The sequence below is a fragment of the Micropterus salmoides genome, unplaced genomic scaffold, assembly GCF_014851395.1.
Source record: "Micropterus salmoides isolate LMB-PRFRI ecotype aquatic unplaced genomic scaffold, ASM1485139v1 Ms_hic_scaffold_10, whole genome shotgun sequence".
NCBI classification, from domain to species: domain Eukaryota; kingdom Metazoa; phylum Chordata; class Actinopteri; order Centrarchiformes; family Centrarchidae; genus Micropterus; species Micropterus salmoides.
In genome coordinates, this window is record NW_024040041.1 from 7,159,632 (window position 1) to 7,447,989 (window position 288,358).

General features: G+C 41.7%; 13 protein-coding genes across 39 annotated transcripts in view; 4 read left to right on the forward strand and 9 right to left on the reverse strand.

Annotated features, from left to right (window-relative positions):
• Nucleotides 1-2,334: 2,334 nt before the first annotated feature.
• On the forward strand, nucleotides 2,335-13,062 carry rad23aa (RAD23 homolog A, nucleotide excision repair protein a). Its single transcript, XM_038693083.1, has 9 exons — nucleotides 2,335-2,592; nucleotides 3,526-3,687; nucleotides 3,974-4,176; nucleotides 4,771-4,814; nucleotides 6,059-6,186; nucleotides 7,219-7,309; nucleotides 10,254-10,384; nucleotides 10,510-10,671; nucleotides 10,769-13,062. Exons 1-9 carry the CDS (start codon nucleotides 2,527-2,529, stop codon nucleotides 10,880-10,882), a joined length of 1,101 nt encoding a protein of 366 aa, XP_038549011.1. The 5' UTR covers nucleotides 2,335-2,526; the 3' UTR covers nucleotides 10,883-13,062.
• Nucleotides 13,063-16,151: 3,089 nt separating this feature from the next.
• nfixb (nuclear factor I/Xb) lies at nucleotides 16,152-150,524 on the reverse strand. 22 transcript variants are annotated; one of them, XM_038693115.1, is made up of 16 exons: nucleotides 149,469-150,524; nucleotides 141,232-141,315; nucleotides 133,911-133,946; nucleotides 110,388-110,919; nucleotides 107,235-107,366; nucleotides 46,669-46,734; nucleotides 44,676-44,750; nucleotides 43,255-43,375; nucleotides 42,905-42,940; nucleotides 42,078-42,208; nucleotides 38,971-39,045; nucleotides 33,080-33,208; nucleotides 28,735-28,910; nucleotides 27,151-27,298; nucleotides 25,387-25,478; nucleotides 16,152-22,294 (listed from the first exon to the last, which is right to left on the reverse strand). In XM_038693115.1, the coding sequence occupies exons 1-16, from the start codon at nucleotides 149,469-149,471 to the stop codon at nucleotides 22,280-22,282; spliced, it is 1,851 nt and encodes a 616-aa protein (XP_038549043.1). In that variant the 5' UTR covers nucleotides 149,472-150,524; the 3' UTR covers nucleotides 16,152-22,279. The 22 variants fall into 22 exon arrangements, with proteins under 22 accessions (XP_038549043.1, XP_038549057.1, XP_038549124.1 ...); XM_038693129.1 differs by lacking the exon at nucleotides 133,911-133,946 and having other exon boundaries at nucleotides 149,469-150,522; XM_038693196.1 differs by lacking the exon at nucleotides 107,235-107,366 and having other exon boundaries at nucleotides 149,469-150,512.
• A 27,821-nt stretch (nucleotides 150,525-178,345) lies between these two features.
• Nucleotides 178,346-180,269, forward strand: gadd45gip1 (growth arrest and DNA-damage-inducible, gamma interacting protein 1). The gene is made up of 2 exons (XM_038693308.1): nucleotides 178,346-178,777; nucleotides 179,669-180,269. Exons 1-2 carry the CDS (start codon nucleotides 178,377-178,379, stop codon nucleotides 179,958-179,960), a joined length of 693 nt encoding a protein of 230 aa, XP_038549236.1. The 5' UTR covers nucleotides 178,346-178,376; the 3' UTR covers nucleotides 179,961-180,269.
• Nucleotides 180,270-181,823: 1,554 nt separating this feature from the next.
• On the reverse strand, nucleotides 181,824-198,964 carry zgc:158403 (tetratricopeptide repeat protein 39A). 2 transcript variants are annotated; one of them, XM_038693286.1, is made up of 18 exons: nucleotides 198,692-198,963; nucleotides 197,956-198,063; nucleotides 197,519-197,650; nucleotides 196,052-196,110; nucleotides 194,669-194,736; nucleotides 194,334-194,398; nucleotides 193,105-193,204; nucleotides 192,950-193,015; nucleotides 192,761-192,869; nucleotides 192,561-192,628; nucleotides 190,829-190,888; nucleotides 190,359-190,520; nucleotides 190,169-190,260; nucleotides 187,573-187,693; nucleotides 187,361-187,472; nucleotides 187,111-187,225; nucleotides 186,486-186,602; nucleotides 181,824-182,759 (listed from the first exon to the last, which is right to left on the reverse strand). In XM_038693286.1, the coding sequence occupies exons 1-18, from the start codon at nucleotides 198,724-198,726 to the stop codon at nucleotides 182,651-182,653; spliced, it is 1,698 nt and encodes a 565-aa protein (XP_038549214.1). In that variant the 5' UTR covers nucleotides 198,727-198,963; the 3' UTR covers nucleotides 181,824-182,650. The 2 variants fall into 2 exon arrangements, with proteins under 2 accessions (XP_038549214.1, XP_038549223.1); XM_038693295.1 differs by having other exon boundaries at nucleotides 182,651-182,759; nucleotides 197,956-198,060; nucleotides 198,692-198,964.
• Nucleotides 198,965-217,298: 18,334 nt separating this feature from the next.
• On the reverse strand, nucleotides 217,299-223,874 carry tspan35 (tetraspanin 35). Its single transcript, XM_038693321.1, has 8 exons — nucleotides 223,624-223,874; nucleotides 221,556-221,633; nucleotides 220,824-221,039; nucleotides 220,069-220,143; nucleotides 219,854-219,961; nucleotides 219,630-219,767; nucleotides 219,427-219,519; nucleotides 217,299-219,119 (listed from the first exon to the last, which is right to left on the reverse strand). Exons 2-8 carry the CDS (start codon nucleotides 221,610-221,612, stop codon nucleotides 219,060-219,062), a joined length of 747 nt encoding a protein of 248 aa, XP_038549249.1. The 5' UTR covers nucleotides 221,613-221,633; nucleotides 223,624-223,874; the 3' UTR covers nucleotides 217,299-219,059.
• Nucleotides 223,875-226,377: 2,503 nt separating this feature from the next.
• Nucleotides 226,378-235,404, reverse strand: znf653 (zinc finger protein 653). Of its 2 annotated transcripts, none has more exons than XM_038693335.1 (10): nucleotides 235,002-235,404; nucleotides 234,786-234,826; nucleotides 233,192-233,509; nucleotides 232,554-233,074; nucleotides 232,266-232,443; nucleotides 229,978-230,062; nucleotides 229,724-229,841; nucleotides 229,513-229,627; nucleotides 229,334-229,433; nucleotides 226,378-229,037 (listed from the first exon to the last, which is right to left on the reverse strand). In XM_038693335.1, the coding sequence occupies exons 1-10, from the start codon at nucleotides 235,295-235,297 to the stop codon at nucleotides 228,860-228,862; spliced, it is 1,950 nt and encodes a 649-aa protein (XP_038549263.1). In that variant the 5' UTR covers nucleotides 235,298-235,404; the 3' UTR covers nucleotides 226,378-228,859. The 2 variants fall into 2 exon arrangements, with proteins under 2 accessions (XP_038549263.1, XP_038549274.1); XM_038693346.1 differs by having other exon boundaries at nucleotides 232,563-233,074; nucleotides 235,002-235,402.
• Nucleotides 235,405-235,444: 40 nt separating this feature from the next.
• Nucleotides 235,445-239,230, forward strand: swsap1 (SWIM-type zinc finger 7 associated protein 1). The gene is made up of 2 exons (XM_038693374.1): nucleotides 235,445-235,911; nucleotides 236,698-239,230. The coding sequence occupies exons 1-2, from the start codon at nucleotides 235,642-235,644 to the stop codon at nucleotides 237,250-237,252; spliced, it is 825 nt and encodes a 274-aa protein (XP_038549302.1). The 5' UTR covers nucleotides 235,445-235,641; the 3' UTR covers nucleotides 237,253-239,230.
• On the reverse strand, nucleotides 237,707-243,391 carry epor (erythropoietin receptor). The gene is made up of 8 exons (XM_038693361.1): nucleotides 242,875-243,391; nucleotides 242,543-242,678; nucleotides 242,200-242,366; nucleotides 241,502-241,653; nucleotides 241,230-241,386; nucleotides 241,007-241,094; nucleotides 240,780-240,867; nucleotides 237,707-240,430 (listed from the first exon to the last, which is right to left on the reverse strand). Exons 1-8 carry the CDS (start codon nucleotides 242,975-242,977, stop codon nucleotides 239,690-239,692), a joined length of 1,632 nt encoding a protein of 543 aa, XP_038549289.1. The 5' UTR covers nucleotides 242,978-243,391; the 3' UTR covers nucleotides 237,707-239,689.
• An 800-nt stretch (nucleotides 243,392-244,191) lies between these two features.
• On the reverse strand, nucleotides 244,192-257,530 carry rab3db (RAB3D, member RAS oncogene family, b). The gene is made up of 5 exons (XM_038693387.1): nucleotides 257,194-257,530; nucleotides 253,570-253,806; nucleotides 249,205-249,323; nucleotides 248,510-248,634; nucleotides 244,192-246,992 (listed from the first exon to the last, which is right to left on the reverse strand). The coding sequence occupies exons 2-5, from the start codon at nucleotides 253,804-253,806 to the stop codon at nucleotides 246,805-246,807; spliced, it is 669 nt and encodes a 222-aa protein (XP_038549315.1). The 5' UTR covers nucleotides 257,194-257,530; the 3' UTR covers nucleotides 244,192-246,804.
• Nucleotides 257,531-260,291: 2,761 nt separating this feature from the next.
• On the reverse strand, nucleotides 260,292-262,762 carry tmem205 (transmembrane protein 205). Its single transcript, XM_038693395.1, has 4 exons — nucleotides 262,624-262,762; nucleotides 261,467-261,575; nucleotides 261,225-261,388; nucleotides 260,292-261,112 (listed from the first exon to the last, which is right to left on the reverse strand). The coding sequence occupies exons 2-4, from the start codon at nucleotides 261,564-261,566 to the stop codon at nucleotides 260,810-260,812; spliced, it is 567 nt and encodes a 188-aa protein (XP_038549323.1). The 5' UTR covers nucleotides 261,567-261,575; nucleotides 262,624-262,762; the 3' UTR covers nucleotides 260,292-260,809.
• A 3,821-nt stretch (nucleotides 262,763-266,583) lies between these two features.
• On the forward strand, nucleotides 266,584-268,785 carry elof1 (ELF1 homolog, elongation factor 1). 4 transcript variants are annotated; one of them, XM_038693426.1, is made up of 4 exons: nucleotides 266,584-266,711; nucleotides 267,292-267,429; nucleotides 267,518-267,588; nucleotides 268,065-268,785. In XM_038693426.1, the coding sequence occupies exons 2-4, from the start codon at nucleotides 267,314-267,316 to the stop codon at nucleotides 268,127-268,129; spliced, it is 252 nt and encodes an 83-aa protein (XP_038549354.1). In that variant the 5' UTR covers nucleotides 266,584-266,711; nucleotides 267,292-267,313; the 3' UTR covers nucleotides 268,130-268,785. The 4 variants fall into 4 exon arrangements, with proteins under 4 accessions (XP_038549354.1, XP_038549372.1, XP_038549345.1 ...); XM_038693444.1 differs by having other exon boundaries at nucleotides 266,624-266,711; nucleotides 267,295-267,429; XM_038693417.1 differs by lacking the exon at nucleotides 266,584-266,711 and adding an exon at nucleotides 266,768-267,091.
• cnn1b (calponin 1, basic, smooth muscle, b) lies at nucleotides 268,784-279,378 on the reverse strand. The gene is made up of 7 exons (XM_038693405.1): nucleotides 279,119-279,378; nucleotides 274,157-274,278; nucleotides 273,948-274,014; nucleotides 273,040-273,177; nucleotides 272,476-272,592; nucleotides 271,957-272,103; nucleotides 268,784-271,098 (listed from the first exon to the last, which is right to left on the reverse strand). The coding sequence occupies exons 1-7, from the start codon at nucleotides 279,179-279,181 to the stop codon at nucleotides 270,853-270,855; spliced, it is 900 nt and encodes a 299-aa protein (XP_038549333.1). The 5' UTR covers nucleotides 279,182-279,378; the 3' UTR covers nucleotides 268,784-270,852.
• An 8,890-nt stretch (nucleotides 279,379-288,268) lies between these two features.
• Nucleotides 288,269-288,358, reverse strand: part of tlcd4b (TLC domain containing 4b) — a 16,812-nt gene continuing 16,722 nt past the window's right edge. Inside the window, exon 7 of the mRNA XM_038693456.1 lies at nucleotides 288,269-288,358. This exon is cut by the window's right edge and continues 4,764 nt beyond it. The gene's annotated coding sequence lies outside the window, so the exon portion shown is untranslated.

The following is a 288,358-nucleotide window of genomic DNA, read 5'->3' on the forward strand; positions in this document are numbered from 1 at the left end:
CCAAACTTGGCACTGAGCGATGGATTAGGGGCTAATTTGATCAAATATTTATGTCGCAATGCTTGCTGGGAGGTTTGACTGCTGGTCACAGCCGGTGCAATGCATGTGTACGTTATTGTTTAATTTGGTGATGAGAAAAAGGCTAAATAAATCGCACAGATATAATTTAGATGGATTGAATCAGATTATATCACTGATGATGATGATGATGATGATGGTGGCAGGAGGTTTTGAAAAAGCAATCAATAATAAGCATATATGCCCAAAATGTGAAGCACTAGAGCTATTTCATTCCATGCATATGTCTCTCAGCAGGAGCAGTTGCATAAATCTGAGTGCGTGAACTCATTCACCTATCTATCCACCCATCTTTGATAAAATATTACAATTTAGCCCATTGCCACTGCTCCACATTCTACTGACAGATCACGTTAAACAAACAAAGTATCATATCCAAACAGACACAACCAGTGGCAAACTGGTTTTCATTATTTAGAAAATGTCTCTATTTGTCCTGCTGGCTGTGTACTCTCTCTGTCCGTCATGCTCTGTGCTGCTATCTGCAGTGCTGTCTGTCTCTGAGCAGTCAAACTCTGCCCCCTGCTGGCTGCATCAGAAAAAACTGCACAGATAAAGTGTGTGCAAGAGCTGGATGCTAACGAGACCTGCAGATTCCCTCCAGATGTACACGTTTTTCTTGGTAACACACGCAATGAACCCTGAGTTTCAAGAAAAGCCATTAAAAAATGTTTCAAACTATAGATCCAAAAACATTTAGTTACAGTTGTAATATGTGCTTGCCATGGTGCCAGTGGTCACTAGGTAGGCACATGAAGTTCATTGTTTAACTTATTGGACTGTAGGTTGAAGCAGGATGTTACATCTTCCATTTCTGTGGAGGATTGAACAATCTCAGTCTATCTGTGTCTACCTAATACACCTAATCACTTAATACAAAGGCAATCAACAAGAAAGACCAAGACAACACCATGTTCAGTACCAAGATTTTGAAATCAAATCAATTCATTTTAAAGATAGAATTTTACATTTTGGGAAATTCTCTCATTTGCTTTCTTGTGGAGAGTTACATGAGAAAAGCAATACCAAACTCTTATGTCTCTGTGGTAAATACAAGGCCACAGCAAGCAGCCAGTTAAATTATCTTAGAATTACACAGTCAGTTTCCACTCTTTGTACTAAGCTAAAGTAACCAGCTGCTGGAATACTGGATGAAAGTGAACAACATCCTGTATAATTCTGTAATACCGGAGCAGCCCCTGACGTGCACTGCAATCTCCATTTACATTTGTTCATTTGGCAGGCTCTTTGGCAATGACGTAGTAGATCAAGGAAAAGCCTTCATGAATAAATGCCTCAACACTTCTACATTCTGTCTGACAGAAGAGCCACAAGGCTTGCAGGTGCATAAGTAACACATAAGTGCCTAGTAAATGAGTCATGTCAGAATCATTCAAATGGCACAATTTTTAAACAATCCCTACTTTTTTTGGAGAAACTAATTTATTATATCTTTCCCTAAAATAAATAACAGACCGTAGATTATTTAAGATTATCTACAAGACAAGTGAGGTGAATTGATTTTCCCCTTTTTTTGCCGTTCAAACTATAGTTATTTACTGAAGAGCAAACATTACAAACACCACTGCTGTCCTCCCTCCAGACAGCTACTTATGCAAAGCCAGGTTATTTCAGTCCTAACAGTTCATAATTTGGAATTCATGTTTCAGGTTAATTACTGGGGTGGTGATGGCGCAATGGATAAGACGCCTGCCTTTGGTGTGACAGATCCCCCACTGTGACCCATCCACCATTGTGTTCCTGAGCAAGACACTTAACCCCTCGCTGCTCCAAAGGCGTGCGACCTCTGACATGTATAGCAATTGTAAGTCGCTTTGGATAAAAGCGTCAGCTAAATGAATTAATGTAATTAAAACTAAATTGGGAATTTACTGTATAATGGTCAAGTCTTACTAAAATTAGAGATATTAAATGTATGTTCTAAGTAGTCATAAATGAATTGTAGAGAGAACTACATATAATGCAAAATGTTTACAAATCAATCTAATAAATGAGAAAATAGCATTAAGATTTTAAAAGGCCAATGCTATGTAGAAATATATTGAATTAGGCTGTTGTTCTTACCAGTCAAATTGTAATTGCAGATATCTTCAATTATTAACCTTATTGGATATACTGTTATTATGAATTCTAAAACTGCATTTGTAGATATTTGAGTCAAGAGAAACATTTCATTCATTTCAATGTTTGAGCTTCGTACAGTCGCGTCGTGCCGCACGAGATCTCGTACCTTCCAGAGGAGCGTTTCTCACCGCACCACCAACTTGTCACCAAAGATGGCGATTTGCTGAGTGCTCATGGATACACACATTTGTCGGCTAGTTGTTATCTTACCAGAAACGCTAACTCTAAAAACAAATTAACTGCTTACGGAGCAACTATTTCTCCATTTAAAGCACACCTGACGCAACGTCAGCCACCGCCACCATGCAGATCACGCTTAAAACACTGCAACAGCAGACCATTCAGATTGAGATAGACCCCGAACAAACGGTGAGTGGCTATTAACGTTAGCTAACTTTAGCTAACAGAACTGCTGCGGGACCCTACGTTGTATTTTTAACTTTACGTGTAGACGAAAGCGTTTTATTTGATATTTCCAATTAAAGAACAATATCTGTAGTATCGGCAAAGGGGTGCCAATTAACAGCACGTGTTACAACTACACATGAAACAGGCGCTAAACAACGCAAAACCTCACTAGCAGTCGTTAGCCATTTAGCTAGCTGAGCAGCCCGTTAACAAAGTCATCCCGACGCGACTGCAAATGAATTTCTAATAGTTTCGAGTTTGTGTCGCGGTTACCTTGCTGCTACTGCTCTTCAGTAATAATAGATGTTGTCCACTTTGTAATGCTGTAACTTCTGTGAGAAACCCAAGCTGTTCGCTACGTTACTGCTAATGCTAATGCGAATGACACTGCTAATCACGAATAGCCGTATTGGTAGCGCACTGAGAAGCTGGCTAAGTTTGTTAGCGTGTTCACATATTTAACATGCAGTTAGCAAGGCCAACGGTACGTGAACATCATGTTGTGTTACTCAACTTGTTTTTGACACAATATGTTACTCGTCGTGGATATCGTTCAGGTAACGTTAATGTTTAACTTTTGTCTGATTTATAGTCAGCACTGCCATGCTGTCTGAATCGGAGTACAACTTGTGCTTTTCTAACTCCGATTACTTTAAACTTTATGCTCTCCTGACTTATGAAGATATGGTCATTGGTCTATCTGGACAGTTTGTTTATTTTTAGTAGGTGCTTGGTAGAATATCGAGGTCCAATGACATGAGGGTCAGAGATCAAATAGGTGAATGAAAGACTTTTATGGATGTTAATGGGTAGAAATAAAAGCATTAGTAGACCTTTAGGAAGTGCTTGCATGTTGGTAGTTACGGATTATGATTCCTCTCTTCCTTTTTTCAGGTGAAGGCATTGAAAGAGAAGATAGAAGCAGAAAGAGGAAAAGACAACTTTCCCGTCTCTGGGCAGAAGCTGATATACGCTGGAAAAATCCTGCAAGATGACACGCCTATTAAGGACTACAAAATTGATGAGAAGAATTTTGTTGTGGTGATGGTGTCCAAGGTGAGATCTTATTGAAATACTATTGGTATTAGTTTGTGGGGACTTGGCTTGGGAATGGAGGGTTGCCGGTTCAAGTCCAGCACGGACCAATGCCGAAGGTACCTCTCAGCAAGGCCATGAATCCCCAACTGCTCCCTGGGTGCAGCACAATGGCTTCCCACTGCTCCTTATTAAGATCAGTTAGATGCAGAACAAAATTTGACATGGGTTTTATAGTGTGGTGGTGTTTTAATGTTTCACTATTAAGTTGATTGTCTAACAGCACCTTCTTTTGAACTGGCAAAAGGCTAAGCCTGCAGCTGCCGCCTCGCCTCCAGTCTCGGAAGCACCCAAGCCCCCTGCACAGGACTCTGGCTCCACGTCAACAGCTGTCCCGGCCACTACCCCAGCTTCAGCTTCAGTCCCAACACCATCAGCTGTCCCCATTCCCTCTGAGGAGGCCAAAGAGGAGCCAAGTGTTGCAGCCACAGAACCACAACAGCCAGCAAGGTAGAACTGGTCTTTTTAAAAACGTTATTAAAACCATTTTTGAATTACTAGAGAGTCGGGAAGCAGTACCGGGAAAAATCAATATTTTTCAGATATCAGTGTTTAGCGTTTGATCCAGAGCATGTCATTGAGACAGTGACCCCCTTAAGGCATAAAATGTGCCATCACTGTGCCCAAATGTACCCTATGAAGTCGAGCAGAATCAACATTGCTAGCAGGCTTCTCTGTTATTTTCTTCTGAGTTGTTGTAAATTAAGGTGTACAGTTTACACAGAAGCAATGACTCCCTAGAAGCTGGTGTGGAGCTAATGGACAGGCTCTCTCACCCACATGTGTTTGTTATGGAGAGTTAAAATTCAAGCCAGTTATAACATCCATTGTCTTTTAATATCTAAGTATTTTCATTTCATCAAAGTAAGTAGTCTGTAATGTAGCATGTTACTTATTTAACTACATAGAATGGATGCTGATTTCTAAATTTACTTGTCAACATTGTTTACTGCTTTGCTCATCACCCAGTGTCTTCAACTTGGAGTCACAGAAATGTTGTGTAGGTTGTCTGATTCTTCCTCTTCACATTTTTATGCGTTGCAGCTCCAGTGGTGGGGGTCAGGGGTTGGATGCGTCCTCAGCACTGGGTAGGTAATGGATGGCTTCCCGCCAGACTTGCGTCATATGATGCCTGTTCAGCTGTAATAGTCCCAAGGCAGTAGTTGCGGTATTTCCTCACTGTTGTTAAATGTAAATTGTGTAATGTCAAACATTTGACTGTGTTATTTGTGGGTTAATATCCCAGCAGTACATTTTTTTTGTGTAAAATTTTGTGCTGTGCCAAAAATGGTTACTGCTGTGAGTCAGGGACTTTACAGGCTGCAGTGCAATACATACTGTTCCTATATTTAGGTGGTGACAAAAGTAAGCCATCCCTTATTGTGGCCACAGAGTGCAATGGGATTCCTGTTTGGTTACAGAGAATTTAAGAGAGGAGTCGTGCTGCTATTTAAGACTTTATTGTATGCTAAATTGTAGGGCTGGAAGATTTCACCTAAAATCAAAATCAGGATTAATTGAAAATTATTTTTGAATGTTTTTTGTTTGCGCTCATATTTCACTGACAATGTTTGTACTGTAAATATGCTCAACTATTAAAGCTGGGTTTATTTATTCAGATTTCACAAATCCTTTAGGCTATCTAAATGTTAGGTAATGTTGACGTGCACATTACAGAGACATGGTTCCCCTATATTTGGCGCATCGCCGGCACTGAATTATGACTTCTGCTGCTAAACTTTCACTCAGTTATTTAATATCAACAAATGAGTTTCACCCCCACTCTGTGTGAGCACGGTAAATCGTGCTTTTCTAGCTTACTCTCCTCATTCATCAAAGGACATCTACGTGACAGGTGCTGTTAACTGCTGTGCAATGTGTTTGCATAGCGAGTGAGTGGACGAGTGAATGAGAGAGAGCGTCAGAAAGTGATGCTGAAAGCGAGCAAGTAATAAGTTTTCAGTCTGGCAGTAAATGATTAGGTCACAGTGTGTCCGTTTATTAAAAGTCTGTTTCCACAACTGCGGGAAAGTGAAGGCGGTTAGCACAAGCTAACATGTCACTGTGCTTCAGACTCTGGTCTGTAAGCTGAGCAGGACTGGACAGGGCGGAGTCACGTGTCTACACGTGCTGTGTTTCAAGGTGAACGTACATGAACCCACACAATATTAAATAACCAGGATTAAATAACCAACATGGGGAAATTACGACCGTTAGAGGCTCTGAATTCAGTTTTGATTACTTTTCAGTTAATTGTCCAACCCTACTATATTGTAATGTTTAGATTCAGTTCTTTTGTAGAGTTAGTAACTTGATCGTGTGTGTGTTTCAGTGACTGGAGCTGAATACGAGTCCATGCTGACCGAGATCATGTCTATGGGCTACGAAAGGGAGAGAGTGGTGGCTGCGCTACGGGCCAGTTTCAACAACCCCCACAGAGCTGTGGAGTACCTTCTTACTGTGAGTCTCGCACACAAACTTATATCTCACTTCCCATCTGAAAAGCACCACTGGTTTAACATTAATACAAATAAGATGATGAATTAATACCTGAAATGTGCACAGTATGGCTGTCTGTCTTCCATTATTGACAGGTCTTTCCCTCGTTGGCATTTTAGATAGATTGATAGAGATCATCATTATTGTATAACTTCTCAACTCTTATCAAATATGTGAAGTTTGGGGCAGATCTGACCATGTTCAGCCCATTTACACACTTCCTTTTTCATGGCGAATCATCGTGTGTGTGTGTAATAGTGTCTGTGGAAAGTATTTTTGCATATTTTTTTTATATCTGTGATATATGTGTGTGTGAAGCGCCAGTGCTCAGCACAATTTGTGTTTCAGTGTATACCAGGGTCGATAGACGATGCCATTGGCGATGGCTGACAGATGTCGATGGTTGAGCAGGCATCGTGATTGTAAAACCCTGCCCTCTGGCAAAAAACCCCCAAATTTTTCACATTAAACCAGCAAGTTTTAATCATCGGGAACATTATTAAAATAATTTTTAAATATGCGTCGCACCTTCCACGGAATTCTCTTCTCCCCACCCTCAGACACACAAGAGGCCTACACCTCAGGTAAACACAGTGGCTTGTCCCGCGTCTCTCTGTCTCTCTTTCCCCCCGTCTACTCCATTTTCTCCATCAGCAGTATGTTTTTATAAAGTCGCCCTAAAAGACACACTTGTCTTTTTTCTGTATTTTATCACAGCGCATGTTGGCTTGTTAATGACGCAGCCTATCAAACAACCGAAACCAACATCTGCACCCTGTGCTCTGCTCTGTGCACTCTGGGGGAAATTACTGTTACACAGAGAGGTGGACAAAAAGGAACTCATGAGCAACTGATTTGTATTTACCAACTAATAATGAGCAAATTATCAGTTACCAACTAACTTCTGTGGCCCTAACATCATTTTGATCTCTCCATGTTCTTTGGCAGCATGCTGGGAGTGCGTGTTTGACAGTTTTGTTGTTGTGTTTCAAGGGTATCCCCAGCAGCCCAGTCCAGGAGAGTAACCCCCCAGCGCAGGCCCCCACATCTGGACCCACAGAAGCCCCAGCATCTCTAGCGGAGGGTGAGGCACACCACTCCTTTTGGTCCCAAAATACATGCAGCCAGCATTTATGTCTCTGTCTCTCCCCACTGTGTAAAAACAAACAAACAAAAAAAAAACAGTAGTGGTGGATAAGCTAGTATCCATGCATTAAAATGAACACTGGGAACACTTGAGTGAACACTTATACCACTGTTGTCAAAAATCTGGACAATCCTTTCAATATGTGATTGCTGCTAGGAGTGGAAACATGTATAGACTAAATGTGTATGCATGAGTCACTGACAGGCATTGACTCATGACTCATTAGTCTCTGAAGGTTTTTCTACCATCAGCATGTGTAAATTGTTGTTAGACTTGTTAGTTGCCACCACCTTCACTCTGTGAAGACTTGTAAGTGATTAAGGCCTCTTTGTTGATTAGGACTCGAGGGACAATGATCAGTTGATCAAAAGAATACTGTTTTTAAAATGAAATCATTCTTCTAGATTCTAAGAATGTTGCTACTTTTCTTGGTCTTTCGAAGACATTTAATGATGTTCCCTTGTGCGCTGCTTTATTTTTACTGTTTGGCAGTTTGTGCCCAAGCGGCAGATGGTCTACGTTAGGGGTGTACATGTTACGATACGATTACAATTATCAGGTCAGCGATTCAATTCGATATCTTGATGCATAACCTCAAGGGTGGGAATTGTCATGAATCTCATGATTATGAGGGCTACGATGTGGTTGTAAAATGAATAGGATAAAGATGTATTTTTCACACTGTGTGTACTTTTAAAGTAAAGTATTTGTATCAATCCAAACAAGTAGGTTGTAATGAAATACAGATATTTAATGTTACTTCATATAAATGTAACAAACGTTACATAGCATTATTACAGCATTATACCCTCTGCTATTTTTATTTCTGATTCTGCTTAATATATCTGTTCCCTTGTTTTTGTCTCATCTGGTGAAGTTGCATGTTTGTCTTGTAAGTTGATTATTGTAATCTTGTATTGAGGACCATGGGCCTTGAGAAACGACATGTTGTTCATTTATGTATTCGATAATTGGATGAATGACAACAAATGAACTTAAACAAGCAGCAAACGACGTCCTGCTCAGCTTCCAGAACGCAGTCTGAAGAGATGTTAGCTAGCGCTAAATGCCTTCACTTTTCCAGTAGCTGGAAAACAGACACACTGTAACCAGCACTGTACATTTATGGCCAGACCGAAACGTAGCACTCATGTTTGCTCTGCTCCGCTGTATTCACCAGCACCTACTGCCACCTGTCCCGTAGCTGTCCGTGCTGCACAGTGTGCAGGTGAAAATCATTAATGTTAGTTGCGCATTGATTTTATTGATCATGTGAAAGTTTAGTATCAGCAGTCACTCAAATCAACAGCTTCCAGTCTGTGCCGAACAGGGAGAACCACACGTCTTTGTTGTATGCACACCACAGACGGAGCTGCACTTTGGCATTTCCGAGTTCCGCTTTTTTCGTTCCATCAACATTACGTTATCAATTAACCTCTAAAAAAACGATTATTGACATTTGTGAATCGATTCAGAAGTCTGCATCGCAATGCATCTAAAAAATCAATTATTTTCCACACCCCTAGTCTACATTGTTTTTGATTGGGGGGACGGTAAGTGACCTGGATAATGGGTAGGGGGCCGTTGGCCCAAAAACTTTGAGAAGCACTGGTTTAGAGTAATAATGCTTTACTGTTATGTGACAACTTTTTCAGTCACGAGTAGTAGAAAGGATCGCCTTTTCAATACACCAATAGAGGGAAGTTTTTCAAACTATCGGCAGAACTTGGCTCTGATGGTGGCTGACAGCTGCCCAGTCCCCACTGGTCACGCTGGGAATTGCATCACCCCATAACCATTTATTGCATAGAGATATCGGCTGATTAATCGGCTATCTGCTTTTTCCATCTCCAAACTACCATTATTATATCGACCTTTAAAAATTGGGTCGACCTCTGCTACCTACCTTCACTTACTCCAACATTTTGGATGATGGTTTAGTCCCCCATCAGTTTCTTCTTGACTTTCTTTCACTTAGCTTAATGGTCTTTATGGCTAACTAGCCTCTGGAGCATGTAAGTTTCCTGCAGTTTCAGTGTATGGTTGTTTGGAGTGCTACGTGTAGCCACAGAGAATAATGTTAAGCCAACTGTTGATGGTCAGTATAAGCCTCCAACTGGTAGGCAAGCTGCTTGTTAAAATTGTCCTGCGGAGTTTTCTTGTAAACAAACAAAAGTTGTGTTTACATTGTCACTCACCAAAGTGCACTGCGCCTACTCTTGAGGTCTAACAAACATGTTGAATGCTTTTTCTTTCTTAAAAACATTTGCCACGGTGATATTTTATTTATGTTTTAACATGCAGTCCTTCCCCGCCTGGTGCAGTGCTGCCTTTCTTAGCACATTACAGCCACCTGTAGGTCAGTGGAGTAGAGTGGAACCATTGACGATACTGTATTGCATCCTTTTGTATGAGCACAAGGCAAGCAAAATGGGACGCACAAAAAAAAAAAAAATACTTCACTGTGGCACCACTAGAGGTCAGAGTCCACAAGGAGCCTTTAAATGATAAACTATATTAGTGTTGGTATGTGGAGGGTTGGAAGGTACCTTTTTTGAAACGTTGGACTGAGTAATGGAAAGTAATTTAACAAGTAATTAAATTACTTGTTCTGTTTCCTAATCAGGACATTATTATTGCTTTTTCTGATTGAAAATTAACAAGTAATTAATGACATTTTTCAGGTAAGTTCAGCACTGGGATGAACTCGTGTAGCTCAGTCTGGCTGTGGATCTGTTAAGCTAGAAATGGCAGGGAATGCGTTTTAGCAAAATGACGGGGAAGACATGCAGGCACGGCGATCGATGCATCTAAAGCTTCCTGCGTGTAATTGATTTGGTTTCCTCTTTTGCTAATGGTTATCAATGTTGTATGTCACTAGGAGAGAACCCACTTGCATTCCTGCGGACCCAGCCCCAGTTTCTGCACATGAGACAGGCCATCCAGCAGAACCCGGCTCTGCTACCAGCTCTCCTCCAACAACTAGGCAGAGAGAATCCTCAACTTCTACAGGTAACACGTTGAGAATTGTTCAGGCCACAAGCGCGGGCTACAATGCACGTTCTTGTTCACCCAAGCTGTTCATTTTGCCGGATCTCGATACCGTTACCTCTACTTATCTGTGCCTTTTCACCCAGCAAATCAGTCAGCATCAGGAGCTGTTCATCCAGATGCTGAACGAGCCAGTGGGAGAGGGAGGGGAGGCGCCAGAGGTTGGAGAGTTGGGGGCAGCAGGGGAGGAGGGCGCACCTGTCAACTATATCCAGGTTACACCTCAGGAGAAGGAAGCCATCGAAAGGGTGAGTGACAAATGAAGAGTAAATATTGCGCGCTGTTTAGAAGAGTTGCAAATCTTATTTATAACCCACCCCCCTCTCTTTATCTCTGTCTTGACAGTTAAAAGCGTTGGGTTTCCCTGAGGCTCTGGTGATCCAGGCCTACTTTGCCTGCGAGAAGAACGAGAACCTGGCAGCCAACTTTCTCCTTAACCAGGGACTGGAAGATGACTGAAAAGCCGAGCTCACTGCCTTCCTGCTCCTCCCTCCTACCCTGCCCCTCTTCAGCTCAGCATAAAGACTGCACCCCCAATTTACTGTACAGCTACCAACCTCAGCTCAACCCAACAGGAGGGGAGAGCCAGCAGGGGGGTGTGGGCGGGTGGGGGTGGGCTGGGAAGGGGAGGCGGGGGTGGGTTAGGGTATGGTGGGGTCACACACTTAAAGTACACAGAGGGGAGGTTGTGTGCAGGAAGGTCAGACTTGGATTATGGGAGGTCGGGGTGAAAAAGTGAGGAAGAATGATAAAATCCACGTGAATTCCAATGGAATGTGTAGGGTTTGTCTAGGGGAGACCTATAATTTGATTTTAGACGCGCTTTGTGAACATGAGGGAGGGAGGGAGGGAGGGAGGGGGGCGACAACAACGAGAGTGCTTGTGTCTGCGTGTGTGTGAGTACATGTCCGTGTGCCTGTGCAGATGGATGCAATACAGTTAAGCAGAAAAAAAAAGTAATCAATTTGCATTCTCTAAGTTTGTTAATGCTGTAGCTGGATTGTACGGAGGCACATCCTCCTCACTGCACTTCACCATTATCAGTGTGTGTAACTGCTTGTATGTACCTCTGTAAGCCTCATGTACGTACGTCCAAGGATGAAATTGGTGGTGATCGACTGGACAGCGCTGCCCTTTGTATGTGTCTGACATGATGTTGCTCGGGTCTATCAGTCTGTTTTGGTGGGGAAGAAAAAAAAACGGGAACTAAACTGACAAAATGAGTATCTGGTTATTCTGTTCACTTTGTGTATCCACCCTCATCTGTTGTTCCATGGTGGCTTCACAGATTACAGCCAATCCCCACATCCCTGAAAATGCTGTGCCCTCCCTGTTGGGTTACTCAAATGTGGAACTGTTTTGTCTATGCCAATAGCTTCTGGTGCTAATGAACACCCATAGAAATTTGCAACTTAAACAGATTTTCAAAGATTCTTTAAAATCTTTTGTCATTATGATTTAAAAACACAACAAAAGAAGGAGAAACTGAAATATCCACTACGGTGTAGTAGTGTTTACCTAATCCAGTAAAATTCTTTTAAGTTTTAATTGTTGGTTGCAACTGAATTTCCCCCCCCCCCCCCCCTCAGTTTACCAAGAGAGACCTTTTGATCAAGACAGCCCTCATCCTTAACTGTATGTCTATTTTAGTTTGCCGGGAGTTGACCCGCAGTATGTGGAAAGACGCATTTTACAAGATTAAAAGCCCACACTAGGTTCTTAGGTCTATATGCAAATGTATTGGCAGATAAATCAGTGTACTACTTGGTGAGGTTTAACTGGGATCCAAATCCATTTAAAATGTATTTTAGACTGCACATACTGTAACTTCTTATCTTTCGAAGCTGGGGAAAACTATAGTTCGAAGTTGAAACCATTTGATTTAGGTCAGAGTTCTACATTCTGAATAGAAGAAAGTGAGTAAAAATTAACTTCTCTGTTGTCTAAACCTTCTGGCACTCTTATGCTGCCCTGCATTATATGGCCAATCGTGCCAGTTAGACTCGGCTTCAAATGAGCATGTATGGGCGGAGTCAGAAGCGACAGCAAAGAGGCCAAACACCCGCCTGTCATTGGACTTACACATAGCAGCCACCTATTGATTTAGTTTCATATTCAAATATTTCAAGGCGTTTATTAATCATTTATTACACCCAATACACAATGTAACCATAATAATGTACAGTTAACTATTGCTGAGAAGCAGGGCTTTAAATGTGTCTTAACAAATGTGCACTCCTTTCAATCTGTTCCACAGTGTGCCACAAATTATACATAGATAAAGGCTACGTTGCATGTCAAGGCTTAACACACAAAACTGCTAATGCAGAGCAGTTCAAATCTATCACCATCGCACTGTGTGTGCAGATGGGCTGATTGTCCACTACGGATTACTGTATTATGAATCTCGTGGTAGTTGCTGGCCCGGCTGTGGTGTGTGAGATGGGGGTGTTTTGACTGCAAAGGTTCTCAAGTTTGATGCGGGTCCATGAACAGACAATAACTGTAAAAGAAAATAACTAAATGTCTTCAGTCTCATTCTGTATGTGTGAAGGCAGTTTTCACTGACAACTGTCCTACAGCATCAACATGATCTTAGACTATGCTGTGCTATATTAAATATCAGCAGTCTTTCAGGCCTTTGGTTGTTTGTGCCTCATTAGCAGCAGCATCACCTCACATTTTACTCCCTCTGAATGTACATACCAAACACTCACCGGGTCCACAGGGGCCCTCTAGTGGGGTAATCCAGCATGCAGTGGACACGAAGGGAACATCTATGGACACCACAGGTGTAACGCCTGCTGGAGTTTCCAGTTCACCTTATCTGCACATCTGAACTGTTGCTGGGAAACCAACTGCTGAAAACACACCACCACACATAAAGGCCTAAACCAAAGACTAGATCAAAGGAAAGGGTTCAAATGCTAAAATCTAAGTACCTTAATATTGAGAACCTTCATAGGCTAACTTCAGATCCCCCATGTAACTGGTGCCTGTTGGATCAAATGTAGGCTAATGCATGACTATGTTCTCTCCTTTGGAGCCTTAAAGTGGTCTGAAATGAATCATGTCTGGAAAAATGGTTCATTTCTGCCATCTTGAAAGTTTCCCGTAATTAGGGTAACATAAATTAAAAGATAAGACCCAATATATTAGTACATTGATTATCAATAGCTAAATGAAAATGCAAATTATGAATCTACATTTAGAGTGAGTTGTTTTTATTTATTATGCTGTACTTCTGCTTTCCCCTTGTAGTTACACAGATTAAAAGTTTAAGTTATAGTTATTATTATTAAGTTTCTGTAGTGAATTTGTTAGCAAACCGTTGTTTATTTAGACATCCAGCAGTTACAGAGCAACAATTTGGAGTTGTGTTTCTGTCCACTTGATGAATGTTAAGTCCATTATTCTCACTCATTATCTCATTATCATTCTTTAGCTCTGTTTTGCTCTCCACCAGTGCCTGAGGGAAATATCTGGCTCTTTAGCAGCACTATGTTCACCAGCTAGTCACTAACTGTGTCTCTGCTGTTTGGTGCTGAGCATGTAGTTTACAGTGGACTTCAGAGCTATTGAGTTGAATACAGCTGCCTGCTGCAACATGCAACAATGCTGATGAGAGCTGTGAGACTGAACCAAAACATCAATTTGAGGTCCATAAAACCAAAACAATTACCTAAAAGACGCTAAAAAGCTGGAGTGCTGAGGGGGACTGCAAACTGAATTGAGTGATCATTCTCGGGGTTCATCCCTAAGAGCGGCCCCTTATACATTCCACGTAATAATTTGACCTATTGTTCATACAAAATATCACTCACTGCAGCTTTAAAGGTGAATTTCTCTACTAAAAATCTGATAAACTAGGAATAGCAACAATCAGGTCGTTCTGAGTGATATTTTGCCTGGGATTGGCAGCCATTTCATTTGAATCGAATTAAAATAATCTCATTAATAAGTAGGAAAACAGACTTCTTGGACAGCCGCACTGAGAGAGGAAATTAAGATTCTTCAGGTTGTAACATTCGTTTTACATCAACAGTGGAACGGTAAAGGGTTCCAGATTACTGACTGTTTACTATTCCTTTTTCCTGACAAGGAAAGTTTACTTATACAGTATCTGTATAAGCACCAGTCGTTATGTTTAGTTTTTTTTCGCTATCAAAGTAATCTGGCCACTGGCGAGATATTATTGTTGGCGGGCCTATTGCCGACTACTGGCCTAGGCTATAAGAAGATTGCCAAGACCCTGAAACTGAGCTGCAGCACGGTGGCCACGACCATACAGCGGTGCAACAGGACAGCCTCCACTCAGAACAGGCCTCGCCATGGTCGACAAAAGAAGTTGAGTGCACGTGCTCAGCGTCATATCCAGAGGTGGTCTTTGGGAAATAGTCACAGTGCTGCCAGCATTGCTGCAGAGGCTGAAGGGGTGGGGGGGTCAGCCTGTCAGTGCTCAGACCATACGCCGCACACTGCATCAAATTGATCTGCATGGCTGTCGTCCCAGTAGGAAGCCTCTCCTAAAGATGATGCACAAGAAAGCCTGCAAACAGTTTGCTGAAGACAAGCAGACATGGATCACTGGAACCATGTCCTGTGGTCTGATGACACCAAGACAAACTTATGTGGTTCAGATGGTGTCAAGCGTGTGTGGTGGCAACCAGGCGAGGAGTTCAAAGACAAATGTGTCTTTCCTACAGTCAAGCATGGTGGTGGGAGTGTCCTGGTCTGGGGCTGCATGAGTGCTGCCGGCACTGGGGAGCTCTAGTTCATTGAGGGAAGCATGAAAGCCAGCATGTCCTGTGATGTACTGAAGCAGAGCATGATCCCCTCCCTGCGGAGACTGGGCCACAGGGCAGTATTCCAACATGATAACACACCTCCAAGACGACCACTGCCTTGAAAGAAGCTGAAGGCAAAGGTGATGGACTGGCCGAGCATGTCTCCAGACCTAAACCCTACTGAGCATCTGTGGGGCATCCTCAAACAGAAGGTGGAGGAGCGCAAGGTCTCCAACATCCACCAGCTCCTTGATGTCGTCATGGAGGAGTAGAAGAGGACTCCAGTGGCAACCTGTGAAGCTCTGGTGAACTCCATGCCCAAGAGGGTTGAGGCAGTGCTGGAAAATAATGGTGGCCACACAAAATAATGACACTTTGGGCCCAATTTGGACATTTTCATTTAGGGGTGTACTCATTTTGTTGCCAGCGGTTTAGACATTAATGGCTGTGTGATGTGTTATTTTGAGGGGACAACAAAATTACACTGTTGTAAAAGCTGCACTCACTACTTTACATTGTAGCAAAGTGTAATTTCTTCAGTGTTGTCACATGAAAAGATTTAATCAAATATTTGCAAAAATGTGAGGGGTCTACTCACTTTTGTGAGATACTGTATATAACAAAGACACACATTATCAGTGGACAAGCAACCTAACCAGACTGGGAACGTCTGGACTGAACCTAACAGCAGTTAAAACTAGCTGCAATACTGAAATGCTGCTGATACATTGATACATCATTATACAATTTAATAAGGTAAAACATGATAATGGAACAGCCAAAGGGGTCACAAGTACTTTTACTTTGAATGTTTTGGGTACTTGTTTTACTTTGAGTGTTTTTATACTGCGGTATTGCTACTTTTGCATAAGTAAAAGAATCTAAACACTTGTTCCACCACTGAAATGACACAGTAATAATCACAACCGAGATAAGCAAGATACAGTCAAGAACATCCTTTTATTCAATCAAGTAAAGGGGTTGCTCTCTTCAAACTGTGTTTTTTTCATTATTATTATGGAAAAGAAACTGTAATTAACACATGCATTTCACCATGGGCTCTGGGGGTGTGTGTTTAAGGATGGGACACTGCTCTGGGAGTGGAGGAGGAGGAGGAGGAGGAGGAGGAGCACCCGTGGCGGGAGGGGCTACAGGCCAGAGGCAAAGGGTTAGGCCCACATCACTAAACCCAGCTCAGCATCCTACGAAAACGTGTTCAAAACGAAACAAAGGAAAAAAAACAGCGGACGGTTCGGCCACAGGGTCCGACTGGGCTCTTTGAACGGTGCAGGGACAGACACACTCCCTCAGCAAAGCTCTTTCTCTCTCTCTCTCTCTCTCTCACACACACATACACACACACACACACCTCTCTCTCTCTCTCTCTCTCTCTCACACCCACCCACACACACACACACTCTCTGCAACCTGTTCATCTCTGATATGGCTTCTCGACTGTGGCTCTTTCACGTGTCAAGGCTTGATTGATAATACTGCTGCTGGCTTCATTTGCTAGATGAAAGAAAAATAACAAGTTGCATATTTATAATTTTTCTTTTCTTTCTTGCAGGGCAAAAATCTGTAATCGCTTGATTTTGCTGGTGGCATTTCAAGGTGCTTTCTCTATTAGTCACCAAAGTCTTCTAGTTTTGTACAACTTTTGGAACCATATCACTTTGGTCAACGTGTCTCTCCAACACTGCGATTTAGAACGGCGGTGAATCGATGCAACTTTGTGAACACTCGTTATGTTTGTGCTAAATCTGTGCCTTGCGGTCGCCATCATGGTGTGGAACCAGTCCGCTTATAAGGTGCTTCGAGTCATGTTCATTTTTTTACCTTTTTTTAAAAATGTTTTTTTTTTAAATAGCTGGTCTCATTCAACCACTAGAAAGGTGCATAATTGAAGGTTTTAACGCAGCATCTTCCTGCTGCCTAAGATATGCAGTAACAATGACAAAAAAAAAAAAAGAATCAAAAAGCTAATCCAAATTCAATTATAAAAAATAATAGATAGAAACAAGGATTACAAACAAACCTGCCTATACTAGCAGTCCTATTGGTCATCTCCCTCGCCTAAGTCCTAAAAAAAAGGGGTTCCCTTGAGTACTCCTCCTCACCTCCAACCAAGTGACTTGTCACTGACTGCCCCCCCCCTCCCCGCCCCACAGGAGAACAACTCCCTGACCTCAGCACAGCCCAGAGCCCCGTGGTGTAACTTGTTCACTTACATTAGCTGCTGAGTGGAGAAGCTGAAGAAGATGGGTATGGTAATACAATGTGAAGCGTACAGACAAGAATAACATGTGAGCTAACTGCATTCTGCTCAGACAAAAAAAATCTTTGCGTATTGTTTTTTTTTTTTTTAAAACCCCGCCGTTCAGAGAAAGGGAGAAAAGGAAGGGGGTGGGGGGGTGGGGGGGTTACGCGGCTACAGACTACTCCAGTGTCCAAGATAGACAGAAGACAAGATACAGAGGAAGAGAAGCAAGACAGAAAATATGTTTTTGTTTTTTTTGGGTGTTTTTTTATGCTTTTCATAATTATTCAACAATAAAAAGAGGAACTAAATCACACCAATTTCCTTTAGTACTATGTATACTGCTTTAAAAAGCTTGAAGAAGAGGAAGCGAAAGATATAGAAGTATGAAGGAGGGGACTTTTTTTATCTTTTGAGATGGGCACTCAGGATTACAAGATGGAATCTGTGAACAAAAGGCACTTTTTAGGGACAACCTTTAAGATGCTCTGAGTCTAAAACACTACATCACCAAACAAATATTTATACTCATTTACAGTGGGAGATGGGGATTCGGGAAGGTTGGGAGGTGGTGGGGGAGGGGGTTCTCTTGAATCTATGACAGCAGACCAGCTGAGCAGACAGAGGCCGCTTATTCCCTCTCGCTGAACCAACTAGACATTTACACCAACATCAGCTTTCTTTTTCTTTCTTTGCAACGGGAATCCATATTTGTGCATCTCCCAAATTGGGGAAGATCTTGTCTTTGTCCCAAATTAGGATCACTGGAAAGAAATTTGCATTTAACAAGATGTTTTTTTTCTCTCCTAGACTTTTCCTCTGCTATGGTGTAAAGGTTGGAGGGGGGGGTGGGGGGGGGGGGGGGAATGCCTTTTGTCACGACAACCTTTTCATACAATGAACCCCTCCCCCCACGGTAAATACAAAAAGAGAAATAGAATAATGCATGTTTTCCTAAAATTGTCTTTTATGATAACACTTAATTTCGTTTATTAGTATTTATGTATAATAGAGATTGAATGTACTTTATTCTTTACGAAAGCACCAGTTTTCATAGTGATATATTTTATGAGTTGCAAAATTGTTCCTTCAGCCCTCCCACATTCTGAAAACAAATCATTAGAAATTAAGTTTTTTTTTCTTTAAAAAAAGTGATAAAAGGAAAAACAAGAAACAAAAAGGAAATTAAAAACAATTTCCCCAAAACTTACTTACAGAGATTGGGATTCTTTTCTCGCTGCCCTTGTATTTAGAGTCCCAGAGCACATGGACTTGAAAAACGACAAAAAAAAAAAAAAAAAAAAAAAATCTTAGGAGGGGTTTTCCCTCTTTTCTCGTGACACCCTCAGACAAACAAACACAATTCCTCTACCAAGGCATTGCACATGGCTCAATCAACATACATCATTTAGTTTCAAGAACAATACTTTCCATCAAAACAAGAAAGAAAACAACAAAACCTAATCTGTTCTTTTTTTCCCCTCAACTACATTATCATCACTGTCTATGTATCTATTGTTGTGTTTGCCGTGGATTTTCTTTTAAGTCATTTAACATGAGTGTGGGTTTAGAGACTTGAGCTCTAAATCAGCGGATGATTTTGAGATGCATCCTATGACTGTGCGATGTACGCCATGCTTCAAAAAATAACTAGACTGCCACAGAGCTTATCTTGCAAATAAAAAAAAATGTATATATCTATAAATATATATGTGTATTATATATAAAGATGCTTGCGATTATCTAGTGAGCTGTCACTGTTTTTTCCCCCTCTCCTGACATAAATTTTTCACCATTCGCTATAGCTTATATGTGAGAAAAAGAACCTGAATTCATGTTTGACAAATTGCATAATGGGAATACAGAGGCACTTCCATAGATTAGAAAAGAAATCACCTTAGCCATCGTTAATGTCTTACTCAGCAGAGCTAGTTCTCTCTACGAAGCTGATGAGATGGTCGCCAGTCGGTTGGCCAACTATGTTGTGTTTCCCTGCAGTGAAGAACGTGGCCAGGCAGTCCAGTTATTTTGTGAGGTTGGATGGGGTGATTTAAATTCAACTTTTAACAGGAAATAACTGAATCAGTCAGAATGTGCATGGGCTAATGATATAAAACGATTCAAAGCATAAAGGCCTCCTCAGATTGTCTATTTTTAAGACTTCCCTTTGAATTCAGTCGGACACAGGGGACGTGTTTGCACTAATAGTGAGTGGTCTTTATAAGTCTGTGTGTGTTTAAGGAGTGGCGATCTGTGTTCTACTTTTGTTTCCATCACAGTGCTACATCCACTGATTTGAAACACTAAGTGGTGGAAACTCGCTTGGTTGGCTGGCATGATTGTTTTAGTGCAGTTTTGATCATTAAGGGCTCATCGATTCACAATAGCTAGCGGGGAGTGCTGGTGTGTGTTTGTTGGGGCGGGGGGGGGTGTCACCATAGCAACCGATATCCTTTACCTGATCTTGTGCACCGAAACAAAAATGGGCACATGGGCGTTCCTCCTACTGCTAGCCTTAGAGGCCCTCATTCTCTCTCCGAAAACAGCCAGATATGTCACATATTCATTTTGCTCCACAGTGTGGCTCCCTCTGCTCTTGGAGCAGCGGCCCGTCTGGGAGTGTAAACAACAGGGTAAACTTTAGGGAGACAGAAAGAAGAGCTGTTCTCTCTTTTGCTCTGGGTCCCACCTTCAGCAACCTTCCCTCCTTCACTCATATATCACCACCGGTCACCAGCTGTACCTGGGTCAAACAGTAGATGTGGCGTGAAGTATTTTAGCTTTTTGTAGACCTGTATGGTTCAGCAGGCAAGTTCCCAGAAAATAAGCTTCCTGTGATTGTCAAAACCCTGCATTGTGTGGTCTTCCGGTACAGTATGTGGAAAGTAGTTTTATCTGGCACTGACGACAAACAAACCACGTCGCAGTTTGACATTTTCGGAAAATATTCTTATTCGCTTTCTTGCCGAGAGTTAGACAAGAGGATTGACACTACTCTCATGTCAGTCCGTTAAAGATGAAGGAGCTGTGTAGTTAGCTTAGCTAAAAAACTGGAAACAGGGAAACAGCTAGCCTAGCTCTTTTCAAAGGTAACTAAATCTGCCTACCAGCTCTTCTAAGGCTGTGCAACTGTGTTGCAAGCATCATTATCATTTAAACACTTCAGTTCTTGTACATAAAAAAAACAAACAATATGTTAACATAATTAACATCAGGTTTAGAGGTGTTGGTTTGCAGATTTTGTCACCTACGAAAAGAGCCAGACTAGCTGTTTCCCCCCAGTTTCCAGCCTTTATGCTAAGCTAAGCTAACTGGCTGCTTGTGGTAGCTTCTGATTCAACGTGCAGAGATGAGAGTGGCATCAATCTTGTCATCTCACTCTCGGCAGGAAAGCGTATTTCCCCAAATGTCAAACTGTTCGCATGTACTATGTGATCCAGGTCAGCTAACCACCCTGTGTACGCCGCATCAACATCCCAACTCTTACTGTGTTTCTCTATAAGGTGCTGTCATTCAAATACAAAACAATTATAAAATAGTACAAATCCAAAAGGAATAAAATCAAATAAGAGAACACACAAGCGATAACAAAATCATTCATCTACATCACAAGAGGGCAAAGGGGGAACCAATAGCTGCGGCCTATCGTTGTGACAACTGTCAGTAACGATGTACTCACACTGGGATTTTCAGTGTGTGTGTGATGTTTGGATATCTAATCAAATAGGTAGCGAGAGTTCACTGGGCTTACTGTATGCATATAAAATAAAAATATGATAACACAACACCACCACCTATGAATACTACAATCTAAAAGGTCTGACTGGGCAACTGTGTGTGTTTTCAATATACATGCTGTGGTCATGGCACAAATCGTGTGATCTTTGTGAGTGTGTGCTGCGCGGGGAGATCTGAGAATGGGCGGAGGCCAATGATTTGTCAAACTGAACGAAGGGGGTCGAGGACACATTAAAGGCTTCTTGTACCTCGGTTTTTCCTCTTTAAAACTCTTAATAGGCAAGTGTGGTTTACCTCCCATGCCTTGTAGGTAAATAGTGCACATCGTTAAGATTAGTGTTAATTGATTCAGCTTCTAGTGCAACCCTTAATCAAGATATGTTTTGGCATAGTCTCTCTCTAGTTAGAGTCAATGGTCATTCAGAGTGAGAGAAACATTGGTCAATTTGATTTTGTTTTGGGTGATGACAGACATCACAGGAGCATGGACTGCAGCTTAGATTGGAAACCAAATAGTGTCGTTGCTTTGATCAAGCAGTGGATTCATTGTGGGTGAAGCTTTGTAGCTTAAATGTTAGATCTGTGATGTGAAAACCTTTTATTTTTTGGTTTTTGGACAGTTGATTTTCTTAGCCGTTTGTTACGCGTCCTCACGAAGTAGGAGAAGTTGACTGCTTTTTCATCCTCAGGTTCCTCCTGCGTTGCTGCCGTGTTGTGCTGGTTCGGTGGTTTCAGGAGAGATGCCTGCTTGCTGCTGTTTGTCCCCTTACCCCTTCTCCCCTCCTGGCATCCTCTTGTCCATCCATTCATCTTTCCGTCTATCCATCTTTGCTCGAAACGGGTCCTCCCTCTGACTGGGTAAATGAGTCCAGAGTTCCTCTAAAGGCGCCACACTGCTGTAATTTCCTGCATTTCCTTGCTTGGCTGTATTTTGTATCTGTTGAGATGTACTGTCAGGGCCGGTCGGTGGGTTGGTTGGAGGACAGTTATTATCCTGTGGGTTGTTTCTCTGTTTTTCTACTTCTGATTGTAAAGAAAGAATTGTAGTTGCTGGTTTGTACACATGTCTTGTCAGAGGAACCAAGACTGAAAAAGAAAAAAGGGATAGAGTGGTGGGGAACGAGATGTTAGTATCAAAACCAGTACATTGTGCATACACAAGTAGTGGACAAAAACACCATACAATACAATTGAATAGACCGCAATTTGGTGAGTTTGAGCACTTCCATTGCTTGGAGGGATATATGACTCTCCTGGCTCAGCACAAAAGGTGACCCACTGGGAATTTACAATATGGAAAACTCTATGCTAGTCTGCTAACATGTTCAATGTGACTACTGATGTTTAGCAGCTAAAACTGACCAGATTTACCATCTTAATTTAGGCTGCTAGCCTTCAAACGTTTGCTAATTCGCACCCAACACAAAGCACAGCATTAATTTTGCATAAACCAAAGCTCTGGTCAGTGGATCCACCGAAATTATTGAAATTTATTCCCTAACAGCACTGAATAACTTTTCTAAAATTTCACTGCAATCCATTCAATGGTTGGCAAGATATTTCACTTTGAACTATAAATGTAAATCTCATATTGGCACAAGACAAAAGCGAGTAGGATTCATGCTCTGGGGAACACAGATGTCTGTACAAAATGTCATGGCAATCTATTAAACCCTTGCTGAGATATTTCAGTCTGCACCAAAGTGGTGGACCAACCAACCATCCCTACAGCCACATCGCTGGGATGGCTAGTAAAAAGATGTAATGTGGCAACAAGGAAATATATTAGAACTCACTATGACAGATGCAAACTACTGAAACCGCTATACTGTTGAGTGTCTTTGTTCTATTGTCCCTGAAAATGACTCTGTACACTGTCCTGACCTGTAGCCACTAGAAGTTCCTGCAGTTCTTGAATACAGTGAGTGACAGAACAGTCATCTGGGCCACCAGTCCAGCTACCATCAATTCTTTCCACTTCTGGAGTGAAGCACGGTATGTCTTGAATTTGGCCGTGCAGTGAATGGCTACTAATGGCCAGGCAGCAGCAGGGGGATAGCAGTCTGGCGCTCCCTCTCACTTGTACTGTCTTTACGTTGGGTTTCTCCCACTCAGCGTGAGCAGGGAGCAGAAATGGGTCAGCGTCACTGTTGTTGGCTGCCCTGCTTGGCCTGCAGGATCTGGCACTGTGGACTAGTGTGCCAACATTCTACAAGTCAAGCCTTGGAAACTACTCTGAACCTCCAGGGAAGCAGCCTTTTGTTTTGTTTGACTCTAACAGGTCGCATGAATACCCCCCTTCTGCCTCCTGCACTTCTCAGCTACCCTACTCCCCTGGGCACTGTCCCAGCAGACCTTGGGCATTGTGACTTCTCCCCTTCTTAGTTACTCTCCCTCTCTCTCCTTCTGTGTACGCACACACACACAATCCATCTATCTCCCATGAACACTCCCACTAAATCCTTGGCAGCAGACAGTGACCACCCTCTTTTCTTTCCTGCCTCCCACCTTCTCCCCCCTCTCAAGCAACCCCTTCTCAAATTCAAGATCAACTGGCTATGACATCATGTCTGGTTGCTGGGGGTAACGAGACGGCCGGGACGTGACTTCTATAAGGGCCGAAACTCTGTTGCTCCGTCCCCTCCATCTCCCTTCATTTCCTGCTCCGTTGGTATCTTGTTTCCCCCCTTTCTCCCGTGGTTGCAGTGTTTCAAAATTTGCCACTAGAGGGCACAAGGAGCCCACTGTTGTCAGCGCGAGAGGTTCTCCAGCTTGTCCTGTAGTCACCACTTTTGACATGCTATTTGTCTTGTAATCTATCATTTTTTTTCAGTGGATCATTAATCTTTTTGTGTCCTTCTCTGAAAGGCACATGCAAACAATTAATGCTGTGTGTTTTGGTTCTGCTTTGAAAAGTAAAAACATACTTGAGACATTATGTCCCACTCAGTATTAAACATCAATGAGCTGTTTAAGAAAAAGACGGGCTTAAATGCCAAAAGTATTTAGATACCCGTGCCCATATACTTTTATTTCTTTTGGTGTAGGACTATTTTTCATGGTTTGGTCTAGGCCTCTTAGCTCAAATGAAAAGAAGTTTCGACATGAGGGTGCCCCCGAGCACGAATCCAGTTCAATAAAGAAAGAGTTTTCCCAGTACTACACCTTTAGGATGAATTGGGACACTGGCCTTGTCACCCAAAACCAGTGCCTGACCGCACTTTAATATGTTGTGGCTGAATGAGGGCCCTGCAGACAGGTTCAGAAACCTACTACTTTTGGCCTCACAGTTTATTATGTTGTGTATAACTTAGAAGGGTCCAAAAAGTATTCAATTCAGAGTTAAGGTATATTAGTAACAAAGAAGGCATTGTGAAGAAGAGTAAGAAGAAAAACGTAGGTGTGAAAAGTGGTGAGAGTGAGAAAGAGAGGAAGGGGAATGAAGAGTGTAACGAGCGGAGAGGCAGAAAGGATCAGGAATGGGGGAAATGGAAATGGAGGAAAAGTAAAAGAACAGAGGGCAGAGAAACAAGGGAGGGGATCAGCCGAGCAGTTTCAGATGGTTTCCATGTGTTGAGGAGCAGGGCTGAGCTGGCTCCAGGTGGGTGTGGTTGGACACTAATGAGAAAAGTACTGCGGTAATGGAGGAGGCATATGAACGAGGCGCAGAGTGGTGAAGGGAAGGAACGAAGAAGGTGAGAGAGGGAGAAAGTAAAAGGCAGAGACAGAGAAAATGAAGGGGAGAGAGGAGTAGGACAAAGCTAAAAGGAGAAAGCAAGTGAGGTAGAGAAGGGGGGTTTGGCAAGAAGAAGAGGAAATGAGAGGTAGCAAGGAGAGTGAGTGAAAAAGGCAGCAAGGGAGAAGACCTGTTGCCTGAAGGGTAGGCTCCATATGTGCCAAATAAACAGTTGAGCACATATGGTAAACCACGCACGTACTGTAAAATACAGATGTACATATGCACACATTGATGGTGCGCTGTGGGATGGTGCGAGAGGAGAGGTGGAGGAAACTTAGCAGCAGGTTTCAGGGAGTGAGGGAGTAAGAAATATTTTGGCGTACATCCACACAGTTAATAAGTTTCCTGAGTTTGACTGGTAATCACAGTCAAAACAGACGATTTCCTCCTCACTTTTACACACAAACTGACAAACTGTCAGTCCATCCCGGACTCCTACCTGTGTCTGCTGCGGGATGTTCAGAAAGTTGTTGTCCCGTGATCCGATGCCGACAAACCTGTTGGGAGCTGTGGCGCCTGGCGTGGAGTATGCTAGAGAAACAGAAGAAGAACAAAAGAAGACATCAGTGCGTACTCAAAGACACCTGGCACGTTTACAATAATTACATCCTGGGGAATATGCGTATTCACTTTCTGCAAGTTAGATGAGAAGACTGATACCACTCCCATGTCTGTACAGTGAATACGAAGCTACTGCTAGCAGCCTGTTAGTTTAGCTTTGCAAAAGCCTAAAACAGGTGGAAACAGCTGTCCAAAGGTAACAAAATCCACCTGCAAGCAACTGTAAAGCTCACTATTTAACCCAGTCCTAAGCTAAGCAGCTGCTGGCAGTAGCTTCATATTTATCGTACGCATGTGAGAGAGAACTATTTCTTTAACATGTACTAGCATACAGTAAACCTACTTAATCACTGTTGTTAAATAAAAAAAAACATATTAATTAATTTAGTACTACAGAAAGCACTTCTATATTTCATTGAGGTCACCAAAACTCCACAGAGAAGTCTGCCAAAATCTGGTATGCCAACTTAGATCTCCCTGAGTGATTAAATCCTGTTGATAAACTCAGTTGGAAGTGATTGAGCACACCAGAATCCTGACATTGAGGATCAGTCAGGGACAGTTAAAACCCACTGGCATCAAAGTCTATGACAAATTTAGGGCAGTTTGAGGTACCCTACGGACTCCAGCATTTGAATCTCACTGAGGGATTCAGGATGCAGTGTGTGGACTTGCGCATATGTGGGTCTGTTTGTGTGGAGAAAAGGGAGGAAGGACAAGAAGGAGAGGGACAGAGAGAAAGAGAATTTGGAGATTTATGTGTATAGACATACACAGTATACATCCATGTGTTTCTAAGAATTGGAATAACATACATAAGACATAAAAGACTTTGAGACACTGACTGGGGGATAAAACGCAAACACTAAATTTGAAGGAAAGCTAAAAACAAAAAATTAAAGTGCTCCATCCAGTGCCCCTTCTATCACAGGTGAGGAAGACAAATGTACAGTGAGAAAAGCCCCACGGTTGGACTGACCCTTCACCTTAGAAACACACCATATTCTGCTTAACAACCACCAAACAAAAGAAAATCCCACCAAGAAGCTAAAACCAGCTCAACCAAAAACAAGCATGAGTAACAGGATTTTTCCACCAACGCCCCAATTTCTACTGGAATGTTTTGGAGTCCATTTAAATTAACTGCCCCAAATTTGTGCTCGTCACAAGTAAGAATCCATTAATTTTTTTAATTTTATTTTTAATCAAATTTTTCACAAGGTTTGCTATTGAGTCCAGCAGGGAAGAAAAGAGGCTTTAGATGGAGAAGAGCTGGGTTGGAGATGCAGCTTCCACACCAGAACGCACAAAGGGCTCAAAACGTAGAGTCACTCAAACTGATGGGGCCTAATACAGAACCCCGATGAGCACCACATCAGTCCATTATGAAAAATATTTTTCACCAGACCTCTGGTGGTCTTGCTCTACTCTACTGAGCTCCACAGGTTATCCTGTGCCGGCTTCCATAGCCTTCCAAGGGTTAAAGGAGGTGAGATGTTGGATACACAGGAACAATGATGGCACGAAGTTGGAGGAAGAACAATGGCAGGGGTCTTTTCACTGGAGAGGGTTGGGATTTTCAGATTATTATCATTTTTTGGTTGGTTTGGTTTTGAGATACGGTCTCTGCGGGGTCACTTACACGGAGATGCGGGCGAGGAGAGTCCGCCGTCAGGGGGCGTGCTGTTGGGTTTAGAGTCGGGCATAGGGAGGGGCACTGGGCGGGCCACTGGGGGAGGTGGAGGCAGCAAGAAGGAGCCTGGCATTTTGCTCTGGCCGCTCCCGTTTGGCTGCAGACAACACAAATAGGGTCAGGAGGGCGACATGCGACAATCCGCAGACACGGAATGAAAAGAGGACGCAGCTCGGGAGGCCAGGTCCCAAAAAATATCCATGACGGAGGGGGGGAGGCGATGGTGGAAGGAGGGAGGGTAGGTGGTGGGAAACAACAACCAAAGGAATGATGTATGTGGACGGCATCTTTTATGGAGGTGTGAAAAATAATAATCACCACAGGGTTTGATAGGAGTGGGAGCTAGAGCTTGAGGTGAGAGGTTCCACAGGGGTGGTCCGTGGTGTGTGGAGGAGTGGAGGAGGGAAGTGAGCAAATTATTGACTAGGTTCGTCCAGAAGATGGCAAGAAATCAAAACCATGGGAGAATACTCGTCTATACAAGCACAACACCACCAACGATACCAGCACCAAACAACCAAACTCCAACTAAAATTTGTCACAGCTAGAGATGAAAACAGAAACACGATGACACAACACAGGACAGGTATGCTTGACTGAAGTGTGCCATGACTGATTTACTCTCGTGCTGATGGCTGTAATTTCTAAGGGGTTGGGTGGAGCAAAAAAAAAAAAAAAGGGGTGGGAGGAGGAGTGGGAACGTCGGGGTCTGAAACGGCAAACGGCAAAATGACATCGACAAGACAATACAAAGATTTGTAGACTGAATAAACAAATGTCTAGTGTGTTCACTTGTGTTGCAGTTGGGTGCATTTCTGTATATTGTATGTAGATGTATAACATCATAAGTAAGCTTTTGGCATGCACAATCTATATATAGTATGTATACTATAGTAACATTGAATTGTAGAGCAATGAAAAATTTCAGATTTGTAGAGTGAGCCGGCATTGCTATTGGCTTTTCTATAAAAAGGCACAAATATGGAAGCAAAAAGAGGCATAAACTGACATTTTACTTGCCAGTAAAATTAAAACATCCTGGCTACCAAGGATCAATCAATTGCTATTAGGTTAGGGAAATGCCCAGACATTTAGCCTAACTGGAAACCTTGGACACTGGAATTATCAGAATTTGTAAGCCAGAATTTCTTTTTGAAATTTGAAAAAACGCACATAAAGTTGGAGCAAAGATATATTTAAATGCTATAAATTCACTTTTATTAAAATTTCAACAGTACTTATTCAGTCTCCGCTAAATTTCACAATTAGGTATACAGTTAATATTTATTATTTTTATTGTGGCACTTTTTTGCTTCCATACAAACTTATTTTCCACTATTGTTCTTTATTTTTCTACTTCCAGTGGTCTGTTGGAATATCTTCTAACTGCTCACACTTGCAAGATACATATACTGTTACTATCCTGGAATGCTAATGCAAGCTAGGCGCAGGGTGTGGCAGATCTGCAGTTTCTGTAGAAATGGGACGTTTATAAATGTAACGGTGTTCATCCTCTCTGGCAGATAGCCTTACCTGTCCGGCGGCCTGCCCCGAGCCATCAGCACAGACAAACTGCACAAATTCCTTCAGGGGGTCCTGTCCAGGGTGGTGGTGGTAGCGGATGGTTGGGTGGGTGAAATAAGGGCTAGACTGCTGGATGATGGAGGGAGAAGGAAAGTGCAGGGCCGAGGCTGAAGCACGGGGACTCCCTGCAAACAGAGACATTTGTATCAGAGGAACACAAAGTGGAGACAGAAGCAGAGAGCGAGAGGGAGACATGAACCACTGAATTCCTACACATTCTTACAGATGTGAGCGATGTATTAAGTGATTAAAGAATGAAAGCAAGAATATCACACCTCAACTGGAAACGATAAAGTATAAATCTGGTTTTAAAATGTCGTACATGAAAGGAATGTTGTTTTTCCAAGAAAAGCTGATTTCGAGTTAATAGCCAGTATGGCCTTTGCTCATAATATTTTATGATCACTCCAGTAAATCTATACAGCTTTATGGAGGCGATTTACACACACACACACACACACACACACACACACACACACACACACACACACACTGCATTCATATGTGCACACTCACAGAGGCTACATAACAATTTAAGTCAACATCATTCAGACTTGTACACAGTCAAACACTGCACACCCCTGAATGTGCACAAATTCAATAGAGGCAAGCGCTATATTTTGAATTCAGATCCAAAGAGCTTGAAAAAAGAAAAAGCACAAAGAGACTGAGTACTGTCTTAAATTAGCTGGTCTTAATGCCTGCACGCCTGTGTGCTGCTTTGAGGGTGTGATTCATTGGCGTTGATGCAATTTGGCATCGACGGACGGTAAAGCCGTTTTTTTATCTGACTCATTTTGTTTCTATGACAGAACTAAAATGTATGTTCACACTGTATGTCTAAGATGATGTTTTTCTGTTAATGGGCTTTAGAGCTCATACCTGAAAATGTGTGTGTGTGTGTGTACAACAGGTGTGGCGATGCAACACATTTGACTGTTAATAAGCTTATAAAAAATGATTCCTTCTTTTTGCTTTACAAGAGAGTAAAATAGAGGAACTCGCATCAAACAGAGCTGAATATATGTGAGAGGGGAGCAGTTGGTTGAACCCTACCACCAAACACAAAGCCCTCTCTGTCAGACCTATATCCATTACTAAATCTCCTTCATTTGTATTAGAAGCCTGTTCTCCTCTTAGCTGTGCCAGTCTGACACCCACCCCATCCCATCCAGGCCCCCCAGCTGCCCATGTTGGGCTGCCAACAGTCTTTGGTGCTTGCATCTTATACATTGTGTGTGTGAGTGTACTTCATGAGTGCGCCAAACCCGCTGCATAACCCCCCAGACAGGGGCCTATGCCTCTGAGCCCAGCAACACCTTGCTCCCATGCCAGGCTGCCTGCTCCCCAGTGGAGCTGTCTCCCTGCTTCTATTAGTCCCCTACTAATCCCATTAGAGACTGGGTGAAAGCCAAACACTCTTGGGGTGCGGGGGTTTGGGATGGGGTGGGGTGAGGCAGGATGGGAGGGAATCCCAACACCCCTGCTTTCTCTATCTAGCACAGTGGTTCCCAACCTTTTTTGTCTCATGTACCCCCCACAGCCTTGTCAGATGAACTCAAATGCGCTCTTTTGAATTGAGTGAATTGAAACTGGATAATACTGAACATGATATATTTTTTTATACAACTGAACTGTCAATGTTTGTGTCTGTTTGGTCAAGTTTGTATTTGTACTACCTCCTCGGAGTGGCATAAGCCAAATGTTTCAACTATTTATCCATTACGTTTACCTAAATATTTCACTCCTTTATTTATTACTTTCAACCACTTATCCATTACATTCACCAATACTGAAAGTGTTTATTCATCATCTCTTCCAGACATTTTTTTTTAGCAAGCAGTGTAAACTTCCCTGCTGGCTCGCTAAATAGTTTTGGCACACAACATAGTGCACAGTGGTTAAATGCTACTGTGGCACAGTGGTTAGCACTGTCACCTCACTGTCAGCCTTTCTGTCTGCCCTGTGATTGAGTGGCGACCTGTGCAAGGTGTACCCCACCTCACGCCCATTGTCAGCTGGGACCAGATTTAGCCCCCCATGACCCTCTAGTGGGTATCATATCTAATGGATTGAGGGAAATTGTGATTTTACACAATCTTTCACAAAGTACTCCCTGGCAATTGCAGAAGTTCCCATGGGGCATGTGGACCCCTGGTTGGGAATCTCTCCTCTAGAGGGAGGACGGCGGAATATGGTGGGAGGGATAAACCACTCCTGACAACACCACCACTGTGAGTGGCTACTCGTGCTCCTCAACCCCACTTCTCCAAGCCCTAAATCATCTTAGATCTTGTCTTTCAACAGAAAAACAACAACACTGATGATGTGGTAAGCACTTTCACGGAAGCGTGGGTACAGCTCCAGCTTGCTCATTGCAAGAGTTTGTGTAAAAGGAAACAAATCACAACTGAACAAATCACAACTGCTGGCCACAACAAGGATGGGATATTGTGTCTATGTGCTCATGTTAGCGTGAACATGGATATGCATGTGTGGAGATTGGATTTGCTGTAGCTACACCTAAAGAGGCATAGGGTCTGTCAGGAGGGTTTAATAACACGGCGGTCAACCTCATTGCTTCACATCTGCTTGGTGGCTTAAAAAGCCTTTGATGTAGCCAAGCTACAAACTAAAGCACATGGGTAATTATCTCCAGTGAGCTCCTTCACTGGGTGAATTCACAGACGTGCGCTTTCCAAATAGAAGAGGAAGTCTCTTTTTCGATCTGTACCGTGATGAGTGTGATGATTTATTGTTGGAGCCCCTTTGGCTCTGTTTGATATCTGATGCTATCATGAGCCGCTTGTTTCAGTCTGGTGGAGGATGAGCTGCTTCACACAGCGACTCAGAGCCTTATTTTCCACCATTCCAAGTATGACTAAAGATACGTGCTCACCCACATTGAGATCAATTTGGTGTTCCCACAAAAATGATTTATATCATCATTTGTATTATATTTCTATTGTGGAATATTACAAGACTCTATGTTTTCTGTGTGGTCATTTGATTGAACACACATGAATGTAGGAACAAGGTATCAGTATCATCTTCAAACAAGATTTTGACAGGGAGCCTACTGAAGATGGGCCCCCAGTTATTTAGTACTGTACTTCCATAAAGATGGGGGTTCATGAGAGACTGATTAAAGAAATGTTTAAAATCAAAATAGTGGAGCAGAGATGCTGCACGTTGACTATCAGTCTCTAGTTATAGATCAAGTGCCAAGAAAGTTGGACCCATAATGCAACTCAATAATGTCTTTCATTAACTCCCCGCCTCCTAAAGGCCCACCTCTTTCAAACCCCACACATCCAGTTTGTAACGCTGGGTTAATGGTAAAATATTTAATCTTTCCTGTCGAGATAACCCTGATGACATCAGTATGACATCATCGGGGTTATTTTATTCACGATGGAAAGCTCTCTTCAGAGCCACAAAATACTTTACAGCAATACATTAAGCTGTTTTCACAGGCCGAACAGTAATAAGAACACTGAATTTCATGTGTAAAATTGATGGTGCACCTTTAATAGTGCCCCTTTAATTGTATGTGTAGAGCATTCAAGTAGTATAATTAACATCACTTACCAACTTTCCACCAAGAGGTCTCCACCATAATTCACAATCGAACAGCGGCTCAGCCATCCCTTATTAATCTTATATCTTTAATTATAAACGACTTCTTTCTTATTAGAAATTTTGCATTTGAGGTTATTTGTGCACTTAAAATTACCTTCGTAAGTCTCCATTTTCTGCTAACTTCTTTCAAGTTTCAGAAATATTCTAAAAATAAATGTCAAGTGTCATATCCATGACAAGATAAGCCAGGAGTCAATGAGTAAATAACATGCGATTCAAGTGTCATTTACATCATTTAGAACAAGTGCCTTGCAGTCAACTGAAAAGATGTGAAAGAATAGGCAGCAGCAGCCCCGTTGGTCCACCCTGATAAGAATAAAGTGATCAATACAGATGATGTCTAGAGATGTACGATCACCAACCATCCACCAGACAGACCCAGAAAAGTCACACACCACACCCAGACTCCCTAGAAGCTCCGTCACCAGCTTGACCTGCACCCTACAAGGTCAGAAAAGGCAGAGGAGGCAGAGATGCCTGCCAGCTTTTTAGTTCCCAGCCACTCTCATCTCCCAAAGACAACGCTCCCACCTCTGCGCCAGGGGGAAGGGGTGGGGCCCTGAAGAAGTGGGGGTGGGTAGGAGGAGATGGTGAGGAGGGGAGAGGGAGGGGTGGGGGCGATCAGGGGGATCGGGAGCTGGGTTGGTCTCACCTGGTCTCACTCCCGCCAGCATTGGCAGTGGGTGGTGGGTGAACGCCATGCGGGGGGACCTCGTCTGGGAGGACAGGGCGCTGAAATCGAATTTCCCCGGCTTCTTAAGAGAACTAGGCGATGAGAGTCCTGGCAAAAAGGGGATCAACAAAATGGCAGAACAGAGACGAGGTTTTAATCAAACATGGCTGCTTTTCTTACTTCGACTCTACTAAAAAAAAGAGAGAAAAATAAACTTATCACTTTTTTATTTGATTGCAAGAATCGAATGATCATGATTGACTGAAATCAATGGACTGATCGATTGATTCATTCATTGATTTGTTGATTGGCTTAACATACAGATGGGTTCTCACAATCTGTCTGTCTAATGCTCTATGTTTGTGTACAGTCAGCGGGCTGTACCATGTCCGTCAGACTGGGGGAGGGGGGGGGGGTTGAGGGCAGGGTCCGGTGAGAGGCCACGTTTTTTTTGAAGCAGCAGGGGTTCAGAGCGAAGGGAGGTGACGGGAGAAAGGGGGAAGGTGTGGGGAGCTCGGGAGGCTAGGGGCTAGTGTCAAGAGAGAGGAGAGCTGGGAAATGCAATGGCGGAGTGGACTGGAGTGCAAGTGCACACAGCAAAGTCCTACTCGCTGGTTTTACTCACAGGGCAATCCACTGAAAACAATCCAGAGATGTCCCCTTTTTGAGATCAGACTAATCCCAATCCACAATGATCTCAGAGCCTGGTGTGGCTACAGTGAGCTCCAGGAACACAGTAAATAACACGCCAACCAACCTACTCAGTGCACTGTCAGCATGCCTCTTTAGAATGAATGGGCTCCTGGATGGCCTCATATCTGGGGCAGATTGTGCTTTTCAAGCCAAAGCCAGCACAAGCAGCTACATATAGCTGCAGAAGAGCATGCCAAAACATACATCAATGGATCCTCTAATGTAGTGCCCTTCCGCATATCTGACAGCCAGGTATTTTATGTTACTGCCTTAAGACGTATGGTATTTCAAAAAGAAGTCGTTTCTGAGCCCTCACACACACACACACACACACAAGCTGCCCAGGCTGGGTGGCGAGCACCGGGAAAACTGCCAGTAAATACTGGATGGGAGAGCGATAGAAAGATGGAAGGAGTTAAGCAGGAGAGGAGCGGTGACGGCATTGCCGCCACACAGACAAACATATTAAAGTGTCCCCCTCTGTCTATAAATGTCGGATGAGGCTAAAGCACTGCATGAAATATCCCTCAGTTTGGTAAAAATGGGCACACTAAGTATAGGCCAGGCTCACCAGCGGACCAGAAACATGGCCAAAAGTGTGAGAGCTACAGATAAAAGAGGCTCTCTTCTGTGATCAAGGCCTTGTGTGGTGGGCGCTGAGGGACTTTATTTTGATGTATGGTAATCCAAAGGCACAATTTAGACTCTCAGGGTTTGAGGACCAGCGCCAAATGGTGTATTTGACCTCTGCCGGTAACCGCAATGTTGAATATATGCTGAAATAAAACTCTGGAAAGAACAATCCATAAAACAGAGAATAATGAGGAAGTAAAAGTATAGAAAAGTACATCAGCGTGGACACACAGACCTCATTAATTTTCTCTGGAACATACAGGACTCATGTTTTGTTTGCTTCAGATTTGGTTGAAAGAGTACAGTGATAAACAACCTTGGCGAGCAAAAGCCCCATAAACTACTCAACGACACAATATTCACACATATAAAACAAACACACTCAAATAAAGACGTGGGTAATTTCAACATGGCCCAGAGAGATGTGGAAATAGATTTTATGAGCTAAGCATATAAAGTCTACGAGAGCAGATTTCTGAAAAGCTTTTTTTTTAATGCTTCACTGGGAAAGGTTTTATCACTATTTACCCACAATGCTCATGGGCAGCTGTGATTGTGTGGGCACCGATAAGTATAGAAAAAGGTGGGCACCGGCACTTATGCTCAGACAGGCACATCATGTGACACATGTAGGTGGGAGGAGCGGATACTATAAGGAGGGTGAGATAAAAATTTTATGTAAGTGTAGAAGTATGAAAAGTGTATGTAAGTTTTATTTATTTATTTTTTTGTACAACCATGGAGGCCTACAATTACACAAGGTTCAGAGTCCAGACAACAGTTTGAAGCCAGAAGGATGCAAGATCCATATGAATCAATTTTACAGGAGAGTTAGAAGATAACACTTTTGTTGTTGTTTAAACAGTATATGTTGGCCTCCATGTGTATTTATATGTATGAATAAGATATATGATTCACTTTGTAGAGCCCAATCAACCCTTCTGGGCTGCTTGTGTCTTTTCCGGGTAAAAAATGACACAACATTCTCTAAAGGATCCAGAGAAAAGAAGGAAGGAGGAAGAAAGGGAGTAAACTATAAAGCATTTTTGTGTTGCATTTGGAGCAAAGAAATTAATTCTTGACTAAAATATCAGTGACGGATCATTGCAGGTCACTGATAATTATAATGGTGTTTGGCCAGCCATAGAGTTAAAAGCCTAGTGAAAAAAGGAATAAAAGTGGAGCAGAAGAACAGCTGGACACACGTTTCAAGAAGATAAAAAGTATAAACTATTTGCTACAGTCAGCAGGACATTAGTAACGTAGGCCTGTTATCCATCTAGTACTGATATTTTACTTCTGATGGTGTGTTTGAAACTTTGCTTGGTAATATATTACAACCAATTTAATTTATTGCACAGGGAGTACGCCTGCTGCTGCAATGCAAAACTTTGACGAGCTGCTAGTGGTGGAAGACGCACTCAGATCCTTTACTATTGCACAGTCCTGACTCAAACCGGCGACATCGGGTACGGGAAGCGGACACACTGATGAGGAGGCGAAAACCCATGGGCCCTTGCGACTACATCACTTAAATCCATCTAGTCAAAAACATCCTTTTTTTATTTTTTATCTTTTCCTCTAGTGAAGTGCTACACCATGTCAATAATTTAGGTTCTTGTTGATGTAATGTCATTTGTTTTGTGATGTTTTTTATGAAGCAACAATGGACTGTGCGCAAGCCAAATTTCCCTTCGGGGACAATAAAGTTTAACCTAACCTAACCTAAAACCACATTGTAAAAATACTCGAGTCATGCATTCGAAACTTCACTAAAGATGAAGTACAATATTAGTAAAAGTAAATGTACTCATTCAAAATGGCCACTGTCCCATTATCATATTGTACACATCATAATATTGTATTATAACTGTTGATGCAGTAAGCATATTTTAATGGAATAACTGTTGCTAATTTATATACTGTACTATTATTTGTATGTAAAACCTTGATCTGAGCTAATCTAAGCTGTCAGATATTGATGCATGGTATGTAAGGACAATATTTGCATCTGAAATGTATATGGTAGAAGTATGAAGTAGCCTTAAATAGAAATATTCAAGAAAAATACCACAGCATTGTACTTCAGTACTTCAATGAATACACTTAGTTACTTTTCACCACGGCAACAGGTCAGCCAGTATCTCAATCATGAAGCACGCAGCAAGGCGTCATTACTGCGACTTGATGAAACTTTACAAAAACAAATAGGTTAGCTATCTAACGAACTTTGCGAAACAATATGTTAAAGAATGTGCTGTTTTACTGTGTATGCTCAGAACGTCAGGGTAAAATGTATAATTTCAACTGGTGTATGGATTCCTCGCTCGTGCGGTTAAAAACAGACAAGCTGAACCCCAACATGTTGTGGATTCAATGCATCCCTGCAATTAAGCCTGTTTGGCTCCAGTTCCCCCTGTGGTAGGTATAGGGATGACTGCGTGCCACCACAGAACAAGTTCAATTATAACTGGCTTATTATGCATAAACAGCCTTAAATTATACATATTGTTTTCAGTCTCTATCATATTCCCTAATTAGTCAGTATCTTGCTGAAATATCTGGTACTATGTGGCTTCTCAGTGAGGAACAGCAAATGAGGCCCAGATGCCCAATGAAAGCTTTGTCTGATAAAGCTAACAGAAGTTACTCTGATCTCTCCCTTAATCTGTGTGTGTGTGTGGGTTGTTGTGAGTCTACACACACACACACACACACACACACACACACACACACAAACGCACACACACACACACACACACACACACACACACACACACACTGTTGTTTGTTCTGCATTATTTCTGTGTCCTGCTCCTGGCACACTGCACAAGCAGACTGGCAGCCAATTGCTCCCATGACCCTCTAGTCTTGCCACGCTAACAAGCTGGCGACCACACAAACCCCTAACTGTCACAGAACTGGTCCACTAGCATGTGCACAACCCCATACACACCACACCAAAAAGAGAGCTCACACACTCGTCATTCAGGTAAGCAGGAAACGATGTGCATTAGCAGAGTTGTGTCCCTTTTTAATGACCTCACACACCATTAGCACTCAAACGCTAAGGTAAATGTGCATCAGACAAAGCAAGGACACCTTAACAACCCCACAACCACACACACGACAGTTTTGAAGCCATAACACCAAATAATTAGCTGGAATTCTCTGTCAATACCACAAACACTTGGGACCCCCCACCCCCACCCCTATTGAAATGTTGGTAGCGGGTTTTCCCACCATTGAGCAGCGGGAGCAAGCAGGCAGGAGGAGAGAACGGAGCAGAGCAGAGCAGAACGGGAGACAGCAGACTTAATGATGAATTACATGATCACCTGCTATGCCTCAGAGCTTTTCATTCAGGTAGAGGATCACCTCCAGAGCAGGCAGAGGCCTTCCCTCCCCCTCCCCTCCTATCCTCGGCCCCTCCTCTCTTCTCCTCATCTCTCACTCCCAACACCACCACCACCATCACCAGAACAGATGTCTGCTGTAACCCAGTAGCTCCCTTCGCTGTAGACACATGGAGGCGCCATCTGGACCGGAACGCTGCTCCTCTCCAGATTGGGGTGTGTATGTGTATGTGTGTGTGAATGTAAATCAGAGAAAGAGCTTAAATTTGGTTTTTGAGTGTGCGTGTGCGTGTGCATGTCTGCCATCCATTTGCAAATGTGTGTGTTAGTGAGTAAGCATGTCTCGGAGACAGAAGGTGGCTTGTGCATTGATGACACACCTGAGCGCCTTCAGTCGTGTTTGTTTGGGTCGTATGTTGTTTTTTCCTGTGCTGTCTTTCAGAGACGGTTGCGTCAGGCCTACAGCAGGTGGGACACCACTCAACAGCTCCGTCTAAACAACCCGGCTGGATGAAGCGGCCAACGCTGCTACTCAACAAACCCTCATTCACATTCACTCACACACACACACACACACACACCCTCCCTCCTTCTCGGTGTCTTTCAACGCTCGCTTTCTCTCTCTGGGCTCGACAACAAAATTACAACACCCAAAGCACTTAGCTGAATGTTGCTGACAAATTCACACCACCTCGGGAAACTTTGTTTGTGTGCATGTGGTGTGTCTCAACAATGTGGTTTCTGGATATGATAATGCACAAAATTACACATTGTTAGACATTGTATGTCAGGATAAGAGTAATTCATGTTTTTTAATGCACCAGGGATGTCTTCTTCCTCCTAGATGTCTGATTCTTTCACAGATTTACGGCAACATCTTTGAGGCAGACGGGCGGTGGATGTTATGGAGCTACTGGGCTACCAAAAGGCTTTGGTAAACCCACAATGGACAACAGCAGACATCTGGTAGAAACACAACCCCACCCAGCGGCAGCATAGCCAGAGAACAAGACACAAGAGAGGGATGAAGAGAAGAGAAGATAAAGGACAAATGGAAAATGCTCGGAGAGCTTACAGGAAGTGCAAACAGACTTGAAAATAGGACAGAAAGAGACAAGTTGAGGGTGGTTTTAGCTGAAGTAGAGCATGTATACATGTACACAGTATAATGTTTAATGTTGTTCTAACCATGGTAAGGAAACTGCACTCCATCGCTCTCATGCTTAATCTTCCTCTCCTGCACACTGGCCAAATGGTGTTGCACTGAAAGGCCAAACAGGGGAGAAGGGAAGAGTTAACAATGGAAGAGGGGAGGAGAGAAAAAGACAAAGACAGAGAGAGATGGAAAGAATGGGAGAGAGAAAGAAGGGTGGTTAAATAATGGGCAACAGGGGATGTTAATGTTATAGAGTGCAGCAAGTGTCTATAAAAGTTACATCATTACTGCTGGCGGTATTAAAATGGCAGCATGTGAGTGGGAGTGATGGTTATAAATTGGAGAACACATGAAAACTTAATTTAACAGAATCCCTAAAGTCAAATACCAAACCCAAGACATATATGAAGTCTACTGTAAATACATTTGACATGGTATCCGTCATGATGGTTAAGAATGCTGTAAGCCAAAGCGTGAGTGGTTATGATTTAAGAAGTAAATGGGTGGTTACACTGGTGCTGCTCTGCTGCAATACTCAGACAACACAGAAGCATTTGGATGGTATAACTCAGAGGGTGTATGGGGAATAATGTGAGAGGAATAGTTAGGCATTTTGGGAATTAAGTTACTCGATTTCTTAGTTAGATGAAAAGATTGCTGCCACTGTCATAACTGCACGGCAACGTAAATATGAAGCTACAGTCAATAGTTGGTTATCTTAATGTTAGCTTAGCACAAAAGATTAAAAACAGGGGGAAACAGCTACCCTGGCTCTGTCTGAAGGTAACATACTACATATAAGCACCTGTAAAGTTCAAATAAACCTATTACATATTGTTAGTGTAAGCTAGTTAGGGTTAGCTTAGCTTAGCACAAAGACTGGAAAACAGAGCCTGGCTGTTCACCTGCAGACACTTCTAAAGCTCACTGACGCTCACATGTTATGCCTTGTTTGTTTTATCTGTGCAAAAACTAAATTGTTAAAGCGACATGTAGGTTAGTTGTTTCCCTGTGTTTCCAGTCTTTGTCCTAAGCTGAGCTAACTGGCTGCTGGTTGCAGCTTCATATTTACTGTGCAGACATGATAGCTGTATCAATGTTCTCATCTAACTCTTGGAAAGAAAACGAATAAGCGTATTTCTCAAAATGTCAAACTATTCCTTAAATAAGATACGGTCATATATAAAGATCTCACTACACTAGCCTGTCATTGTCTTATTTAAATGGCTATACTGATAAAGTAAGCCAAAGTCTAATGGCTAAAAGGAAACACAAAAGGGTATAGACATTTTTACAAACAAAAGTCTAGCTTTTGAGAGTTATCTGTGTTATATCTACATTATGTAGCTTAGAGAATCTCAGACATCACACTCACTCACACACGCACACAAACACACACACATACAACCCAGGAGTTAAACTCAATGTTTGTTAGCACTAACACCGTAACAACTAACGAGCAAATTATATCTAAATATACCTATTTCTGCCACTCTCCTCACTGACAACTCAGACAATAGACACTAGGATAAATTAATTCAAAATTCTCAGTTTTATGGTCTGATTAAAGGGTCAGTTCAATCAAAACAAAAACAGATATATTTTCACACTCTCACTTCGTAAGCATGACAGTTTACGGTTTTATTTGGAGAGGTTTTGGTGGCTCAAAACCTCTGCAAATAAAACCAAAACTATCTGCATGTTGAAAGCACTTGGGGTAAGAGAGTAAATATGTTTGTGTATGTGTTTTAGGTAAACTGGCCCTTTAAGTCCCTGTTGCAGGTGAGAAAGGATGCTATAACGTGGATGTGGCATAACAACAGCCCTTATCTCAAACTGGCCTGTTCTGCTCAATGGGGGGTCAGGGTACAGGTTACAAGTGGAGTAGAAGTTGTGAATGCAAGAGGGTGAGAAAGAGAGTCGGGATGATGAGGGCGTGAAGTGATGGAGAGAAGGGTAAACACAATACAGAGGAAAGGGGGACATGTTGGTGGAAGGAGGAGAGCTACGGCTTCTGGTCCATTTCAAGTCAGCTAGTGTATAATTAACACCTGAAATCGTTTATTTTAAAAGGGCCCTGAAAACATATTTTGTCAATGATTTGCTCGTACATTAACACACAATTTTCAGCCAGAGGTACATTAGTTTTGTTTATTTCACATGAGCGATTCCTAGATTTGTGGGGGGGGGGGTTGTTTCTGGCTATTTTCAATAGCGTGAAGTGGGTGGAACACGTACCCCGATGCACCGAACAGGATCTAGCAACATTTGAATGAAAATGGGATGCCAACAACTGTTGTTTGCTTAGTCATAAATAGTTGTTGTAGTTCAAGATTTTGGAAAATGCACTTTATGCTTTCTTTCTGAGGGTTAGATATGAAGATGAGAACCAATCTCATGTCTGTACAGTAAATAGGAAGTTACTACCTCATTGCTCTCATAAAGACTGGAAACAGGGGGAACAGCTTGACCTGGCTTTATTCAAAGTATTGCAATCCGCCTACCAGCACCTCTAAAGCTCACAAATAAACATGTTCTATCTTGTTTGTTTAATCTGTAAAAGAACCAGAAGACTCCAGGAAGTTTCTGCACCCAACCAAGAAATAGTCTGGCACATTACCCCCCAGTGAAATCACATTGTATCGTTTTACACTTTGGTTTTTGTCCAGATTAAACAAACAAGATATCTCATGTTAATTAGTGCACTTTAGAGTTGCTGGAAGGTGGGTTTTCTTACCTTTGGACTGAGCCAGGCTAGCTGTTTCCCCCTGTTTTCCAGTCTTTATGTTAATAGCCAGCTGTTGGCTGCATCTTCTTATTGATCATACAGACATGACAGCAGTATCAATCTCCTCATCTAACTCTCAGCAAGAAAGTGAATAAGTGTATTTTCCAAAATGTTCTAACTATTCCTTTAATGTTACAGAGAGAAAAAAAATGTTTTCAGGGGCTTTAAAATTTGATGTAAAGCCAGTGTCTAAAGAAAAAACACTGGAAGAGCTGCTTCTGTTGCAGTCTCCATCAACTTTTCTTATTATTTATAACTTAAAAAGCAGTAAAATTTTTTAGTCTGAATTGATGTGGACCTCAGCCCAGCTCCACTGGGAAGAATCTGATGGGGAGGTTGTAGCGGGACTACCTGCATCCACATCATTAGGCCAGCCGCTGGACTGAGAGCTGCTGCCAGCCGCTGGGGAACGGCCTGAGTAGAACACATCGTCCACCGGGCTCTCCATCTCGCTGTCGTCAATGGACTTGCGCTTGTTGGAGCTGAGAGAAAAAGAAGAGAGGAGGGGGTTTGTTTAACTCTTGAAGAAGGGGAAGAGGAAGGAGTTAGAGGGATTTTTACCATTTGTTTTTACCATTTTCCTTAAAAAATGTTACATGTTAGCCTGGTTTCTTGCTAAACTACAACTACTAATGGGTGTTTGTGGCTCTTATAAATGCATACATATCATTTGTGGGACAACTGAGGACAAATGTGAGTGCTTATTTCCCCTGGAATCAGGCATGTGTCTGCATGGAATCAAGAGTTATAAAAATTCTAAATGTCAAGGTTTCCCTTCAGTGTTTTGTTTTCATATTATGTTTTAGCCAGGGGGGACATCGTAACACAACTGGAGACAACGAGACAAACATGAGGCCAGAATTTATTCAACATGCTGGATCCATATCCCCAAAGCAGCCTCACGCTAGAAAACGAGCGCATAAAATGTGCATGGGGATGCTGGAACGCTTTTGTGTGTGTGTTTGCAGATTCTTATAGGCTCATACATCTGTGACCAATAAAATAAAAGGGGGTTGTGAACGTACAGCGTTTCACCGCTGATCCAAAATGTTTAAATATGCGTGCACTCATGTGCATATCTATGTGACAGCATGCATGTGTGGCTTTTGTGCGAGTGTGATGCAGGGGTCTGTGTTACATTAGTATCAAGGGAGACATTCTGTAATGAGTGTAACTACCTCCGTGGGAGACTTGCATAAAGCTCCATTTCAGTCCTGCAGCACAAGATGAGCGAGAGAGGGCGGCAGAGGGAGCAAGGGGAAATGACAAGAGACAAAAGACACAAACGCAGACAAAGTGATGGACAGATTGGTGGGAAAAATGAGAGGGAATGAGAAGGATCAGCAGTGAAGAAGGAAAACGGGGGAGAAAAGAGCGAAAGAAATACCACAATCAAAAAGCAGAGCCAGCTAAGCATAAAGAATACAGCAGTGTTGAGAGGTTAAAGAATTCAGAAATGAATATTAGTACACACAAAAAGTTCATTTTCAGCAGATTTTGGTGTTTGTATGTGTGCATGTATGTGTACCTGGTGGAGGGGGTGGAGGTGATGGATCGCCGCCCCAGGGTCACTTGGTTGATATTGTAGTAGCCAGGGCTGTCCAGGTCAGCCAGGGAGAAGTTGGGGCCGGTCGCTGTAGCCACAGGGGCTGAGTTATGCGCACACACACACACACACACACACACACGCACACACACGCACACGCACACACACACACACACACACACACACACACACACACACGCGCGCACACACACACACACACACACACACACACACACACACACACACACACATCATATAGAATAATGTCAGAAAGTGTGTAACTACATTCTGTAATCAATAATTTATTTTCTTAAAGGATTAGGCTGGTGTTATTCTATCCTACATTACATTGGTGTAGAGATGGCAATGTTGGTCTGTTGGTAGGTCGGTCACAAATTTGGATTAAACTGAAATATATCAAAAAACTTTTGGATAGACTGCCGTTCAGTTTGCATTCATGGTCTCCAGAGGATGAGTCCGAATGACTTTGGATTCACTTATCCTGTGAACATCCCCTAAAGGATTGGCACAGCCTTTTATACAGACACTTCCCTCCACAGGATGAATCCTCCTGACTTTTGTGATCCACTGACTTTTCATATGGTGCCATAATCAGAAGCAGGTTGGTGTCCTGGTGTTTAGGCTATTATTAGCTGTCCTGACATCAGACTGCTTCTGATTATGTTTTTGAAGTCAAACCGAAACCTTGACTGGAATGGAATGCTTCTGTCCCTTTTTTTGAGTAATCTTACTCTTATTTTATATATGTTAAATATGTCCTGCCATCTCTCAGAACTTTCTGACTGACCCATTGGTTTCTATTGAAGATGTCAAGTTTTGCAAACTGGTCAAAAATATATAATTACATAAGAAAAGTGCCACAGTAATGTCTAAATGAGTAGGCCCCTGTAGTTATAAGTAAATAACATACAAACAAACAGAAATAAATTGTAGTTTTTGTTGGGAACTGTTTTCAGCTGTGGATTAATCCACATTTGGTGCACTAGTGAATATTTATAGCAGCAGGACCGTAAATGCGGGGGTGAGTCAAAATAAACCACAGTGTGTGTGTGTTGACTGTTTTAAGTTTTTGAACAATAGCTCTACAGCACAGAGGAATATCAAGCTTTGAGCTCACAGACAATACTTGTCATTAGAATCAATTCATTTTTGTTTACAACATGAAAAATATACAGTAACACCAACTGTATCCTTAAAACACTAATTAATTCCTTAAAAGTAAGTTCTCCCAACAAAAAAAGTTTGTTACTTGGTGTATGAAAGCTGCTGCCAAGTGTAATTTCACTATTAAGATATTTTAACAAAGTGATTGTATGGAGTGTACACTGAAGGACAGGGAGTGTGTGTTGTCTATGTAGAGATTGACTACAGCTGCGACTCACTCTGCGACACGCGGACCAGCTCGGCAACGTTCCACACCCCTGAAGTCACAAAGCAGTCCTGGAAACTCAAGTGGCCTGGGTAAACGGGAGAGAAAGAAGAGCATGTGAGAGCGGACTGCATACACCAAACATGCAAAAAATGACGTGTAAACAGACACACACATGCAGACAGACATATCAGTATACACACACACACACGGAGAGGGAGCTGATAAACACGTGTTCATTTCATGTCTTTGGCCATCAACTCTGTCAGATCTGACTGATGATGATACACTGTACTCAACAAAGTTATTGCTGAGATCTGAACACAAAGACATCGCTACAACAAAGTCGCCGTGTGCAGACGGGTTGTAAACAAGCCAGATTATCTATCTTTTAGGTAAAACCCAAAGTGAGCTCATCACTATGGCAAGTACAATAGGTAAAGGTTGAATCAGGAAATTGGTGTACAAACTGTGATGGATGTTTCCAATGGGAAGTCTTTTGACTGTTCACCTATGTTTTAGCTTGCAAAAAAGCTTTGGCTAATCTGGGGATTTTGTTTAAAACCTTTACAATGGTCTCTGACTGCTTGTCTTTCTTGCGCTGTCTGACTTCTTTTTTAGCTATGTCCCAGTGTTCCCAGATTGTAGCGAGTACAAATAACACCATCATTACTGATAAGAATGATGGCAAAACATATAAAAAGAAGAGCTGAGTTGTAATAATCCTTGTTAACCCTTATATCTAACCATCAACCCCTAACTTGAATTTATGCCTAAATCTAACCTCAATTTTAGTTTTAAACCTAAATACTTGTCCCCACATTATTCTGACTATAATCATATATATTTTCATATTAAGGATTGGATCACATGACTGCTTGTGTGTAAAAGGGTTCGCTTGTAGCGACGAACCAACAGAATTATTACCTGAACGTGCAGTTTCTTAGTCCCCCAGTTTAGCATCTTTCAGCTCAACAGCCCAGACATTTACTGTTTTGGTTTACTCTCTAAAAACCCTCAATACACTCACTGTGGAATATTTAGCAGCTAAGGAGCCAAATATCTTTCTCACGACATCAAAGAGACCAAAAACAGAACTATATTTGCCAGGTGACCAGAAGCATGAGTACAAGTGAATGCTAATATAGCTCTGTGTCAACTGGATGGCTGCACTGTGTTCACAGTTTGTTTCTGATCCCTCCATTTTGCCAAAACATCAGTTTGACCACTGAAGGTCTAACTCCAAAATTAATTGCTAACTCCTTTCCCTTAACCCTTAGCCTAGCCTTCACATTATGCTGTCTTTTCCTAAACCCATTATGAAGGCCTACATTTGTGAGTGAATAAACTAGCTAAAATCGTCAAAATTGTCAGAATTATCCAAAGCTGGACGGAGGATAGAGGTACAAAAGCACACACACACCTCAGTCTCAACTGTGAAAATAAAGTAGGTGCCTAGTGTGCCCTGAAGTTCTGTTAGTTCCCCAAGCAAGGTTTTTCAGATCTATGCGGTGTGTGTTTAAATGACACTTCCTCCCTCCTTCATTGCATCCTTCTCTCTATCTGTCCATCCCTTCTTTAACCCCCCTCCCCATCCTATTTTTTTTTCAAACCCCCTTTCACTTTTCTCCTGTTCTCCATCTCTCTGTCTCATTCGCTTCATCCCATGGCGCATGAGGTCAGTGCTCAGTTCGGCAGCGGCCATGTGGTTCCCATCTTCCAATAACGTCAGTGTGATTTATGAGTGGCCCGCCACAATCCCAGCACAACCCCCACGCTACAGTACCATCAGCTTTCCTTACCATAATAAACTTAGACCCAACTCTGGCGGTACACACTCGCACACAGAGAGGCCTGTATGTAGGGGTGGTGTATGTACACAGTGTGTGTGCATGTGTGTTACCGTCTGTATCAGAGTGATGTAGGCATGTAGGCACAGGTATGTCAAATATTTTATGCACGCATATGTGTGTGTGTGTGCAAACGGGTCATACTCATAAACTAACCATTTGGTGGGGGCTTGACGTCTGCATCTCCTTGCTGGTTTGTGTTGTCTGATTGTCCTGATTGTTCTGAGGGAAAAGAAAAAAGAGAAAGAGAGACGGTTAGTGAGGTGGACAGATGTATGGACACTACCCAAGGTGAGGGAGCAGGTTAGCATCATGGGGAACTCGTCATAAAATCGATGGGAAATGGCGCCTTCTTTCATTCTTTCCACGTAAAAGACACAGACATGGGGCTGAGATAAAAGTTAGCCGCATTTTTCCGCTCAGGTTGAACTTCAGTTGAAAGCCATAAAATGGCAAATCAAAACGTTAATATCCTAACTTCTGAAGTCCGTCACTGTGGGAAAATGTACATTCTAGACTTACTGGGAAAAGTGTCAAAAGACAATTCAGTTTCGAGTGTCATTTAGACTTGTTCTTTTTAGCTTTCTATAGCTCTCTTTCAGGAACTCCCACCCATTCAAACATACACACACACTATTTTAGTGAAGGCCTTAGACAAAGTAGGTTGAGTAAAGTGCTAGATGTCCTAAGAAACCTCAGCTTTCCACTGCTGACTTGTAAGCTGAGGGGTACTTTAGGGGTAAAGTGTACATTTCTGGGTTTCGAGGATTTTTTGGAGTGGGTCTCCTGTTTGAGTTTACTTTGACAAAACCACTTTTCTCTCTTTCTATACCTTTTTCTCCCCGAAGGACATAACATACATGCTGTTTTAGTAAAGGCCTTTGAAAGAGTACGTTGGGTTAAGTGTTAAAGGTCCCAAGAAACCTCAGCTTCTCACTGCCACTTTGTAACTTGAGGGCTAATGTACTTAGGGTTCTAGGCATTGTTTGGATTGTATCTCTAGTGTGTGTTTACCTTAACATCTATAGGGGCAGGAAGGCAGAGAGCTGCCTGCTTCAGCTAGTTTTGTTTGGCCCGCTGGCTACCATTCTTCCTCTGATGCGTAATGCAGCCTTGTAGAGTTTTATGGTTGTATCATATATACCATTCAGGCCAATTACCCCACAGCACTGAAGCTTTAAGGCCGTCCTGGGCCAAGTCTCCTTTGCCAGAACGTGGCCCCCTTGCAGCCAGTAATAAGCCCCCCAATCTCAACATTTTCTAAGCCCAAATCAGTGTCCTAATCTTGGGTGGCATTAGTGGACGACATGCCAGCAAACTGCTGCACTATTCACCCTGTCTGTGAGTTGCCAAAACCGAGAAAACAAAAAGAAACAAACAAAATAACCTCATCACTCTGGGTCGAAGAGAAGACGGGAAGACACACAAGGATAGAGTTTCTATTTTCCCGCAACACTTTCCCCCCGTTCTGAGGAAGTGAGAGTCCATCTTTACATCTTTCTCCCTCAATTCCTCTCATACTCGTTCTGTCTCTGCATCACTTTCTCTCTCGTGCTGTCGCTCTGTGGAATCCTGGCAGCCATCTTAGCGCTTGGCAGCCATCTTAGCTTTGGCGGTACGAATGCATTCCTGCTAGCTGACGGCACACACACACACACACACACACACACACACACACACACACACACACACGCAGACACACATGCTTACAAAGCACACTCACTCTCACAAACAGACCCAATGGTCTTAAAGATAAAAAGACCTACAGAGGATATGCAATGCAAATAGAGTCAGGATAAAACCACGGGGTTGTTTGTCTGCAATCCTGCAAGTGACGTGTTGCCTGCCCAATAGCATGTTACAGAGAGTGTATGAGTTTAATAAAAAAGAGATGATCACAGATGTCAAACACTCTCATAAAGTATAAGGAAGGATGGAAACAGGAAAATAAGGGAATCATTCAAGGCACATAAGGTGATCATGTAAGATGAACCAAGAATAAAAAAAGCCTGAGGCCTTTCTTATCGCGGTGGTGCTCACCCCGACAATCCTAATCGTGCATTTCACTACAAGCACAAATCGTTAAAACCTTTTAAACCTTTGTGCCTCTGAAAAATCCCTCTTACACTATGTGACAGTTTCCAAGCCAAAATTCCGTGCCTTGTTGTCATGACAACAGGGATGGCACACCGCAGTTAAAGTCCCTAATGGTGAGTGGTTGTTGAAGCCTGTGTGTGCATGTGTCGCTGTTTGGCCTGGCAATTAGTTCGAATGAAGATAATAATATAGCCTACTGGCATGGGCTCAATGTGTTGTTTTTCTTGTATTTCTTGGCACCAAACCGACTGGCGGCCGCTATGCTACACTATAAGGAGGTTGACTTTTCAACATATCAGTCTTTCAGCAGTTTAAAGTGTTAAATCCACTCCAGTTACCAAACTGGATCTTCCAAAAGTTGGCTTTAATAACTTCTCTGGTTCCTTGGCAAAATGTGAGCTGAAACCGATCTTTAAAAGTTGTTACAGGGTGGGGTGGTCATGGCGCATAGATAAGATGCTTGCCTTGTGGGAGACCCAGGTTCGGTTCCCACTGTGAGACATCCACCATTGTGTCCCTGTCCACTTAACCTCACGCCTCCTTGCAGAGGCGTGCGACCTCTGACATGTATAGCAATTGTAAGTCGCTTTGGATAAAAGCGTCAGCTAAATAAATAAATAAATGTTACAAATGTTCTAAAATTGTAAAAGATGGGCATAATCATTCATTACTTGAGAAGTGGTGTGATGAAGCTTAAGACATTTAAAACAAAAAGTTGTTCATATCAATTACATGGATAAAGTTGCACACTGCCATTTAAGTCCAATGATCTGATCTAGAATGAGTTTTCTTGACTGTTTCATTTGAAGGGTTTTAGAGCCCTGGAGAGGTGAAAGCATGCTGTATGTCACAAACAAAGCAAAATAACAAAATTTTATATATGTCAATTTTCTTTTTGGGACCTCTTGGAAGGATCCTGAGTCCTATTTACCTACAGGTTCATGATGATGGTCAAATTAAAACTCTTTTTGGCCACTTGGGGGCAGCAGAAAGAAGCTGACTGTTTAGGTTGGCTAACATGTTAGAAAATGTTTTTTCTACATCCAGTGGATACAAAGCAACTGACTTGTATTTCCAACAGGCGAATTCAAGGTCCAATATTCACTCTCCTTTTAGTTCTATTTATGATCTTCACCAACTTTAATTGCTAAACGCTTTACTATGTTCACCTGCTAGCCGCTAACCACATGGCAGAGCATTTTCTCCAAAAACTGCTGCCTACTACTAGTAGCTACTGATATTGCCTGTTTTGGTCGAGAAACAAGGCTGATGAGAGCTGTGAGAGTAAAGAGAGAATCAAAACAGCATGTTGCATCCAGGAAAATCAAAACAATGAACAGAAAGATGCTAAAACAGTCCATGGAACTGAAGGAAAGCGCAGAGTCAGATGGTAATTCTCTGTGGGTTTGTCACTATGAGCGGCACCTGTCATATTACTCAGTCGTTTGACTCATGTTTCAAATAAAAATAATTGAAGTGCTGCTTTAAGGAGCACCTACCCTACTTGGTTTGTTGTGATATTTAGTTTAGTTTAGACTCCCAAACTCTCTTTTTTCTTTCTATATTATTCCTGTGACTTCTAATACTGAGTGGCAGAAATGAGTAAAGATCAAACTTCAAACCGCCGCTGAATCTCTGAAGAGAAAGAAGCAACTCTGTGTTGAAGAGGTCTGCCGCCATGATTTTTTATATATTTGCAATCAATACAAATACACACCATCTATCCATCAACCTCGGTGAGGTAACATAACACAAGACGTACTCTGGAGAGACTGAAATATACGTGTGTTAATATGGATGCCTACTCCCCCCACACACACACAGACACACACTCAACAACACCCAGGTGTGACACAGTATGTAACCACATGAGCAGTTACAGTGTGTGGTCCAATGCTTGCATGCATGGAACAAACATGGACACACATGCCTCTGAATCACAAACATGCTCTTGCTTGCGCACACACACACACACACACACACACACACACACACACACACACACACATTTAAACACAGATGAATCACCCTTATCTCCTGCACACAGTCGCCCCAAGGCCCCCTGCACACGCCCTGCCAGAGATAATACAGCACACACACACACGCCATCAAATATATCATGCTATCACTCTAATCACACACACAAAGACACACGCACACAGAGAGAGTTCATTTTGTTTCTTGGTCAGTATGCTGATACACACCTGCAGCGTGTACACAAAAGTTAACACTAGCTATACATTTGTCACACTGCAGATGCAGACAGAGGCCAGTAACTCACACCCAGGCTAATGTACACACACACTCAGAATCACACTTACTTAATCACTCCATTCATCATAGGCACAGACACAAAAACAACACACCACCACACATTCTCTCTCTCACACACACACACACACACACACACACACACACACACACACACACACACAACTGGAAATCATTAAGAGACACTTGAATGTAAAATTACATACACATGCTCACTCGCTTGCTACACAGGCGGCCATTGCCAGCGCTAATGGACTCATTTACTGTGCACACATTCATATACGAGTGCGCACTGCTCACACAGGCACTTTTTATTTTGCTAATTTACCGAGTAGCTTAGAGTGTTTATTTGTGCATCACAAGCGCACAGGCCCTTTGTAATCTAATGGGCACTAAGTGAAGAGGATTTTTCAGATTCATAAAAATCAACATCACCGGTCCAACACTGGAGATAAAATGTAAACTTAAGGACAGCAAGCATATACATTTTCATAAATACGTTTTCTCATTTCTTGTTTTCAGTGATCTATCACAACAACATAAGATGGAAATGTAATATGCACCAACTACACCTTCCCTCAAACCAGTAACTCATCACATGCTTTAATATATCACACTGTGTCTCTCCTGCTCTTGTTCTATAAAATCTGAAAAACAAAGAATTTCCCCAGACCAGATAAATGCACACTAACAGAGACCCACAGGCTCTCTCTCTCTCTCACACACACACACACACACACACACACACACACACACACACAGCTGATGGCAGATGAATGAATGAGGGGGACAGCGCAATGAGCAAAGTGCTTAAGCACAACAAACTGCTACGGTTCAGTGAGCTCCAACTGCACTACAGCAGCAGAGCCTTTTAAGGATAATTTCCGTTTATTAAAGCATGGGTTTTATTTTTGTAGTTTCTACAGGTAACAATAACAATAGACTGACTAAAGTAAAGATCTGGGAACACAGAGTTATTGCTAAAAAGAAGTCGGTCTCGGCAAAGAACACGTCAGATAGGACACCAGCACATTTAAATTTCCAATTGACTAAAAAATGTCCAATTGACTATCTCTTCTTTCTTAAAACCGCTGCTGAAATGCCCTTGAGCAAAGCGGTGGTGCTCTGACTGCTAAGTGAAGCTGCTGAGGGACAGCAGTAGAAGACTGCAGCGGTAAAAGTAAGCTGCTATCAAATGTGAACATGATACAGGCCATGTGTAAATACATGCACAGATTCGACTGTCAGTATAGCCGCAGTCTACAGCCATGACCACTTTGACTCTGCGTCTCTGTCTCCACCCTCAGTGTGCTGTGTCATTTAAGGATAGCTCCCCAGACATGGTTCAGTTCACAGTCAAATGATAGGGGCCTCTTCCTCCTACCACTCGGGAGCTCTGCGGACAAATCTACCACTGTTCTCTCCCTCTTCATCTCTGTCTCGCCTCTACCGCTCCCTTTTCTCCTCATTCTGTAACCCCCCCACTCCACCTCCTCTGCTCGGCAGCGTCCCTGACTTCTGGTTCTGTCCATATGAGTTGTGGCGTTTAGGCATGCAGGCCCAAACCCTGTCATGCCTGGTGGAGTGTGTGGGTACCAGCTGCAGCTAATACTCAGTGCTCTGGGTTAATGTGGGAATGCAGCTGTGGTGTTGCGTCCATACATCTCTAGATGTGGCAGGGGGGTTGCAGCGCACATGCATATGGAGATATATATACAGAAATACTAAATATAATGTAGCATGTATGCTTGGCTTCATGCTGACGGAGGATGGATGTAAAGCAGACGGCGTACGGGCAAACTGCACGGACTGACTTGCATATATACAAGAGTTTGTTTGAGTTCAAGTGTGTGTGGCTGCGCAGTCTCACCCACTCTCTCCACCCCCACCCTCCACCCTCCACCAGCCCTTGGATAAAGAAACCGAACAGCCTCCCCAATTGGGTTTCGCTTAAGAGGTTTATCGGTATGTTGCTAAACATTCTGACCTTTTTTTTTAATCTTTAATGCGCTTAAAATGTTCCAAACCCTCCTAATCCCCACGGCTATCCCACACAGATGTTCATTCGGCTCTTTTATTGGACTTCATTTCAAACCTCTTTTTTTCCTTCTTCTCCTCCTCCTCCTCCTCCAACACCTCCTTCATCCCTCTTCTCCCCTCTCTGTTTTCATTCGCAGATTTGTTTCCGGTTCTCCAAACCCCGTCCGCTTCAATCATCTACAAGCAAATCTCTTCCCGACCCTGGTCTTTAAGCCAGTGGTTCTTATTGGACACAGCAGCATTCGTGGAGTAGTTGACAGTTTATCTGTCCCAGGAATGACCCTAGCTCACTGTGATTTCACCATTAGGTTGAGAGAAATGAACACAGTTGTGACAGGAGGCCACTTTCTCCAAAGGTGCCCCTGAATATTGCATGGGAATTTGTTTCATTAGATAACGTACATAATAACAGGGGAGCAAATCACATTGTGGTTACACTGTGTTCCTGCTGAGCCATTAGGACATCTGGAAGAGCAGCCTCAGCCGCTACACAACTCAGTCATCCACTTTGACTTTATCCTTTCTATTCCTTTCAGTTATCTTTGTTTTTGTCATATTTAGAAGGGCGTTCTAATGCTGGGGATGAAGATAAAGTCTGATGCTGTTCCACTGCAAGGGTGTACATTTGGTTTTTAGATGCGGGGGACACAATGCAGTCCAAAAATAACAACAACATAAAAACATTAAAAAGAGATCAAATTAAAATGTACTGTTCACTTAAAATCATGTTCACTGTTGTTTAATGCTTACTTTACATCCATGTCCTATTCAAACGTTTTCAAAGGAGAATATTAACTGTAATATTAAAAAAAACAGATTTTCTTCTGTCCAAAAAACGTGCGGGGGGAGGTGAAAGTACTTTTTATGCCCTGAATAGTATCAGCAGGTATTTCCTTCAAGCTCCATCTGTTGCCAACAACCACCACCAAGAAGGCAGGGCAGACTTAACCCAGGGCAAACAATGTTTTACAGGGCACTTGTCGCCCCACTCTGCTGTTCATTAAATGCATTGCTCTGAGCGCGTGGTAACAATTGAAGGTGATTCAGGTGAGCGTGTCAACATTGTTATGACCTTTTCTCTTCACTCATCCAGACTTTGGCTGCCGGACAGTCAGTGAACAATGTTTAGAGAGATTTTAGTAAGTAAACCAACCTTAAACACTAAAAGTTAGGGGGACAAAATAGGATTTTATGAAGTCAGGTGGGCATACCAAATGAAGGATTATTATTGCATTAGTTGGTAAAAACTGATTCTTAAAGCCTCTCTGAGCTATAGGTGAAACTCATCCACTCACAGTTACTTCAACACTGAATCCCATTAAACATCTGTGTGAAATTTTGCCATAATTAATATATCAATTCTTCAGTTAAGGCCAAAAACGTTTTTGTCAAGGTCATTAGAGGTCACAGTGAGCTTGACCTTTCTTGACCAGTCAAAAGTGTCGGCATTTCATTGTCCAACTGTGAAATGTAGTAATCAATTCTTGAGTTATGGCCATAATATGTCTTGTGAGGAGCCGGTCACATTGACCTTTGACTGCCCACTAATCACTTCATCACTGAGTCCAAATGGACGTCTCTGCCAAATTTGAAGAAGTTCTTTCAAGGCATTCAAAAGAGCTGGACGGACAACGCAGAGGGATAAAAATCGATGCTGAATTTGAGTGACTTATGTCGGCACATGTTGTCCATGTTCAGGTTTGTAGTGAAAAACAGCCTGCATCCTTCTAAAAGCACCCCACATTCTGTGACTGGAGTAATGGCCCATTAACTGTCAATGAAGCAGCTCATTTTTGCTTACAACTCAAGACTGAGCTTTCAAAGACTAAAGGAATAAGACTGGGCTTTCTGTTTTAGGATGGATTTTCCCTTCCGCTATTTTTGGCGCTTTCCTGGGAAGTTTATTTGACTTCCAAATCCACACCCTACCTATTAAACCAGCAGCTTCAAATGCTGGCAATTCCTCCAACACTATGGTGGTGTCAACAAAATAGCAGCTACAGGCTCTTAGGCTTGCAAATGCCCATCTTTTCGATCCACTGAAACGGCAACCTAAGTCTATATAATCAATCTTTGTTCCCACATTCATTGGAAAAGTGACAATAGTGCATAGTTCACTGAATGCCTGCTATGTAACTCTATGTGACAGCACAGCATGGGGCGATGTGATTAATTGTGAAATGTGTTTCTGTGCTGGTAGTGCTGAAGTGAGAATGTGTGGGCGTGAGACTATAAATACATCAGTTGGTGGCTATGGATTTGTGTGATTGTGTCTTATATACATTTATGATAGTGTATATGTGCAAATATTTCTGGAGAGCACATGTTGAGGCACAGTTGGAGATAAGCGTGTAAACATCTGTGACAGACAGGCTGAGCATCGGAGTGTGGGAGGGAGACAGCGTTGTTTTTTAAAAACACGTAACATGCGTGTGCACCAGCATGTAGAGCGGCTCGTGGGAGTATTTGCACGTGCGTGCTCCCCGTGACTCCGTGTCTATATGTGGGAAAGTTCAATAAATTGAGAGAGAGATAATTCTGCGTTAGATGCACATCTGTGTTTTTTGTTGTGTGTGTGTGTGTGTGTGTGTGTGTGTGTGTGCTGCGTGGCCGCCTGGCCCGAGCCCTGTGCCAGCAAGGAGCAGGTGTGGGGAGGCAGCCCTGCATTGCCCGTTGCCCATCTGCGTGGCCGTCTGTGTGCCGCCTGCGCCCTCTCTGTGCCAACGCCACACAGAGCCGGGGAGCCAGGGGGTGAGAGGGGGGTGAGAAGGGGTGAGAGGGGCCTAAAGGGAATCAACCATGGGAGAGAGAGGAGGGCAGGGGGTAGAAGGATGGAGGGGTGGGGGCGGCTGGCTGGCTGCCCATGTATGCACCCCCCCCCCCCCCTCTCCCTCTGCCCTGTTTCTTTTATCTTTTATCTGTGCCTATGCTGATGAGCTGTGATGTACAGGGAGAGATTGACAGGGAGGGAGGAAGAGAGAGACAGACATAGCAAAGTCTCTTTGCTACCCGGCTTGTTCTCAGGACAGAAAAGTGCTTTCTGTACAGCAAAAAATCAGGCTAGTGTTGAGAGCTCTGACCGTCACTGTCAGAAAATAACTTCCCCTCCTCGCGTCTTCACTTTAAAGCTCTCTATCCAAACATTCACATTAAACTGAAAATGCATAGGGAGAGGTGTCATTGCTCCATTTGGCCAGCAGATGTCACTTGTTGGCAGTGGGGGCACAAGCAGCACCACATGCTAAAGAAATCTGCCTTTCGCAGGGGGAAGAGAGAGCAGTGGGAAAGATTTCAACAGGGCTGCCATGGCTTTAGCGAGAAGGGAGGGGAGGTTGGGGTTAGAGCTGAAAGCTCTCTGGCATAGCTTGCTTCAGTCAAAATTCCTACCAACTTATAAAATAGCTGTGGCTCCAAAGAATTAACTCAAAATTTCTACAGAAATTCGTCAGTATTTTTCACATTGGACTGGATGTTAGATTTGAACAGTTCTCAAAAACTTAAAGAGGAGATCACTGTTTTTAGAGTGTGTTTCTGATCACATCCCCGAAAAATACTTCATTTTCAAGTCACAGCTGGCCTGACAACACGACACGGACAATACACACATGCTGTAAAACACTTAAGACACTGGCAGGCTTGTTTAAACTGCACTGATGATTGTGTATATTTGTACGTGTAGAAATGATGTGTAGGTTTCATACAAACAGAACTGAGTATAGAATGTATAGCAGTGAGGTCCACAGCTCTGCGTAAAAGACAGGAGCCACCCTGTGGTACTCCCACATTATCCATGTTGTGATATATATGTGTGTGTGTGTGTGTGTCTGTGTGTAGCAGGGCCTGGGCACAAGTGGGAATCATGTGATACCAGTCTTTGGCAGGGAACAAGGGAGGGAGATAGAGAATGAGGAAGGGGGGAGGGATATAGGGAAAAAAAGCAGAAAAAAAGGGAAGAGAGACAGACAGAGGAGAGAAGTGGAGACAAGAAAAAGACAGAAAAGAAGTGAATGAGAGAGGAAGAAAGGGGGGGGTTGGGGGTAGGGGGGGAGTGATCGACTGAGAAAGAGGGGGAGAGAGAGGGAGAGGAAGGGGGGGCTTGAGGGGGATTGTGAGAGCTGTGGGAACGTTTTGCCTCGCCAAGAAAGACGTGAGCAGAGAGAATAAAAGAAGGAATAAGAAAGAAAGAGAGACTTGTTGGCAGAGCAGAGGAGGAGAGGAGGGTACAAGGGGGAGTGAAAGCAGTGTACAGTGGGCACCAGCTAGGGAGCTGACACGATCAAACCCAGCACTACAGGGGAGACGCGGAAAAGCAAACACACACACACACAACGCCACAGCCACCAAGAGGCAGCAGCATCACTTTTTAACAAGGCAATTATTCTGAACTGAACTACTCACAGTCCTCCCGCCATTAATAAGTCTCACACACATGACCATGAATGTGTGTGCTATGATCCAGGCCTATGGTTGACAGGGAGATCGTGGAAACCTGCCACTCAAACCAGGAGTCTGTGTGTGTGTGTGTGTGTGTATTTTGTGGACTGTACAGGGAGCTGAGAGCATGACCTTGTGACCTTTTTGGCTAAGCGTTTTTATCACTATTCCCTACTGTGTCAGTTCCCCTTGGGACAATATCTCAGCACCATGCTCAGTGGACAAGATCGTCTGGCTTTCAGAGCAAGCGAGGAGCAATAATACTATATTCGAGGCAGGAATACTAACAGGGCAAAGCGGGCAATGGCCCTGGGTCAAAGCCCTACATTCACTAAATCTTTGTTGGTTTGTGGTAATTGGTAACTGGTTTGTACAAATTGGTTTGGGAATATGAACTGAAAGGACAAGAACTTTAAAGCTACTCCAATCAATATTTTTTTTATTAACAGTTGAACTTATGATAACATGCAATGCGAAAGCTTTCGCTCGTAGTGACAAAGCCACAGTGAATTATCACTTGATTGCACTTTCAATTAGCTCTTTTGAGTCTTTGTGTTTTGTAGTACGGCCCTCAACTTTACTGTTTTGGTTCACCATCACGGCTCTCATCAACATCATTTACAACAGCAGTAGATAGCTTTTGGCAAAAAAGCTCTAAAAACCCACTGTACACTACCTGCTTAGCACCAAACGGTAGATAGCCAAATTTGGCGGCTAGCTGGTGGACATAGTGGATCATTTAGCAGCTAAAGAGCAATATATTTCTCTCCTCACGAGATGGTGGAGTTCAAAACAGAGCTGAAAGGAGTGAGAATATTTGACTTAAATTTGTCAGTTTGAGTGAAACACGACTCCAAATGAATTCAAATGTTGTTCTGTGTCTGCGCAATCTGTGAATAAATGTACTTACAGTAGATGAAGTAGAGCTGGACAATATGATTGAAATCATCGTCATTATATTTTCCAGTATATACCACCATAAAAAAATGCATGCCAAATCACTGAATTGTATTCCACACCTCCACATTAAATGAGCCCAAACATTTCATATGTGTAAATCAAAAATTTCAATTGCTAACTTTATTGAATCGTCTTCCAGTCCGACAGTAATGGTATACTAGGCACGAGGAGATTTAAAGCTGAAAGGGTTTAACGTTGTGTGCATGCTTAAAGACAACTGTATATTTTGACTGCATGACACTTGAAGCCAGACTTTACTTTCAGGCTTCAAATGTCATTTGAAAAGTGTGCAGGCAATATTCACATCATAAATGGATGCCATCATGAAAGAGCATTATGTCACTCTTCTCCCATTTTCACATAATGTCAACAAAATATTATTCAAATTACAAGACAACACTGTTTGCATCACACCCTTCAGTCTGATCCAGCCTGGGCCAGAAAACACTAACGATTTATTTTGGGTTTTTTGAACTATGCAAATAAATGCTCCCAAATCTATCTGGGGCTTGGAGGACGTGTTTTATGAGGGTTGTAAAACTCCACACAAACACATAAAGCGGGCCTGTAAAAATAATGTGTGCTCTGCATAAATGCTCATTTGGACTAATGAATTAGGGGAGCGATGAATGGCTGCGTAAAACTCCTCACTGGGTGATGCCAATGGAGGCATAATGTATGATGGGCATGATTTGTGAGTAAGTTTGCATGTCAGTATTCTGCGTATGCATAGATGTGTGTTCTGGAGGAGGGGTAAGTGTGTTGCTGTGTGTGTGTGTGTGTGTGTGTGCATCCCAGCAACTCTTATGACTCATGTTGCTCTTTAGACCTTTCAGATCAGTGTCAAATAAGGACATTGTGTAAAAAGCTCAAACAAATCAGATCTCAGATAACACACACACACACACACACACACACACACAAAATGACCTGCGCACACACCCAGAAGCACCAACAGCGGCTAAACATCAACTGGTGCTCCAGTAAACTGATCTGCATTCATCCTCCGGAGATGGTGGGGGCTTTCCCAAGTAAGCCAGAAAGAGGTTGAAAATCTCTGATACTGGGAAGCCAACAGCCAGATATGCATACCTACGCCATGAACTGAAGATTTATTCTTTCAGCTGACAGAAAGAGAGAGGAGGAAGAGACAGACAGACACAGAGATCGAGAGTAGCAGATGAGGCCTGAGAAAAAACAATCAGCCAAATGAGGGCACAGATAGAAAGGCAACCTTTGACCACCAGCTGTCTGGGAGTCACCGCCCAGCCGCATTTGTCAGTCTGTGTCCCCAGATGAACCCGGCCCAAGGGTCAGTGGCTCGCAGCACAGACGTGTGTTTGTGCGGTTTGTTTCGGTGTGTGCGCACACACTGCCGCGGAGTCTTCCACTGTTTGTGTGCGTGTCTGCTATCTGTGTCAAAGCTGGCTTTATTTCTCAGGCAGATAAGGTGAGTAAACAACTGCCCTGGCCTTCCGGTCTCTGACATGCTAGCTGATAGATACTCCTGCCTTCATCACATGCTCCCCAGTATCAGGCCCAGGGCACTGGGACAAACCATTCAGGCGAGTCCTAGGATCCAGATGCAGTCATGGGCCTGAGAGTTAAAGGAATACAGTGGATACCATTCTTATTTTTCTGTCTTAATATGACCACCAGTAGAGTGCAGGTTACTGCTGCAGCGTCATATATGAGGAACATATAGTTTTCACGGGCTGACACAATCACATTTACAGCATACGTGAATCAAAAGGCATGTCCATACATGTCAGACATACAGGATTAGCCTAGTTGGAGAGCTTATGTCTCCACTCATGCTCTCCCTCGCTCAAGCTGATAATTGGAGATTTATCCCTACCATCTATCAATCCATCTATTAATTTATTAACCCAGATAAAAGCTTTAAACCTTCCTTCCTCCCCCTCTTCAGAATCAACATGGCAAAAAGAGATTAGACTGGTGTCAATCCACTTAGCGAGTTCAAAAAACATATTCATCAATAAGCATCACTGAACTCAACCTTATTATCTCTGAACGCAGCCTCTGCGAGTGTAAGTGATGGGTTTTAAAATCTGACCTTGTTTGAAAAACTGACATGCACTTCAAGTCAATAATGGGGAATGAGGGGAAGGAAGTTTAATTCATACGTAACAAACATTTTTTTCATGCAATAAAACATGAAAACAGAATTAGGTCAAATATCAATAAAGAGAGTAACAAAATCCTCTGCTGTAAAATACATTTTAGACCTTGACATAGGGGTGATTATTCCATGTGTTGACAGATAATCACGACTGAAATGTTTCACACATCTGCCACCAAAATGTTCAGATGAATAAGCCCGGCGCCATGGTAACACATCGAATTCAAGCATTGCATCCCTGCTAATTTTGAAAATATACCAGGGCAAAATGGCCATTAAGTATATTCATTTAAATGGCAACTCCTGTCAAGTCTGTCCTTCCTCTGTAAAAGGACGAAATGTCAGTGCAATGGCTGCCCTGTTGCCGATGGCTCTGTGGTATTAAATGGAGAGGATGTTCAAGTCGAGGGGCAGACCAGAGGAGCCTGCATCTGTTTGGCAGTCACTCAGAAATGTCTAGCGTTTCACACTACGCCTCTGGGATTGCTGGTGAAGCTCAGCCAGAAGTTTATGAAAAGCAGACTGAAAGAAGGAACCAGGAAGGAGAGAATATGAGAGATGGGGGCGAAAAGATGGAGTGCAAAGTAGAAGAGAAGAATGAGCTAGATGACTTGAGAAGACAAAAAAATAGATAGTGGAGAGGAGGAGGTTGGACAGCTGAAATGAGAAAGGGAACTGGTTTGATGATGTGATGTTTTCCATTCTGCCTGCAGTGTGTATACGTGCAGGGGTTCTCCTGAGGCCCCAGAGGAGCCTGAGGGCCCTTGGTAGGATCTGTGAGTGGATTCAGGTGAGGAACAGGTGTGGCCACACATCAAACCACATGCCCGTGACTGTGCTAATAACACTCTATGAACACAGGACAATGGTATGTGTATGTGTGTCCATGCATACGCACATGAGTGTGTGTGATCCATGCATAATCTCAAGTTTAAACCAAGTGCGCAAGGATTCATGACTGTGTGTGTATATTTTATGTACTGTAAGTACGCACAAATGCTTGGATTAACATGTGACAGGCGGCCCTGCCTTCAGTCAAGCCCAGTCCTCCACAACAAACCCGCTCCCCAGAGGCCGATCTTTGGTTTGGTCTCCGTCTATGCTGTCACCACGTCTGCACTGTCTGCCTTCTGTCAGCATCGCTGAGAAAATACACGGTGCAATAACATGGAATATGTGCACACACACATCCATCCATCCATCCATCCATCCATCCATCTAGCTTTGTACAACGGACAGACCAGATGAACGCGCTTTGAGTTTTATCACCCATTGAAAGAGTAGTTGTTGTGAAAAAGGAAAAGGTTGTTATGATGTTTCACACACTCATTCAGTTAGTTGAAGTTAAGTTGAGGTACTTAGAAGTATTTATGTTTTTATGTACCTGATGCTGCGTCATTTAGTCTGATGCGATTAGCACAACATTTTGGAATTTGACTGTGCGGTGTTATATTTTTTATTTTAGTTTACATATTTGATAAGTAGCATTTTGATCAAGTGTGAGGTCAGATGTGTGGACCACATTTTATAGTACATTTATTAATCTTCAATCTAAACGTCTTAAAGCAAGCTAATGTAACTTCTGTCTATTAGCTAGTTTAGTTAGCTAGTAACAGCAACTAATGGCAGTTACTGGGTGTAAACAGTAACAATTAATGAATAAAGTAAGAACTACTGTAGCGTTGCAGTGAACTAGTAAACTTCTGTGGTGAAACCCATTTTAATTTAGTGATGCGTACATCTCCTCTTAGCAAACACTTATAAAACACTATAACTAGTTTTAACTTCCGAAGAGCTGGAGAGTCTGGCTCCAGTTGATCATTTTTATTTTGTACTGTAAACATGAAACTGACCTGCTCCAATAATAGGGACAAAGATATGTAGAGGATTGTGTTTATGTACACCTATATAAATATTAGAATCTTTAGAACATAAACCACAATACCAGAAAGCCTAGACAATCACTGGAAATAATTTAAAATTTAATTTGCTTCATTCTTCTTTGACTGTCAACCTTCTTGACCCAAAGCGAAAGTAATAATCCCCACCCATCTGGTATCTGAGACAGGTTAAAGCACGTTCTCTTTATATCTACTGTATATATTACTCGGTTCCAGTCCAATTCAATATGATGTAAAAAAAAAAAAAATACTCCCAAGAACTTTAGGTCATATGAGCTTGACGACTTTAACCCCAGAGGCTACCATCTTTCTGCACTTGGCCTATTAGCGCCATTGTTTTGCCGAGGCACGTTCATCCAATAAAACAATCAAGGCAACGTATTTATGAGGACTTCTATGAGAAATGTGAGCCAGGCCTCTTCCGCTTAAGTTTGGATCCACTGTCAGACCCCCCTCAGCGAGAATGTGCACTAACTCAGGCCTGCAGGAGGGAGGTGGCAGCGTGTTTATTTTACTGTGGGCTGTATCTGGCCATCATTATCTCACACAGCAGAAGGAGAGCTGTAAACAGATGCTTGCGGCCCACTCAGCTGCAATAGAGCGTCTGGCTGTGGCTGCAGCAGGGGTGGGAAAGGGGATCTAAGGATGCTGAGGTCGGAGGCATGAGAGCGGAGACAGACTGTGGCAAAAGTTAGCTGTGCCGGGGCTGAGGTTGAGATTGAATCTGGGGATGAGGATGGAGCTGATTTTGAGGTTACGAAGGAGCGACTGTTATTTCTGCAGCTGGCAATAGTGACGGAGCAAGAAGCTTGGACCATGTGAGTGAGGCAGGGCCTGGTGCTTTGGCATCGCTGTGGCCTGCAATATTATCACACCAAAAGAAAGGTTGTTTTGTAATGGTCATAACACAGGGGGAAGCCATATCAGTTCAAGATGCTCTTGCCGGAAAGCTCAACAAACACTGGCAGTGAAGTTTTCACAGAGCCGCGTGGCCTAAACAAACTGCTGTGGAAAGAACAGAGAGGGGGAAGAACGTAAGAACGGGGGGAAGAAAGTAAGAACGGGGGGAAGGGTGGGGTGGGGGGTGAAATGGCGTCTCTGTTAGTTACAGTTGGGAGAGAGGGAGAGTGAGAGTGGTGGGATCTGCTGCTTTTTTGACTTTAATCAAAAGCAGAGACGCTCTGCAGTGGAAAAAGCATGACGAAAAGCAAAGTTCACATGAGCTAAAGGCGGGTGGGGGGGACGGGGGGGACGGGGGGGACGGGCAGAGACAAACAAACAGACAACTACTGACGAACAGCTGCGCTTGTCACCGACAAATAGGGCGAGGGAGAAAGTGAAGGAACGAGGAGAAAGAGAGAAAGAGAGAGCACCCTAGCTACAAAAATGGAAAGTCCACATTTTAGAGCAGTATGGAAATATGGTCCTCATTTCATGATTCAATTCCCGCTCCCTCCCTTTTCCCCTCCCTCTCTAACTACCCCTTTCCCTACCAAAGTCTCTTCTGCAGCTGCAGCCGGGTTATAAAAGCCTGTTAAAACACAGGAAGGACCAGTAAAATGGATTGAAAAATAGCGGGAGGGAGGTCTTTCGGAATGGAGCAGAGCAACTATGAGAAGTGAAAACTTGATAGAGAAAGTCTAAACATAAAAGTGGCATAAACTTCATTCATTGTAAAGTTTACAGATGTGTACTGCATGTGAAGTGACATAAACTTTTACTGTTATAGAAGCCCAAAAAGTTGATTAAATCTTACCAAACTTCAGAGGTTATTTAGCTAATTTAATCGTGTATCTAAGATTGTATTGTTCAAAATCTCTAAATGTTCATGCAGCTGCAAAACTTCCACAGACGAACTTCTGCTGACTCCCCTCTCTGAATGTAAGAACAGTTTTGTACTGGGCCAAAACACCATCAGCCTCCAAATCCATCTCTCACTTTAATCTACAACTCATCTTCCCTTCATCTTCTCCTCATCCCTCCTTCATCCCTCCATTGCGTGTGCAGTAAGACACATGCAACATTTCAGGGCTGCTGCAAAGCCCCTTGTTGACTGTCTGAGAAGTGACGAGCAACCCGGTCAGCCGCGGTCTATGCGACCCTGTCAGGGCTCATCCAAGCCTCGTCTCCCGTGTCTTCCCCTCATACAGACCTAATCCCAGCAGCTTTACATCTTAAAACTTTCCCCCCTCCGGCTCAGGACCTGCGCCAGGGAGAAATTAAAAATGTGCCCTAAGAAGCTGAAGAAGCAGGCTTTTCCATGGAAACTTACATTAACCCCGCTGACATTACACATCCTATAACACCGAGCACATCCCTAAGTTTCAAAGCCACCATTGGTTCTGCTTACACATGCTCTTCTGCTACTTCCCATGCAAAGCCTTGTCCTCAAATCACACTTTGATGCGCACTCTCTACCTTCATCTGCTTTAGTGCTTTCACTCTGCTATCTATAGATGTTATTTTCTCTACTTATTCCACTTCCACTCTTTCCTCTTCCACCAGGTCGTACCCAGTTCTTCTCCACAATTCACTTCCCTCCCTGCTCAAATCACAAAGTTAGGCCAGGCAGTTCATTATTTCAAATTTACGGCCTGTCCGTTTGGCCTGCCTCAAGGAGGAATAAAATCAGGCTTTGGTCGGCATGGTGATCTGGGGCCAAACCCAAAGTCCCTCCTCTACCCTTTTACAGTTTAATATAAAGTCATATCAAATTAAATTTAACGAATGAAAAAGGCTCTCCTGAGTGCCAAGAGCTCTACTTCACACACACACACACACACACACACACACACACACACACACACACACACACACACACACACACACACACACACACCTCAACTCAGCGCACCCAGTATATACACACACACGCACAGACCTGCAACTCAACATTAAATTGCCCTCTGCCCTCTTTAAAGGATATAACTCAATCTGGCAAGTGTGCAGGAGGACTGTGTGTGTGTGTGTGTGTGTGTGTGTGTGCGTGTTAACGCACGTGTGTAGGGGTAGACTGTGGATCATTCATCTAGTTGAAAAAAGCATAAATGTGGGCACAAAAAAATAATGTGAAAGAGCACTCACTCTTGCTATATACCTAAAATAGACAGTAACATCATGTAACTGTATGTGCATGTGGAGGAGTACCATGAATTTCAGTGTGTGTGTGAGAATGTATTGTATGCGTACGCATTGACCCACATCTATTAACCCCCAGCCAACACTGCCACTGAATAGAATAGAGAAGGCTGTATTTTAAATGGATCAGGCTCCATGGTAATACAAAATAATGACGGTTGCGCTATATCAAGGCCCGCAAAGACCTCCTATCCCTGCATCCTCATAGGTCCTTTGGGGATTTCAGCCATTTGAAAATATTTTAAAGAGGCCCGATTGCCCCCAGCTCAGCGGCTCAGAGAAGCCTTAAAACCCTGCAGCTAAATCCTGGGGTTATGTAAGGTAAAGCCCTAAATCTCACCGCGCCTGATGTTACATATTACTGTAATTGCAAATGAAAAAAAAAAAAAACACGAAAGAAAAAATACAGGGTGGGGTGGGGGTGAAGAAATGCAAAGACAAGGGACTTTGGGAGCTAGTGGAGGGAGGAAAGGAGAGGAAAAGAAAGGAAATGAGGAGGTGTGAGAGGATGGATGGAGTCGTGGAAAGAAGAAAAGAATCAGGAACCGATCAGGGGAAAGAATGAGAAGAGTACTCTTTCTCTCTTTCTCCTCATTCTGCTGTTTGTGTATCTCTTCCCTTTCAGCAGACTGAGCGCACTCAGAAGGAAAGTCAAAGTGCTGGCCAAAACTGTGGACTAAAAAGGAAATCCAATAAAACTTAGTCTGCATTTATCATCTGTCCACCTTACATCGTCTGTCATCCTCCAACCCAAGCCTCCAGGGGCAGAAACAGGCCTACACATGTAAACACAAATGCAAGACTGAGAAGACATTATAAAGCACCGCCATGTCATTTTAAACTTTAAACAAAATTTTTTTTATGTCTGGTACAGTTTGTTTTTGTGTGTATGTGTGTTTTCTGTGCGTGAGTCTCTGCATGTATGAATCTAAAATGTGTGCGGAGGCGGATAGGGCCGTTAACATTATGATCACAGCGCATGATGCAATGCATCGACTGAAGATGTAAACAGGCTTTAAAGTCAGTCACATGAGGAGTTTCTGTAAAAAGGGAGATTTTAACACATTCAATGCCTGGAGGCAAATAGGGTCTGAGGCACTTGACTGTGATAGCAAATGTTAAACATCTCTTTTAAATCTGCCAACGCAAAAGTAAGGCTTTCAACGGCTCACGCTGCAAAAAGTGCTGCTAAATCCTGGCCTTTTTCTTATGTACATAGGAGCAGGTTATTTTGATGAGAAAATATAAACCAACATGAATGAATGCATGTATGCCATCACCGTTCTGAGTAACAACAACACTAAACGTCTAAAGCCATGCTAGTGGCGCTGTAAGACGGTATTTAAGTACAGTGGTGCTTCAAAGTAAATGCTAATATCAGCGTGTTAATATGCTCACAGTGACAATGCCAACATGTTAATATGAAACAGCTATGTTTGCCATGTTCTCCATCTTCGTTTAGCATGTTAGCATGCTAACATATGCTAATTATCTAGCGAAAATGTTGACATGATGATGGCGCTAATGAAAATTAAAGGGACCACCAAAATTCATAACAATCCATCCAATAATTGTTGAGACATTTTACTCAAAACTACAAATGTCAATGTCATGGAGGTGCTAGATGAAAGGTGAGGGGATTTCCAAATCTCATGAGGACTCATCCACTGGGAACCATGAATATCTGACAAATTTCATGTCAATCCATCCCATGGCTGTCAAGACATTTTACGCCAAATTGACAACCTGTTAGTGGTACTAAAGTGTGACCTGTATGATTAGGATTCTTCCTGTGAGGACCATGGATGTCTGTTAAAAAATTCAGGGCCATCCATCTATGAGCTGTTAAGATATTTCAGTCTGTACCAAGTGGTGGAGTGACAGACAGACCAACCTTGCCATTCTTAAAGCCATGCTGCTAGCACGGTTAAAATGGGATGTGAGGGCTAAGTCCACAGAGAACAAGTAGAATAGAATTAAAAGAAAAAAAAAGAGAGTAATTGTTTGAGACTGTTAATGCCTCTGGGAATCATCCCCAAAGCAGGACCCACACAGCCTTACAGCCATGTAACCCAGTATGTTGCTTTGCCCATTAAACATCATAATGAAATCAAGCCTGCATTACCACTGGCACCAGGGACCGGATTATACCTCACTGTGGATTAGAGGGCCGTCGGCAGTGCAAACTGAAGAAAGGATAGAGAGACTAAGCGAAGAAGAAGAAGGTCGAAGGAGGGGTGGCTAAATGCCGCTCATGTAGATCACTCACACTGCCAGTGTCATTGGCTGCCATCCAAGAGAAGGCCAGTCAACAAAGGGACTGTGAAAAGAGGAGAGACTGTAATGTGCACTTGCTGTGTAATGGCTGGGAATGTCAGGTAAAATGAGCTGCTGGGTTGTGTTGCTGCGGTGTAGAAGTGAGGAGACCAATGGAGGTTTGTGTCAGATGGCACAGGACAAACTGACAACAGATGGACTGCAGTGGCCTGGCTGAGGGATAAGACATGGAAGTTGTTAATCTAAGGCTTGTTACCGGTTTGAATCTCCTGAGCTGGTTGAGAATTTCAAGTCTCACCCTTAAAAGTAAAGGCTTTCTGTTTGCTTCTTATGAACAAAAAAAAATTCAGTAAATACTTGTTGCGAACTACCAAACTCAAAGTCAGGACAAAAAGCCTGCCATCATAGCCTCCAACTGGCTTCCTCCCTGATCTCTCTCTCTCTAAGAATTCACATGAAAAGAAATTGCAGGAGTGAAATGAAAAATGTTTGTTTGATTGCCTGGTTCAAAAAGTTGCTTAGTTTTTCAGAAGCAGTTGCACCGTTTTAAGTCTTGGTGAGAGGGGTTTCAGGCACTGCTTGACAATCAAGTAACAAGAGCTTTGTCTAAAGCATACTGAGGTCTGTAACTCTGGCCAGTTGCTTAGGCCCTCAACTTAACTGTTTTTGTTCAGTCTCACTGCTTTCATAGTATCATTTTCAGCGCAGAACTCCTATAAACCTGCTACCTAGCCAGCACCAGACAACAGACAGACAAAGCTACCAACCATCTGGTGAACACAGAGAAGTTTCTGGCTCTTTAGCTGCTAAATGCACCACTCAGTATTGAATGGAGAACAAAACAGAGCTAAAAGGACTTTCATTTGGTGGATACTCTAAAATGAATGCTAATGTTCTTTATCTAACCATCTATTTAACCACCAGAGTTTTAAGCACTAAAACATCCACCTGACTACATACTTTATGTTATTATTGTTCATTTGTCCACATTAACTAAATGTGAAATAATGTGGGTGCAAAACTACACGACAACTTTTAAATTGCAGTAGATGCAAACACAGGTGACCATGGATGTCAGGCAGGTTTCAAGTCCCAACTTTGACTGAAATGTGAACAAATGCTAATAGTTCTAAATCTATCTGCCCTGCTCTGTTCCTCCTCGTTTTGTTCATCATCCTGAAACTCGCCCCTTTTCTTCTTCTTCTGCTCTGCCTTTTCCCCAAGAACTGCTGCCAACATGTGATTTCACTTATCTTGCAGTGAAATTAGAGTGGAGAAGAACAGACTAATGGTCATCTCGCTGTCTCTACCTCTTTCCCTCCTCTCTCTCTCCTCACCGTGGCATGGCTTGATGAAAGGACCTGTATATTTTGCTTTAGTTTCAAATTCCACTGCCCGAAAAAAAAAAGGAAAAAGAAAAAAAAAAGAAAATTGCAGATGTGGGCTGCTCGCCACACCTACACAAAAATGCTGGCCTGAAAAAATAAAAACTAAGCAGCGCAGACAAAGAGGGGAGCAAAAAGATCTGCAGCTCCCTTGCTCTTCTTGTAAACGCATGATCTTTTCTGGTCTCTTTTGCAAGAATTCCTGCTGGAGTGCTCCTCTGGCTGGGTACTGAACATCATGAGCAGAAGACGACTCTTTATGAGCCAGAAAAGCCTCCAGTGAAGCCTCCTGTCTTATGTTACCACCCCTCCCAAGTGAAGGATTAAGTCATTAGAATTAATCACCACCTATGCGACCTGCACAGATATGGTATTCCCAGATGTGTTAACATGCTGAGCCAGCATCGTCAGATCATCAGTCGAGAAATGACACTAAGATGTTGGCCTCCTCTGCTTCCTATTGGTCCCGCAGGGGGCCTAGTGCTGTCTTTAGGGCACAGTAATGATCAGAGAATCCCACTGTGCCCTAAGCTCTCTCAGTCATTCACTTTCCTTACTTCATCCCTTTGGGGTGTTTAAGCCATGGAGAGGCAGTCCTACATCTGTGGCAGCCATCATCACTCGAGTCAGAGGTCAAAAGATCTCGAGAACTTTTGGAACAATCTGCTGTCATGTGGGATTTAGAAACTGAATCTAATTCAATCGATTCTGGGGATGGATTTTGGCATTACAAGCAAACACTGCTGTTTGGGCAAAATGTGTTTTTCCCCCCAAATGCATTCAAGTCAAGCGAAATCTCACTGGGGAAGATGATTTTGGCTGAAAAAATTCATCCCATGAGAGGGCGGTCAGAGAGCCAAACAAGACCGAGCCAAAGATCCAGTCATTGGAGCCAGGAGAGTTTTCTCGCCCCGATTGTTAAAGAATGTACACACACAAGTGTGTAACAAAGCATATAGATGCACGTTCAATTAGATTTTCTGAATGTTTTCCTGAATATAAATCACAGTTATACCAACAGGTATACTGAGCAGTGCATGTCTTCTACATGGATCACCAACTGGTGAGGATGCTGAATTGCAGCTTTGGCCTCAGTGTTTTAGCATCATATGCAGCCATCAAGTGCATATTTAAGAGCCCTTTCACAAGATTCTCTTTTAAAAAAAAGTCAGCTGGAGACAGCATTTTCAACCAACTCATGGAGGTAACGTTAGCTTAATTAGCTAGCTAGCTAGAGCTGATAAATCATATTTGGCAAATAAGTGCAACAGTAATTAAGGGTGGCAGGGCTTAGTGAACTCAACGTTGAGTTTGACTAACTGCGTTGAAGCTTACTGTTCCGCCATTAGGCTGCAATGAGTCTTTGAATGCTCCCTGGGTGTTGTGAGAGAGAGCACTCGCACACTGAAGGAAAACTTACTGCAGGAAGTACTTCACCAATAGTAACCCCACCGGGATCGTAAGATAAAATGGAAAAAAAAGAGGGAGGAGAGACAGAGAGCAAAGGACACAGCAAAGGAGGGAAAGAGCGGGAAAGAGATTGGGGAACGGCTGCTAATGCTTTCTCCAGAACCTGGCTCCTGAATGTTCCTGTAAATTGGTTCGAAAAGAGAAGAGAAGTTGGATGTTTCCATATTCAGTTCTCCTCGTCTTTTTTTCTCCTCCAACCTCCTCCTCTTTTTCTCTTCTTCTTCCCTTCTCTTCTTTCGCCTCTTCCTCATCCTTTAACCTACAGGAAGCATGTTGGCCAGCCTTTTTTTCATATTCTGTCTCCTTCATTTAGCAAACCCAAGTCAAAGAGGAACCACAGAATGGGAATAGTAACATTGAACAAGACTGCAAAACAACTTTGCCCTTGAAGGAAAGCCCTGATTATTCCAATCAAAATGTTAAGTCAGCCCAGTTCTAAATGAGGGCAGAAAAGCCAAGATCAACGTCAGTGAAGAAACACAGGTGGCAATTCCATGATCACCGGCCTGTAAGGTTTTCCACATGGGCTCTCCTTTCAAACTTTCATAATGTCTGTACTGGTGACCCAGCTGCAGTAGACACCCTCATAGGCATTGAGCCAGGACTGCAGTACTGAAGTGTAGTCTCTCTCTTATGTCTGGAATAGAGACATTTTTTTTTATCTCTGATGTCTCATACTCTGGAGTGTTTTGACTTGGGCTTGTCTCTATCTTTGCCCCCGGTCTTGCCTGTTAAGTCTCTGGTCTTGACCGAGTCCAATTGGTTTTTCTCTCTCTCTGTGCTACTGTGCCTCCAAAAATCTAATGCAAGCTGAACAGTATTGTGTTTTGAATTGCAGTGTATCATATTTTTACAAACTTTTCTGTAGGTTGTTTTGTATCAAATCATCTAAGGACTGACACACACTTTGGAAATACTGGAGTTTAAATTCCCCAAGCACAAACCCCCCACGGAATTTCTGACCAGCCACCAACAAAGTCTATAAAATCGCCAATGTATTTATTCAACTGAGCAATTATATGTTCTGCACATTTGATCTTTAAACATGATGTTTAAATGCAATCAAAGCCTTCACCCGAAGTGCCACACTCTGGGTTTGGTATTTTTTTCATTATTTATTGATACTATTTTGTTTTGTCCTCAGCAAAATCAATCAGGCCTATATTCTATATATAGTTTGGTAGGTAAGTGTGAAATGTGGTGCTCGGACTTAAGTTAAGTGGACTTGTCTACAGCCCTGTGCTGAACTGCCATAATCTGCGTGTAGCATGTGTGCCTCTCAGTATCCTGAGCGGTCTGCCTTTGCAGTCTGGTGTTGATCTTTCCAAAACGTCAATTTTTCTTTTGTTTCCCCATGACATAAATCCCAGTTTAGTACACTATACAGTACTAATGCAACAAACCCCAGTCTTCCTCTGGGGCCAGACTGAGGGGGCCTCCCAGGCATGAGCACCTTTAAGACCTGTGGCTTTACAGCTGAAACAGAAGAGATAAGCTTGCTTAGCGGAGCATAAAGACTACCTTCACACCATTCTGAGGAGAGGACACAGCGACTGTGATCCATTCATGACTGAGCATGTGTGTGTTAAGCCAAGCGACCATAAGCCCCACTTGCCTTCCTGCGCTGAGGGAGCTGCACTGAGGGCTAGGGAAGGGTATTGTTTGAGGTTTTTTAATGCCGGTGCCCATACAGAGTTGAGTACCACTACCAACAGAAATCAGCTGTTCAACAACTGCCTATTTGACTTGCCTATTAAATTTCTGGCCAAATAATCAGTAAAACAGGCTAAGACTGTGACCATGCACACGATACCTTCTAATTCTACAGTTTTCAATACTCTGGGCTATGGACACATTTCAGTTGGTACTCAAAAAATAGTGAGATGGTCGCCCAGAGATCTAAGATGCTGACCATGTAATTGCAACGTCTTCTGTTCAAGTCAGACTTGGGTCCTTTGCCCATCTCTTTCTCCCTTCATTTCCTGCCACCTCTCTACTGTCAAATAAAGGCAACATGCCCCCCCCCCAAAAAAAAGTTCAGATTTGATATCCAGTGCTCAATCTGGATTGTGTGAAAAAGCAACCTTAATATTTTAGGTTGCATGCCTGCAACTCTAAGTGGATCTCTTCTTTCCACATAGGATCATCCAATTCCCAACAAGCTAGCCTGACCTCCGGCCTCAGATTCTGTCCCCAATCAAAAAAGCACAACCGTCTTTTAATCCACCTCCATAATCACAAATTCTGCCGTTCACATCAGCCTGGCTTTGCTGGCCTTCAGAGCTCTGCACAGAGTGTATAGAGCTGAGCAGGAACCAAATGAATATCTCCGCTGATTAAATCATTAAGGAGCTTTTTTTGACTAGTTCCGCTAAAACCCTGTCCTCTAAATTTGCCTCCGTTCCTCTCCCTCTGCTGTAGATCTGGAGTTAAGGGATGGAAGGGGTTAGTGATGGTGGGGGTGGGGATTAACTTGTTTGGGCTGTCCGCAGGCTCAAACACTAAGCGCTCAATCACTCAATCACCGGGATCCACACGCTCACTGGGACTTAGCCTCACAGATCCTGCTGACATTGACCGTGGCTGGACTCCCAAGCTGACCTGCCCAGCCGCTGATGATACCATATCTCTATCTGTATTGACCAATTTTCCATCACTATCAGCAGCTTGCCATGAATGTTGATATCAAACAGAGAGGGCGGGCAGAGAGGTAAAGCAGGTAGGTACAGGATTAGAGACTGGCTTTGGTTTTCTGTACTGTGCATTCTTTAAAAGCACAGAACTGTAAGACCCAAAAAAACAGAGATGTTTGATCCAAATTGGCAAATTGCTCGTACTTACGAAGACCATCAAGCACCTCAGTTAGCATCTTATATTTCAAACAAGGCTTATACTCCCTTTCCTGTCCCCCAACATATTCAGAGTGCCTTGTGCTGGCAGAAGCCTACACACCTGTTTCATTTAAAAGACGGAATCAAAATACCAATGCCCTTTTTCCTGTGTTATTCTTACGTTCTCTAAATTAAAACTAAACGGACGGCGCAATAGGTCCTTTTTAGCGGGAAGAATGGTGTGTGCATGAGAGGCAGAGATATAAGAGACAGAGTAACAGAAAGTCTTGAAGTTCAAATCTGTGTTAACTTCCTGTCCCTCCAGAACTCATTAATATCACTATCACCACCAATAACATCACTCCTCCTCTCACACACCCCATATACCACAGTTTAGTCTGCTCAGCCAAACACAGAGGCCATCTATCGAAAGAAGATAAAAAGGCTAATTTCTCTTAGACTCATAGGACCTCATGAAAGAGCATGTTTGCATTCTTATCCCAAAATCTCAAGAAAAATTTAACTGATCTAATCTAACTTTATTCTGTGAGGCGTGTTCCAACTCCAGTTCTGTAAACTCTCTTAACTGCACAGGCTTGTCGTAAATCGCTCTCGATTGCTACCTGTTCATGAGGAGGTTAGCATTTGTGAGATGTGATAATTGCCCTAAAATTGTCATATAGCAACAAGCATAAAGTAAGTAATATCATAAATATTAAAAAACCTCTCAAATCTCCGTGTAAATTGGCAATGTGAAAAGAACATTTAATTTGCATTAAATTCATTTTACTTATACATTTTATTTTATTTTTGGTTAAGTTGGTATCATATTTATTCTCCAAAAGCATTCAGATGAAGGCATAATTCCTAAATAGAACAAGTGTTTTTTCCTCTTCTAAAGACGGTTAGTGAATGTGTCAGATTGTCTTAAATTGGCCCTAAGTGCCACATATGTATGAATCTGTTAGTTTGAGTGATTCTTGCATGAGGCCCATTGTTTCCAGTCATGAGCCTGCTCCACCATGCTCCAACACCTATCCTCACCAGATCCCAATCTAACATTGCTGCCGGGTCACTGCACTGCACACACAAACACACACACACACACACACACACACACACAGTATAGGAAACATCAGGCAGTGATTAAGCTAATGTAGCTGTCTAACAAACAGAGAAATACTGAAAGCCATTCAACTGTGTGACGGGACTTTTTATTGTCCAAAAGCTGTACTGTCCAAACCTTGAGGAAAAATTGCCTTGATGAGAGCGAACTGTTGATTCAGGGCTCAGGCCAGCCACAGTGAGTAATATAACCAAGTTCTGCAAGTCTGTCTTTATTTATTTGAGGTTATTAAATTTTCATTTTATTAACACTGCCTCAGTGCTTCACTATTTGTCTTTAAATGTGTATTCATTCTTTTATTTATAAGTGTCATTATCTAAACATATTATCTTTATTAGCCAATAGGGAATCCCCACTGGGCTTACTTCTGCTGCTGTGGAGGTTTTTTTTTAAAATATTTGTTTCTGGAGCTGATTTTTCTTGTGGCTGATGTCCCCCTTTAAACTGTAAACACATTAAAGACTGGCTTTGCGTTACAAAGGGAATTATCTTTTCTAATATGCATGGAGCTAACCCTGTTTTTGTTTTTTCTTTTTTGTTTTTGTTGAGTCGCAGATTATTTTAAGTGTCGAGAAGTGAAGAAAAACAAAAAGAAGGAAAAAAGACTGCAATAAAAGAGGACACTGGTGTGAGAGAAGAAATCTTGGAGAACCAGAGGTGAGAAAAGATCACGCTGAGGGTTTGGAGGAGAAGGAGAGAGATGGAGAGCAAACGAAGCGGTGCTGGTGTCTGTTTTCCCTCTGGCTGGTGGTGGGCGACTGCAGCCAGCATAAACACATGCCTTCATGGCTCACACATTTCCTGCTTCACTCCACATCCCAGCACTGGGCCACACAGGCTCAGGACACCACAGTGAGTTCTGTGTGTGTGCGTGTGTGTATTTGCATGCATGCATGTATGGTATGCATGATCGCTGATCTTGTGGTTAAAATGGACTCACACTGTTTGGGCAAATCTTTTTGTTAGCATCTCAACTCTGACTGTGTCTGCTTGGTTGCATGAACACACACCAGCGTGCACACACAAATCACACTTAAAAACATACATCTTGTCTGAATGTAAAGGAAGACATATTTCATATTAGGCTTTAAGGGAGGAAAGAACCAGGCTTATTCCCATCTGATTCTAACATATGTGGTTTAACAGTTTAACATTAACACTATTCATCTCCTTAGCTGTTGGCGTACCTCTCCTCCCACGGGCAAGATATCTTAATGCGTAGTGCTCACTCTCTTTATTGTACGTGTATGTGTGTGTGTGTGTGTGTGTGTGCGTGTGTGTGAAAGTGCATTGCATCATTCTGTTACTTTAAGGGGGAGTGTAGAAGCGAGGTTGTCTAATGTGTTGATTCCACACAGCTCCTTTCATCTATAGAGAGCCTCTTTTCATCTATAGCGAGAACCTCCTCTATCACCTTTCATACAAAATCAGGCGGAAAGAGAGATTTAAGACACAATGACGACGGGTAGAGAGGAGCAGGGGAGTGTGGGAGATTGAGAGGCCGGGGGGGGGGAGATAGATTGAGGAGAAAGGGAACCAGACAGAGTAGAGAAAGTGAGCCGGGGAAGGGGATGCGAGGATCCATCATCCTACAGAGACACTTCCCAGGAAAGGACGGCACTTTTTCCACACTCTCTGTTTTGTCTCACCCGTACTGCAAGCTCGCTGTTAATCGGAAAAGACATTACCGGTCAACTCCAGCTGCGTCCTCTCACGTCTGCGCTCTGTTGCTACATTCCCAGGCTTATTTATGCATGCTTAATTTTAGGTGTTAATTTGGGAAATGGCGGAGGAAAAGCTCTTCTCGCCATCCGTTCCACCAGCAAAGGCTATATAGATTCAGAGCAAAGGGGTCACTGAGGCAAGTTGTTCCCTCTCTTCTTGGCAAATGGAGTGTAAAACAGGCCTGAGAGTGGCTGTAGCCCAGAAGGAGATGATTATCTGGGGCTAATTTCACCCACAGTGGGGCTCTAAGTGTCCCTTAAGGATCATATAAGGGCCTTATAGACACTATATAGTACTGGATGAGGTGTCCCTAAAGTACTTTAACAAGACGATCATCTGGGCATCATCCTCCCTCAATGGATAACTTAATGTTGTCCGTTCACACATTTGGCTAAGGAGGAACAAGAAGGAGGATGTCCTATATTAACACCACTGGACCTCATTAAAAGAATGTACACATGGAAGATATAGTACCAACTTATTTTTGATGCATTCAGAAAACTGTTCATGTGCTGTGTGGAGCCTTCACACTATCCCTATAGCCTCGACCAAGGTCTGAGAGTACACTGGGTCACTGAGCCAGCTGCTCATAACCATTATTAGGCAAGTTAACGTCAAAAATAAGTGATTACATACATTAAAGACCACAAGGTTGAAGGCATTGTGGTTTAACAAGGAGCTAGTTTATGGTTTGCATGTATTTACGGACCATTAATGGCTAGCTAGCACGGTGACTCCACGCTGTACTCCAGGATCCCTGTCCTTGGAGCTGAAACTTAGGGGTTCACGTATCTTTCGAATCTGGACTAAACCAAGTGATGCCTGAATTCAAATTAGTGTTGCATGTAGGCTTACCTGGGGCTAAGATTAGCATGCCAGCTATTTCATTCCAGGCATTTCTTGTTACAGAGAGTTGCATTTCTCCTCCCTTGGTAGTGGCTAAGTGCCTCCCCACACCTCTAGCTAACAAGTACCAGACCACTCAGTCCACTGAACACACCAAATCAAAACTGGTATGAACCTACATCTAACTCCCCCAAGACAGCAAACAAGCTGATTCCCAATATGACTGAATTTCAAATTGCCTCACACGTCTCAGTCAGCAACTTGAGTAAAAAGCCGTCCTGGACCCGTACATGCTCTGTCAAACACACAAGCACAAAAAGGCACTTTCTCCTAGCCTGTGTAATCATGTGTAACAACATGTGTTAAGTACGTTTGCTAAGGTCATTAGTGTACACAAGATGAAAGCTGATCATCAGCGGGCCTATCAGCTTACATGAAAATTAATATGCGTCACACCAAACTCTCTCATGTGACATTTTGTCTTTCTCTACCCCCCACCCCCCTTCTGTCTGCTTTTCATTCTGCCTGTAGCCTTCTCATGGCTCAAGTGAGGTAATTCATTTTTTGAGAACGTACCCAATAACCTCTGTCAGTGTGTTGTGTGTGTGTGTGTGTGTGTCTTTGCATATGTATGCATGCATATACAGTATATACTGTATATGTCTGTGCATGCATAAAAGTGTGTGAATGTGTGTATTTCTCCTGTGGGCCCAGAGCATTTCTGTGCTGCTCTGTGCTGAGCAGTGGGCTGTTTCAGGCTGCGGTCTAAGTTCAATAAGGCAGGTTTGACATATGCTAGCATTCTGTACAAACACTGTCCAGTGGTCGGCCCTGCACTCTAACCCTGCTATTATGACTGCTGTGTGTGCGTGTGTGTTCCTGTTACAGAAAGAGCAAAAGCAAGAGGCAAGAGAAAGAAAAACAGAACGAGGGATGGTAAGTAAGAAAAATACAGTAAAACCAGAGTCCAGAGAGGATAGCGTGATCGGGTGTGCAGCCCAGACCTAAAAATGTTATAATGTTCTTCTATAACAACTGAATATGTTTCTGGAGCTAGGGTAGGGATAGGGTAAAGCAAACTCAATATAAATGTGTGTCAGGGTAGAGAAAAGTGAATAAAAAAGATGGTTAAGGCCAGCAGGTGGCCCCTTACATCAACAGATTTATCACAGGTAGAGAGGTAAGCTCAACTGCACCTGAGGTGAGCTACGGAGGTGACTCAAAGTTATGCCAGTCAGACAAGATGAGTCAAAAAATGACGTGACCTTCACGGATGTTTTTTAAACCATACTTAAAGTAAATGACCCATTCTTTTGCATACCCCGAGATGCGAACCTAATTTCTTAAAATAACAAAGTTGACAATTTTTGTTAACTCACTTACATGTACTGTGATCACATATATATTGTCTCCAGATGGCATATGTTGGTGTCTTTATGCCATCGTGCAACAGCGTATTGATAGGTATCCATACTCTTGAAAGCAGTCAAGCTATCTCTGGTGTATGGGGATGGATTACTTGGGGACTTACTAAATGTAGGGAAAAGTAAGTGGCGACGCTTTGCAAATTTTAAGGGACAAAATACAGTTTGACATAATAAATATGGATCACAACCAATAAATTTTTTCAAATATCAGTGTCTTTCTGTCTCATTTAGATGTGCTGTGTTCGTTGCCATGACTGTCTAAAACAATGGCTGTATCTAAAAACTCCCACTGTGTAGGACACAAATATGGTGGCGGCCGGCCATTTCAGAAGTGACTTCTTCGGTAGACTTAGATTCTGTGTAATGAAATTCACTAAATGGAAAAACATGAATTGGTTTAGTGGTCTGAGAAACCAGCGACGATGTTAATCAGGAGAATTCCTTGTGCTTTGCTGCACTGTGCTCTAATCTAATTAACCAGCAAAGTCCATCAGATAAAGGCCTGTTCTGTGTGCCTTTCACATCCTGTACATTGGTGCTCGTGTGCCTACCATTCTACCTGCCTGCCCGACTGATATCCAGCCTGGCTGCTTCTCTATCCACCCACTCAACTAGCTTACTACCCTCCCACCTAAAAGTTTGTCTGCTAAATCGACAGCCTCCTTCCCTACAGTACAGCCTGCCTAACTCTCCACTTGTCTCACTTACCGATGACCAGACATCAACTACATTCTGTCTTACTGGTGGTTGTCCCATAAAAAGCGAGTGTCAGCCTGCTTGCCTGCCAGCTTGCTGCTCCCATAAAGACGTAGGAATGAGGGACCAATCTCATTAGGGGAAGATTAGGCCAAATCTGTTTGCTGTCCTGATGCCACTGCTGCTGCAGCTGTGGAGCTATGATGAGTGGTAATGCCACTGCCAGGGTATTGTACCAGCTAACATGCACACAAACACACTCACTTTCCACACAATCTAAGCTGTTACGAGATGCTAATCACCGCTGTCATTGGCCTTTAAGTGGGAGAGTTAGCAGTGGACTGACAAAGTGTGTGTGTGTGTGTGTGTGTGTGTGTGTGTTGTCTTTGTTCTACTGCATGGCCCAAGCCCACAAACAAGTCCCAAAACACCCAAGAGAGATGAGTTACAGACCGAAGACAGAACCCAAACAGCTATAATGTTATGAGAGGGAGGGAGAAAAAGCAACAAGTGAGTAAGAGACTAGCTAGGGAGGGATGGAGGGAGGGATTGAGAGAGAAGGGGAAACACGTGAGGAGGTTAAATGTAACAGAGGGTTTATTGTTTGTGGTTCTTTGGGGAGGGAATGAAGCGAGCGAAGGAGGGAAAGGCAGCAGAACCAGGGGAGGAGACGAGGAGGAGGGAGACAGTGGGAACAGTGCTTTGGCAGAGGCCAGAACGTCAAGCAGACCTGCTCAGTCAGACTGCAGAATGGGGCCTCCCTTTCAAATAAGCAGCACTATAATCAGACTAATGCTGCTCAGGAGATGGGCAGCACACTGGAAATCAAACAGCTATGGCACAAGATTAAACACTCTGCAATAAGGAGGTCGACTTTCCACACTCAGGTCGCTCACAGACTGCACACAAAACACACACAAACTCCATGTAAAACCACAACTTGTCATGTTAACATTTCTGTTTGTGTAGCAATTAAACAAAGTAGATACTTTTTGTGCTTTAGAGGTGCTGGTAGTGGTGTGTTATTGAATTTTAGACATAGCCAAATTAGCTGTTTCTCCCGGTTTCCAACCTTTATGTTAAGCTACATGTAGGCTAATCAACTTCTGGATCTAGCTACAGCAACTAAGCACATTTTTTCTGTCTAAACTGTTCTTTTAAATTAGAAAAAAACAATATTGAGCAGGTGTAAAGTCACAAGAAACATATTTATTATGAGGAAGAAAAGTATCTTACACTAAAGTCAATACAAAACATGTCAAATGAAAATATTTCTTCCTCGCTCACTGACAGGAGAGGTGCTCAGTGGACTGGAAAGGTCAATAAAGCTTCTGGCCACCGGTGGCAGCACTGACAGCTGTGTTGCCAAGAATCACTCAGGTCGCTGAGCAAGGAAGAAATCCTGCAACATCTTTGATTTTGCATGAGCTCAAAAAACACTCTATATTCAATACCTGGTACATTTACAGTCTGTCGTTCGATTTAAATTTTCTGTGTGTATTTTATGCACTATAATGCACTCAAAAATAATTTCTGGCTTTCTGCATTTGTACTGTCTTTAATTAAAGACACTTCTCTTTGCTTTTGTGAAGCTCAAGGTCTTCATCAGCAGATGCACCTGGCTTGTTATTTTAAGATTTTTAAAAAAATTTCCCATCTTAAAATTCACTAAGAAAACACCCTGTCAGTTTGTATTTTAGACACTTCACAGCATGTTATAAACGCCTTTGCGACTTAACTGTCTTGGTTCAGTATGGTGTTCCTGGTAAGGGCTAGACTAACTTATACTCTTGAGCATCTTATTCTGCTGTGACTCGAAGACCACTATGTACAGTATACATAGGAAGCTACACAAACATACGCACACACTTCCCCGACAGCAGCAGGAAGACAACTGGCAGATAATGATCTGTGTTGGGGCCGAGTGGTCTCTTTGTCTCTCTTTCTAACTTGTGCTTACTCCTTTTCTCTCTCCGTCTTTGACAGATTTTAAGTAAATACCAGCAAACAAGCAATTATTTCTGGCAGGCGCACCCCTTCTCTCTTCCAAAAGACATGGAGCAGAGGGAGAGGGGGTGGATGAAATCACCCTAACAGATGTGATTTAAATCAATATTACATTATATGTGCCTTTATTTATTTTTAAAAAGTAACACAGGGAACCAAACCAAAAAAGGGCCCAGTGATGACTGCTGCCCTTCGCTTGACGGAATAATTGCTTTTAATGCATCAGGGTTTTTCATGTTTTAATTTCCTTTTACCCCCTGCTTGTCCTTCTTCTGTGTTCCTCCAGGTTTGAGCAATCCTCCCGATGTTACAATAATATCAGGGAATAAAAAATCAGCCGAGCTGTCAAATGTAGAGTTTTAACACAAACCATCTGGTGGAATGATGGAGGTAAACAGGCGCAAACAGAACTGGGCTGGAGGGAAGAGGAGGGGTAGAAGGGGAGGCAGCTGAGGGAGGAGAAAAGAAGCAGAGATCTTGAGAGGAGAGATTGGGTGAGATAAGTCGAATGTTACAGGAGGAGGAGGAGGTGGTAGAGCTGGTAGGATAAAAACGTGGGGAATTTGGATGCGAGAGAGGGGAAAGGTGGAGGAAGAAGAGGAGGAGGCGGAGAGACGGATGATTAGGAGGGGAGGGGGTGGAGAGGGTGACAAAAATGTAGTCTGCGAACAAATGATGGTGTTGTAGTCAAGACTTGACAGAAGGAGAGGAGGAGTGGGAGCCTCAGACACTCTTCTGTGTTGTATCCATTATAACAGAATATGGGACAATAGGAGGGCTTCATTCCAAAACGCTATGAAACCATTGTGAAATTAAAAAGTTAATTAAAAAGTAATTGTGACCCGGTTCAATTTACTAAATACCTCTAATTCAAATGTGCAAACTTCAACTGCTTAAAAAAGTGTAAGACACTGATCTATTATTGATGTTTTAAAAAAGGAAAGAAATGGTTTTGGTGAGTAATGCTGAATGTAAATATTACTTTGATTTTTTACAAGGAAACTCAACAGGGCACCTTTAAGTTATGGTTGGAGTTAGATAACAAAAACATGTGGTTAAGAGTAGGTAGAAATTGTAGTTAAAACAAAAGCATTCATTGTTGGTCTTTAACAGGACGAGAACTCCAGGCTCCAGCATGATATGCTACACATCCATCCTTCCACCGCCACAGCCCCAACACAGCACACAAACACAGCTTCCTGCACTGGCACTGAACATTGGCATTTCACCTTCCTTGTGCGCTTCAGAATCGTCCAATAAAAACGTAATTCATAGGGATACTGTGCTGAATTGTAAACACACCGTGTGCCTGTCTTAGTACAATGTTCTTGAGAAGTGGGAGGAAAAATGTAGAAGGAAGTGGTATATTAAAATAAAGACAGGAAGAATATATGGGATATATGAAATGAGTTTTGAAACATGCATTCAAACACATATCAGTACCATGGTATCTTACCTTTTGTTGAGACAGCGCCAGGGCAGCAGAAACATGGAGGAAGAAAGAAAAATACTTTAATTAGCTCCATGGTTTCTGTAAACACTAAACACTCAGTGGTGACATATGTTAGTCACTTTGTTAAGTGACTAACACTTTGTTAAGTGACTAACACTAACTCTGACATCCCAATTAATCCCACAAAACTGGCTCAAAGGTAAAATCCACTTGCACAGCTTGTAGCTTTAATACAAACTTTCGTCCCAAAAGAAAAACACTGAAGATTTTGTATCACATTTGTATAGTACAAACATAATTTGTTTCACTGCCCTGAAGGTTAAAAACAAGTGCTGGATAAGGTAAATAAAGAATCTACAAAAATGCAGTCGTTAATAGCAGCAGCAGACGTGCGAAGATGTATCATTTGATGAGACAGCATTAGCTTGTGGCGTAAGAAGTGTCATATGACATGGGGCTCTCTGTTAGGTTAAGGCTTCTAGGATACAGGCTATGGTGATCAAGAAGGTGTTTCTAAAGAGGTGGAAGCAGTATGTGCATGGTGGAAGCTAGACATGCTAGCAGTGTGATTCTTTGTGTCAGACTGAAATATCTGCTCATCTGCAGGATTGATTGACATATAATTTTAATTTCATGGTCCCCAGAAAATGAAGGCTAATGACTGTGGAGATTCCCTGACTTTTTCTCTACTGCCACAATGAGGTTGACATTTGTGGTTTTAGTGGAAATGTCTCAACAACTATTGGATTGATTATCATGAAATATGGCAGACACAAAAATGTCTCCTCATTAATGTCTTTTAATCAGGTCAAAATTCCACTTTGTCCAATGCTTTATTTAGGACCAAATACTTATATATATATATATATATATAAAGCTAATAATAAAGCTAATGACATTCACATCAGCCTCAGCTGTACTTTGTGGTAAGTGCTAATTAGCAAATGTTAGCATGCTAACATGGAAATTAACCAAGATGGCGGACATCATTATTCCTACTAAACATTAGCATGTGATTGTGAGCATGGTAGCATGCTGACATTAGCCAACAAACCAAAGAACATCCTCACAGACACGCCAACATGGCTGTAGAATCTTTGTTTGGTAGTAGGGAAAATGCCAGCCGGTAAGGTAACTGACTGAGGTTGAATTTGTCGACTGTAAAAAAGACGTCTCCTTGATATCCACCAGGTGTTAGCTGGGAAAGGCTGCAGCAGCCACACAACAAGGAAAAAGATGAAATAAGTAGAGGAGATGAATAAATGAACAGGTACAAAGAATTCTTTATAGCAGTCACAGCCCAGTAGCACACTTCTTCATGATGTCAATGACTCCTCCCCTCTGCTCTTTCTTTATATTCCTCCTTGTGGTGGCATGGCCCCTGTCAGGTGACACAAGAGCTGATGAGGCCTGACAGAGGGTCAGCGACCTCACTTCCTACTCTAATTGGTCCTAGGTGATAAACCGGCCCCCTGGGACTCAGGGGAGATGTGGGCTTAGTGGAGCAGGGAGGAGCTGGGAGTTGTGGAGTGGGGTGAGTAACGGGGGTCTAGCAAGGCCTCTTCTAACTCAAGCATTTGGTAATGCGCTAATTAATTTTAAGAGTTCGACATCCCCCTCTCTGGCCCTCACTAGAAACAGATGTTAAGCTGAGAGGGAGGGGAAAAGGGGTGGTGGTGGCTGATACGGCGAACGCTGCTGAGCAAGATACAGATCTCCAGGAAAGGAGAGGAAAAGAGAGTAGAGGGAGACAGAACAGAGAGAATGTTTCAAGGGATCTGAGTCACTTTGCCGCCCCCCCTGACAGGTGAAGCAGATGACAGTGCAATTTCACACCTCGGTGAGCGAACGACAGATTACTCTGTGTTGGCGAGGAGGAGAACAAAAACATCCTCCTGAGAAGTCGCACACACGTGCCCACACACACACACACACACACACACACACACACGGAAATAGAATGCAATAGAACGAGAAAAAACACAATGGCCTATTCATGAGATATGTGTGCATACAGTGACATGTGTCTTTGAAACAGACAGGGGGAGAGGGGTATTTTTAAGAGGCATTTGTAACTTAATAGAGATACACTATTCACATGTGTCAGTTGTCAGCAGTAAGCGCAGGATAACAGGAGCAAGGTTTTTTTTTGTTGCCTAATATGCCAGAGGGATCTGGAAGTGATCCGACATGAAAACTAGGTGGGGGGCGTGTATGTGTGTGGGTGTTTAAGAGGGTTGGGGAGGTCCGGGGAGGCTCAGTTGTTGTAACCTCTGACCTTTCGGCACGCTCCAGGGCCTCCCAGAAGCCACTTCAAATGCACCCTGCATTGGAGCCCCCCGTGCCACAGAGAGAATGAGTGGGGAGGGCGAGTCTCAGCTGTCATCACTGTCACAGAGATGCATGTACACTAAAGTCTACTAACAAAACAAGTTGTTTCTGCTTCTGTGTCTGTGATTGGATTAACCACAAGTCCACAGCCTCACGTTACCTTTAGTCCCTGTGGACAGGTTTCTGCTCCATATAGACAACCTCACACTGGTTTGACAGATAATATTCAAACCCAAGACTTATTTTACGGTTGCACATCTGCATCTTGAGAATTATTTTATAAACATTTCCCCAAAACGTAGGATCTGCACACTGTTCTTTGCTACAACAGTGTTTTTCATTCACTGATGCTGCCTATGCAGCATTTCAACCAATCAGATATTAAGAGGTTAATTTCACACACACTCCTGTCATGCACTTCCCATAAGTTCACAGCCCTAATCAGTGTTTTCCTTTATTCCCTTTCTTTCTCTCCCTCTAAATTTTTATACTCCTTGCTCTTGGATTTCCTCCCTGTGCGGCAAAGATTTCCACACACATGCAGACCGCAAACCCCAAATCCTCAGCTCAGCTCCCTTCGCCTCCACGCTGCCCTGCAGAGCATTAAACGTCCAACAGCAAACTCCCATCTCACTGTCTTTCTCCCCTCCGTTTGCTTTAGCGTGTGTGGTCTGATTAGTTAGGCCCCTGTGGATTAGCTCTGACCCAGGCAGTATGCGGTGCTATGGGTGGGGAGGCAGTTCGATGAGGGTGCCAGCATGAGGAAACGCGATATCATCCGTGAGCTGTCAACCTCCAGTGAGAAAGTAGACCCGGGGCGCCGTCATTATGCCAACCCCGTCCTGGCCTACGTGATCCCCCAATTCTTCTCATAGCCCCGCGGCTATATCTGACCTATGTAAAAACCACCTGACAGTTGACAGGATTTGATCATCAATCTTCTTGAATGATTGCACAAGCAAGCACACAAATAAACACACGGCTTGTACCGACATATACATCAACATACAGTAATTGTTGCGTGCAGAACCTTGATCCACACACAAGGGAATTCCCTTCCAACTTAAGCCTCCTACAACAATAGCACACTCTTCCAATAGACTAAGGGTGGATTGCTCTTTTACAGCCACCGAGGCCAGACCGACTCTTCCTGGGTCTTTTCTGGCCCAGAGACCCAGCCGGAGGAGATAGAGAAAAGGGAAAGTAAAACCAGTGGTGAAAAGTAACTAAGTAAATTTACTCAGGTGCCGAACTTAAGTTGAGTTACTTGTACTCAACGTGTGCAAGATAATTTCAGTTTGACTTTATATCCCCTTCTTCATGACATTTCTGATGAAAATATTGTACTTTTTGCCTATAGTTACTGATTAGCTTGCAGATTAATGCTAAAAACCTATACACAGTATATACATATATAAAATATGATGCATTATTACACAATATCCTACCCAACAATGCATAAAATGGTCTATTAGCTCCACTCCACAGGCTGTAACATTAAAACGCTGCGTACAAGTTAATGTACAATATTTAGTAATACAACACTGACGGGGGTCATTCTGCGAAATGGGTCATTTCTACATTTTTGCTGATAATTTACTTACATATCATTTTGAATGCAAGTTTATGTAACTGAATGCAGGACTTTTACTTGTAATTAAGTAGTTTGACTTTGTGATATCCCTTCTAAATATCTGTACCATTTTTCATTTAGTCTATAGCAACATTACCTTCACTGTGTGTACCTCTGTGTGTATATTGTGTAGGCTGCCTCCCTCCCCTCTCTCTCTCCTTACATCTCTCTCTCCTTACATCTCTCTCTCTCTCTCCTTACATCTCTCTCTCTCTCTCTCTCTCTCTCTCTCTCTCACCCCAACCGGTCGAGGCAGATGGCCGCCCACCCTGAGCCATGGTTCTGCTCGAGGTTTCTGCCTCTTAAAAGGAAGTTTTTCCTTGCCTCTGTCGCCTAGTGCTTGCTCTTGGTGGGAACTGTTGGGCTTCTGTAAATAACATCACAGAGTATGGTCTAGACCTGCTCTTTTATGAAAAGCGCTGTGAGATAACTGTTGTTGTGATTTGGCGCTATATAAATAAAATTGAATTGAAAAAAAATTGAAAATTCTTCTGCTTAAGTAATTGCTTTGAGTATTTATTTCACCACTGAAGAAAAATAAAGAGGAGAGGCCGAAGAAGACAAAGAAAGGCCCTTCCAACCACCTACTAAGTTGTGTCTCTGTCTGTAGATTCTCTACACAATTTTAGAAGCTCTAGTTCTCTAGCCAAAGAGTAAAAACACATGATGCATGAGGGTGACTGATACAGGAGCTGGAGGAAAAAGAGGAGAGCGTTGTTCTGGACAATATATGATTGTAATTGGCGCTATTGCTCTGAGGGTCTGAGACAGGTCCAGCTGAGGAATAAACACAGTAAACCTGCTGAGAGTTTGTAAGCAGGGCACACACACACAGCGCAAGAGGAGATAGTGTGGTCAGTTGGGGGGATTTACTTAGTCCTTCATTTCCTGTGAAGGCATGCTAAAGAAATCAGCAATGTGCTGCAAATGTTTCCCAAACAACTGCTGGCCATATTGGTAATCACAACTGGCAGCATTCCCCAACTGGGTTGATGTGGGCTTGACACTCAACAGATTGAGTTGTGTGAGTCTCTGTGTGCTCACCATCGCACATGTTCTAACTGTCATACCAGTCATCTGCTCAAAGCTCTCTGCATACACTGGGCACACATACACACACACACACGAAATATTGACACAAGCTGCTGGAAGCCTGGCTATTTTGTGCAGCAAAATGCAGGAAAGGCCCCGTCTTTCAATCATTCAAATCTTGGACTCTCTGGTTCTGTTTTGGTTAATGTCTTGCTGATTTTATAAGGAGCCTCAATGCATAACACATGCTAAAACGTGTGCACTCATGATAATGCAAGGGAATCTGGATAGAGGCTAAGAATGTTGTTATGCATGCATTAAGCTTGTGGAGCCTGGCATGCAGATTTCGAGGAAACATTTCTTCAGCTATGACCTCCAGATTATCAGCTTCTCTATGAATACAGGCCCTGGAAAATATCCCAGCGACCTATAATGACAGACACCATGAATTCTGGAGTCAATGAGCCTAACAAATGTTAACAATGCAGCCCCTCTCGCCGTCGCCCCCTTTTCAGCCCCCAACCGCCGGGACCATTGTAGCAATTAGTATAATGAATGTGGTTTTGCTGGTAGGTAATCACATACTGTATGGCTCAGCCCCCGCTCCCCACATACAGGCGCTTGGCTATGAATGCTTTGGTTTCATTACAGTCCTCCCCTCCAAAAAAAAAAATCAAAAAAAAAATCCACTCACTCCCACTTGCTTTCCCTCTCTCTTTCTCTTCCTTGCAAGCTCGCCTCCTAACTCCTACACCCTTCCTTTCCGCTCTGTTCAAATCTAAACAAAAGACACATCTGGTCTGTCTCTTACCCCCCTTTTCTCCCCTCTTGCTTTCTTTCTCTTTAACTCCCTCCTTGTTTCTACTCCGAGTCTTTTTCAGCTGTTTCTATCAGCATAAGAGCAGCACTTTGTTGGTGGGAAGAGCTGGGTGAAGGAGCTTTGTTAGAGGGTCAACTACTCGACTTAAGACCGTCGCTGGAGTCCAACTCACTGTGAAAGACGACCACTGTATCCCACAACCTCATGTGTACGAACTCCTAACCAACTGTATATTAATCTGGCTTTGAAGAGTTCTCAAAACCATTTATGTAGCCATCATCAGTAAACTGCAGCAGTGGTTATCAAACCTTTTTGTCTTATGTACCCCCACAGCCTGTCAGGTGAAGTGGCCATTCATCAACATACCACTTGTCATGTTCCAGATTTGTTTTAAACTGGATGTTATGAAAGTACATACTAGCACAATATATTTACAATTCAATGTTTAGGTCTGTTTGGTAAAGTTTGCAGAAGTTGAAGAAGTTGGCAGAAGCCTGACGTTTCAGACACATCCTGTAGCTACTTTTAACTATTTAACTATTTAATTGTTTATGCAATAATTTTAACTATTTCAATAGTTTATCCATTATTTTTAACTATTTGCATCGTTTATCCAATACTTTTAGCTAAATTTTTCAATTGTCTATTCAATACTTTTTAATTATTTCAATAGTTTATCTATTACTTTTAACTATTTCAATTGTCTATCCAATACTTTTTACTATTTTATAAGTGTTTTACCAAAACTTTTAGCTAACTATTTCAATTGTCTCTCCAATACTTTTAACTATTTTAAGTGTTTTACCAAAACTTTTATCTAACTGTTTCAATTGTTTATCCAGTAATTTTGTCAAACCAGTTATCCGTTAGCTAACTTTTTAAACCACTTATTCATTCCTATTTCAACTATTGATCCATTACTTTTAGCTATTTCAACCGTTCATCCACTACATTTACCTAACTATTGAAGCTCTTTATGCCCTGCGATGGACTGGCGACCTGTCCAGGGTGTACCCCGCCTTTCGCCCAATGTCAGCTGGGATTGGCTCCAGCCTCCCGTGACCCTGTATGCAGGATAAGCGGTTGACGATGGATGGATGGATGAAGCTCTTTATTTTTACTTTATTTTTTACTTTAAGCTAACTATCTCAACCAATGATTCATTTCTTTTAGCCTAACAACTGTTGCTAACTACTTTTCCCGCACTTTCAAATCGCTACACATGGTGTTCAGGTTTTACAGCTGAGGTGGATATATTTGTTTAATCAAATTAATTTGGAAAAATAGAAATTCTCTATTTTTCCAAATTATCTGAGCTTCTTGACAATCATTCCACAAACCTCCTGGCATCTGCAGAAGTATGCCCTGGGGAATCACTAAACTACAGGGTTTCCTAAAACTCTTGCTGGTGAAGCAAACAGTGCCGCAAGCATGTTTAAAGTTCAACACTGGCTACATCTGTTTTAACTGTGTCACAAGCAGAACTGGGAACCTGTCGCTGCTCAAATTTAGAAGTATTGATTATCTTCTCAAAAGATAACCTCTTTCATCCGCTGTGCCTAGTCAGAGCCCTCAGGGAGGCTCAGGTCTCCACCAAGACTAGTGACACCGTCACACACACAAATGAAACTGCAAGTGTGTAGAGCAAGTTAAAAAAAGGGCTTTAACATCTGTAATGGGGTTAGTGTTGTTTGTCCACAGATGTGCATATAAATACATTTTCATGTGTTTGTAAAAATCTCCATCTGTGTGTGTGCGCCACTTTCAACCCTATAATCACACACCGAACACAGACTCAGTATCAGACTCACTTCAGGGTTCAATTATTAAACTGTCTATCTGTCCTTCACAACAGGGTCATACAGGTCACCATGACTCACACATGCCTCCCTTTTGCCCCATGAGCTGTCAAAGTAGAGCGGACAACTTCACATCTGGAATCAAGGTGCTATTGTCAAATAGCAATCTTCTTTTGCCTTATTTTTTTGCACTCTGATTTTTTAAACCCCTTTCCTTAACCTTATCTCTCTCTCTTTCTCACTCTCTTCCCAGTCCCATTTCTCTCGATTTCTCCCTCCCTCCCTTGGTTTTATATGGAAAAACATTCCTGGTGTTCTACTCGGCTCCAGTGAAACCTGGTGCTTATTTTCAGTGCCTAAATTGATAGCAAATGTGAGGACAGATCCCTCCTCGTTCACTCTTCCCGCCCTCCATTCCTCCACTGCCCCCCCCTCTCCATTTTTGGCATTAACAGTGAGGATACGTGGAACATTTTCGTGACCATATTGAACCCAGGGGTTTTGTGTTTTTGAAGGTGTTCCCCTTTATATTCAACTGCATGTGTTTTTGTTGAGTTTCTGGGGAGAGAAAGTGTACAGTCTGAGAGTCTCCTTGAGAGCAAGACTGAGTCATAGACTTTTTGTTTTTCAATAAGCCCCCCACTGCACTGTGGAAACCAAACCTGGTTAGCCTCAGCTGTCTTTACCCATAATTCAACAATCCCTGTGTGTTTGTTTTCTCTTTTTGCCTCTCTCTCCCCCTTTCGCTCTCTTTCTCTGACTCTGTAAGTGAAACCCTAACTGCTCCCTTCATTTTGATGCAGCCAACTGAGTTGTGCTGGACCAAAATGCCCTCTATTGTTATGGATGTGTGCAGGGGAGAGAAACTGAGCCTTGTGGATCGTCCCTCTGTGGGTGAAGCTTATAATGGTTCTGATTAGAAAATGAGGGAAGAAAACCCAGTTAGCTCCCTGTAAAGTCTGTTTTTATTTCAAAATGCAAACCTTTGGACTTTGTTGGCGAAGGTACAGCCTGTAACTTTCATGAAACCATCTTGTAGACTAAACCCCCCCCCCATGTATGCAGACAATGCACAAATCAAGCTACTAGTTACAAGTCATAATGAGTCATCCGTTCATCAGCCAATAATACGGGTGCACTAATTTATGTCCCACTTGTTACTGCAAAACTACTGATGCTGCCGCTTGTCATCAGTTTGTAAATATCAGGCAACATAACACTGTGAAGAAGGAACTAACTGCACTTTGTGAAACCTACCTGGTTCGATAGCCAAAGAATCAGGATCAGAATCAGCTTTATTTGCCAGGTATGTGTACACATATAAGGAATTTGATTCTGGATTGTACAATGCTCACGATGTGCTTACTTATACAATAATTGAATAATAAAATCAAAGGCTACAGTATAGAGAACAAATGTATACACATGCTATAAAGTGATGAAGAACGTACTGTTTATTATCAGTCTACAGCCTCTGCTGCTCTCTGTGTCGACTCCTGCGCACACACACACACACACACACACGCAGGTGCATACACACACAGCAGCCAGCAGAGGGAGAGGCCGCGGTGGAGACAGTAAAGTGAGGGTAACTCCAAACTACTTGAGTTGACTATATGTTATTATAAGTACGTGCACTAAAACCTTCGCAAATAAAAAGACAATACTTTATCAATACATCTGTTCAAGCATAACCATGTAGAAAGCGTTATTTTAATCTGCTCTGTCCAAAGTCTCTAATCCTCTATGTTTTATATAAGCAGAGCTAACGTTAGCTTGGAAATTCGTCAACTGTTACAAACGAGCAGAATTGAAAGCCGTCTGTAGTCTATCTTAGTTTGCCATGTGGCTTAACATTTACCACATTGTTACCTGCAGTGAATCACAGCAGAGAGAGAGGGGAGGGGGACAGAAGGAAGGTCTGATGCCAAATTGCACTAGAACTGTCTTCATCTGAAACAGTGAAAAACATCCGAACGGTAGACAACATGTTTGTTTGGCTTTAGCAGCCTGGACCCCGTCTGCGTGGCTCTGCCCAGGCACAGCAACATGACGCCCAGAGCACCTTTGCATGTTAAAGCATTATTTGATTCCTTTCGACTAAATTATCCACCAAATTTTAATTTTCTGATATGGTAATAATTATATGTGACCTCACCACTTTAAGTCACCCTTTTTATTGTACATACAAGTAGGCATCTGTTTCTTTGTCAATATGTAAATATTGATTACAACCGCTTTGAATGTAAGCTATTAGCACTTGATAAGCTAGTAGGCCATTTCAGAACATTGTTTTGTTTTGGATACTTTTTTACCCCCTAGTGGCCAAAATTCACTTCATGCATCTTTTGGTTGCACCTGGGCCTAGCAAGAGGATGGTAGCAGGCTAGCTGGTGGTTGTTGAGCTCTGCATGGATGGAGAGCCAGGGCTGCCTGTTTGTATTGGCCAACTTTCAGCATTCCACATGTCTTTGTGATTTTCAGCTCCCTGACCTCAGGAGACCCTCCACGCTACTGTAAGTTATACTCACACCAGGAGCACAGATGGATCAGAGAGGAACACTGAAATCTTACTGGTGCTAGGCTGGTTTCTAAAGGCACATGTAATGAAAAATACAGGCCACACTGCAGTTGCCACAACAAATCAACTTCAACTCTGAAATGAATTAATAATCTGCTATAGTTTAAGGTATAAGGAATTTCAGCATTGGAAATAAAGCCAATATTACCATGATATTCCTTAAAATATGGCTTTAAGTACAGCTAATGAGGATCATCCGCTTTTCTTAATATCAATAAATCAAATCACTCAATCAATTTTGCAGTTATGCTTAACTATGTAAGCAATGAGGATGAGTGCAGCTCAAAATAGTGTCCACTGTTAACAGTTATCAATGCCTGAACAGTGGAGATGAGAAGATGGAAGCAGTGTGTTGAAATTCCCCACTGGTGCTCCAAGTGGAACAGTAAGTCAGGGGCAGCAGGCTACTGTGTGTGTGTGTCCGCAATGACCCGTGTAGGCTGTATCTTTAGTTAGCCTGGCTAGTCATGGGGCTTTCAAAGAAAATTAAATTAGGTGCTAACAGAGTTAGAGGTGCTAATTACAGACTCATGCTAACAGCCTGGTCAGGGGAAGAGACTGATTCCATCTCACTCCAACCACACCCATATCTGAGTGTGTATATATATATACACACACACATATATCTCTTAGTTTAATATTCTATTCTAACTACGACTAACTGTAACTATGTCAGCGTGTCCAATGCCTCAACACAGTGCATTGACTACACAAGCAAGCGAGATTGTGTCACTGTATGTTGGCATAACAGTATCAGTGTCATCTTGCCCTACTGCTCCACATTCGTCACCTTGATTGACCTAGCAGACTGAGCAAAGCGCACGCTGTGTGTGCGATAACCAGATTTAAGCAGTAAGAGGACAACAATAAAGAGAGAATGTGACAGGTTAGGAAATTAAGAGATGGGGCATGCACAAGATTAGGAGGGGGTGATTGTGGGGGTTTCAGGAACAAGTTGCGCCTTGGGGCTGATTTAAACAGGATTTACCTGTTGCTGTCCCGAGGTGCCTCGCTTCACCCATTCACCCAAAGCTGCCGCAGGGCCTCAACTCCCAGAGACCTCGTTAATTAAGGTGCAGACATGCAAAACATTCTGCACGTGTGTGTGTATGGTGTGTGTGTGTATGGGTGTGTGTGTGTGCATACAACCTCAATCTCCTTGTTTAAAAACACAAAGTTAATTTGTTTAAACACTCTCAAATGCATATGTTAGAGTGCCACTCTAACAGAGAGGCCTCTGTAACAGCAACATGAACCCAATCACCCCATACTGTATCTGCTTGCCTGGGGGGTGGGGCTTTGCTGTCCACCCAGTTCAGTTTATTCAACTTCAGTCAGTTTAATAATAAATTATGACCTATAATAAACAAATCATAATGTTGTAAATCCTCAAAGCAAAACAGTAGGGTGACAGGTGGAGAGGTGGAGGAGAGAAGGCAAAAAGGGGAATGTTCTAGCAAATGTCAAGCCTAACCCTGGGTAAACTAGTCTTTTTGAATGTAAATGTTACAACACAGGCCTCGACATATAAACATATGCAGAGCACACTCATCAGTGGGTCATGGCTGGATGTCATCCTGCAGTTACCAACCCGATTATTCGAAAAACCAAAAACAATAACTGTCAGCCACAATCGACAAAGCTGGGAACAACGCCTGGACCAGCTCCATCTCCCAGTTTATACCTCTGTAAATGGAGACCAAACTGTCTACTGCCCCCTCCCTCACCAAAACACACTCCTATATCCGCCCTTTGCCCTGGGGGATGTGTGTCAGGATGGTTTACACACTAAAAACAAACAGGCGTCCCATTGCAACAGCAAGAGAAATGGATGTGGGTTTGGGCGAGGTGGGAGACGGAGGGAGGAGGGATGCAATGGAAAGTAGGGGGGGTTAGAGGCAAAATCATGGTACGAATGAAGGAGGGAAAGAGAGAAAGAGGGAAAGGGAGAAGGAGGGAGGGGGGAGTGTAGAGCAAGAGAGTGAAAGTTGTCATAAAAACGACAATAATAAGAGGCCTCAGTGCCACCCAGTGACCACATCAAGGCTTCTGTAATGACAGGCTGTGCCGAACACATGTCCGCCTGAGTCAGGCAGTGTGTGTGTTTGTGCATGACGCGTGTGCGCCCTTCTGTCAGTGCTAAAAAATGGCTTAGTTAACCGAGTAATATTATTCTCAGCATGGACACATGCACAGTACATCATACATACCACAAAGCAACAGTCAGGCACACATTTTGTAAGTGTACACATGCAGCCTTTAATTTAGACTAAACTATGGTCTCCACTCGTTCAGGCAATGTAGGTACATATGTACATAAACTATGTTTTAAATTTGGGCTACAAACCAAATACTACCTACTATATGTCTAACACAGTGGTTCCCAACCCTTTATGTTATGTTTATCTCTTGTGACATGTTATGGACTCAACAAAAGATAGATTTTTCCCCTTGAATAGGTAAAAGTATCTAGCATTTCACAACAAATTGAAAGAAGCATCATTTAGAAAATAAAAAACAGAAATGCTCTTTTTTTGGCTTTTTAAAATGCAACTGAGCACCTGAAGGGTGTGGCAAGTATATCAGGATGTGAAGTAGGATCTGAACAAACAATAACAATGGCAGATAGTTTTGAAGAGAAACAAATAGAGCCTGTCCCTGCTACTGCCTTTTCTGCCTTGATTTTATCACCATGAGTATTGTAACCTCCTTGAAGAGGTTCTCACTAGAAGATATTCTGGTGTTGCCCATTGATTAGCCCTGATCTGCCCCCTAGTTGATATAGTTTGTAATCCTCTAGGTGCACCTATGCACGCAGCATTATTCACAATGCTGCGTGCATCAAAGTCATTAGTCTATGTGGAAACGGTTGTGAAAAGCTCACAGGACAGATTACCATCATGTCTATAACAAGATAAAATCATATTAGATAGAAAACTGCTGTTGCAGTGCTCTCTATAGGTTGATGGCTGACTATTAATCAGCCTTGACATGTACCAGTCTCTGGAGGTATTTTTTCCATCTCTCGTTCACTTTCATTAAAGCTCATGTACACTCACAGTACAGCACATCCTGGTTCAGAGGGGAACTACACTTTTTTTCATGGCAGCGAACTAACAAAGTAATGTGCATTACACAGCAATATCTATCTGAAGTTTACTAACATTAGCGACCATTAGAAACTGGTCATTCCAGAACAAGTAAGACAGTAACAGCAAAACACCTGAGTGAATGGAAGATAGAGGGCACTGTGTACTTTCTATTTGTAATAGGAAGCATGTGTTATTGCTTCCTTCAAAAGCTACATAGGCCAAAATCACACTCTGCTAACAATCCCACAATGCAATGTGCCATATATGTAAATATTTGTCAGTGATGATGCAAAATCTTTAATTACTGATTACTCATATAAACTATTACTAAGTGTTTTAATTTACATAGGGTGTAGAGAATGAGTGAACGAGGGAAAGATTTCAGACACAGTCTCACTTGCAAAATTGCAGTCACGGCAGGCGTTTTCCATCAGCTCTCAAAGGCAAACATCAGCTGTGATCACTGATTGGGGTGTGGCCAGAAGTCCAACATGCTTAAAAAGTTTCCACCCATAGAGAGCAGCTCCACAGCAGTTTTTCTAATTCATGCTGTCTAGTGTGGGCTTCACATTTTACAGCATTAAGTTCAAGCTAATACATTTTGCGTCAGTTGGGGCTCACAAAATACTAGCTCCAGTACAGGGGCGATCTTAAAACTTTGGTCCACGTATGCAATGACTAACAGATTTTTTTCTGTGAATTGATGTTACTTCATCTCCCTGTCTATATCTTCATGTTGATGAGGACAGAGAATTAAGCTAGCACGCTAATTAAAGCAATAGTGTTGAGAGGCCAGAAATTGACATACTGGTGTTCAGGGCAACTGGTTCAGCTACATAAAGAGAAAAAGAAACAGGAGCTTGTAATGAAAGAAGCCAAGGAACAGTTGAAATATATTCCAATCAAAACCTGACCTTGTCCAAAATTAAATCAGCAAAGTTTCACCCTCAAGTGTGATAAACAGTGTGTGTAGGACACGGCTGTTTACCAGAGCAGACCTGGACAAAGAAAGCCAGACAGGCAGCAGTGGAGCGGGGACCTGAGCCCAGGAGAGAAAATCCTGTTCTTTTTCACAAACACCTTGTAGGAAAGAAAAAAAAAAAAAAACCTGACCACAAAAGAGGCTCTGTGCTTGAGGCTATTTCAGTTCAGAGTTCTAGCCAGGACAGATCCACCGAGAGCACAAGTGAGATGGAAAGAGAAAAAGGAGCTTTATTTGGTTAACAACTTCCACGAATCAGTGTGGGGGAAGAATGTGTGTAATTTGGCTGTTTGTTTTGCATTAGGATATAAAATATGTCAGGATTACTTCATCATACATATAAAGCACAATGAAAAGGAGATGGGTGAGAGTTGGGGGGGGGTGGGGAACCACAATGTTTTGGAAGTTGGGTTTTGGGTAACATATCAAATGTTTCTCACTGGGTTAGCAGCTTCAGCAAAGTCCACTGAAAAATGTGCGCCACCCCCCCAAAAAAAACCAAACAAACAAAAAAAACTGCCACACTGCCAAAAAGACAGCGCCAATCAACATCAATCAACTGTTTCAACAAACTATTTGGCGAGGAGATCAAGACATATGCAGTGGTTCCCAAATCTTTTTGTCAGAAGTACCCCCACAGCCCTGTCAGATGAATTCATACTCCTTCATCAATATTATTTCAGCAATTTACACATTACTGTTAGCTAACCATTTCAACTGTTTATCCATTACTTTTACTGATTTCAACCCTCTATCCATGAGGTTTAGCTGACTGCTTCAACCATTTATCCATTACTTTAATCTATTCAGCAATTTACACATTACTGTTCGCTAACCATTTCAACTATTTGTCTATTAGCTAACTCTAGCAGCTTCTCCGTTCGCTTAGTGCTTAGTTTTCAAGCACTCTCAACACGTGGTAGTCCTCCATAATGTTTCCATGTACCCCATGTACCATTTACCCAGGTAACTGCAGAAATACTCCCTGTGGTAGTGGCCCATCTGGTTGGGTATATCTGGTGTGCAGTTTCTGGGTTCTTTGCATCTTGAACTAAGGGCCATTTTGTATATAAAAGTAAAAAAAGTGTAACCTATCAATAATACATCATACTTTTAATTTCTGTTATAGTATTATACTAATACACTAAGTTATACTAGTTACTCTTCCATGTTGTGGATAGTACATCTACAGTAGACAGATGTACATCTGGCCGATACACATGCCATCATGTGAATAAAGGGAGCACTGGCACTTGTTTTTTTTTCACTTCAAGCACTTATAAAAGTGATTTATATTCATTGTGACCTCGGCCATGCAGTGTAAACACTCTTAGTATATTCTTGGAAGATTTTATGCATACTGGTCTTGGAGTTTGCTGAAAGACTGAAACAGGAGCTCTCTGTGTAAGCCATCTTTAGTTTACTGGGATAATCACGGCTCTTATCACAAGGATTTCCCTACGAAGCTGCCAGATTTGTGTAGTTTTAATCCATGCACAAAGACAAAATCTTTCAATCAATCAGAGGGGCGAAAAGAATTCATGTATCAAAAACATAAACTTGGCCTTGGAGTAATCATATTAGTCTGGGTGTTTAGGTCCTGGTGGAAAAAACACACCCTGGATTGAGATAGTGAGAATAATGGGACCAAGTCTGATGCCTTTCAGTGTGAATACTATGTCATTAGGGTCGGTTTTACAGCCAGGTCAGAGGGGAACATAAACTCAGATGAATAGAACAGAAACAACAATAAAAGGCACAAAAAAGAAAGTAGGGATAGGAGATGCTCTCGGGGCCAAAACCGCAGATAAAAATCTAACCGCAGAATGAAGGCCAGATTGCTCTAATTCACTGTCATCTCAGCTATTTTTTTTCTCTGTATGGAGGGAGAGACGGGACAGAGAGTGTGCCCCTATCCCCCTCCCCGTCCGCCCACACCCACTCCTCTCCTCCATTCAGATTTACTGCTCTTAAATTGTTTGCCCTCTGCTTTTAATGGCCATCTCTAGATCATCAGCTCTTAAAATAAACACCAAGGCTTGGATTACCTTCTCTATCACCATTCCACTGAAGCAGAAAGCACTTGCAAGGACTGGGACTCGCTCCGCTCCTCTCTGTCTGTCTTTACGTTAATTTACTCTGTGTGTGCGCCCCTGTATGTTTGGGTTGCTGGAGGAGAGCCTCGCATTGAAGCTGAGCAGCAGAAGAATGGAAACTCAAGTAGGGCTCAGAAGCAGGGTGGTCTGTGTCTAATAATACACCAATCAAATGTTACCGCACAAAGGGCAAATAACAAGTAGATCAGCTCCACTGCTGCTGCTGCTGCTGAGAGGGATACCATTCAGCCCCTACTATTTCCCAATATCAAATAATTTCTGAGCAGAATAGGATTCTCATGAAATTCCAAGAAGACCATTTGGTTTTATACATTTACATTTACTCATTTAGCTGACGCTTTTATCCAAAGCGACTTACAATTGCTATGCATCTCAGAGGTTGCACGCCTCTGGAGCAACTAGGGGTTAAGTGTCTTGCTCAGGGACACAATGGTGGATGTCTCACAGTGGGAATCTAACCCAAGTCTCCCACACTAAAGGCAAGCATCTTATCTATGCGCCACCACCACTACTTTTGCGGTGACAGATTGCACCCAGTCAAGGACCAGTGAGGGGGACCGAGTTGCAGCCTGGTTTACCTACCCTCTGAGGACAGTGCACCCCGCAGTCTAATCCCAGGTCCCATGCCATGCATCACTGCGTGTACATTTCTTTACACGTTTGCTTGCGAATGTGGTTGTTTCTCTTCATGATACATACAAGGCCCACAGGCATCAGGTGTGAAGGGGGTTCAGGTGCTGGGTGAGGCCGGTGAGGACTCTCATATGCTCTGCTGCAGACAGCGTTTGTTGTTGCCCGGCCTGCTTCTATGGCGCACATGAGCCATACACTTACATACACAGACAACACCTAAAAACATACTTCACACACTTCACTCCCGTGGACTTGAAGAGAGCCACCGGGGATGTAGGCTTAATGTTTTCAGAGGAAAAGCAGATTGCATTTGAAAAATCAAAAGGGAAGGGGGTGTAGGCTCGTGTTTATGAACGATAACAATTCAGTCGGCATGCAACAGTTGTATTAACATGCGAATACAGAGTATGTATACAGTATTTAATATTTGGCATCTAGGCTCGGACCATGTCACTCCCCGTAGCATACCTTTAAGGCTGCACTGAGAGAGATTGGGGAGTGACGATAACAGATCCCTTCATGGGAAACACTTTGTTAGATGATGGAAACAGAGGCATGAGGATTAGCAATTTCAAATAACGATTTTAAAAAATTAATATTTTTCTGTTAACAATTCAAGGCTACGGGTGGATGCTGGGGTGGAGCAGCATCAGATGAGCATTGTGGTTTAAATGGACAGCTGATGGGACTCAATTTGCAATTTGCAATCGGAACATTCTCACAGCTGTCACTTCCTTATTTTAGTGTTTCATGTAACCCCAGTGTTTGAGGTCCCGGAGACTCCGGGCTGTCTTTCACAGCTTAAAAAACACAATACTTAATATTGTTTTATCAGCTTGATACTTGATAATTTTTCCCTCATTATATAAGAATTGCAATAAGCATTTTGAACTGATGACACGTTTCAGAAGTCCGCTACAGGAAACACAGCATTACTTCTATTTGGGGTCTCGGAGACCCCAGCTGTTAAATAGAATGGACTGCTGCTCTATCGCTGTGATTGGTGTTGACAAGACTTTTCACGCAGCTCCACACTTCCAAAATCCCAAATGAGTACGTCTGGATTGCTGTTATTTGAGTTTTACAACTATTTCTTTATAAGAGGTCTAATAGGAAGTTTGACCTCTCTGGGGTCTAACTGACCCCAAACTTAAGTATCAGCACTGTGTTGGATAACAGACTGTACACTTATCTGTCTGCCAATGACTTTTTGGAAAACAAAAAGGAATATATCTCACACTGCATAGCAAATATAAAATTGAGCATGAAACATTTCCTTCCTCACCTCATTGAGGTCATTTCAATTTTCCACCTTCATCAAATGTGCAAGCTCAGTATGTGGCAAATGAAAGGGATACCATTTTATTGCTGTTCTACGTTTTCTGTTTTAATAAGGTTGAGACGAAAGAAAAAATGCATTTGAAGGGAAATAAATTGGTTGATTGTTCAAATATTTTATTATTTTCAAAGGGAGTATAACGAGGGTATAAAGCCAATGTTAACAAAAAACAAGGGTTAAAGTCATTTTGTTTCCCTGCAGAGGAGTCGTTTATATCACAGGTTCCATTGCTTTTTTAATGATAAATCATATCTGAGCTGCGATCTCAAAAGGGTACTCAGAGCATCTTAGAGGATAAAACTCACGTGTAAGAACCCTGGACTGAGCTAAGCCTAACAAAATGTGTGAATAACATTGAGGGAAAAATGTGCTCTAAAATTATCGTTTGACATTTTCATATGTCTCACTTGGTCCACATCCAATGACAAGTCTTTCGTATATCCAGAAACAAGTATATCATAACGCCAAGAAAATCTAATAAACTTCTTTTTTCTCAAAGGAATACAAATGATTCCTTTGAAGCTTGACACACAGTTAGTATGCACTGTAGTAGTGATGTTACTTTGTTTATGCACAGTCCCCCTCAACTGTACTGTATAGGTATCTGTTTTAACCATTTGCATAAGTGTGGGGATGCCCTCTATACAGTGAAAGTGATCTGAGTGGATTCCTCTGGCAGAGCTCTGTGCTCTGGTTGCCCACACAGTGGGCCAGAGTGCCACGGAAACAGCCCAGCACTGCATGGCCACTCGCAATGCCAACCAGGCCAGTCGCTGACACTCCTTGGACATCACCCAGGAAAGGTACACTGAGCTAAAAAAAACAAAAAGCTACGTGGCCCTGGCAACTCTATTCAACTGCCTTTCTGGACAGTTATCCAATGCACAGATACAGTAAGGACATTTACGCACTGGAGCATGACTGCTTAAAGTTTTTGTTGTGAGGTTTAAGTCAACACGCAACTTTTTGCCAGGACATACACATATAAGACGTATAAAACTAAAATTATAATACTGAACATGTGTTATTCTGATAAATAAACCCAAAAAAACAATGCAATTTCATAAACTTCTTTCCCCCTAATCTCTTCCATGTTTTTATTGCACTCCAGGGAGAGAGAGGGAAAAAAACAGTGTTGTTTTTCTATCTCCTATGAAATTTATGCATCGAAGCTGCCAATAAGAATTCAAATGAGTCTGAAATTATAGACGAGAGAGTTGAGCGCTGACAGTTGACGGGTATAATGAGAATGTTACCATCCAAAATTATGCCTGTGAAATGGAGCTGGCCGTCCATATGAAAAGCAAACAGACGGAGAAAGTGAGTGAACGTGTCAGGTGATTTTATTTTTTTGAGCAGGAGCCCAGAGATGGACGGAGCCCTGCCCTGGAGAGTGTCCTCAGAGGAAGCATGAAGGAGGGAGACGTGAATGAAGAAGGATGAGATATTGAATAAAAATATGACACTGAGATAAGTGAAGTTATGTTCGCTGCTACGTTGTAGGCAAAAAAAGTTAAAAAAGAATGATTTAATTGTACAAGTCAACCATGCTGAATATAAAATTCTGGACTCACATAAAACCGGAGTCATTAAAACAGCCACAGAAAACGGTGTTAGTTATTATTATTGTCAAATCTTCCTAATCTGGGTGCAGAGCTGGGAACTACAGTGCTTAAAAATGACATGAGGAAAAAAAACAACAACACAGGAAACACACTCTCCTTTATTCTCGCCAACGGCTTGTTCAAAGTGTAAAGCCCTCTTTTCATTTCTTTGTCCCCGTCTGAGCGGCACATTTGCTGTTCAGCTGCTCGGAGACACGGCGAGTTTATTTATGTATCCGTTTCCCATAAATTAGAACATTTGCGCTGACAAACGCGGAAGTAGTCGCATTAGCGCCTAGTTCACACCCACCTTCCCCTGACTGCCGACTCTCAGGATGCAGAAGTCGGAGGAAGAAACGAGTGCTGTTTTTTGGGTTTTTTTTAATGTTGATCATAGAGAACAGACACCCAGGTGCACATGTAGACACACAAAAACACTTAAACAGACGCTGTCAGAATTTCTGAACTCAGTGACACTGACATATTTAAATACATCAGACAGACAAATTACTAAGTTAGTCTAACTAAAAGCTGCAAGTAGTGAGAGCAGGAAAAGCGACATTTGCCACAATAATAAGCAGAAAATAATGCACAAGTTAAGGATGGATACATATGGAGTGTACCAGTAGCTTTATTCCATACTGTGCTTAGCGCTGGGAACAGGACCCCCCACCCCTGCGACCCCATATATTCTCTCTGTTATTTCAGGGAACAAAAGCGGAGCTCTCGAGGCCATGGGTGGATCCATGAAAGGAAGAAAGGAGTCCTGCTCCTGCTCCTGGCTGAATAGGGGCCTTTCACACTTAGAGAGGCCTGTTTACACTCCCTCAATAATGGCTCTAATTTTCTGATCATTATTGAGTAATTCCATCCACCCCCACACCCAAGGTTTAACGCTTTCTCCAATCACTCATGGCACCACGTCATGTCTCTGAAGGGCCCCCAGGTCTCTGTCCCAGATGATGTACAATATATGTTCTCCATTTCCCCAAAACCCATCAGTCCTTAACCCTGACTACCATTTCCTGCTCTGACGATGAACACATTTAGCAAAAAATTGTTAATTGTTGTTAATTTGCCAGTGACATCCCCCCCCCCCCCAGCGGACTCATTCTCTCCTCTGATTGGAGAGGCGCAGCACTTTATCCTCCATTTTGTTTTGGACCTGAATCCACAGCAGCCACCGATCACACCGAGTAACAACATTCGCTCTGCTAAAAGCTGGTGGAAAATATTTTGGAGGAAGGAAGAAAACAAATAAAACAACAACAAAAAACGCACACGCCTGGTAACATGATAGCCATTTTATTCTGCGCGCTGAGATCTCCATAAAATAAGACCTAGGTTCACAAGTCCTGACGCTCGCCTTTTTTGGCAACCCGCTGTGAAAAAGCAGCCATATGAGTGGTGGTAAGGGCGTAGGGGGATGCGCAGAGGCGAAGACATGTTAAGCGAAAACAAGGATATGGGGGGAAAAATGTTAAAATGAGAGAGAAAGAAAAGGATCAGAAGGAGAGAAGTTGGCAGAGACTGTGTCGGTTTGAAAAGCTGGCACCTTCTAAACAGAGCTGCAGCTTTGGGTGCCAAATGCTGCCAACCAGCCCCACTAGCCTGAATATCTGCCCTCCCTCTCTCTTTGTTTCCAGCATGGCATTTTGCATCATCTTTATTCTACGCTTTTCTTCTGACTTTATATCAGCGCTCAATATCATACTAACAGCAGTGACTGACATTTATTACCATTAAATGAGGGACTAAAAACAGCCAGGGAAATGTTAAAGGGAGATATTTATTAATTTATTCATTATTAGTGTTCATTTCAAGGATTTTAATTTGTTTAATTTTAAATGTAAGAGGATTTTGTTTGCGTATAATTGCTAATTTTTGAATTGGAGACGGTTTTAAATCAAAAGTGAAATCCACACGGAGACGGGGGATCTGTACTCAGCGGTGTCGTGGTGTTCCGGTCCCATTTTCCGTATGGAAAGAGCTGTCCCAATTACAGGGCAGTCTCCCCGTGCTCTGCTCCACTGGACCGAGGGAACAAGGCGGACTGATCAGAATCTGGCTGCTGGGAATCGGCCCAGAAAAGACGCTCTCTTTTCCCTCTCCTTTTTACTCTTCTGCTGCCTTCACCTCTCCTCTCCTCCTGCTCTTTGCCCCTCGGCTCAAGCAGCTGAGAAGCCAAGCCACTCCTCCTGTGCGGGGATACGTATGTTTTTAGGGGACAGACAGATTTCAGGCCTGGCGCCTGTACAGAGAAAGAGAGGACTGGTCATGCTAATTCACACACTGAAACGAGACAGCGCTAGAGACCAAAAATAATACACAAGAAACTAGGGGGAAAATGTGCGCTTATTTTGTGTTCCACTTGTTTCTAAAAAGGAGAAAATCAATTCAGGAAAACGGTCAAATAAATGCAATTATTGCTCAATAGATACAAAGCCTTTATTTACAGGCTGAATAGCCTATTTATTTTGTTCCCTGTGTTTAGTATATTCATTAATATTAATGAATAATATATTCATGTTTAATGCGTATTAAGTAATTTTATTTCTTGAGAAATAAATACATTCTGTGTGTAAAAAAAAAGAAGCAAGTATAAAAGTGAACTGAGCTGAGCTCCTAAATTGCTAAAAGAGACACCATAACATTTATTTATTAACCTTAATTACACAAATAATTAAAAATCACTGTACAGTGAAATTAGGAAATAAAGCTAATCCATGTTGCCCATAATAGGCACTTTCTGGTACAAGGGATTTTTCTATTTGCAAAGCTAAGACCTGACCTTTGTTTCAAAATTAGACTTAATTCAATCATATACTCAGTCTTTTGTGTATCTTTCCCAGTATTATTCACTAAACTGGATAATTACAATAAATATGAAGCAGGCTGGCCTGCTCCCAAAGCCCATAGAGCTGCTCAGCAGTCGGACCTATAGAGCAGTGGAAAGTTGTGAGAGATCGGTTAAAAGGAGGTCAGAGGATTGGAGCGAGCGGCAGCGTAACGCTTCGCCTGTTTTCACCGATTTATTTGGGAGCCCGATCATACTGGAATAATCTGTTTACCAGCAATTCCTTACACTCCGCACACTCCACTCCTCTTTTCTCTCTCGCTCCTTATATGACACACACACACATACGACACGCACTGCAAAAAGCAACTGGAAAAACTGGGGGCTCTGAAAACGGGCCAAACCGTGGCTGTTGGAGGCCCCTATGCCTCAGTGCATATTAAAAACACCACAGTGTCACTGACGCTGTCCCGTCATGAGAGGGGCTCGCCGAAGCTCAAACTTTATTGGGCACATTATTTCAAATGACAACAAAGCGTAAGAAAGTTTCCGTTGAAAGTGTCGGACCAGCAGTGTTTTTCACACCAGATGAATGCGGCTCCCTCGGCGCCGACACTCTCTATTTCTCTGTCGGCCCGGGATACAGACCGGTGCCAGAACACTAGAGCACAATTCTGCTCTCCATCCAGAAATCTCTGCTGTGCACAACAGCCAAGGAAAAGAAGAAGAGACTGAGAGGGATTTTTTGGGGGGGTTCACATCATTATGATTCCCTCTTTTCTTCATCAACTGACGGAAAGCAACCTGGCTCTACGGGAGTATTACTGCTCGTGTGATATTATGCTGCACATACTCTGCTCAATGTGCCCCAATGTATAGCCTCTGTAAACCAACACATACACATATCTGTCCTGTTTGGTCTCTTCTTCATTATGTACCTGCATCTGATAATGTTACCTCCTTTTGAAGCTCAGGATATTAGGCAACGCAGATAAGATGTGTTTGATGGATTAGCGTGACGTGAAGGCTTTAAGTCTCTCAGTCGTCTGTCTCCCTGTCGATTCCTCTCTTTGTTTGCCTCTATTAAAAGATATTCTCTTGGTCATTTGTAATTTTGGGACTACGCGCAGAGACACATTGATGGGTAAATGAACATCAGATCAGCACGGATATGCCGTGCAGTCTGGCATACACACACACACACACACACACACACACACACACACAGTTGGCTTTCGGACCTGGCCCAGGCACCTCTCTTGTCCGTCTGTCTCCAGCACAGAGAACAGATATGGAGGTTGTACTCTCAGAAACATCTTTTTGTCATAACAGCTCAAGTAATGAAAGCTGTATGAGGCAGCTCGGGCTCCAAACATGACTAATGCTGGCACCGTGCAGCTTCGTCAAGACAAATACAGAACACAGCGCTCAAAAAAACATGACCTGATCCTGGGTCTCTAGGTGGAGGAAGGCCCTCATCGCCCAACTGGCAAGCCAGACTTCGACAGACATGTGATCAGCGATGAGATCAGATCCCTCCCTATCTCCCTCACTTCCTCAACATCCCTGAACCATTATTGCTATCATCATCACATGCAGCAGAATGAGTGAAAAAAACAATGAACCACTTTTGCGGTTGACTCTCATCATGATCTGTGTGTGTGTGTGTGTGTGTGTGTGTGTGTGTGTGTGTGTGTGTGTGTGTGTGTGTGTATGTGCGCAGCCAGGTATTTACCAAAAGTGAGTGTGTTCAGGCTCTGTTTGGTAGTGGAATCTTGCTTTACAGCTGCAGAGCAGAAGTGCAGATCAGAATACAGCGGCTGTGATCTGTCCCAGCTCTCACTGCCCCGCCTGGAAGGGCCCAAGTCTATAATTGGACAAAAGCATAGACACATCCTCTGTACTGTAGGGGAGCAGAAACAGAGAAGAAGGGGGGGGGGGTGGATCTCCTGTTCTGTCAATCACAGCGCTTGAAAGCAGAGCCCCCCCCCCCCACACGCAGCTGGCGACAGTGACATCAGTGGGACGTGAGAACTGAAACGCCGCGGCGGGGACAGGCGGGTGAGACGGCTGCCGTCCAATCATCAGGCCTGGCAACTGATAGCTTCCGCAAGACACAGACACCCTGGAATGGGGAGCTAAGAATAAAACTGTAACGCTGCCACCCCAAAGGTTAGAATGGAGTCTCTGTCTGTCTGTCCTCTGTAAACTCTGGTTAACCCCAGCCAGCCTCCTGGAAAACAGAGCAATTTGAGCGTGTACGAGTGAATGTTTTTTGTTTGGTTTGTTTCCTAATGTTCTCCCTGTTCCATTCCAGTCACATGTGCAAGGTGCTGCACAGACTGCCTTTGAGGTTGCTGTGGAAAAGCTGAGCAGGATCAGAATAGGAAACCGTCTCTCTCCCACAGCAGTGGACCTTTATCAACAGATGCAGCTCTAAATGCATTCTGCTTCTTTTTTCCTTTAGACATGAGCAGGAAAGACAAAAAATAGCAATGCTTATGATGGGAACACAAGCCTTTTTTATCCAATTAAAAAAAAATTTATAGTCAATTAAGAGAATGGTGTGCTCACTACTGAAAAAAGATTTAAATAAGAATGCTCATATATGTAGAAAAAGAAATACAAATGTGACGTACAAACACAAATCAGCAAGATGAAGGCTAGTCCAGTGTATATACGGGGGTGAGTGGCTGCTGGATTCTGGCACAGAGTAAAGAAAAAGGCTTTACTCCGAGGGGCACCAGGCTGCGCTGGGAGCTAATCTGAGCTGCGGTTCGCCACGGCGCATTGTGGAACAGGAAGAGGCGCTCACGGGAGGCCCCGCAAACTCAAGCAGAGTTACACACTGGGCTGAAAGGAGCCTGGCAAGGGGTACTCTGTCACAGAGCAACGCTAAACCTCCCTGCCAAGGAGACGAATTAAGGTCCTGTAACTGTATGCCAGTCTGTGGTAAGAGACCCAGGATAATAGTAAAAGGGTTAAGAAAGGGTCTGTAATTGTGTTTGCGTTTGTGTGTGTGCGTGTAATGAGACAGCTAGTGACTGACTCTACCTGCAAACACCTGAATCATGGAAACAGACAACTAGACTGGAACTGTAAAGTAGCATAATGATGAAAAGACAAAACACATATTATACACATTATAGCAAATTTTAAACAGGTACAGATGGGCTTCAATCGTGAACGTGAGACACTAAATCTCACTAATAAGTCGCATATAGGACAGAGCAAATTTCAAGCATCTACAAATATGAGTGCTACGGTTTGCCTGACACACTTACAGTGCCACTGATGCATCTTCAATAACTGTGTTTTCAATGTCATTGGACTAAAAGTAATTTGTTCCACATTTTTAAACTGAATCACATGACTGCTGCACAACTAAAAAACAAACAAACGTGACTTTAATTATTTAGATTTGCTGCAATAAAAGTGGATTTTAACAATAAAGAACAATTATGTTCGGCCCAGACCACTGCAGTAATACCCCAGTAGTTACTGTAAAAACTAAATTGCTTAAACTGAATAGAACAAAATATAATCTTGTTGTTTTACATCATAAGTGTTTTACTTTTTTTTGCAAAAGCAATAAAAACATAGTTAATTTAAGATTATGATGTTAATTTAGTGTTAATATTTTAGTATTGCGGTTTACACAAAATTGCTAAAAATATGTATAAAATAAAATTAACATCTATGTTGATTTTTTTCCCACTGAGCCCCATAGGTATGTGTGTAAGTAAGAATATTCCGACTATTTTATTTTACAGTGTGAAACTGCCTTCAGAGAAGAATGCATGTTTGTTTACACATTACACTAAGATATTTTCACTACCTCTATTTTAACTTTATGGTCTCAGCAGGAAACTCGTGTGCCGAATATGGAAAAATACAGCATCCCATAAACAACCAGAGGCAGAGGCAAGCTGTTATAAACAGAAAAGTCTCAACTTGTGTGTGTGTGTGTGATCAGTACAATCAGACAAACAACAAATGGGGCAGCATGGGTGAGTTGTGTTTGAGGGAGGGCTCCTGTGTGCGTTTGTGTCCACTTGCATGTTTGTGTGTGTGTGTGTGTGCGCTGAGTGGTGTAAGGCTGAGGCGGCTGAGGCTGCAGACAGGCTGACTCTCTCTGCCTCCTGAACTACCTGGGACCGGGCCAGCTGTCACTGCACTCTCCAGACCACCACACACACACAATCACAAAAGAACCCACAGACACAGACACAGACACAGACACACACACACACACACACGACACACACCGCTATTGATACACACCAATCTCACAATAACATACACATGGATTACAGACACATGACAAACTGCCTCTCACATACACACACACACACACACACACACACACACACGTATGCACATGCATGCACACACAGATAAACAGGGTTGCAGATGCTTTTGTTTACTGATGGCACCGGAAAACATGCACATTTGGATTTAGACAAATTTGCACACAAATACTTGAACAAATGTACCAGTGCAAACATATCTCTAGGTAAACACAGGTTTTAAGCCTGACTGTCAAATTCTCAGAATCTCTTTAAACCAGAGAGAAACATCTATCTGAAACACATTTTTTGAAGATTAGACCGCGCAGACTGGCCCTTTAAATGTTAAGACGAGGACGTTATCTTAGTCCTGACTGTGTTTATCAAAGCCTGGTATTGGCTCAGCTTGGTACATAATGAGGGGCAGGGTCTAATCTTTGATTCACATGCCAAAGTGTGTGTGACACTTAATATACTGACCTGTGTGTGCGTGTGTGCGCGCATAAATGACCAGATGAAGAAAGAAAAAAAAAAGGCTCACTAGCTGCTGTCTGTGGGAGTTTGTCATATAGGTGACTACAGTAAATCTGCCCACATACCTGGTGAGTGGACGAAGTAGGCCAGGTAGAGGTCCAGCTCTTTGACCGCCACTCCAATGTGGTGCGGCTGGACACACAGGCCGTGGTTGGAGCACTGGGGCGACTTGACCAGTCGCTCCCCATCTGTGCTCTCCAGGGGGCTGCCCTTGAACAGGATGACCATCACCAGGTCCAGCCGCCACACCTTGTCGGCCTGGCGGAGGCAGTCGATGCGGCGGATCTTGCCCTTCTGGTCGGGGTTGGACAGCACACAGCAGGGGGCCTTCTTCCCCGTGATGGTGAGCACAAAGTCCTCGCGGAACTCTGGCCGGATGTCCTTGCGGAGCTTGGCCAGCAGGCGCGAGGCCCACTTCTGCTTGATCTCTGGCTTCTCCCCCAGCAGCTCGTCCTTCACCGCGCGTTCCTCGTCCTTGGTCATCCTCTTTTCGTGCTTCTTGAAGTACTTGCGCTTACGGGCCTGCAGGTTGAACCAGGTGTAGGAGAAGGCACGGACATGGGGGAGGAGGGCCTCAATGAAGGGATGAAATTCATCCTGATAACAGAGAGAAAGATGTGGCGTTAGGAGGCTGAAAAAGGCTTTTGGTTTGAAAGAAAGCATGCAGATCTTCAAAATAAAGCTGTTAAAACATTTTGACAAATTTCAATGAAAAAGAGGCAATTGGGTAACAGTGAAAGAGTAATAAAATGTATTATAATACAGTAATTATATTGTTATCAATAGTTAAATCAAAATGATCATAATTACTTATTTGTTAATAAGTAATTACTATAATTTAAAATTTAAAATCTAATTACAGTTTACTAAAACATTTAAATTCCAAAAAAGCAATTCAAATAAATATTCTCATCTAAAATGTCAAAAGTCTTCATCATTATCACAATTCAGATAAAATACAAATGATAGGCAGCTATCAAAAATGGAAATTAATTAACTGTAAGATGCAAAGCCTCCTTTTTCATAAATAGAAAGCAAAATATTGAAGACAACAAATACAAAATGCGTGAATTCAAATCCAAAAGCTACTGAAAAGCTGAGCCAAGTTGCGCTCCCGGTGTTCTGCTGTAAAAAAGAAAAGTTATTCTGCTCTACCATAATACCTTCACTACATATCTCTGGGCAACAAAGCCCAGATCTCGCCACAGCGTTCCTGTGCCAGGGTTGCCACACACCGGTCGCTCACCACCGCCAAGCTTTGCCGCCACAAGACCACTGTTGAAATGTGCTGCTAAAAGATCAGCCATACCATTTCCTATCTCTGCTACCATGCAAGGGAGCTCCAACCCGACTCACATTTCCACAACAAACTGAAAGCAGACAGAAATCACCACAGAAAACCACACTGCTAGAGGAAGACAGACGGCCTGGTAGTTACCATTTTGCACTCTCATCATAAATTTGGCACAGCGTTTAAAGTGAAAAAAAAAAATCTCCTGCACCAGTTTTTTTTCCTCCCGCGCTCCCCAATGTAAAGCAAGTGCTGGTTTGGCAGGGTGTGGAGAATTAGCAGATGAAAAAAAAACTTGGGGGTGGGGGGTTCATAAAAAAAAAATTTGCACAATTTGCTGCTCACTAAAAACAGCGGGCCAAAGTTTAAAACCTAAACCAAACAAACCCCAAGATTTCAGCAAGGAGAAAATTCACTACAGCAGGACCACAGCCAGCAGCTCATTACACAAAAGCAAAAAATGACAAAAGAGTCACTTAAAAAACTTGTAGCACAAAAAAATGCATCAAGTAAAAATAGAAATATTAACAGTATTGCACTGTTAGAAAAAAAGAACTTCAACAACGGTGAGAGATGCACTTAAAATAAACAGTCCTTTGTGCATTCCAAAAAACCCAAAAAAAAATGAACCTTGAAAAAAAAAATCCTTGGCAAAGTGTAATTGGTAGTGGTGTCTGTTCTGATCCTTGGGCCCGGCGCAAGCCTCAAACACACACACACACACACACACACGCACACACACTCACACACAGATGGGGGGGCCAGGGAGAGCAGAGCACAGAATGGGGAAAAAAAATAGAGCCGAATCAATGTTGGACGAGCGCATACGACCGCTGGCAAAGCCGAGTGCTGCTTCTTTTTTCCCCTTTTCTCTCCAACTCTCTCTCTTTCTCGCTCGCCGTCTCTCGTCCTCTCTGCGTTCTTTCCCTAACCATTGCTTGAGCCTTTGCCAACACGAGTAGGGCCCACCTATTTGGCAACAAGATGCCTGTAGCCCAGCCAATGCGTTAGCTTCAAGAGCTGAAAGGGAGGGAAGAGAGAAAGAGGAGAGGGTTGGGGAGGGGAGGGTGGTGGGGTGGGTGGGTGTTGTGGCAATGAGAGGGAGAGCGCGAGAGCGCAGGAGAGAGAGGAAGACAGAGAGAGAGAGAGCAGGTGGGAGTGTATGAGAGCGAGCAGCCTTGTCCGATGCTGCACAATTTGCCAAATCGACAAGTTCCACTCTGACACGGAGGCAAAGTTCAGGGGAGCAAGCCTTTTCCTGCATCAATCCCTGCAGCCCTCAGCCTGCCTCCATCTTTACTATGGCCGCCATTGCCTCGTCTCCCTCACCCGATACCCCCCCCCCCCCAAACACACACACACCCGCCCTCCTCTGCGCTTCTCTGTCTCTCTCTGTCTCTCTCTACCCTTCTCTCTGCTTGCATAATGCCACCTTGGCAGAGGATGGCAAAGAGAGGACACACAGCTTCAGAATCCCTCCAGACCCCACCACCGGCAGCTGCTCGTGGGTTTACCACGGCAAACAAAGAGGGAGAAAGAAACCCAGGCAGCCACACTCCTCTGACTGCACACCCAGCAATCAATGACGAGATGATTCAGAGGCAAAATACTGAAATGGTTGCAGAATTTAAGAGGGAAGGCAGCATGCAGAGGAAATAGAATCTGCCTCAGATGTATTGAACAGCACTGCAAGCAGAAGATAAATGGTCAGCAAGAGCGTTAACGTCTCCCACCAAATCCCCAATTTGCTCTGTGCTTCCCTCCCTAACCCCGGGAGGATTTGGCGTTCGGTCCGTGCGCGGCAACGGCTGCCATGTTGCCTCATCGTGAAGCATGTCAATCAGGGTTGCACCTGCTCCGCAGACTGCCAGTCTGGAGGCACAAGTGCTGCTGAATCATATACCCGGGAACCGAGCCTTGTGACTCCAAACAAAAAAACTACAGACAAGAGGGAAAATTCAGCGCATACACAAATCATACAATTCCTTAGTTCATGTGCTGTTCACATAATTTACAACTCGGCCAATACTGGAATCCAAAGCAACAAAACCTATCCAATATCGCCTAGAGGCTTGCCCCACTTAGAATCACGTGGAGTCCACAATTGCAGATGCAAGGAAATGTGTGCTGAGCTGACAGGATATATTGATTAGCCAATCAGCAGAACATTATCCTGCAACTATTTTGAGAATTGCTTTAGTAATTTTTCAACCAAAAATGCTCAACATTTCTTAGTCTGAGCTTCTCAAAAATGAGGATGTGATGCTTTCCTTACATGATAACTGACCATGAGTTTTGAAAACAAGCAATGTCACCTTGGTTACTATAATTGGCAGTTTTCACAGCTTTCTGGCATTTTATAGACAAATAGATCAATCAAAAAAGCCATGGACAGATTCAAGCTATAATGAAAATTATCGTTAGATGCAGCTCTAAATGAGTGTTTGAGCTCTTCTTGTTCAAAGAAAATGACGAGGTGCAGACACAACTGCCCAAAAATCTGCCAGAAGGAAGGTTAAATTTTTAAATAATAACAGTCACCATTAAAATTCTCATTTAACCACAGCAAAACGGCATCATACAAACAAAGGCGGAGGCACTCAGTGAGACAAACACATATACCACCATTCTCTCACTAATACACATCACAGGGTCGCTTCAAACAGCAACACACTTCAGCTTCATCTTTGAGCCGTGAACATCAGCCTGGTGAAGTGCTGACTCGGTTCACACAGTGAAGAACAACACACCGAGGCCAAAGTTTGATGTATGGTTAGATAAAGCAACAAAGGAACCCAGGGGATTCACACATGTCACTGTGGTGTGTGTGTGTGTGTGTGTGAGAGAGAGAGAAGCATCAGAGTTAAATAGATTTCTGTTTCCATCACCACCTGCAGTACAAAATTCAGGAAACTTAACTGGCACTTGAATGTGATTCCTGTGTGTCTGCTTTTCAGTAAAAAAAACTAAGCATCTCTGGGTGACTCTGCCAAAATGCAAATAAACCACTATTCAAACGTCACTGGAATTTGACTACAAGGGGGTTTAAGTCATTTTCCTTAGCTATGCTTTTATGCCTTCCATGGGCTGAAAATAAATCACATATTTATTTCTCTGGAATAACTGTTGCAGATACCTTCAAACTGCCAAATCTGGAGGGAGAAAACGATCATTCAAACTCTTGGTGGGTGAGCTGCACTGAAGATTTGCATGTCTCCACTATCTGCTGCACCACACCAGGCCCATATAATGCTCAGGTTGCTATATTGAAATGTGCACTTATTAAGGTTGTCGAACAATCATTAACCCGACATGGAAGCTTCCCTCGGGTTATCTCCCCACCTGGAAATTAAATTAAGGCCAAACGCTCAGACTTCTTATCAATTAGCAGTCAGACCTGACCGTTTTATCTTCCTGATATAGGCCTATATATTTATTTATTTTTTACAAGCAAACAGCCAACCAGTTCACCTTCAAACAAAAAGTGAACACGAGTTACAGGTGCTACATCTCGTTGCTTTCACCTTAAAAGTCCCGGGTGGCGGGGGAGGGGGGGTTCTGCTGTGACCAATCTCCACCCAGTCTGCACATGATGCATTGGGTCACATTTCAGGCCTGGAAATACAAAATGATAAACAATCCCCGCGCGAGTTTCTCTAATAGACCGATATTCACCCAATTAAAGTCATGGATTATTTTCCACCAACATGTTTCTCTGGCTAATTCCCTTAAATATCATCCAGACTCAGTTATTAAGACGAAAAACTCAGCCAAAACAATTAAAAATGCACCCTCACTTCTTGTGTTTTCCCTGTCTCTCTTTCTCACAGGGCACTTAAAATATGAATAGTTAAAAAAAAAAGAGTGAAGACATCATCGATGGAGTCTGCCAGCAAAAACATGGAAATGAAAGGGTCCGAGAGAGAGAGAGAGAGAGAGAGAGAGAGAGAGAGAGAAGAGGACGGGCTGGCATTCCCACAAGCCACACATTTGTACACCTTTACTAAAACCCGACGTAAATTAATACCGGGAGAGGAGACCCAAAACACATGGAAATGTGTGTTGAAAACGTTGTCTGTCGAGTAAATGAGGCGCACTTTCCTGTAAGGATATAGCCTACTGCTGAAGATGTGACGTTCAATAGTTGGATAGGCCTGTGAGTCTGGTCTCACCCATTTTATCACATGCTTTAAGGGAGATTCATTTTCAGATTTATTTTTTAAATAAACTAGATAGGCTACGCCTGAATAGACTATCAAAATGTGTCTTATGATATTTTGTATTTTTGATCAAAGATCACATTTCAAGCCCCAACCCGCTCTTCCATTGCGTAAGCGTCTTGTTCAGCAGTTTGTGCTGCATTAAAACCTTCAGATGAATTTAAACATGTCTAATGTCGAGACAAAAGAAATGATTTTGAAATCCTTTATATTTCAATTCTCCGCACGTCTGACCGAGTCTGTGGAGTTGGCTGCCAACTTCAGATTAACTCTTTCAGCGAGGAGAGAAAAGACTCTACTCCACGCCTGCGAAACTCTCCGCACTGATTTCTGTCTGCTTCCGTTTGGACGAACAGAGGTCCAGAAAAATTGTAGATATTTTCCTATTTTTTAAACCCTTAGAATGATCCCATTTTAATGCGTGCTATTCGAATTAACACTTATATTTTAGTGTTTTCATAAAAAGTAGATCAATAAACAATATCATAATTTAATTTCGGTCTAATAGTGTTGATCAGGTGTTTCGCTTTTTTCAAGCCATTTCAATGTGGAACACTCCTGCAGGTCTACATGTCAGGCTGTCAATCATCAGAAAATATGTGGTAAATACTTATTCTATTTTCCTACATGTTTGTCTGTTGTTTGCAATACTGCAAATTAATTTATCAATATTAATTACCTAATAAACCAGCTAGCAGAAAGCAATTCTGCCTGCTTAAAGAGTAAACGGCTCCACATAAATACATGGAAAGACAAACAAATGGTATGCAAATTATATGACACAGCAACTGAAATCATCTGTTTAGTTTTCTTTCAGGCAAAATTGTCTGACTTTCAGGAGGTAAAAGTGAGCTTTGCTAAAGTACAAATCTTCAAGCCAAATAATCAAAACTCTATCACAGAGAAAAGTACTATTACTTTAGTGTCCTTGACTTGACTGTTTTGTTTTCCAACCAACATTTAAATGTTTCATCTGAATAATTTAAACCCGTTTGGATCCTCAGAATCTGGGTTTTCTACATCACTCACGAATATCTTTAACTAAGAAAAGCTCAACAAACTCAGGCCTTGATAAAAGTCTCTTCCTCTTTCTGACCCATAATGCCCAGCAGTAGGCCCCTTCGCCCTGCTTTGTCCTGCTCGGCCTGTGGTACCTGACCTCGCCAAGGATACGCTGCATCTCATTAGACCAATTAAACCATGGTCTGCATAACCTGAGGGCCTCCCTGCAGCCTGGCCCTTCATTAGCGCAGCTCTGTGCTGGTGGGGCTCGGCCCTGTCCTCTCCTGCCCAGCTGAGTGTCCCTGACCCTGGTCGGAGCGTGACACCGGCTCCCTCTGACTACCGGCTCGGACCGCTGACAGAGAGCCAGAGAAGGGAGGGAGGGAGGAAGGTGGAGGAGGAAGGCAGAGTTAGGAGGGACGGAGAGGAGATGCAAAAAGATTCACTCATTCACTTAAGAGTGCAAAGGCTAGATGGGAGCTGAAATAATCAGTGATTTGGATTCATCCAGGTGTGGATATTTTATTCAAAACTAGTTTCATAATCTTAAAACTCAATGTAATTAACGGCCATTTATACATCACAACATGGGTTTCACATGGGGTTTGAACACCCCACACCCTCTGTTACAAGGTTGCGTGATGATCCACAGAGCTCAGCGCCTCACGTTGGTTGCAATTCTCTGAGTTTACAAACCGGCACGTTACTATGTGTGAAAAATCTGCAAGCAATTTGCGGTGGCTGCGTGCTAACGTGCCCGGGGTGGGGGTGAGGCGGGTGGCAGAAAAGCCGAGGAAGAGGCACGCACGGCACATTCCAGCTCCGGTGCCTGGCTGTACTGCAAAACACACTGGGCCCTTCCAACCTCTGGCTCTGGAACTCCTGGTTTATCCCCTGCAACTCCCACCAACATCAGCTACAATATTACATTTTTCCCCCTCATGCACTTCACACCAAACTAAGCAGCTAAACGCTGAGGGTTTTGTGTGATGAAAAATAAAAGAAATAAAAGATATTATGCTCTAAAAGCAATGAGTATCCATGTAAACCAGATCACTCGAGGCTTTTTTGTTTTATGTTATACTCTTCAGAGATTTTTTAAAAACAATATTTTGTTCCTGCTCGAGGAGGTATACGTGTTGAGACGTGCAGCTCTTCTTGGATGATGATGACAGTATTGATGAGTGGGGCGGGAGGAGTGGAGGAACACACTGACACATATACTCCACCCGTACTTAACCACCCTGTCCGTCGACATAGATCACGATGCTGCTGATGTCACGCTCGAGCATTGCTGGACTCACCTATAAAATCAAGGCTCACCTCTGTGCAACTCCATCCCTCACAACACACATGACCCCCCGCCCACCCCCACGAGCCGCCTGCCGCTGTCTAGAAAGAATGTGCTGTTGGATAAAGGGACCGCCCTGCGTCTCACTGACGTGTGCGTGTGTGTGAGTGCACGTGAGTGACTGGCCATGCCTGGGCAGGCCGACTCAGCACCACAACAGCCATGACTGAGTGTTTTCTCACTGTGCCAGCCAACAGACTACTGCTGCTCACACTGCTGCCAGTGCAGACGGAGTATAGGCTACAAGCCTACAGACTGCACCACGACGTTATGCCCTTTTTGTTGTCTTTGCCTTATCTCTCCAGATTTTATAATAAAAAGATTTAAACTCATAGGCTACGTCGGGAAAGAAAGGCACCAGCAGATTCCCCCCAGTTTCATCAACCAATATCCACATATAACCCTGCCAAAGTTGCAGGTATAAGATACAAACTTACAAACAACAGCCAGCTTTTAGCAGCGTTTGGCTGGTGCCGGGTGTTAATTTTCTACCCTGGTAAAAAAACAGCTCTGTAATCGGTCAACACCGCGCGCCAGGCCTGCAGCTAGAATGAATTTAGCAAATTCATTCACTTTCCTGCATTCCTGTTTTGGTGTGCTGGAAGGTGACAGGGTTACATTTTTGATGAACACGTCAGAAGCACTTTATTATCCTAGAAGTAAGATATCATATCATTACAACCACAAGCCACTGCCCGGTGGCTTTCACTGTATGCCGCATTATCTTTGTCAGAGAATTACAAGCGCATTGATTTATCAGTAGACTCAAAGCAGCGGGGTGTTACACCATAACCCCTCTTATGAAAAGATCCCTTTGCATTTGGGATTAGAATTTCAACACCGCCTGAAATGAAAAGGATCTTCAGGTTCATGTGTTAACTTGCCGCTTAACAAAGCTGTAGGGCTTTTGCTCCTCTTTTCAAAGAGATGAGTGTGAAATGGCCTTTCACACACTGTTGGAAGAAGAAAGTGAGCTGAAACTACACGATTGCGTTTTCAAACCTGAGAGGAGTGGCGCGCTCACACAGAACGCTGGTGTTTGAAAGTAAACAAAAACTGTTGTTGCCTCCTCCTGATCACCCGCATCACCATTAATACTCAGCTTTACTGGGTGCAATGTTTGGAGAATGCATGCATGCTCCTGTAAGGTTTGAGTTTTGTGTGTTTCGTCTCCACCCTCCACTCGCCAGGTGCATGACGCATGGGTTGAGAGTGCACATGCACTTTATGAGCATTCCTTAAAGCCTTTAATTGGGGTTATAATACATTAGTGTACATCACCTTAAAGCAAAATGATGCACTTTCTGACTTGAACCTATTTTTAATTTGTGCTAAAACAACTTTTAATTCGCTTTAAAGTTGGAAGAATCCTCTTATTCCACATAATTTAACAGTTTTACATGCATATTCTATATTAACCTTCTGCAGCTTTTCATTGAAGCTATATGATTGCCAATGAGTGAAGTAATCAAACCCAACTAGTGGTGGAAAGTAACTACATTTACTCATTTAATCCATTTAATGACACTTTGTCATTAGAAATATTCCACAAAATTTATTTGAGAGGTTTAGTTACTGTTTATTATGCAGATAAAAAAAATTGACATAGACAGACAAATAAAAACAACAACATAAGTATAAAAATACAACCCTTTGTTAAAGTATAGGAGGGGGCTAGTGGCCCATTTCAAACAGGCAACGTCTGGTTGGGGAGTTTCAGCAGTTCCACCAAAAAGTGATTTGCCCTCTAAACTTCTCAGATGGTTTCATTTAAATACAAATACAAATTTGAATAGGAGCAGTTTCTGTTTTTTCTTCTTTCCCACCGCATGCATCAGTATTAACAATATTATAATGTTTTGCTGAGAAATACTTCTTTATCTTGAATTCATTACGATCTTTGAATGCAAGGATTTGACTTGTACAAGTTCAAGTTCCTTTTATTACCACATGGCTAGGCTGGTGGAATATATCACAGTAAAGATGGAATGGCTATAACAATACACCACATACAACACCAGTGCAAACATAAAAGAAACAAGTATAAAAAGAAGAAAAACATACAGTACACAACATATCATACAGAAAGGAATATTTTTAAATGACTGTATTAGTATTTTTACTTAAAGTATAGGACGTATTTGATATGGAAATTTAGTGATGGTTACTAGAGCAACATTTGGCTGCAAATCATGAGCTTGAGCAACATTAATAAAGGAAAAAAAAATCAATTTCCTATCATTATTAATTACCTTTTTTTGTACTACAATTCGGACAACATTAGGGCCAACGTTATATTTAAAATCCCTTTATGCATGCTAATATCTATATACTCAAGTATACAGTAACTTCACATTCCCACTGTTAACTAGCATCCACAGGGCCCTACATCAAAAGGGTTATCAAGGTTGGTTGTCACCATGAGTTTGCAGACATCAGTCTCTTAGTGGTTTTAATGGCCGAGGCCAGCTCAACACGGAGAGCACCAAGACTCTATATGCAGTGCTTATGGACGCAGGGCCAGAAATAACAGGCCCACGCTAAATAATCATTCCTTTCACTCCCTACTACCATGACATCACCACAACCACAGCCGGCATGAGGGGAACAGCAGTGTTGTGGCTCTCAGAGACAGAGGGACACACACACACACACACACACACAGAGATAAAGCCACAGGCTGCCTCTCTGCAGTCATCTTCAGGCCTGTATTTGTCTATTTGCAAATTGTTAATTGTTGAGAACACATCTGAATATGGCATCAAGCTAAATCAACACTGTCGTTATCCTTAGTTGGATGCTTGCAGATAAAGAGTGGAGGCCAACGCAGACTTGATAAAACAGACAGGTCAGAAACTTCCCTAAACTGCCTGATTGCACACAATACAGAAAGTCCGAGACATATGCATGGTGACAATCACAGACCAGGCCAAGGCAGAAAAACTCCCTCCTGCATAAAGGCTCCAGGAAAGTAAAGCCCACTACTAATGCAGTGTTGAACGCTTTGCAATCAGACAAATAAAGGGGCAATCTAGCACACAATCAAACTAGAGATTTAGCCTGCTCTCCTGCCAACAGCTAGGGACCTCCTCTTTCTGAACAAGGGATGCACTATTGACTATACCCCCCCCCCCCCCTCTCTCTCCAGTCTTCCCTCTCTGCCAGTCTGAAAGGCGTGATGCCAACCTTTTCCACCATTGGGCATGCTGCCCTTCCTTTTATGCAAATGCTTTGCCGCAATCCTTAATTCACAACCCCCACTGTCTCACCCGCCACGTCTGTGCACACCCCCGTTATGGCCTCCTGTCTATATATTCTTTTTTATCTTTATACGTTTCCATTTAAATTAGCCAAGTAACTGAGCTTGAGCCATAGCCATAAGTTATTAATTAAACCCTGATGGTCTGAGGTCTTGTCTCTATGCATTCTTGAATGAGGCGTAAAGCCTAGTGTGCAGCCTGTGGGCCTGTACACTGTTTGGTGCCCTCCATGGGCCAACCAGGGGCGAATATTTGACAGAGGTGTGGTTATATGTGTCTGTACGAGCCCTGATAAAGAAGGACATCTCCTGGAAAAAAGAATAGAATAAAGACAAAGAACAGGACGGAGGGCAGGGAAGGGGCAAAATGAAAGGAAAGTAAGAATAAAAGAACGGGGGGAGGATTTCCAGCAATTAAGACACTGCTTTTTGCATTACATTTACATTTTTTAAAAACATATTCAGAAAAATATTTAGTGAGAGCTGCTCCCTTTAAGTACCGGGGCCATATCACAGCAAAGAAAAGGGATGACTTTGATGTTGTCAAGATTAGGCTTGTAGAGAGAAAAGTACACGTGGTGTCCAAATTCAAGTAATAAACAAACAAACAAAAAAAACATCTACAGCCCATTTTTTAAGCATGCTAAACTAAAGCATAATGAGGCGTTAATAAACTTACTGCTAGCTTAAATGGGAACGAAGGGGTTAATAATGTGACTGAAGAGAAAGTAAATCATGGCTGCCACTGACAGGCAAGTTTTACAAGTTGGCACATGCGCTGAATAAACAGGAGAGGTTAATAAATTAGTAGTAAATAGAGATCTGAACAGAAGACTAAGGACCTAAAGAGGCAATAAAGACAAAGAACTGAGAAAACTTAATTTTAGATGTTTTTTACAAAAACATGCTAAATATTTTAATCTCTAAACTGTAAACAAAAGAGAAGGAGCGCAGTGAATGAACAGAAAAGTTAATATACAAGGAGAGCGAGAATATAGTGATAGGGTTAACAAAGTGGGCCGGAGGCTGAAGGAAGAGCCCTGCTAATGCTGTTAAAGCAGAGCTTCCGCTTCTGTCATAGGGCGAGCCGCATAAACAGGGCGCAGGGTCCACACAAGCTGGACACATTCAAGCCCACACACACCACAGGAAAGGAGCTCGGCCTAAGACAAACACTGAACGACCAGACACACACGCATATATACACAAACACTACTGTCTCCTTATATGCCCCGAGTATACCAGGACACATGGTCCGTTACACTTCCACTTCCAAGAGTGGAATAGACTGAACACAAATGACCACACGTCAACCTAACAATTTCAAATGTCATATAGAAAAAGCAAATAAATGCTCTTCAGTAATATAATTTTATTTTAATGCTGCATTATTAGTGAACAGGTTTCCTTCACTCAAAAAATCTTGATCTCAGTGGGAACAAATGGAATTTTCTTTTTCCAGATAAACAAACAAAAACGTCTAAACCCTCACAGTCTAGACCAACAACGCAGCACCGCAACAATCTCCAAATATAAACTTCAAGATTTATTTCCCAAGCCTCCACACAATGGCTGTTCTAATCTTCCTGAGAGAGGACAGACAAATAAACAAAACCAAACAGTTTGGTTGAGAGAGAGAGAATTAAGACTTTAACACCCTGTGCTCTTTTCAGGAATCGTCCTATCCCTTTCCCCTCTTCCTCTGCGGACTTCCCTCTCTGAAGTTTCAAAACCCTACGCGGTGCCAGTAAGTGACAGCGGGCAGCGGTGAGAGATGAGAGGTAAAAGAGGCAAAACAACATAGAGAAGTGAAGCTTTTAAAGCATCATCCACACAGAAGACTTTGATAAAAGAGTGCATTGTTTAATGTTTAGAGGTACTTCCTACAAATGACTCAGGTGAATGCACAGTCAATAGAACTAAGAGGGTTTTTTTCAAACGTGCAATTTTTTTTTTTACATATTAGATAATAAGATGAAGCACAAGTTGTATTTTGGTAGTATTACCAGCTTGCACACACTAAAAATCACCGGGTTAAGTGTGGACCAATAAAGCCCCTTTGCAATACTGGGTTATCTTCAGTTTGATTGTTATTTGATCTTATTGTTGGGTAACTGCACTTCACTAAAAAATACAGGGTCTAAACTGACCCAATTTGGATCAATATAAGAACTCTGTCTACTACGGTCACATGCATATCGTTTTGTACAACTAACAATACTTGGGACAGTTTTAATGTAAAACACACATCACTGCTGCGTCAAAACAACCCACTGGTAATGGCTAAAGTAATTTTTTTGTGTGTACATCAATAGGCTGTTTAGAACACTGAACTGACATGGCAGAATGTCATGACAGCATTTCTCAACTTTTAGATACAATTATGTCCTCAGCATCAATAAATTTACGATAATAAAATGTTACAAAGACAACAAAAACAGATCAAGAGAAATATCAGGATATATTAGAGCATAATTAGCTTCTATCAAGCCAGTGAAAGTAGAAAGTGTGTGTGTGTGTGTGTGTGTGTGTGTGTGTGTGTGTGTGCGCGCATGTGTGGTGGCTGGAGGGAGGGGAGGGAAATGAATGAGACCTTTTCTTACAGCGGGGCCCAGATCAGAGCTCCTAACTATGGGATTTGGTGCTGTTGCCTTTCTCCCCCGGGAGGGAGTAATTAGGTTAGGGAGGACAACTGCCGCATTGTTTTAACAGAGGAGGGATTGTGCAGGCCAAAGTCCCACCAGCAACATGCTTCCCTCACAACAAAAATGCCAAGCGGATTCTGCAGCGCTCGGACACACATCCACACACACACACACACGCACAAAGAGACAGAAAACTTTTTTGGGGTTTCCTCTGTTAAGTTTTGCACAGAGAGAACGCAGCAAAGTCTTTGGTACTGTGTGTATCCTATGAAATGTCAAATATAGTCCAACAGTGTCAGATATCCTCTTGTGTTGTTGCAGTTGTGGGACTCTGGCTCTTTGTGGGACTAGGTTCCCTTTAGTGTAACTGCGTCTACTCTCTCCTGTATCCAGAGGCTTGGCAACACACACCGCTCCTAACTAGTATAATATGGTTATGATGCATTTGCATTCCTTCCAGTCCCCTAGGAAATACAATACGCCTATATCGTCTGTTATAATCACAGTCTGCTTCCAAGGAAAGTAAAAGGAGAATACAAACAGCCACAGCTATAAAGAGGCTTTCTCAAATATACTTCAAGTCCGTTTAAATACATCCACTGCTGATTGATAGAGAGTAAATCAAACAAATCATGCTGCTAGAAAAAATAAAAGGACATGGAGTGCTCCTCAGTCTACTGTATTTACAATACACAGAATATGGTCTCTTTCATTGCCGCCCATTTCCCTCTCTTCTTTCACGTCCCTTCTTTTTTTCTTTCCGCTGTATTTCTTTCTATAATCTTTCTGTCTTTCTGAACTAAAGGAGAAAAATAATTCTGCTGTTTCACTCCACCACACCATTCTCAAGGCCTTGAGCTCCTCCAAGTATTAAAAAAAAACAACAATAAAAAAACGCACCATAATATGCACCTCTGCATACCCGCCCACACCATCCCTATTCACGTTCATCATAAATCTCCACAGCCTGGCTGCAATATGCAGTCAATTTGTGGTCCCCATATGAGTCCTAACTCTAGCTTGGAAATACTGCTATTCAGGTGTGCAGATGGAGAGGAAAAACAAGGCAGAGGGATAAAAAAACAACACAATGAATAGAATAAATGTGTGTGAATTGATATGCGACTCTAAAAGACAGGCCCATAAGGGCTACAAGAGTCTTTCCTCCACCGCAGTTTGCCACAGGTGGCGGAGATGATTGTGCTTTATTCCAGATGATGACCATAATGAGCTCAGTTTGAGTTTCACGGGGCTTTTCTCAAGACGTTGTGCGTGCTGAAGAGACCGACAGCAGCTTGACACGTCAGACAGCCAACCGCTTTCGGGCCCGTTCCATCCACGTCCCGTTACAACAGAACTGAAGAAACTGCAGCCACAAAAGAGGAGCGGCGCACACTGTTTCTCCATTATGGTTACAGGCCATCACATCACAACAAGGGCTCCTATAAGAATTTTGATTCAGGGACTATCTAGGCCAGCTAGACGTCTTAATAACAGGAGAATGGAGAGTTGAGTGCAGCATGGAAGTGAATTTATAAACTGTCATAATGAGCGTTTGAGGAGCAGAGATTGTCCCACTCCATGAACCCACAGAGTAAAGTTAAATCTGGCCCATCTGTGTTTTATATTTTAGCAGTGACATGAAATCCTTATCCTGCACTGAATTTTCCAGTCAAATATACAACTTTCCATGTAAAGCGCACTAATCCTGCAGCTATTTCTCTGAGCCTAAACAGAGCAGAAAGTTTATATCTGAATTCCCTCACAGAGTACGGCGCAGCTGTAGTTGGGATAGTAGTTACTGGCGGGCTGGGCCAAAAGGAGAAGCCACAGAGTTGTGTTTGAGTCTAACCCTGAGCCCTGCTTGGCCTCGGTCTGCTCTACTCACTCTCTACTCTGATCCTTGCTTTTTATTTCAACAAGGGTCTATTTGACTCTACTGTAATATACTTGACTGTCAACGGGGTCTCAAACAGCCTTGGGCCTGCAGCACCAGCCAGCAAACACAAGTTGCAAGCAGCATAGAGTGCGCACTCATACCCGACACATACACAGACACTTCCACACAAACAGAGTCAGTTAATAACACACAAACTCCCGCCCTCCAGCTCTGTTTGCTCACAGCTGCCAGGCCTCCTCAGAGTTCATCTGAGGTAAAGATATGTTATATTATGCAACCGAGTATAGATTTTCCACCCTTGGCCCCGTGCCAACTTTCTGCTCCAAAGAGCAAGATCTAGCGCTTTGTTCCCCGGAGTGACAGCTATTCCTTACCGGACGGGGTGGCTGAATAAGATACACAGACAGAAACAGAGAGGAAAGGTAACAGGAAAAAATGAAAGGGAACACAATCAAGCAAGCAAGAAAGCAGGCGAGAAAAGACAAGGAAAAGAAAAAAGAAAGAAAGAAAAGCATGCAGCTTTGTCATTGTTGTATGTGGTTCTTTGTCTGTAACTTAAAATCCTCCTTCCCCATCTACTCTACGTCCTTTTCCCCGGCTCGTGAAATCAGGTCACAACTGTTTTCATTACTGTTTGACTTGCGGGTTCATAAGCCTCCAAGCGTCAACGTTCCTCCACCCACCCCCAAGACAGGAAAAGATTTTCCCTCCAACATTAACCCAATAAATGCCTATTAAGCCCAATCACAAGCTTTAAGCCATGTTCCCAGCGAAAGAGAATATAAGCAGATCTCAAATGGTGACGCTAAGTTTCAGTCATGGGTGTAATCATCTCTGGGATCATAATCTTATCTGCTAAATAGCCAGTGTAGATTATACTCCTGCATGGTCACTGTTTTCATCTCCTGTGCTGGATTAACATATACAGGACTCTATTTGGAACTATTTTGCCTCTGCTACAGCATGAGGTAATGTAGTGTGATGATGAAAGAAAGCCTCAGGAAATTTGAGGAACAATCAACGAGCCAATCAATGCCTCTTTATCACTCCCCTACTTAAAAGAAAGCCAAAGGAGTGGTGAAAGGATAATGAATGCTATGACGTCATTGAGTGGCGTCACTGCGTGATGTCATCCCCTGACAGCTGAACAATCCCCAACACCATCGTCACGTCCCAATTAACTGCGGCCTGATGAAGTCTTTGTACTTTATGGCCAAATGATTTGTAACTGCCTCACCAGACTTCACCAGGTGTGCAGAGAAGTTTGTTTTGCTTGGTAATAACTGGATGGATGGATGCATGAATGGATGGATGGAGGGAACACAGGAGGGAATTAGCTGAATTGCTCAGATGAATTGCTGACTGTGTGCCTTGCCTAGATAATCAGTGATTCCCAACCGAGGGTACTCATCCCCTAGAGCAGTGGTTCCCAAACTTTTTTTAACTCAAGACCCAAAAGAGAAATCTGGTGTCTCACTGGGACCCACATTTACACAAATGCATCATGAATTGCTGTACCATCTACATTTATACAGATAAAAGACACAAACCATGAATTTAAAATGTATATGAAATGTATTTATTTCTATATAAAAACAGCAATGGTCTGTTCTCCTTTCTGTGTCTCACCCCTTTCTCAACTCTCATTTTCTTTTCCCCACCCATCATCCTTCACTTTTCAACCAGCTGATCTATATACTCTGGGCTCTGTTTTTTAAAGTGCCATTCTCAGGTCGTGCTGAGCATTTAGTCTGTTTCTGTATTTGTTTTTCAGGTATGCTAGAGTTTATTTATTAATTAATAAACTTGTCCTTGTACTTTAGTTTGGACATCATAGGATCAACAGTGACAAATGGCAGACTACGGACATAAAAATTATGTATGAATGTGAACAGCAGATCAGGTTAGGGAGAAGGGAGAGCAAACACCTGCCATTTGCAACCCAGTAAAAATAGGTCTGCGACCCATTTTGGGTCCCGACACAAAGTTTGGGAAACATTGCTCTAAAGCATACTTCTGCAGTTGCCAGGGTGTAAATGGAGTAGTTCAACTAAAAAAATACAAATTAGGCCTACTATTTGAATTTAAAACTATATCCACCTCATGATTCAACTAGGGTGTTAGTCCTAGACAGTGTCAAGCTAGCAACAGCTGACTAAAGCTCTTCTTTCAATTGGTAGACATAGTTAGTTGAAATAGTTTGCTAAAATTGAGCAATAAAAATTGTTAAAACAGTTAGCTAACAGTAATAGATTAAAATGGTTGAAACAGTTAGCTATCAGCAATAGATAAAAATGGTTGAAATGGTTGAAACAGTTTGCTAACAGTAACGTTAATAGATTAAAATGGTTGAAACAGTTAGCTAACAGTAATAGATAAAAATGGTTGAAACAGTTAGCTAACAGTAATAGATTAAAATGGTTGAAATGGTTGAAACAGTTAGCTAACAGTAATAGATTAAAATGGTTGATAGTAATGGATTAAAATGGTTGAAACAGTTAGCTAACAGTAATAGATTAAAATGGTTGATAGTAATGGATTAAAATGGTTGAAACAGTTAGCTAACAGTAATAGATTAAAATGGTTGATAGTAATGGATTAAAATGGTTGAAACAGTTAGCTAACAGTAATAGATTAAAATGGTTGATAGTAATGGATTAAAATGGTTGAAACAGTTAGCTAACAGTAATAGATTAAAATGGTTCAAACAGTAACAGTAATAGATTAAAATGGTTCAAACAGTAACAGTAATAGATTAAAATGGTTCAAACAGTTAGCTATGTATGGATAAATGGTTGGAATGTTCAGCTTGTGCCAAGTTCAAATTTTACTAAAATGACCCGAAACATTGAATGTTTCAAAAACATATTGTAATATTTATTTTTACAAAATCAAAAGTGTTTATTATATTATAATTATAAAATTTAAAATCAATTCAAAAAAACACACAAAAGGGGTACTTGTGTTCACCTGACACTATCTTATGTCACATACACACTCTATTGCTGCAATACGATTGTACTGGGTGTGATTTTTTTTTCTGAAAGAATGCACACCTGTGCCTCATGTGATTCAGTGTGTGCAGGTGCATTATGCATGAGGCACTGCAAAATATAGCCTGTATACATAGTTGGGCTTGGATTCAAACAGACACACCATGCACTCCAAAAAAGGGGTTGTTTCTAAATGGGTAGACCTAATGTGGCTACCACTCCTATCTTATTCACAAGATGATCATGTGTATGCATGTGCCATGTTTGTGTGAATGCCTGCATCTGCCATTATTTTGTGGATAGTGAGTGCTTGTCTGAGAGACTGACTGAGATGGAAAGTTAGCCTGGGGAAGCTTGCAAAGAGAAGGATGCAGTCAAACAGAGAGAGAGAGAGCGACACACTGCTCAGATTTCACCCAGATTAATCTAGAAGCATTGCAATGAGGGGTCTACGGTATATATTTAGCCAGTGCAGTGAGATGTAGGTCAGACAGACAGGCAAACTACATGCCCAGATTGCCCACACTGCTATGACCTTCAGTGGGCCGTCAATGATCCGCAACAACAACTCTCGATCTATTTCTGTTGACCTATGACAGACAGACATACAATGGCTTTGAACATTCCATGTTTTACACAAGTCACAAGTTAGAGCCCTTGCGTTCTGCTTTGTGGAACACAAACGATCTTGGAAATTCAATATCATAGCTTTACCGAAACGTTACTTGTTGATTAAAAAGAAAGAACAGAGAATGAATTATTGTCAACGTCCGCGCCGTGTGTTGATACTGGCTTTAGTTCAAATGTATTCAATGCGAGAACAAAGCACACTCAGACACATTTCTCAGTCTGTCTTCTGTAGCACTAGACACGGAACAAAACTAACTAAACACTGCGAAATGTACAGCAATTATTCATTTTACAATCCGCAACTTTGACTAAAATTCTTTATAGCAATGACAGTTTTGTGCTACTGGCCTCTCACTGCTAGCTTTGGTGAAAATAAATGATTGTTTCTGATTTTAACTTTAAATTAACATGTAGTAGGTCATTTCAGATAAACACCGAAGAGCTTCTTCTGTGCATCCTTTTTGTTGTTGTTGTTGTTTTATTTAGAGCCCCTCCACTCAAAAAGGAGTTTTGCTTATTGTCACTGGTTGTTTGACCTTCACTGTGCAGAAAGATGCATGTGCAGAGTTTTAAAGCCTGTGTTCACGTTCATCTGCTGCAGGCGGAAAAGTTTCTCTGCGCTCACCTTAAATCCCTGTTCAAGGCATACACGTATGAGTATTATTTTGTGACATCACGAGTCTGGGAGCCAATCATGGTTCAATATGCAACTTGAGGGAGAGGGAAAATGTTTTAACAAGGTAATGGAAATTTTTGCAGGGGAAAAAACATATCAGGCACACATTATTTTTCAAAGCAGAGCATTGTTATATATATTCCAACAATTCAGGAGAGGGTCTTTAAATTACTACAACAGGCTCATCAATCTGAGATGACACGCCACTTTGGAGTTCTTGATTTTGCCCTTGGAGCCCAATCCAGAGTAAGCCAAGTGTGACAGAAATGGTGGCTGAAATTTGACATATCGCTGATACTCTCATAAGAGCAAGATCTATTTCAAAACAAACTGAAGCCCGGGAGGGGAAGGGTTGGGGGAGAGGAGGCGGGTAAAGAAAGAACGATGTGTAAACCTTACAGGTGCCACACCCTCTCTCATACAAACACTGTAGATTTCTCTCTCTCTCTCTCTCTCTCTTTCTCATTCTTTCACACACACAAACAGCACTTGTGTGTCACCACAAACACCTTATCCTCAATTGTTCTGTCAGATCGGTTGTCACAACGTTCCAAATACCCACATAATGGCGAAGCTGTAATTTAGATTTATGACTCAAAATCAGAGAAAAGAACATGCTGTACTGATGTCTAAAGCTCAGCTATGACATAGCTCTTAAATATTCACCAGTTAATTTCTGTTTTCTGCTCCTGGTTCGTTCTGGTAAAGGCACACTTTGTCTTGGTGGTTTCTAAAGTGAGGACCCCCCCCTTCATACACACTAGACTCTGTACCCCCCTCCTCCCTTCCTTTTTCCCTTTCTCTGCTCTCATATTGTACACTAAGTATTTTGTGTTCCTCTGTATATTCTAGCTCAATTATGTAATTTAGCACCCGTGTGTGTGTTCAGTAGCCATGGCAACAGCACAACATATCGGCGACCACAGAACCGCGCTGGGGCCGCGGGCACTGCCACGGTTGTGCCAAAGACTAATCCATGCCAGAGGTGACATGAGCGAAGGAAAAGTGAGGCGGGTGGAGACAACATGACACACACATGAAAAATCACACCGACACACACAGAGACAGACACAGACACACCAGCGTATTACTCTCTCCTCTCACTCCTCGCCTTCCTTTTAAAACACAAGCGCACACACTGGATATCCTCCCATTCTTCTTGGCTGGAGCCTCCCATGGCAGTAGCAGTAGGAATCCATTCTCCACGGATGCTGGGACAGCTGTGCTGATATTGAATGAGACACAGTTGGTGCTGCCTCTCTCTGCATGCAGCTCGAGATAAAAACTACATGCTACTTAATTCAAATCTATATTGCCTGCTGCCAAAATGCGCCCAGCTCATCTCGTCTTTGTCTTCGCCACCACAGAGCGCTCAGAATCTCTTTGCAAAAACTGCTGTAAATTCGCTCCTGCTGACGCATGGTGGCCCCTAGTCACCAGCTGACAATACACGCAGAAAATGTATATCCCTGACAAAGACATTAATCACAGAAACCTTTATAACCCTCTCAAATATATGCTTAGAAATGCAGCATGTATTGAAAATGCAAATATTCCACAACATGCTGCCAATTTTGAAGCTCCAAAGATAACAAAAAGCTCACATATGAAGCTATGGGGTGTCTTAGCAGGGCTAACTCCTCATTTTAGGCTGGGGGCCTTCGGTGATGCCAATGGCAGGAGGGCACAAATACACAAAAAGGCCACCTTAAATGAGCAAAGCCAGAGTGCAACGTGTAAAACACTTGAGTGTCTTTTAATGATTGCGTTTTTTGCAGTGGGTTGGCCTGTAACTGGCAGTGCGGTACGAATGAATAAGTAAAAGGAACATGGTGTCCCAGGCAAGCGTCTGGCATTATAACCTCCTGGTGTCCTGTGATGAGGGGAAAAGATCCGGCTCTGCCTGTAGAGCACAAAACAGCAGCATGCCCAATCAGGGAGTCCGATTTCACCCTGTGCTCCCTGCGTTGTCTTCCCCTCTTACACGTGCGCACATGCAACTCAGTTACAAGAGAGCACAATAGATCAGCCCTACCTGTCAATCTTACCATGAGTTCATACTTCTGTCTGGTGGCCAAAAGGAGAGTGCTTCACTGGCCGCTGGGTCACTTTTCCATACGTATATCCACACAAACTATACTTCTTTTTGCTGTTTGGTCAGTAAGTTACACTGGGAATGTATATATTGAATACAATTAAATTTGTGTACAACTGAACCAAAACCCACAGTGATACCATAATTCAATATAGCTATCTGAGACATGTTATACAGGCAATAAGACCTGTTCTTAACAATGTGACTTTGGTGCTTGCTTTCAAAATTAAACTCCAGCAATTGGACTTCTCTTTAAAGGATAAAGGTGAGACACAGTCGCCTGGAAACTGGCATCCCTGCTAATCCAGCAACAGCCACTCACAGGCCTAACTGGCATGAAGACATGGCACCAAAGGTTTTAGGGTGCATGTGTGCATGTCCCTGTGTACACTTGTGCACACGCATGCATTGTCTACGTCCACTGTGTGTCTTTAATTCTGAGAAATCCAACATTTTCTGTTTATTCAGACTGCGGTTCCATCAGATTTGAATCCTCTGAACAGCTGTCCCAACTCATTTTGCAGGCCTTGGGAAGAGACAGAGAGGGAGCAGGGGGAGAGGGAGCGGGAGGGTAAAAGGGCCACCTTACTAAATATGCGTAAATGCAAAGTTAATGCTTGAAAGTCCAGATATTGATTACATTAATTTAACCAGATTTTCACAAAAAACAAACTAGCTCATGCTTTCCCCCTCTAAATACTGCTTTGATATTTTCATTGAAAACACGGCTCTCTGATAACAGGCGATAAGGATTGGTGGTGACGTAAGAAAAATATAATACATCCTCTTGGAGCAACATATAGCGCCGATAAGAAAAATTGAGGAGCTTCAGACTGGGAGGAATAACCAATAAGTCATTGTGTGCTGAGACGGTGACCTCAAAGCAGAGGCAACTTCTGACTAGAGACAAAGAAGACAGACCACGAAAACATTTGTCATAGACACAAAGCAAATAGGAACTTGCTGCTGCATGAGGAAGACGAAAGGGCTAAAGCAATTGTGCAGCGCAAGTTATAGTTTACACTGATGCAATTTAAAGGAATTCAAGATAAAAAAGGACACATTTTGAAACACAGTCTAGTAGTTTCAAATGAATGTATGAACTGTTTTTTTTTTTGTTACATTACAAGCATCTTGCCTGCCTAAACTATAGCCCAGAGGAAACATTTGTGATGTAATCTATCTCTGTTCCAAAACTACGATCTGACATTTTCCTTTGCACACATTAAAACACAAAGTGGTTGGAGCTGCAGCCAGTTTTGGGTCTGTTTGCGCTGCATTGCAACAGGGGGGAAAGTGTTGTCTGGTTAGACCATGTTGCCAATAACAGGCAACAAAAACACACAGAGAGAAAATGCAACTTTTCATGGAGTTACTATTTCCTGCACGGGCCTACAATAATTCCAGCTGCAGGTCAGCGCGAGAGGCCCTGCAGGAGTGTCACAAAAAAAAACATTTTTTCAAGATGGAATATATGAAAACACATACACCTAATGCGGAATAAAAAGGGACTAAATAGGACTTACCACTAAGGCATTGTTTAGAAGGTGAGTAGGGTAATACTTTAGTGTTGAGAGGGTGTTAAGAGGCGAGGAGAGCAGGGGTCAGCGTCCAGGCGGGCAGAGGGGGCAGAGGGAAGGAATAAGTTAAAATGTCGCACCAGTGAAAACAATCTGAGATGACAACATTAGGAGCTGCTCAACAGTACCACTGAACACATTAAAAAATGCAGTGAAACAAATAAAAATCTGCAGATATGTGCTGCTTCATTGTGGCCTGCAGGGAACTGACACTTTAAATTTGGAAGAAGCAACAAAATGGACAAAAAAAAGAATAATAAATCATCAATTGAAAAGTACAAGAGAAAATATTTGAACAGGAAGACTGCAATTACAGGCTTCAAATGGGTTTAAAGAATGAATGGGAAATTGAAAATATGAGACACTGCAGTGGATCTGGCTTCCACTTCTCTTGAAAAAGTTATAATATCGGTTTTAGATTAAAAAAGGCCCAAACATGGATGTGATTTTTATATCTCTAAATTAAATAAAAATTAAAGAAAACACACTAGACGTCAGACAGCCCAACCACTCTAAGGGCTCTCCCAGTAATTTGCCTCCATTATGCACTGGCCGTCACATCCCAGCATGCTGCTTCTCTCCATCTCCAGCAAGGCTTTTATCACAGTTAATAATTCATTCGATTGTTTACAATTGTTGCCATATCCGAGGTCCAAGCTCAAATTTTTAATTATTAACAGCAATTAGATAAACAAAATGTGCCTTTCCGTCTGCAGACGGAGCTGCAAGGGAATGCTGTGTGTGTGTGTGTGTGTGTGTGAATGTGGAGAGAGAGAGGGCTGCTGGTGCTGTTAGCACGGAGAGGGAAGTTGTTTTTTCTCTGCACAACACAAACATAAGGGGACCAAATTTTTAAAAAATGACACGAAACAGCATGAGGAGCTATTCCATGCTGCAAACGCGCTTCTGCCGTTTTCCTGCCCAGCCAGTGACACAATGCAAGTTACCATTATGTGCAACATGTGCACTACATTACACTGTATGAGCTTCTGTTGCCAATTAGTTTTGATTAAGGGAAATGTATGCAGCTAAATAAATGCTTCTTTTGTCCAGAGATTATCTGCTTTGAAAGATTTTTTTTTTAATCAATTACAGATAAAGTCATAATCTAAAGGCCTGGTGTGCAGTGCAGACCAGACAACTCAGAGCTAAGAGCCATTTTAAATCAAATCTACAAGTGAGCCATCTTATACACACAGCATATCCTGATCTATAGGTAATATGTGTGATGATTTTAATCATCTTTTACCAATCTGTTTGTATTTTCTCTCCATTCCTAACTTAGAATCAGTCAGTTTCACCCTCTGAGTCTTAAGTCAACACACTAAGGAGCCTATGATGGTTTCTTCAATAAAATGAAGAATTAAGGGAAAAAAAATAAAAATCTTTTTTCATTGTATGGCGTCAATGAGAGGACGACATTATGATCGTGGACGTTAATGTTTTGAAATGGAAACCAGACATGACTTGTGCCCGCACGAGAGGAGCCGAGAACATCCTCTCAGCCTCTGGTAGCAGTCGTCAGAGGCAAATGATGGGAGGAAAAGTCTTTTAATAAAGCCACTGTAAAAATCAGGAATGAATTACACATCAAACAGCACCCTGGCAGTCCACTGGCAGACGAAGCCAATGAGGGATAAACAAGTCTGCTTTATAAGAGTAAGACTTCCAGCAGCTGTATAACATGGGCAGGCCGCTGCCACCGGTCGGCTTCAATGAAGGAAAAACCTTGACATATCTTATAGACCTGAAACAATAAATAGGCTTTGTCCTAAAAAAACAAGGTGCTGGAAGGTAACATTAGAGATTTTTTTTTTTATTTAGGATTTTATTTTGCTTTGCAAAATACATGCCCGAGAGAGGACTAATGACAGTTTATCACACTTGAGTTTATAAAAGATACAGTTAATAGTGTGAGAGGGAGGCTGCCAAGCATGTTGGATTTTACATTCTGAGACTGAACTTTTTGTAAGTCTGGGGCATACTGCAAAAAGCTGCATGCAAGCGGCGTTATATTTTTTTCACTTCGTCCACTAATGTAGAAGTGGTGTTTTATGGCTAAGATTAATGATTTAAAAAAGAGAAAATAAAAACAGCTCAAATATGATTTGGTTAAAAGGCAACATTTATTACAGATGCCTCACACCTGAAGAGACTTATTTCACCACATTGTATCTCACTAAAAAAAACAAGTTCAAACAGCTACTCAGTAATCATGTTATGAAGTCTCCTGACACTTTACTTTTCCTTGACTATAAAAATAGCCTGTGTTAAATATGATGTTGGAGCAATCCTTTCTAAAGAACTAACAACACTTTCTCTTTTTTTAATGGATAGCTTGGAAGAGGCAAGGCTAGTGTTTGAAAGTAATGAGATGCAGTACTACCTGCAGCAAGATGTTGAGGAAGCAATTTTACACAAAAGAACAGTGACATGTATTTTGTGATGTTAGTATAAATTAACTGTGCCACCAAAAGGTACTGCACACTGCTGTCTACACTCAGTTCATTGGGGGGAAGGGGGGGCAGGAAGATGAAGAGACAGAGGCTGACATAAAGATATCAAATCAATTTAGTTCCTGTGTCTCCTGTTAAACTGTAACTACACATGAGCACGTGATGCATTCAAGTGCAAAACCTTGTATACAAAAAAAGTCAACTGGTGAAGCCGAGCTCCAGAAAAACACTGTCTCACAAGACGCAGGACGTCTGCGCTGTTTACAGTATATAGCTAACACACGCAGGCCTACACACACATACACGCACACACCCACACACACGCCAGCTCCAATGTCTCCTTTCCCGGTCTCAGCTCCACATGAAAGCAGCCCCAAAGGCGGCGGTGTGCGCCCTGCTCTCCCGCAACTCCTCTCACCGGCCAAAAACTCTTGCGAGCCTCGACACTTGGAAAAATCTTCCAGCAGTAATATTAAACTCCGGTCCACAGTCAGTCTGTCCCTGCGCTCTGCTTTCTCCTCCTCCTGCGGGCTCCCCTCCTTCCTTTTTTATATGAAATACATTTCGGGAGAAGCGCCATTTTCTCTCCAAAACCATGTGCGATGGAAACGCACAACAAAGTTTCCTGGGGCAGAAACGCGCTCCGAGACGGGACGAGCGTCGGAGAGTTGAGGCGAAGTTTCAGAGCGAGTCAGAGAGCAGAAAGACGCTCAACACAACAAACAAACACATGTAAAATAATAGACAGAGGCAGCGCAATAAAAACCGGCGTTCCCACTACCAGCCTCCCCAAACAATGAAATAAGATAAGACAATTTACCTGTGTCAAGCAGTACGGGGAGTACATGGTTATTTTTAGAAAGGAGAATTGGAGAGCTTATTTAAGTTGGATGGAAGCTCGGTATAGTGCTGCATTGCAATCGCTCGCCGTCCTGTTTCTCTCACTCCATGCTGCTGCAGCTCACACTAACCCCGCCTAGAAAGTGAAAGCTTGCACAAACTTTCAGGGAAAAAACTTTGTCTCCCTCCCCTCTCCTCTTGTAGGACTTTTATCGCTCTCCTCTTTGCAGCGACTTCTCCTGAACGGCGGCATTTCCCCCCCGCTATTTATGCAGCTTTATCAAGGTGTTGTTCGCAGAACGTTTGACTTTTGAAATGATAAAAATATTTCTATTGATTCATCTTCGATGGCTATCGAAGCCGCTACGCCGAACCTATAGGCTGCGTCCGCGCGCCCGTACACCTTTTACATGGTAATGCTGTGCTTTAGTTGCGTTTACTGACACCTCCATTCCGTGTTATGGAAATGCAAAATAATGATGAGAGGGTAAATGAGTCGTTCAATTTTAATGTATTTGTACTTACACTGTTGTTACATTTTTACTTAAGGGGGACACGTAAACCCATCATCAGAATAGAGCCTATGCTATATGTAGTCAGACCTGTGCAAAGTTTTTGCAGCTGGTGTTTTGAGAAACAGCGACATGGACACATCCTCTAGCGATAATGTATATAATGGATAAACCAGGGTTGTGTAAGTAGCCTACAGTTCAGCTGTGTGAATAAAATATTCTGTTACAGCTCCTGATGTGAGGATTTCAGCTCTTAAGTCTCATGCATTAAAAGCTAAAGTTTGCACTGGATTATACTCTTAAATTCATTTGCGGGCGTTTGAATCAAAGCATTATCTCATCACGGCTGTAAAGTTAAGACTATTTATTTACTGAACCATATTTGACCCGCTCTGGAACCCACAACTGTAGCTTGAAAACCAGTGAAGTGAGTCCAAGCCAAACAGTGACTGCAGCAGTCACTGTGAAGTAGAAAACTAGCAAGTAGACATATAATCACAGCCTCCGAGCAGTATCAAAATACTAAACTGTGCTAAATCGGGGTGTGTGAGGAAACAGAAAGTCTCTGTCACACACACATACATACAAAGAGTGATACATATATCACAAATATGTGGACTGGGTCCTGAGTGTGGTACAGTGGGAATTTGGGTGGGACTGAATGCATTGTAAAGAAGCGGAGCTGAAATTTTAGGCCTGACACTGGAGTCCCACAGATTTACGAGGCCTACTGCTTGTGCATGTCTACCGCAAGACTCTGCAGGCGAAACAAAGAGATCTGGGCTCTGTGTGGCCAATTACTGCACACGGCCAGATTCGCGAGCCAGAGACGCAGGCGGGGATGGAGAAAGTGTGTGGTCAGGAGTGCAACCTCCGCAGCCGCCACACAAGGTTAGTATACCAGCATTCCTTTCTGTGAATACGATACATGTCTAATATGAAACACACATAGGCCTACACACAGACACGTCCCAAACCACACACACCTTTTGGTTCCTCTTTAGGCAGGTGGGTTGACTTCATGCCTGCTGCATTTGAGGGACATTATTTGCTTTTTCGTAGTGGAGTCATTAAAAGCGCTACAAGTGCAAAAGGTTACAGCGAGCGGTTAGACAGGGATCAACCCCCCACCCCTTCCTCCTTTATAGAGTCGACTTGCATGCAACACACGCAAACACTCCTCTGCCGTGGCTCCTTAAATGAGCCACACATTTAGTGGTCTGTGTGAGTAAATCTCTCATTAAGTAACACATGGTAGAGCCATATGCTACGGTTGGTGGGTCTGCCGCGGCTCTGCTTTTTCACACGCTCCGAATATACATATTTACCACTGCTCCAGAGTGGCCAGCGCTGTAATGACTTCACCCATCAGCTCGGAGCTGTTGCAGCCTACAGTTGCATTAAAAAACCGAGACATTCACTTATTCATGATCAGAGAACTGATGTGTAATTCATCCCTGTCTTGGCTACATCAGGGAAGCTTTTTAGGTCTGCAAAACAGGTTGTGCAAGCAACCGCAAATTTGCCTGGAATCATGACACACGGTATGATAGCGCAACCAGTGATGATACCACACCTTGAAGTCTGTCTTTTGTAAAAGGAGACGGGACAAATGTCAGCTGTAGTGGCCCACAGTTTACATACAGCGCACACGCAGGGCTTTGCTTAAAGAAGAGGTTCCCTACCTGGGGGGTCGAGATAAATCAGAGGGGGTCACAAGATCACTGCAGAAGTCTCCTTCTTACCAAGAATATTTCTGCTGTTTGAATCAATTAGTTAGTAGGCCTAAGTTATGGCCTAGTATGTTATTAGTGATAATTGTCTTTTTTTACCTTTTGTGTTATCATCACTGGTAGGCTATAGTGTGTAATAAAGTGTAATGATTTGTAATGTGGCCAATGTCCGAGGGCCTCAATGTGTGATGTGGCCCTACTTTCTGTAATACTGGTAAATTTACTTTCTTTGCAATTGGAAGGACTTTAACTGGTGAGAGCCTGTACTCTGTGTGTGTATGGTGCTGTTTATCTATATGAATTCAGCCTTATTAAAGTCTGAGGACCAAAACATCATCAATAAAGTGAGCACACGTTTCTCACACTTAAATCACACTTCATTTTTCTTGATGCTGGAGCTGCCTGGCTCTGTCTCGTTTCACTCAAGTCTAGCAAGTTTTTGAAGAAAATCGCACTGTACCAGATTCTGTCACTTGTTTTAAGATCATTGGGATTTAATTATAGCCTAGACAGAAATGACTTGATAAGATGGATTTTTTTTTCTTAATGTGAAACAGGCCTACTGGATGCTTTAACTTCGCCTGGTATTTCAAAATCCTTCAAATTAAACAAGAGGCTATGGCAATCTGAAGAACTGCTCTTAGCTCATATCCACACTACAACCACACACAAGTAGACTGCTCTCCATTTTAAGGGGTCACAGTCCAAAAAGAGTTGAGGCTTTAACTAAAGAATTAAACAAAGGCGCATGCGACGTCTTTCTCTTCAGGATCGCAGCACTCAAAACAGGGTGTTATATGAACATCACCATTCACTTTTAATATATTTTAAAATCCTTATCTTCAAGACCCGTGACATGCAAGCCAAGCACACACGCGCACACACACACACGCGCTCTCAGAAATAAAGACAGAGAAGAAAAGAGCAGTGATGCGCTTTACACAAATCCAAGCCTCCGACAGCAGACCTCCTGGTGAGAAGTTGGAGGTGGACACCCTCCTGTGGATGTTCTTGAACTCGCTGCCCCTGGAATCCAATACAGCTCCACCGACGCTCCTCCCCCTCTCCAAAACTCTCCTCTACCAGCCGTGCTACTCAATTACAGCCATAATGGTTCATTTCTGCACCCCGAGACACACGATACACTGTAGCAACCCAGATTCTCCGTGAGACTTGGCGCAAGTCTTAACTCTGGGAAACAAAGACTGTAGCCTAGAAAACTGGCTCCCACCTCGTTAACAATCACATTTTCAGTCATCCACAGACCCCCCTCAAGCACCCTCCCCATCCCAATTCCTGTGTTTTTATTGCCATTTTATATCATGTCGATCGTCGTAAATCCATTGCGCTCGCCGGGTTTTTCTTTCTTTTTTTGTTAAATTTTAGGAAAGCTGCTTACTTTCTTCGACTTTGTATCCCTTTGGTTTTATACAACTAGGCATGCTGCACATTATAGTCATAATTTTCACTCCCATGAGGCGAGGGGCGCTTCGGTGAAGTTGCAAAGGCCCCCTTTTTTCTTAAATGTGCGTGTGGAAATAATGATTGTAATGGTTTGCAGCTGAGTAGAGGGAGCTGTGAATGACATTATGATTGTGGTGCAATTACCAAGAGCATGAAAACAGACTGTCAGTCATAGTCCTAAGTAATGACTCAAATAACACATTGAAAACCAACACATGTAATAATAATAATAATAATAATAATAATAATAATAGATGCATACCCTGTATGAATCTGATACTACAAAGCATTCAGGCATCCCAGGACCTCTGGAGGGTTCTTCGTTCAACAGAAAGGTTTCGGTTGCCTGAAATGTAACACAACAGTCATTGATTCATTAGTTGACACTGGCTTTGTGTTCAGGGAATTTTAAAACACATAGAAAAGCTAGCTGTAAATCTGTAAACACAGACTTTGGATGTGAGAATCCTGATCCTGCTGCTTCTTATATTGACCTATTTATTAATCATCCTCAAGTCCCACCACCAGATAACTACTTGAGAAATAACATCTTTCATCTTTACACTCTGCTTGCACACACTCTCTTTCTCTCTCTCTCTCTCTCTCTCTCTCTCACACACACACACACACACACACACACACACACAGACACACACATACGCAGTTCATAGTGTGTGCTGCCTGCCTGGACCCCAAATGCTGTGCAGGCCTGAGGCTCGGCCCTGCCAGTCACCACCACTTGAATGGGGAGCAAAGTGTTTAGCTGCCGTACCCGCACACAATACTCCAACACAATGGCATTTCCTGTCCCTGCTATTTCACCTGCATGGTCACTTTTCTGTCAGCGTGCACTGATTCAGCACAAATCATTCACACACACTCACACGCACGGCCACATACTACACACATTCGGCAAAGACTCGCACATACAGAGGCCATACGTCTGCCCACAGACACGCAAATACAAACACAAACCATTGGCTACACGACATGGCCCTACACTGCATTCACTGATAGATGCGGCTAAAGTATTTATCCTAAGTGTTTGTTTCTATTCAGCGCAGTTCATTTGTATGCTGTGGGACCCGCCAGCGGAGACTTGGGCTCTGAATGAGCATCCATTGCAGTTCTGCTGTCAATTGAGGCAGCCAGGCCAGACAACATGGATGGGAGGGGACCACAGATTGAGGATCTGGATAAGGGATGGGAGTTCTGCCTGGTTAGCAAGCCCGTGGCTATTACTTTTAAGTCCAAACATGGTGCAAATTGGTTATTGCCAGGCTAAATTTGAATGTCTGTTTTGGAAATCAACTAAACCTGTTAGGCAAGGGCTAAAAATGGCTAGGTTAATGCAAGTAACTCAGTGGGTAAGGTGAAGGAAGTTTGACTCACAATGGAAGCTGGAGCTTTAAGTTTGGTTCCTGGATAGAGGAGAAGAGGAGAAATAATCCTATTTTCCAGAACTTTACGTCCTCATCTCTTAACATACCGTAAGCAGAAACAAACATGGACCCAAAACAGGAACAAACATTGCTCGCAGCCACTAACAAAATGTAAAGTTTTACTATTAAAACTGGCATGTGAGGTAAACCATTTTTAATAGGATTCAAACAGACATTAGGTCACTTAAGCATTTACATATGCAAACATATATCCTACACACACGCAGAGGGTAACACGGGATTGCACTTGAGCAAATACATGCGCAGACACATGCATAAACACACAGCACTATAATAAGTGCCAGACTCAGGCTAACCAAACTGCGGCTGGAGATGCAGGCTATTCATATCCTCCAGAATGAGAGGTTACAACTTGAGTCTTTTCCCTTTCCCTTTCACTGTAATACGGGAAGGGCATCTATGTGTATGTGTGTGTGTGTGTGTGTGTGTGTGAGACTTCACCCGATCTCTGTGGCAAAAGGTCTAGCAGGAGGATTGATTAACATAAGATTAACATTGGTTTTGTTTAGCATATAGCCTCTCTCGCTCACAATAAGTTTAGCAAGGGCCACATGAAGGATTCACTCGGTTAAACAAAGTTAGAATTCAAGTCATCCAAGTGACTAAGAAAACACTGTTCATGGTGTTCAGCCTCAGCATCCAACCTCTGGCCTGTCATCATTAATATGTGGGGAAACACTGGAGGAAAACCATTTGAAACCATTTGTCCCACTAAATGGTGCCCTTGTCAGGCTCCCCGGGCTTTCTGTTAAGCTCTTAAACTGCCCAGTGCAGCTGAAGGATATATTTTACTCTGTTGATAATCACAGAGAAGCTCAGGAACAAGGCGCGCTGGTAGTTCTAGTTGCCTCTTTCTGACAGGTTTTAGTCTTTTAAAGTTGAAAAAGGATTTGTGCTGCACAGATAATGCAGTTCAGGCTCAAGGTAACTAAACAACACTAAATGGAATGAAAAAACGTGGGTCAGTTAATGAATGAGGCATCTCTCTGTCCATGCCGTTCTACCTCTCTCTGTCTCCAGCCCACAGAGAGGGGCATCGTTTGTTCGAGACTGATTGTTTGATGTAGCTCCCTGCAGCCCTGGCCTGTTTTTCCCCCTCTCTGACAGTTTTTATGGAGCATGGCATTAATTATATATGTGTGTTTTTCTATATATATGCAACATATGCCCAATCCATATGGCCGGCCTAGAGCTAAAGTAGACGCAGGGCCTTGTGTAATTAACACTTTAAAAGCTCTAGAAATCATTTGATGACTGGGATGTTGACTTTTTCGGTGACCAAGACGTAACGTTACACAACACTGAAATAGCTGTCAGATTTTAGCGATGGAGAGGTCAGAGAATATCTTTATGACTACAAACAATCACAAAGTTGAAAAAGAGGATGAGTAACTTTTAGTTTTCTTGGTCAATGCCAAAGCTCAGTCTCCATGGTATGTATGTATCATGTATTAAAGAGATGGTTCATTTTTTGGGGAAAATCGCCCTTGTGCTTTTTCTTTCAGAGAAAGTGAGTACATTACTCAACAGACAACAGATTACTCTGTGATTCAGTCACATAATGATTCCAACACAAGCCTAAATGCTGTTTTTTTTAACCTGGTATTCAGCCACGGGTAACATTTAACAATATTATATACTTATTTTGGACATTCATTAAATCACAAAAATTAAAGTAGCTATAATCAATATTTTATATGAACAACTGATCAAATGACATGTGTTATGTGAAATAGGTCGCTCATATTGTGACCGGAATGGGGCTTTATATAGTGTCTTTCAACTCATTGTTTTAGTTTTTTGGCCCATAACTTTACTGTTTTGGTTCATTCTCACAGCTCTCATCCTGTTTGCGGCCATATCAGACAGCAGCAAACCAGCTCCAAAAACTCACCTTGCGGTACCTGCACGTCGGCAAACGGCAAACAAAGTGAGCAACTAGCTGGTGAACATAGCGGAGCATTTAGCAGGAGTTCATCGGGTGGACAGAACCATCACTTGGAATGAATGCGAATGTTGCTCTGGGTCTGCTGGATGTGTAAATTAGTAACACATTAACCGTGTCAACTTGAAAGGGGATCATATGTCAGTTGTTGTGTTCGCAGCTTGTTTCCACTGCCTCCATGTGGCCAAAAAATCGGTTTGAAGAAGTAAAACGCTGCTGGATAACAGATTAACCTGTAATGTCTGCATTGGTAAAACTATCTGGCTGGATCACAGATCAACATACAGAGTCATAAGTTCGTAACTGAGGTGTAGTACTGAAAGTACGGACCTGGTGTTTGGCTAGCTTAACAGCTAACCTGGCTACCAACACCTCTGAAGCTGTCTTATTCAGTGTATTTTGTTTGTTAAACCTGTACATGAACATAAATGTAAAAATGGTGCCAAACCTGGCAACCTCACTATCACAGAGAGACTTCAGGACGCTGCACACAGTTACTGCACCCTGGTGTTTTTCTCCAATGTAAATACAATAAGTCAGATTTTAAAGGGGTGCTCAAGTAGGCTGTCTTTCATGGCATTAGATATATTAGAGCACATATGGCCCACCTTCCCTTGTCTTTTTCATTCTCTTGATCATTCACAGACAAACACCAGCAGAGAACCCACCTGGGTTTCCACATTTCCGTAAACACAAAAATATGAGGGGCAGGTATCCTCACAATCACTGATGAACAACCTTCAGATCCTACCGCTGTAGCGTCCCAATCATTTGCAGCATTGACTCTGTGAGCTCAACAGTTTCTTGAGCATCAGGGGCTTCTCTTCTACTGCAAAACAGAGCTGACATCCTACCCAGTCTCACTTCTTTTCCGCCTTAATTGTATCCCCATTCTTCACCTGGTAACAAGCTAACAAACCTGTGCAGATGTGGCAAGCACATCAAAGAGAGGGAGGGGGAACTTGTTTGTAGGAAAAAAATGTGTGGGGGAATATGAAAGAGGAAATTTACGTTGTGTGAGTCCAAGCCAGAGCCACCTCAGGGAGAAATGCTGGAAAAATGTGATATTTTACACCTGCATCTCAGGAGGTGAGGAATGAGACAGGGAGCAGGGGAGGCGGTAATTAGAGGAGTGTGCGTCCGTGTGTGTGCGCGCGTGTGTGTTTATGAAGGATCTTTAGTATGTTTCTGGGGCTTGCCACTGGTTCTTTTTCAGCATTCAATTTGGTACGATGCATTCGATGCCAGATTATTAAAAATGCTAAACCTGGTTGCGAATGCTAAAAAAAAAGTGTTGAAAATTTAAACAAATATGCTAATATTGTTACAGTGATAAATAGCTGGCAAGCTCAGTTTAATGAATAATGCTATTGGCTCTAATTCCTCATTAAGGCCCTAAAGAGGAGAGTGAAGAGAGAAAATACATGTATTGTTGATTTGGATGTTTTTTTTCCAAATTAAACTCGGAAGGCAGAAGATACCAACACCTTCCCAAATTAAGTAGATTCAAATTACTCGGTTACACAGCTGGTGTGCAGTCTGGAGTGTCTTGTGAAACCAATTAATGTGAGGGTTAAGTCTTGATAAAGTAATTGAGGCAGGGATAGAAATGGGACAGAAGAGTTAGGAGTGTTGTGTGATCAGCCTGAGCTTGATGAGACACAGAAAGTCTTAAAACATTGTACTTTTTTTTATTAAAACAAGTTAGAGAGATCTGTCAGTGTTGTCCGGGGTGTTCTGTTGTTTCCAAAGGGAACTAATCTGATCTGACCTGGAGTCAAATTATCCTCATAGGTCACATCCTCACGTGCCTGCTTTATTTCAAGATACAGTCTCTTGTTTAAAGAAAACTAAAACTGCATGGGGAGCAGGTGAGATTACTCACTCCAGTGTTTTTCTTTTCACTCCTGTACATTTTCAGTACTCACTTAAACAAGTCATGAAGACAGGCTGCAAAGTGGACACTGCTGCTTTCACCTGGCACAAAGTGCTCTCCATTAACACGTTAGAGTGCTTTTAATTCAAAATTACGATTCATCTTTTTGAGAGTAAATCCTACATGAGAGGAACCACTCATAAAAGTAGCTTTCTGTCCCCCGTGAGTGTCTATGTCAATTGAAATGCATGTAAAAGTAGATTGCATGCTAAAACTCATTTCTTTTACAAATGTTTCAAGGTGATCCTCAAGGGGCCTGGCCTGGAATACAGGCAAATTAAAAACAAGACAAATATTGTGCTGCCTATATAGTTACATGTTTTTGTCAGCCTGGAAATCGCTTGTTCTTCTTACTCATATAACCAAAAAATAGTGATGCCTGCTCATTACCCTGAAAAAGGGCCACGCCACTGACTTTCCACATAAAGGTAAAGTTTATTCATCAGGGTTATCTTGAATCAAGCTTGAGACTTCAAACATTTAACATAAAGCCTTGGTTAAAAACTGAGGCCATGTATTGTGAAATATGAGGGCACTTAACAGGCAGTGAAGGTTGAAGGAATAATGCTTTTGAGTTGCATTATGCTTGTGAAACTTGACTCATCAGAGGGACTTAAAGCCGGGACATCTCTGCCTGTGCTGCTTCAAATTTGAGGATTCTTCTTTTAATCTGCCTTTCATAAGTCTCCCAACCTTACTTAACTGTAATATTAAATCACTAGAGTCTTTAAGTCACCCTTTAAGTCTTATTTTTTTCTGCTTCTACCAGCTGCTTGGCTTTTAAAAATAGGTATGCAAACAATTTCAAGCCCACTCTTTGATTGTCAATAGTGACACATTTTCTTTCTATTTCTTTTGATTCACGTAGTGCAACACGAATGTCACAGCAAATGATTCCGCCTCTCGATGTGTCCTCGATAGCCAGTCTGCTAAACCATACTACAATACTTACAACTGCTTAAAAACCAACCTGGCAAATGCATCTGAGCTCACTCTCCTAATATTTACGCCGTTTGAGCTTATATCAGAGTTTCCATCTTTAAACTACAGCAAAAGCTTAATCTTCACATGAGCTATCATAGCCTGCTTGAAGCCTTATTTATTTTTCCAGGGAAATGTCAAGGCCAGGACAAACATAATAGCATAATATTCTGTATACAGTGAGGGATGACATCACTGGCAGCAACAGCCAAGAGGGAGATCACACAGGACTGGAAAACCGCTTGTCTGATCATCATGTGGCAGGCTGCACGCACACACACACACACACGCAAACAGTGCAGGATACAATTACCTAGTATTTTCACAGCACTTCGTGATTACTGTATTTGTTTCTTATGCTCCTATACTATACATCACACATTTGTCCACCATGAGAGTGGAGACATTTAATACACCTATATATTCAGAATCTAACTAATACTACTTACTATGAAGATCAAATATGTAAACCATAATTTGGGACTAAACGTGTCATTTTGATGGGTCACATTTCCTTTTTGCTTTCCAACATATTTGGAAAAATCGATCACCTGTACTGCCACAGATACAGATCACCTCTCCAGAGAAGTGGGGCTTAAGTATTTATTTGTGTATCAAAGATGGAGCATCGGCCTCGGGGGGAGCTAACGGAATCCTGACACTGATTGACAGATGCCCCCAGTGCATTCTGACTAAAACTAACATGCAACTGAAATATTTGGCACAAATTCACAATATAGCCTTTCCTTTAAAAATAAAAAGAGGTGAGTTGTTGCTATAAGTAGGAGAATAACAAGTCGAGATAATCCCATGTGAGGCATGTCCTCAATTCTGTATCATTTTTACTGATGAGCTTCTTGGGCAGCTGCCATGTCAGCTAGGATGCTCGTAAACAAATAATTATTCATACTAATAATCTTCCATATTCATGTGCAAATAAGACCCCTTCCTGGTATATAAGCAGCTTCAAGGTTGTATGTGGGAGGTTCCCCTAACTATTGCCTGACTTGACTCATTTCATGCCAAAAAAAAAGATATCTAGGGTCAAGGATGTGTGAGCTATATATCATAATTCAGTAAAAAAACAAACAGACTTTCTATTACTCATTTGGAAACCTACAACCCCTGCATTCAAATGTTTTCACAGCCTCACATGGAATACATTTGCCAATTTAAAACAAATATCCTGTTAAGGGCAATTAGGGATAAAACAGGAAACAATAACAGATTGTCTTATGAAAGTACTCAGCCAATTCAACCTCAAATAAATTCTCAGATATTGTTGGATCCTAAAGGAATGCTAAAAGCGATCAGATTCCGAGGTCAGGCTTACCAAACTTTTGCTTTGTGATGTCACAGGATCTCTCTGAATTGCACGAATAAATCGCCTGCCTAATGATAGAATTGGTCTAAATCGCTGTGCGTAATTACGCCCCAATCAAATTTGGCACATAACTGATTGTTGGCGGGGGAAAAAAGTTCCACCATCTTATAGCCAAATTTCCAAACTCTTTTAAACTTTTCCTTCAGGTGGGATTCGGGCTCTGTGAGCTCTACACATGTCGCCACGTACCTTTATAATGTGCTATAAGACGCCTCTTGATTAGCTACACTGAATGATATGCGATAGCGCGTATCATGTATGTGGCTATAAATAGTCCACAGACTGGCCCACGCGAGAGGCCAGTGCAATATGAGGAGTCATGTTCTTCATGTGGATGAAACGGCAGAAGGCAGTGGGCACCGGGCGGTGAACTAGGAGGTATGGACGCTGATTTGGCCAGGAGATTGGAAAGAAATTCTGGCAACATGTAATATTACTATTAAAATAAGGTGTCTTCTGTTTTCAGCAACAGCAACATGCGTTTAAATATACATGCAATATTTTGGCAAGGCAAACTCTCCTAGTTACAAAGTTAACCATAGCCTACTACATCTAACTGTGACAGAAAACATATACAGGTAGGTGGAAGGACTTGACACACTATTTGGTGATTGTTATCCATTAGCTACGCAAGTAAATAGTCACACGCACAAGAATTATAAGTGGTTAACTCAGCCCACTAAACTTTACATTAAAGGCTTTCTGTGTATCATTAGATTTATGAACAACTACAGTGAATCTGAAAGCTGACTGCATAAATGAGGAAATTATTGGTTTACATAGCACGTACCATTGTGGTGTAGGGAAATGTGCCAACACTCTCAAAGACCCATTTTCCACTCTCAAAAGTTCGGCTTCCAAAAAAAAGTGTGTGGGAGAGAGAAAACTGCTCGGTTTCTTGTTCAGCTGGGCCTTATACCGGAAGCAAAAGAGCCCTAATACACGGCCTGTTGCCCGGTAAACATTTTTTGTGATTTGTAGTCAACTCTCCTCAGTCAAGGCAAAGGAGGACAGAGCCGTATATAATCCAAGTCGCCTGCTGCCCGACTTCTTCATACAAGTTGTTTATGCTCGGTTTCAACTCGTAGTATTCCCATGAAAATCGGTCGGTGTCGAGACTGTGCTCGCTTGCCAGTGCGCGCTGCTCTCTCCAGTCTGTCCCGGTAATGTCCACCGAGTCGCCGCGCTCTGCGCCACCGACACCGTCACCGTCTGAGCCCGAGTGACAGAGCGGGAGTCTGGCTGTACACCGACAGTAAGTAGCTTGCACTCTCTGCTTACGCGCTCACCAAATCAGCTGTTGCTCCTGCAGAGGGGACGACGCCGCGCGCTTTCCCCTTGTGCATGCTCCGGCTTTGCTGATGTGAAAATGTGGAGTTCCTCCTCGGTGCTACACCCCACCTGTTCCTCAGTGTCCGGAGAAAGTTGCGGAGAGAACGGCGACTAAAACAAAACCCACCATGTGGCAGCGCGGATGTCGCAAAATCAGAGACATCAGAGTTGCTGAGACTAGCGGGACTTGGTGGGCAATGCCAACCGGGACTGCCTACAGGCTGAACACAGTAACAAGGATGTGAATGTGCGTATCCTTGTGTGAGACACCGAGCGGCCAAAATTAAGTAAACAATTGCTAGATGTGAAAACACAGCGTGGCTGCACGCACGCACCAGTGAGGACGTGCGGTGTCCTGCGGCCGCGGCCGGAGAAGCGGAGCGGAGGGCTGGTAAATTATTAATAACCAGAGCGGTTCACAGTCTGTCGTGTTCTGCGAGTAACCAGGGCGGCAGCTGGGGGTTTAGAGGAATTAAATACGGGCTCAGAGTAAACCATGGACGCAGGGGATTAGTAGCTCTCACCGGCAAAAGTGTAGGGGCAGCTCGGGGCCGACAGAGAGGGCGGGAGGGAGCGGAGGTTAGGGAGCGGTGGGGGAGGCAGCCGTGGCGCGTGGTATATGATAAACCCAAATATTTTAAAAGGTCGTGAAATAAAAGGAGAGATGAAGCTGTAAATGTCACTTAATATAATTCAGCCTAAATGCATGCACGTAGACCCGTGTGGTCAGTTAAAAGGTTGGTAAAATATGACCTCCAACTGGTGAACCACAACCTACAATATATATAATATAATATTTTTTAGATTTTATTTTAAAACAGATCAAGCTGAGCCTAGGTGAGTTAAATGTCTGCAGGATTGATTTCATTCTCATATAAAATGATCGGACACCGATAGTGTATCATGCCTGTGGTGGGAATAATGTGAGAAGTTTCAGCAGCCATGAATCTGTCATGTAGCCTTATTTTAGAGATGTGTAACACCTATATATTTGCCACATTTACGCACACCCACCACTCCAACTGCAGGCCTCACAGTTAAAAATCCACAGTCAAAAGATAAAAAACGTCTCTGTTTTGTTCTGTTCAGGTGAACCTCGGTTTGTTCTGTCATGAATAAAGCAGTGGGTTGGATGAAGCAGGTGCGTGACTCCTGGCTGGGCTATGTGAACACAATATTTATTCACCACAAATATCAAATTAGCCCCGGAAATTTAGACAGAATGTCAGCAGACACGCCTTAAAGAGAGACTGGCCCAGTGATGAATAAATTACCAAAGTAACGTTTTGACCCTTTATGGGAAACGAAGCACTTCACGGAAGTGCGCAACTGCAGACGTCATGCAGTGAAATGATGAGCGCTGTCAAAATGGATCCCACCTGCTACCAATTTAGTTTGTATTGGTTCGACTTTCTCACTTTACAAACAGACAAATAAAAAGCTTATGGGCGAAGAGTTGTTACTTACAGAGAGGCATGCAGCTGAAATATTTCACCGAGAAGCAGCTTAAATATCTAAACGTTTTAATTTTTCACCAAAAACACAAAATATGAACTCTAATGAAATCCCCTTTTTTCCAGATATATTTTTGACTAAAGAAGGCTTCGGATTCCGACTGTGATATTATGAATGTTGGATCTATTGATTGGAAACAGGAATATTTCAAGTTTTAATGGCCTAGTAATATTTTCAATAGATGAACATACAAGTTTTCCATTTTGCATTTCTTTATTACAGCAGCCTATTTGTCTGCAATTCTCAGCAAGAACATCTGACTCTTCTTATGTGAAACTGTCATCAATTAATGCCTAATTAAATAGATATTTGACTTGTCACAATCTTTTAACTTAGCACAGTAGGTTTCCTTTTTATATTTATAAAATATAGGCTACAACAATAACTGTCCTTTATATAAGTTAATTTAAAAGAACACCCTCAAAAAACGCGATTATTCGTTCGTTTTTAAAGGGTTAACCGTGCACAATAAAATACAAAAGCAAAAAACTATTTTATGACAAATAAACTGTTTAGGCCTCAGCTATTTTCCTTGTAACTTCTTAAAATAGGTTATATGAATAAAAATAAACACAATTAAGCTATGTGACAGTGGGGATAAATGTAGCCTATGTCATATAGGCTATGTTGGACTGAATCATTGGTAAAAAGGTTACAAAAGCATCAGGAAGAAGTGATAGCCAACCTGTCTAGTTTATTTTTTCTATTTTTTAAAAATTTTTTTAGTTCAGGCAACAAATTTAAGACCCACATTCAGTCAGATTTCAGTCATGGTTCAACAATGTCGGAAGGACAGCGTTTTTAAACACGTCTGATCAATTATATTTGAATGTGTGAAAGTGTGTTTGTGGCCTTTTCAAGTGAGCGGCCTGCAGGAGAGGCAAAGTCTTCCGCACCATGAAATGTCTTTGGGCCTGTGTGAGCATACTCATTTGCTAAAGTGCGTTTGATTTTCAAGGGAGCACCGTGAACACCATATTATTTCTAACAAATGTAGTAGACATGCACTGGTACACGATGTGTAATGCAAGATAAATGTTAAACTGTGAGGTATACACACACGTCTTGTTACTCTGATACAAGATATGCCTGCAAGTTCGTCTCAGGCAGTTGGTTCATCGAGCTGACTTGATGGTTGACCTTAAAATGGCTTTGTTGTAGCCTTACTCCTTTGAACTTCTTTGAACATGCGGCCTGTTTAGGATGCTTTGTGTTAATCTGCTTAGAGACGTTTACATGTCCAGTAATTTGATATCTGGGTATTTTATTTGCAGAAAATATTTTGGATATGTAAATTAAAGGATGGTCTCATTTTAACATATAAATTTAGAGAGACTGCATGTGGCTCTGTGTCAAGATCAAATCAAAAAGCTTTGTTTGCACAGACACATTTGGTACAGTAACTGCATGAAGATCAAGGCGTCAGATCACTGACCCTAAACTGGAAACTAGGCCATGGCGTCTAATTGCATCTCCAAAACCTTTCAACCCGCTTATGTCGCCTAGATACGCAGGGACACGTTGAACAGACTGATATTATTAGGCTGTTGTTCACTATGACGAATGGTCACAAACATATCCCGTCCACAAAACTGGACTTTTTTAGCCTATATGGTTTGAAATGTGATTCAAGATAGATCTCGATATTTTGCAGCCTAAAAATTCAATACAATTTTGGGACTTGCCTACAGGCTAATGTGTCTACACCTATCCATACATCCTGCACGCACCATGCAGTCCATATTCGCCCAAATCCCAGCTTGCGCTCATTTGCAAAGTCCTTTCATTGGTCTCTCCTCTCCCGGTCCTATATACCGTCTCTCCCTGGAGGTTTACACAAACTGTGAAACAAAAGTTCCACTAGGCAACGGCCTGACGAGGAATGCTGACCTTGGCACGGCCAGTGGAACCGGCCCGACTCACGGCCATTCTCTCATTTCTTTTGGTTTGAATTAAGACGCATTTGACCTGCGCCAGCTTCCAAGAGGTGCCACGGTGGTTAGAGGCATGCTGGAGCCGTAGGCTGCTGCTGCTGCTGCTGGCTGACACTGAAAAGAGCTGCTGCAATCCTGAGATGAAGTTTGGAAGAGTATTTATAGGACAACGTTTACAAGATGTAAAAATACTCCATTACAAGTACAAGTATTGCATTAAAATCCCTACTTAAATAAAAGTACAAGTAAGTATTATAAGCTAAATTTAATTAAAGTAAAATGACCTGTTCTTTGAGCCTTGTACAATAACTTAAATGAAAATAGAAGGGAAATGTCTTAACAGCTCATAGACATCTGAAAGATGACAGAGAGCCACAACTAGACACAAGAGGTCACAAACAAAAAGGTTGACAAACACAGGCTTAATCTTTAACGGTGTGTTGGATTTCATTATCTTGTTTTTTTAATGTAAAATCTTCAACTAAAAAGTAACTCTTGCGGCATATAAATGTACTAGAGTAAAAACCATAATATTTCACTCTGAAATTTAAAGGAGAAAATGGAAATACACAAGTGAAATACAAGTACAAGTACAAGCTTAAAAATGTACTTTTAAGTAGGCCTAAATGTACTTTTAAGTTTTTATTTTTAAGTAAAAATACAAAAGCATCAGGAAAATGTATTTCATGTGGTATCCAATATAAAAGTACTCATTAGGCAACATAATGGTTATTATTAATAATGCATTAAAATTCATTTAAAGTACCTTAAAATTGCATTAAAGGACGGTACTTGACTAAACGTACTGTGTATGGGTATAATACTCTATGTTTACTACAGAAGTACAGGTAAGGTAACACTCATAAGATCACAGGTAAATACAGTCCTAAAGAATTTGAAATTGATTTTATTGTTGATGGGTGGCTCCATCACTTCATCTCTGCACTCACAATGAAAACAAACAAACAAACAAAAAACACACAAGCCAGACAGAGACAGAGATTTCCTTGGATGAAAGTCTAAGGCTTTGAAAACTTGCCTTTATATTTTAAATATCTGCACCTCTGACCTACGTGTGCAGAGCTTTAATAGATAAAAGATAGATATAAAAGGGAGATAAAAAATAGAATAGGAACTGCATGACTGACACTTTTTAAACAGACAAAAATATTTCAAAACAAAACAAAAGTTAATCTAAAATTAAAATTTTGTAAAACAATATGAGTAAATTATATGTTTGTAATCACAGTTAAAGTCTGTGAAACCTTACAGTATGTGCCAGACCTAGTAAGTACGACAAGGACATTAACTAGAGTATAGTTAATTATATATTTATCTCACTCTTTTTAAGTCTGTTTTCCAAAATCTCTGGAGAGAGGTTGGCCTTTGATATTAAATAGATCATTCTATAGATTCCTTTACTGACGAGACTTTTCAAATATCTTTCGATGTTGAAATGCAGTATTTCCATATTTCACAGTTTATAGACTCATTCATCTGTGAAAGTAACTGAATCCCAAAGGGCCTTTGAAATACAGGTGGAGGCTTGATTGAAAATGGTATTTAATTACCTAAAGACTCTTGAGAAAATGTGCTGGCCCTTTGTACATCAAGGTAGGAAAACGCTGTTAAGCAGGATTAGACTTAAAGTCACTTACTTCAAATATAGAAGTGTTTACTCATTGGAGAACAAAGTGTATTTTTTAATTGATTAGGGTTTTGATAATAGATCTTATCGGTAGGAGAAACAATGACTTTCTGAATTTCGGCCCATCTACAGAAAAAAACAGACTTGATTTTATTGTCAGGCAGCAAAAGTAGATCTTGCACTCTGATCAGTTTTCTCACGTGCAGTTGATTGCATTAGCATAAGATGGTGTGTTTGCTAAACACAAACACACACAGCAAATACATCCACCTGCAGGCTGAGTGGTGAGATTAGCAACACCTGATGGAGAAGGATGATTGGTGGAGCCTCGGGCCCTGCGAAGCGCTGATTGGCTCAGTAGAGGACCTGGATAACTGATGCAGAGTGGAGTGTGTATGTGTGTGTGTGTGTGTGTGTGTCTGCGTGGATCTCTTAGGGTATCCCACACTCCCCTGCCTTATCAGGCTGCTCCACGGCACTGCTAGAGGAGTGCTGCTCTCAGGAGGGCAGGGCTACCAGCACACCGCTTATCTTCTACCGGCAAGGAGGGTTTATAGGTCTGATTAACTGACTGTTTGTATGTGTTGTGTATATGAGAAAAGGAGAGAGAGCCGGGGTGTATTATTGTGTATTGTGGACACGTGTGTGTGTTTGTGAATGCAGTGGTGGCTGGGTAAGTGGATGTGAGAAAGGTGTTTACTCAAGTGCAGTAAGCGCTTGGTGAACCACACAGTGAAGGATGACACACACACACACACACACACACACACATCTAAACCCTCTTGTTCCCTCAGTGAATCGTAGCTCTTCAGAGGCTCAGAGGCACCCAGGAAGTAACACAAAGCGAGGGGTTGAGTGTTGAGCGGAGAAAAAAAAAACCACATAGTGCCCTTCAAAAGCTCCAAATAAAAAAAATAACAAAAATCAACCTCCTTTGTAAAATATATCAAATTGCACCGTTTGTCAACGTGATGATTGGAGCACACACTCCCTGTGACAGAGTGGTGCTCAGTGATATGATTTGCTCTGGTTTGGGTCCAGCCGGTACCATCGGAGAGTGTCATCGTCTGAGGGGGGAGGGGGAGGTGGGAAGAGTATGGTCCCCCCCCCCCCCCTCCCTCGGAGAACACAGGGCTGCTATAATCTCTTTTCCTGGCTCTCCATGAAAGAGAGAGGAACAGCCACCAGAGCCTCGGTCCGCTTAGATCTGCGGCCCCTCACCCCAACTGCCTATCTTCTATCTCCTCAGTCCCCTCTTTTGCCATGCCTATCTATCCCTCTCTTGTTCCTGCTCTTCATCCTTCTCACTTTCCTCCATATAGTCCCGCATCACCATTCATGCATTTTGTTTGCTCTCCGTGTATCTCATTTCTCACACTCCTAGTTAGTGTTTTTCAGATCTGCAGTATGGGCTTGCACTTCTCTTTTGTGTTCCTGTCGTTAGCCATTTGTAGCCATGCTAGCGCCGTGGCTCTAGGGAAACATCTCAACAACTACTGGAAGGATTGTCCTGAAAATGAGGGTTTGAAAAGAGGGTGAACATGATAAACATTATACCTGCTAAACATCGGCATGTTAGCATTACCACTGTGACCTGTTAATGTGCTGTAATCGCTGTAATGCGTCGCAGAGCTGCTAGCATGGCTGTAGACTCTTGGCCTTATGTATCCATAATTGCCATTGTTCACCAGTCTCTCCAACTTTTTCATCGATAATGTGATTGGATCATGAGATTTTAAGTCATCAAAGTACAAAATGTTCCTGTCTTGTTTCCTAAGTTCCACTTCCACCCATGCCCTCTTCTCACTGCGCTCCCTCTTTCACACCTCTGAGGGGGGCTATCATTTTATGGATGCCTGCCATTCAGTGTGGTCCCCCTCCCCTCTCTCCGTCTGCCTTCCATCACTTTCCTCTGACTCTCCTTACCCTTCCTCTTCCTTGTATCCTCCTTCCTTTCCTCCCGCCGTCTTCACCCCCTGCACCCCCCCTTTTTTTTGGTGACGGGTGGAGTCTCCTCTGTGGTGCCATTTTCTGTTTGGTAGTACATACAAGAGAACATGAATATTCATGACGAAGCCACTCTGCGCCCTCCACCCCCAAACCACCACCACCACTCCCTTTCTCAGCCCTGCAGTCGAAGGCAACACTTGGTAGTGGCACATGGCGAGACAGCTGTTGCAAACCAAGCCAGGCATCTGTGCAGTGGGAGAGTACGAGTAAAAGAGAGACCGACAGATAAAGCACGCAAGAGACACTAGGAAACAAATAAAGAGGCCAGAGATGACGAGACAGAGGCGGGAAAGGGAGAGACAGATATGTGCATTGATAGAGGAAGGATGGTACACAATGGGCAGTGGTTGGGGGGCATCTGGGTAAAGGAGAGCCAGACAGACAGCAGGAACGGGGTGGTGGCGGGGTCATCTGGGTGAAAAGGAATGGGACGAGCCAGACGGAGGGAAATGGGCTCTGATGGGAGAGTCGGTCTGGGGACGGAGTGGGAGACAGATTGAAGGAAGATGGGAGAGAGTTAGACAGAGAGAGAGAAAGGGAGGGAGGGCGAAGCGGGCATCTGAACATATGAGACAAAAACCTGTAAAGAACAAGTGGACGAGAGGATGGAGCGATGTGGCACACCTGACTTTAATGCTTGTGTAGAATAAAAAAAAGCAATTCTCCCCAAGCAGTCCGAAATGCCAAACAGGATTCCACCCAACTAAGAAACTTTTTACATGCTACTAACCAAACTCCATTGATTTATTTTAGGTATTCACAAAAAATGTCACAAAAATCTCTTTCTATGAATTTATGCATTGGATTTTAGTTTCTGTAAATTGTATGTCGCCGCAAATATTTAGTTTCAAAGCCGTCTTTACACTGTCACCTAGCATTTTATTTTGCTTAAATAAATAGCAGAATCAGCTTTAAAAATCCAATGTAATGACAAAATGTGAACCTCCCTCTTCATCTCTTTAAACCCCTAAAATTCCCAGAAATACCACCAAGGACATGACCACGGTGTCATCGGTGGTGGCAAGATGATTATAGGGAAGAAAAAAAAAACATTTACCAGTTATCCAAAATGTCTTCTTTTTTTCCTTCTTTTTTTCCGTTTTTTGGGAAATCTGTCACCATTTTAGGGTTCTCTAAAGTCTGAAAAAAATGACCTTGATGATGTCTCAGGAAGGTCATTATCTCAGTTTGGGCTTAAATCGTTAAACAGAGTCTACATTATTAAGCAGAGATATTTGGTTTGATAGAAGTGAGCTTTTAGGATGCAGTGAGGGTTGAAGGAACGACACTATCCACTATAGGATCCAGTGTGTTTGGAGATTGACCGATAGTAGGTAGACCGGATATATCTGGGCCTCTGCTGCCTCAATTGCTACCTGAACACCCCTTTACATCAGTTTATTTTATATGGCACCCTTTCAATGTGGATAATCTCAACTCTACAGCCAGATAAAATAGGTTTACCTCCCACGTATACTTTCCTTCATCTCAGAACAAATCAAATGAGTTGTATGTCTGGAAAACAAAAATTCCTAAAATATGAATCACAGTGAAACCTGCCCGACACCCCCGTGGCTTTGTGTATGACGGAGCTGAGACACTGCATGTCCACAGACGGAGGGAATGCTCCTTTGCCAGCCGTGCCCAGCCTGTGCCCCTCTCTTTGCCCCCTGTAGCACCCTGTAACCCCTCCTCCCTGCTCTCCATCTCCTGCATCCCTGCATGGGGCCCCAATGCTGGCTGCCATCCCTCCCTTACTCCCCCTCTCCCTCCCCCATCGCTCTCTCTTCCTCCACCAACCCCCACCCCGCCCCCCATTCCCACCCAGGCAGAGGGTCTAACTCTGCCCTACATAGCAGTGAACGCAGCAGGCTGGCGCTGAGAGGAACCCTCGGGTTTACAAACTGTGTCAGGCCTCGAGACACCTCTGTGATCAACACCGACCACCACACGAGGGGCAATAATAACGCAACTGCTACCAAGAGATTGGAGTGATTGATGTTGTCAATATGTGATATCTGGAATAAATTAGCTCTCAGATCTGATCCAAACTGTGGATGTTTGTGTCGCAAAAAAGCTGAAGGTCAAAAGCACAGCAAACAGCCACCACAGCACTTACTTTCTATAAGTAATTGATTTGAAGTTACACTGTAAAGCCAAAAATTCATCTTAATGTATTTCTTATAAATATGTGAATCTGAAGGCAACAATGCCCACACAGGTAAGGATTAATGGGTGAAAACCATAAAGTAAGGGTTGAAATAGAGTTGGTCACAAGGAACAAAGTGCCTATCTGTGTTCCTCAAAAGTGTATCATGGCCTTAATAAAATTCTGAATCATTTCCTCTGGTGGCATAAACAGGTTTTAATTAAAAACCAGTATCCTTTGGGATAAGCCCTAGATATGTTTGATGGAGTCAATCACCCAAATTATCTTGTGACTAGACTTCAGGAAGAAAAACGAACTGCATTTTTGAGTCACTATCTAGCTGGAAGAAATTTGCCAAATGTAAATATATATCACCATAATCACTTCATTCAAGTTTACACACATTTAAACAATATGATTTTCATATTACTTGTCTCATTTGCTAAAAGTAGACTGACTGACTCTCCAGTTGGCTTTCTTTGGCCTTAAGCACCAAACACCTTGTACACACACTTAGCAAGTGACTGAGCGCAGTCATTTCAGATGCACAGTGTGGAAACATGCAGCGTGCACAACATGTAAACATAATGTCACATTCTGCAGCAGAGGGATATTTCATCCAAAACAAGCTGGGTCGCAACCGAGTGCAAAAGAGAGCGGGAGAATGCAACAAAAACAGAACAGAGACAGACGGATCGATCGAGACAGGGAGCATCCATCCTACCATCCACCATGACCTGGCAGAGAAGTCATAACACAGCTGCCACCTGAGCCCGGGGTCACTCTGCCTCTCCCACGCCATTCCACACAATGCCACGCTGCCTCTCCCACGCCAGAATCCTCTTCCTGGGACTGCTGATAAATATATAAATATATCAAACACAACAGTCAATATGGGGAAAAAATACAGATGGAGTCACCAATCAGGAGCTATCTGTTACCAGGATGCTGCTGTGGTGTGAGTGATGGAGAGGGTGTGTATGTGTGGGTATATACGGTATGTATGCTCTGGTGTGTGTGTGTGTGTGTGTGATTGGAGGGAGAGGGGACACAGACACAGAAATGCCACGGAGCCCTCTCCAAGCAGCTGTGCCTTTCGCTTCGCCAGTCCAACTGCTCCTGCTGCCATGTGCAGACTTACAGAGCCACCAACCCTGCACCAAGTGCCTAGGTACATGCTCGTACGTGTGTTCCAACACATATAGTGACTTCACACACGTGTTGTATGGTCATATCTTCGCAGTATGTATATTTCAGGCTATTTTACGAGTCACACTGTAACTCAAAAGCATTTTTTCATTTCTGTCTGCTGTGCTCTGTGTTGATATACATTTTCCAGGAGGCCGCAGGCCAAGCTCAGATGTCTGAGCCAGGTTACTGAAGGGCTTCCATTGGACACTCTAAACTGCAAACTGAAAATAAAGCTTGTTATGTACCACTTTTTATCAACTATTATATATATATACACTAAAATATAAATAACCATATTAGACCATATAAGAATCAGTAGTTTTTGTTAATAATTATATGGTGTCTTCTTATTAATTAGAATTACTGAAGGTTTGTACTGTCACTTTGTTCATTTTACAAATGTATTGGTCACTTTTACTGGGCAGACATGACATTATTTTCAGTTTTATAGTTGGGGTGAAGCCTTCCACTCAGCTCCTCATGTGCGGTCTAAAACACTGCGATCGTTTAGTGACAGTCTGTGTTGTCCAATTCTAAGTCGACGCTCCATCGATGATTGGCCATTTCAGCTCTTTATATAGCAGCCATGTCAATGCTACACGTAAAAAATACAATAATTAAGAGAATGTTTAAAATGGCTCATCAATATATATATATAAATGTAAAATGATGAACTATATAACATATTCAATAAATTGGTTTATTAAAGGCATAGATTTAATCATAGACTCAGATCCAAATTCTAATAGCCACATTACAAAATCAGTCTACTAGGCCAAGCAAGGAAGTGGATCACGTTGCTCCAGTTCTCACATGTTTGCACTGGCTTCCCGTCTATAGTTGGTTGATAAAGCACTGAATGGTTTTGATCTTTTGGTCTGTTATGAAGGGTCCAGACCTCTCAGATGGTCTGAGGTCAGGTCTGCTTACCGTCAACAGAGTCAAAGCTAAACACAGAGAAGCAGCATTCAGGTTTTATGCACCAAATATCTGCAATAAACTTGAAGTGTCTCACTTCCCCATTTCAGTTTGCCACTGCCTTTTTTATATATACTACTTATTCATATCTTTGCATTGCACTGTTTCTTTGTACTGTAATTTGTATTCCACTGTTGTATCTGCCTTATTCAATTTTCGCTTATGTATTATTTCATTTTACTCCTATCTATCTGTCTTTTTATATTCTCTTATATGTTGTCTTAATGTTTGTTTATGTTTTACGTGAAGCACTTTGAAACACTTTGTTGTTGAATGGCGCTAGAGAAATACACTCGCCTCTTCTTGCCATCAAAATTAAACTAGTAAATATTAGAGTGCGTTTATCTTTCAAGAAAATACAGTTAGCTTGTAAACTGTAACAGTATATTAAATAATTGTGATCATTGAATCTAGTTAGTGATAGCATATGGAATTTAAAAAAATCGAGATAATACTTCATGTATCAAATGTAAAATTGTCTTGCTGTGTAAATAATGTAGGTGAGTGGTAACACTAAGGACAAAGGAGGTGTGGTTCACAGTAATACTGTACATGCCTGTCAGAGAGAACAGATAAGGTTTCCTATGTTTTTCTATAGGAAATGCAATGCAATCCCCACTTGGGGGGAGGTGGGGGTAATTAAACGAAAAAGTTAAAAGGTAAATTAAACCTTTCAAAGGGGGATGTCAAAAACATGATTTTTGAGGGGAAAAAATTATTATTATCACGAAAAAAAACCCAGATCGGCTGCGTCATTATTGACACATTCTCTTTGTCATGCCTTTCTGCTGACTATGCACTGAATGTGTGTTGCACCAATTTTGTGGTTTGTAGTAAACGAACAAAAGACTCCAAGCCGTCTTTCACTATGGCTGCCTGTGCTAAAAATGGACTGCTCATGCTCAGTATGATAAAAAGAAAAACCGTCCACCAAATAGTTTTCAGTATCGTTCACATCACTAAACACCATGTTTCTCTTCTCCTCGTTGTGTGCATGCAAACCAGAGGGAAATCTGTTGCTGATGAATATAATAAAAACAAACGAAAGTCATTTTCTTCTGTGGTATAAACAGTTAGTCATTTCACATGAGGACAGCATTATTGTGGATTTTATTTAGTCATGCTTATTATAGAAAATAAAAAGAAACGTCTGAGAGTAAAATTGGGTTTGCCCTTTTGTTTGAGTTTGTGCTCAATCCAACGGAACGGCACATTTTATCTGATGCATTGTCTATTTGATCAGTCTTTGCCTATCCACTCACCAACATATGATGCCGTCTTTATTTATTTGTCTCTGTCTTTGCGTCCACTTTGTCTCTCAGAGCGATCTGTCTCTCTACCTGTCGGACTGTTAGTCTGCTGAGCTGTCCTCACTGTCTATCTACCTGCCAGCCTGTCTCTCTTTCTGTCTGTGTGCAGACTGACAAAACAGACCTGTATGTTTATGTATGTATGGGTTCATTAACAGGCATTGGCAGCTTGTGAAGGAGAGCGCCATCAACATCGCATGCATTCCCAAGTGGTGATCCTGCCGTGAGTGTTGCGCTACGTCTCTGTGTTTTACATGCGTAGTGGGTGAACCGTAGTGACGGAGGTGTGGGGGGAGGTGTGGGACGAGTGGCAATTACAGGGCCAGTTATAGTGTGATAGCCTGCTCGACGGGCCACGCTTGGCATGGATCCCTATTTTAAGGGAATTTAAAAGCACTAGATGGGGCTCTATTATGACCCCATCTCTCTGCCTCCTCTTCATCCCCCTCTCCTCCATCCATCGCTACCTTCCAATCATGATTCAGTCCTGTTTTTAATCTCGCCAGGCCTCAGCGGGGCCTAAAAGCACAGGCACTGGGCGCAATGCCTAGATGACCCCTGGTAATATGGAAATGGATAGAGCGACCCCACTCACAGTCCCTCACGGACCCACTCATACACACTGAGGTGCTTACTCTAGCACACATATACAGCCCATCGACTCATCATTTTCCATCAGAGCTGTTTCACCTGAAATGTTTCTGCCAACAGAGCAACACTCTACCCTCCATGGAGCCCTTTTGTCCCCTGCTCCCCCTACCTCTGCATAAAGGCCTGCGTTACGTAACTGCACCAGATTCCCTCCTGCATGCTCGCACCGCAGGTCAAGAGCTCACACTGAAGAGCCACTGACCAATTCAAGTGAAGTGCACCCCTCAGAAAAGTTTCTGACAGAAGAGTGTGGTGAAACGTGCACCACACTTACCTATGTGCACTCTCACTTTTGCACTCCAGCTGAACAGATATGATGCATCAAGGCCAGAAGCTACAGGGTTTTCTAGAGTAAAAGCCCGCCGCGTATTTCTGTTCATCCAGCATCATTTTGCAACTCACGGTTAAATTTCTGCTTGAGAGACAGGATACACTAAAACTCCAAAGTTGACCCTCTCCCCCGCTCTCACTCACACACTGCCGTCGTAATTTGTCTGCCCACTGGTTTCACTTATTAAGTTTCAAAAGGTTTCTGGGCAACGTGGTTTGAGAAAGGGAAAAAAAGGAACCATGGCATTTTTTTGGCACACCGCTATGCCCGTCTTGCCCAGAACGAGGAGGTTACCATGGCATCAGTGGGCACCTCATAAAGCAGACCATTGTTGGTGCTTGTGTGTGCGTGTTTGTGTGCATGCGTCTGTGTGTGTGTGTGTGTGTGTGTGTGTGTGTGCCACATTGAGTTGCATGGCAACAACCTCTGGGCACCACCAGCACTAGCAAGAAGCTCAAATCTCGCATGGGGCAGTGCCAGCCTGCAATACAACATAAACATGAACTTTCCTCTGTCTTTTCAATCAACTCTATTCTGATTTCTTCTCTGCCTGACTTATTTATCTGTCTCACATTTCCTCACACACACACACACACACACACACACACACACACACACACACACACACACACACAAACACGCCATTTGACATTGAACCTGTAAGTCTGTCAGCATGCTGCAAAGAAACTGAAAGATCCCATAATTGTTACTCAGATCATGATTTATCATCCCCAAACACAAAAGCAAAGTGTTGTCAAAGGTAAGCAAATCAGGAATGATCTGGAGTGTGTATTATTCTGTGCAGCGGTGTGTGCAGACTTTCATTAAAGCGAGAAAATTACCGAGAAACATGCACTGCATGCTTTAAGAATGGTCACCATAATTAGAAAATGAGCCCGCAGTCTAAAATAACCTGAGGGGGAAAACAGAAAAGCTTTATTTTCTTGTCTTTTCTAGTCAGATCCATTAGCAGAGAGGGGGTATAATACAGGTTTGTTTGTAATTGTTTCAGTTCCAAATAGCCCAAAACACTAAGTTACTATGTGTGAAAATCTGGACACAATTTGTGGTTCCCCTGGAAAGAAAGAAAAAAAGTGAGAGGAGGGAAGGAAAAGAGCTATTTTCAGTTTATAAAAGTTTTGGTGGGAGTTGAAAGGCGTGGGTGACAACAACCTTTGACAGGTGTACGCTCTTTGGCTCACTGCAGCCTTTGTGTTGGAGTTATGACCTGAATGTGTGCAGGGTTGTGAGCTGCAGATTAACTAGAGAATAAAAGATGAGACAGCCTGAAGTGAGATGTGGATCCTCTGGCACACTCTGCTGGTGTGTTTGGAAAACTACAAATGCAAAAGCTAATGCAGCGTTAATGGAGAAAAGGTTTAAAGCATTTGTGCAAACACTTTAAAAACCCATGCTTAACTAATGTATAATTAATGCACGACTCAATGACTCATGATGATTTTAAGCATCAATTCATGCAGGATGTATCCCAAATCCCTGTTGCTCACCATTAAGAAATGATCACTTCACTATGAATTTATGTGATTAGTTAATGCTTAATGGATGTTGATTCACAGTTTCTTTACACATTATTTTGTATTGCACCAAGTTAGCTGGAATCCAGCTACACAGAAAAGGGGGATTTCACAAACACACACACACACACACACACACACACACACACACACACACACACACAGAGTTAAAGTTAACCCATAGTATACGCCATAGGTTTAATTTACATTGGAGAAGCTGGGGACATGTCCCCAACACTTTTTGAAAGCACAATTTGTTAAAAACTTTCTGAAAAATAGCTTGCAACAAGAAATGTTAAATAACAAATGAAATTGCTTTGAAAAAGGTTTATTTGCACAATAAGAAAACATGCAATGTAATTTAATTATAGAAGAAACAAATGTGCAATGTCCAAGAAAGTAAGTTAAGCAACAAAAATAAGCTACTGATTACTGCATTATATTCCATTATATTTTTATATTTTTAATTGTTTCCTGCCACCTTGATTTTGTGTTTTCCACCATAAATTGGTACAGAAAATGTCTCCAATTCAGGAAATGAAGTGTTTAATGCATAAAATCTTCCACTAATGTATTTCTGCATCGAATATTTCTTCAAAATAGTGTTAAAATATCTTCTCATCTTGTTCTCGTGACCAAAGTCTTTAATCACACCCCTAATCTCAGACCTTTAGTCCCCACCACTTTTCAACATAAAGTGACGTCCATGGTTCCCGCCAACTCTGACACACACACACACATCACGTATTTCTGATTATATGTTCTGTTGTATATGCCACTGTTTCCCATCTGTTATATGTGTCATATTATGTTATGTTTAAGTATAAGTTGTTAAATCTACATATTTACATCTGACAATCAGTTTGATAAAATGAAATTAAAAAAGTGCTCCATTTTTTAGAAGAACTGGTACTGATCACATTCATGGATCTGAAATAACCTTTTCAGTGCAACTGGACTCCAGCTAATTTGATGGCAACCAGGTATGAAGTAACTGGGAATTAACATTCAACAGTTACCTAATCCCATAAACTCACCTGGTCTTTCCTTAATGATAAGCACAACCAATTCATCCCAAGTCAAACATTAGTTATGTAGTAGTTAAGAATATGTTTTGTACTTTTGTTACAGAATTAGTTCATAAATTCCCTTCCATTTCTTTTTGGGTAAAGACACTAGTGAATTCTAGTTTAATGCTACCGGTGACACAGAGTCATGCTGGAAAACGTTTGCATAAAAGCCCATTTGATTGGAAGATTAACCGTATTTGACAGTAATAATCCTAAAATGATACGTTGAGACATGAACAAAACATTCTTTGTAGCAGCAAAAAGGAAACACCACATGCTGGTTTTATCTGTTCTAGCTTATAAACATATATACTGTTTGGTTTTAGTTTACTTTTAGATTTTGAAATGTTTTTATTCTGTGTTGCTCTCCACCGCTGGTTTTCATTCATTCATTTGGTTCGAAAATCATCACTTGCAGACTTTGAAATTGCTTGAGATGGCTGAATCAACAGTAAAGTCAAACTGTATCGTCACATAATGCTGACTTTTCAAAACAGTCTGCAATTCAGCAGCATTATAATAACATAACTCTGACAGAAAGAAAATTACACAAAATCACAAAATGCCAGTTTGACGTCTTTGCAAGTTGATTTTCTGTCCGGAAGGAAAGGTTTAAAAGAAAAGTCTTTTGGCACTAATATAAAGTACTTTGATTAGCAATAAATGGGTTGAAACATGTAAAAGTACCAGTATGGTCTTGTGAAGAAGTGCGACCTAAGAGGATTCAAACTGATCGCAACTTATATATGCAGCCACCTGGAACAGACTTCCTCACTTGCCAAATACATGCCATGTTTAGCCTGGGCAAGCCTGGCTGCTCTGAGTGTGTGTGTGTGTGTGTTGTCAGGTCTGTTACTGTGGTGCTCGTTTGGTCCTCTGCTGTTGTGCAGCATGTGGCCCACAGATTAACGCTTTAAATGAGACTCTCTCCTGTTCTGAATGCCCCCTCTGTTTACTTACAAGGCCCGGGTGAGACAGAGTGGAAGGATTTGAGAGGGTTTTTGTATCTCCTCCTGTTCGGGGGGAGGGGGGGCATCCCATTATGAATGAAAAGCTAAGGGAGGGCATGGTCACAAAGGGTTAAAACCTGAGAGTGTCTTTTTTTGGCATAATATGCAGAATTGGCTTTTTTTTTTTTTTTTTTAAAGACATGTGGAAAACGGCTCCAAACAGATTTTAGTGTAAGACAGGTGCCAGCTCTGCCATCTGCTTTCAGTTTTACCTCCCTGTCTGTCTGCTCTCAGCCGATCCCCTCCTCTTTCCACAATCCCGATTCATCCATCTCTCTCCATCTCTCGTTTTCCCTGTCCCACCAATCAGATCAGTTTGACGCGCTCTTCATCATGTGCTGGCACACACCCTTTAGGTACCTGGAAGAAATTAAAAGTGGGGAGAAATCAAATCGAAAGGAAAATGTATTAACTTCAGGTATGAATGACATCTGTGGAAAATATTGGGTATTAATTGTGCAACTATATGCATTCACACACGCATGGATGGATTAGAGGCTAAGTCAAAATGATTAGGGAGATCAGTGCGGTTAGAAAAGGGAGAGGGTTATCTGTCTTTTGTTTTGGTTGAAGGGGCAGTAGTCAAACATTTTCGGGAGCAGGGTAGAGTCTTAATTATGTTTCTCATTCCTTGATTATTTTATACTTCCTCCTTTACTTGTGAGGTTTATTGTAAAAAGAAAACACACACATTATAATTTTAATTATAAGTAATTTGATTTGGATTAGTTCGTCAGTCTATTTAGAAAAATTGTTGGAGGAAGTTTTTTTCCTTTATAATTTTTTTTTTTATATTTGCCACAAATGTATTGTGTTGAGATATTAGAGGGAGCGTATGGTTAGTTTTTTTTCACAAGGGGTATGTCCAAATAACAAATAATAAAACAAGGGAGCGCTTTTTCTTTTCAATAAAATCAAACACAGGAGTCAGCCCCTCTCACTAGCCAAATCATTTTAATATAGTCCCATATGGGCAAGGGGTCAAGTGGTCCCTAATCTAGACCCTCTGTTGGAAGTGACTTAACAAGATCTACTGTTTTGTTGGAAAGTCGGGGGCACAGCCAACTTCCTGATCACTTTTGTAATTAACTTAGTCTTTTAATATTGAGGATCTTCCATTCCTGGTTTATTTTTAACATATTTTTTTCTTCATTCTTTCCAGTACGATACAGCTGCACAGAGCATACGCAGGCTTTGTACACAGTAAAAATGTGAGCAAATTCAATGTGAAGCAAAGTGTATTGAAGCTCTGGAATAGACAGAACATGAACAAAACACTTCAGGTTTGTTGAATTATGGTTAAATGGAAAAATGTAGCCTATACAGTTTAAAGTTATTTATATAGAGTAAAATCTATCCATCAGTATCACCACCATGCAGCACATTAGGTGCAAAATGGCTGAAAGGTCACTTGCTCTTTTATTTTAGTTTTGTCCTGTCTCCTGTGATTATTGGTGGAAATTATTCAGATGGTTTTCTGGGGTTTTTAAAAAAGAGATCCAATCAGATTTTTCTTGGGAATCTTTGGTTATTATTATTATATATTAATTTGTATAGCCATCAACGAGCATTAGTGTGGGGCATGGCAGGGCATATTGTTTTACATAAGAAACGGTCCGATTCTTCAATGAGATGTTTTTTATCATTCAAATAGCACAATTTAACTCTGAAACAAAGAAGAGTGTTTTGGATGCTTAAGGGCCTTTCCTTAGTTACCTTATGAAAACCTGAACCTATTTCAGATTAGAGACAGAGTGCAGGTACTGGGAGAGACAACGAAATGCAATAAAGGATACTGGCATCAACCTATTTATTTGTCATTAATTATTTTTTTTAATGGATACAGCTCACCTCCTTCCTTTTAAAAAACGTTATTTGCCCCTTGTGTATATGTTCTTTTTTTTCGTTTCTCATGATTTGTAAAATGGCAAAATGGAATACAACATAGAATAAAAGACAAACCATTTCACTGGGTGTAAATAGAATTCATAACACAAAAATACAAAAATGTCTGTGCGCAGGGGACAATTGTCTCACAGTCCATCCATGCATGCACACCAGCACCACCTGTGCACTACATAATGGTACTGTTCCTTCTCTCGTCACTGTACTTTAAGTCCCTCTATTAGGAAACTAAGACCAAGGAGAGACAGCAGCTGCCAGGTGTGGTAACCTCTGGGACTTTATGTTCCATGGTACAAACCTGCTCCTGCATGAAATATGTTGTAAGCATGTTACTTAAAATCTGTGTGCAGCAGTCTACCAAGTATCCCCAGAGAAGTGGAATTTAATTTTAGCGCATGCGTTTCTCTTTGGAAAAGATGCAATGTCTTGTGAAAAATATCAACTTTAATGGCCAACTACATGACTTATGAAAATACATAAAAGTGAAAACACATTGTTGGCTCGTCTCTCTGCAGCTTCCCCATGAGAACGGGGGCCAAGCCTCATTTAAAGTGTGGCGCCTGAGCCGTGTCGCTCGGTTCAGAAATGTGGGGCTTTAACCTGGTGGTTTCTTTCTGAAATGAGGCCGCTGCTAATGAGCCCGTTAGGACAAAGGTGAGTTCTAAATGAACGGAAAGAAAAGTAAACAAGCCAGGTGACAAATTGCAAAAAAAGAACATCAAGTAGCCTAGATGGAGATTCTGTCCATGCATACAAACTTGCTCACAAGAAAACCAGTGGCTGTCAGTGCTGTAAAGAGTTGCTGAGGCTAGACGTTTTGTTTTTGAGACTCTTATAGCACGCAGGTGCTCTTTTCAAAGGCCTCTCTGCCGGGCACTTCTTGGCCCGTGTTGAATGTTGGGCTCCCAGGGTGTTTGTTTGGGTTCTGTTTTGTATGCTTAGTGTCTATGCCTGCTTGATACCTAGTCCTCTTTTTCTTCTGTTATTTAAGTGCACATTTTCTCAGACAACGCTTGTAAGGCTTTCCAAAACATATAACCTGCTCACAAAGAGTGCAGGTCAGTTTTTCCATTCACAAAGAAGAAAAAGAAAAAGAAAAAGAAAAAGAAAAAGAAAAGGAGCAACAGGAGATTTAGTCACAAGCTCACAAGCCTTATATAGTCATGTAGCGGCCCCGACAAAATGTATGTTGTACACAGCCCATTACTATAAATCTATATGTTTCTGATTCCATATTTTCTGGACAATTCACTTATTTTCCGCTCCCATCTGCTGATTTAAGATCTCAATTAAAAATAGCATTTCAGTTTCACACTAGATTAAAATCCTGTCCGTGATTTTGGCCCACAATCTTTCACAGTGTGTGTGTGTGTGTGTGTGTGTGTGTGAGAAATCATCAGTGTGTCAGATGGAGCCTGTTGTGCCAGGCAGCCGGGCAGCAGCGGTGCCACTCTGTGTGGTCAGGGCACAGTGTGTCCTCTCAGCTGCTGTTTCGAATTCACAACTAACATGACAGCAGCATCCTCACTCATTCACTGCAGCAGATGGTAGCGCGCTTGCTGTTCGCGTGTGCGTGTGTTTGCCCAATTTCTTTTGGAGAGGCAGCTGTGGGAGGCAAAGCTTTGCCCACTGCTGCGTCCAGCATCATGTGCAGGCAACAAAGAGGAGGACAATTGAAATAAAACTCTGTTGCCTGAATCTCAAAAAAAGGATGCTCCCAGGCAAATTCTCCCATATCACTCTGTATCATCTGAGAGTAATCCTTGAGATTATATCCCTGCACGGTGGACAATGAGCATATTATCGTGATCTTGTTGCCGTAATCCAGCTCAGCACCATATGCAATAGACAGCAATGCTCTCCAGAGAGCTGCAGTGGTGAATAATACACTGTCCAGTCTTAGCAGAGCAATCCATCTGCCACCGGCTCTCTGTGACTGAAAATATCTCCACTCGAATCAACTCTGAGGCAGCTTATTAGAGTATATTCTCAATCTGTTTTTGTTCATTTTTATTCAGGACGATGCCAAAACGCAACCACAAATCAAACCACAATATGGTCGGCCGTTCAAGTCTCCTAGAGTCTAATACGAATATGATTTCAGTTTCTGGTCATAACCTCGAGTGCACAGAGAGGAGATAGATTAAAAATGAGGATGGGGTGAAGCCATCTGTTTTGCGGTAGAATCAGAGAGACAGAGGAAGAAATTTGGAGGAGCCGGGCAGGGACGCTGGAAGTCAATCAAAGCTGGGGGTTCGGAGTGAAAGTCAGTCTATATAATGATGTCACACTAAATGCTGCGTGACATTCATGGTTTCTGCATTAATTTGAGTGGCTGGGGTCATTTATATCTAACAGTTATTAACAGCATTTTAAACCAATTTTAGAACAGACACCAACATATACGTCAAAGCAGCCACAGCCACACACTTAAGTCAGGCTTGAAAACTGCAAGGAGAGCTACTTTTGTCTTTAAATAAACAAAAAAGAACCAAACTATGCATTCAGTGCTTGAGACTATGTGGCTGTCCCACCAATTGCACACTGGACATACGTATTCAACCAGCGATGGACCCGTTCATATGAGACAGTAGTCTCTCAGTTTGTCACTGTTAGCAGAGACTCCAGTCTGCAGTGTAGTTCATACACTTCACCGATAAACCTGAGAATTATTCACAGTTACGTGAAGCTAGATGATGTTTAAAAGAATAATCTGCCTATCTTCCATTTGCTCTGACACAAATACAGATGGGCTACAAATAAATATACCAGTACAAAAAGGGGGAAAACATTATAAGTTCAACCTTTTTTATGAACTGATGGTTTTTATTAGGCTAGATTTTAGGGGGTGTTGCAGCCTCCTCAGCACCCCTATTTCCTGCTTCCATGGAGCAGAGGCTCATAAAGAAACAGCAGACCCGGGCCAAATTGTCAGTCAGTTAGTAGATGAGATGTCATGCTAGCCAGACATGGTAGACAGGCGGGCAGCGTTGCCTGAGGAGGAATCCCACTATTTAATGTGCCTGTGCAACCCAGCTGATTCACCACTACACCATCCAGTCTAATAGGTTTTGTTCTCGTGAATCACTCCAGGTTTCCTTAATGGAAAAGCCAAACATACTGCGCTAACATTGGGTGACAAGGGCACCTTGGGTTTGCAGATGTTCACGCAGATGACAGATGGCGCCGGCGTAGCTAAGGGAGCAACGGGAACGATGTCTGCGCCAGGCTGGTGCCACATGCACTCCCCCTCCCTCTTACATTCCCCCTCTCTACTGCAGAGTCCCTCATCCCAAAATCTCCTAAATAAGGGTGTATAGCGGTGTGTATGTGTCTCTTCCGATGTGTGAACGTCTATCTGAATGTTAATGTGCACATCCGGTGACTCAGCACCCTGCGGTCAGGCCTCAAGGGACTGCACAGCTACAACACAATGTTTGATGTATCTGGATCATGGTGTTCTAGGTTTAATCAGGTGGCAGCTTGGATTTAATTCCTTTCAGTAACTCAACTTTCCTCACATGAGGAGGTCAAAGAAAGCTCATGGGGTCAAACTGACCTTTCACTTGATCCCACCCTCCTTAGTTATTGTTACACCACGCCTGTTAAGCTTTTCACTCTTCAGGGCATATCGTATCATTTACAATGATAACAGTGGCAGATTTACCATCAAAACTCTTAGTAATTTCTGAAACAATGGGTCCATGATTTCAGACAGAGGCAGTTTTGCAAGCTTATATGACAATTGCCATTGGCAGATTTTATCAGCTGTACCTAGCTAGCTAATTAAACTAAACACTAGGAGTAAAATTGTAGTCTCCGGCTGAGTTTTCATGTTTCCCAGGCAAAATCGTCAGCATCCCCACCAGTTGAAGATCTATTTAGAAGACATAAAACATTAAGAAACAGCATTGGTCTTATTGCAGTGTAGAGTTTGTCGGTGCTAGCATTATTAATGTAATAAGAAAAGTAAGATCTGACTTTTTGGACTGTATGTTTCAGTTTTAATGTTACAAGAGAAAAGGTTTTTTGGATGGGGACTTTCAGATTTGTATGGCAAACCTAAAAGTAACTTGGCTAATGTTGGTGGGGTTTGCTAGTGTGAACCTCCCCAAATCCAATAAAGGTTACGACAGAGCCGCTAACATTAACCTAAGCTCTTCTGGAGTCCACACAGATTGAAAATACTGAAAACTGGTTGTGCGATTTGTGAATGGGTCTTTTTAAATGTATCCTTTAACCCCACAAAGTCATGTAGTTGGTGAAATGCACCGTGGCCTTGTAAGTAACACTGGTTCCTATTGTAAGTAAGCTAGTTAGCCGATTTATAAGGCACATAATGGGAACATGACAAAGAGACCTATGTTCCCCAGATCTGGGGTTAGGGAACATAGGTCCCTGGGAACATACCCTCCCATTTGCAGTTTACGTTAGAGCAGATAAACATGTTGTTTAATCCATTCCTTACACTTGTGTTCTTGTGCTTTTAGATTTTGGCAAGACTAAAACATTACCCAGCAAACTCCCTGAATGTAGTCTCTACAGAATCCCACTAAACCCCATGCACACGTGCAGCAAAATCCAAAGTTTGACAGGTCTGTCCGTGCGTGCCTAGTTACAGCTACTAATTTATGATTGGGCAATAATTATTTGGGAGAGGGGTTTAGCAGACAAACAAAAATTTTGTCAATAGACCCTGTGGTTTCTGTTGAATCTGGGGGAGCTTCTTGGGGCCAAAAGCATCTCTCTTTCACTCACTGTGGTGGAAATCTCTAAAGGTGCCTGTTTGTGCCAACAAGGAAATTAAACACCAGCTCTGTAAAAGTTTCTCTCATATTATTTCTAACTGCAGTATCAGTGGTCACTACTCTCGTACTTTGGCAACAAGAAAGCATATTCAGTGCTTCTGGCAGGAGATGTCATAGAAACCAATGACATTTTACAACAATGCCAACTGGAAGTGCAAACAGTGATAGCTCTGTTGATCAAGTGACAACAGCAGCAACTGGATCAGTGAAAAAAACCCTAGTGATTAGATCATTTAGTGCCAATGTGCAGAATGAAACATTCAGTGTGGCAATCGGGCATTTTGTGTCAGATGAGAGCAATAATACTGGTGCATTTGAATAATGTGGAATAATCTCTCACTTCAGACTCAATTGAGATCTATCAGTAAAAGGAGGAATTTGATGTAAGCATCAGCTCTTCATGCAGACAGATTACGAGCCCTGGAACCCCTGGAAGCCGCAGAGAAGTATGGCTGTGAACAGGTAGAGCTGATAATTACCTCCATTCATCTTCACTGGACCCCGGCACTGTTTTCTGAAGGTGCATCTGAGTGCAGGCCCACATTTGATGAATCTTCCCTTAAATTAGCAGTCACTGGTGGATCGAGAGACTCCATCTATCTGTATGCTCCCATTCATCATCTCATTAGGACCCGGGGCTAGGCTGTACAGGCCTGAGGACTCCCAAAGAGAAAGGAGAAACTATGAGCTCCGTCATATCTAAGCACTTTAGAGATGTTGTCCTTGTTTACAAATCTGTCATATTGGGCACATACGGATTTTTTATAAACCACAAGCTGTTCTATTCCCAAGGCCATTTGATCATTTTTCGGAAAAATTCTTAATGTATCATGGGCAGAGAGTGGCACAGTTGTTTACTACCGCGGGAATCCAGAGCCATTACAGACCGGTAACAAATGCCAAATCCTTATGTACACCCAGCGTGTGTGTGTTTATAGTAATATGTTTCTCTTCAGGTGTTTATGTGAATGTGAGGTATAAAGATTTGTGATGCAAGATAATTTTGTCAGAATGTTACAGCCATTATGTGGCAGGAAATGCAGTGGGAGTTCTGGGAGTCTCAGCTTGTCATTTTTACTGCACTCGTTGCTGCAAAGTGAGCAGAAATAAAAGCTCTCTGGTGGTTACACATCTCCCCTCTCCTTGTCTCTTTATCACCCCCCATTCTGCCCAGGTGAATGAATCTTTCAGGAGGCCACAGCCACACATGCGTTTTTCCACAAACTCAGTGAAGAATGCAGCTGGGCACCGAGATACCCCCCACCCCACTCAAAACACCCCTGTCGTGCTCCAAACGCATCACTAACTGGATATTCATGTGGTATATCCATTACCGTAAAATACTCTGCTGCTCCCCGCTGAAAGCTCACCATCCTCCTCTGCCCTCCACTTTCCATCGCACACACATCAGCCCAAACACCACCACCCCAGCCCCCTTCATAAGACCGCTTACGCTGGCAGTTCTGAATTGGGCCAAGTCCAAGTTTAACATTAGTGGGGGGTGGTTGGGGTGTTTAAAAAGCAGCCCTCAGAGAGCTGCAAGAGTGATCACAGCCGTGACTTGCGCTCCAGTAAAAAGATCTGCACATGACTACACTCTGTGTTGCTTTGTTGTGAGTGTTAAGGCCTTTTTTAACCACCAACTGAGAAATTAGTAATGGCATTCACAGAGTTTACATGTTTGAAGAGTTAAGTTATCTATAGGAAATTTATATCCATGTTGGCAAGAACATTAGTTACCTTTGGATTATTCATTTCTGTGTGATTTTCCTGTAGAAAGATGTAATTTATCACCAGCTCTGCGAGGACTCGTCTTACCAAGTAGGCTTTTTTTCTGTCCTTTTTTTCTCTTAGTTTGTGCAGTAAAGCCACAGTCTGATGTCATTACCAGGAAATGGAGATATTTTTGGGGCTCCGCTCTCTTTTATTTGGATTTTGTCCTCATCCCTTGTTCTGGGGAAATGCTGACAAATGTAATTCTTGGTGCCAAAATTCAGAGTAAAACCCTGTCATTGTTAAAGGCCAACAAAAGGGTGGTTCATTTAGACTCACTTTATTATGATTTCTCCTTTGTGTCAACAAATAGTAACACTGGCTTGAAAAATTGCTTCATAAGGAAGACAACACCAAACCCTGGCTCTGTGTGAGAGCGAGAGAGAGAAAGAGAGAGAGGGGGCAGTGTGTGTGTGTGTGTGTGTGTGTGTGTGTGTGTGTGTGTGTGTGTGTGTATTTAGAGTCTATTATTACATTGGAAATCCCTCGGTGGTAATTTATTAAGTATGTATGACAAATTGATATCTATCACAGTTTATTAAAAATATTCCCAAGACTTTTTGGTACAGTTCATTACCAAGTTCACAAAAACTAAAATGATTTCTGTATGGCATCCTACTTAAGTGCCTAAACCCCAGCTGCAGGGGGGCACCACTTGTAAAATCATGAACTGTATTAACAGGATTAAATGGGTGCAGTGAGGCAAAGGTCACTGACATGAGGCTACAGCTCCTGTCATTTGAGCATGAATTTTGCATGTGCTTATAAGAATGTGGATGTGTTAAAATTTAATTAGATGGCCCACATTGATGCGCTGCTCTTATTTAAGGTGTCTTTACATTGTAAGAAGGTGTGCATTAAAGCACACACATCTATAAAAATGTCAAGCATAACACGGCCGCAACTAACCATTATTATTATTTTTAATCTGCCCATCATTTTCTTCCTTAATTGATTATTGAATTGGTGGATAAAGTAGTGGATGTGCTATTGGCAAACAGCAATTCTCATGCTGGGGGGCTGTAAGCCCAACACAACCCTGACTAACCTGTAAAAACAGATGCAATTTCAAGAGGTAACAAAGTCACAGTTCAGGTGAGCATGTTCTATATAACTTCCCTAAACATGTATTAATATACCACCCATCCCTCCTCCTCACATATTCACTCAGAAATAGACCTGTCATCCAGCCACCATACCCTTATCGTCTAACTGCTAACAAGCCTATTTGCCTGTGACTGACGTTGATGTGATCCCTAAAGCTCTGGGCTTGGCACCAGATCGCTCCTAAGCCAAATTAAGCCTCTGTCATGCCCACCCCCACCTCCAGCCTAGTGCTACCCCTGCCATGGGAACCCTAAATCTTTAATGACGATGGAGAGCTCTGCGCGCTCCCACGACACAAAAGCGATGACATCTGTGTCTGTGAGTGCTGCACTCCAGAGCAACTCCATTTGTTCTATCTGCGCTTGTTGAAAAGAAATCAAATATAAAAGTTGAGGGAGGGTGGAGGAAACTAAAAGAGGAATGAGGAGGTGGGGCTAAGGAGGTTAAAACAAAGATCCTCTCTTTCAAAGAAGGTTTATTCCCCTGCCCAGTGGTCCTTAATTGTTCAAAGAAGGTGCTAAGAGAGTCCCAGCTCCCTTTCTTGCTCTGGTGCCCTGGCTACAGCCCACCTGCTCACAACTACATCCAAGTCAACAGGGATGTTGAGTGAAAAACATTTCCCCCCACTACTAAACTTAACTCCTCAGTGACTGAAAGTGCCACTGAAAATGATTCATCAATTCCCTAATACAGCTGAACCTAGGGGAAATTATTTCTTATGAAATACTTTAAAATGTCATAAACTGTTGCAACATAGCAAACCACAAGGAGAAGGAACATTTGTTTAGTTATACTGCCTCAAAGACCTGAAACAAACCGACAGATGATACATTAAAAGTTTCTCTACTTTGACTCAAGCACATCTTGCAGTTGAAACATGCTGTCCCCTTCTTTCTCTCTTCGTTGCTTTCCTTTCATCTAGAGCTGCAACTAACAGTATTTTAATATTGATTCAACTGTATTATTTTATAATTATATTCAGGATTAATTGTAAATCTATCGTTCAATTTTCATTCATATAGGCCTATTCAAGATAAAAGTAGCAAATCCTCACATGTGAGAAGCTGCAAATAGAGAATGGTTGGCTTTTTGCTTACAAAATGACAAACATCATATTACTTAACAACGGTTTTTTAGATTTAGATTTTTACAAATAATCTATTGCCGATGAATTAATTAATAACCTAGATTATATGTTTCATCACGACTTGAATATTTTATCATTTTTCTGTCTTATGCTGATTTTCTGATTAATGTATTTTATTTGTAATGCAATAAGCTGTATAAATAAAATATAGGCTATACGTAGCCAACAATACGGCCGTATCTAACTGAAGGTAAGCGTTTCAACCTCCTAAATGATACCACAGACCATGAGCCGTGATGAACAGGCACCGCGTTAGTCACCTTTACTCCGGGTCCTTCGTGTGGGTGAAAAAAGATGGCGGCGTCCATGCTGTACCGGAGGACTGCGGTGTTATGTAGGACTTTGAAAGGGATTTCATCTTCAAAAACTGTACTTTCTGCGAACTGTCCAAGTGGGTTTCTACTGCAGACAGCGTGCTATAACCCAAAGCCTTTAAAGCTGAACCTCCGCGAGCCGTTTGTTCCAGACAAGGACAGCGAGAAGACGCCGGAGTGGCAGAAGACGTCCCGGTATGACAGGAAGGTGTTCGGGCGGTACGGCTCGGCGTCAGGCATCGATCCTGCCTCACTGTGGCCCAGCCATGAGGAGCTGGACAAGATCATCGCAGAGGAGAACGAGTGGCACCCTCCGTTAGAGGTGATGCTGAGGAACATCGCGGCAAAGGAGAAGCAGGAAGCCGAAAAACGGTTGGCAAAGTAAGTAATGCTACCGTAGCTAATGTCAGTGCATCAATTATCGGACAGGTAGTTAACGAGTTTTCTGTTAACACGAACACTTTATGTTTTACCAGTACCTAATGGTAATTACGTACATAATTACCATTGTGTAATGGTAAATATAAGAGGCACAAACTGGGGCCAAGACACTAACACACAGGAGAACATAACCAGAAACAAATACAGGTTAGATAATTTATCTGTGTAACCATGTTAACACACCACAGAGAAAAGTAGCAAATCCTTTAAAATGAGAAGCAAAGAATAATTTAAACAATTATCTGATAAGCTAAGTAGTTTGCAATTATTTTTCTGTCCATCGACTACTTCTTTTAGTGCTATATGTGCATATTCTGTGAATGGGACAGTTGTTGGGACTACAAGTGCAAATTGTCAAATTATCCCTGCCACATTTAACTGATGTTAACAGCAATGATCACTAACGTGCACCGTTCCATATAAATAAAGAGTGATTATGTATAACTGAATGTGTGCCTAGAGGTGTTTGTGTGTGTATGTATGTATGTATGTATGTATGTATGTATGTATGTATGTGTGTGTATATATATATACACATACAATGTATGTATATATATGTGTATATGTATATATATGTGTATATATATGTGTATATATATACACAATATTTCTGATGTTTTTTATTGTATTTTCTTTATGGACTGGGAGACTAGTTTTAAGCTAAAGAGATCCAGATAAACAAACAAGAGCAGAACAAGAATCAGGGGATTATCAACGTATTACAATTCATCCTGTGAAGATCAACCAAATTCCACACCAAATCTAATAGTTATTGAGACATAATGTGAACATTAACATCTGTTGTACTAATCTTTTCTATGTCCATCACAGAGAGAAACTCATTGCAGCGAACATGGCCAAAATGCCCAAGATGGTTGCGGATTGGCGCAGAGAAAAGCGTGAAACCAAGCACAAGCTAAAGGAGGAGAAAGCTCGCCGTGCAAAGTTGCTGGCTGAGGCCAGAGAGCGTTTTGGCTACGCAGTGGACCCCCGCAGCCCCAAGTTCTTGGAAATGGTTGCTGAAATAGAAAAGGAAGAGAAGAAGAAGAAGAAACTAATGAAACGCAGACTGAAAGATGAGCAGGTGGCACCCACTGTCACACCTCCTGCTGCCTCCTCATAGTCATTTCAGACAAATAAGTATTTAGAAGAATGGAAGGGGTGCTGCATAACAAAAACTCACCTGAAAAACAGACTTTCCGTGTTTTGTGTTACCTGATGGCATATGTAATGACTTGGAATAAAGAATCCTTACATGTTTTTATTTTTTTTTCTTCTGTAAAAAAAACAATTAAAAAAAATCCAGGGTTGTTTTGCTCATTTCTCAACCTTATGTTAATTTTCATGACCTCTGTATGTATTTAGCAGTCACTGAAATTAATTAATCTGTTCAGACCGCATTTTGTAAAGTAAAATATATATACAGTGTGAACTCTTTGGAATTACCTGGATTTCTGTTTAAATTGGTCATCAAATGTGATCTGATCTGATCTTCATCCAAGTCACAACAATAGAGAAACACAGTCAGCTTAAACTAACACCACAGAAACAATTATATGTTTTCATTGAACACGAGTAAACATTCACAGTGCTGGGAGGAAAAACTGTGTGAACCCCGAGGCTACTGACTTCTCCAAAAGCTAATTGGAGTCAGGAGTCAGCCAAACTGGAGTCCAATCAATGAGACAAGATTGGAGGTGTTTGTTAAAGCTGCCTGCCCTATAAAAAAAACAAACACCAGTTTTAATTTAGCTATTCTGATGAAGCATTACCTGATGTGAACCATGCCTTGAACAAAAGAGCTCTCAGCATACCTGAGATACATGCCGAGTTCCAGACCGGTTGGAACTGGGAAATTTCCAAGTTGAAATATCAGACTTCTAACCTCAATGCGTTTCAGTTGCATGGTGGTACGTGATGCTAAATGTAAACAAACATGGCTGACCGTGATAAACTTATGTTTCTTTGGCAAGTTTATGCACAGTTAAACCCTCAGCAGTGCAGTTGGTGTTAATTAAAACGGCCACTTTATTAAAAACAAGTGATAAAAATACATTAGGCCTACTCGTTAACTGTGTAGCCTATCCTTGCTACATCACTTGGTAATCCTCAAACGTTGTAGGCTATATTTCCAAATGTTATCACATTTCTGGGCATCTGCCATTTTCCTGAATAACTTTTGGGTAGAGAAGATGATTTTCAGAGATCGTTCACTGTAACTAGCTACCTAATAACATTGACAAAATATTTCTACATCAATTTACATGCAGAACAAGTTTTACTATTTGATACTAGTATGTAGTCTTTTAATTTAATTTATAGGCAAAAAAGGAGACAATACATAAAACGCTTAACAGGAATGGAGGACACCACGGAGGAAGCCACTGCTGTCCAAAAAAAACATTGCTGCAGTTTGCAAAATAGCACCTGGATGATTCACAGTACTACTGACAAAATATTCTGTGGACAGATGAAACCGAAGTTGTCATCAAAACCTCATCCAAACTGAAGTATAGTGGAGGGGGAATCATGGTTTGGGGCTGCCTCGGGGCCTGGAGGGGTTGCCATCAACGGGAAAATGAATTCCAAAATTTATCGACATCCCAAGAATATTGCTGAAGTGAAACAGTTTTGTAAAGAGGAATGATCTAAAATTCCTCCTGACTGTTGATCAGGTCTGATCTGCAACTACAGGAAACATTTGGTTGAGGTTATTACTGCCAAAGGAGGGTCAACCACTTATTAAATCCAAGGGTTCACATTTTTGTCAACCTACACTGTGAATGTTTACATGTGAGCATAAACATGAAAACATTTAATTGCTTGTGTGGTATTGGCTTAAGCAGGCTGTGTTTGTCTATTGTTGTGACTTAGATGAAAATCAGATCACATTTTATGTCCAATTTATGCAGAAATACAGGTAATACTTTTTGTGTGGCTGTATATATTATATATTACAAGATAGCTATATAAGACAAAACAGACATTCATATGTAAAATTTATTTAAGCAGAAATAATTAATGCATACAAGTTTGTGGTAAGTGAACGCACTGATCCAGATCTGTCTAAACACTGTTGTTTCACTGCTTCAGCCGTGGCATGCCATCCTCGAATGCACCTACCATCCAACTATACAGAGTGGGAAAATTTAGTGATCCGCAATGCATGACTCGGTGCACAAAATACTGGCTGCTGACTGTAGGTCACACATTTCTTAAGGCCAGATAACTAACTAGGTATGAAATGTGAAATATGAAATACCATTAACACCTTAAAACGCCATTCCAACACAGCACAGTTTAAGGTACTTAAGATTATGTTACTATCGTGGAGTTCCTTCAACAAAGTAAAATCAAGTAAATACTATACAATTCATTAAGTCATAACATTTTTACATTGGACATTCATAGTGGCTTACAATCAATTGTTGATTAAAATATAGTGTTTTTTTAATTTTCAATGTAAACAATAAAAACGTTGTTCATAACATAAAGTGTCTACTGTATATACGCTGTCCCTCAGCTCAAAATGTCAAACTCCACTTGACTGATTTATGCTCTCGGAAGCCAATGTGGAAAGGACGGGCTCTTGAAAATATTCTAACAGGTTATACCTTTGTCCAATGATATGTTAATGCATAATGTGACACCAAAATGCCTGAAAAGGTAAACCCAAACACAGTGATAAAATACCCAGTATTCATTTTTTGAAATATAGATATAGGTTAGAAACTGGGCACAAAGCTGAAACAGCCATAACTGTGAGGGAAACAGAGAGTCCAGTGTGAGGAGCGTTTGTAATCCTGAAGCTTCCTACAGATGAGTGTCCTCCTCAGCACCAGGGTCAGCTTTAAGTTTGGCCAGAGCTGCGTGTACCCTGAACTGTGTACGAGACTCCATCGAGTAGTCTTTGTAGTTCTGTCTGCAAGTCAAAACAGAAGAGAAGGTTAAAGCATTACAGAAAAGAGGCACCACATCCTCATCAAGATGAGGTAGATTTAGGTGTTATATTGAATATTATATGCTGACTGCCATGATGGAGGCCTCTCAACACCACCTACATGTAAACTATCGAGAACACCTACAATGAAATTTTATTAGCTTTGCACCTTTTAGGCTGCTATTCTTTTTTTTTTTTGTTCATTCATTTTGTTTTCTGTGAACTAAGTCTCGACTGAATGTTGCAATCTGCACAGAAAGTTGCCATATATTCAATGGGAGCAGAGGGTTGATATTCAATATGTGCAGTAACTACAGTGTTTGTCATAGGCACCTTCAATATAAACATGATCATTCCCAGTGAGTGGATAAAACCTGCGTTTAAGACCTAATGAACAGAGAGCGACCTCTAGTGGTCCTGTAGTGGCAATACACTGAGCAACCAAAGACAGATTGTGTCCTGCCTAACAGTCGGGTAAAAAAACAAAAAAAAACAAAGACGTTGGTGGAATAATTCCATTTGCAATAAATAAATTTAATAAGCAGCAATATAGTAATAAATTATAAATGTATTACATACATACATACATACATACATATTGACAGACTAATGTGTCAATGCACAACTTCAGTGCATATTTATGTCAATGGTTCAATGTTTTGGGAAACACACATAATGTTATTTGTAGCTGAGGGTTACATGATGAAGTGTGTTAATATGAAGCTGCAGCCAGCAGCCGGTTAGCTTAACTTAGCATAAGGACTGGACACATAGGGAAATAGCTAGCTTTGTCCAAAGCTAACAAAATTTAACTACTAGCACCTCAATATCTCACTATTTAGCATGTTATATTTTGATTGTAATGCGTACAAAAACTAAGGCTATTGCACCAAATTATTTCTTGGCTGTGGTTGCCTGATTTTGTCACATTTGGACAGAGCCAATCTAGCAATTTACCAGTTTCCTGCCTTTAAGCTAAGCAAATACACACCTGCCCTACTTTTACTGTATGAGAGCGGTATCAAACTTTTAATGCAAGAAAAGCAAATCAGTGTTTATTCTGAAATGTCAAACCTGTACTTTAAGTAAAGTAGTATTTGTTACAAGGCTGTTATAATGATTACATTACACAGGGGCTACTTACCGTAAAACTAAAGTACATTTAATTTCAATATAACTGAGTAGGCCTACTCTTACTTATTATTCACTGCCACTTTATAATAAATGACTGATGCTGATTGGCAACTGAGAAATAGGCTTACATCTCTCATTAAAAAGTCAAAATCAGAGTATTTCCTTTGTGAAACCACAAAAAATCCAAGCAAGTTCTGGAAAATCATTAAAGCCTCCTTTGGAAACATTAGTTGTAGTGAACTACCCCCTCATGTTATGATTGATTCCGGCAAGGTGACTAATAAACCAACAATGTTAGCTTGCTTTAATGGGCACTTTATTTCTTCAGGATCCTTATTTGAATCCTCATGCCTTGCTTCTTCTGGTCCCAGTGCGCAGGAGCACCCCTCTGACCCATGCTTACCTCCTGACAAACTATTTTATAATTCTCCTCTATCAGTTTCGAAAATTTAATAAAGCTCTTCAGGAATTAGACAAAAAAAAGTCGACAAAGCCTGATAAACTTGACCCCTTCTTTCTAAAGTTAGCAGCTGACTTCATTGCAAAGCCTCTATCTTATATCTTTAATTGAACATTTATTGAAAATGATATCCCTAAAGTATGGAAGTCAGCCCATGTTACACCCCTACTAAAAGGGGGCAATCCCTCTATTTTTAAACAACTATAGGCCTATTTCTAAGCTGTGTGTTTTAGCCAACCTCTTTGAATGTTTGGTTGGTAAGCAGCTAAAGGAATTCAAATGATATCTTATCCCCATTTCAATGTGGTTTTAGGAAACACAGCACCATATCTGCAGCATTGAAAGTGATAAAAGATATTGTTGGGGCACTGGATAACAAGAAAATATGCGCTGCACTGTTCGTAGATCTTTCAAAAGCTTTTGATACAGTTGATCACCGCATTCTGGTGACCTGTCTAAGCATTCAGTAGATTGGTTTGCAAATTATCTGTCAGGTAGAACCCAAACTGTTCAGAGGGCTGGCTCTTTTTCTTCCTTTTGGCCCATTTCCAATCTTTGTGATAATCTATCGAATGCTATGTATCATTTTTATGCTGATGACACTGTTATTTACTGTACTGCATCATCTACTGCACCAGCCCTTGATTTTTTGCAGTCTGCTTTCAATATTGTTCAGAGCCCTTTAAAACAGCTGAAGTTGGTCTTAAATGCAGAAAGGTCCAAAGTAATGGTATTCACAAACTCAAGACAACTTCCAGTTACTACTTCAAGTATCTCAACTTTTGAAGGAAATGAAATTGAGTTAGTTAACAGTTATAAATATTTTAGGTATAATCATTGATTGTAAACTGTGTTTCAGAACTCATATTAGCAACCTGGTTTCTAAGCTCATCATAAAGCCTGGCTTTCTCTACAGATCAAAATCATGCTTATCCATTTGCGCTAGAAAAATACCTGGTGACGGCCACTTTTCATCTCAAATTAGATTATGGTGATCTGATATATATGAATGCTTCCGCCCAATGCCTACAGAAATTGGATGTTGTGTAGCATTGTGCATTGCGTTTTTTCACTGGTTGTAATTATAGGATACATCATTGTACCCTTTACTATAAAGCTAAATGGCTCTCTCTTTATGCAAGAAGGTACACTCATTAGCTGTGTTTCATCTATAAGGCACTTCTTGGACTAGCTCCTACCTATTTGAGTATCTTTTTAACAAGTACTCAAGGCCATTATGGATTACGTTCAAAGGACGTCCTACACTTGTTGGTCCCCCGTGTCCGAACAGAATTAGGTATAAAAAGCCCTCATGTTTGCTGCACCTTCTGCTTGGAACCTTCTTCAGAACTCGTTGAAATTGACTGCCTTTATTCCTTATAGACATTTTGTTTCAACTCTGAAGGATATGGAGCAGGTGAACATTGGTCAGTGTTGCTGTTTATAAAGTTGTAGTCTGCCTTATTCAACACAGGGGCTTGTGTTATATATGTATGTGTACTTGATGTCTTTTACATGTTCTTTTTGATTTTAATCTCAATGACACTCACCTGGTTAAATAAAACAAAAATTTTAAATGAAAAAATGTATGTTCTCGTGGTCTGTGATGGAAGCAGTACTCAGATCCTTTACTTAAGTAATACTGCAATGTAAAAATACTCTGCTCATAGTCTGCTCATGGTGGAAGGGCCCATTGTCTACTCAAAGAACACACAAGAGAAAGCAAAATTTGCTGCCATGTGAGGTATAGTATGTGGTCTAGAGTGCAGTTGGAAGGCAGCTGAATTTTGCTAATGCCCCCAAATTGTCAGCAAATTTGTAACGCATTAATTATTTTTAGCGTTTTATATTACAAACTATAAATGTATATCCCTCACAATAATGAATGCAGACAATCCATGCACCCAAATGGAGCATGTGCAAGCCATGCAGGCTGCTGGTTAACAGTACTGACACCTTTTCAACTCTAAAGCACTGCATTTCTGTATTAAAGACACATATTCTATGGCTACTAGAATGAAAAAGACATATCCTACCATGTAATCTTACTGGATCCATGAGGCAAGATTTGATTGTCTCGTGTGCATCAGTGACTATAAAAAGGAGTAACTTACTTGGCCTTGTGCAGTAGTTTAATAGCCTCATCCCTTCTGCCTTGGTCTATGTAGAGCAGACTGAGCTCAACCAGAGAGTTGGGCACCAGGTAATGGTCAAACCTGATCTTCTTTTCACTGAGCACACACAGAAAGAATGAGAACTGTCCCATACAGGTACATTTTACAGATAGGTTTGCTTAGTTTTTCCAAGAGGGCAGGTGACAAATGGTTCTCACAAGAACTAGCTTGAAAGCCTCCTTAGTCATAAGCAGTCAATATCTGTGTGATTTCAACAAGCAGTAATGTCATTCGTGATTGCAAAGTAAACATTCACTTGACTTGATGTTGTTATGAGTATAATTGCTAAGCAAATATTACATTGTCAATACACCCACTTAAGAGCAGCCCTTAAATGAGAGGCATGAGGAATAGCTTGATTTAAGATTTGGACAAAAGCTAAGCATTAAAGCGTCTTTGAACACACACACACACACACACACACACACACACACACACACACACACACACACACTTCTCTGTTCACAACAGGTGAATGGTTTTCTAGAAAATGTCTTGCAGAGTTGCATGCAGAGTGAACAGGGAATAATCATCACACACTTGAAATTAATCCACTGGAGCTCACCTGGAAAACACTTTGTTGAAGCATTCCTCAGCAGCTTGGAGGAGACCCTGGTTCTTCAAACAGAGACCCTTCAGCATGTGGATCAGACAGCGGTCATCCACTGAATAGTCATTTTCTGTAGAGGAAGGAGCAGACATCACAAGCACAGACGTTACACAGTCATGTGCGAAGTGATCTCATTTTGTCTACAGTTAAATGTTAGGTGGTAGGGGTTTTGTTCTGGCACAATGTTTGGAATACGTTGTGTTACCAGGAGATTCTAGCAGGGTGCGCTCTGCATCCACCAAAGTCTGCATCATGCCTTCAGTCAGTTCTGGTCGTTTGCTGATCATACTGAAACCGTTCCACATGTACATCATCTCCTATAATGAAACAATGAATACTGTTGGAAGGCTCTGAGAGTCAAGCATAGAGCTTATTGTGTGTGTGTGTGTGTGTGTGTGTGTGTGTGTGTCTCTTTACCAGCACTGGCACTGGTAACCGGGTTGGGCAGGGAGCCTTGTAGCGTCTGGCTTTACGGATAGCAAACTTCTCAGTCGGAGGAGACTTCCCTGCTATCTTCTGCTTGAAGGTGGGTACTTTTCTAAAGACACAGGGAAATAATAAAGACACATTTGAAAAGAACCCATGTAGAGTCGAGTGAAACTTCTGATATACGAAGAAGTCCTTTGGATGAGGGACGAAACGTCTTCCAGTATCTTCAACCAAGTCCAGTTGCCCTTGACCTTAACCTTCGTTGGATAACTATGACCTGGATGACTGAGAATCTTCATAGACATCTTCTGATATACGCTTTTAAACATCAGTTTATTTATTTTTGGCCACTTGGGGGCAGTGTAACAAACTGTAAACCCAAAACTGACATATTACCACCATGTTAAGCTAATAGTCGCGTATTTACACATCCAGCAGACACAGAGCATTAATTTCACGTCTTGTCTCTGTCCACCTGAAGAATTTACTCTCTTGTAGCTGTTTCAGTCTTAACAAAGTCCTGAAGGAAATATCTGTCTCTTTACCTGCTAAATGCTACACGATGTTGACCAACTATTCTCACTTTGCCTATGCAGTTCAGTGATTGGTAAAAACTTTGTTTGCTATCTGCCAGTTTTTTTCTTTGCTGAAAACAGCTACCTCCTGCTGCTGAAAACAAGATTGATGAGAGAGGTGAGAGAGAAGAAGAACGGTAAAGTTTTGAGCTGTAAAACAACTCTTAAGCTGTAAAGAGTTGAGCAATAATTCTCTGTGCATTTGTCATCCTTAACCTCTAATTTCACAATGTCATTTGAGCCGTTGTTCAAAACACTGATAAATGCAGCTTTAACAATGTATTTGTGTACTTACGAAGACTACACTGCAAATTATGCATTCCTTCAGAGCTGGTTGTGTGTGTTCTAGAAATTAACACTGCACGTCTGCAATATGAAGTTAAACCCAAGGCAGTGTTTCAAGGTCTGAAGAAACCACAACAACACAAAGTTTAGAAGAGACACAAACCTGCAATGGTACCACTGCAGATTTTTCACAACATAAATACCCACTTCACTCAAAAATGATTTTTGCTTATTGTTCCTTCACTTGGATGTTTGACCTTTACTGTATCAAATGATGTATGTGCAGAGTTTACAGCTACTGAAGACAATGGAAAGAAAAAGTTTCTTTGCTCTCACATCAAATCAGAGTTTAAGATGTGGACAATCTAGCAGGATTTTTACATCACAATTAGTTTGGAAGCCGATCGTGGTCCAATATGCCATGAGATTTAAGAATTTTTTAATGAGGTAATTATTCAAAGCACTTTGTACATCTCAAAACATGTACATTTAACAATTTAGTAACATCCTCCAGTGTTGTTCTGTTGTGCAAAACTAAAGGCTCCCCCAGAACACATTTCAGCATTGGCCAGCGATGATTCAGCCCTGATCTGCCCCATAGCAGATACTTTTTAATCCCCAGGTTCACACAAAGTACTCGGACAACAATGTGAACAATGCCACTTGCCTCCCAGCATCTTGTCAGCACATAGGTTAAATGCAAGTACATCATGAGCCTTTTGATGCTTTCAGACCAAAAGCGAAGCGAGCGTTCAGGTGGTGAGTTTACATACAAAGTCAATGCAAAGACGCATAGAGCCGCGATTTCCTGTCGGGCGGCGCGAAGCGATGCGAAGGGGTAAGGCCGGCGACGCGAAGGAATTCGCGTGAGTTGAATATTTTCAAGAGCGGGGGATTGAAAATCTGCTGGACGGCTGAGAGCTGCTAAACGTGGGGCAGAGGAGCAGGGAGAGCAGCGCTGCAACAATTGGACAAATAAACCCCCGTAGTCGGTCGGATTCTCCGACCGACTACGGCGTTTACTCGCGGGAGGAGCTCGGAGTTAACTGCTTTTATTAAATTAGCTTTTTACTTTAGTTTTTGGGATTTCAACGTTGATTTATCTTCACTGGAGCTTCTCAGCAGCTAGCTTCCGTGCACATCCGGTTCCAGTATTGTTGTTAGCATCGTTAGCTCTGTCGGACTACGACTTCATGTTTATATAAAAACCGGACAAAACTGGACATTGCTGGGAGAAAGCGAAGAGGTTGAACTACCTGGTGAGTTCAGAAAACATGTGTCTGTAACTTTATTCCAGCTATCATTGTACTTTACTGTGACCAAGTTAGCATAGCATAGCCCTGATCGATCCAAACTCCATTCAGAAAACAAACATTTAGAAGTTGTTGTCCTGCCGTCTTGCTGTCAGACCTGACAAAGCATGAATTCATATGTCAATTCAAATCTGCATCATGTTGTAGTTATTTCGGCATCAGTTTAATCCATTTATTGCTATTTAATCACAGCAAAATGTATACTTTGGGTTCATATAGTTGTGGTAAAGGCGAATTGTGTTTATTCATGTTATTGTGTTAAAATCGCCTTCTCGCGTTGTGTGGGAACACTTGCAGCAAATGTACTCACACTAGTAAAGAAAATTTGCAGTTGGTCTGAATGCGGCATTAGGACAACAGCAGCTTGTTTCTGAGATAAAACATGGAACAATTACAGTGTTGTGCATTTACCTAAAGAGCTCTACCTCATCCTCCCCAAAAGGCCTGGCCTCGTCTTTAGGCAGCATGCTGAGGTAAGCAGCTTTCATGTAAACGTACATGGCCTAACAGAGAGACACAAAGACAAGGTTCACTCATTTTATTTCGCAAGATGTTTGACTTGATCAATGCACACTTCTCTGGCCTGTCTTTTGATCTGTACCTTGGACCAGCAGCTCTCCTGGCTCAGTAGATCTGCATAGAAGTACGCCATCTTCCATGCTCGCTTATAGGTGAAGCACCACATCAGCTCCCAGTAGCACATGTGGTGAAACTGCTTCCAAGCTTGCTGGGCCTTGCAGCCATCTTCAAAGAGCGCCACCGCCTGGCAGCACAGTGACATTACATCACATAGCACATTAATAATAAAGAATATATAACAGTGACGCTGCATTTGAGGTATGTCGCGTGTTAAATATTAACATTAGGTGCTGGTCCTCTAACTAAACATTTCCTTAATATCACTGTGGTAACAGAAGTGAGTCATGCTTCACTCACTCCCATAAAAGGTATGCAATCACTTACAATTCTGTAAGTTTGAGAGATGAAAATGCTCTATTAAAACATTACATATAAAGGAAATAAAACACTAGTCATCATTTGTTTAAGCCTGACACATTTTATGAAACGCACCTCATCAATGTTCCCCTTGATCTCTTCAGTCCTGCCTGCAAAGAAGAGGAATATTGCTCCCTGTAAGGAAGGCGGAAAGAATACAATTCATAAAGTTAGATTTCAGCCTCAGGACTGCAATGTGTGTGTTATAATTCCCATCTAACTGAAAGCAGAACTACTGTATAGCAATTACTCTTGGCAGTGTTTAACCAAGACATTTCTATTTTGGTTTGGTACACATTGTGTCAGAGCTTTGAGTTTGTTCTCTGGGATGGGCAGCCGTGTAGGTAAAAGGTGGAGTGGATACACGGATTGTGAATCTACAAGAATGTGAGTCAGATGGAGTGGTAGGACGTATAGTCCAAAGGTGTGTGAGTGCATGTAAAATGAAGGAAATATAGTGTATGGATTCAGGATGCAGAAGGGACTGCGTGAGTGGAAGGTGGAGTGAGCATCAGATAGGAAAATCATCAGGGTGTGTGACTGGACGATAGAAAGGAAAAAGAAACAATGTGAATGGGAGGAGGGATTCATTAGAAAGAGATAACATGAATTGAGAAGCAATGGCGGAGTAAAAACTGATTAAAGGAACAATGACGCAAATAAGTTTAGGTGTTAGACGAAAAAGAGAACCCACGTTTGAATGAGGAACTGGCAAGAGACATGGAGGAATCTACTCATTTTCAAGAACTAAAAACATCAACTAAAAGAACAACAGTAACACATTACAAACTACAGTCTGAATCTATTGGCAATAAAAGGATAATTTCGGTTTACTTTGGACTTTTTTTTGCAGACTTACATGGATCTTATTTTTCTAGTTTTGGCCATCATTTCAATTATTAATAACTTTTTACTCACTTCGACAGACAGGGCAAGAAAACGAGCGAACAACCTGGTGCAAAACACAACCGGTGTTTGATGTTATAAAACACCTCATTGCACAAGGAATCTGTGTGAGCATAAAAATAAGTACAGAAGGTCATATTTGTACCAGGAAGGTGCCCCACCTGACTCCTTATTTGGTTCTAGAAGCTAGTTGGTGAACTACTGTAACTGGCGAGCCAACCAGTCACTAAACCTACCTGAGCTTGTTTCACTTTTCCCAATATATCCCTGGGGTGCTAACTCGCCCTGGCATTTTTTTCTTGGGATTATACATCATCTCATTCAATAGTTATTGACAAAACAAAACCCACCACAGTAATAGAGAATAAGTTCACACAGTTTATCCAAAATACATAAATATCCCATCAACGTCTGTCTCGTAACGGTCTGCAAACCATTCCTCTTTTGTGGAGCAGAAGCCTATATACTCCGACAGAGGTTAAATTAAACTGGCTGACACACAGCTATTAAACTACAATAGCTTCCTCCATTTTGGACTTTCCAGCTCTCTGTTTCGCCAAAAGGTCAGCAGCGCTACAATAGCTTGCTATTGGTCAACAGCGCAAACTGGAGTGTGAAAGTTCACCAAAGTTTCCTTTTAAATGCTGGTTGCAAGATTTGCCAGCTGCTGTATATATAATTTGAATAAAAAAAAAACAATAGTTAAACCAAAACCACTTTTGTGATGACTAGTTTCTCTGAAAAATCCATTTTCTTTTATAGATAACATTAGTCTATGAGGCCACATCTGGAGCTGAATAGCACACATATGGGTTAACATCTTCAATTCCAGACAGAAAGTCCCTAGTTTTCCCCAGAAAGTTATAGATTCTGTACACAGATGATCCTTATAACCACTCACCCGTGGGTAGCGGAGCCGGAAAGGTTTCAGCAGCCTTTCAGCTTCATCCACCTCTCCCTCACCTGTGCCTGAGAGGACAGAACAGATATATGATACGATTAATCATCCAGAAATGCTCCTAGGAGTGAATCATGCGAGGAATTCAGTGACAGGTTTTGACACAATGAGAATCATCTGAATCTACCTAGTACTAGCACTACCTAGTATGAATGTGAGAAAGGTGTAGTAACAGAGCAGTAGCAGAGCGCACAGCATGGAACGCAGATTCATCCCTGTGGCACCATCTTGCAGCAGGGACAGACCATATTCCTAAAACAGGACCAGAAAAACATCAATGAGTGTGTCAGTTAATGAGTGAATGCATCGTGGAGGAAATTTATATACCACACCTTGTCTCCAGAGAAGCCTGCAAACTCCAACACTTTGAGTATCCGTGGAGGAAACAGAGAGAGTGTCTGTAAATAAAAAAAAGACCTAATCAACTGTACAGTACAAATACACAATTAGTCAACTGATGGTGTTTAAAGATTATTTTGTGACGTACCAGATTAAACGCCCCTATTCCAAACGATATTCCTCCCTCTAAGTGAACGTGGCTGGGTCCTTTGAGACAGTTTTGAGATTTTATGAAGGAATGCAGTTCTCTGGATGATGAAAAGGCAACTATGTCAATTGCTGAACAACACAGCTCAGCATAATAACCCAATACTGTATGGCGTAATGACATGCATCTATGCAAAAAAATTGTTTACTTATAGGGGCAATCCAGCAATTAAACGTTCCACAAAGTTAAGAAACTTGTGAGATACAGATTTTAAAAAAGATTTATCAAAATTTGTGCAACAGAGATCGAGATAGAATAGGTCATGCTCTGAAACCACTTGATACTACATTTCCCATAATGCAACACAATAGCATCTTTTTTTAGGGAGTCTCCCTGCCTCATACGCCACACTTCCTGTTTATAACAGGTCTTCTGTTATTAAATTCGGAGTCTCCAAATCCACACCGATATAACCCTGATGACATCACTATGACATCATCAGGTTGTTGTTTTTTTAGAATGTTTCCTCCAAAATGCTCAGTAGCACTTGTCATTGTCATGGAAATTGTATCTTGCTGGTGAGGGATTAAGCAAATAATTGAGTAACAACCAACCGTTTATTAACAAAAAAGAGAATAAACAGAAAAGTACTAAAACACATATACAGCTGGTCCAGAGACCTGCTGCCTAGGGCATCTTCGGGCATCTGGCCCTGAGCAAAGGGATGCATAATCATTTACACAGTCTAGGTTTCTATGTTTTGGGGAACAGAGATCCTCTCCCAGCCTTGAATGAATATTCAAGGAGAGGAGAGGAACAACAAGAGGTGGAAAACACCAAATCAATCTCACAGCTCTGACCTAAACCCTAGTAAATGTGGACAGACTAGCATAAGGAGTATAGGAGAGGAAAGGTTAAGGACAAAAACACAATACATATATATCTATAAGCCATAACAAAATTAGTAATAACAATAGTAATAATAATAATAATAATAATAATAATAGTAAAATAACATGCATAAAAAGTTTAAATGTAAGAGAACAAAATTTTCTGTCATAACAAGTAAACTGTAAAATGTGCTCCTTTCGTAATAACCATAAAAGTACTTGTTTCAACAACTGCGAGTACATTAAATTGTCAGGTAGTACACACGTATTAATTTACTACTTTACATTTAACACCACTGACATGCAAATATACACCCTGTTTTTCCTTTCATTACTTACTTGTATATTAGGTAACTGTTTCGTACTTTGATCCCTCCTTTGATAAAACTCACCATGTTCTCATCCTGCAAAATAAATAAATAAATACGGGGGAATGAGAAGCGTTTATTAAATCAGTCAATGAATTGAGGTGCTCGGATTAGATAGTACGACTTAAGTGGAACTTAACACATATATTTCATGCCATATATTCACTAGACACTTACTAAATTATACAAGGTCTTGAAAATCGGGACAATGTGGAAACTGTGGTGTGCTGTTATGCAGGATATACACATATTTATCAGGATGTACAGCTAGTTCTGTGTTTCAAAAAGCAGATTAGCCTACTGCACCTGTAGGAAGGTGAGAGCAGCTCTTTGGAGTTGACACTCTGCATAACACACTTCAGCATGAAGCTGCACTGAAAAAACACACCCATACACACAGACATATAGTAAATAACATACAATGATCACAATCAACAAGTAATAGAGCAGAAAATCCAGCCAAATACAGTTGATCTCCCAGACCAGAGCTGCCAGAGTTAATATTCCATTATTTTTTGGCTTCTGCCTGACTGTATCATTAGATTTAAGGGCATTATGGGCCTTTCCTTGTCTTCCTGAACATGCATACACATATATTTGCAAAAAGTAATTTAATATTTTGGTTCAATACTTTATTTTATGCCCAAATATCTGACAGATCAATGAACCATCTGCCTCAGCTGTCCGTTGAGTTTAGTGCTAATTGGCATGTTAGCATGTTAACTAAACTAAGATGGTGAACATTACACCTGCCTAACATCACTATGCTAGCATTGTCAGTGAGCATATTAGCTTGCTGATGCATTTAGATTAGTAAGCTTAGTTTCTCTCTGGATGTTGGATGGTCAGTGGAAAATTAAATCATTACTGTTGGATATAGAGAAGTTGACAATATATGACCTTTTTAGATACTGTAGGGCTGCGCGATTATGGCAAAAGTCATAATCAGGATTATTTTGGTCAATATTGAGATCACGATCATTTAACACGAATTTTTCATTGCTTCATTTTTTTAAATTACTGACGGGCCACCGAGGGAGCTCTGTGTGTGTTTAACAAAGATTTGGTATCACCCCCCCCCCCACGTGACAAGTGAACTACTGAGTTGACGACAACGGGTTAAGTTAAGCAAATTCAACAGTGGTGTCCTGTTTGACGATTCAGTGACCTGAACCGACGGTGAGAAAAGTATTAAATATGTATGAATAATATATCATTTGTTAAGATATGAGTAGACGGAAAGTTCGCTAGCCGCTATGTTAATTTATACAGTGTAAAGTGCTGCAGGCTTAAGCAAATAAACTCTGGGTCATCTAGGCTCAAGCTGAACTAAACATCAAAGCCTGGCTGAGAGTGAGTTTAGGCTTTTAGAAACGGCGGGAGCCACCGCTGTTTTTATAACAACACAAAACAAGAACATCATTGTGAAACGTAATTCAGCACAATAATCGTATTATCATGATTATCTTGTTTTCATTATTGTTGGAAGCCAAAATCATAATTGATGACAAAAGATTGATTAATTGCAAGTTAACAAATTTGCTATCGAACTCCATTGCAAATGTTCTGCATATTTAGCATTATGGGCACTGCCAATTCTGCTTGTTTTTTGATTAATTGAAATAAATAAATTGCATTTACTGTTTATGGATGAATTTAAAAAAGGAGTGCGCCATCCAAGCCTTTTACCTTCTGTGAGTGATTGCCCTCCTGACTTATTAGTCAAACCTGGGGATTTCCGTCGAAACCTGAAACACCAAACAAGATCTCAGTATCAACAAAAGATTGTTGTCGCCTTACAATGCATTAAAAGATTAAGTCATGCAGAAGGCAGATACGTGCAGGTGGGGGAATAAAACAGTAACACTATAAGGATGTATGGAAAACACAATACAGTGATTATTACTGTGAGAATGCCCGTTTGAACAGGTGAGCTTTTAGGTTGGATTTGATACTTCTATGGCATCAAGACTGTCAAATGTACCTGAGCACCCATGTTGCTGAGACATGAGGTGGGGAGAGTCTGAAGATGAGCGCAGGTAGCAGGAGGGGGTGTACTCCTGAAGGGCTTTGAAGGTGAGCAGAAGGCTTTTATAGTCAATCTGGTATTGGACAAGGAGCCAGTGTAGATTGGTGAGTGTGGGGCCAAATGATTTGGTGCGGGTAATGATCTGGAATGTGTGGACCAAGACTTCAGTGCTGGATTGAGGCAGGGATGTTGCAAAGGTGGAAGAAAAGGGATCTGGGGGATGTTATTTACGTGAGGTGCAAACAAAAGGGTGCTGTCCAGAGTGACACAGAGGCTCTCCACTTGCTTGGACAAGGGTACGGGGAAGCAATCGATGAGGATGTGTGGGGTTTTGGTGTTCAGGGCTTTGAAGCCAATGAGCAGGGCCTCAGCTTTGCTGCCACTGAGCTTCAAAACTTTCATACTCATCCAGCTGCTGATGTCCTGGAGGCAGGTGGCAAGGGAGGGGGGGAAGGTGGTAGTGGTGGTGCGACTATAGTCCCTTTTCCACCAGATGGCACCAGCTCAACTCGCCTCGACTCTATTAGCCTTTTTTGGTTTTCCATTGGGCGAATCTGATACCTGGTTGTTTTTTTGAAATAACCTCGGTCAAGGTTCCAAGCCAGCTGAGGTGATTGTGAGAGGGGTTGGTGATGGTGTACCCGTAATGGATAAGACACATGCCTTTGGTGTGAGAGACCTGGGTTCAATCCCCCACATCCCCCATCCACCAATGTGTCCCTGAGCAAGACACTTAACCCCTAGTTACTCCAGAGGCGTGCGACCTCTGACATATAGGCACCAAAAGCGAGTAGAGGGGAGGCGAGTGGAGCTGGTACCAGCAATGGGTAAGCACCATATCCCTGCTAACCACACCATTCACCGAGTCCATTTTTGCTATCTTCATGGCACCGCTCATGCAAACACAGTCAAATTGGTATTGTGGGCAGAAACAGGCCATGTAAATGCACTCATGTAAATTCATAGCGCGCAGACTGTGGGGTTATCAGCACATTAGAGAATAATGTGAGGTGTTTTGAAAGATGTGGAGACAGTGTGAATTCCAGCCTATTAAATGAGTAAAATGATGACTATTTAAAACAAAACCAGGTGAAAAAAAAAAATCTACATTCGCGAGACATCCTGACCTCTGGCAGACCTCCTGGGCACTCTTCATGGTATTTCCTGCATTGCTGATGTCATCATGCTGGAAAGTCATCATGGCCTGCATTTCTAGCACTGTGGCGTAGATAAGAGCATGGTACATACTCTCTTTCACTCTACATAGGAAACATGGAGTCACAGAATCAACATCAAACACATCATACTGCCAGCAAACAGAGGTAATGTTAGGAGGATAGCTACTGTATAACCAGCACATTTTCCTGTTGAGAAAAGATAAGATTAAATAGCTGGTTCTCTTTATTCTTCCTATCTCCTCTCTGTCTTGTGCTTAGTGTTTATTTTGCAGCGCTGCCATTTTGTTGGCTGCTAAATCAGTCAGGCCTTGGGCGTCAGCTTCAGCAAACACCTCATATCCTGGAGAACTGAAACCTACGGGGCACCCCCAGGATTGCTCTGTTACCTTGGCCGCAGCATGTCCAGGCTCTCATTGAAGTGGTTGTTAAGGAAGAGATCCAAGGCCTCCATGCACTCATCCAGGCACTCTTTCAAGGTCATCTGTGAGGATCTGCTGCACAAACACGGATAATGAAAAAAAAAACATGCACACAGCAAATGCATTAAACTGTGACAGAGCAGTGTGTATATGAGGGGTAGAGGGGAATGCAAGGCCAGCAGCAGAACAGTAAATACAGGATCCGTTGCACAGGTGAGAGGTTCACAGCAATGAAGCATTTAAGCTTGTCTAAGTGAAGGTCTTGCCACTGAACACGGCGCTGATCTGATGCAATAAGTGCTTCAAGACAACATACAATGTGGCATCTGTCCTAAATATGATTAAAAAGTTTTACCAGTGTTATCAGTAACCTAACAGCTGTTTTGTTTACCAAGACCCTTCTGCTGCGGTCTTGCACACTTACACGGGACTGCTTCCTGGTGCAGCAGTTCACCAGAGACTTTAATTTATCTGGACCTTTGACAACTGCTCGATAAAGAGTTAACTCGTCGCTAGGACTAAACCGGTGCATTGACGTGTCCAGGTGCAGGTCAGAGTGAATTATTATTAGTTTTATTTACAGTGCAGCTTGTTTTCACCATTTGCACACCGAAACATCTCACCCGGCTAAGATGTCCAAGCTTTATGGAAACAATACAAACTTTTTAGCGTGTCAGTGACTTTCCAGTTGCCATGTACTCACTTCTGTGCAGCATTTGCGTCTTTCCCATTGGACATGTTCTCTCTCCGAGCGGCGGCGTGACCCGCCACCCCAACACCTGTTAGGAGCTCAGCTGTACTTCGCCACTAAACTCTATAAAACCACGCTGTCAAACGAGGCCAGTTGAAAAGAAATTGGCGTCAAGCTGCTGCTACAAAGACTTTCCCGTTGGTTAAATCCACGTGAAGTGCTCCGAGGATAAAGGCATGCGTCCATCTGCGTAGATCCAACACTTTGAGTGAGTGCAGTAGAGGCGCGTCTGACTCCTCCTCTGTGACGTCACTGCCACGAACACGTTATTCAGTATTCAGGTTGATTTAAAAAAAAATAATAATAATAAATTCAGGTTGATTTTTAGTTTGTGGTTTCATGCGACCAGCTGCTAGTTAAATGGTCATCTGGAGGTATTACACTAAAGTTTGGTTAAAATAGGGTGTGCAGTAGAAACGACTTCTTTGAAATATATAATTCCCTTTCCTCCAATTTCCCCTGATTCGAACTTAGGTGCTTAAAATGTGCAGTAAATTATTATTCAGCTTCATTGGCACATAACATCATCTGAGTCGGCCTATGCTATAGGTTTGGTAAAATGAAGCTTTATACTTGAGGGGATTGGGAGACAAAATGTTACTTTACTCGAGGAGGCACAAAAAATAGACTTTTTAGAATTATTAATAGATTTTTTTTATTATTAAGAAATTAATGTGTAGGCCTTATTAGTTCGGTGCCACTTATCTGATTCCAAACTAAGTAAAAAGTCAGATGTTACAGTTAATGTTACAGTACAGCCACTTGGGGGCACTGTTGCCATATTTATTTAAAATGTGGAGCCACGCGACGTTGGCATCGTGCATTCTTTTTACAGCCATGGTTTTCAACAATTGCAGAGACACCGAAAGTCAAAAAAGAAAAGAAATTTAAAAATCAAATAGAAATGCATAAATTAAGTGCCTCTTTTTATTCTTTGATGACCTATGAAAGACCAGGTGAGGAAAGGGAACAGGTGAGGCAAAATCCAGAACACAATGTAATTGCATGAGACGATGTGACCTCTTCCGCAGAGTGGTTTAAAGCCCATCCCAGGATGAAGTTTCCCTTCCACCTTAGTCTCAAGCACGGACTTGAAAAGAAAAAATCTATCAAAAACATCTGTCATGTGGATCACTGTTTGACTTTACTGAAGCTGACTCTGAGGTGTGAGCTGCACAGAGCCATCATCCACCTTATGTTCATAAACATGGCCAAAAACATAAATTGTCCTAGTAATGTATGTTACCGGGATACCGCGACCCACCACAACACTGCTCAGTGTTCAGTGCTCCTTGTAGGATGCAAGTCTCTAACTTAAGTAGAGGAATGACCAAAGTTTTTCCTGAATATATTCCAGGATTTTCCTTTAATCACCCCTCTGTACATACTGATTGGTCTTGACAGCCTGATAAGTAGCTGACCCTTCTGAACCTGTCTGTCTGATTCAATCCCATTTTGATAGGATGAGAAGAGAGTGTGAACCTCTTCCTGACTGCTGTCCTTGATGATCTTTCAAGCTTTCCAAATTGCAGAGGGTAATGCACCTAGAGTCGTGTGTCCGTCGTTTTAAAGTCCTAAGCAGTACAGATTTAGGTGCAACTCCCCTCAATGTGCAATCAAATAAAGATAAAAAGTTCAAATAAATAAAAGAATTGATAGAAATTCACACATACCGGTAAAAAGATATTGAACAGTCAGTGTGATAAATAAACTATAAAAACAATATACGTGTTACAGCTGGACACGCCCAGATTTTTGTGCTACCTCACTGGATGGAGAGCTGTGTTGATGGCACCTTCTTTTGACCTGTTAGTTCTGTAAGCAAATTCCACTCGTTCTCATCTCAGTGCGTCATTATGATGCTTTTAGAAAGCGTGAAAAACTGAAGGTATAGTCCATATGAAATGCCACCGTTTGCTACGTCGCAGCAATACAAAGGAGGTTAACACTACATGCTAGCACATCAGCCATGAGGTCAATGTGCACAGTCAGGATGGGGACCTTTCATGACATGCGTAAAGTCAGTGAGTTAGGTTTTGGCACTAGCATTACTGGTGGTTATGGTAGGGGGCTTCGCACTATGCAGGCGCTAGCTACGTTCTTGTTAAAGGTGTTGACAGCCCAGCTCAGCACTGACCAGGAGGACGGCTGTTTTACAGTTTCACAGGATGAACCTGGATTGTGTGTGAGACCTTTTGGATGTGGAGAACGACAACATGAACAACATTAACATTAGATCCTGACCGATCCTGTCGACCCCTCGGGTGATTTTAATATTAATTTATGTTGCTGTTGCTCGTGCGTAAATGCGCACAGTGTCTTTGGGGAGACGCTTCATCCAGCTGCTTTTTAATGTTCATTTTTACAATCTCAGCAGTAACATCAGTGATGTCAAAGTGAAATGATATTAAAGAATGCGGTTAGAACAGCGCTTTATGAGGCGCGACACAAACGGTGAGGGGCAGAAAGTTCGATCTTCGATTTGACTATTTTTAATAGGCTTAACTAATACAATGTATGAATACAACAGGAACACTGCAGCGTCCTGCTCCAGCTATGGGTTGGTCCAGCTGATTGTCACGCATCTTGTAAACATCACAGCGGTTGAAAAGACGTCCGCAAAGGATACAACTATGTATCCTCGCTTATAGCTCCCCCAGCAAGCCTCCTCAATCCTCGATGTGCATTTTAAGAATTGAGATGTCCTTCAAGATGGCGCGCTAACATCGATATCTGGGTCACACAGAAATTTGGGAAATGAGAAAGGCCCATAGCCTACTTTTGAAGAGTCAACCCAAGGCTCTGAGCTGCGCTCTGACTTCCGCGTTTATCTCAGTGATTGTGCGTGGAGTCCACTGCAAACACTGAAGTGAGTCTTACGCCCCGGGATTCAGAGTGGAGCTCGGCGATCGATAATACTTTTAAGAAGACACCACAATACACCCTATCCTCAAGCCCGAGCAGTGACACCTCCCTACTCAGTGCTGCAACGCTCCAGGAAATGATCGACACCAGGACATGGCAAGAATCAGTGTGAGCAGCCCTGTTCACATCAGCTGCACAGCAGTTTCTACATATTCCACATCAGGCTGTCTCTGGCGGGACTCTTTCTGATCTAATCTGTCTGTGCTGTTGTGTCGATGTTTTCTGCTGAATGCAAATTATAGTTCGTTTTATTGGAATGTTTTTTTTTTTATTATATCCAGTTAACTTACTTTAATAAAACATACTTTCCAACCATCAGTGGAATGTTAGTGTTGACAAACTGTTAAACATTTTTATACTTGTTGGGGTTTGTTAAAATATAGGAAACCATGAGTCGGGTTTTTATTGGTGTCTATACTGATTATGTTTTCGTTCTTGTAATTTCCATCAAAAACACTGGACACAATGGCTGTAAAAAGTACAGCCCTCCATTTTAATGGCAGATAAGAAATAAATCACTACGTACTTATGAAGGTATATTCTTATTTAAACTTTATTTCCATGGTTGCATGTAGATGTTCTAGCGGTCAGATCATGCACATTGTCATGAAAACACAGCAATGCAGCAGCACACACGTTATCACACACAGGTGCTCAGTGCTGCGCAGCTCCAGTAAATGGTATATATGAAATATAATATATGAAATTGAAATGATATTTAAATAAAGTTTAAATATTCTTATTTAAACTTTATTTCTATGGTTGCATATTGTAGCGGTAAAATCATGCACATTGTCATGAGAACACACAGCGATGCAACCGCACACACGTTATTGCACACAGATCTTTATTTTATAGATCAGACTTTTACAAGAATATTTTAGTTTCATACTTTGAATAAACCTTTGAGCACAAAGAAAGTCTATCTGATATGTTTAATGAATTAATAGTTAGGTCAAATGAAAAACATGTTTGAGGTAGGCCTATAGGCCATGTGTTAGAATCGGGACAAACATCAAACCTTTTATTTTTTGTACAACAGTTAACAATTTTGATAAAAACAACATTTAATCAAATAGATTTTGATAAGGAAAATCAGATAATAATTAAATATTTAGAAATAAATATGTTTTGGTAAGTTTTTTTAATCTAAGTTGAATGATCAACACTGGGGACATGGCAAAATCCACAGTACCTCTTAAACCAAAGCTTTTAAAATGTAAATAAAACAACTTAGAAGCCAATCTAATTGTAATCATAATTAATAACAATTAACCTTACATTAAAAAAAAAACAAATGGAACTAGTATTTGTCCAAATTCAGGCAACATACAACTGGTTTGTACTGGGGTTAGGAGCGGAAACCACAAGGTGTGTAAAACAGCAAATCAGTCCTCACAATATCAAAGGGCCAGAGAGGGAGGAGAATGGGTAGACAGAGGGATGAGTGCGAGAGAACTAATATCACGGGGCTTTTAGTCCCTTTAAGACGTGTTACCATACCATTTCTCAGACTTCAGTAAACTATGACTGGAGACAGTGGAAGTATCATGGCTGCCCTTCAGCAGTATGTCCTAAACCTTTTCTCTCGGTTTGATGTACGACTGGGCTATGAAGAACCTCAGGGGCTGGTTATTATCATTTACTGTGCCGGAGAGAGGCTCGGAGTAATTTCCATCTCTACACTGCTAAGGGGGATCTTCAACATCAACGGAGCAGAGTAACGGGACAACGAGACAAGTGCTGCGCTGTTGGTAGGCTAAGTCTTTTCAAGATAAGATTTAAAGCAAAATAGTAAATATATATATAGTATATATATCTTCGTGAAAAGTGAAGCGAATTACAGCGTTATTTTGAATATTTATCTGTGAATTAGTCTGAAATTTAACAAAAAACATATTAAGTTATGAATGATGATGCTGAAAATGATCATTTTTCCTGCCTGCCCTACCTCAGTGACATTGAACTAGGCTACTTGCTACAATAAATATTTACTTAAACATCTTGCAGTAATATGGCAATTATAATATAGCCTAGTTGTGTGCAATTTAATACATTTAAATATTTGTTAATGGTATTTGGCGATTGGATCACCTATGACGATTGAAGGGATGGTTTTGTCATGCCCCGAGATTAAGGCGATTTTAACTAACTCACTATCAGAAGACGACATTAAAACGTCTCTAGAATCTGCACCTCGTTTCCTATGAGTAGGCCTATAGAAGATGTGGCTGACCGCCACATGGTTTGCATCAGAAGATTCAACAATAAAGCCTAGAGAATTTGGAAAGTAAATAATGTAATTAAAAACAAAACTTTTGGCAGAGCACACATTAACCTAATTACTTTGAAATTTAAAATACAACGTAAGTTAACTAGATATAATAAAAAAAAAACATTCTAATAAAACGAACAATAATTTGCATTCAGCAGAAAATCAGCATCGACACAACAGCACAGACAGATTAGATGAAAAGTAGAAAAAGGATATTTGAGGAAGTGCGACCCTATAGCCTACAAGTTGCACATAGCTTCCGGGGAGAACACTTTTTTTTCCATTCTAGGGAGAGCTGGGTATGTTGTCACACTTTTCACACTGTCTAATATTATTTTTTAGTTTTGTATTCATTACATCCTCCTATCTTATCTCATTATGGAGGTGTAGACTGTTGAATAGAGATTGTGCACTTGTGACAATTTGCCCCATCGGCAGGTAAGTTGTCACACTGCATTATCAGACAGTTAGAACACTTAATTGTGAATATTGATTTCAATTTCAAATTGTTACCAGAACTAAAAATAAAATCAATCAACAATCAAGCCTAGAGAATTTGGAAATCTAACGTTCTGTGGAGTGCAGATAGATCTATTGTAACTGAATGTAATGGAAGTTGAACATAGAAAAAGAAAATGGCAGTGTGACTTACACTTACACACAAGACTACTTACCTGCTCTCCCCTACTACCAGCTGCACCTTATATTGAGACATTTAAAATGATTACATTCAACACAGCTTATATTTTAATTGTAGGCCTCTGTAGACAGAAACGTTGCGATCTTGTATACAGAAATATAATAGCAATATAATTTACAAAAACGTGTACTGTCAAGAATAGCAGCTTATAAAATATGTTGACCTGAGGTGGGTGAGTAACTTTTTTGAAGGTTAAAGATTATCTTTCAGTATGACTTTATTGAAATAATCCTAATAAACCTGTTTTTGTTTAAGTTGCAGACCCGATTTCAACTCCATTCGTGGAAAGGCCCTGGTCTGTGCGGTCTACAAGTCCGAGGATAATGCTCTTTAACTGCACCAGGCACCACCACAACAAGAAAATACACAGACGATGCCGGTGTGCCCATCAAATGCTCCTGTATGACAGTCAATTAATAAAATGAATTCAATCATTATCTGTAATATTGCTCTGTTGTCCTTCTATTTCTACCAAAAATCTTGGATAGGGGTTATTTAAAGCTATTAGAAAGACTAGTATGGTTACATTTCTGAAATATTTACACTGACACACTCAAAGCTTTTTCATGACAATTATTTTTTAATATCTTTAAAATTTTAGATGCCCGGAAAAATTACGACATGGAGCCCATTAAAAAATGATCCTGTTGCAAGAGAAACACATTTTTAAAACATGTAAGCTTGAATACCACTTTTGTAGTTTTTAGTTTTAACCTAGTCACACCTTCCAGGTTTTTTTATGGGAATATGCCAGTTTATGAGTTCTCATGTTTTATCAGACGAGGAAGAGAGGAAAAAACTTTGAAACTGCAATCAGCCAGCTGTCCAGAACAGTATGAACATGCATGAACGGAAGTTAACGCCCATCTAAGGTTTTCGTTTTGTCTGTGCTGAACTCAGCCTTGATGAAGAATAGATGAAGTTGCAGGAAAAGGCTAGTGAAGCCGATCCTGTGAAACCACATATTGTTACATGCCCCCCCCCGCATCAGACATGATTAAACGGTTGAAACGCGGACAAAAAACATGTAGACCGATAGAAAACATGTGCTAAAAAGTTAAGGGAAAAAAAATAAGTAATTGGAGTAATTGTACTTTTTCTTGAGTAAAGATTTGGAGTACTCTACCTGCCACTGGCCAACAGCCTGACATGGTGAACATGCGACAGACAGCAGAGATGAGGGCAAGAGCAGAACAGAGTCAAAGCCAGCACAGTCCGAAGCACCAGTGATAGAGTAAGCATGATGATGATATGGCTTATTTAGTTATCTACTCAAAGGATCAGCTGAAGTGATTACTTTACTTTAGGAACGTTAGAGAGGTGTTTCTAGTTTTGAATGAAATGTATTTTAATGGCTCATTTAGTTATGTTCTCTACTTGTATAAAATTCTCAAGGATGCAGGAATAAAGGTCTCTAAAGACCCAGAGGCCCCGACAAATGCTTTTTCTGGAGAGTGGGCTGACCTGGAAAACTTTTTTGCCTCTGTCCATGACCATCCTTGGCCTCAAAAACATGGGCCATGAGGTGTGTATGTGTCTCTGCTATGTGTCCGTATACAATTTAAAAGTAGTTAAAATGTTCACACAAAGACAAGCATCCTGCAGTATTTTAAGAGGTCACAGGAGGAGGAGCAGAAATAGCTGAAGACGACGAGTTTGTAAGTTGTATGGATAGCTACTAGCCATACTGTAAATTCTAAAACTCATGTAGTAAAAAGACTTTGTTAGGCCAACGACATGTCATCAGAGTTTGCATTGAAGACAGCTCTGTGTTCACAAACGTGTGTTTCAGGGTGAGTCAGGGCCAAGTGAGACACAGGAAATATCAAAGAATGGTGAGAAATGATTTGATGTTGGCGACTGTGGCTCAGTGGGCGGCTCCGGTTAATCGGAAAGTCGGCGGTTCAATCCTTGGCTCCTGCAGGCTGCATGTACAGTTTCCTGCAGTGTCCTTGGGCAAGATGCTGAACCCCAAATTGCCCCAATGTGTGAATGTTACTGTTGTTTCTGTTTGAGCACTTAGGCTCAGTGTGTGGATGTAGAGTTAAAGTGCTTTGAGTGGTTGAAAAGACTAGAAAGGCGCTATACAAATACGGAGCATTTAATTGAGTGAAACATAAAGAGAGTGAGACAGAGTGAAGGAAGTGGTCTTATATCTTACACCTGAGTGATTTGCAGGACCCTTTGCCTGCTTATAAACTGACAAGGGGGTGCAGAGTGGGACTGGATCAAAGTGGCTCACGGACAGACGTGCCCTGGTTTTCTCTGTGGTGTCTGAGGGTTTTTGGGGTTTCCAGCTGATACGTTAGGTTTGCAGCGCATAGCCTCAGACTTAACTGTGCTCAGTGGACCCAAATATTGCTATGGACCCGAGTATAGACTGACTAGAAAGAGTAGACTATGGCAAGTGTCAGTGTAAAGTGAGGACTGAGTCTGAATCCACTCCAAGAGTACCTTCACTAGTTGTTTCACTAGAAATTGATGACTAAAATATTAGACATTAATGGGACAATTTGATAAGAGGGTTGAAACGGGTTTCCTGCAAAATGGAAGCTTTAGTCTACAACTATTGAACCAGCTAAAGACATGTTTGGAGAGAAAGGAAAGCAGAAATGCAATAGAGCGTGCAGTCCTGTCCAGAGTGAAAAAAAGCAAAAAAAAAGGCAATCCACTCCTGGATTCCGCTCCTCCTCCTCCAACATGCTCCAGTCCCAGATCCGGTCCAGAAAAAGTTAGATAAAGCAACACTGGCTCTCCCTCTAGTTACCCAGAGAAAGAAATGCAAGGAAAAATTGGAATATTGACATTTAGGATATTGTTGAAGCCATGGCTCAGACAAAGCTGGAGCAGTTTGAATAAGGTTGTCAAAAGTACGGCCCACATCGACTGAGATAAATACAGCGAAGAAAAAAATCAGATAAAGCTGGACTTCCACAAGATCAGCATAAAGATAAGATAAGATGTTCCTTTCTTAATCAACATCATTATCATCAAATGTCGCTCCAGCTACCTGGAGTAGTCCTAAGGTGACCATCACCTTAGGACTAAAGCGGTCTGAAATGAGATGCAATGAGACCCTAAAAGTTCTGAGTTTGATTAGTCCAGAAACTGCTGCTGGAGTAAGGGAGAGTTGTATGTCACAGCATGTCACATCATGGAAGACAGACAGCACGAAGGAGCATGCTTAACATACAGAAGATCAACACGAAAACAACTGTCAAAAGAAAATGATTGGAGCTGTATCAAGTTGTCCTTGAACAGTACAGAAGGAGAGGGCAAAGTAAAGGGCTACAGTGGACATTGGAAAAGAGATGTTGCACAATTTCTTAAACAGACTGGCAAGAAAAAAACAGAAAACAAATGGACTGAGCTGGAGGGGGAAGGACGGACCCAAGTCACAGGATCCAGCCAAAAACACACTGGGTGAGTTACAAGCTCTCACAGATAAAGTAAAAAATCTCAAACACATTGAAACTAAATTGAATAACATATTAAGATCTTAGTAAGTAATACTAAACTTGAACATCCTATGTTTGTAATGAATACTGAGCACAAAGGGGTTGGGAAATTATCAGAGTAACTGTAATTAGGTCAAACCTTGCAGGTGACATCATTGCTACATTGTTTGTTTAAAACTGCCCAAGAAGAGGGGCAGACGTTGTATATATGGTACTATGTGGTGTGTGATATTCAGATTTTGATGAAACATGACAAAACACTCATTTCGGTAATCAGAGCACTGGGAATGGGGAGAGAGGGTGACCTCTAAGGCAAACACACACATGCACACAGACTTTCGAATGCATTCCACTGCACAGTTCAGGTGGACAGATGAGATTACAGATAAATTATGGACAAATAATTTAGGGACAGTTAAAGAGAGACAGACAGAGAAAAAGCTCTATTTTTCTATTTATTGCAAAATATTGTCTGGACGTGGAGCTGCTGCTGTTGTGTTGTTTCTGTCTCTTTTTCTAAGTTGAGCTGCTTCACAGGGTAGTGACATGGGAAAATTACGTGATTTGGAGCTGGAAGGAAGGGAAGAGATGGGATTCTTACCCGGAGTCGGCTGACTGACGAGTGGCCAGTGGTAGGGCCCGAGAACCGGGACTGCAAGGGTGGTGCCTGTTTTGGCACGCAATGCTGTGGTTCTGAGTACCGGTGAACTAGTTCCAATAACATCTTTTCCTTACACCATTGGTAGACATTCAACATGACCTCATGTCTGAGGTGCTAACTGAATGACATTTTATATCTATAGGTTTCACAAAGTCTAATTTGATTAGGCCGAGTCGAAGATTCTAAAATGATATCTCCTAATCAAAAAGCGCTTGAATGTATTAAACATGTTTGTTTGTTTGTTTGTTTGTTTGTTTGTGATTCAAAGGCCTGGGTATGTTTTGAATTCACTGTTATAGGCTGGAGTCACCATTCCCTGTGATGACTCGCATGCCCACTCCCACAACTTTCCATCACAGGGTGGTGAAGGCCAACCAACAGAGCACAGAGTGGTAGAGTGTTATAGACCAACTAGCAGTAAATGGTGCAGTGCATCCGCGAGCACTAGGTCTTAAATTATCACACAAACCTGTTATTGATTACATCAAATGCCTCACATTTCTCTGTTGGTGATTCGGCAAAGGCCTGGTAAAAATTTTACATTAACCACGCGGCTGGTCGGTTTCGTTCTGCAGTCCATCACAAGAAGCATGCTGAGATGACCATTGTTTGCTAAAGCGGTTAGCTCTCAATGGCCACACACAAGGCTAGTCTGTCTCAGTTGCAGTTGGAACAGACAGGATAAACCTGGGACATGTGATCACAGTGAGAGTACGTCTCTCCCTCCCACAGCGTACAAGCCTTTTCCATCTATCTATATAAAGGCTCTCTACAGTCCGCCGTACTCGGGGACTACAAAGACCTGACCTTTGACCTGTGTTCTCACTTAGGTGGTTGACCAGAAGACAGGTACCTGACCTGTTCTGACACTACATCTTGGAGGGAAACCAGATGCCTGGTGCTTTGCTGTCCTGTTGCTTATTGTTTTTGTTGCTTATATTATACTGAACTGGATGTTTGTGTGTCTGCACCCATTTGCTGCCCTTTAATGACAAAATGCACGCTAACAGATTCCCACAGGAGAAGCCAGAACGGATGCTGGCAGCTCATTCTATGTTGTTGAATGTTACTGTTTAACCCTTTCAAAACATGGTCCAGAAGGTTGCTCATGTGTGTCCCAAGGGACCACGTGGGCAAAAGGGGGGAGGTCGACTAAGGACTGAATTAACTGAACTAAGAGATTACAATGACATTTGTGAATAACAGTGTTAATGTTTTTAAGTGTTTTCCTTTAATTGATATTGCCTACAGTGCGGATGGATGATTAACAAGGGTTTACAATAAAATCTTAAAGTATGATGTTGAATCTGCTTCGATGCTAGACTTAGCAGCGGTTTAGGAAGGTAAACTGTCTGTGTTATTGGACAGTGTGAAGTCCAAGATTAAGACTCAGTCAGAGAGGGTGAGACCGGTTTAGAACATGCTACTGTCTAGCCAGAGCTCTCTCAGAGAGACTGTGGAGCAAAACAACTGCGGACCAACTCAAAATCTCCTGCTGTAGTAATCTGTGTCTTTCCTACAGGTATTCCATATTTCCCATATGCCCCAACGACAACCGACCAGTTGCACTCACACCCGTGGTGATGAAGTGCTTTGAAAAACTGGTCCGGAGGCACATCACAGCACTCCTGCCCGAGGCCTTGACCCCCACCAGTTTGCCTACAGAGCGAAAAGATCCACGGAGGACGCGGTAACCTCAGCCCTCCATATTGCACTGTTCCACCTGGAGCAGCAGGGGAGCTATGTGCGGATGCTCTTTGTGGATTACAGCTCAGCATTTAATACCATCCTCCCACACAAACTAGTGGCCAAATTGATAGACCTGGGGCTTCCACACTCCACCTGCACATGGATCAACAGCTTCCTCTCTGGGCGTAGACAGAGGGTCAGAGTGGGCCATCACACATCTACGGCCTAAAGCCTCAGCACCGGCTCCCCCCAGGGCTGTGTGCTGAGCCCCCTGCTCTATTCCCTTTATACATATGACTGTCCCCCATCCACCACAGCAACACCATGGTGAAATTTGCTGATGACACCACGGTGGTGGGGCTCATCTCCGGGGGGAATGAGTCTGCCTACAGGGACGAGGTGGAGAGGCTGACAGTGTGGTGCAGCGATAACAACCTGCTCCTGAACACCGTAAAGACCAAGGAGCTCATTATAGACTACAGGAAAAAGAAAACAATCATTCAACCACTAATCATCAACAGGGACTGTGTGGAGTGGGTGGCAGACTTCCACTTCCTGGGAGTCCACATTGAGGAGGGTTTAACCTGGAGCAAGAACACCTCTGAGCTGCTAAAAAAAGGCCCAGCAGAGACTTTATTTCCTGAGAGTACTCAGGAGGAACAACATCACACAGAGGCTGCTGGTTTCCTTCTACCAAGCCTCCATAGAGAGCATGTTAACAGACTACATGTAACATGTAACTGCACAGGAAAGCGCTCCAGAGTGTCAACACTGCACAGAAGATCGTTGGCTGCCCTCTCCTCACACTGGAAGAACTACACAGTTCCCGCTGTCTCAAAATCCAGAACATTTTAAAGGACACCTCTCATCCACGCCAAACCCCTGTTCGAACTGTTACCATCAGCCAGACGGTACAGATCCATCAGGGCAAAAACAAATAGACTCAAAAACACCTTTTACCCATCTGCAATAACTGTAATCAACGCTGCTAAAGTGAACTGATCTGATTGAAGAATTGGTGCAATAAGTGTGAAGGGGTTCAATGTTGTTTTTGACTGGTATTTTTGTGATATTCTAGGTGTTTCCTATTCTGTACATGTTTGATAAATATTCACCAGGATCCAACTCAATCACACTGATACTACATAGTCTTAACACATCAAAGAGCGCAGTAGCACCACTGAGCTTCCCACCGGAGGGGAACGCCTGGGACAGAGTGCTGAATAGTTCTGTGTGCACCAATGTAAATTCTAGTTGCTATGCATGCATGACCGGGAAGCTACGCTTTAGGCAGTTGTCTCTGCCTTACACAGCCTGCGCGGAACGCTCACATGTAGTTTCCAAATTTAAACCTTTCCCACTCTCCGACGCCTGCCAGACCCCGGCCAGGGCTGGGAATGCATGCTCACACGCGGCGACAAAGTCAACACGGCCCTGTTAGAAACTTAGGCTAAATATCCTCAACTTGCTCACGCAAGCGTTCGCCATACCAACTCCTCAAAACACCACAGTAGCAACAGACGTCAAATTTAGATGTTTTCACTGAGGTGAGACTCATTCCAAGGTTCACACAGCTGGTCAGTCAGTGGGGCATTTTCCTGGTGTGGGCTCACACACCTGGGACCGCACAGTAGACAACAACACAGACTGCCACACTGCATACAAGCCTAGCGCTGACGTGCTATGCATCCCTGACCTGTACTGGTCCTGTGGGAGTGGCCGGAAGGATGGAGAGGTACATGCGCGAGAGTAGTATTGGCATTGGATGTCCTTATCATGCCATACGAAGCTTCACAGCCTCACAGGCAGCCCAGACTTTTTCTCCATTGACCCTAATGTGTTGACAGAGGCCATCGCGGTGCCCTGAGGGGTCCCAAATGAGTTTAAAGAAAGAAATCAAATCGCGACCGTGTTTGAATCAAGTCTGTTGATGTGGGTGTACAATTAACAAAAAGATGGAGAATGGTGGATACTTTTATTACAACCAACTGTCAAAGCTTGTGACTGTTAAATATTGAGATATTAACACATGATTGTCCGAAAGACTAATTGAATTCATTTTAAGGAATTAATCCACAAATAAAGACCAAACTCTTTATTGTCAATTTCTTTCCGGTGACAGGACCATTAGATTGGTGAGTAATGCGCACACTTGGAAAAGCTTTTATCTGATGGAACCAGGCAACAGTTTTTCAAAACAAAGGTCTCAGACACAAAAGTAGTCCTGCAAAGAAATATTCACACTTGTAGCTTTCGTAGATGTCCCTGTTTTATCCCACAGGTTAATCTAGGAGACATTATAGATACCACGCTATAGGTCAGTTATGAATATGTGATACATAAGCATAACTGTAAAATAAAAAAATAATAAACGGAAAATAGTAGCTCTTTGTTTTTATTGTATTTGTCTATTATTATTATGTGCTTTAGTGAGTGTTTTTAAAATGTGTCTTCTTATTTGTTTAAATTAGCTCTTTAAGACTGTTGAAGGGTTGAAACTTGAAACGGAACGAATAGTTTATTTCAGTTTACATTATGAACAAATGAACAAAATATGACAATTTTTGTGAATATGCAATTAACAATAAACAATATTATAGGCCCTACATGTTTACACCAGTCTATTTAATACTATGTAAATCACACAATTAACACCCGAAAAGTATTAGGCTGAAGCCCAAGGCTTATTTTTGCCTATCCTATACAATAGGATACAGAAAAACAGCAATTTGAAAGAAACAAACAAAAAATGAAAGAAAAGAAAAAAACAACTTCAACTCATCACTAACAAACACATCTTAGTAGTAGGCTACAAAGTGTGGCGGTATCGTTTTCACAGGCCTCATGGGAAAGGTAACGAAGGCCTGGTTCCCAACATAATAAATGAAAATAAGGTGGTCTGCTTGGTGAAAGATTTAAAGTCTTTTAATGGAAAAATGCCTCTTCAAATAAGTAACAAAAGAGCAGGCAGCAGGTAATTGTACAATTATTTTTGTTAGCACCAGGGCTGCTTTCGGCGCCATGGGCTCTATGTTATTATTTATTTATTTTCATCTTAAATATTGTACTACTGCCTGCCTTGGCCAGGACACTCTTGGAAAAAGAGTTTTTCTGGTTTAATAAAGCTATAATAAAACTATTTAAAATCTAAAACTGTAACAGAATATAATGCAGAGCAGCTCTCAGGCAACCTCTTTAAACTTGCATGTGGCACCTTTTTACCTCATCAATAATAAATTAAATCATTTAAATTTAGTTATAAACTCCTGGACTTTAATAGCTCCTGTGTTTCAGCAGGTTTTCTTCAAAGTTCTGCACAATCAGAATCTAACTGGGTTCTCTGACATTTCCAGAATAAAGAATATTTTGAGAGGTCAAACAGGATAAATCATCATAAACTTTGCAATCAATCCGCACCGTGTGGAAGGGATCCATACCACAGATTCTGCAACCCGTTGCACTACTACTATCCATGGTAGTGTGGGGATTTAATTCTTGCTTGTTTTGTTGTGCAGGATCACAGCCCCTATGTGTCCACATGAGGAAAGTTCAAGATAGGCTATCAGAGTAAAAACGGACAGTCTATTGCATTGGCTAGGCAACTGTATGAGTTTATTTTTTTAAGTAGCCCATTAAAATATTCCTGCAAATGCAGTGAAGAAGCTGATTATCTGTAATTTAGCTATTTCTACAGTTATTTTCCTTTTTAAATCTCCATGAAGGTGTGTATAAGATTGCTTTAAAATATCACTTTTGCTGCCCAGCCAACTTTAGTTGCCTGTGCCTTTTATTATGGAGATGTAGCCAACCAAACCGCTTGCTTTGCAGAGGCACAGGCTGCCAATACAATCTGATTATTCCTGAAATATCTAAATAATCTTCACAATGGGAAGAATTATTGTGGCAGTAACACGAGCAGCTCGTTATTGAAGCAGGTAAACCCACATACAGAGGAAACTGTAGGCACAATTCACTGCACAACACTTCTTCTTCTGTACCCACCCCTGCTGCAGACATCATCACTACTGCCTTCAGCTAGAAGTAACAGCAGCGCAAAAGAAGAAGCTGCACCAGCCTCGAGCAACTTCTTCTTTCCTCCCTTAACATTTCTAGGCTACAGACTACATTTTACAGATGTGGAGTATGTGAGTCATTGACTGGTCTCTTGACTGCTACGAAAGTACCAGAACATGTAAATACCCCACCAAAGTACTCCTTTCATACTGAGACGCTTGTGTTTTTCACAAAGCCTGCACTGCCTCCTTGTGGCTGGACTGTGATAATGCAATGAAATATGAAATTGGCTTTGGGGGAGTATTGGAGCCCTGTCACCTGCCTTTGATGCTTGAGCTAATTGGGCTAGCTGCAGTTTTAGATTGCTCCTAATTTCAGGTGTAAAGAGCATTTCAAATTGTTACATTGTGCTCAATGTCCTCAGGTAATTGAGATTTTATAGATTTAATAGTTAAAATCTTTATACCTTAAGTAAAGTTTAGAGTTTAGCCAAACTGCTAGGCATAGACTGTATAGCTCAAAGCTAAAGAACTGGTGCATATGTACTCACCAACATTTAATTAATATTACTTTATGTGTTATACTTGACATTTCAGCTGCATTGTTTGCTTTTGAAGAGTCTTGAAACCATATTGTGATAATGTGTTTTCTTTTACCTTCTTTACAAATTAGATAATTATCTCTCCTCCTATTCATCCTCTGGCTGCTTTCCATCTCCTGTCTCAACCAGCAGTATGAGCAAAGGCATGAAAACAACTCTGCTTTGTGTTATGACCCTGGGGTCATATTTTGTTGTTTATTTATCTCTCTCACTGCACTGTCAGCTGTTCTCCTCCCTTAGAGTGTGTGTGAGTGTATGCAGGTACTGGAGAACAGGTGGGCACACTGGATTGGTCCTGTAGAGTTGATTGGAGCCTCCTGATTGGGCACCTGGATGACAGCAGCCATCTTAAGCCCCACTGACAGGAAGTCTTCTCTCTCTCTCTGCCATTCCCAACCTGAGCCTGAGTACTGTGTGTTATGTCTGTGTTCATTGTATGTAGTGAATTGTTGAGTATATTAGATTTAGAATGTAAGTGAAACTGTGTAGTGAACACATTAGAGTAAGTAGTTTACCTTAGTCTTATGACAGCCTGGTTTAGTTGGCTTTGCCATTTTGTTTGCTATGTAGCAATTTTCTTTGTTGCAGCTACAGTATATTGTGTCAGCTACTAGCAGTGAGTAGGAGTGAGAAGCCCTTTTTGTTTGCACCATATTCTCCTGTTTTTGGAATTAGAAGCCTAGTTTAGAGATGTCTTTGTCGGTTTTCTTAGAGTGTGTTGGTTGTTGTTTTGGGCACTGCTCATCTCTGAAGTAAATAATAAAACTGCTAAATTGTATTTACTGTGTGCTGGCCTTGTTTGGGAATGGGAAGAGTGGGAAGCCACACATTTATGTTACATCCAGGACACCCCTAGACATTAGGACATAACAACAACTCTGCTTTGTATAATTCATTATAAGCCCCTACCTTGACCCAATAATGACAATAATCCAACAATAAGGACTATCATTATTCTCGTGTAACACATACAGTGACTAGGACTGGCAAGCTTAGTAGCCTGTTGCCATGAACAATTAATTTAAATCAGCTTTGTGAGATGATATGGAATAAATAAATAATTAAATACATGTTCATTTTCTAGAGAACATATTTTATAAGTCTTTACCACCTGTTTCCAACATTTGCATTCAGCACATGTTGGTTCTTTAAGAACAGAAGAGACCAACATGATTATATACAGTATAATGTTGTATAATTAATATAGCCTATTATTACTTACGTTTGTTTATTATTTATTTAAGATATGCACCACTTCACTAGGCCTATATTTAAGTCAGTGTGTAACATTTAGAAGGATTTATTGACAAAAATACAATATAACTATGTTTTCCATGGTGTATAAAGACCTGTTATGTTTTTATTTAGAATGAGCCATTTCTATCTACATTCACTACGGGTGCTCTTACATGGAAGTCGGCATGTTCTTCCTCCATGCTTCTACAGTAGCCCAAAAGGACAAACTTCTCTACAGAGCGCAAAGTAGAAGAAGAGGTGAGGAAGTTGTCTGTTTTTATTAGAAGTAAGAAAAGAAGTGTAATTTGGACTAACGAAGGCCTGCATGTATTATTTAGCACAAGAGCCAACAGAGCATGTTGGCCACCATAGCTTCTCTCTGCGTGATGGAAAGGGAGGAGTGAGCAGTGCATTCACATGGTGTCAGAACAATCTTAATCTTTTTCCTCCTTAAATCTTTAGTGCAAACCAGTAATGAAGTATACATCGGACATAAAGGAGTAAACAATTTGCAATTTGTAATAATTTTGCTGTCCATGCAGAGTGAACTAGAGGTGTGTTGTTTATGTGCAATGATGATGCTAAACACATCTTTGTGGTAGCCTCCATGTTGATTCCACATTCTGATTTAAGAGCACCTGGATGCACTGTGAATTGCTGGTTGCAATTTGTGACCTTCACCACTAGATTCCACTAAAACTTACACAATGAATCTTTAATTTCTCCGTTTTTGTATTAATTCCATTATCTATAAAACATGACACATTTGCAATGAACTGTAGGGTGTTTGTACAAGTAATTGTCAATTGAATGTGTGAGCTTACAAACTGATTGAAACCTTTATTATTATTGGGGTTTTTTTTTTACATGTTGGTGTTTGTTAAATTATAACTAAAATGTAAACATGTTGAGGTGCTAATATCTCCACATCATGCTGTAGGCTAATACTCAATTATAAGAGTGGACAGTGGTCTTAGTGCTCATTAAATTTACCAGGAAACACACATGTCATTTTTTATTGGTTGGTACATTGATTAGCAATATAATCTACCACATTCTTATTTTTCTAGTTTGATTGAAGAATCACCCAAATCAATCAATTATAGGATTTTTACTGTAATCATCTTAAAATGATATGATCTAGTGTTTCTATGTTACTTTGCGAGTCAAGGAACGTCAAATTGAAGACAAACAGCTTAATGCACATACAATAGCTAGATGTCATGCCGACTATGACATGTTAGACGTTACAAGAAGAATTCATCTAAATTTGATATTTATTATGACAGTGCAGCTTGGCTCATCTATGCAGACTGCAGGGTCTTCTTTGTGCCTTGATAATGTTAACTCAACAGCCGCCTACTGGAAGGCACATGGCTGCAGTATGATGAATGATGGGTGGTAAATTCGCCACTGAAAAGTCCTCCACCAAGCTTTGCACTGATGGAAAGCCTTTGATTAAAATCATTAAAATGACACCTGCTGGGCTAATCCCAAAGTATGACAGCCTTAGTCAGACATTTTAACTAGTGTGCTGCACTTATATTATCCTGCCCACTCAAAAGATCACAAGCATCCCCCCAGCATGAGGAAGTTTCTTTCCAGGCTGTAAAGCACCAAATGAAGCCAGAGTCCAAAGTGATTCATAGCTAACTCAAGGATTTGGATTCACAGCTTTCAAAAGTCCACTTATCTAAAAGTAAGGGTAAAAAGCTACAAAGTTAAGAAAAGTTACACATTAATACCTACTATTTTACTTATATTAAAGATAATTAGCCAAGACAAGCTTGATCTAATTCAGATAAACTACAATATGAGTTGTATATAAAAATATTGGTGGGGATGGATAAAACACATGTCTTTGGTGTGAGAGACTCGGGTTTGGCTTTCTCTGCCAAGGTTTTTCCTGAGCAAGACACTTAATCCCAAGTTGCTCCAAAGAGTGTGACCTCTGACATAGCCTATATAGCAGTTGTTAGTCGCTTTGGATAAAAGTATCAGCTAAACATGTAAATGTAAATGTTAAATGTTATCTAAACAAAATCCTTTATCTCCTGATGGGTAATCAGAGCTCATGACTCCACTGTTAATAGTTTCAGGTAACTGGCAGACAGTGGCAGTAATATGTATCCCACTTATTGTTTAAACTCAATAGCTGAAAATAAACTTCAATACTTCAGACAAACATGTTTGTTGTCAAACCTGTTTGCTTGTTAAAGCGTGATAAAAGAGAGAACAGAATAGGGCAAAACCTATTCTCTGTAGGTTCTCCTTCCCCTTTAAAAGGTCTGTAAAAATGTAACCAACTCAGAAACTCACCACGGTCTAGAAATACTTTGCACTTCATTTCAAAATTGATCACCATACAATATACATACAAATAATGTGTCATTTCTGCTATTTAACAAGCTGCATCATGTTTACAACATTCACAACATTGGTTCCTGTGTCCAACACACCAGCCTTTGTTCCAATCTCTGGTGAAGTGGACAGTGTGTGTAGCATGTTTCACAAAGTGTAAAAGAACAATAAATGTACATTCATATACGGCATCTATTACATAGACTTCAATGTGGTAAAAATAGATTTATGTCATTCATTAATTGAGATTGCACAAGCTCTGACATGAAACTGTCTTCAATCATGAGTCATTTTTGCAAGATAAAGGCATAGCCCTTCACTCCTCTAGAAGCAATACAGGAAGTAGAATTTCAGGCTCCAGTGATTAAAATGATCCTTATAAGGCCATGGCCATTCGCTGTTAGCCCATCTTGGATTTTATTCTGCAGAAAAGGATCAGGGAGACAGCCATGGCACATATCTGAGGAGAATATACATATTAGTAAAACATGCAATTAAAAAGCATAGTAAGTAAATAAATGGTTACAGAAAGAAAAGAAAGGATGCTAAATGTAATGTAAATGGTATATTATTGAAGTCATATTTATTATACCTAAGCAAGTGTTGATTTAAATTGGAAATGTGTTACTATCTGATAACAGATACACTTTTATTATCTCAAATTCATGCATGACACAGGATGGTCATCAGATACTGAATAAGGCTTCATGTTCAATCATTTTATCCTCTCTCTCAGCACATGAAGAGGACGAGAGAGAGGGTCATACCTCCAGAGCTGCGATTCCCAGGGCCACTGCCACAATAACCACTGTGTTGTCATCAATCAGCTTCTTGATCTTTGGGAAGCAGCCAGTGATTGTCTAACAAAATAGAGATAAAAAAGGTACAATAAGAAGTTACTCAATGAAAATGGTTTGGGATTGTGCGTAAAGATGTTTTTTTTTGTTTCTTCTGCTTCCAAAGCCCATACCGTGGTACTGTTAGCCATCGTTTCATTACATGGGCTACTGTAGCTCGGACAGCACTGTGGTGGGAATTGCTTGTTGTTGTTCACATAATACGAAGAGTTCTTGAAATCTGTGTAGTTGTAGAATCCACAACATTTCAGCTAATGTGGACAGAAAGAGAGCACATGTTAAGCATCAGTGAAATGGTGTGATCACATTTTTTAATTTGTTCCTCAGAATTACATACAGTGGTCATGGTAGTATTCCACAGTCCTGTGGTGTCAGGATTTTTCCCATAGTCCTTCCTGATGTTCTCAACTGCTGCTGTGCCCAACTTGAATAACAGCTGGTCTGCCTAAAATGCAAGCGTACAGTAGCTTCGGGATCAAAGTATCAGAAGGCAGAACATGGCATGATAATATGAAGAATATTCTTCTATAAGAAGTTCACTACTTAACTTACCAAAGGTCTGAATACCAAGATCACCACAGCTCCTGCAACCTCCGCTATGAAGACCACCAAGACTATAATAAAAAACTAGGGAAAAGATCAGAATGTTTTATTGGATTCACTCAGGCTTCCACTGGAGAGATTAAAAAACAGCGGCTGATAACACATCTGTGAGCGATGTTCCTCAAATTAATACAAAATGTCATATTCCATCATGTTTTCCACATGGTTTTCCGTGGTCTGAGGTTTGAGTGGAGCTCTTTAAATTACTTAATCTTGTTGTGCCATCTTTTTCTGCAACACCCGCCTGGAGAATTAGCACCGTCAGCTGTTTATCTCGACACGACCAACTTGGATGGAAACTATTTCAACTATGCATGAGACATTGGAGCGATTGGTGCTTAATTTTTAAAGGGTACTTTATTCTGTTAAATAAGAAGATTGATACTACTCCCATGTCTGTACGGTAAATATGAAGCTGCCACCAGCAGACAGTTAGCTTAGCACGCAAGACTTGGAACTGCCAGAAACCCCAGGCCTGACTGTGCAAAAGTTAAAAAAAATCTAACAAATTCAGCCTTCTTCAGAGAAAAGACACATTCTGGTTTCACTGCTTATGATCTTTATTCTAAGCCACCAGCTGCTGGCAGTAAATTCAAATTTAGCATACAGATATGAGAGCGGTATTAATCTAATCGGCAACAAAGTGAATAAGGGTAATGTTGAACTATTAGTTTAACCCTCTACAGTAGCAGACAACAACCTACCATCAGCAGCATACACTGGCTCTCTCTGATGGCTCCACAGCAGCCTAGAAAGCCGATGATAAGCAGGAGTGCTCCTATTGCAATCAGCAGGTAGCCCACGTTGAGCACCTGATTGAGCTCTGGTGGAACGTTATCAATTTTCCCCAGAAAGCTGAAAATGGAGCCACTGTCCACCTTCACCCAGATCCCAACACCCAGGATGGCAGCACCCGCCAACTGAGGGGGAGCGATGGGAAGAAGAAGAGAAAGGGAGGGAGAAGAAGTGAGGAAAATCTCAACGATTAAACGATTTTACATGTAAAGGTCATTTTACTGTCATGGGCATACACATGCTTGACTCATATTAGGGACTAAAAGTCAGGATATATTGGCCTCTGCTGCTTCAAATTTAAACAGTCTGTCTAGAGTCCAACAACTTCATGGAAGTACAATACAAGTGCCCTTTTAAATAGCGTTTATCCTCTGAGATATCCTCTGAGATATTTCTGACAAGTCAAAAGTGAATAACAGTTGGACAGACGCATCAACCGAGAGGATATTCCACATTTTGATACTTCAAACCACATTTGGTCTTGCAAGTGCAGTAAAATACCCCATTGATTTATTTCTGTCATGAAGTTACCACTTTTCTTTGCACTATGCCTACATACTTTTATTCATCTTTCAGTGTTTTCCCCAGAAAATAAAATCATATAATATTTTTAGTATTTCTAATTAAACATTAAAACTTACAAAGATAATGCCATTGAAGAGAACCATCATGCCTTTGAGGAAACCAAAGCATCCCATTTTTGCTGCAGATTGTTCTTCCTACAGAAGGAAAACAAAAGAGAAAGAAATGCGTTGTTCAACACTGGTCAACCAGTACTGTCCATGCATTTTGTTGTCAGCTTTCATGTTATTTTTACTCCCATAATTTTCACAGTGTGCCTTGTGAAGATTTTTTCTGAAAATGTAAAGATTTTACCTTTATCTTTAAATGCGGTTATTCATCCATTTTAATACAGTTTCAACCATTTCTAAAAATGTAAGTCATTTGTGTACACTGCATTAATCATCTTCATGATATGTTTACGCAAGTTTCACTATGTCATAATGCACTGCTAATTAGGTGACAAATTAACAGTGGGATTGTGCCGTTTCCTCTGTGAAGTGGGAGCGCAAGTGGGGGAGGGGAAAACACCTGCCACTTTCCCCATCTCCGCACCTTTTAGCCTCAGTAAGCTTAATAACGTATCTTTCTCAAACACCGAGTGCCCTGAGCCATTTGTTTCCACCCTGAGGACATTTACTGTACACATATCACCTTTCAGGGAACTGGGTGAGGGCTTTGTTAAGTTTAGAAAAAATGGGAGTTGAGATATCTGAGGAAGTATGCCTCACTGCAATTTCTGGGAAATTGTTTTACTGCCGAATGCAAATGAAGAAATGAACCAACACAGCTGACGTGGAAATGTTTCCCCTCTTTGCAACTTTCCCTTTTTGGGTTCAAATTCAGAACATTTTGCTATAACATTTGTGTGACTTTATCAACTTAAAGATGATATGGGTGAGGTTATATGGACACAAATGCAGTATGTTAAAGAGACAAAGACTCTAGTGTGTGTATTTGCATAGAAAAGTCTGCGGCCAGCCAGCTTATGCATCACACCCATTGGCCTGGGTTGAGTTAGACTATGATGCCGAAACTAAGGACCCATAGACACATATTACAACATGACAGCCCATTAAGTTCTTCTGTATCTGTTGACACATATGTATACACAACACAGTCTCTTTACTGTATCTTTCTTCATTGTACTGACTCGTCAAACAGGCACAAACGTCACTGTATTCTATCTCCAAATCTCCTCCTCCTTTTACAACCTCTACTGTTCCAGAGTCACTTCAAGATTGTCACTTCCAAATGTGTGTGTGTGTGTGTGTGTGTAGACCTTCCATCAGGGGAACAGTGTCCTTTGTGTGGCGTGACAAAACGGACAAATTGTTATACCCAACAACAATGACTGAGCAGAACTCAACAGGTGGCTTTCTGAGAACTGGGACATCCCTCATGGCTCCTATCATTCATGCGCGCTGCTTTCTACTTGAAGCCTTTACAGTTATTTTCATTCCCTAATACCTTTCATGAACGTCCACTCAGACAAACATATCAAATGAACCCAGAAGTGTTTTGTCAGTCAATTTTTTTTGCCTTTGCTGGTCGTCATCAAGTTAATCATACATTTGGGAACCAGGATACCCTCAGAAACATAACGAGCCGTTGCCAAGACTTCCCAGACTCCCTCTATCATTACACTCCTCTGAGATTTTTACTACTTCCTCGTGGTCAGAGATTGACACCCAGGAGTTGGCCTGGTGATGCATTAATGAGGTAGAGTCACATGCAAATCTCAAAATGTCCCAGCAATGACTGAAAAGGGATGTAGTGTGCACTTCCATTATGCCTTGGAACACAAAAAAAAGGAGAAACTCTTGTTTGGAGCCGACATATTTATCGCTGTACTGTATGTGTTGAATGTGTGAGCAGCTCCGTGGCCTATGTTACTTGGTCTTAGATCAACAAAAACGGAGTTGTCTCAGAATGACTTGACAACAGAGACACACAAATCTCAAAGGACGCCATTGAGCGGAATAATTGCAGGCAGGTCTCAGGAGACAAAGGATCATTGTGGCATGAATCTCTCCCTATTTTGGTACAATACTTGTAAAATAACCAAATGAACTTAAACTTACATGGAGAAGCTAAAACACAACTTTAAATCACAGTCAGTTTAAGTTAAGTCGTTCTTCAGCTTACCTTTCAGAGGAGATATACAGGGACGTGCTCCGAGGCTGGGTCACCGCTCTCTCTGAGTCTCTACCTTCACTGTGGTGATGAGGGCTGTGGTTGCAGGACCCAGCTGGCTGTGAGATAAAAGAAGTATGGGAGTGTCTTATTCTTCTGTCCTCTGAAAATGACCCACAATGTACTCTCTGGCTCCCGTTTCCTGTGGCTCTGCCGCTCTGTTAGATATGAAAGAGCCTCTGAGGGACTTTTTCTGCTTTCTGTTGCCGGCTGGTTATAAGCACTGGAAAGGGAGGGGGGAGCAGGTGGGCGGGATCAAAGCAGCCAAGTAATAACACACATCACCAAGGCTGGTCACCCCTGAGGGAGGGTAGAGAGAGAGAGAGAGATCACCTGTCTATGGTCACACCAGCTTTTAACACACATCCGGGCCTCTGTTTCGAGGTGTTAATTTGAACACAGTTTGTAAATATGATTAAATAATATGAGCATTTACAGTGTGTAACCATTTGTAATTAGTAAGTACAGGCAAATCTAAAACCTTTATGTCCTTAGCAAATTACAAAACAAGTGTGTTCCAGTCTAGTTTCAGATTTAACCATAGAACTGAAACAGTACAACAGTGATTATAAGATTATTTTACTAGACCTCAGTGTTGATCGTGATTATTATTATTTAAAGATTCAGTTGGCTGTTTCTTCATGGTTTTCATCTTACTTAAGCGACTGGAGCTTTTTTGTGTTTGTATTGGTACTTTTAAATTTGCTAAAGCAAACATTTTCTCAGGGGTTCTACATGGGTCAATCCTATGACCACTGCCTTTTCATTTATACATGCTCCCTTGGCAACATTAAATCTATATTTTTATATTAACAATGGATCAAATAATTACCTATAATGTAAAAGGTGACGCTCATAGTGATGAAGCCATTATTAATTATCAGCCGACTCTGCAGTTACCCACAGCCATACAAAGCATTTTAGCTCCATACAGGTGAGGGGAACTCTGTATATCTCTCAGCTCCTTGTTTTGGTTTTATGGTCAGAAACTTCACTGTTTGGCTCAGACTTAGTGCTATCATCAATACCAGACACAGACAAAGCATGAAACTGTTATAAACCTCTGTGTGCTACCCACCCAGCATCAAACAGCAGACAAAGTTCGCAACTAGCTGGTGAACACAGTGAAGCGTTTAGCAGCTCATGAGCCAAATACTTCCCTCAGCAGTTCAAGGTGACTGAAAACAAGAGCTCAAAGGAGTGTGAATATCGGAAGTAACATTTGCCAGGTGGACAGAAACACAACTTAAAATGAATGACAATGTGTCTCCTAGCCAGCTGGAGCGTAACAAAACAGTGCCACCAAGTGGCCAAAAAATAATCAAATCAATCAATTCATTAATCAGAATCAATAAATGCAGGTTTAACAAATGACTAAGAATTGCTGTATAAAAACAACTGGCCAAATTTTGGAAACGGCAGCTGACAAACAATCTCACAACAAGGTCTATTTAGGAGCTGTACTGGAGCTTTTTTGGCTGTATTACGTGATCTTCCTCAGCAGGTTGAAGTTACTCAGTTGTCATGAAATTGTAGAAGTTTAAATTTTCTGAGCACTTTAACAGTAGTTAAAGTTAAAATGTGGATTTTCAAGGCACTTGGTGTTCAGAAAACAGACACATTAACAACCACAATTTCATGACAGTCCAGCCAAATCCCCCTACAGAGAAAGATCGTGTAATATCATAGAAAGCTCCGGTAAAGCTACTAAGTGAAACTTGGTGAGAGATTGTTTTGTCAAGAACTGGAAATGTATCTTTTTAATCCGAAACAGCCCTTGTCAAACTAAACAATGACATTAGGAACAGTGATTCATTGAGAACTTCTGTTGATTATAATATAAAACGATATGAAACCCTTCCCTTTCCTCTAGTCATATCAGTCCTATAAACAAGCTGGTGTATGTGCAACTGTATTTACATATGATGTCAACTACTGGATAACAAGAATTGTTGAATCAAGATAAGAGAGATATTGAGATACAATGAGCAAGTCGGGAAGCTCAGTTGTTTTAAACTCTAATCTTAACTTTAAGAGTCTTGTTAATAACATAACTATCACTTGAAAAAAGTTAAATAATTTATATCTTATGTTGCTTCTAAAAAACTGCTTCATTTATTCATTGACATGAGTGGGGATGCTTGGAGAGAGCAACCAAAGTGGTGAGCAACCATGACCACTCAAGCCGTAGCGGCTGTTTTTCCATAGCATGGTAAACTAAAACTAAAGTTGTTTGCATTGATGACGTATTGGAGGTGTGGTGGTTTGCACAAACCATGGCAGAGTAGAATGCTCTCTTTGATAATAACCCTAACCAACTAAATGAAGGCTCCAGCATTCAAAACGCAGCTGAGTACTTTTTGGTATTCAAATGACCTAATTGGCTATAAGTGCATGACTGAATAAACTTTACAATTGTATCTTTACTTTTTGAAGCACTTAATAGTTTGACTTCCAATTATGTTTCTGAGTACAAGGTGGTGGTTTTCTAATGTTGTAACGTTTAATTACTTGTAGACAGCTGACAGGTAGGAGTCTCTGACACCAGGTTTTACTAAATTTGAGTCTCTCAGACTTTGGCCTCACATATCTTGAACTGTACGTCACTGACTCAATAGAGAAAGAAGTGAGGAAAGTAGCTGATAAGAATAGGTGTGGAATGGGCCTATATGAAGTAAATGAATAAATACTACTCACATATTCAAATTCATTTTTAAAATCCATTTTATATTAATAAATATTTCACTCTTAAAATCCAAAATGTTACTTCTAATCATGAATTTTCTTAGAACTCTTACCAGTACACTATGTTCCCCAATGCTAAACCTTATATTTACGCAGACATCCAGCATCCAGAGCAAGTCTAGCATTCAGGTGACACAGTTTCCTAAATTAGGCAAGAGGCAAGAACACGCTGCATATTTTTAACGATTGTTCCAAACAAATGTCTTTCAGAAAAAAATAAGGGTCATTGTATGAGGTGTCATGCCCCCCGCACCCACACACACACCTTAGAGCAAATTATTCAAGAGGCAATGACACGCTGCATATTATTAACCATTTGAGTTAAACAAATGTCTTTCAGAAAAAAGATAAAAATACACATACGGGTCATACTCACATATTTTAGTGATTCATCAGTTAACAAAATTGACAGGAGAGAAAAAAGTGCATTTGCTTAGAAACTATAATACAGACGGAACACAAGAAAGGAACACAAGAGAACTGAGCTGAATTTCCTGAGAAATATTCACATTAAACTCACAGAATTTCTCGTCGGTGCCTGTGAGTCTGGACACTGGGACGGTGAAAATAGATAATAGGAAAATGAAAGATAAACACTGCTCTCCTGGCCCACACAACAGATGGCCAATTTTTGAATGACTGAAATGGAAGAACCTATATTTGTGTCAGTACAGGCAGTGAAGTGCAACCCACAACGCTCAAACCTCATGTCAATTATACAGCCTTAATTTCATGTACATTTAACACCCACATATGTCATGATATCTTAACCACCACACTGGTATTAACAGTAATTTGTCTTTTTGGTTTATTTGACCAAGCGATTATATTTAAATGATTCTTAAAGGTGGAGTAAGAAATTCTGGTAAAGTAATTACAGTTTACTTGGTTGTGGGTTAGCATACTGTTGTTACAGTTGCTGCTGCCAACCATAGCTGCCAACATGAAGTTAACATGAGAGGGCGAGACGATCCCAGAGCCAGTAATGTTACACCTGCTCCTCATGTTGGCAAACAGGGAAGTAAGCTGAATGTCTGTGGGCGAGTCATTAAATATTACCTGACAAAAAAATCATGGCTGGAATAGCCACTTTGTTTATTTCCCATTTACAGTATTTTGGATTAGAATCGCCTACCCCACCTTTAATTTTTAACGGCCCATTACAGTGTTTTAACCCATTTAATACAAATGATGTGCCCCTTATAACTGCAGAACACTTTCCAAAGCGTACAAAAATGTTTGCCCAATATTTTCTATCAAACCTTTAATTGACCATTTGCCCCTCCCCAGATATTGTTGGTACGCCGGTGTACATGCGCTTTACAGCAGTAATGGTGGCAGATTTACCACTCAAAATTCTTTGAAACAATGTGTTCTTGATTTCAGACAGAGGTAGAAAAAAAGCAGCCCCTCATTTTTAGCCGACTACCGTCAATTTTGCCACTGAAATTATAACTGCTGCTGGTAGATTTTATCAGCTGTAACTAGCTAGCTAATTAAGCTAACGTAAGCTACATGAGTTGAGAGCTTGTACTAAGAGCTAGTTATTAAGATACTAGTATTTTAAGTATGATAGAGAAAAATGTATGATTACATTGTTCGCATTCATATTTTAAAATCAGTATGTTTTACGTTTAACATTACAAGAGAAAAGGCATTTAGGATAAGAACTGACCAATGTGTTTTGGTGAAGGTTAACACTATCTCGGATAACAAGTTTAGCTGGGGTTCCTTTCCCAAATAACATTAGCTGTTAGCGTCTGATATAGTAGCATCCCAGACAGGCTCCATGTAATGTAGCCTATAACAACATAAATAATGTAATATGAAATGCTTCTGCCATTGGAAGTAACAACAAGTTGCTATTGTAGGTAGTAAGCTAGTCAGCCAGCCATGCTAACGTTTGGAGCTTCTCTTAGAGCAGATAAACATGCTTTAATCCATTTACTTCCAACCATTTTCTTTTACACTTCTGCTCTTGTGATTTTGGAGTTACAAAAAAGCATGAAACCATCAGCAAAAATCTTTATATATGGAGTTATCTTTCTTACTATAGCCATGCACACCGCTTCAATATGCCGGACCAAACTGTCATGGTTGTTAAACTATGAGCTTTTTGTGGGGAGGGACTAAGCGAATGGTCAATTGTACATCATTACAACACCCCCCCCCCCCCCCCCCCGTACCAAATAAGTTCAAATCCCATGTTTGGGCCCTGTACTTTGCAACAGTGTGTGTCCTGCACAGCGGTTAGACAGGCCCACGTTTGTCTTAAACCACTGCTTATGTGTTCACAGGTGACGTTCATATCATCCTGGACATGACAGGCAAGACAAACACAGCAAAGGAAAGTCCGTCTCTTCACTGGAAGTCTCCCTTTGGTTTCCGGGGGCCAACCTGTCTTTTTGTCTTGTTTAGCTCCTATCACCAGTGTCTGAACTCCTCAGGTCGCTTGCTTGTCTGGGTGGCTCTTTAGCTTATGGAATTTAACGCTGTCCAGCTTCTCGAACCTCTTCTCACAGAATTCACAGGTGAAGTTGTAGTGGGCCTCTGTAGTGTGTTTCTTCATGTGCCAGTTCAGGGACGCACGCTGGCGACACTGGTAGCCACAGATTTCACATCTGACAGATGAGGTGGGAAAGAAGACAAGAAGGAAGGAATAGGGAAGAAAAGAGAGGAGTGGCGATCATGTAGATTTTGGGCCATGTTGTATTTATTTATTTATTTTTAAATCAAATTTAAATTAATTAATTAAAATTTTTAAATTAAATTTTAATTTCTGCATTATGGTGAAATAATTAATCCAGGATCAAGAGTCCATTAACCCTATACTGATTCACAAACTGGAACTTCGGTCTAACCTGCTCGGTGTGAAAACGTGCAGTGATTAAATCTGTTTTCAGCATTAGTTACTCACTGGAGTGGTGTTTCTCCTGTGTGGGTCCGCCTGTGAACCTCCAGGTGATTCTTACGCTTAAATGATTTTCCACATGTCTCACAGATGAAATCTCTGACCCCTGTAAAAACATTCTGTTACATTTAGAGGTTTAGGAAGATGAGATTCCGGACATGACAATTGTGTCTTTGCGAGCCCACCTGAATGGATGATCATATGTCGATGCAGGTGGTTTGACAGGTAGAACTTTTTCCCACAGCCTGGATGGGGGCAGACCTTGGTCCTCCCTTTCCTGTGAACTAGGTTGACGTGATTCTAAAGAGAGTGGGGAGTGAACCAAAAAGATGGTTGTTTTAATCTTCAGCTAAACAAACTGAAGCTTAGTGTGAATGGATAAATGTGTTGTATTACCTGAAAGCTGCTAATAGCTACGTAGACCTGACTGCAGCCCTCATACGGACAGTGGAACATCTTGAGCATCCCATCTGCCTCTATGACGGGGCCTCGCCTGTTTCTCTTTGACCTGACGCTGCAAAAACAGACACTGGAGGCTTAGTACCCAATGACAAGAAGACAATATGTGGAGGAGAGTTGGATCCTTCTCAGTCTGTCTGAATATCACGTGCACTGAAATTCACCATGTGGAGTATATGTGGGTGACTGACCTGCTCAGACTCCGCTGCAGCTCTCTGTCACTACTCAGCTCCAAAGCGTCAACAGTAGGCTGCAGCAGCTGTTTATCACTCAGACCTGCAGAGAAACAGTGTGTGAAATCATGATTACAAAATGACTCATGCGGATATTGGCTGAATCAAAACGGCCATCCTCCAGAGTTGAGGACTGGGTACTCGAGGACTATTATAATAGTAGTCTGCTGGGCACACATTTTCACAAACAAAAATGCATGAATTAAAGCTACCACTAATCCACTACTGTTATAGGAATATCAGGAGTTGGGTGCATAAACAGTTGTCAAATTATTAGTAGTAGGAGTATTTGGTCATATCCACTGGCGCCCCTGATCGGATTGATCTTTTCATAGCTAAATAATGAAATGATATTTTATATATTACATCTTAATTCAACTTCTGGTCTGCCATGTCATCAAAAAGAATGCACACTGGTGTCCTGATATGATGAATGCTGGTGGTGATGTTCAAGACATGATATGGAACATAAGAAACCTGGTTATTCTTATCTCTGTAACATTATCCAGGTTTCTGAACGTTTGAAAAGGAGCGTCTTTGACTCCCCAACATCCCAGACACTTCCTTACTGAAGTGCAGGGAAACCAGTTTCCCTTTCATGACCCAATATAATGTTTATTACATTATACAGCTTACAGGGGCTACAAAATGGTCGCATGGAATTGGTAAAACAATTAAGATATCTTTGTCAGCCGATCAGCTCTGCATTAAGAAAATATAACCTGCATCACAGCTTTCCTTTCAGGATTTTCTACAACATTGTGCACAGTGTCATATATTATTTGTACAATATCCAAAGAGGACGTCAGTGTGAATGTCATGTCAACAGCCACGTTACGCCGATTGTTTTGTGGTCGTAAGTGTGTGAGTCACTATCTGTGAGAAAAAGAGAGCACTCCATTTTTTAAAATTTATTCTCATAACTGAAATTGCAAGTTATTATTACTAAAGCTAGTACACCCAAGTGCAGGACTAAGAGGGGGAGGAGACTGGATTCACATAAAAGAGGACTAAGCTATTTATTGCAGGGTTAAAGGGACGGGGAAGAGCGAGGCAGAGCGGAAGACTAGATGTGCGCAGATCCAGGTTGGTGGCTGCTGTGCAGAGCAGGGGGGACCGTAGCTGAGAGTCCAGAGGGTAGCAGAGCCGAGCAAGTCCAGAGCAGAATACGGGAATAGGGGTCTGGGGAGAGCAGACGGGATGAGCGCTATTTCCGGTAACCGAAGTAAAACAACATGTTATTATGTAAAATTATGATGTTCTTGTGTTTATTGTAGCCTACAGTTTACTGAATTTTGTCTGTTTTGATCTGTAATGAAATTAAGAAATTGTAAAATTAATAATCCCCGTAACTGCCACACTGCCGTTGTCATCACTCAGTTTAAAGTGCTCACACACAGCTGATGGTCTGCATTTTGTTTTCCTCTTGATGTGAACTGGAGTGTTACGTTCACTGAGGTGAGAGGAGGTCAGACATGGGAAAAAATCCTGAATATTCACATGTAACAAAAAACCTACACAACGAAAGAATATTCAAATATTCGTGTCCAGCCTTAGTGCGGCCATTCAAGTGAGCGTTTTTTCCAGCTGTCATCCCAGGACAGCAGGAAAATGAGTGCATTGACCCAAAGCCTTTGGATCCCCACTTTCACTTTCATTTCAGCGTGTAGAACATCAAAACTTTTTCCATTATATCTTGTGTACATAATGTACATGCAACGTCTTATCACAGTTTAGATCAAATGACAGGATATTTGCATGGAACATAAACAACCACCTGGCTGGTGTACGCAAATCAACAGGTCACAAAATATGTGGCAGCTAGTATTTCAGTTTCAGTTCAAAATATAACAGCTTATAAGATCAGCCTCACACTCCTATCAGCATCACAAGTGTAGTGCAGAGTGAGCAGTGGTCTTTTTTTAACCATGCAATGCAGAATTAATCAAACTGCCACTGTAAAGACTTTTAAAAGGTCGATTTGATGTCAAAAATTCTTCCTGATCTTTGGCATGCCTGTAGCTGGTGGCTCCATAGGCAACAGCAAGACTCGCTTACATCTACAAACGGTCCTACATCATCATTTGCAGTCTAAAGTCTGTCTGCAACCGGACTCCCCGTTGCGGACTTCACAGGTACACAGACGCATATAAATTTGGGAATCTGCATGTGCAGGAAATCCCCTATTTGGATTCAGCCATCCTCTATGCATTGAATTGCGCCCAAAAATACCAAGTATAGCGCACCTGTCATGGAGTCTTCATCCTCTGCTGGTCGGAGTTTTGAGTCAGACGTGCAAACCTGGTTGTAGGTGACACCCCCGATGACAGTGCAGGTGACTTCCTCCACGTTTCCGCCGCCCATGTTGAGCTGGATGCCCTCCGATGCCAGGGCCTCATAGCTGGGGCCAGTGATGATAATTAACTAGGGATGGAAAATAATGGACAAACAAACTGGTAACTTTTGAGAAATGAAAAAGCATATAGTAGTAATAGTGCTTAATGTGGTCTAACATCTCTACAAGGTACTCCTACCTCACCTACCTGTGAGCCTTCCAAAGTGCTCCTCTGGTCAGGAATCCCACAGCTGGTCACCACCGTCTGCAGAGTGTGAGGGTCAAACAGCTCGCTCTGCTCTTGTACTTGCATGGGCGGCGGGACTGACAGCTCCGCCTGAGCTCCCAGTTGGACTGAGCCACTAAAGCTCTGTGACAGCACCGAGTCCCCGCACGTCTTCTCCAGTTTATCTGCTGAGGACGCCGTCACGGTAACACACTCGTACCCGTGCGATACAGTCCTGATCTCCTCTTCTCCTCCGTCTCTGCCTCGCCTCAGATCCTCAGCCTCCTCCTCTGAGGGGAGGGTGTGAAATGCTGCTGCGGGGGAGCCTTGCTGTCCCTCCATGACCATCTCCATCTCCCAGACAGGCTGTCCTGTCAGGGGAACATCCTTGGAAGAGGCCTCTATACTGGGCTGGTGGTTCAGAGGTGCAGTCTGTTCTACTGGGCTAATGTTTGAATGTTGTACCTCGGAAACATCGACACTTTCTCCTGCATCTACAGAAAAGCAGATAAATCAAAGGAACTTGTTGATCATCAAGGGATTCGGGATTTACCAGCCACCAATAAATAGCAAACTACTCAGAATATCAACACTGAAAGTAAAAATAAAACCTTTGAACTGTTTGTTGGCCTCCTTTCTCCTCTTCCTGCTCACTACACCTTTAGCCATGAGCACGTCTGTTTGTGCTGCACTCTCTCCGTCCCCTTCTCTGTTCACTTCCTCTTCATGTTCAGAGTCACTTGCCTCCCTCGGTGGTGAGAAAAGGTACTGCACAAATGAGTGGTTAGAGTCACACTGCCAGATAGCAGTGGTAGAGAAGTTGGGCTGGGGCTCCAGGGCTCTGAGCTGGGGCTCATGAGGGCAGGAGCGGGAGTGCTCCTGGTACCAGCACACCAGGCTCTGGAGGCTGGACACACGCTCCTTCCTGCCTGGGAAAAAATAAAAGTCAGATGAAAGGACAATCGCAGATGAGCGAAGAACTGGTTTTGTCAAATTTGTTTGAATCTACATGTGAATCCCTTGCTGAGTTCTGTATCTACGAGAGCAACAACTCTTTGTGCAAGAAAAAGACAACATACACACAATATTCTTTCCTACGGAAGCCCATTTTGCCAAGAAAAGAAAAGATAAATCAATGAAAAGTTAGGACTGAAAAAATACAAATTGAACATCTAGAGATACCAAGTCATAATTATGAGGCAAGATCAAAAGTTTAGTCAGATATTAGGTCCTACCTCTTGGTGCTGCAACTAACCCTAAATGTTATTTTCATTAACGAAGAAATTGAAGATTAATTTTTCATAAAATGGTTAAAAAACGTCAAACTTTTCTAAAGCCCAAGGTTATGTTCAATTATGTATTACACTGAACAAAATTATAAGATGTCCAGTCATAGTTTTGAGCCATTAAGTCTAAATGAATAAAAATATAGATTAGTAAACGGTAAAAATCAAACTTGCAAATTATCATTTCATAATTATAACTCCTTCCACTATCTCAATATTTGACGTAATAAGTAAAATATACTTAGTAAGACAAAAATATAACTTATTTACCGATATTGATATTTGGAAGTTTAAAAAAATCTGGTTTGCTCTTTGTGGCGGCTAACTATATAAAGGCAACACTGTCTCTAAGTTACATCAAACAGTATACTGGCCAATGTGTGGACCTGGCTGATTTATTGGTCCAGCTGTACTTATAATGTTTTAAATGTGTGTAAATGTACTTATTATCTCATAATTTGGACTTTGTCTCATAAAATTGATTTGGAAATTTAAATGACTTAATCATTTGGGTTTTAAGTAAGTAAGTGTATTTTTATTTTGTCATTCATCAAAGGTCATGCATTTCTCTTCTTACCTGGTACTTGCTGACCGTTGAATACAGCAAGACTTATTGATGCAGGATTAGTAGTAGGTCTTTGTGAAATGTAAACAATCTTCAATGTCTACCCAGGCTGACATTGTAAGTCTTAAGTCTACAGGTGTAATGAGTTATGAGTTTACCCACATGAAACCAGATGACTGCTGGCCCACAATGTTCTGTTTCTCAATCAATCATATAAGCAAACAGCAGCAACGCAGACTTAAGGATGAAAAGATGAAGATATTTATCTTACATAAACAACCTGTCCACTTAAAATGTATTATAAGAGAAGCATCTCACACCTCCCAAACCCATGTGACTGACACGGCAACTTACCTTTTTTCTGTTTTACAGAGACTTCTGGAGACATCTTCTTCCTGTAATGTAGAAACACGTACTTAGGTCGGGTTAGGCAGAGTAAAACACCTCCTCGACTAGGCAGGGAAATCTTTTATTTTGGCTGACAGAATAGAGTGACTAGCTAACAATATCACGGAAGATGCGCCCGGACTCGTTCGGTAGCCATCTGTGCGCTGTTTTAACTGGGCTTACCCGCAGTATTTCTGCTGGTATTTCTCTCCATAGGTGGAGTTGAGCAGGATCAGGTACTCTGCCAGTCCAGCATCACTCAGACTGGTCCGCCTGCGGAGCTCACTCCACAGCTTGTGCGACTCTCCCAGGTACACCCTCCTCACATCGTACTTTTTTCGGGATTCAAGCCGCCTCTGAGCTCGGTCCGAGTCTGTGAGCCTGGGCCGTCCTCTGCAACGCCTCAAAACACATTTCCCTTGGTCCCCAGCTTGGTCAGCATCCAGGGGAACCTCCAAGTCTGCCAGGCTTTGCGCCATCTTGGCCTCAACAGCTGATGTTGTAACCTGGCGTCCCGGAAGTTGTCAGACCGAACAGGAAGCACCGGTACAGACGCCTTTTTCTGCTTAGTCTTCCCACACCACGGGTTTGTAAACTTTGCCGAAACTGACATGTGTATTTCTCGGCCAAAATACTGAGAGAATAACCTACTGTGTTCGCCGAGGAACCGCAGCGGAACGGGACATTACACGGTGTTTTTCACACGGACCACAGCTGCACGGACACACATGTGCAACATGTAAACAGACGCAGGAAACTTCGCTGTGGACATCGTTATCAGATGATTTAAGTAGAGAAAAGTGTGTGTATCATTGTGTCGGTCATGACAGACATTTTAACACTTGTGTTTAGGACTTTTATGTCACAGACGGACGTGAGGAAGGACCTCGACGTCGCTCCGCCGCCACCGACCACCTGCAGCACGCTGCTGGTCGGAGACAACAACATCAGCCGCTCTGTGCTCCTGCTGGCGGCCGTGACAGCTGCCTCAGAGATGGACGTCAAAGTGGTGTTTTTCACCCAAACACAAATTCAAAGCCTTCCGGTGGCTTTGCAGAAATGTGTTCCCAGCCTGAGCCCAGAGAGTTTAAAGGTAGAGACCACTTTCCTCCCAAACTGTGCTTCATATATTTCACCTCAATAAGTTACCCATTCTAAAGGGAGTAAGTTGTAACTAATTTATTTATTTATGGATAATAAATTATTTATTAATGCTTGTTAAAGCATTTCTGGCTCGTGAGTATCCCCCTCTTTTCTTAGTAATGGTCATTAAGTTATTTAAAGTCTTTCATTTTAACTCTATAAAAAGGGTGCGTTATGAGAAAGTGGTGCCATGTTTTTTTCATTAAATACCTATCTCACTGACACAGTAATGGTTGTGCATATTTGCACTTTCATTTGTTTGGGTTTTATAAACTTGTTAGAAAATAGAATTATTTCGAAGAAGTTAATGAAGTTTTTTAGTTTAGTGAAGCTTGATAGAGCTCATTTTGAGAACACTCAAAATAAATTAAAATCCATAGATTTTCATATCATGGAACACGCTAATTTGATAAATAATTTTAATCTTAACATTTAATCTATTCATAAAAAATGTTTGCCATAAAGTTGACAAATTAAGCAGACATTACAGAACTTACGGTATATCACATTATGTCAGATGGGAGCACATTAAAGAGCAAACAGCAAGCAGTGGTGTGTGAAAACAAAACAAGACACATGAAGATGTTGCATTGAGAAATTGCGATGGGCATTTTCCCGCTAATCTTCAACATTTCATAGATTAAACAGTTTATGGAGTGTCTGACCAGCTACCTTGACTCAATCAGCTTCTGTCTGTCAATTCAGTTTCTTCTTTCTTTGTTGTTTTTTTTTAAAGAAAATCCAGTTTTCCTATCCCAGGACAGTGGAGGAGCTTTTGCAGCAGGTGGCCAGCCTTCACGAGTCCACCAACACGTCTCCCACACCTCCCTCGCTTATCATAGTTGACAGACTGGAGGGCTACCTGTGTGGGACTGGAGGCGGCAGCCACTCTGGATTTCACCCAGGTGAGCAGTCCTGCGCTGCACACCTGTCTGCGCTGCTGTACGACAGTGCTGCCTTTCTCACACAAATCCTGAGACAACGCACCTCGAGCTCGGGCCCCTGCCGTGTCATCGCCTCTTTCCAGTCAGAAGTGGAAACTGGGCACACTGCCGAGGAGCCCATCCTTGATGTTCTTGATCGCTATTTCCCAGTACGCTGTACTCTGGACAGAGACAGGAGCTATGAAGCCATAGCAGCTGGACTACAGGAGGTGTGGCACCTTTACCTTTCTGGAACAGGCACCACAGAGGCCTCTAGTGCCAAAGACTGTGAGGACACGACTGGCGTAGCCCAAGAGTGGCAGCTGTTAATTTCTCCTGATGGTTTAATGGAGTTTAAGTCGGTTTGAAAATATCTATTCCAAAGACTTTAGCAAGTGTTCACTCAAGGAGTAGTTTTGTTCTGAGAAATGGCTAGTTTATAAGCACATATCCGATTTAAATTCAAGCAGAGAGGTATGTCCAGTGGAGATGACTACTGTGATATACTCCAGTATAATAGGCCTTATCTTCATGAGAATTCTTTCATGAGCAAAACAGTGTTTTCAACCATGCCTTTCCATTCCTTTAACTCAGAAGTTCTTGCCTTTGCTTTGACTGTCACGGCTCCTCTGGTACAGTGTCGTGTAATAGAACCAAACGGCGTTGCATTATCACTGACACAGCACGATGTGCTCTGGTGTTCAGCTTTTCAGGTACCAGTTAACAGCACCACAGTGGTTGCAGATGTGCAACATTTAATGAGTTGAATTTCAAACACGCAAATAAAATCTTACACAATAAAAACATCTACATAGACATTGAGGAATGGAATTGTTTTAAATTTAAATAAATTAAAACAATACACAGTCAATACACTTAGACATATGTTCTGTATAGCGTATTTAGGTTTTTTCTTCTTTAATATGCCCTTAATCATTTTGTGACCCCTTAGTTTTATGTTGCAAGTCTTTGAGAGGTCCCCTGTCCCTGAGGTTGGGAACCACAGATTTACACAACACTGGAGTGAGACACTGGACTTAAGTGGCTGATATCACAGTTTAAGTATTTTACAAATCAAAAAATAATATAGAAAATACTTATTTTGAAAAATAAACAATATTTATTTATACAGAATATTATTTTCAAAGTTTCTGAAAATGAAAAACAGGGAACAAAATATTACTGTACTTCAAAGTAAACTCCTAATGAGGAAATACGCAATATGTAACCTAACAAGAAGACATTTGCCATTTAAGTGTGGCAAATGTAAAACTTTCTCTTAAAATATATGTTGCAAAACTCGGGGGGGAGAAAACTGATAATAGGCTATCCACAAATGTAAAACAATGGGTAACCCTTTTTATTATTATTATTTTTAATAAATCTTTAAGTGCTCTTGTGACAAATATGCAACAGTTTGTAAGAGACAGACTGTTGTGGGTTCTGAGCTTTAAACCTTTGTTTCCTTTTTGTGTCACACTATACTCAAAACTATGCTCAAAGTCAACAATGTATAGAAATGTAGTTAGTTATATGCATATATGAATGTATTTGTTTTATATACTTTTTTCCTAAGCCACAAAAGAAAACAAGCATGAAAAACATATGGAAATTGTTCGGTTTGATTTCAAAACTGCAATGAATTTAAATGTTTTGAAAATTTGTGTCATGGTTAAAACTGTACTGTACATGTTCTGCTCTACAGAGGGCAGCAGTGACTAAAAACACAACTTAAACATGATAAGAAATAGACTTAGTAACAACTACAGTTATCTGCAAATGAATACTGACTTAAAACCTTCCTGCACCTCCTACAGTAGTAGTATTTCATTTTTGCTCTGTGTTTAGGAAATGGCAACAACTTTGAAAAACACAAAAAGCATCATAATATTATTTACAAATACAGTGAGTTTCTTCACATTTGGAAATTACATTGACAGCTGTATAACTTAAATTTGAGGGTATTTTAAAGTATAAGGCTGGTAATGTTCTATATATATATTTTTTTTTTTGTCAACAAATCCTCCTAACAATAATGTCTTACTCTGTTCTCTCATTATTTTCTCTCTCCTACCCTGTCTGTGCAACCCCTCTGGTCCAGACTGAAATATCTTGACAATTATGTGATGGATTGCTTGATTCTTCTACCATCATCATAAGGTCTAAATAGTACCGATACTGTGGTTTACTGTGCTTTGCGTTTAGTTGTAATTAGCAAATGTTAGCATGCTAACACGCTTAAACATTATACCTGCTAAACAGTTGCATGTTGACATAGATATCAAGACAGTTTGGGGATTATAGAGTCGGATGTGAGGATTAAAATGCTGTGCACTGACAATATCACTAAATGTCTACTTTGTATTTTAACCTAACAGCCATTCTTTCGTTTAAGCTCAAAATTAACACTCACCATGGAAACACTCAGGGAGTTTGCACCCTCAGCTTCAATTATGGTGAATTATAAAAGAAAATCCCGATCTGATCTACAGGATAGAATAACTCCAGATCAGCACGCAGACTTTTGCATTAAATGTCAAGTATTTGCTGCCATTTGTGTGTAATGGTATTGTCCTGTACAGCTCAGATGATTTGGATAAAGTAAAAATGCTGTGCATGTACATCCAGTGGACTCTTCCTTCTTAAGTCCTTTAGCTTACACTTTGGTGTAAGTCAGCTTCCAAATCCTTGGTACGCTTTTCTTAACAGTTAAGGCTATGTAGCTTTGGGTGAATATCCCAATACCCTTCACTGAGCGTGCTTCAAGGCTTAGTCCATGTGCAGCCTGTCCAACTTAGCTCCTTATCAGCCGTCATCATGGAAAGGGTGCTGCCTCGACAGGAAGGGTCTTCTATAAGCAGGGATCTCGTTCTTGTAGTCATTGGCGTAGATAACCAATTTTCCAATGTCGTCTACTCTGCTCATGGGGCTGTAGTCCATAGAGACCCCAGAATCTGCCACTGCCATGTAGGTGTACCCTGGGCCTTTGGACATCCAGGCTTGGTTTGGGTACTCAAAGCTGGACTGTGATGAAAGTCGACCCGACCCGGAGCTCTGCGGCACGGATCCCAGGTCAGAGTAAGATTCACACAACGCTGTCTTTCTAGAGGCAAAAAGCACCTCCAGGGGTGAGGTCTCCTCGAGAATGTCATCCAGGTGTTCGTCTGCATTGTGGTTGTTGGCACTGAGGGTGACGTAGGCGTCTTGAGACTCCAGCATGGAGGACTGGGAGCAGGGGACGGGGTTCTGTTGGAGCGCCCGTAAGCGGTCCATCAGCCAGTGGTCGTGTGGTGTGGCTCTCCATTCCTCTGTCAGACATGAATCACCTCTTTGCAATGGCTCGGTCTTGTTCAGCCCTTTCTTTACATCCGTGTCCTCCTTCCTGCCTGTGGTCAAAGCTTCAGAGGCCTTCGGTGGCAGAGGCGGGGAGTGCTGTGGGGGGCAAAGGCTGAGCTCTGACAGGACTTCCAGTGGAGATGGGCATTCTTCTAAGTTGAACAAAGCTGGAGTCAACCACAAGCCTCCATTGGTCTGCCCCAACCACTTCTGTACAAAAACACAACAAAGGATAATGTAAACTCGATTAAAATGTCTGGCTTTGACAGCTAGAAGGAGGCTGAAATTTTTGGTATTGAGTATAATGTCTCAACAACTATTGGATGGATTGCCATGATAAGCACAGGCATCACGATGAGTTCTAGTAACTTTAGTGATCTCTTAACTTTTCATCTAGTGCCACCGTCAGGTCGATGCCCAGTTCTTTAGTTTATCACTAGTTAGCAAACATTAGTACGCCAACACGCTAAACTAAGACGGTGAACAACGCGGTAAACATTATACATTGTCATTGTGAGCATGTTAGCACACTTAAATCAGCAGCTTGTCTTGTTCTCACCTGAAAGTCCCCACCATAAACAGTAAAAAGGCCCTGGAACTTGCCGTCAGGAGTTGGAATAGTTGGCCAAATCTTCTTTGTAAGAAACCTGAAAAGAGCACAGATGCTGAAAATATAATTCTACAGTTTATCATTTTTTTCATTAATCCGTACTGTAAGATAATGACAGAGGGAAACAAAAGATTTTTGTGGCTAGTAAAAAAGCTATGTGTTCCTGGTTGACTGACCTGCGATGGAACAGGAGCAGAGTGAGAGACAGCACAATGAGGACAAAAGAGATGATGAGAGTCAGAGACACGAGGAGTATGTCGAGTTCTGGAGGAGGCAGAGAATGATCAATTTCATTGCAACTGTAACAATGTGGGACTGTATATTCCCTTTCAAGACATGCCTTTGCTGATGGGAATATAACACGTTTGTATTGCATACGGTATGTGAATGAATACTAACCTGCAGGCAGTGTTTTCATGAACACTGGCTCACTCCAGGCACTCCAATAGCCGTTGTAGCTAATCCCGTCTAGCTTTACACGGACTCGCACTTCGTACTTTGTACCGGGCTGCAGGCCTCTCAGGATCAACTCTGAACTGGCTCGTGCCACTTCTACCTGCAAGACAGTCCTTCACATATCAGCGCAGGTCCATTTGTGCACCTGCCAGTCAACCTGCTGCTCAAAGCTCTAACATATCAGGTCATTCAGGACATTAAAATAACTGCCATACCTGCCCCACGTGGCTGTCCGCCGTAGTGTAGCCAATCTCGTACATCATGCTGTCATCCATGTACTTGAGAGGAGGCGGCACCCAGGTGACATTCAGCTGACCTTGCTGGCCCGTGCTGCTCACTGTCACGTTAGCCGGAGGGTCCAGAAGAACTGCCATGCAGATAGACAGGAGGCGGCTTGTTAGGGAGCATTTTTAAGGAAGTCAAGGAACGTTTATTCCTCATCAAAAAGTCTGCCACACCCTGAAACACCAGGAACTTTACATACCCTAATGATGTCAAGCATATTTGGCGCAAGTGTATAATGATTACAGTTATTTAAACCTACAATAACACGTTTGGCCACATACGGACAACGGAAATAAGCTGCCAAACACTGACATATTATCACCTTTTAAGTTGACTTGGCAAACTTGTTGGCAACCAAAACAATGAACTGAAAGACGCTAAAACACTCTGTAGAGCTGAGGGAAACTGCAGATTCAGGTGGTAATTTCATGTGACTTTGCCACGACAAGTGACCGCTTTCATGTCCACGTAGTCATGTTAGTGTTGAATTGTTAAAAAAAAAATCGTTATTGGATTATGCCTCTGTTTTCATCATTCTCACAAACTTTTCAGATTCACTCCTCTAACTGTAGCCCACTGTTTAGTGGAATTTGGAGGCAGCTGCACAGTTTACAGGAAAAGTACTCACACAGAAGCTCCACGAGAAGGCTACGGTTGTGGATCAGTATTCCCTCTCGATGAACTTGTATGTCCATTCGGACAAACATCTGGGTTTGGTTCAGGTGGCAGATGAACAGCTTCTTCCCGCCTGCTGCAGGGAGGACTCTCAGTGGACACTTGCTGCTGTTTTCATTTCTGCTCAGGACAGAGGAAGACAGAAACACTCTGGGTTCAGAGAGAGTTGATTTCCTTAATTCGGACATGGCACTATGCTGAATCGTGCTATTATTTCTGATATATTGAGGACTCACTATATAATGCTCCTGAAACAGTTTTTAAACCTTAAGCAGTAGGAACACCAAGTGACTTACTGGTAGGTGTATGTGAAGCAGTACTGATCCACAGAGCTGGCCCTCTCCTCATATTCCTCCCAGAAGCACGTGAAGTCCTTCCTGCCTTCTGCAAAGCACTTGGGGTTTTCTGGCTCTTCTTTCAGCATCATAAACACTGTGGAGAGGACGTTAAGGGGGCAAAAGACATGTTAGATATGAAATCCAATCACCTATACTGGGAAAAAAAACAACGTGGTGTATTCAACAAATTATTTTTCTAATATACCCAACATTCCCACTTATTGTACTTTAAAGGGTTATGTTTTGCTGTCACTACAGATATCAATAGCCCCGCAAAAATGTTATCCTACCTTTTTTTTCGAAATCTCGTGCGCCTTGGTCGATGGAAGCTGTACGCGTGGCGCAGAATATCATGTAAAGTGCCAACAAGCGGCTCAGGTGATGATATGTCATCCTTTTGTCTTCTCTGTTAACAGCAAGGCTTTGACCTTCTGTTGTCCACTTGCATAACTGGAGAACAACCTGCCACAAACGCGTTTGCCGCTGCTCTCGTCCGGGGGAGGCTTGTTTTTTGTTTAGATACCATGGATAGCGCAACGCGGTTACGCGCCTGCTTGTGAGCGATAAGGTGTGTACAGCCGAGCTGTTTACTTTCTCCCAAAGCCAGCGAAGGAGAGGTGGGGCACGAGCAGTCTCTCACAACTTTTTACTCTCTTGTTGATAGGCGGGAATCACGCGCTCATTGACGTTTACGACTGTCGTGGGTAAGTGAGCCTTTAGACAAGTGCCGTGCGTAAAAGCGCACCACGAGCCAGCCTGCCAGCTAGCTGGCTAGCTAGATGCGCGGAGAAGAGGTAGATAAATAAATTAAAATGATACCTTTTTTAAATATAGATTTTTAAGGAAGATACCCTAACCACCTGTGGGTGAACTGTAGCTCACAGCCGGTAGCTGAACCTGACCCCATTCAGAATGCGATCTGAGGAGGTGGAGCTGAGCTCTTGGCTGGCCCCGCGCCAAATTAATCCCTGCATGTATCCAAGTACCCAAACAGAAACCACAGAGTATAAGATGCAGACCCAAACGGTTTCTTATCTGCTTACTGCACCCACATGTTTTCTTCGTTTGACCAGCATTATCAGAGCTGCAGATACCCCTGTTTCTCCGATAAGTTGTCTAGGGGGCGTGGCGGCCCATCCCCGTCAGTTTAAATGCATTTAAGACCTTATTTATCACATGAAAGGGGAGCGGACAGCCTGATCCCAGTGAAGTCGGTACTGATGTAAAGAAAATCTGCATTTCACTCCCATGACGACATTCAGCTATAGATGACATCTGAACTTGCTCCACATAGTGAAAACTGAGCCTCGGATAAGGTTTTTAAAGTATATGGAGACCCTGCATAGGGAAGGTATGTCTTACTGACCACAGTGGCAGGAAGAGGAGGATGAGGAAATCTGTATTGTTGTAGAGGACAGAGTGTGGTTTCTCTGGTTGTTCAGATAACACATGAAAAAAAATAAAAAAATACTCCCAGGCCTAATGTTTTGGGGTTAGGAGGTAGGATTCATGGTCATAAATTACACTTAAGATGCTGCTGTCATCATGTACCCTCTGTAACTGATTTGTAAAAGGAACTGAAGACAATGATTTGCAATAACGCTCCCTCGTTTGTAATGAATATATTCTTTATTTTCATATACACATTCTTCAACATATTCAATTTATTTGTGTTTATAAGATGATGCTTTTATTTTATTTTATTTTTTTACAATGCTTCCATCCAACACATACAGAACCTAAAATAAAGGGATCAAATAATCTGATGTCCCCTCTTTTAGAAGGCGACCAATCAGGAATGCAACACGTGAAAACAAATAGATCATGAGAAAGAAAGTGCACAGCCCAGACTAACAGCTCCGAATGCTACAGACTTATTTGTACAAAAGCATCAGAGTCAGTGGTTAAAAAGTCAATATCAGTGGACAGTTTAGCACAGTAGTGCCGAGTACAAGTCTAGCACATTCAATATGTATTCAAGCAGCAGCCGCCATTGTAAGCTCCTTTAGTGAAACCATTACAGCTATTATTATGCTCTCTGATGCATTCCATTTAAATATATTGCAAAACTGCAAAGTGCATTATGCACATGTTGTAATACAAATGTAGTGTTATGAGTCAGCTACCTTGTCCAGCCTCCTTATGTTAAACCCCTGCTGAAAGCTCAGTGTGGTACAAATGAGATGATAATATCAGCTATCTGTAAAACTACATCACTGTTCAGCAGCACACACATACAGGAGAGATGACCACAGGCTCATACAGCAGCAAGGAGTGAGCTGGCCACCTGTTGTGAACCAACCCCTCCAGGCTGTGCAGAGCAACGACAGGGTGTGATGTGGGGAACGTGAGGTTGCTATCATGGTGCAGAGGTTATGGTTGACACTAACCGACTAAGTAGTCGGCATGTGGACAGTGATGGTGGAATGGCACAATTAACAAATAATAATAGTAAAAAAATACCAATGTATTTTTTTTCATTCCTGATTCGTCGTACAGTTCTAAGACACTTTCAGGTAGGCTACTTTCAAACACAATTTCATCAGTTTTCAGCAGGGGGAGGTTGACAGTTCAATGCTTAAATATCAAAAAAATGGAATAATGGAACAAAAAAAGTACAGTTTAACTGATGGCAAACATAACAATGTGGATAAAACCCTATTTATTCACTTCAATGACAAGCTGAGATATTACAATAATGGGATATAAAGTGACAGGGGCCCTTTTATCTAACATTCTGCTCCCGCACATTGCTTTTCCTGATAGTAGCAACATCACAGTTGACTAGACTTATTCTTCTCAGAGAGCCGTGTTCTTCCCTTTCTGAGTATACACACACAGACTTTGCTGCATTTCCACAAAACAGTCACAATATCAGTAACAAACAAAAACAAAAAAATAAGACAGAATGTTCACCACTTTGTAAATACTCCGTTATTAAGATTAGCAGGTTTGCCAGACCAACTGTTTTGCTATGCTGCAGTTAGGGAGCAGCATGTGTGTGTGTGTGTGTGTGTGTGTGTGTGTGTGTGTGTGTGTAACGGTAAAGCATGGGTGTGTGTGTGAGAAAAGGCGTTAAAGAAAGAGTGGCACAAAGGGGTGAGAGAGGACATGCCATGAGGCAGGTCATGTGACAGGTGACAAAGTGTCACCAACGACTTCCTCACACGAGCACGCTTGCACAGCAAAGAGGACAGAGCTCAACGTTTACCATTACCACAACCCTCCTGCTGTCTCAGCATTAGGGCACAAGAAAAGGCTTTAAAAACCTTAGAGAAGCACCGAGGGAGGCAAAGGGCAGCGCAGGACTGGCATTAAGAGTCAGGTCAAGATGAGGTTCATTTTGACATTCTGTAAATGACGGGTGATGAGGCGTACACAACAGAGAAATCCTCTAGGGTAGATAAGGCATTTTCAGCAGCTGATAACAATTTTAACCCCAAAACATCATGAAGGCACATTAATTTTCATGACTGGCTTTCATTTGTACTGATTCGTTTGGACAGTATGTCCATATTTAATGAACTTTAGAGACAACATAACTTGTATTTAACATTTCATGGAATCTGATTTATTCTGAAGGAACAGTTCAACATTTTAGGAAATATGCTTTTTGCTTTCTTTGTGAGAGATGAGAAGACGAACACCACTCTCATGTCTGTACAGTACATATGAAGCTAGAAGCTAGTTAGCGGAGCTTAGCACGCTTTGAGCCTTGCGAAGCTCAGTATGCCCTTGTTTGAGACATACATCATTTCAAGTAGTCTGTTGAAAAGTGATTCATTCTTCTCTCTTTCAATCAGCCATGAGCATGAAGCGTCCTAGTTATGATTGCAATATGCACAACACTCTCTGAACTGTCATTTTGGAAGCTGCTGTGATATTTTCCCTCTATTTAACATAAATCCCTTTCTGAATCAAGGCAAAAAACAGACCACAGAGATGGAAAGAGACAGAGTGGTCCACTAAGGAGAAAAGACAGAGAGACAGGCCTGGAGTGGAGAGAGTTCTGACAGCACTGATGAAGATTATCTCAGCTAGAGAGTCCTTTGGTTGCAGTGTGGGCAAAGCAGAGTTGGGCATTGCTGGAGTGTAGAATGAAGAAGAGGTGTGGCACTTTCCATGGTTTAGGCACAGAGAAGGATTTGGTCTTTATGTATGAGTATCTGTGTGTGTGTGTGTGTGTGTGTGTTGGCGGTCTTGGTAATCAGGCAGATGGTTTAGCAAGCACAGCCCCCGTTGCTCTCTGAAGGCGAGTCTTTAAGGCCCTGGTTCCTGTGATTGGTTACAAGGTTGATGTCTCCCTCCATGCTCTCGTTCATCTTCTCACAGATGACGTCCACCAGACGCTCAAACACCTGCTTCACGTTGATGTTGTCCTTAGCGCTGGCCTCGAAAAACTGGAAACCTGAGGGGGAGCACGGGCACGAAACACACGTGGCAAAACATGGTTTCATTACATTTACTCTGAACTAATACCGTAGACGTATGAATGTCACAGGAGTTGTCTGCAGACGCCAACAGGTAGAAGTTTTACAAAAATAAAAAACTGTGCAAGGATAAAGCTGCATGCCCCGACAAAAATGCCAACCGTCACCAACTGTTGGATCAGTGTGCACAGTCAGTCAGTGTTTGTCGCTGTCAGTCTGTGTCAGTCGGATGAAATCTTTAGAGTTTGGCATGTCTAGTCGGGTTGGGTGAAGTCGTAGAAAGTCGGACCAATGTGCGCCGTTTTCCAACAAACCGCAACATTCTGAGAGTGTTCCCTTGACAGCTAAGCCTGTACTCGCATGCAGAACGTCAGCGCGCACGACTTTCTTTGGTGTCAATGTCGGTTAGCAAGGTGTCCAGTACTCGCTCCTCTCTCTCCCACTTGACAACGGAACCATCTGTAAACAGCCTCTCTTCAACGTGCACAATCCGAATCAGAACGTTTGCTGGAGCAAGCGACAGACGCCAGGGAGAAAAGTGATCATCCGCCGAAAAAGAGATTGCTCTCTGTGGGAGCGAGTGCAGCATGTTAAAGCTGTAATGTCCAGTATCTACACATCTACATCTACAGCTGCTTTTATTTCAAACAGTCATAATGTGGAAATAAGCCTCACTTTATGTCCATGGTAGCAAAGGCAGATCTTTATGAAACGTTAATGTTTCATTTAACGGAATAATGACAGTTGCAAAGTGTTTGCACGGTCCTGACAAAACCTTATCATAGGCAATACAATTAGCCTATTGTTGCAGATGAAATTTGTGTTTGGTAGGCCTATGTTTATATCCTTGTTTATATTTGGAAAACAGACTATAGTCTTTAATTAACATGATTCACGGCTGGGTTGGGCTATAAATAAAATAAAGTGTCTCTCTTGCAATTATCTTTATGACATTATTTTTGCTTGCTCTATGCCAACCAACCCAGTCCTTTTACAACCAGTTGATTTATGGAGTTTTGTAGTATTGCACTTGCCAAAAAGACAGAGTATAGCTAAATCAGTCATTTTTACCAGTTGAAATACATTTAAATAGCCAATATAGCCTACTTTTGCACTTGCCAAAAAAATTATTCCACCTCCTAACTTGTGACTGAAAGGTTCTCAAAATGAATCGATTTCAGTTATGAGCGTTATATAGGCATTATGGCTGATTGTGGCTCACCCAGTCCTTTTAACCTGTTGAAATACCTTTAATGGGCCAATACAACCACTAACAAGTAGTTTTCCAATTGCCAAAAAGTGATTGCAATCGACCTTGTGACTTAAATAAGAAAAAGTAGGAAACAATAGTCTGTCTGGTCAGTTGCTGACTGACAGTTGGTTTTCTGAACATTCTAAAAACTGAAACCAACTGCTGCCAACTTCAGAATGTTTCTGTTGGTTGGTTAGTTAAGACGCAGTCTGAGCAGCGTGCAAGCAGCTTAAGAGTTTTTACCTAGCTCCTCTGCCAATCGCTGGCCGTCCTCTGTGGGTATGAGCCTATCGTCCTCCAGGTCACACTTGTTACCAACTAGGATCACCTGAGCATTGTCCCAAGAGTAAGTCTTGATCTGCGTCGCCCTGTGGGACAGATGTTCACATTCAACATGATTAAAAGCAGTAAGGACAAACGGATCTGTAAACAATATAGAACCCAACAAATCAGATATGATAAATAAATATAAAAATATGAACTTACAGGTGGTCAGCACTTAAATTGGTAAAACAAAAATGTGTGTAGTGCCACTAACAAGAAAAAGCCATCAACCTTTGCAGCACCACTCAAAGTTGGTGTGTGCATGTCGCATGTTGAATGCCATAAAACAAATGAAAAACATATAAGTTTGAGGTCTTCCAAATTTGTTATGTAGCACATTTGGTGAAGATTGGGTAAAATCTGTAGGAAGGAGGTGAAAAAAATGTATTACATATGTTTTGCAAAATAGCACAAAGGGTAGAGGTGTGTAGAAAGAAATGGACAGGGCCTACATGGACAGACAGGTGACCGACCAAGGAATCAGTTAAAAAAATAGTAGCCTGCTTTCCCACCTTTTCCGGACTTATGAGCAAAAGTGCTTCATAATTATTCACATGGTGGGACTATCTCTGGAATTATGTCTACAACATAACGACCAAACATGTCGAACTCACCAGTCCTGTACTGCGTTGAAGGAGTCCTGGTTAGTGATGTCATACATGAGCAGGAAGCCCATGGCTCCTCTGTAGTAGGCTGTGGTGATGGTACGGTAGCGCTCTTGCCCTGCTGTATCCTACACACACAAATAAATAAATAAATAAATAATAAATAAATATTCCCCTGTGATCATTCAATTCAGTTCAATTTAATTTATATAGCGTCAACTCATAATGAAAGTTATCTCACTGCACTTTTCATACAGAGCAGGTCTAGACCGTACTCTGTAATATTATTTACAGAGACCCAACAACACATGATTTGAAACCACAAGGGGGCAATATTGTCCAAACTACAGCCTATTGCTGCAACACTTGTCTCTTACAAGTTAGCTCTGAGTTGCACTGACACCATGTATGTGGAGGGGATCTATCATTTAGCCACTGGAGTCAGTGATCTACTCTAATATCAATGTCTAATTCAGAAACGTCATACAGGTGTACAGTCATTTCATACTTGGGTGTACAGAGCAGTCAAGTTCAGCGGTTTCCAACACCCTCCCCCACCCTCGAAATGTTTTCCACAATCTTTCCACACACCCACCCCCCCTTATATCTGCGGAAGTACACAAGTCGGTTTATTTCTGGTTTAATTTGAAGTGGACAAACAAAGTAAAACAAATAGTTATGGATCCTGTGTACTGGGAAATAATAATGTTACAAAGGGAGAGGCTATGGTATGAATGCACTCTGTGCAAGCTTCATGCATTTCTCTCCTTCCAAAGCACCAAAGTACTTGGCGTCATTACCACATCAGCATTCCACTTGCACCGCTCCACACAGTCCACCAGAAGATGGCAATGTGATATGAGCTCCTGCCACAATCACTTCTCATCAGTGTGTTTCACTTCTGGCCAGCCAGCAAGAAGAAACACACTGAGTCAGAGGAGGTGTGGTTGCTCGGCGGTGCTGCCGCCCCCGCCACGATGAGTGACCCGTTTATCAGAGCCATTATCTAATTAAATGTGTGATGTCACAGTCAATGGCTCAAAGTAGTATAGTGGATGCTTAAAGAAAAACAGGATCAAACACATAGACTGAGTAGAGCCACTCCCCTCCACTCTCACATTTACTTTGGAAACCTGTCTGCGTCCTTCATTTGCATGGAGGGGCATATGTGTGCGTTCCTGGGTTTGTCTGCTGTTTTCCTCACAGTGAAGAGGAGGGGGAGTGGGTTGTCCAGGTAACCCGAGGCCATTTAAGGTTATGAATGTTCCATTACAGCCAGGACTGCTCTGGATGGTCGGCCCAAATGATCCTTCTCACTTTACAAAATGGACAAGATAGAGGGCAGTCTGCTGCATAAATCCTTCTATCAGAGACAGCAGGAAAAGAAACATTGCTTACCCTTGCTTTCATTCTTTCCAATGTCACAGTCAGAGTCTGCTTTCTGTCAGGGGTTATTTTTGTTTTAGTAAAAAGGGTGAAATATTCCAGGCCCATCTTTATCTCATCCATACAGAGATGAACAAATAGTTGACAGCGTAATGGGATGTCTAACCAAATAGACTGTCTCCGGGGTTGCTATAATCAACCCCAGCCAGTAAACAAAAGCCGCTCCCTCGTGTTTATATGTATGATGATTTAAATCAGGCGTCCACATGGTCAGAGACTCGGACGTCACTGGGACCCTGATTTTTAAAAACACATCACCTGCGTTTATATTAGCTGCCAACACAAAGCAGTGGCACACACAAGATATCATCCCCTGGGTTACCACGCATGTGTTGATGTGTTTATGCTAAGTTTGCCAAAGGTGTGTGTGTGCGTGCGTGCGTGTGTTTGCTCAAAGATCGGAAACATACTTCCATGACACAAAAAGGCGGGATGTAAACAACATGTGTACATAGCGTGAACAAGCTGTACATACGCTCAAGCTCTGCGTGTTCACTGTGCAAGGGCCATGTGGTGTGTTATCAGGCTAGCCTGTTTCCATGATATACAAAGGCAGGGAGGCTAGCAGCTGGCAGAGTGGGATCATCAGCAATGCTCTTTGTCTAAGGGCTTGGCCAAATCTCTTACTAATGTTGTTCAATGGGAGCTAACATGATTTTAAACAGCCAGGAAATTTCCCAGAGTTGATTATTAACACCACATAAGGGAGGACTTGGAAGACATGGCTGCTGGTCCCACACCCTTTAAATACACTGCTACGCTAGCGCTGTAGTATATCTTCATTATGTCTCTGTCAGATGTTGATAGGGAACTTCCTCTGCTTCCTGAGCTTAGGAAATACCAGTTCTCTTTGTTATTCAGCAGCACCACCAGTAGTCAAGGCCAGACACACAATGTGCCCACCGTCCCAAATCCCAACCAATCACATAATTACCTAAAACACATTATGGAGTCATTAATTATTTCGCCCTGCTGCTCAGCTGTTTGACTGTTTCACCCCACTAACGCTGCATGTCATTTCACAGAGACACATGTTTGGTCAGGCAGGTGATTGTGTGTGTGTTTTGGTGTGGGCTCCTCAGCTGCTGATTCATCTCGGTCACAGTGGCTCACACGCTGTTGATTCAAATGAATCATCTGTTTGAACAGCCCTAACAATGTATAGCAATAGGATTTGTAGTGTACTGCGGAATGTGCAGGTGGAGGACACTTAAGGATACACCTTATAGTACAATGTAAAAACCCTGTAATGACGACCAGGGTTCAGGTTTTTATTAAAGCTGGGAGAGGCGTATATCCGGCTAGAGCTGTTTCCGGTCTTTAGGTTCAAGCTTAACAACGGCTGGCTGTAACCTTATATTTACCATACACACAGGAAAGTGGTATTGATTAAATTTTCGGGAAGAAAGCAAATAAGTAGATTCCAAAAAAATGTATGCTTCTATAAAGTTTTTAAAACTCCCATAATTCAGTTTGATCATGTTTTTTCGTTATACTTGCAATGTCTTTTAAACTGACATCCTTGCTTTGGAAAGCTTTGGAAAAGTCTCCAAGACCAAGCTGAGATAACCCTGATGACATCGCAAGGGTTTCAGGGCCAATAAAGACATTAAACAACTGTCACTGGCTAGGACACACTAGTATGATGAGCAAACCAACTTTTAGAGTGTAGTCCCACTGTGAAGAGTGATTAAACTCTAACTGCTAAATGGCATTGAACATACTTGCGTAGCTGTTTAAAATGTGAGTTACAGTAACTGTTGCATGTCTTGCTGCAGAGTTGGTCAAAAAAGCCACAAACTCATGACATGTGGCTGAATTACCAAAGAGGAACACTAACGAACAAAACTGATTACCCACAAAAAGGTTATAGAATACACGGGAAACCCAATACATTTGATTAGTTTGTGTAAATTCATTAAAACCTAAAACTGCATTGATATTATCTAAATCCACAAGCCATAAATTTAAAGCAACTATAATATTTTTACATGAACAATGATCATTTTTGGCCGCAGCACACTGCTATTTTCAGTGAAAAAGCTCTAAAAACCTGCTGTTCCTGGCCAGCAAACAGCAGCCAGACAAAGTTAGAAACTCAGGGCTGAACATAGTGGAACATTTAGCAGCGAAATAGACAGATATATCGGACCAAAACAAGACACCAAAGATATTCCAATATTGCTCCTGTCCGATGGATTTGTAAGTACTGTGAATGCTACAGTTCACTGTGTCAACTTAAAAGGTGATATTATGTTCGTATTGTGTTCACAGCTGCCCTGAAGTCACTGCTGATTTGATGAAAGAAAAATTTACCTCCAGATCTGAGGTAAGACAGCTTCTCGTCTCCCTTAACCCTGACCTCCAACTGGGCTTTGTAGCACCCATCAAAAGAATGGAAACCTAAAAATTTAACTCTTTTCCTCAAGTGGATCTGCCTACTTTACACATGTATGTGAACACTTGGAAGAGCAGTTGATGCCAGATAATGGTAAAGAGTAGGAATGAGAATTAACCTATGAGGAAGTCTTGCTTTTTACGCTTGCACAATTCAGAGGCTAAACTTGCACACGGGCCAAACTCACAATTCTAGACAGACCATTGTCTTTAAAGGTCTTATGGTGAGCCTTTTATCTCCACGTTGTCCTTGGTGCCAACAGGCATTCCACGTGGGCTCACTTTGCTTGTCTTTATCTCCCTGTGTTCCTTTATTTACATCTAAAGCAATACGACAACAATGATGAGACTGGAGCACCCACGTTCCTTAACAACAACAAATTCAAAAAGTTAAATTATTAGCTGTGGCTGCAGTTTGGCAGAAAGAACCTGTTGCTTGTGTTTTATTTGTTTTTTTAATTACAAATGGCAGTGTGGTAATGCAATGTAATACCAGAAGAAACCCCAAAGTATTATCTTTAATCCACTCACCCAGATCTGCAGCTTGATCCTCTTGTCATTGCGGAAAACAGTCTTGACCTTGAAGTCAATGCCCACGGTGCTGACGAAGGCGGAGGTGAAGGAGTCGTCTGCGTAGCGGAACAGGAAGGAGGTTTTGCCCACGCTGCTGTTACCAATGATCAGCAGCTTGAACATGTAATCAAAGTTCTGATCGGCCGCGTCCTTCTGGGAGGGCTGCTGCTGGAGCCGCGAGTCACTTGATGCCATCTAGACAGGGAGGAGAGGGCGAAATAACACACGACTGCAATCACAGTCTGAACATAACATGCAATATGGCCAACTGCAATATCCAAATCACAGAAGCTGCAATTCTTTTGATGAAGGTAAAATGTGTGACAGAACTTATATTATATATAATTATAATGTACCAGTAGACACCCTGGCCAACAAATCTTGTGTTTGGTACAGACCCCAACAAATGTCACATTATCATTCCCACTAATCAGAAATCACATCGCAAATCATAATAGAATTTTTTTTACCATGTCGTGCAGCCCTCCTACAGAGGATTATCACCCGACTCTGCAGCTCCCCTCGGCTTTACGGGACTTTATAGCAAGTTTCAGATCACTGTTTAGCTGTCCAGCCTGCAACTTTACTCTCACCGCTCTCATAGGGTCAACTTCCCGGCAACAAACCGACATACGGGCAACTAGCTGGTGAACATACTGGAGCATTTAGCAGTTAAAGAGTCAAACATTTCCCTCGGGGGATGGTAGAGACAAAAAACAGAGCTAAAAGACAGTGAATATTGGACGGACATTTGCCTGTTAGCCAATTAGTCTATACAGTGTCACAAAAGTAGCGAGAAAAGCCCGTCACAGTTTCCCAGAGCCCAGGGCGATGTCTTCAAATGTCTTGTTTGTCTGACCAACAGTTCTAAAACCAAAAACAATTCAGCATTTACAATGTTTTTTGACAAAGAAATGCAATCAGCAAAAGTTTTTTTGCTTGACAAATGACAGAAGAGAGATGACAGGAAATGAAGGGTGAAAAGGACGGAGAACGACATGCAAAAAAGGGTCCTTGGCCATGTTCGTGGTTGGCGCCTTTAAGGTACTGTGCAGAGTTTTTATTTAACCACTAGTAGTGCTGTGTTCCTGCATACGCACGAGGCAGCACATGCATAACCGCAAGCTTGCAGATGACGCGATACACATTCCTGCCGCAATTTCTTCGATCAACAGTTGGTGGCAAGAACAGCACAGTGTTTAAAACCAAAAGGTACACATATGTCGTTTGTTTACAAGAAAGCTCCACAGGGCACCTTTAACCCCTAGGCCAACTCACTGATCAATGTTCTGTTCATTCATTTATCGATTGATCAACTTAAGCACTGGAATCAACCATGCTCCACTCACTGGACTATTACAGTTAAGTTTCTAGGTGGCGTTATTGATCTACTGGTATCAAAGCTTGGCCAGATATTAGTGAAATCCATCAGTGATCAACGTGTTTCCAGGTACGACTCCTTTAAAAGGTTTGTAATCAAAATGAAAAAGACAACAGCGACATAAAGTTTAGAATAGGTTTAGTTATAATTACGGGCAGCTTTGCCATCTGTCCATCTGCTGCATTATAACCATTCATCTCAGCGTAATCTCTCCTGAGGGCAGGTATGAGATCACCTGCCATTAAGCCTTTTAGCATCAGCCATCCAAACAGCGGGAGGAGGGGAGAGCAGCCGCACAGCTCTGGGTGTGAAAAGGAGAGCTGGGGGGGGGGGGGCTTGCCACCCCTCTGAAAACACACACCCAGCTGATCAAAATGTGCAGCCCAGCCCTGGCTCTCTCCGATGACACTCGTCTCCGTGGAGACCAGACTAGGACTCAGCTGCCGGCAAGACCCATTAGTGGTCAAAGCAGTCCATTCACTCAGCTTTTAACTGGCCAGAAGTCTCCAGAGGAGGATAGAGATATCTATCACACTACCGCCAAGGGGTGTGGGGGGGAAAAAAAAAGGAGGAGAGGAGGCTGTGAATCATTCACTCTCACAGTAATGACAGCGTCAGGGTAAGAGAGGACGAGTCCATGTTCCTTATGAACTACCTTAAATAACTTGTGCTACAGGGCTAAACAAGTAAGGAAACACCACTAACCATATTACTCATTAATTATTCAGTATGAGCTACAAGAAAATATTTTGCTGCTGTGTGATGAAACCATTTTAACTCTCAGACTGATTTGAAGCCATGCGATGTTGACATCCTCTAAAATCAAATGAGGGGTGTAACCTTCCAGTAAAAAGTAAAAACTTCAGCCTTCATTGGCTTTGTATTGCTGTTCTGTAATTGCAGTGACACAAATACTTCTAGTCCAGCGTGGTATGAAGCAGACTTTTTACACATACCAGCCTGTGCAACCTTGCGTGCTGGCTCATGTTGCAATGAAACACTGCTGTTGGAGACTGCCAGTGGGAGAATAACACCTTTTCACAACTTCACCTCACGGCAGAATCTAAAGCCTTGGTACACGTCATTTAAACACAATCCTTCCAGACCAAAAAGCGTTCTCTCCGTGTAACACAAAGGCCTGTGTTCAAATCGCAACTCTCACTTCTTTCTTGTCTATCGAGACACTGGCTGTGAAATCCCAAATCACATGATGCCTGCCCTGTGTGAGGGTCTCTCTGGGGAACTTTTTGTGTGAACTTATAGATCCCATAGCAGTGATTCTCCTGCTCAGCTCCGTTTATGCCTTAGGTAAACCCAGTCACATGTCCTTCATGTTTGCTGTGCAGCTCAGGGTGTCAGGCAAATAAATAGGGTCAAATAGTCTAAAAAGCCATTACTTATATGTTATATAAATGACAGGATTTACAGTGTTTTCTTGTTATTGTGCAGTGTAGCGTAATTGTGTGGTGTCAAGTTCCCTCAGAGTCAAAAACCCATTCAAAGCAATACAACTGACTGCAATCTTTCTCCACATGTTGAATATAACTGATGTCTGGGAACACTGTAGAACAACACAGCCCGACCAGATCCTACAGGAGCAGCTGTGATGACTTTGATAAGGGGCCCCCACATCAGCAGCACCTGCCATGATCTCGGGCCAGGCATCTCTCTGAGGGAACATATGTCCCCCACGTAGTGAGGATTTACTGAGCTGCAGCATGGATGACAACGGGAGCTCCTTTATGGCACACTGGAGCAGCATTATCTGCAGTAAAACAAATAAAGGCCATTATGGAGAACAGGGCCCGATGATGGTGCAGCCAGATCCCCTCAGCTGGCACTGTTTGCTGAGCCAGGAGCCAGCAGCCCGCCGGAAATGACCACTATTGATTAGTTGGCAGCTGTCACATCACTTCTTTCATTAACGGGATGACAGAAACGCAAACATATGGACGATAAAAGCCTGGACCTTCGTTGTATGTCCATATAGGAAAATGACTAATATTCAATGCCCGATATCTTTACTGTACGCAACCATAGTGTGGCGAACAACAACAGATGGTAAAAGCCAAACAGTGGTAGGCTACCATTCCTGTTGGCCTAAATTAAAATGACACATGTAACTTTACTCTGTGGAGTTGCCCCATTAGCACTCGGTCGTGAAGAAGTGTGAGGCAGGAAAAAAACGGCTGGAAACTCACCTTCTTGGTGAAGAAAACAAACGTCCAACTCGGTTTCCCTTTCGACTCTCGCTCAGTGCTACGCGGCTGTCTTCCGTCCGGCGGTGAGATGCCGGGGTAAAGTAGCCCACGAGAAGTGGAGCTGACACCTGAAATATGCGTTTCTGCTCCAGCAACAGCACCAGGAGCCGACCTGCTGTCCTTTCCCTCGACAGGCTACTTCTCTCCGTTCCTTCGCTCCCGGAGCTCGAGTTGAGTGTTTAATAAGGCTTACACTGTAGCCGGAGCTCCCTCTGTGAAAGAGTTAAAGTGAACACCGGAGCTGCCGCTGAAAAGCTGCGAGGCTGCGTCTTCACGGCTCGAGCTGAGGGCTGTCTACGGCGCGTGCGCGCGCGGGCACGCACACACCCTTGAGAAACAACACGAATAGTAGTTTTTAGTTGTAGTTTTATGTTATCTCTACGTGGACTACAAGTGTGCCCAGGCTATAAATATTCACATGTATTGTACACTGCTCATATATTGTCCCTGTAGTGTTTTGTTAGGAAGTTGTAGTTGTTATAGTTTTTTCCCCCTGTCCTATGTATCTACAACATGCAGTAGGGACTTGACTTTGGAGGGCTCAATAGTGAGATTGCAACATATTATATATATATATATATATATATATATATATATATATATATATATATATATATATTATATATATTATGTTTATATGACATACACAATTATATAATAGTTTGACATTTTGGGAGCTCATTAAGATGAGAAAGATGATACAGAGTAGTATCAATCTTCTCATCTCAATTTAGCTCTGTGAAATTGAATATGCATATTTTTCGCAATAGTCGAAGTAGCCTAGTCTCACACAGACACACGCACGGCAATCAATTAAATAACCAGAAATTGCCACACAGTGAACTTGGGTAACTGCAGCCTTCGGGACGCCAGACCCTCGGGGGGGTTTCCTATCAGTTGCATTTATTTAGTCAAATTAGGCTGCTAAGTCAGTTTTTATTGCCACAAAAACCCATGGCCAGGGACGTGCACAGGGGGGTTGCTCTGGTTGCCCGGGCAACTGCCCGTTTGCCTTTCCTGACTCAAGTTGCCCTTCCGACTCGCCCTTCCGAGAAAAAAAAATAAAATAAAAAAATAATCGCGATCGCAAAGCCTCATTCACTTCCATTCGGGCACCGAAAGTGAAAGTCAGTAGGGGAAGGGCAAACTCTGTTTAAGTGGCTGCACTGCTGCAGCGCTGCCTACACGTCAGTCGATTCTGTTCCCTACCGGAATTCCTGTTTCCTTCCTTTATGCAATCATACTACAACAAATCATGCGTAGTTTTGCCCAGTTACCATATGTGATACGTACCAACAGAAGTGAATACGAGCTAGAAGCGCAACTGAATGTACGGGAAGCCAAAAGGTTAAAAAAGGATTGTATTTTTTTCCGAAATCTAAGCGTTTTTTTATTTAATATTTTATTAGAAGCGAGTTTTCCCCATCTGTCAATTCAATCTAGATTATTTATTTTCAAATAAAAAAAAAGGAAAAAAAATAAAAATAATAATGATTAAAAAAAACAATAAACAATAATATAAGGAACTCTTTTTTCATGACTCGAGTCATGTTTTTCTGTTTTGTTATTAATAGTAGTTTAGGTTATTGAGTGCTGTATTTAAGTGTTTTTACTTTTTGTATATTTTTTAATAAAAAAATGTTTTTTTCTCAGTCCTTCATATAGCCCATGTTTTTTTGTTTGTTTTTTTTTTTGGGGGGGGGGGGGGGGGGGGGCTTTTTTTCAGGTCAGAGCAACTGCCCTTCAAAATTCCTGTGCACGTCCCTGCCCATGGCCTCATTTTGTTACCCTGCATAGTAGGTGGGCATCTGTGGTTAATGTTTGTAGCAAACTGAGGAGTCCAGTGCTTTGATGAATTGTACATCCTATTAGGATCTCAGTGTTTTTATGCTGCGTGGATGCATATCCATTACTGAGATCAGATAATTGCGAATGAGGTCTACATTTCTACATTAGAGATGATTCAATAAAGCTGTTTGAGACTCCCAGACTCATAATTTATTTAAGACACCATCTTACTGCAGGGCTGCTCTGCAGAATTACTGAAGTTCCAAATAATGGTCCCTGAACTTGCAGCAGTCTATATTCAGAATATGAGATTGCTGCGTGATTCTCTTTCTTACACACACACACACACACACACACACACACACACACACACATTCATTTCCTTGTGTGGGTCAGGAATGAACGAGGATGGTGGAACTTGTCTGGTGCAAGTCCCCAACACTTCCTCATGTTTTACTTTGCACACCCAGGATTGAGGAATTTTTAAACAGTGTATATTTTCTTCATGGTCTTCATATCCGTACATGGCTGATCCATATGATCCGCACATTCTAAATGCAGCTGTTTTTTTACAGAGTTGTTTTTACAAAAGTCCTGCCACTTCTTGAGGTGGAGGAAATTAAGATCTCACCTGAAATCTCACACAAGTCATACCATTAAGGAGGAAGAGAAAGAGGATAAAGTTGTTCTTTGGTTAAAGAGAGTTTATTCCCTGATGCCACTGCACCAAGCAGTGCATTCCCTGAGAGTTTCAGAGTAGGTAGTTGATGTCCTTCCTCGAGACACTTCGACTAACTCCTTGTACAGTTTTTCCACACTGCACATTAACACAATGGAAGCAAGATAAAACTAACTGTGGCCCAAGTTAATTGTCTGCTTATTCCAACTACACAGCATAAAATGATGATGATGATGAAATCATTACTGAATTTATGATCACAGACAGGGACACAGCTTAAAAAGGGCAACATGAATTGCATTTGAGATAACCTCATCCATTTATTTTCAGTCCCTACTTTTTATATTTAAATGGCTCCATTATAATCCATTAGTGCTGATATTGTAGCTGGAACAAGGACAGTGCTTCTTCCTGTACCTGGCCAGCAAAGCAGTGTTCTCAACATTCAAGGCTAGTCCTCACAAAACCTAATGTGCGTCACTGGTAATAAAATCAAAACAGTCCTATTAAAAATCCAGGCACAGGCCTTTCAATCTCCCAATCACAATGTTAATTAGACATTGTTGACAAATTCAGCAAACATATCAATTTTAATAACTGGAAACACAACATTTTACAAATGAAATGCAGTATGCTTTGCTCATTCAGCAATGGATCTACAAACTTTCCCTGAATACACCTGCGTCCAAACATCGCCCTCTGTTGGGGATGCAAGTATATTGCCCACACAGCACGTGAGGTTTGGTAAAGAAAATAAAAGATATTTAGAACTTAACAGGGGTTAAGATCATAAACAATATAATGAAACATTAAAAACAAATAAACAAAGCAAAAAATACTTTTGTGAGACAGCATTAATTAGCCTGCTAAAAGTGAACAGCAATCGTGAGTTTACTGGACTCATAAGGACAGGGCAGGTAACATTTTGTGTAATTACATTTACATGATGTCACTTTTATTTGTGGCCATGTTTAACTGAAATCCGTATATACACCAACCTTGTTGACTCACGCCTCATCATATGAAATGCTGTGATGACAGCAGAAATAGACGGTGAGATGCTTTTCATGAATTGAAACCTAGTCTTCTCTAAATGCTGGATAAATTCAGAGCTGTGTAGATCAAATTAGTTGTGGTGCAGATGAACCCTGTCAGGTTGCATAGGCTGGACAACCCGTGGTAGCGGCCAAACGTGCTCTTGTAGACTCTGTACTTGGGGTCTTGCTCTTTGAGCTTAGCGTAAGCCTCTTTCTGGCTGCCCAGGCCAATCTGGTTCCCCAGGCCATGCTCCTTCTCCACCTCCCTCATCTGGAACATCGCCTCAGTGACCGCCGGGCCAAACCACTGTGCGTTCAGACCTGCCATGATCAGCGCCACAAAGTACAGACCCATCTGAAAGACAAGAAGAGATACCTTACAGGAAGACAACATGGTGATGGTTGACTTGGAAATATTGTGATTAAAATAAGCATTTAAAATTGTATGTTCAGGTGTGATGTTTGACCTGCACACTTTCATGCCAGTCCAGCAGCTCTCTTGGGTGGTACACAGCATACACAGCCAGGCTGACAAAGTTGCTACCCAGCAGACAGTAGAAGTATACGGGGAAGAGTTTACTCTGCACCAGGCCAAAGGTGTGCCGAGTTACCTGCCACACCAATGCAAAACCTACCAGCACAGACATTAAGGGGTCAGAACACAAAATGTATGTTGCAGCCATGACTATTCTGTTTGTGAGCTTCATACCTGCTATGAAGGTGACCCAGACCTGCATGCCCCAGGAGAAAGAGAGCACCAGAAGGTGTAGCACTTTGATCAAGTCTGTGGGCTCCCCCTCTGTTACCATGGTGTCAGTCTGCAAAATACATACATTATAGCCTACATCCTTGTGTTTTGTTGAAATTGGCTTTACTTTCTCATTGTGAGAAAATAATTACTAAATCAATCTTTCCTTCTGACCTTGATCCCCCCCCCCCCAAAAAAAAAACTGTGCATGCACATCTGATGAATGTGACAAAATATGGAAATGTTCATACTGGCTCTCAGCTCTCATAAAGCCGACGTTTGCAATAGACACTGAATTACCAATTAAAATATATACTGTATTTTGTCTTTTAGATGTTAATATTGGCAAGAAAAAAAGCAAAATTTATTTTCTTTGCCGTTAAGTATTTGACAGATTACAATTACACGTTACTCTGAGGTGATGTTCCTGTTATGAACATAAACACACAAAAATCCAAAAACACAAATCCTAATGGATTTATTTGGGTTTTGGGAGGTGTTGTGTCCTGTTTGCACCAATCCCAGATCATAGAGCATATATAGAGAACCAAAAAACAATTTCTTTAACCATGTTTTAAAACTCCTTTTTTAAAAACATGTCTTCAGTTTCAAAATCATGTTTATAAGTAAAAATAAAGTCATTATTAAGGTGATAAAAACGATATTAAGTATGTTTTCGGAGCTGTTAAAGGTAGCATGCCGTCTCCGGGACCACAAACAGAACAGCAGGACTGAGGCCACCGAGATAAAGGTCCTGTGTAACGTGCAACAAAACTGATAAGCCCCCAGAGAGAGATAAGAGTGCAGAGCAGAGAAAATACGTTTCGGATTTCACTGTCAATTAAAATGTATATAAGCCCCCCCCCCCCAAGGGAACAATTTATCTACACGGAGCGATAAAGGTAAATGCGTGAAAGAGAAGCCAGAGAAGCAGAGTGATCCTGTACTGTGTCTACAGCAGGTTCACTGGTTCCAGTTAGAGAAGTGACAAGCTAACCAGCTTTAGCCTCGGAGCTAACAGGAGAGTTACACAAGCTGTATGTCTGCAGCGTTTCTTGCTTCATTTTGCATTTCACATGTACAATTACTCACTACGCGTTACACAAACCTGCACCTACCTTGGTGTCCTTTTCCTGAGAGTAATTAGGAATGTCAAATTCAACTTATTAACGTTGGTGTGATTCAAGATCCAGCCGAGCTACTTCCTCTGTCATAATATTATGGCAACAAGCCCCGCCCCTCCGGGAGAGACGGACCATGGGATTCTTTGCAAGTGAATATTTCATCTTTTCATCCATTTCTATCTCTCCTCTCATGGTCCTGCCCTTGTGTTTTACTTTATAGCCCAACATGTTATCCCCTGCTTCACTGCCTGCGTATTCTCCAGATGAACAGCAGCTTGCCATTTGAAAGAGAGTTTCTATTTTTTTGTAGGCCTACTGTCTTTGTTAGGTACAGTATTCAGTACTTTTGGCTGGTAACTTTCTCATTTCACAGAGTACACCCCCCTACTTCTGAAGCTGGATCTCTTGCACTACAGTAGGAAATGTGTCTTATAATAAGATACCACCTATCTGTCCATGTAGCCTTATAGGTCATAGGTCTACATATAAATGCATGTACTTAATTTAAATGGCTGAAATATTAGGATGAGCTTCCATTAAAGGAGGCCATGGACTAGACAGTCAGTCTATAATGAAAATAGGCTTGTGTCTTCTTTAAAAGTTGAATTCATAAAACGAAACTCAGTCTTGTTCAAATCAATAAACTATACTTGTTCTAGTATGATTAGCTTGTGATGGCTAATGTTATCAAGCTTTATATTTTTTTAGTCAGTTGTGCGACTCTTTTAGCATTTACCATTATCAAATAATTACATCTTGTGGCCACAGAGGCACAGAGTTTGAATTTGAATAGTTTAAATATTGTGGGAAAGTACCCGAGTTCATAAGATTGTTAAGTGGTAAAAAAACAAAAAAAACAATAGATCAAGCGTTTAATTACTTAAGCAAGAAAAAAAATAGCAAAGAAATAGTGTAGGTCATGTATAACATATAATAGGCCACTTACTGTTGTATGTCCAGATCTCTCCACAAAGCCATTTGAAAGTCTAACACTAACATTTTATCAGCTCAATGTATCTTACTCTGCAAAGTAGCCGGTGACCACAAAAGTCAGATAGACGTAGTAGTAAAATTCCCTTTGATGGTTTACTATAAGAATACTGCACTGTACTAAAATATTAAAATGTATGAGATTAATCAGAAATACTCCAGTACAGTGCCCTCAAATCGGATTTTCCACTTATCAAAATTCTCATTACATATTGTCATCTGTATCTGCATTGTCCAACCACTCACTTAAGTTATATAATACTACATTGTGTGAAATTAAAGCCACCATGCTAATTATGCTCCATTAAATCAAGTGAGAGTGGGTATTTAATTTTGTCTAGACCTGTAAGTGTTATTTTATTACCTGATTGCCTTCTAAAGTTAATTGCTCTTAATTGTTCTTTTTTTGTTTGTTATTAATGCACTGGTATAAACTCATAAGTCATTCAGTCAATTCAGAACACCACGTTCACATTTCAGTTGCAACTTGATGCTTTCTTCTTCAAATGTTTGTTTGTTTCACTTTATATTCCACAATAAATCATTTAAAATAAATTTAGATTTCAGATCATTTTTATAGGCCTCCATTTTGTTATACTATTGCCTTCATTGGATGAAGACCACAAGGTCCCTGTTTGTGTGATTATATCTCAGTTTACAAAAGATGTATCCCACAAAAAGTATCAAATAAAACCACCTTGTGAAGCACTGAGACTCCTCTTGCACCTCATCAGTTCTCAGCAGTAGATTCTTTGACTGCCACAGCTGGAGTATTTCTGCTTGGGGAGGTTTCATTTATTTCTGTGGCTCTGTGGCACAGCAGGAGATTTTGCTGGAAGACCTGTGGTTGTAAAATTACAACATCAATTTTAGCTCTCCCAAAAACACATGTGAAAATTTGTTTTGTTTTCAAAGATCACATTTACATAGCCAGTGAGTCCTATTGTTTAGCCTTGCAATGCAATTGGATAGTAAATATATAGGTCTGGCCATAAGGCCATGAACTCATGCAACTTGCAAACTTTCCTGGAAGCACATCTCCTTGTTTAATCATGAGTAAAATACTTTTTTGTGATTGTTAGAATATCTGGTTCATGTAAATATTAAGTTATTGTGGAATGCATGCATCAAATTAAGATTTTCAGCTTGTTATGTCTTTGCTGTAATTGTACAACGCTGGGTGAGGTGCTTGTTACAGTGCGCATGATGCCATTGTTGCTGTCCAAAATGAAGAGAGCGATGTTAAGATGGAATCGGACACCAGTGATTCGAGTGATGAGGAGGTGGTTGAAAATGTCAATGAGGTGGACAAAGAGAATGTCCAGGTGATGATGATGATGATGATGAGGTCATCAAGCCAACCAACTTAACCAACGATGCCCCGTGACAGGTATCGCTGGCTGAAACAGGATTTCATCAGTCCTAATACTGATTTCTCTGGTCTGGATGTCAGCAGTGATGCTGGTGCTGATGCTGAACAGGAGACAGGCACAACTAGCATCCTCTCTCATCCTAGTAAGAAACCTTGTCTGCTGTTTACTATATTTAATATTTCACAGATTATTCCGTTTTTAATGTATGTTTGACATCGCAAATGAGTCCTTTCTTGTCTAATTCTGACAAACACAGCTGTCAACACACCAAGGAGAGGGCAGCCATCTTCAGGCAGTGGGCTGCCACAGCCTGAAGAGACCATCCTCAGGTAAGGGGGGGATTCACCAAATGAGGTCCCAGCCAAGAGATCGTGGGAAGCACCAACAGATGTGCGCAGGGACATGGCCGCACATTTCCCAGTGAAGACAAGGAGAGGGAGGATGCTGCAGAAACTGGAACAAAAGGTTATTCTAATGTTCTCTGGTGAAGAAAGTGAAATCTCCGTCTCTGCTTTTCAGAGGAAAGGAACTGCTTTGGGGGACTACTATTGCAAGTGAACTCTGGACACTGGTTCTTAAGTTTTCCTTCTGTTTTGGTCATGCAGTTTTAAATATTTTTTTTTATAAATACTGATGATGATTCATAAAAATATGACTAGTGGGTGATCATTACTCATGATATTTACTGTTATAGTGCTGTGTAAGCAATCTACATTGCAAATATACCCTTAGTTGCTCAGTGTGTGTGCAAATGCTGAAATTCTGCTGCCAACTAGGCCCAATGTTGCAATATTACAACGTTTCTAACATAAAACCCGTCATTATCTGGAAAAAAAATCAAATTTTTTATTTTATTTGGTTCATACAGGGTTAATGTTAAGGCGCTAGTATATCCAATGTGGATTTATTTTCTTCTATTTTCTTCCTAATTCTACTTTCTGAGGCAAAGTGCTCGCTGGAAGCCTGCTTGCCAATGCAGAGTGCCACAATATAACAGACGTGGTAATTCAGGCCTATTGATCTGCTGGCAAGTGCTTCATCCAGCACCCTGCTTGGAGTTATCCTACCTGGGCCAGAAAATGACTATCTAAAAGGTTGGGCTTGGCTGCATCCCTGTTGTCAAAGAACAGAATCACATCAAATGTGGGGATCAGTAATGTGTGATGTTCCTGTTCATCAGTCTATATCAGAGCCTGAATCACAGTTGCCTCTCAGCAGCATCTCAACCCATTACCTGGAGATGAAGGTGAAGGATTTTGCCAATTTCTATATTGTTCATTGGTTTACTAATTCCTTTTTTGGACACAAAAATGATGTTGATCATTACCGGTGTGCCAATAATATCTATGCTTCACCTAGTGATCCCTCTTGAGAATCTTGTAAATTGCATTTCAGAAATTTGCACATTCTCTCGACACTACATCTGCAACTAGGAAGTAATTTTTTTTTTTTACATGTTTTAATTCTTGGATCAATCTTTTTATTGTCTTGCATTTTTTTTTGTATGAAGTGTGCTCATGTCTACAGCAGAGGAGGGAGTTGACTTAGAAGACGAGATCCGCTATTGGATACATTTGGCTGTCAGTCTCTGCCTTTGAGCCAATCACACACCGGTCAAATTGCCAACTAACCAATCAGAAGCGGCGCCAGAGAGACGCTGTATCCGGATCAAGTTGAAGACACAGCATCCTCTACTGCAGGAAGACAGGCATCCTTTTGGTAAGCCAGACTACATTCAACACTATTACACAAGTGCTAAATAATGGAATGAATGAACAGATGAAACACGCACCTCCGTTTTTTCCCTTCACTTTGAAAGTCGTTTATTAAAAGCAAATTCTCTCTCCTACAGTCTTTACCCACAGACTAGCAGCTGATTGACAGCTGTTAGCTTGCTAGCGTGTAGCGGTAGCTTTTTGGGGCTTCAGTGCAAGAGTTTTGTTTTTTTTCCCCTAACCTGTTTGGGGGTAGTTGAGCTGACAGTTTAGCTGCATGATTCAGATTTTGCTGTATCATTGGAGGAAACGTGAAGTACTATCCTCGTGAGGTTATCATCACAGAAGCATGTCAGTTTTGCTCTGTATCTGCCTGTGAGCCAGGTGAGCAGTGATTAATGATGAACTATAATGTGTGAGTTCTTGTCTTCTACCTAGAGTTTACTTAGTTCACATAAGGCTTTAATTTTGTAGGCTTAAACCAGTTCTGTCGTTTAGTAGGTAAAGTAAATGCAAATCAATCAAAAGTGACTACCACAGTGAATACGTGGGAAAATATTTTTTTTAAATTCACGTTAATTCAGCAGCAGATATACAACATTACAAATGGGGCGCAGAAAGTCAAAGAGAAAGCCACCTCCCAAGAAAAAAATGACGGGTAACCTGGATGTTCAGTTCACCTGCCCATTCTGTAACCATGAGAAATCCTGCGATGTCAAAATGTAAGTACCTCAGTGTAACTCCACATGCTTTAGAAAAAGAGAGAAATGCATCATGACCAACGTGACTAAAATACTAACTGTTTTCCAGGGAACGAACCCGCAACACAGGAATTATATCATGCAGTGTTTGCTTGGAGGAGTTCCAGACTCCTATAACTTGTATCCTTTTAAGCAGCAAAAGATTACAACATCGTGATTGCCCAGTTGTTATTACTTGCACCTGCCAACGAGGTTTGTTTTTGTTCCTGTTTGCTTGTATTTTAGGTTACAGTATATCTGATCAAGTCTTGTGAAATGAAAGGATGTAGAAGGTCAGTGATTAGTTTTTGGTTTGAATCCACACATTTTTTGAATACATTCTTTATATTGCAAGATGGATCATTTTAATTATTTCTCCTATTTTGTTCTGAACTATTGCACTGAGCTGAATAAAAAAACAATCATGCATATACATTCCATGATTGTTTTGTTTTTTTAAATACGTGTGCTTTGATGCAGCTCTGGATGCACATGTAGATAAAACATTCCTAAACACTTTCAACAATTAAAATAAGAAATTAAGAGGGTTGTTTAGCCTCGGTGCAGGTTATGTGTCTGTCTGTCATTTGAAATGTCCCTTAACCTTTTCACAACAGATCTGTCCGAGCCAGTGGATGTTTACAGTGATTGGATCGATGCCTGTGAAGCAGCTAATCAATAGTCATGTTTTCCTGTGACTCGCCCACACTCTGACCTCACTCACTTACATTCCCCCCTTTGATTTGTCCGCTTAATTGTGTCCTGTTCAGCTAGCACAATGTAGCAAAACCTCAAATAATAGAAGCATCATGCTTTACATGATGCGCTTAGTTTAATTTTGCTACAGTGTGGCATGCTGAGCATGACACGTTCCTCTGGCTGGGCCAGATGGCCATTTTGTTTTGTCCACATCATGTTTCTCATTGTATAAGTTTTCTTATTTGAGTGATTATCTTATAAGTACTGTTTTTTTGTTTTAGATTAGATCATGTTTTCTCGTTTTTGGGACAACGTTGTCATATAATTATCTGTAGTCTTTGTGATTTATGGTTTAAGAACATATGATAATTCTCTTTAGGTTGTATTTAGTAGATGACATACTTTTGTGGAAGTAATTTTTTAGTTTTCAACCTGTCTCTATTGCACTGAAACGTTTTGTTAGTTGACAATTTTGTTAAACTGCCAAATCTTTTCAAATCTTGTTTTTTGGACCAGTATATTTGTACTGCTAGATTTTATTATTTTCATTTTTTAAAAATCACAATACTGTAATTTCTATTACACTACTTCTGTGTATTTTCAGGTAAAGACAGTTATGAGAATTAAATCGGCACCATATTTTTCAAGTGTTTTTATTGCACAAATGTCATGTTTAGTGAAATGCATATAAAGAGAAAACAAGAAGTTAGCAAAGATGTAAAGTTTGAACAATGTCGAAACAAAGCCAACACATTAAAGGTGAAATGTTACTATACATTTACTCAACATTGTTAACATTCTGGACATCACAGGGAAGAAATGAAAATTAATGCACTGTTAAAAAAAACCCCAACACACTACATTCCTACCATTTGATTGAATAAAAAAAGAATGTTTAGACGTTTGATGGGTTAAAAAACACGGTACATGTGCTTTTCTTCCCACTAGATGGCTCACTGCTACATGTCCTAGCTCATAGCTATGACGCCTTTGATCCTGAAGGACAATGAACCGTTTAAGAGCTCCAATCTATTGGAGCCCAGCACATGAATACAAACGTGAAGCTTCTTTAACAGCTGATTCAAAGCCAGTAAGTCTGAATATTTTACAAAGCAATGCAGAGGTTCTAATGTGTTACATCAGACCGCACGTGCCTGAGGCTCCTCTGTATATAACTTTGTAAATGAACATTTCTGCCTTCTAATGTGTGAAGTCCCATGACTGCTAATGAGCGTTAAATTACATTCAGGACGTTCAGTGGGTTAACAGTAGAACATGCAGAAATTTCTAAATGAGAAGCTCATCTCTATTTGGCATGATTCACTGAGCAATTATCAGCAAGCACCACTCCACCTTTGATATTGCCATTTACTGACTGTGGTGGATGAAGTTCTCCGGTACTGTACTTGAGCAAAAGCATTAAAACAAAGTCTCTATACAAGTAAAAGTCTTGCATTCAAAATGTTAGTTTATTAGCAAATTTAATTTATAGAAGTATGAAAAGTAGAAATACCTTCTGTGGATGTTATCATTACCTATACTTACAATGTATTTACTAATTTGCTTTTATGTGAAATTTTGTTAAGTAACTATAACAAGTGACGTAAAATGTACGATATTACCATCTGAACTGCTGTAGAAGTATTAAGTGGCATCAAATGGAAATACTCAAGGAAAGTACCTCAAATGTGTATTTAGGGTCCAGTATGAGTAAATGTACTTAGTTGCATTCCACCACTGTTTACTTCACACAATGTGGAGCCAGGTAAAGTGCAAATGGAGTAACAGCACTAAAGCCAAAGTTGAATGAGGCATACGGCAAAATGTTTCCGAAAGGAAAGAAAAAAAAAACAGGATAAAAACTACTGGTGATTAAGTGTACCCCAACTTCACACTAAATATCACAACTACCTACATTTGCTCTTCTACTTTATAAAATCATTGTCTGGTAGACCCCTCTACGTTTTCTAAATACTTCGTCAAAAACCAAAAGAGTCGTGCTGCACACAAGCCATGTAAATTAGTCCCATAAAATGGCGTGATGGGTAATTTGGCTGTCTTGTTCACAAGACTATCTGTCAGCCAGGTGCTCACAAAACAAAGCAATGTCCGCACAAAGCTACAAGTCCTCCTGCATATTCTGCCCCGGTCAGTCTGTGGACCTGGAACTTCTGTGTCATCCCGAGGAGTGGAATCCTGGAGCCCACTGACTTGCGGTGCTCCAATGTGGACATGGCCCCTGTTCCAACTGGGTCAAAGTTAAATAGCACCAACACGGTCACTTGTTTCCTTTCAAGGAACTGTTAAATTCTGCTTCGTCAGTGTTCAAACTGGATTGGAAGGGTAGGGAGGTGAGGACAGGGGTAGAAACAGTAAAAAAAGCCATAAAAAACAATCTATAAATAGCAAAAGTCATTAAATCTCAACTTCTGAGTGTTGTTTGGGTATTTTTAGCCATAATAAAATTCATCAGAGCGATGAGATGCAGAAGTTGGCCGCTTATTGACATAAGGTCAGAGTAAACATTATTTTTTTCTTTGACTCATGGAAAGACAAACAAAAAATTCCTAAGAGTAAAAGTATGTCGTAGAAATATGACGTCAATCAGTGTTAAATAACAGTCTGGAAAGTTTGCTCGTCACAAAGACAGCTGTGGTTGGTTGTCTGGATTAAGCAAAGAGGAGGAAGGGGGTGATTGTGGTTTCGTTAGTCAGAGTACTGGTTGTAGCCGTCAAACTCCACCTCACTCCCATTGTTATAGTAGGCCTCGGTGGGGTTGGTGCAGTACTTATTGTCGTAGACCTGGCGGGGCAGGCCGTAGGTGGTCATACCCTGTTGGGAGGCCACTTTGTTGGTGCCCATCTGCAGAGAGATGGTGGTGGTATCACAGTTCTCCAGCTCCAGCTTCTTGTCAAAGATGTGCCTCCTAGTTCCTGGGGCTGTCATGCCAGCCTGGGGGACAGAAAGCAACATGGGCTTTTATAGAAGCAACTACAACTAACAATATATATGATGCGTTATTTTGAGGGGACAGCAAATTTACACTGTTATACAAGCTGTACACTCACTACTTTACATTGTAGCAAAGTGTCATTTCTTTAGTGTTGTCACATGAAAAGATATAATCAAATATTTACAAAAATGTGAGGGGTGTACTCACTTTTGTGAGATAGTGTATTTTTAAAGCCTCTTTAACAGAAGATTATTTGACAAGTCAAAAAATAAGACTAGTGATTTTGTTTTTCCACAAATCCCACAAAAAGATAAGAACCTACAATGAACTGTTAAGAAGTACCATCTGTGTATCTACAGATTGATATGCCTTATTCCTCTGTGCTGCAGAATTCTGCTGTTGTCAAAAAAACTTCCACATCCTTACAGTGGGTTTTATTATAATCGACACGGGCACTGTAGTTTATTTTTCAGTTCCACATAAACTGTCCTGCTCCTGGAAATACTCACTGGAGCAGTGGTTTCCAGTGTTTTTTGACTGATGTAACCCTAAAGCCCTGTCAAATGATGTCCATGTATTGCCTTTAACTAACTATTACAACAATTTATTTATTAATTTTAGCTATGTCAATTGTTAAGCGAACTTTTTCAACCAGTGGTTTAGAAGAGATCTCGGCTTGCCTGCAATTTTTACTTTTCATGCACTCTCGATTGCAACACATTCTGTTCACGCCTTACCCTTGAACTCAGTTTATCTTTAGAAAATGTGTGTTGTGTCTTTAAATCTGAAGTTTTATCTGGAACATAGTGTAAAATGGATGAACAAAAACATAATTTTGGTGTCAAGTCTCTCCTCACCTGGCTGGCTCCCTTGTTGGTGCCCATCTGTAGGCTGATAGTAGACTGGTCCAGTGGGTTGTCCATGGCCATCTTGGAATCATACAGATGGCGTCGTGTGCCGTAAGAGGTCATGCCCTTTTGGCTAGCAAGCTTGTTAGTGCCCATCTACACACAAACGAGCAAAATGGAGTGAGTTAAATACATGAAAATGTTTGGGGGACAAAGTTGTCACTTTGGGCAGCATCTGTATAGCTGCAAAAAATTTAAGAGCGCACCTATGATGGTCAAATTGACGCTTATCTGTTATCATTCTATTCTACACCAATAATCTAAAAGCAGGGCAGGTGAGAGAAGACTCAGTAAAGAGGTTTCTGTGAAGATTATTTCAGCAGGAGTCCAGCAGGGGGCAAAATGACAACCCACTGGGAAGTGTCTTGGCCAGCAGAACATCCCAGAACACATGTATCTACAATCCCAAACACACAAGCATGGTCATAAAGTAGTACATTAGAGGTTCAGCATTTCTGCTGCTCTGACCTGCAGGCCTATGATGTTACGTCCCTCCCTGAGCTTCTCTGGAGCGAAGCGGCGCTGCTGTTTCTCAGCGTACTTCACTCCCAAGTCGTACTTGGAGTGGAAACCTTTGGACTTGGCCTGAGATTGAGAAAAGTGGCAGAGACAGAAGGGAAAATGGGGGTAATAGTGTTTCTTTAAAACCCATATTGTTTTTATTATGCAACTGCTGTTGCCATATTGTAGTCCTAGTCCATGCAACACAAAGCACTCACATAGGTAGGCTGGTAGATGCTGTGTAAATAATTAAATTCAATTTTACTTAAATATATAGCGCTAAATCACAACAGTTATTTCATAGCGCTTTTCATAAAAAAGCAGGTCTAGACCGTGCTCTGTGATATTGTTTACAGAAACCCAACAATTCCCACTATATGTACAATATCAGCAGTGCTCATGGTTTCTGTAAGATAAAAGTAATGTTTTTGGTGACTCTCTCAATGTAAAAGTAAAAGAAAAGCAATAATATCAGCCTTTCCAACAACAGATGTCACTGGAGTAACTGTGTGTGTGTGTTGCTGTCCTCACCATTCCAGCCAGAGCGATGAGTGTGCACTGGACCTGAGTGTGGTTGACATTCTCAAACAGATCGTTGGCCTCAAAGATGTCATCTGGCCTCAGGCCATACTCTGTGATCGCTCGTACAAAATTCCCTATGTTTTCCAGCTGAGGAAAAAAGCAGACGGATGGAAAAAGGATGGAGCATTTATTTGGCATGTTCTATGCATGGCCTGAGTCATTTCCTTGTGTTTTAACTTGAATGCAGCTGTTTCTGTTAATGGAATTGTTAAACATTTGGGAAAATGCGTTTGCAGTTAGATGAGAAGATTATTACCATGCTCATATCTGTATGCTAAATATGCAGAGGTTTTCAAAGTAGGAGGGTAAATGTAAATGCTCCGTACTTGTATAGCGCCTTTCTAGTCTTTTACACTACATCTGCATTCACCATTCACACACATTCATACACTGGCGAAACAGCCACCAGGGGCAATTCGGTGTCCAAACAGTTTCCGGGGTGAAGGTATGTCAAAATGCAAAATTGGGATAGCTTGGCTCAACTGAGTGTCTATAGGATCAGATAACATAATAAAGTATGATCCCGTAGGTATCCAGGAATTGAACGAAACTTGCAAGTAACCTAAGGGCACGTGAGGGGGCGCCTTTATCCAAGCTCTGTCTGTTTGGAGGCCCACGGTGTCAGACTTTAAAAACCCCTGACGAAGCTACCACTAGCCGGTTAGCTTATCTTAGCTGTGTGCTTTTGTTTACAAGCGTATCACAGTGAGAATGTTTGGACTGGTCTGGATTTATGGAATGTAAATGAGCTCTGTGTTGCCAATGCCAATACAGTAGACTAACCAAAACGACCCTAACTTTGACTTAACTGCAGGACAAGTAAGGCTAATATTCTTTCCTTAGAGGTGGTGCATTACCTGGTGCCAGTTTTGACTGGAGGTGTTGATCTTCCTCACAGAACCTGGCTGGAGAACATTAATGAGTCTAAAAAGAGAGAGATACAAAATTCAAAAACGTCCTCTTTTAGGGGGAGTGAATGATCACCAGTGACTTTACAGAAATGAGTATGATTAAAATTCTGATGTTTCTATGCCACAAGAACCCTTCTCAGTGTCTTTCCACTTACTCGCACAACAGGACTCCATCCTTCAGACTCTCCATGAAGTTGTCCCCGATCCTTTTGCCGGTCACATCCTGAATCCACAGCCTCAGCTCGTCTTCCTTCTGGGGGTCGTACTTCCCTGCCAGCTGGGGGGGGCAAGAGGTCAGACATAACATTGATGTTCAGTTTTGTTACTGCTAATTTCAGCCCATCAAACTCTTCATAGCCAAGCCTACTCTCCAGGGGCAGTCCTCCAGTCCTTGTAGTGAATTCCATTAGAAGCATATAAAAAAGGGATTGGGCAGTCAAGTGAAACCCAAGACTAAGAAATGAAAAACAGATTAATTAAAAAATGATGCACAACTTGCCCCTTGTAATGTTGTAGTACGGCTTTTTATCTCCGACAGTAACACTTGTGGAAGAGCAAAAAGTTTATGTTAATGTAGCTTATATGCACCAAACTGTTAAATATTTCCCAGTGGAATAAAAATTCCATTCAAAATGATTACAATTGAGCATTTCCACATAATTTCCAAAAAATGTCTTGGCAAGAACAATGTCGTTTGGCATTAATTATAGGGGGAAAATAGGAATTGCTCTGAAAAAAAAATATCTAGGCCTATTTATTATTCCGTAATTATTGGACATTTTACTCCTCTCCATATTTGTTTTTCCACATTTTTGCATGTTCAGCTGACCTGCGGTACTCTCCAGGTTACAGCAGCAGTATAGCAATAGAATACAGTTTACTTTCCCTATATATTGGGCAGCTGTGACTCAGGAGGCAGAGCGGGTCATCCACTGACCACAGGGTTGGCAGTTTGATTCCCACCTCCTCCTGAACACAAGGTGTCCTTGGGCAAGACAAGAACCCCAAATCGCTCCTGATGGCTGGCCAGCGAATGATTTGTCAAAAACACTACCATAAAAATGGCATGATCATTTCCATAATGATTGGGAAATATAATATAACTATATACACAATACTCCAGTCTTAAAAAGGTACATGCACACACAGTTTATTTTTTTTATCTCTACTTCAGTTTATTACCATGTTTCTTTCATTCCAGGCTTTCAGTCACTAAAATAGCTTCTGCTTTATTTTCTCATAACTGTACTGTCTTTGAAAGTTTTACTGTATAATAAAAACATATTTTGAGATGAGGGGTTTAAAAAGAAGTAAAGAAAAATGAAAAAGGCCTGTGGACATTCCTGCATGGAGAAACACACTGGCCTCTCTCTCTTCTCTTCATGTATTTCTTTATTGGCACAAACATGTTGCCCCTAATACCTTGAATTCTGGCATGGGGTTTAAGGCTGCTCCCCCCCAAACACAAACACACACACACACAGCCTCATCCCCTTTTCCTGAATGTTCTGCAGATAAGTCTTCACAGTCTGGGTTCAGCAGCCAACACAAACAAGTATTTCAAAGCAGCAGGGATAGCGTAGCTTCCAGTCCATCACACCAAACTTGGGAGAAACAGTGTTCCCAAACACTCCTCCCTTTCCCTCTGACAGTCTTGCTCTCTCCCTGCGATTGGCCGAGCTCATATTCCTCTCTTACTCTTTTTCCCTCTCTCCCCCTGGGTTTTCCAGAATCTGCCCTTTTACAGTGAGCTGACTATTCGGACAAAAACACGTCTGATAAAGACAGGCCAAGATCGCCAGGTCCTGCTTCCAGCTGCGGTAGTTTAGCTCACAGTTTGATTTAGTCGTGTTGTTCTTCTCATTGTATAGCTCAGGAATGCAGTCAGGAATGCAGTCAGAAGTGCTCGTTTTACGAGCCATTTCTGAATCAAAAACGTGATTCACATAAAAGGAAAAACAGCACAGCGCACAAATATATCAGAAAGGCCTATGTGTTACTAAAAAACACCATAGTGTTGGTAATGCTGGGTATCAAACCTCAAACTTGTCCTCAGCACCAAATATTAAAAAACTGTCAAGTAGCCAGATGTGGGAAAAGTATTTAGATCCTTTACTTAAAGTGAGACTATGTAACTTTTGCTAAAAAAATGGCCTCTGTGGAACAAGTGACAATTATGGAAAAATTGGTAAATGCTAAAACATAGTAAGCACTAGTAAAGTGACTCATGTCACTTTACTAGCAGCAATACCTATCCAAAATGAGCTAACATTAGCTAACATTAGCCACCAGGAGCAACCAATCATACCAGACCAAGTAAGGCTGTAGTGGGAAAACTCGTAAGTGTATTGAACTGAGCTACGGTGCATTTTATTTCATATGAATTTACCTTTTTATTTGTTCAAGGAAGATTGTGTTGTTTTTATTTTCTTTTATGAGTTCCATAGACTAGCTTCACGCAAAAGTACCAGTTCAACAATTTGAAAACCTACTTAAGTTAACATAAATGTTCTGCAGAAAAACAGCGCCTGTGAGTGATATTTTATTAAATATCGAAATATTATACAGATGCATCATTGCATATGCAGCATTTTACTGCTGTAGCTGGTCAAGGAGGAGCTACTTAAGGTTTTACCTAGCCTCCTTTATAAACAGTTTATGTTAAGTAGTTTAGTGCCCACAACTCATAGACATCTGTGACCCCAAATAGACACTGCTTATTTTTGTAAAATTAAGCTTATCGTTTAATATATAAAATTTGTCAAATAGGCTAGATGTAGTGGGGTACAAAGTACACTATTTCACTCTGAAATTTAGTACCTGAAAATTGTACCTGTGCTTGTCTAAATGTCTGATCAAATTCTTTATCATGTTTACTCATTCTTTAAATCAGTTGTTTATTCAAATTAATATCTTGCCTATGGTTAATACTAAAATTAACCATAGGCAAAGTTATTGTACAGCTGCTTGTGTGTAGATCACATTTATATTTTACATTCATTTTTTTTAAATCTTTTTATAAGATGTGTACTTTGTTAAATGAAAAAAAGGGAAAGATTATCCTGTCCTAATCTATATTTCTTTAGGTGAGGTATTGAAAATAGTTTTGGTAGCAAAACCCAAGTAAAACATTTTTCAAATGGTATAGTTAAATTAAGTACTGGTCCACAACCTATGTAGAATCTCTCAGGCTGTTTGCAGCGCTACATATTATCCTGTGGGGTCCAACAACAGAGAACAGACCATGAGTGTAAATACATCTAGTTGTTTGTAACTGACACATGGAGATCCCTACATCCACAAAGAAATAGTTCCACTGACATCATTTCTTTGCTAGGTGTCCTCATGTAGTGGATCCACGGTGTGAGCTGCAGGCATGACTTTGTCTGCGCCATCTGTCTCCTGTCCACCTGTGTCGTGTTAGGACAGTGTTTTGTCATTCATGACTCGGATGTAAACTGTTTAGAGTAAGGACACTTTCTCAAGTTCCAAGCCCCGGTCACTCCTTAAAAGGCCATTAGATCATGCTGATGCACCTGTGCGTCTTTCTGCTGCATCTCTGCTGCTCTCTGATGTCATTCTGCTGGAACGTACCATCCCTGAATGTCCCATGAAGCCCTACGACTCAAATAAAAATTACATTTCCCGGGCTGCCGTTGTTTTTACCCTACAGAAAACAGAACTACGCGTCTCCACTTGCCCTTGTGTGCATAATCGACTTGGAAATGATACAGAGATGGCAGCAAAACAACAGCCAGATTAGTGCCCCAAACCTCCAATTCTGTCTAAGACCCTGCTGACTGCTGAATTGCAGTAATGAAAGGAATGCGGGTTTCAAGGGAGTGCAGGGCACCTTCGTGTGAGATTATCGCCCTGATGAGAGATGCCACTATTCAGGGAAGAGGCCACATCCATCCGAGACAATGATCGTGATGATCTGGGTGCTGGAACAGTCACAGGCTGACCTTTCTCATCCTGTACAGACTGTCAGCAGCTCTGACTCATCCCAATGTACACTACTATCAGAGAGGAATATTGCGCTCTACGTGACTGCATCACTTTACAGATTCATACTTTACATAAGCATATCATCAGAAATCTGATGCATTTTTATATTTTTTTACAGATTAAACTACCAACAGTATGTAAAGTAGTCAAAACTCAACTCCTGGCAACAACAAAATGCTGCTTGCTTATTAATGCAATAAACCCCAAACACCAATGATCCGATGCACATGGCTAATAATACTTATTTATTTTCTACTAACAAATAACATTTTGAATGCAAGCCCTGTACAAGCTTTAATCATTACTTAAATTTAGAAATACCTTCATAGCCCATGCATCTTGACTGTCACTACCAGAGAACTCATCCTCACGAACATGTTGGATTTCTTCCTGTTTCAACCAGTTCGGTTTCTTCCAAAGAACCACGAACAGAAGAATTAAAGAGTATGTGCATACAACTCAAGCTTCCTCCCTCCTTGTGCTGCACTCTGTCAGACTAAATGCCCTGACCCTTAATAATCACAGAAATTATTTGGCCACTATGACCTACTTCCACCTCCAAAGCAAATACTTCCCTCACTGTGTGATCTATTATCAAAAGGCAGGAGTGTGTCGCCACAGCTGTTTCCCAAGCACACAACCCTGGAATCACACTGGAATGAGATGCTGCATCACATGACAGCCTCTTTTTAATTATTTTGCTTTTAACGGGGAACTCAAAATATCTGATTCAAGCCAGGCAGCAAGATCTTTGTGTCCTTTCTAATCTGTTTAATGGGCCAATACGTTATTCATGTAGACATGGCTGACTTCAACTAGCCTACACCAAGGCTTTATCCAGCAATATCCCATACTTTCTCCATATAAGGACCTCAAAATATCATCAACCATCTGACTATAACCCCCCACTGTGCAAGACTGTGTTTAAAGGAACCCCATCGTTGTGCTAGTTATAATTTAGGAAATAAATGGGCACACTGGAAGTTTTTACAGTATTCCCCATCATTGACCTCACTTGAGGTATCAATGCTCAGGCTACAACATGCCTATATCTTGTAAATAAACGTCATTATAATTTATAGATACATGTATATGTAAAGTAACCCTACCTTACTCTTGACCTCTGCAGAAAGTCCGAAGACTGGGCCGCCCCTGAAATGTGCATGTGACATTCTGTTGTTTTGTCTATTTACAGTGGAGCTGAGGAGGGCTTCAAAAATGGAGGAGCAGGTTACAGCTCTCTGTCCGAGGCAGGGCGAACACACAGAAAAGTCCCGAACAAATCCGTGGGTATCTCGCTCCTTTGTTTTGTTTTCGTCGTCGCAGTCGTGCTCGGACCCGCTGTTATGGCTTTTGGACAACTTTCCGACACTGATTCTTTTTTAAACTCTTCCCATGTGTGTGCTCTCTGATTGGCCGGCCCCGACGTCCAATCCGGACGCAGCCTCCTCATCTTAGGGGGAGTGATGTCACCGCTCGGGTATTACCCGTGTCACTTTTTCCACCTTCAGGCCGGTCAGGGATGCTTTTCACTGGTGTCGCACTTTGCTGAAGTTATGTCATTGTCATGTTCAGCTGAATTTCAGTCACGCCCTTAAAAAAGGATTTCCTGATCAATAAGAGACATCATCCCCATTTTGATTTCACAAGCATCATATTCTGGGAGGAGTCATTTATTTTTATATTTTAAATTTGAATTACGCTGTCCCTTTTGCCGGATGTTGTTACAGTAAACCCAAAAGTACAACTAGAAATATTACAATGATGACTATATTACAACAACAGGTCACACATCAAAAAATAAATAAATAAATAAAATAATAGTAAAAATACTATTGCTAGTGCTCACATGGTGTTGATAATAATGGGTATACAACAATTATATAATAGCTGCAATAATTCAGTTCAGTTTTATTTATATAGCACCAATTCATAACAAAAGTTATGTCATTGCACTGTTCATAGAGCAACTATAAAATATGCCTGAGAGAAAGAAACAAACATAAATGAATTTCAACAAGACTAAGTCTACAGCCAAGTTAGCAGCTGTGTGAGGCTGTACCATAGGTGTCATTTATACTGTAGATGCTGGGGACATGTCCCCACCACTTTCTGAAATGGCTGATTTTGTCCCCACCACTTGCACACTATGACTAATAAACACTATGAATAAATAAAATGCAATGTAAATATAGAAGAAACAGATCTGCCTTGTCCAAAAAAGTAACTTAGGCTAAAAAACAAGCTTATATTCGATAATATTTTTTATATTCTGAATTGTCACCGGCCACATGAATTTTGATTCTCTTCAAATAAATAAAGATTTCCACCATAAATTGGTGCAGAAAATGTCTCTAGAATGCAGGAAATTAAGAGTTTAATGCTCAAAATCTTCTGGGGGAGGACCCGCCAGACCCCGCTATTAAGTTGCCTTTTTCATCAGTGAATGTTTCTTATAGCATTGGAGTATCTTGTTGTCTTGTTCTCGTGACTCCAATATTGCATTACCACGTCCCGTGGACTAAGTGTTTCGTCACATCCCCAATATGAGCCCTTAAATGTCTTTTCAACACAAAGTGACGCCCTTAGGCTGTACTTAGGCCTCCTTTGGGCTAATTGTAAGTAGCCATATGTGGCCACAGTTTGCTAACATTTGCTGAGGCTGACGAGAATGTTTCTGGTCATAAACCAAAGTTTGCGGCAAATTAAAATTTACACCTGACGATGGCACAAGATGAAAAGTTAGGGGTTCACCAAAGTCATTTGAATGTATCCTCTAGGGACCTTGGCTATCTGTAGCAGATTTTAAGGCCAGTCCGTTAAATAGTTTTCAATATATTTTACTCAAAACCTTAAACCTTATTGTGGCACTAAATGACAAGTCAGGAGATCATCAAAGTCAGTAGTAGTGATCCATGTCTGTACAGCGTTTTGTGCCAATCCATCTTGTAGATGTCAAGCCATTTACTGAATTTATTTATTTAACTTTGACCTACTGGTGGTGCTAAATGAAAACTCAAGGGATCACTACAGTCAGTATAGGCATCATCCTCTCTAAATGTCAAAATGCACATCCAATAGTTGTTGACACTGGTGGACCTGCCCATGTTCAAAAAGCATGCCGCAAAGGTGCCCTCCAGTATGCCCCTATGGTAGATAAAACATGATAAAGAGCCCTCTATGGTGGTCCATGCAATGTGACAAAACATGAAGTGGCCTATTATAAAAGGCCATCTATTGTGCCCTTCCAGTGGGGAAAATGTGCTGCACTGCCAAATAGACTGCCCTACATGCTAAGAAACATTTGGAACTGTTTCAGCATAAATTCGCAAGCTAATAGTGAGTGAATATAAAATCAGAGAGACAGGCCAAGTTGTGTGAAATTACAATGTTGGATTGTTGACAAAAGAATCTCACCACAAGGTCCATTCTGTAGCTATTGGGGAACTTTCAGTTGTATCCGACGATGTTCCTCAGCAGATTGAGAGTTGCCCATGTTGTCATTGAATTGTAGATTCAAATTTCCTCTCCTCTGAGCACAACAAGGACTTCTCGTCCATGTTGAAGGCTTTTTGTTGACCTTGGAAACAGCAGCAGTAGCAACAAAACGATCTGATTGCTCAGGCAAAGAGAAATTTGAACATCTATACTGACAACTGGGCAAATTCCATCTGCTGAAGAAGATTGTGGGATACAAGGGGGTTAGGATTCGTTCAGTGTTCATTGTACCGAGATCTACATCATCTGCAGAGGTCTCCTCTCCGGAACAAAGAGTTAAGCAGTTTAATGCTAAAAATCAGTGCTTCTCCAATGCTGTTCGGCAGACACTGGACACTGCAAACCATAGCTGCTGCTAACATTTGCTTAGCATGTTTCTCTGGGAAAGAGAAGTTTGGGGTTCCCTGCTGGAGCGGATAAGCGGATGAAGATGGATGGATGGTTTCTCTGATAACTTAAGATCCAGACGTCTGATGACTAAAATCCTTCATCAATTAAAGTATATAGTTAAAAATGATCAAGAGCTAAAATTTGTATGATAAAAATATGGCTTAAAGGTAAATTTATGACAGCGCTGACAGGCGCCCAAATGAAACGAACCGTCACCTTGACTAAAATTGCACATTTCTCTGTGTTTGAAAATTGTTGGAAACATTTGGGATAATGTAAGTAGACAACTCAACAAAATATGTAATACAAGGACAGTTTGATGCAGATACATAACAAGAAATATTCCATCACCTTTTAAGTTCTTCCTTTGCAGATAATCATAACCCAGAACTGATGCAACATATTTTAAATGTGTTTGACTCTACGTGAAAGCTACTGTAGAGCCCCTGACATCACTCTAGGAGCAATGAGGTGGTTTTCCTGTTTTACTCCAGTGTGTTACATCTCTTTCCCCCATAAGCAGGCGGATGACAAGGAAAGGAATGCAGCAGATTCAGGCGGTCTGCGAAGTGAAGAGCCAGAGGGGGGGCCAGAGGAGGCGGCTCCCCGGACAGCATGATTCATCCTCTGCTTTCTCTTTTGTGTGTATACGTGTGTGTCACTACCAAACACATGGCAGGCATGCCGATGGAGCCGGGGAGGAACATTCTGGAAAAGAGGGACATGTAGAGCTGAGTTACAGTACAATATGCGGCTGTGGTGGTGGTGATAGACAATGGAAGAGTGCAAATGCAAGATTACTGGACATACACTGTTAGCCAGCGACAATGCAAAGGGCTTCAATCTGTCAGTGGAGAACACACAGCTGAAAATAATTACTGCAGAGCAATGGTCTGCATGAGTGAGCTTCACTGACCACAACACTACAGTTACTATTCACTCGTCATAAAATTGTCAGGTGACTGAAGAATAAAAACACACATGACATGAACGTCTCTGCAGACAATATGTATGTTAATAAGTTGAACTTCAGTTTTAGTCCAGGACCTGACTGCACTGCATGATGGATACATTTAATAAAGCGAGAGTAGTGGGTCTAGCAACAGGGTTTCATCCACCAGTAGTGGAGTGTATGTTTTGTAACATGGTGGAATTTGAAGACTGAAATCATATATAATCATACGATAAATAAGTTATTATTCTCCATCAGACATACATGCTGGCAGCGTGAAGATGGCTTTGAAACAGCTTTATGGCCATCATGTAGGGAGATGGAAGTCACAGACAGTATTCATGATCAGTTAAATGTATGAAATAGGCAAAAAAAAAATCCTACTAGAAATGGCTACTTTTTCAGAATGCGAAGGCGGAAACCCTTTGGAGGCCAGTGGCAAAGACAGCGCCCCTCTGAAAGTCTGGCAGGAGGCTGGCAACGTGACCGGAGATCAGGACCAGAGTCTGATGGCTGGAGTGTCAGGTGTGTACCCTTAAAAGGCGACCACTGGATGTCAGAGTGGCAACTCAACCAGCTCATACCCTTCTTGTATGATTCAGGAAAAGCAGGCAATAGGGAAGCAGCATCAGGACTGGAGGGGGGTATGCTCAAGAACATGAGCCTAATTGACTGGAGTGGAGGTGGTTTGTCAGCAGGCCAGAGGGAAGACTGGCTACTGGCAGGTCGGAGGGAATCAGGCTGGAAGGTAGCTGGCTTGGAAGCAGGCAAAAGGAGTGTTGAGGAACCTTGTGACCCATTCAGGTATTGAGTCCCTTAGCCAGCTTTGTGGACACTTTGTTCTGAGCCAGAGACAGGACTGCCTCTCTACGTCTGTCATTACTGGTTTTCCTCTATATACTCTGGATCCATAATTGGTCAGTTAATACTGTCACAATTTGTCGAGTACAGAGTCAACCCAAGTCGTCACATATGGACTCATGGTCAAGACCCCTTGGCGTCAGTTTGTAACGCAGCGGGGAGCCCCTTAACCTTGTAGTTCAATGCACTGGGGGAAGCCCTGTAGTGTCATTTTTTAACGCTAAAGGTGGATGTAGGATATTTAACAGAAAAGTCAGAGTAAGGAGGGGGTTGGGGTGAACATGTGGACCAGAAACTAGACTCTCACTCAGGAGACTGGTGTTCGTTTGTCGCGCAAATAATATTAACCTCCGTAAGTAAAGTCACATAAGTAACGTTGTTATTTTAACCAAAACCATGATGTTTTCATAAACCTAACCAAATTGCAAGTTTTATTTTAAAAGTCTAACCCGACGTTTGATATTTAGCCTATTATAGCTAACTTGACCAGACATTGCATGCTGACTTTCCTACGTGGTGTACCCAGGGCGTTCAAAAGAGACGCCAAGGGGTCTTGACCAAGCGTCCGTGTGTGACGAGTTGGGAGTGAAAATGTGACAGAGTACACAAGGGACTGGACCCAAAATACAGAACACACAACTCACAAACTCACAAACTCACAAAAGATTAAGAAAAACACATGACAGGGCAGGATGATTAGACACAGGTAGAGCACATCAGAACAGGGTACACAATCATAGAGGCACACATAGACAGGAAGCAAAGTTACACAAGACACACAATGAAAGGACACTATCAAAATGAAACAGGAAATCACTAAGCTCAAACCCGAAACCATGACGGGCTTTGGCCCTGATGACCTCAGTGCAACAATAACTGGCTAATAATCAAATGAAATTACAATTAAAAAAGATAATATAATAAACCTCATAAACTAGTTAACCTTCCACCTCATACGTGTTCGTATTGTAATCCATAATGTTTCTGATGAACCAGTGTTGTCGTACAGCAGATTACCATAAACAGCCTGTTGGAACATAGAATTCTGCATATGAAATTTTGCACAAGCACAGAGACATGCTAATTTATGCAGTCACATTCCCACTTATACACACACACACACACACACACACACTAAGCGAGGGTCTTATAAACATTTCACTGAGAAAAGAAGAAGCACACACATGGAATTTGGACACTTTATTTGGGCATGATGGGAGAAGGGAAGGGCCTAAGCTGAGCGGGAGAGGGATAAAGATGTAATGTCTCGTGAAGGTATCCCTCACACTAAAAATAACAGGCTACAGTCAGATATTTACTGCGCGGTGGGCTTTACTGTTTATGTTGGCTTTAAGTTCACCTGACACTTAGGCTAATAGGCTACGTCTGGGTACATTTATTGTGTTGCAAAATGTCATGCGAATGGTAGCTGATGACTAAAGAGGCCTCATTTAAAGGAAATACAGTACATTTTTCACTGTTTTAGAACGTCTGTGATAATGCACTTTGTATTTACAATGTTTTTACTTTAAATAGCTGTTGGTGTTTTATGAGACCAAGTTTTTCAATAGCTAAGTACAGATGGCAAGATCATAAACAATCCAGCAATCCAAACAAAGGAGCTGAGAAACTATTTGATGATTTACAATTTGGAATTTCTAATGGGACTGAAACATACTGCACACATTTCCGAGACAGTATTTCAGATTTAAGAGATATATCAGCAGGTGAACATCTTTGGAGAGAAATCTTGGATGGCAGGAGAGCTCCAGGTTGAATATAGAGATGTGTGTCGAGGCACAAGGTTGAGGACAAGTCATGAGTCATGAAATTTGACAAAGTGCAGACAGAGGACTAAAACTGTTTAGGAAGAAAGATGCAAAAATACGGAAAGGTGGGGACAGGGGGGATAGAGAGGGAGATTAGTGCAGTGTCAGAAACTCAGAAGGGCATTTCTACAGAAAGTATTTTCTCCCCCCACCCATCGACCCCTCTCCTCACTCCACTCTGTCTGGCTATTTATGGTAGAAGTCCTCAAGATCCTACGTAACTCAGAGGAGTTCTGGAGGCTGAGTTCATGGCATCATAATTCCAACCTGTCGCTACAGTAGGACAGGAAGCTTTAAACAATTCTGGATTCGGTCAATAAAACCACAAGTGCCAACTCAGACCCATTCAATTACAAGTTAGTGTGTACGCCTTCAGTGATACATGCTCAAATTCTTGTATTTATACATTATTATTGTTAGCATCATTTTATTATTCTTCACGATAATTTTTGACCCTCAACTTCTTCAACATTCTGAATGAAATTTCTTCTTCAAACTTCATTTACTTACACTTTAAATAAGATTTCAAGCGCTTTCATCACTTACACTTTCACTGGCACTTTCCCTTGTTAGCTGTCTATGTGAACTGATATTCTTACACTGCCTATACTGACTGTAGTGATCCCTTGATTTTATTCTTACACTGACAGAAAACTTCCAGTTCTGACACTTGTAAAATGTGCTTACATTTTAAACTGCTCACTGGGCACACACTTGAACGGTGTTTTCACATCCACTGACATTTCAGCTGAACTTTTACTCTTGAACCGATTTCACCACTCACATGTTAACCAACGTTCCAGCGGCGTTCCTGTGTTTCATGCTCCCACTTTGAATGACACACGTCTTCTCTTTGAGGATGAATGCAATCACATTTCTTCAGCTCTCATAACTCTCACAGCTCACACAGTTACCTCGACTGTTTTCACCACTTCCATTTCAGCTGACGCTTCAATTTCTTTTACCACATTTCAACTGCGTCCATCGCTTTCTCTTCAACTGCATTTTCAACTTCTTTCAATGCCTACACTACAAATGACACTTCAAACCCTTTCAGGTCTCACATCACAACACAACTTACTTCATCTGCTTTTATTGCTTACACTTCAGTTAATACATTTGAGCTGGCACTGACTTATTTCAGGACTTACACAGCAGACACACTCTCACCTATACATTTCAACTCGTTCTTAGCGCTTTGGCTTCAGCTTGACTCAGCAATTACACTTAATAAATGACACTTCAACTTCTTTTAGCACTTTCATTTTAACCTCTAATTCAATTAATAACTGCTAAGTCTTTTGGTATTCATATTTCGTCTGCCTCTCTAGCCACAACTTCAACTGTTGTAATATTTAAACTATTTCAACTGTGAATTTTTCATCAGCAAGCACATGCGCGTTTTCCTCAGTAAATGTAGCCTTTTCAAGTTACACTTGAAAATGTGGTAAAACACACTTATCCCTCTACCTTGTGTCTTGATCTTACTCACAGGCTGTGATAGGCTCATGACATCTGAGCACCGCACCTACCTTGGCTGAGGTGACTGTTGAATGCTGCTTGTTAAGTTGGTTTAAAAGTGATTTCGATCAACTCTGGTCAAGGGTTTAAGTACCTCGTAAAATTGCCTGTTTATAGCTCCTTTAAAGTCCAGAATGTTGATTTGTTGATCCGTTTTTGTTTCCCAAAGTCTGGAACAGGTCTTCAGCTTGAATTCCTCCTGAAATAGGCATATCCCTATAATCTAGTACATAACTATAATTGTCTCAATATAGTGACTTGCTTGTGCGCAGAAGGAATAAACTCAAATGGACCTTGTAAAGAGGGAAAGAGGACATGATATGACATTTATAGACCCAACTTCATTAAGTTAAAATGTCTTACTAACACAGTCGACAGAAGGTAAACACCCATGACAGGCTGTGGTTCTTCTGCAGAATCAGTCATGCAATGAAAACAGCAGGAAATGTATGATGTATACTGCACATGCTTCTTTGCGTTTGTAATGTGATAACAGTGTTGAATCAAGTGACGACAGACAGTGTGTTTTTGTAACATGCAGGTGTGTTTCTGTGTGTACACACAACACGCAGGTGATGATTTTCATCCTGTGCGTGAGTGAAGGTGAACAGCAAGTCTACACTGTGAATGTGTGCTGTAGTAGCAGCCTGCTACTAGCAGGAGGAAATTTTCATTGAGCCTCTGTTACGTGACCATGTTTGGTAAAGCTCTTCAGGCACGGTCTCTGACCAAGCCCCTTGACCGATTGGTGTGCACGCACGCACACACAAGATGGTTTCAATCACAGGCCTGTTGTGGCTCAGACGCCCACCCCCTCCAAATCTTATACTTTTCACGCTCCTTCATCCCTTTCATCCCTAATTCAGTCAATCCTCTCGTTTTAACCTTTCATCTAATTTCTGATGTCTCAGGCTCTACTTCACCTCTCCTTTTTTGTTGAACATCGCCATCATTTACACACAATTTAAAAAAGAAAAAAGTCGAGCAGTAGTGCCAACTTCCAGTAGCTGGTGTTGGCTTGCCTGGTTACAACAGCCCACAGCTGATGAATGACCGGACCAGTTGGTGTACACTGCTGTCTTGATACAGCAGGTCGTTCCCATGCTGACGTCACTGTTCAGACACCAAGGAAACTGATGAATTAGTGCAAAAGTTAAAAGGAAACTAAGGTTGGTGTAAAATAAGTCAAAATGAAAGAGTCAGGCAACTAGATTCTTGTCTTCAACTTTATTGAAGAGCAACACTTTCAAGTAAGTCTCAGCTTTCAGCACTACAGTTACATGATCATTAGTAGTGGT

Bases quoted from the DNA above. Each gene is read 5' to 3' on its own strand.
- rad23aa (XM_038693083.1), top strand. From the start codon at position 2,527: ATGCAGATCACGCTTAAAACACTGCAACAGCAGACCATTCAGATTGAG. The intron at 7,310-10,253 runs GTGAGGCACACC...GTATGTCACTAG, and splicing joins CCCAGCATCTCTAGCGGAGG to GAGAGAACCCACTTGCATTC. The intron at 10,672-10,768 runs GTGAGTGACAAA...CTGTCTTGACAG, and splicing joins AGAAGGAAGCCATCGAAAGG to TTAAAAGCGTTGGGTTTCCC.
- nfixb (XM_038693094.1), bottom strand. From the start codon at position 111,653: ATGGTAGCAGAGATAGGAAATGGTATGGCTGATCTTTTAGCAGCACAT. The intron at 110,920-111,485 runs GTATTATGGTAG...CTCTGTTATCAG, and splicing joins CCCAGAGATATGTAGTGAAG to GATGAATTTCATCCCTTCAT. The intron at 42,941-43,254 runs GTACACATACAT...CTTGTGCTGCAG, and splicing joins ACCTCCACCCCCTCCACCAG to GACTGAAATGGAGCTTTATG.
- gadd45gip1 (XM_038693308.1), top strand. From the start codon at position 178,377: ATGGCGGCGTCCATGCTGTACCGGAGGACTGCGGTGTTATGTAGGACT. The intron at 178,778-179,668 runs GTAAGTAATGCT...TGTCCATCACAG, and splicing joins GCCGAAAAACGGTTGGCAAA to AGAGAAACTCATTGCAGCGA.
- zgc:158403 (XM_038693286.1), bottom strand. From the start codon at position 198,726: ATGTCCAATGGGAAAGACGCAAATGCTGCACAGAA. The intron at 198,064-198,691 runs GTGAGTACATGG...GTGTTTGTGCAG, and splicing joins GACGCAAATGCTGCACAGAA to CAGATCCTCACAGATGACCT. The intron at 192,629-192,760 runs GTAGTGCTAGTA...CTGTCCTCTCAG, and splicing joins CTTTCTCACATTCATACTAG to GCACAGGTGAGGGAGAGGTG.
- tspan35 (XM_038693321.1), bottom strand. From the start codon at position 221,612: ATGGGATGCTTTGGTTTCCTCAAAGGCATGATGGTTCTCTTCAATGGC. The intron at 221,040-221,555 runs GTAAGTTTTAAT...GCTCCCCCTCAG, and splicing joins TCTTCAATGGCATTATCTTT to TTGGCGGGTGCTGCCATCCT. The intron at 219,962-220,068 runs GTAAGTTAAGTA...CTTGCATTTTAG, and splicing joins TCTTGGTATTCAGACCTTTG to GCAGACCAGCTGTTATTCAA.
- znf653 (XM_038693335.1), bottom strand. From the start codon at position 235,297: ATGGCGCAAAGCCTGGCAGACTTGGAGGTTCCCCTGGATGCTGACCAA. The intron at 230,063-232,265 runs GTGCGCTATACT...GTTTCTCTGCAG, and splicing joins GGATGAAGACTCCATGACAG to GTCTGAGTGATAAACAGCTG. The intron at 229,628-229,723 runs GTAATACAACAC...CACTCTCTTTAG, and splicing joins TAGCTATTAGCAGCTTTCAG to AATCACGTCAACCTAGTTCA.
- swsap1 (XM_038693374.1), top strand. From the start codon at position 235,642: ATGACAGACATTTTAACACTTGTGTTTAGGACTTTTATGTCACAGACG. The intron at 235,912-236,697 runs GTAGAGACCACT...TTTTTTTTAAAG, and splicing joins TGAGCCCAGAGAGTTTAAAG to AAAATCCAGTTTTCCTATCC.
- epor (XM_038693361.1), bottom strand. From the start codon at position 242,977: ATGACATATCATCACCTGAGCCGCTTGTTGGCACTTTACATGATATTC. The intron at 242,679-242,874 runs GTAGGATAACAT...TCCTCTCCACAG, and splicing joins ACGAGATTTCGAAAAAAAAG to TGTTTATGATGCTGAAAGAA. The intron at 241,095-241,229 runs GTTAGTATTCAT...TGCCTCCTCCAG, and splicing joins CATGAAAACACTGCCTGCAG to AACTCGACATACTCCTCGTG.
- rab3db (XM_038693387.1), bottom strand. From the start codon at position 253,806: ATGGCATCAAGTGACTCGCGGCTCCAGCAGCAGCCCTCCCAGAAGGAC. The intron at 248,635-249,204 runs GTGAGTTCGACA...TCTGTCCCACAG, and splicing joins TTCAACGCAGTACAGGACTG to GGCGACGCAGATCAAGACTT. The intron at 246,993-248,509 runs GTAAAAACTCTT...GCTCCCCCTCAG, and splicing joins GCGATTGGCAGAGGAGCTAG to GTTTCCAGTTTTTCGAGGCC.
- tmem205 (XM_038693395.1), bottom strand. From the start codon at position 261,566: ATGGTAACAGAGGGGGAGCCCACAGACTTGATCAAAGTGCTACACCTT. The intron at 261,389-261,466 runs GTATGAAGCTCA...CTGTGCTGGTAG, and splicing joins CTGGGTCACCTTCATAGCAG to GTTTTGCATTGGTGTGGCAG. The intron at 261,113-261,224 runs GTCAAACATCAC...CTTGTCTTTCAG, and splicing joins ACTGGCATGAAAGTGTGCAG to ATGGGTCTGTACTTTGTGGC.
- elof1 (XM_038693426.1), top strand. From the start codon at position 267,314: ATGGGGCGCAGAAAGTCAAAGAGAAAGCCACCTCCCAAGAAAAAAATG. The intron at 267,430-267,517 runs GTAAGTACCTCA...ACTGTTTTCCAG, and splicing joins AAATCCTGCGATGTCAAAAT to GGAACGAACCCGCAACACAG. The intron at 267,589-268,064 runs GTATCCTTTTAA...TTTTCACAACAG, and splicing joins GTTCCAGACTCCTATAACTT to ATCTGTCCGAGCCAGTGGAT.
- cnn1b (XM_038693405.1), bottom strand. From the start codon at position 279,181: ATGTCACATGCACATTTCAGGGGCGGCCCAGTCTTCGGACTTTCTGCA. The intron at 272,593-273,039 runs GTGAGGACAGCA...TCTCAATCTCAG, and splicing joins TCATCGCTCTGGCTGGAATG to GCCAAGTCCAAAGGTTTCCA. The intron at 271,099-271,956 runs GTGAGGAGAGAC...TCTGTCCCCCAG, and splicing joins CCAACAAGGGAGCCAGCCAG to GCTGGCATGACAGCCCCAGG.